The sequence below is a fragment of the Panthera tigris genome, chromosome C2 (assembly GCF_018350195.1).
Source record: "Panthera tigris isolate Pti1 chromosome C2, P.tigris_Pti1_mat1.1, whole genome shotgun sequence".
In the NCBI taxonomy this organism is placed as follows: Eukaryota; Metazoa; Chordata; class Mammalia; order Carnivora; family Felidae; genus Panthera; species Panthera tigris.
In genome coordinates this window covers 41,714,950-42,003,307 of record NC_056668.1, presented here as the reverse complement: position 1 = coordinate 42,003,307, position 288,358 = coordinate 41,714,950, and the positions used below count along the sequence as shown (strand labels likewise).

Sequence of the window (288,358 nt, the reverse complement as noted above, 5' to 3'; positions counted from 1 at the left end):
AAGCTCACTCTTGACTACCAGTTCCCACTCTTTCCTTGTATGTGCTATTTTAGGTGACTGAGACATAAATAAAAATATCACAGCGTTAACAAATTTCCATTATGCTCAGAAACGGATATTTCTGTAGCCTTTGTTTGAAGTAGATGGAATGCTCTGTAAAGGAAGCAAAAAAAGGAATGGAGTGAGGAACAACTCAGCTTTCATCATTTTAGCACCTCAGTCGAGCTCAAAGCAGATGTAGCTCCATGAACTAAAGTGAAGTGTCTTTTGCCTTCGTTATTTTATCTCCTCTTTTAATGTTCTTCGGTCTCTTTCTGCCCTAAATATTAAGCTACAAATTCCTTTTCAGATTTTTTTAAAGTGCCTTTTTGTCTTTTACTAGGGTGCTTGATAATAAGACTTCGTATCCACACCACATGTTCCAACTTCCAGGCCTTGTTACATACACTTTACGTGCATTTGCTCTTCTTTTTCTCACAAAGGCTCCTGAGATAGAGTTGTAAATCATTCTCCTTTTTTTTAAAGTTTATTTATTTATTTGGAGGGAGAGAGAGAGAAAGAGTATGAGTGGGAGAGGGGCAGAGGGAGAGGGGGAGAGAGAACCCCAAGCAGGCTCTGTGCTTGTCAGCATAGAGCCCAGTGTGGAGCTTGATCTCACGAGTGATAAGATCGTGACCTGAGCGGAAACCAAGAGTCTGATGCTTAACCAGCTGAGTCACCCAGACGTCCCAAATCATTCTCCTTTATAGAGGGAGATACTGAGACTTAAGAGAGGTTGCATACAACCACCATCTGGGTAGTTCTTTCCTAAGAACTCATTGAACAAATGCAATATCCAAGTATTTTTCTCCAAACAAAAGTCCTGAAGTTAAAGTGACTGAGGAAGAAGGATCTGGAACTGTTGCTTTTGGGTAAACAATCTGAGAACAGGGACCAGAGGGGCTGGCTATTAGAGGGTAGCAGCAAAGCCTTCTGGGAGCAGCAATGGACAGATGCTAGATTATATTGATCCAATAATCTCACTTCTTTTCCCTTCTGAGGGCAGAAGAACAGATTGCTTCTGTTTTCCTCACTGGATGGTAGAAAGAAATCCCCACATGATAGGTATAAAGAATATACATTTTTAACATGAAAAGACTTCAAAGCTCTCTGATAAACTGAAAATGCCATAAGTAACATTTATTAGTCACAAGTCTCATAATCTAGCCTACTAAATTTTTTAGTCTGTGGACAATTTTTCTGGTATTTTGTAACCCAATTCTTGAGAGGGTTGCTTTTTAACTATACTAAAATTCAGCAACCTTAGTAGATTGTATATTGGGTCATAAATCATCTGGGGATTAATTTTGCCACTGGGCTCCCACTCTTTTTGAGCTTTTGATCCTTTAGCTAATCTTAATGGCTCCTTTGTTTAAAAAAAAAAACAAAACATTATCAGATAGTGTGTATTTAGGGCTTTGACCAATGAATTCAGAATGCCTTGTACTGTCTCCCTAGGAGGGATGTTTTGTTTGCAGGAGCACAGGTTTGCTGAACGAGTTCCCCTGGTACAAATACACTCTCTGAGACAGCACATTACAGTGTGCTTTAAGTGAACAGATACATTCCAAAATTAAATGAGGACTTGGGGAATTGCCCACATTTAACCAAATAACCAGCTGTGCAAATGTTAAAATGCAATTGATCTACGGCAGTATTTGGGAATCACGGAGGGTCGTTTAGTTCAATACTCAGATGGTTACCCAGCAGGGCTGGAGACTTCGCAGGGCCAGCCGTGACTGATATTAGTCATTACTGGAGATGATCAAAAAGGCTGACTGAGCCTCTTTTAATCCAGCTACCATCCCATGTGTGCATCCCACCCACCTCAATTCTCTGGTCCTGTAAATTTCTTTTTAAAAATTTGGCTAGGGAGAAGTGTTTTTGGTACATTTTTTTCCCTTGTTGATTTCTTGCTCCTACATAGAAATGACAAAATTAGACATACAGATATATGTATGTGTATCAAAAAACAAATAAGAATCTTAGTCAGAAATGTTCTGGTTATCTCTTTCTTTCTTGTTTCTTGTGAGTCCACCCCTCATGCTTTCATCAAAATTTGCTTTGATGATTTTGGGCCCCTGAAGTCCATATTCACTTTGTTTTTCCTTTTATATAGATAAAAACCTCTTACACAAACCCTAGTCTTCACACTGTTGTATTTCCTTTGTGTTTCTAGTGTGTTGGATCTTTATTTTTTCTCTCAGCTCTGTTTTAATGAGTTATTTCTGGTCACTGAAATAATAGTCCTGGTGTATATATATTGTTTTTTTGCCAGTACATAAAATAATCCATTGATTTATTTAGGAAAGGTATGCATTCCACTTAAAATTTTAAGAGCATATTTTCAGGTTATTTAGAATTGAGTTGGTGTAAAATATTATTGAATTAGTAGTTGAATCTTTTACTCTTTAGATAAAGCCTCTTATAACAAAAAGAAAAGTATTTCCTTCGGGCTTCACATAGCATTTTGAGTTTCTAAAGTGTTTTGGAACAATAATTTGGAACATGCTTACAAAATGTAATTTTATTTAAATAAAAATAAAGTATTTACTATTTGAAAGAATAGCTTAGGGTTGAAATTTCACATTTTCTGATGAGATGCAAGCCAAAAAAGAGACCGTTAGAATTATTTTTTTACTTAAATAAATAGCAATTACAATAGAAAATGTAGAAAAATCACACCTCGGGAGAGCTTAGAGATTTATGGAAGGCAGGGTTAGAGTGTAAAAGGGTTGAAGAACCCAAAAATAGAAGGAAAATGAAACCACCAAATAGACAAAAGCTTTTTTTCCCTCTGTATTTGCTTCAGTGGAATAAAACACTGGTCCAAGAGGCAGAAAAACTGGTTTTAGTGCTCTCTATCCCCTAACGAGTCACAGGATTCACTTCCCCATGTTAAAAAACAAAACTCAAGTAAATTTTAAGGATCTTGTTGGTTTTATTCAATGGTTCATGAATTGGACAGCATCCCATGTAGCAGATAGAAAGGAGCTGCTCTGAAGCGCTGTACAAAATGAAAGTCATTTACAGGCAGAAGGAGGCAGGAAAAGAAAGTTTCTAGCAAAGAGTCAAATGTTTTAAAGTCATTTTCCTATGGGAGATGGAAGAAGTCTATTGAGGGGATTACCTCACTATGCTGATCAAGTAATTCTAAATTGACTGCTTAAAGGTTACATTCCTGGGAGAGGCTGGAACTACAATTATGTTAGGTATTAAGTACTGTTTTGCCTACATGAGGCTTAGCACAAGTGACTCCATTTTGGTCCTGTTGTCTTTTTTAAAAAAACCCATCACTAAGTCATTTATTTGCAGGTGATTTCTTGTGGTCCCTTTCTGCTCTAAGGCTCTATGAATTCTAGAACTATTGACTTAGAGATTGTTTCACAAACCATGAGTATGAACCAACCAATCAAATGACAGATATCAATATTATCAGACGTAGGAGTGACCCTCCAGATTTTCAATCACCATATTCTGAGCTTCTGAGCCAAAAACTGAATCTCATCTGAAGTTCCTGAAAGGTTGCATATGAATAATGAAATTCTAATGCATCTTGAATTCTGCATTTCAGGGGCAAACTTTTTAAGTTTAGCTTTATCTTCTCTCATGGCCTTAGAATTTCAAAAGATAGTCTCTTTTGTAGATGATTTGTGTGGAGAACAAGGACTAACTGGTACTTCCATTGCACTCTGTATATTTTGAAGTTAGACTTCTCTTTGTATCTCTCACCACTTAGAAGTACAAGGAGTTATCAGGACGTATATTTAGAATAAGTTTCATTATCTAGGTTTAAACACCAATGTTTCTTCATGGGAGGATTGTTTAACTTAAATTTGCAAAGTTACTGGAATGCTTAGTATCCAGGGTCAAATTGCAGGCTTTCTTTGGTCTCCTTTCATGCGGGGAGGAACCTTTTTTTAAATTTTTATACTGAAATTATTATTCTCTTTTACATTATCTAACATGGATCACAATGCTTTTAGAATACCTGTAAATGTTTGATGAGTCTGATGGAATTAACATGTCCTCTGATAACAGTGGTGGGTAGATGAAGAATAATTCTACTCACCATCCAAGCTACATTTGTTCTGTCATTTTGAGAAAAGTTGGGTCAACTTTTCTATGAACTTGCTTTTGAATTTGCTATCTAATACTCTGCCAGATTCTAGGCAAGTGCCTTCAAATAGTTTAATTTATGTTGTTAACATCACGTAAAACTGATAGCTGTTTAAACACAATATTCTTTTCAGAAACAAAGATTTTGACCCTGGGCTTCTTCTCAGGTCTTTTCTGATAAATTCAGTTTCTGTTTGCCACCTAAGACTAAGTAGTTCAATTAGTTATCTGAGTAGACGATCCTCACAAAACCAATTCAACCTCTCCAAACCAAAACTTAACAAACGTATACACAAAAGTTCTGGGTTAGGGTTAAAATAAGATCAAAGGAAACATGTACACAAAAGTTCTGGGTCAGGGTTAAAATAAGATCAAAGGAAAAGGAGAACAAGGGAGGACAGTGATTGGAGATGCAGAAAGAAGTTGCCAGAAAAGGGACGAAGGAAGTCACCAAAGAGGTCTGGTGTGAGGTCACCATGCAAGAAAGGTAGAAAAGAAGTTGTGTCATAAAACATTGCAAGACCAGGTATATAGAAGATGGAATATAATGGTTAGACTAGTAAAGTGTATTCATGCCTTCAAATTATTGGGAGAAAGTGAGGGCTAAAATCAGAAATATAAGACTAAAACATGGAAAAATACTTCATTTCACTGATAACTGGCATATATGAGGACACAATGCCCTTAACAGAAATTGAGTGATAATAGCCTTGTTGCTACTAAAACCAATTATAAGTAGCAAAATACATTTACCTTTTTATGACTGAATATAATTAGATTTGCATTATAAATAGGGTAGTATATATTATGGAAAATATGCAAAATGTGTGCAAATTGCATCAGGGCTTATTGAGAAGGCAAAATTATGGGAGAAATAATGATTAACCGTGCTAAACTAAAAGTTCCTGTATATCTAATTACTACCCACTTTAGCCACTGATATGATCCAAACTATAGTCTAAGAATTTATTTTACATGTTTGGCTGTAATTTGGTGTTTTTAAAACTTTTTGGCTGGGTAGCATTTGTGTTGACCTTATTTCTGATTAGCTACTTTCGTTGGTGGAAAGCCAGTGATGATTGGAATTGGTTTGTGGTGTAAACGGGGGAGAATTTTCATTATACACTTGGTATTTGCCAACCTTTTATTTTAAAACGAAAGCTCTACTTTTAACCTAGGCACAGCCCTAGGAAAATGAGAATTTAGTGCAATGAACTAGGCCACTTATTTATTTGCAATTAGTATTCTTCTCTCAATAATACAATTTTCACAGTCAACTGCTTGGCTAAATTAATTCCTTTTGTTCCTCCAAAGTGTATTCCCTTTAAACATGTTCCCAATGGTTAGGAAAGCTGCAAGTGAGAAATGTGATCTGTGATGTCAATGATAAGGCTTTGTTTTATTGTATTACTCTGTTATACACATAACAATAAATACATTATTCCCAGCAGTGGTATTGTTATATTAGTCAGATTCTTTAATACTGCAGGAAAGAGGCACACGGGAATTACCTTTGGCAAAGGGAGCTTGTTAAGCTTATATAGAAATATTGGGTTGAAAGTTCTTCTAGGAGAGTACTGCCCTCTTCGGAAAACCGAAACCATAACAGTATTACCAAGGATCTAACAGGAATATGAGACATGTTTTCATTTAACATTTCTAGTTCTAAAAATGAAGATTTGATTGGCTTGTTTGATCATCTTTCAGTAGGGGGCAAGATTCTCGGGGAGAGTTTCAGGCTAAAGCTTTTCAGGCATGTTTGGCCTCCCTTTTGACCTGCTCCAATGTGGTTGTCTTTGACTACTGCACTGATTATTGCTGCAATCCGTTGTGACCAAAAGACTGGGGTTGATTTCACTCAAAATATATTTGAAAGTGTCTTATGCAAGAAAGAACCAGTTCTGGCCACTTTTCTTGGGAGGCTTCTGTGGATTTGGCAGTCATCTGATGTCACATGGATCTCCCTCCAGCACGTCCAGTAAAAACACCATTCTGTTAAATAAACATTATCTCTCTTATTTAAATTAGTTAACTTAATTAAATTGGTTGTTTTCTTATTTAAATTAGTTGGAAAATGTGGCAGGAATGGAAGGATTCAGAAAAAAAAAAGTGTTCTATGTTAAAGTGCTAAAATCTAAATGTCTTATCAAGAGACTAGTTTCCAGTTTCGTGCCTTCCTTCCTTGAAATCACACACGTTAAATTTGAGTGTATTACATATATGAAGGAGTTAGTTGGTAGGCATTGTTTCATAAAAGTTAAAATTTCAGGGCTTGTTATAACTATGATCTGTAGATTTAGCTGTGAAATGCCTGAAGTACGGAAACCAGGACTTGTCAGAGACTTGTGAATTTCGAATGCTAGCTCCTGGGTTGTGAGTCTGCAGAAACCTTGCCCAAGTTTAGAGCTCAGTTTTATTGCTATAAATAAAAACATTGCCTATTCTTTTTTTTTTTAATGAGGTATTCATAGAGAACAGAACAAATATAAACTGCTGGCTTTCCTCCCAACAGGTTTTGCTTCTTTAATGGGATACCTTATGAGGCAGTTAGCAGGGAACAACTGATACACTACATTTTTGGGTGAGGTTGGCAGTAAAACAGTAAGTGGAAGGGAAGAGGCTCCTTAGATAATTCAGCAGGCTCATAAAACTGAATTTTAAAAGGAGCTGTTGAATTCGGTTGTCACATCTTAAAAGAGCTTTGGTGTGCTCTGGGAGGAAGTTTCTAGTAGGTTTAAAAGGGGATTTTGACACACAAGCCACAAAAGATGTGGGGCTTAACATTTCCACTGACCCCGTCACACCAATTAAAAACAGAGGACTGGGGAGAGATAGCTTGGCAACTTGAAATCAGGCAGGAACAGAGGTTAATTATTGAACTTCTCTGGCCGTCTGCACACATGTTTAAAGGTTGAGAGAAACATTAGGCTGTATTATTTTGATGACTGCAGGAGAAATACACCCATGTTGTTTACAGGATGTGTGAATAAAGCTAACTCATATGGCATGTTTACTGTGTCATATTATGTGGTAGGGCTTTTCTCTTTAACTTACAACCCTAAACACCTTTGTGTTGGGTCTTATTATCATCATCTCTATATATCAGTGAGAAAATGGGCCCAGAGAGGTTAACTGATTTACTTAAGGCCCCACAGACAGTAAGAAGCCCTTCTGGAACTGGGGCCTAAAGCTGACTGATTTGAAGGCCAGAGTGTCTTTAGGCATTTGAAGGAGTTTATTTACTATTGTTCTAGGACCAATGAGAAGCCTCCTCATGGAGTTAATACGGAGAACTGCTCATTAAAAGAATATTAAAGAACATGTAAATAAAGAATGAATGCCTCATTTATTTATTTGCTCAACAATACCTGCCTTGACACATTGCTGTCATATTCTGTGTGTGGCAGAATAAAGTAGGAATAAATAGGTCACAGTATCTGTCCTAATAGGGAAGAGAGATGGATATAGTAATGAAAATCACAGTATTATATAAGAAGAGCTAGAATATGGGAGCTTCAGATAAAAGGGCGAGTTCACCCTGATGTTATTCATTTAAATGTGTTCTTTGGAATTTTTTATTGAGGCAAATGTTATACACAGTGAAAGGTATAGACTTCATATGTACCATTTATTGAATTTTGATAAAGGCATATACCTGTGTAATCAACACCCCAAACCAGACATAGGACATTTTCATCATCCTAGAAAGTCCTCTCATGCCCCATTTCACTCATTTTCCAACCCATAGTAACATTGTTTTAACTTAAACCTCATACAAATGAAATCAGTTGGTATGTTCTTGTTTTTGTTGTTGTTGTTGTTTTGGGGTTTTTTGGGGGTTTTTTTTGGTCTAACTTCTTTCTCTCAGCATAGCATTTTGAAGATTTATGCATGTTGTTGATTGTATCCATGATTTCTCCTTTTCTATTGCAGAGTACTGTTCCATTATGTCAATATACCACTGATCAATTTTGTTTCTCCTCTTCTGTACCAATTTTCTACTTGTGTATGGCAAATAACATCAAACTCTAGTTCCTTCACTAGAGCAGTGGTCTCAAAATATTTTTGGTTGTACCAGCTATTTATTTATTTATTATTTATTTCTTATATATATAGACCATTATTATTAACCCATATCTCAACATGCAATACAGATTTAGGGTGAGATTTTCCATTACTGGAAGTATATATGTGTTCATATTTCTAGTTTTTTTTCTTGATAACTTTTATATTTTTGTTGATATCTTTTCCGATCTGATTGCGTTCTCATTGGTTTTATTTTGTAATGTGGCCAGCGAGGCTCTCAGACTAAGATTACAGTCATGTAATTGTGGCCTCTTGCCCATTTCATGTAGGCTTAATTTAGTGGAAACTAGATAATACGATTTGCAAATTCACTTGCTGGTCTACAAACTCACTTTCTGGTGCAATATAAATGTGAACTAAAACATGCATCAATAAGATGAAAGCAAATGCATAAGTAAAGGAACTTCCGTCTCATTTTTCATAACTGTGGATGTCGCACTCTTTTCTCAGGACAGCTGAATACTGTAGATGACATGAGCATCTGACATATATATCACCTTAGTGAGGGGACTAGTGTCAGTCTTACATTAAAATCTTGTAAAGCTTAATTACGTATCTACTTTTCTCTTTTATTTATTTAAAAAAAAAGGTTATTTATTTATTTTGAGAGAGTGTGTGTACGTGAGTGAGCAGAGGAGGGGGAGAGAGAAAGGGGGAGAGAGAATCCCAAGCAGGCTCTGCACCGTGAGCACAGAGAGCCCGCCAGGGCGCCAAACTCACGAACCACTAGATCATGCATGACCTGAACTGACATCCAGAGCTGGATGCTCAACTGACAGAGCCGCCCAGGTGCGCAGTCTCTTTTTCTCTTTTAAGTATAAAAAGTGAATATAATGAGAAATGCTAACATTGTCTACACTCAGTACAGTGGTTTGGTTTATTTACCTTCCGGGGTGTGTGCACGCCACTTTGGAGACTCCTGATTTAGAGCATAGGTTCGCAGAAAAATTGTGGACCAGCTTTCAGTCAGAACACTCATTTTTAAATCAGATCACACTCACGGACTGGAGAATACTATACCAGTCACTCTGTATCTTTGGACTTATTCACAAGATAAGGTATTTCAACTGTATAAGCTCTAAAGACCTCCCTGGCTCTAACATTGCCTGAATTCCCTACGTCTTTGTGTCTTTTTTACCCTCTCGGGAGACTCATCTCTTCTTAATATAATCTCCTTCTTATTATTACAGCGATGTTCCCCTCACTGCCTTTAAAACAATATTGTGGGTTAAGTCAGTCTCTAGCACACCTTTCCCCCTCCTCCCCCATAGTTCAGCTGTCATGTTTCAAAAAGACTCCTAGCGGATGTTTTGCCAAGAGTAGTATGGTATGTAGGTGGCTAAGATGGGCAAACCCAGGCCACCCAAGTGGTTAGAAAGTGAGGCAAATGTTCAAAAGTCAAGGATGAAAAAAAGAAGGTAAATTCCTGCAGCATATATTTCTGTCCCAAAAGAGTTGGCAATAACCGTACAGCCCTTGGAAGCCGGTGTAGTGACAGCAGGAAGTTTTATTTCATTGTTTCATTGACCAGGACTTAGTTATTTTTCTGTTGATGAGTAGTTATTTTTCAGAATACTCACCTTAATGAGAAAGTTCAGCATAGTGTGAAAGATCATTATAATAGCTGACAAGTTGGAGTACTTTGAATTTTGATCTTCTTACCATTGAACATTGGAATTATTAACTTTAGGAAAACAAGGGTAGTCATTTAATTCATTTAAGAACTATTTAAAAGGCAGAAATAGAAGGATGAAGTAAGATTTGGGAAAAAAGCTGGGTTGGATTTTGGTCAGAGTTAAGTGTCAGGCTGTAGCATTGGGGTTTAATCCTGTAGGCGATGGGGAACCATTGATATTTTTTGAATGGGTTAGGACGTGGTTGTAAACCATGTGTTAGGGGAGAAAATAGATTGCTGACCATGCATAGGATGAAATGTAGGAGTTAAAAACATAAGCAAGATACCTGGAGGAGATCAGGCTCTAATGACGGGAGTGTGTGGAATGAAAAGATTGAAATAGATCTAAAGGGGAAAAAATACTCACATTCCTGACTGACTAAATATAAGGACGAATGGGAAAGCATCAAAGATGACACTGAGATAGTCTAAAAATTACTTTCTCTGAAATGAAGGCATTTAAATGCAGTCATTATAAATATACATATTTACATCATACATCCATAGGATATAAATGTGTATGTGTATTTTTATCACTTAAATTCGACCAATGCTAAATTTTCTGAAGGAGAATTATTATTCTTCAGGAAAAGAACCATGAGGAGTATACTAATGAAAAACATGAAGGTTTGCTCTCACCGTCTTCTTTCTACCCCCTCTGGCAGTGCTGTAATGAGCAGCTATTAGTATTTTACTTGTCACCAGCTACTCATGCAAAATACATTAATAATGTTGAAAATGGTCATTAGGAAAGTTAATTATTTTTAAAGTGTTAACTGATTATTGTATAAGTATTATGTATTCACTGATTATTATTCCTTTCCATTAATTATATATAATTACTTAATTCCGTAAAGCAGATGATTCTTGTTTTGCCATGCTGTTCACTTCTGTTAATCTGGTTTACCAGATAATCCTTTGTACTAATGCAAAAATATGCACTTGAGTGTTTAGGGTAATTTGATAAACATTCCTTTGTTAATCCTAATGACTTCTTGGTATCAAAATGAAAACCTCTTTTTTGCTAGCTTGTGTCTTATAGTCACCATCAAGTTGGCAGTTGGATACTATCTGAATAAACAAAGATAGTGAAACCATATATAGTGCTGGATAATCCATGGGAATTAGCCCATTTCCCCAAAAGGGAAGGAAAATAAATCATACCTAAGATACGGAATTAAATTATTCTGCTTATCTTATAAATACAGAAACTTGAAAGAACACAGTTTTAATGTGAACAGGAAGTAAATGAATATAGACAAACATAAATATAAATCATGTAGACATAGGAGTCTTCTTTATGTCCGCATTTATGTCTACATGCATAAATTCAAATTTATTTGCAGATCGATCCAATTTTGGGACACAGTTCAGTATGATTTGTGGCACCTTGTAGATAGAAACAAATGTTGCATGAAACAATTCAATATTGTGCTTCTTAGTAAGGTGCTATTGTTTCTATTTTCAGCATATCTGTCTTTGGTAGTTCCCCCGAATGTTAAAATGATGGGTTTGAGTGTCAGCAAATTCTATCTGTTACTCACAATAGTATGTTTATTTTTCTTATACTCTAATCCCCATTAGAGACATTCATTGCAATTTCAATCCTATTTGCGAGTATCTCTTTTCTCTCAAAATATGACCACCAACATTTTATGTAATGGAAGCTTAGAAGAAAATGGTTAAGAAAGCAGACTAGTGAATAATTCACCATGAAATAAAGTGGTTTAGCCTTCTATTTTCTGCCATTGTAGTATGTTAGAACATATTTCAAAAATCATTTCATACCCAACTGATAGAATACTTAAGGGAAAGATATAAGTATACACATACAGGGATTTCATATAGGTGAGTGGTTGAATTTCAGCTTAGACCAAATGGGCATAGGAAATCATTTGTTAGTCAGGAACATTTCAATGGCAGAAAATGTGAATTAAAAACTCACTGTTCTCATTTGTCAGGGTCAATAAATCTGAATATTACTAATTGTCATATAAGAAATCATTTTGCTTAAGATAGAAGAATGGCATTCATGTTAAGAAGATGAGCTGTTCTATTCCAGGTAAAAAGAAAGTGAAATAGTTTGCTATTTCTAAGCAAAATCATAAACTAACAGAATAAACAATGGAAACCAAATTGAGGGATAAAACCAGTTGATGAAGTACATTAGATAAAATGATATTTACTTGGAAGTGATTTTCTAACTGCAATGTAATCTACTATTCTAATTTACTATTGTCATGCGAGGTCTAATTCCATTTTGGCGAACTAAGTAGCCAGGGACATTCAGGCAAGTGATTCATCTTCCCTTGACCTAAATTCTCTTCACTCGAAAGTAATATAATTAGATTAGATAATCTCCAAGGTCTCTTCAAATTTCAAAATGCTATTTTATTAGAGTTCAAATAAACATGCAGGGTTTAGATGTGTTAAAAACTATGTAATTGATTACGTAAATTAAGAACTCTAGATCCAGATGCATTTAAAAATGATCTCTAAGTGTTAACATTTTTTCAGCTCTGTACTTTTGTAAATTTAGGTTCAGGATTTCATGCATGTGGATTTGAGAAAAAAATTGTAAATATGTGTGAATGATTTGTCATCTACATTTTTAAAGGTTAGATTATTTAATTTTAGAGATTATAAGAAATGAGAGAAGTTTCTAAAGGGGTAGTGAAGAGTTACTTCTCAACTTTATAATATTATTTTTTCTTTATTGCTATATAGTAGAATATATTTCAATGTAAAATATAAGCTGATTTAGCAGTCAAGACTAGATTTCATTGAGTTGGTATGTATGATTTCACTAAACTCATCACAGAGAAATCTCTGATAAATATAAAGAATTTTACCTTTTTCTCCTTTACGTAGTTTGAGAAAAATGGGTGTTTATTATTTTCTCTGTGGAGTTAGCTTGTGATTCAATATATTGGAATTCTCCATTGAAGTTCTCTATCTTTAATAAATAACTAATTAAGAGAATTTTTCCGAGGAAACACAGGAGCTCAGATTTGAGTCACATTCATTCAATTAAAAGCAAGTGAACTTTTGTTTTGTTCCATGCAGTATTTTCCTTCTACCTGTTCTTTTCTAGCTAACACTAACTTGAAAGATAGGGTAGAATCTTTAAAATTAACGGTTTTTATTATAATAATTTGTTATCATTTGTATTTTTACCAACCCCTTTTAAAGCCCAGCAAGTGATTCATAGATACCTTCCTTTAAGAGCAATTTGGCTAGTCTCTGGATAGTATCAGCATTTGGCTTTTCTTCAGTTAAATTTACCAAACAAAAGAGAAGAGAGAAAAATGTCTTATCCATAGCATGGATGAATTTTTAGGGGAGGGAGGTGATATAAAGATAAGATTTGCATTCAGAGATTCAGAATTAATGGAAATCTTAGGAAATATCACATATTACGTATTCTCTTGTGACCATACTGTAACTCCTTTTGGAGAAAATAGTACTATTTTCATATTCTAGGTGTTAGAATGGAAACTTAGACTTGCCGGTAAGGTACAAAGTCAATACATATTTCTGGAGAGAAGCTAAGTGCAAAGTTTATGAGAAAATAGTTCTCCTTTCCTTTGACTTCATTGTAGCAAAACTCAAAGTTTCTAAGGCATATGATCATGGTGGAATTACCAGAGGGTGGCAGAATTAGTTCTATAAATGTACTGTGGTACTCTGAATATAAGTGATAAACATGACCCATATCTCTAATCAGAAATGCAAGTTCATTTGGGCATCTGCTAAGACACCTCAGTTTAGATCAGTCAAAACTAATCCACTTAACTGAAAGCTAATAATTGAGCAATGCAAAATCATGTGTGATTTGTAGATAATTTCAGTGGCAAAACCTTTTTTGTCTTCAAAAAAATGTCTCTTTCAGAATTCCAAACTATGCAATGGATAATGAGATTTTATTTGTATAAATTTACAATTAACTCCGTATTTGTTATACTTACTTGCAAAGCCACCATTCAGAACAATATTCAAGTAATCTATACTATGTGTAAATAGTATAAGCACCCTAATTAAAGACAGAGTTGTCAGGATGAAAAAGCAAACCCATTTATACATTGTCTATAAGAAACTCACTATAAATATAAAAACATAGCTATGTTAAAAGTTACATGATGGAAAAAGATGAACAAGGTAAACGTTAATTACAAGGATGTGGGTGTGAATATATTAGTATCAGGATGAGTAAACCTCAGAACCAAGACTATTTGCGGAGATCCAGAAAGCTATTGCATGATGATTAAGGGGCCACTTCATCAAGGAAACATATGAATTCCAAATATGTATGCTGCTAATGACAGAGCTTCAAATTATGAAATCCCAAACTGGCAGAAATAAAAGGATGAATAGACAAACCTATAATTACAGTTGAAGATTTTAACATTCAGCTTCTTCTGTGTCCTCACAGAGACTTTGTGTGTATGTGCTTGTTCCTCTTCCACTTCTTATAAGGACACCTTCCTATAAGGATATTGGATTAGGGTCCCATCCTTATGACCACACTTAATTACTTCCTTTAAAGGCCCTATCTCCAAATACAGTCCCATTGGGAGGGAGAAGGGTTAGGGCTTCAACATATAAATTTGAAAGGAACACAGTTCAGTTATTATCATTCTGTCTTCTCACCTCCCAAATTCATGTCTTTCTCCCATGTGAAATCCATCCCATCCCAACAGCCCTCCCCAAATCTTAACCCATTCCACCATCCATCCCAAAGTCTCATCTAAATTTCATCTCAACTGGGTATGGGTGAGACTTGAGGTATGATTTTCCTGACTCATAATTCCTCTCCAGTTGAGAACCTATGAAACTAGACAAGTTATGTGCTTCTAAAATACAATGGTGGGACAAGCATAGGATAGACATATTCCATATTCTCCCCTATTCCAGAAGGGAGAAATTGGAAATACAAAAGGGATGACAGGTCCCAAGCAGGTAAAAATCCCATTAGGTCTTAAAGCTTGAGAATAATCCTCTTTGGCTCGATGTTCTGCCCTCTGGGCCCATTGGGTGATGGTATCATTCCCTGGTCCTGAGGTGACAGCCCACCCCTTCACCTGTGGATGCTCTTGTCCCTGAAGCACTGGACAGCAGCATCCTGGCCCACAGAAATCCAGGAGGTGGCCCCACCCTCTGCAACCACTGAGCAAACAGCCTTGCCCCCTGGGTCTGGGATGGGAGTGGCATTCCTGATGGTCTCTGAATTGCCTTCATAGCCATTCTTTCCTTTTCTTCAAGGATAATGCAAGTTCAAAGCTGGAGAGTTCTATCATTCCGTCCTATAGAAGCCAACAGCTTTCCTTCATTCTGTCCCATTTTGTCTTTAGTCCAGCTGGCAGCACTTCTGTCACATTTTTAGATATTTTTCATAGGAGCACCCTGCTTCATAATACCAACATCTGTATTAGTCTGCTTCAATTGCCATAACAAAATACCACAAAGTGGTTTAGGCAACCGAAACTTATTTTCTCACAGTTCTGGAGGCTAGAAGTCCAAGACCAAGCAAGGTGCCAGCAGGTCAATTTCTCATGAAGCCTTTCTTCCTGTCTTACAGAAGGCCACCTTCTCATTGTGTCTACACATAGCCTTTCCTTTCTATGTCAGTGGAGAGAGAGAGAGAGTGAATGAGTGAGCTCTGGTGTCTCTCCTTGTCTTATAAGCACCACCTGTATGACCTGATTTAACCTTAATTATTTTCTTAAAGGTCTTACCTACAAATACAGTCATACTAGGAGTTAGAGCTTACAATTATGGATTTTGGTGGGGGAGGGGGTATAATGGGCCAGTCCATAACAATAACAAATCCACAACACTTAGTGGCTTAAAAACAAAACAACATTGATTTTGTTGACAAATTTTCCATTGGGCAAGGCTCAGCAGCTAAGCTCGCCTCTGCTCCATTCCGTGTCAACAGGGGCAGCCAGAAGCCTGGTGGTTGGAGTCATTTACTCCTATGTGTAACTAGCAAACGCATGTGGTTGTCCCGGATTAAATTTAGGAGCTGTCAGTTGAACACCTACAGGTTCCATGTAGTGGTCAGTTTCCGTAGCTGAGTGTCCCAAGTGACTGGAAAAGAGCTAAGCAGAAGCCACACCATCACTAATAACCGGGCCTCAAAGTCACACAGCATCACTTGAAGTATATTTTATTCATAAAGTCCCACTCAGTTTCAAGTGGAAGAAAGATAGACTCTACTTCCTGATGGGGGAATGACAAGGATCTGAAAATATTCTGTGGAACAAAAAATATTGCTGTGGCCATTTTTTTGAAAATACATTCTGCCTCACGATATATGGTTAACAAGCTTTGAGGGGTATCAGTTGGAACCTTCTCTTTGGTTTACCACTAATCACGTCTTCTCTTGTAGTTTAGGAAGTAATCAGTCATAATATATAGGTTTTTTTTTTTTTTTTTTACTTCAGAATCACCAAAAGACAAGGGCAGAAGCTAATGGGAGTTTATTCATGGCTCAGCAATTTGCAGATTTATTGAATGCTATTTATATTTAATCTAATATACCTACTTAGAAAAAAAGGCAAGAATTTTGTCACAGACTTTTAAAACTTGTTTTCAACTGCAAAGTGGTTGGATATAAAAAACAGGAAGAAAACAGAGCACTATGATAAACTTCTTTGGAAAATATTTTGAAAGCAAATTAAAGCCCATAAATTATTCTATAGCTAAGTGCTACAGGTGGAAGTAAACATGTGATCCATTTTCTCAAGCTAATGTGTTAATATCACTTAACTGCTTGAAGTTACTATCTCAAGCATTTGTTAAAATTTAATAATACATCTAATAAAATAATAAATTCAATGAAAATATTTTATTTTTACTCGTTTTTGATTTATTTGGCTTGATAACTTTAACGGTAACTTTTAATAACTATAAACATGTTAACTTTTAATAACTGTAAACCTCCCCACTTTTGCATAGTTTACTAGCTACACATCATGTTACAATGGCCTTTTGTTCTAGAACTTTGTTAGAGAACATTGTAAAGGAAATCAGAAATCCACTCTGAATGTTTCCTATTGTCTTTTTCCTTTTTCACCAGCCACTCCTTTCCTTACTGCTTCTCTTAGTCTCACCTTTTCCTCAGTTTTTAACAGTGGAGGTGACAAAACATAGGAAGGCAATCCTAAAGTTTGGGTGCTCTTGAGGACTTCCAAGTAAGAAGCCAGTTAGTTAGCTTGTGCTGGTTGTGGAGACATGATTGTTGGCATGTTGCGCCCTCACAGGAACTGGCTGGTTTGTCTTCACTTTGGTGCCAGGCAAAAATGAGAAGCAAAGTTGTGTTGAACCACATAATAATTCTGATGGGCATTACATTTTAAGTTTGTCCAGAAAGAAGACGTATTTGTGAATTGCAGAACACTGTATCTTTTGAGTAAGAAGTAAAAACCTAAAATGAGGTGAAATAGTTTTATGTGCAATGTTGGAGTTGCCCAGCATTATTTTTCAAACGTGTTCTTATTTTTGTAGTGACATGCAATTATTTAGACAATTTTAGTTCTGGCTGCTATAACAAATTATCATTGAATGGGTGGATTAAATAACATCTGTTTATTTCTCATAGTTCTGGAGGCTCAGAAATCCAAGATCAAGGTGCTTGAAGACCCAGTAGAGTCTGGTGAGAACCTACTTCCTGGTGTAGACAGCTGTCTTCTTGCTTATCTTCACAGGGCAGAGAGCAGAGAGAAGCAAGCTCTCTGGTGATTCCTCTAAGGACACTTCTCCCATTCATGAAGGCGCAGCCTTTATGATGTCATCTGATCCTAATTACCTTCCAAAGTCCCGATGTCCTAATACCATTAGGGGTGTAGAGTTTCCATATATGGGGGGCTAGGGGAATAGGGTTTCCATATATGAATTTTGAGAGGAAACCAACATTTAGTTCATAACCAGTAAGTTCTTGTATGGAGACATGAAAAGGAAAATTAAAATACAAAGAAACAATTACATCTACATTTAAAGAAAGCGAAGTATCATTTTTAGAATAGGTAAAATGCGTTAACTCCTTGATTGAAATAGAACAATTAGATGTCAGTGTATGAGATACTTATTTAGAATCTATGGAAACCTATCATCTATGTCTCAGTAGATAATGTTTCCTATATTACTTCCCATGATAGAATGTCATGCACACTAAATACTGGAATACTTTAAGGAGGACACTGTTGTATGTCACCTGGATTTAAGAGAATGATTTGTTCAGCGTTGAATTTTTCTGACTAAAAAGATGAATAAACAGATAGATAAATAACAACCAAGCTTATGAGGACAGGTTCTTGTTTTAATTTGGCACAGTTCTACCCTTAGAAAATTAGTCAACCAAGACATACAGATCAAGTCCTATTTATTTTATTGCAGTTAAGTCATGAGTGGACATTTTCCACACCATCCCTTAAGAAATAAACAATAAGGTAAGTTACTTGTTACACTATTTATTTTTCCAACATGAAACTAATTAGTGAGCTCATTCTTTTAACAGCTGTCCCTGTTGTTCAGGATTTTCTTAGGAAGATCAGGGCCACTGGATGGAAAGTAGATCTTAAAAATCTAATAGTAATAATAAAAAAACCCACAGAGCATGTCTGAGGAGTTAAGTAAAAACAATAAATAAGTCATTTTACAAGAGTTCAGTGATCTTGAACTTCCTATTCCACTTATCCACATTAAGGTTGTATTGGTTAGTGTCAGGGGGAAATCTTACCCTAAAATGGAAAAATATTAGCAATGAGTCAACCTCAAAGGGTTCACAATGAGTTTGAATAAGTATTCTGAGTTCAAAGTCTATTGGGATCTTAACTGAATGTCTACAATCTATAGAACAGACCAAAAATTTAGAGAGAACTGGCATTTTTCCAGTATTGTCTCAGCATCTTCTTGTTCCTATCAGAATGGTAATTTCTAAATTCCCATAACCTTTAAATTTAATACATTTTCCATTTATCCTTGGTGGGTGTTCCTGTCACAGACTTAGTAAAGTTGAAGGTAAATTGATATATGCAGAAGATATACAGTGGTAGGAAAAACATGCAAATCTAATACCAAAGAGGTAAAACTCAGAGTTTTAAAACCTGTGATTCAAAGTGAATATGAGAAAAAAAAATGGGAAGAAAAAACATTAAGAATTGCCAAAACCATACAAAAATACATGGCAATAGGTAAAAACAGTGTTCAGTTAGCAGGTACTATATACTAAATGTCATTTGACTAGGTCTTTATAAAAATAATTCAATCATTTGTCAATTATATCTCAATAAAGCTGGAAAAAAATTCCAAGCTAATAATTCCTTGGTTTGCACTATAAGACATAATTCATCCGTTATCTGTTCCTCATTCTATTATAAAATTTTATACAATATATCCCAAGTAATTTTTTAAAAAATGTTTATTTATTTATTTTAAGAGAGAGAAAGGGAGAGAGGGAGAGAGAAAAAGACAGGGAGTGCACATGAGCAGGGGAGGACCAGAGAGAGAGGAAGATAGACAATCCCAAGCAGGCTCCATGCTGTCAGCACAGAGCCCATTGTGGGGCTCGAACTCACAAATGCAAGATCATGAATTGAGCTGAAATTAAGAGTCAGATGCTTAACTGACTGAGCCACCTAGGCGCCCCTATCCCAAGTAATTTTTTAAAGTGATATCTGGGTTGGGACTTTTAAAGATCAATATTTCTATTACTAGTCTTTTAGACTGCCCTCATCTTACACAAATCATACCTTAAGGTAGGCTCTTTTCCATCCAGAGCAATTCTCTTTTACTTAATTTTACTGATTACAACCATAACAACCCAAAATTCTAAGCTAGGGTGTTCAGAATTGAATAAATTAGGAGGAGATGGAAGACAGAACTGGCTTTCCTGTAATCCTACGATGAATTATCTTTGGATAGTCCACTAACATTTGTTTTTTTGCATCCTTTAATAAAATTTGATTCAGGTAAGGATCATTAATGGATGACAAAATCACTAGAGGAAAGATTGCTATAGATCTTCATAGGATGCCAAAATATCATCACAAAGATTATTTACAGTCACAAAAAGAAAAAGATGGAACTTTACAAAGGAGAGATCAGGCTGTCATCCTCTTGAACCAGAGTTTAATGTGAACATCACTAATAATAATGCAGACATTGTGTGCTTCTTCTTGTGATACATTGGGATTTACATAACATTACCTATAAAGTATTATGTTTCATCACATCCCAACACAATGTTTGGTTCTTAATTGGCTTCTTGTTTGAACGAGACATTTTTTGGACCATTGGGAGAATTTCAAAATGGAGTAAGTATTAACTTATATAAAGAATTATTAAGTTTCAAACTTAGGAGGAGGGGCCAAGATGGCAGAGTAGCATGGGAGTTCTTTGCCTCTCTTATCCCTGAGATGCAGCTAGATCAGCGTCAAGAATTTTTAAGTTTCTTAAGTGTGATAATAGTATTCCCTTATGTGGGAAATACTACTTTCAGAGATTATGATGATAATGTGCTGACCTATTTAGGGATGAAATGTCAAGATGTCTGAATTTAAATAATTACAAACAAAAATAGATTAAGTAAATATGGCAACTCCAATTGTTTTTAAAATTTTTTTTAAACATTTATTTATTTTTGAGAGCTAGAGACAGAGCACAAGTGGGGGAGGGGCAGAGAGAGAGGGAGACACAGAATCTGAAGCAGGCTCCAGGCTGCTAGCACAGAGCCTGACGCGGGGCTTGAACTCACGGACCATGAGATCATGACCTGGACCGAAGTCGGATGCTTAAGCGACCGAGCCACCCAGGTGCCCCATGGCAACTCCAATTGTTAATTGTGATAATGGGCATAGTTTTCAAGGTTCTCCAGAGAAATAGAATCGATAGGGTGTGTGTGTGTGTGTGTGTGTGTGTGTGTAGTTATTTTAAAATTTTAAATTATATATATATTCTTTATATATATATGTTTATACACACACACACACACACACACACACACACACATAATTGTTAATATATATAGTTGTTTGAAGGAATTGGCTGACATGATTATGAAAGCTGGCAAGTCCAAAATCTGTAGGATGGGTCAGCAGGCTGAAAACCAGAGAAAAGCCACTGTTGCAGTTGACGAGTGAAGACTGCTGGCAGAATTTTGTCCTGCTCAGAGTGAGACAGTCTTTTGTTTTATTTAGTCCTTCAGCGAATGAGATGAGGCTCATCCACATTATAAAGGGCAATCTACTTTATTCAAAATCCACCAATTTAAATGTCAATCTCATCCAAAACACCTTCACAGAAACATCCAGAATAACACTGGCTAAATATCTGGGTACTGTAGCCCAGCCACGTAGGCACATAAAATTAATCATCTAATGGGTATATGGAAATTATTATATAACTTTTTACTTTTTTGGAAGATTAAAAATCCTTAAAATAAAAGCTTTAAAAATATTTAAAAAATGGTCTTGTGGGTATTTATTTCCTATGGAATGGTAGAAAACTGAAAACATTTGCTTCACAAGGCCTTGTAGAGCATTATACGGAGAAGAGAAAAAGAAAAAAGTGAAGACTTGTATACAAGTCTTCCCACTTACATATAAAGTTGGAAAAACAGATGTGAGAGGCATAGTGGTTTAGTTTTTCTGGTGCATTTTATGCTGCATCTGTGAAGGAAATGAAAAAAATAGTTTCTAATCCCATAGAAACTCTCAAGAGATTTTTTTTTAATTGCAAGTCCAAATTAATTACTTCATTCAATAATATTTTATATGGACACATTGAAACAGGGTTTGAAATAGGATCTCGTGGTCTCATGGCTTTCAGTGTTGAGACAAATTTTATTTTAATTATTTGAATATTCTCTTTCCAGTAATCACAAAAGGAGATTACCCAACCCATCTAGAATTCTTGGGGGAGAGATGAGAGATAGTATGATTGCTCTGGAGATTTCTGGCGGAGATCAGGTTGGAGGGAAAAAAAATAAAAACAAGCAAAAATCTGTCAGTGTTGTTTGTGATAATAACCAAGGCACTAAGGAAATGATTTTAAAAGAAACAATGCCTAAATCAGTGATTTAAAGCAAGACAGTGGGAATGTTGGAAAAACCACAAATAGGAATTAACTGTGCTTACTGAACAAGTGTCACTGGCAGGGAGAAGGTATGTGGGAGGGTCCACTGGGACAAGAACAGGAAGCAGACACAAAGCAGCAAGCCTTTTTTCATCCTCTGGCTTTCCGATTTCCCTCTAGCACCCCCTACTGGCACAGTCCGACAGGGATCCAGCTATGTAAAGCCGAAATGAGTTTACAGACCTCTAGCTCCAGCACCGCAAAGAGCACTGTAGCAGATTGGGTTTAAAATCTATTCAGCACACATACCACTGATACGAGAGCATTTCATATAATTAAGAATTTTAATTTTATCTCAAGTCAAATCACGTCCTTTAGAATAGAGAAACCACTATGTATTTTAAGTGTTGGGTTTGTTTCCCTCTGGGTTCCCTCCTTAGATTGCCTTTGGCCATGCTATACTTAGTACTCCTTCATCCAAAATGGAGGAGAAGAAGAAATGGGAAAGAGTAGGTAATAAGAGTATATAGAAATTACAGTATAAGGAGAGGATTACAGAGCATACCAATCACTAGCCTATATTCTGAAAGTGTAGATTTCTGTGAGCACAATTGCTTTTGTGATCTTTGACATGGTATCTCATTGCTCATCAAACCTTCCTTTCAAAGTATCAAGCCTGGCAGAAAACATGATCATGTAAACGAGGGACTGGGGTATGAGGTAAAACCAACTTATGGAAGCACATTTTTTGTTTTATATTAAAAAATGGAAAGTCTACCTCATTATATATAGCTTATATGTGGTTACTTGTTTTAATATAAAATATTGCCCTTCCCCCATCTTTAAGGTGCTCCAAGTTTAATCTTTAATTTTGAATAACAATAGCACCCCAACACATACCCCATGGATGCATAGTTTATGACGCCTAATAGTGACACACATAGAGCTTAAATATATAAGTGATTTTGGCTTTGTTAGATATAGATAAAAATGTATCTAAAGACTCCTCACATTGGGGTACCTGAATGGCTCAGTTGCTTGAGGGACTGACTGTGGCTCAGGTCATGATCTCACAGCTTGTGAGTTCTAGCCCCGCATGGGGCTCTGTGCTGACAGCTCAGAGCCTGGAGCCTGCTTCAGGTTCTGTGACTTCCTCTTGCTCTGCCCCTCCCTGGCTCACAATCTGTCTGTCTCTCTCAAGAATAAGTAAAACATTAAAAAAAAATTAAAAAAAAAAAGACTCTCGCATCTATTGATAGGATATGAAAAATTATTTGTATTTGAAGCCATACAATACAGTGGGAAAATCACAAGATGATAAATCTGAAAACTACTGCTATCTCTGTCTTCATTTGCTGATGTAACTTGACTTTTTCTAGATTTGTCATCATTTAGATGGTGGCCATGCTCAGTGTGCACAGGGGACTTAGGCTTGGGTGCCGACATTGTACTAAGCACTATGTTTTTAAGGGATTTATGACAACTCTATGTGATAAGTATCATTATTTTCATTTAACAGAAAATAAAACTAAACCTCAAAAGATGTTCAAAATAGAAAAATGAAAGGCCAAAGTCCCATAGCTGGAAAGTGGTGATACTAGAACCATCTATTTATTCTCTCTCCAGTCTAAGATAAAATAGTAATGTGAGTGATTATACTTGTAAACTATGAAGTGTTACATTAGTCTAATGAATTCAAGAACATTTCTCACTCAGTTTTCATCATTTTAAATCAAGAAAGAGATTTTTAAAAATCTGTCAAGCCCGTGGGCAACAAATCTTAACACAAAAATTCAATCCTTTAAGAGAAGGAATTGTGTTTTGTCTTTTTTTTTTTTCCTCCCTTCCAACTTGGTTTGCTGTAATTTGCTTTATTTTTTGACAGAGTTGAAATTATCTTAACAATCACTCAGATTTTCACTTCTTAAAAGTTTTCCCTTAAAAGTGAAGGGAACAACAATATTCGTTAAAGTCATTTCAAAGTGTGCTTCATCCATTAGAGAAATGAGAAATCTTCATTGTTTCAACAATATAATCCATTCTCGTACCATCTGATAGCATTTTCTTTTTGATTGGCAATGTCCTCCTCCAAACCTATTTTTTAAATATACTTTTTTTTTTTCTAAATTCTAGTTCACAGTTTGAAAACTGTATACTTCATTTAATTTCTTCCTTATCTGGACTCCAAGTATTTGGAGTCCATGCCATATTATCTAACGGTTAATTATGTTTTAAAAATGATTCACTATTGGGGCACCTGGGTGGCTCAGTCAGTTAAGCATCCGACTTCAGCTCAGGTCATGATCTCGCTGTCCATGAGTTTGGGGCCCACGTCGGGCTCTGTGCTGACATCTCAGAGCCTGGAGCCTGTCTCGGATTCTGTGTCTCCCTCTCTCTCTGTCCCTCCCCCACTCACGCTCTGTCTCTCTCTCTCTCTCTCTCTGAAAAATGAATAAACCTTAAAATTTTTTTTTTAAAAAATGATTCACTGTAGAAGTTATTTCAGCAAAATTTTATTGTTACAATGATTCTTCAAACTTTTTTTTTACCATTATTCATATAAACCCAGCTCCAGTCTCTATTAATAACCTTCTTCTAAAATATATATCACGTTTAAAAAGTTGAAGAAAAGAATGCACAAGAAATGAAATAATGTCTTCCATCCTTTTATTGAGCTTCTATAGTTATTTCAATGAATATATTCAAATACTATGAACTAGTTACTTAGGGGAAAAAAATAAGTGAAAAACAAATTGTTTCAGACAAAAGGATTCTCATTTGAAACTAGATTGTACATTAGCAACCAGAAGTCATTATTATCTGGATGGTAATAACCAGCTGAACATAGCTGTTTCTCCACTTGTTCCACAAAAGTCCCTCAGAAACAAAGAAATATCCATCCCCCCCTCACCATTATCGGTGCCAAACGAAGAGCGGGGTAAGTTTTGGTTAAAGTACAAAGGTAGACTATGTAAGGTTAAATTTTCCCCAAGACTTCCTTTCAATCTGGAAAAATCCAGGTCAATAAATCTGAACCCCATCTGAGATTGGGCCCATGGAACAGTCATTGTTGGGGTCAGGTTCACACCAGCTCTATCCTTCAATCACTGTGCTGACCTGAATAAATTCAATCAGAAGGCTTTATTCAATTCCACCTGAAAAAAAAATCTCTTAAAAAGTAAAAAAGCATCTCTTTTTATACATCTACCCTCACACTTACATCTACCTTTCTATCAGGAGAAAAGGATTATCAGAATAGATCATGATCCTAATACCACGTTTTTAGAATCAGCTTATCCAGGTAAGAGTTAATGCACTTCACCCGGTAAACTGTAAAAGAAATAGCAGTCATTGCCCTCCTAAACCTTAGAAGAAATGAAGAATTTCAGTCTTCAGTGCTGTCAAACTGACACCATTCATCATCCTTGAATTGGCTTTTGGCTTTAAGATAAATAAAACAAACCAGAGAACCTCTTCAGACCCCCATAATAAAGGCTACTCCCTACTGCAGCTCACCTTGGGTTTGGAGTTGATAGCAAAAAAAAAAAAAAAAAAGATTTCAAGTCCTTAATACTCCCAAGACTTCAACTCACACTGGAGTCAAGCAATCTCAAGGAGTTACTGAACTCAGTATTGATTGCAAACACTAGGGTTGTTTGTTATTTGATTTTTCAATTTTCAAGGAATGAGGTGAAATTCACATCTCTCCGAAAGCAAGCATGCTCTGGTTCCTGGAAGCTAGAGTTTATGTGACTTGAGTTCACGTAAAGAGAATAATTTATATTGGCATGAATAAACAGTTGCAGGGAGTTCTAACTATCTAAACATGATATGTAATGCTCAGAAAAAATTTGGACCACGTTGTAATGTTACCTGTGTTTTATGTTATGGACAACTACACCATCGGTTCAAAATCACCCACCCACTCAGGTTTTTAAAGCTGGATTTGTGGCATCCTGGCATCAGTTAGAGGCACAGGGGCAGGTCATGTAATCAGCTGTCTCCTTGCTAAACTTGCCTGGTAAACTTTACAAGGGGTATCAGCTTGACATTGTGCCCTTTTATCAAGCCTCTCTTCATGAGAAATAATAGATATGTAGAAAGTGAGTTTTTAGAAAACCACAAACCAAATTGCTTGGTTTGAGAGAGAATATTTCTGCATCTTTAAATTAATTTGTAGTCGGAAACCTCCCCAGATGTTACAAATTAAGTCCTGCTCACTGCTTCTTGTAGATGTTTTTGGACTGAGTGCATTTGCAGGTTTTATCTCCTTTTGTTTACATTAAATCTTAACTAAACCAATTCCAGTGAATTAACCTAATAGCAGTTGACTAATGAGCACTGTCCTTCTAAATTCCCTCTTTCACAAATCAGACTTTCTTTTTTTTTTTTTTTAATTTTTTTTAACGTTTATTTTTTTGAGAGACAGAGTATGAGCAGTAGAGGGGCAGAGAGAGAGGGGGGCCACAGATTTGGAAGCAAGCTCCAGGCTCTGAGCTGTCAGCACAGAGCCCTACATGGGGCTCAAACTCAAGAACGGGAGATCATGACCTGAGCCGAGGTCAGATGCTTAACCAACTGAGCCACCTAGGCACCCCTTCAAATCAGACTTTCATTGCTAGGGGGTCAGTAGGAATATTTATGTCATTAAATCTAGAAAAAAGACTTAAATTTTAATTAATGTGCTCTAATTTTAAGGATTGAAGGTACCTGAAAAGGTAAAAACTGGCTTTTTTTATTTCAGTAAATGACCAGAGAGGAGAGTTGCATAGCTCGAAGGGAAGAGCATGGACCAGGAGTGAAGAAATGTTAGTTCTGATCTCTGCCACTTAGGAGCTCTGGGAACTAAGAGCAGGCGTTTGGCTGAGTCTCACTTTTCTTATCTAAAAAGTAAGGATGATAGTCTGAGATCCTGTCTAGCGCTAAAATTCTGTGGTGAGCTAAGGCTTGCGCTGAGCTATTTTAGATTTTACTATCCTAAAGGGATAGCAATAAATTTATTTTTCTTATGTAGAACTCTTAGTGGAGGCATTTGTGAGTAATGGAATTTTACAATAATTTGGCCCCACGTTTACACAGACCATTTCACCAACACGTTTTCACTTCCAGAAATCTACTTTATTTTCACTGCTGAGACCTAAAAAATTGTACTTATAGCAATGATGTGAGAATCACATTAACGAAGATGTCATTGAAATCCAATGTGGTTTCTGAATTTTGAATGCCAGGTTGTTATCTAAAGTATGGGAGCCTAGGGGCCCCTGGTTGGCTCAGTCAGTTAAGCTTCCAACTCTTGAACTCTTGATTTCGGCTCAGGTCATGATCTTGTGGTTCACATGATGGAGCCCCGTGCTGGGCTCTGCACTGAGAGTGTGGAGCCTGCTTGGGATTCTCTCTCTCTCTCTCTCTCTCTCTCTGCCCTTCCCTTGCTTGCTCTCTCTCTCAAAATAAATAAACTAAAAAAGAAAATAAAGTATGGGAATATATACCAAATCTTATTCTGCATGTTATATAACATATATTGTTGTTTATGTGTTGTCGTAGGCTCAAAAATAATGCCCCCCAATAAGCCACTGGAACCTGTGAATATTACTTTATGTTGGGAAAAAAAAAAGTCTTTGTACATGTACATGTGACGAAATTAAAGGTATTGAGATGGGGAGATTATTTTAGATTATCAAGATAGGCCCTAAATGCAATCACATGTATCTTTATGAGAGGGAGTCTGATAGAGATTTTTACACAAATACAAGAGAATAATGCAATGTAACAATGAAGGCAGGGTGATGTAGCCACAAACCAAGGAACTATTATTTTTAGCCAGCAAGGTTGTGGTCATTTATTACAGCAGCCATAGGAAACTCATACATATGCTAATATATTTTTTCCACTCATCATCTAAGAGCACGTGCAATGCAAGTTTTGATGCCAGAGTTTTGGTAAACAGCTGGACTCTAGGCACCTTTGCTTCTATTTCACGTCTTTGGACATCTCTTCCTTATTACTTATAGATCCCACAGTTAAGGAGAATTTATTTTTTTTAGGGAGTAGTCTTAGGAAAACAGTGTTCATGATGGTACGTGTGACACTTACTTTTGATAATGAAGATTATACAATGAGTTTTTCTTGGGTGTTTGGTCTCAAGGAAGCTGAATGTGAAATATAAATGGTTTGCCTCTTAACCATCTGAATATGGTGATGGGCTCCATGGATGTATATGGAGAGAGCAGCTCATCGGCCACATAGCATCCATCTCCTGATTCCATCTGCAGGTAGCTGTTAGACACTGTCTCCGCCCCTAGATTGTCAGGGAGTTAAACCTACCCACTCTCTGTTTAACTATCTCAGGCATGATTTGTCCCCTGTCCTCTGTGTTGCTCAATTCCAGAGAACACATTTCAAAGTCGTCAGAGTGGTCCTCTTGAAACATGTCACCCCTTTGAGATGAGGAGAAAGACATCCTTCCATTAGGGTGAGTGAAAATGGCTTTCCCCAGCAATATTTTCCTCATGACATCTTTACTCTTTCTCCACACTCTGACGTTTTTCATTGGTCCCTGATTTGTTGAGAAGATTCAAGAGCCATAAAATCAGTTCACAGTGGTGTGAATATCTATATATGTGTAACCCACTCACACTTCCCGTGTGTTTGTTCTCTCCAGCACTGACACGTCAATTTCTGAAGTAGAAAGAGTTGCATTCAAAAATTCTAATAACCTGTGATCCTTCACACAAAATCACGTGGAAGGCATCCTAGAACACATAAGCCTAGAACGCCTTCTCAGACTATGAATCACAACCTGTGTGGTTCAGCAACTAAAAAATCCAAATTTTGAAGGCCCAAGAGATAAACCTGAAAGGCTGTTAGGGATTTTTTCATTGGTAGGTACTTTCAAGGAAGCTTAATGATGTGACATTCATGAATATTTGGGCCTCTTTGGTAGAAAAGTCATGAATATTGTGAATGATGTTTTTAAAAACTCTACAGTTTGTACTCTAATATTTTATATTTTTATTTACAAAACTGTGGCAAATTATTAACAATACCTTGATAGAGAAATTATTAATGCATAACATCTTCTCCCTTTAAGCAATTTGGATTTTCCTTTTAATTTCCTTTTACTCCCTAGTCATTTAGCAGATAATCAAATATATATTACATGTATCCATAGTTTCTTGGTGTGTGTCATTGCTAAAGAGGCTAGCATTGGTGGAAAGACCGTGGTTTCACTCACTTTTTAAATTCAGAACCTTTTCTGAGGCTTCTATTTCCCTAAACACAGTCATAATATTGAATATGTTTTGATCTACTTCCAGAGAAATAAAGATCTCCAGGAAACTCTGCCTCCAAATGTATAACATGAAAAAATATATACTATATGATATTCCAACTAAGAATCATAATTAAACACGTGAGGCAGCCAAATAAAATTTATCAGAAAGAAAAGCATTTGCTCTCCTAAGTTCATTGGTGCCATCGTGCTTTTGGATAGAATGCAGAAGCCACTTGGTATTACTATGAAGATTTGGGCAGTGTCAACATTGAGTTACTAAATCAATCTTGAAAGTAAAAGATACTTCACGCAAGTATTTTACTCAAGGCCTTGTTTTGATATGATTTAAACTCTGCTCACCCTTGAGAATCTTAAACCACAATATTAAATCTGGAATCAAGTAAGAATTACATTTACATATTTCCATGGGCAGATAAAAATTCATATTTAAAGTCAGTAACAACAGGCAGTCACCCATGTGGAGTGACTTAAGGGGCTGTGTGGGCACAGTGAAGTTCATTAACATCAGTGCTGATATTTTGACATTAGAGTATTTCTCCTTGGTTTCTCTCTCAAAGTACAAATATTTTACATGCCCAATTAACATGTTATGATGAACGTAATTCCCAAAACTTTATTGGGAATAAATTTGCCAAATTGATTTTCTTTTTAACAAGGAGAGAGATGACAGATAAAAGAACTGAGAATCTGGAGACCCAGAAATGGCAACACAGAGAGGGCAGGAGCCCAAAGGTATTCTTGACTTCCATCAAAGATTTGCCTTGGATGACTCTTTTTATTTTAAATCTTATTTACTCCCATGATTCTAACTACCATTTTGTTAGTTATCTATTGGTATGAAACATATTACCTCAGAACTTAGTGGCTTAAAATAGCATACCACATGTATTATCTCACAGATTTTGTGGGTCAGAAACCTGGCTCCAGTTTAGTTGGGTGGTTGGCTTTAATGTCTTCTATAAGAATGTAACCAAGGTGTCAGCCAGGGTTGGAGGTCTCGCCTGAGGCTTACTGGGGAAGAATCCTCTTTGAAGCTCAGACACATGGTTGCTGGCAGGATTCAGTTCTTTAAGAGTTATTGGACAAAGGGCCTCGGTTCCTCACCAGCTGTTGGCTGGAGGCTGTCCTCAGTTTGTGCCATGTGGGCTTTTCCAACATGGCAGCCTGCTTCATCAAAGTCAACAAGAGAAGGAATCTGCTAGCCAAGTGGAAGTCAAAATTTTTCTAACCTAATTATGGAAGTGTCATCCTATCACCTTTGCAATATGTTAGTGGTGGGGAGCAAATCCTTGGTCCATCTCATTGTCAAGGGGAAGGATTACACAGGATATGAATTCAAGAAGATAAGAATCATTGGGGGCCATCTTAGAAGTCTGCCTTCTAAAGCCATCAACATGCTAAGGATCTTCACATCTAAATCTTCAGCTGAGACAAGCAAACATATGGATTCACTCAAGAACTATAGCCCAAATATATCCAAATCTGCTTCTCTTCTAGTCTTTTTAAACTTCAGTTAAAGCATCACTAGCCATTCAGCTTCTCATGCTAGAAATTTGATGTCATGCTCAATAGCTCTTCATTTTCTCTCACTACCTACATCCAGTTCATGCCTAAGTCAGGTAGGTGCTTTAACCAGAAATTTCTTGAATCTCTCTGAACTACCCAACTGTCACTGTTCTCTACAGATTATCTTTAACTGGGACCATTGTATGAGTCTTCCAAGATTTCCATGAGTCTTCACTCTAATTCACCACAACCATAATTTTGTACCTTGCTTGGGTTATTTCTGCTCCAGGGACTACTCCTTCCTATCATTCCTTGCCCAGAAAGTTATTATTTATTCATTAAAACCAAGTTGAAATGTGTCAAATTAGTGAAAAAAGGATTATACCACATTTAATACAGCAAAGGTTCTATCTCTGAAATGTTAGAGACAGGTGATATATAATAATAATAATAAAGGGGCGCCTGGGTGGCTCAGTTGGTTAAGCATCCAATTTTGGCTCAGGTCATGATCTTGACGTTTGTGGGTTTGAGCCTCGCATCAGACTCTGTGCTGACAACTCGGAGCCTGGAGGCTGCTTTGGATTCTGTGTCTCCCTCTGTCTCTCTCTGTTCCTCCCCTGCTCATGCTCTGTCTCTCTCTCCCTTAAAAATAAATAAACCTTAGGGAGGAGCCAAGATGGCAGAATGGCATGGGAGCTTTTTGTGTGTCTTGCGTCCATGAAATACAGCCAGACCAACACTAAACCATCCTACACACCTAGAAAACTGATTGGAGGATTAACACAACAATCTGCACAACCTGAACCACAGAATTCAGCAGGTACGCGGTGCAGAGAGCTGAACTTGGGGAGCAAGAAGCCATGAAAGGTAGGGAACCACTTTTGTGGGTGGAGAGAGGACGGAGACTGGGGAGGGAGGTAGAATACTGGAAAAGCACCCCACCCCAAAAGCAGCTGGAGAGAAAGCAGAAAATTGGAAACAGCTGCAGGGACTAAACTAAAAAGGGAGAAAGGAGAAAGGAGAGGGTTTAAATTCCATTAAGACTGTAAACAAGGGGAGTGCAAAGGCTGCAACTCTGCCACTCGATACCTGGCGGTGCTCTGGTGGGAAGGCCAAATCCCCAGGAACAGAGTGGGGTCTGGGAGGTTCTTGGGCCACACGGGGAAAAGCAGTTCCACTGCTGGAAGGACCTTTGGTAGAGACTGTTGGAGCCACCTGGTCCCAGGAGAACCCAGAAGGCGGCCACATTTGCTGGTGCTGGGGCAAGGTCATTAAGGGTGAAGCCTGGTGCCAGATTTTCCATAATCCCTGAAACACTGCCGCTACACTGTCTTGCGAACATTTTCTGGGACAGGCTGGCTGCAGTCTCAGGGCACTGGCAGCACCAGGGTCCAGCGGGTGTTCCTGGGTGCAGCCGATACTCGGCCATTGCTCATTCTGCCATTGCTCAGTGAGACATTCCCACAGAGGGGCGGAGTGGGTCAAGTCCGAGTCCTTTGGAAGTAGGGGGCTGGGGAAAAATGGCTGCATCTGAGACAGAACTTGGGAGAGAGGTACTGCCTGTGGCCTGGTCATGGAGAGTGAAAAAGTGGGGAGTGGATGAGAGCTGAAGATGGAGGACATGTGCGTGATTGCTGATCCAGGAGAACAGACTGGGTAGCTCGGTGGTGCCATTTTCACCACTCCCACGCATGCGCATTTGCACCTATGAGCCCGGCAATGATCCACCCCAGTAGGCTAGCAGCGCCATCTAGTGGAGAGCGGAGCTGTGACACTGAGCCCCACCCAACTGGGCCAACTTTGCTCTTTAAGAATATAAGTCTTACTGCCGGCTTAATTTATGGACTATAAAGAGCTACGTAGACTGACTTCTAAGGGAAAATGAAGCAATTTCAGTCCTACTTCAATCTGTTAGCAGGTTCACCTATTCAATTTTCTTTCTTTTCTTTTCTTTTTCCTTTTTCTCTTTTACAATTCTTTTTCTTGAATACAGAAAGAGGAAAAATTCATTTTTATGTTCAATTTTTATTAAAAATATCTTTCTTTAATTTTTATTACTATATTTTTTAATTTGTGTAAATTTTTTCAAATTCTACTTTACTTCCATCATTTTATTTTAGTCTATTTCAGTGTAGTCACCTTTTCAAATTTTCAAACAATTTGTTTTTCTTTCTTTTTCCTTTTTTCTTTTTTTCGTTTCTTTTCTTTTTCTTGAATGCAGAAAGAGAAAAACTTCATTTTTACTTTCAATTTCTATTAAAAATATTTTCATTTAATTTTTATTACTATATTTTTTTATTTTATGTGAATTTTTTCAAATTCTATTTTACTTCCATCGTTTTATTTTAGTCTACTACAGTGTATTCACTTTTTCAAATTTTCAAATGATTTCTTTTTTTATCTTTTTTCTCTTTTTCATTTCTTTTCTTTTTTCTTAAATACAGAAAACAAAAAAAATCATATCTATTTTTAATTTTTATTAAAAATATTTTTAATTTTTTCTACTATACTCTTTACTTTTGTGTATATTTTTTCAAATTATATTTAACCCCCACCATCTCATTTTAGTCTACTTCAGTGTATTCATTTTTTCAAATTCTCAAACGATTCTCCCCCCTTTTTCTTCTCTAATCTGTCAAATCACTTTCAACACCCAGACCAAAACACACCTAGGATCTAGCATCACCTATTCGATTTGTGTGCGTGTGTGTTTTTAATTTTTAATTTTAATAATTTTTAAAGTTTAATTTGTTTTAAATTTCAATTTTTCTACATAATTAATTCCTTTTCTCTCTTCAAAATGACAAAACGAAGGAATTTACCCCAAAAGAAAGAGCACAAAGACAGAGCCAGGGATTTAACCAACACAGATACAAACAAGATGTCTGAACCAGAATTTAGTATCTCAATAATAAGAATACTAGCTGGAGTCAAAAAGAGATTAGAATCCCTTCCTGCAGAGATAAAAGAAGTAAAAAATAGCCAGAATGAAATTAAAAATGCTATAACTGAGCTGCAATCACGGGTGGATGCAGCAGCGGCAAGGATGCATGAGGCAGAACAGAGAATCAGCGATATAAAAGACAAACTTTAGAGAAAAATGAAGCAGAAAAAAAGAGGGAGATTAACGCAAAAGAGCAAGATTTAAGAATTAGAGAAATCAGTGACTCATTAAAAAGGAACAACATCAGAATCATAGTGGTCCAGAAGAAGAAGAGAGAGAAATAGGGGTAGAAGGGTTATGTGAGCAAGTCATATGGGAAAACTTTCCTAACCTGGGAAAAGACAGACACCAAAATCCAGGAAGCACAGACGACCCCCATTAGATTCAACAAAAACCAACCATCAACAAGGCATATCATAGTCAAATTCACAAAACACTCAGGCAAGGAGAGAATCATGAAAGCAGCAAGGGAAAAAAAAGTCCCTAACCTAGAAGGGAAGACAGATTAAGTTTGCAGCAGACCTATCCACAGAAACTTGGCAGGCCAAGAAAGGAGTGCAGGATATATTCAGTGTGCTGAATCTGAAAAATATGCAGCAAAATAGAAGGAGAGATCAAAAGTTTCCCAGACAAACAAAAATTAAAGGAGTTTGTGACCACTAAACCAGCCCTGCAAGACATTTTAAGGGGGACTGAGGGGAGAAAAGATGGAAAAAAAAAAACTATGTGTGTGTGTGTGTGTGTGTGTGTGTGTGTAGAGAGAGAGAGAGGGAGAGAGAGAGAAATAAATAAATAAATAAATACCAAAAGCAACAAAGATTAGAAAGGACCAGAGACCACCACCAAAAACTCCAACTCTACAAGCATCATAATGGCAATATATTCATATCTTTCAGTATTCACTCTAAACGTCAATGGATTCAATGCTCCAATCAAAAGACATAGGGTAACAGAATGGGTAAGAAAACAAGATCCATCTATATGCTGTTTACAAAAGACCCACTTTAGACCTAAAGACACCTTCAGATTGAAAATAAGGGGATGAAGAACCATCTATCATGCTAATGGTCAACAAAAGAAAGCTGGAGTAGCCATACTTATATCAGACAATCTAGACTTCAAAATAAAGACTGTATCAAGAGATGCAGAAGAGCATTATATCATAATCAAGGGGTCTATCCACCCAGAAGACCTAACAATTATAAACATTTATGCGCCAAATGCGCCAAATGTGAAAGCACCCAAGTATATAAATCAATTAATCGCAAACATAAAGAAACTCATCGATAGTAATACCATAATAGTAGGAGACTTCAACACCCCACTCACAGCAATGGAAAGATCATCTAATCAAAAAATCAACAAGGAAACAACGGCTTTGGATGACACACTGGACCAGATGGACTTCATAGATATGTTCAAAACATTTCATCCTAAAGCAGCAGAATATACATTCTTCTCCAGTGCTCATGGAACGTTCTCCAGAATAGACCATATACTGGGACACAAATCAGTCCTAAGTAGAAAAAGATCGATATGATACTGTGCATATTTTTAGACCACAGCGCTATGAAACTCGAAATCAACCACAAGAAAAAATTTGGAAAAGTAACAAATACTTGGAGACTGAACAATACCCTACTAAAGAATGAATGGGCTAACCAAGCAGTTAAAGAGGAAATTAAAAAGTATATGGAAGTCAATGAAAATGATAACACCACAACCCCAAACCTCTGGGACACAGCAAAGGTGGTCATAAGAGGAAAAGTATATAGCAATCCAGGCCTCCCTAAAGAAGGAAGAAAGCTCTCACATACACAACCTAACCTTACACCTTAAGAAGCTGGAAAAAGAACAGCAAATAAAACCCACTATAAAAGTCTACGTGCAATTTAAAGTAAAGAATGCTATCTCCAGTTAATAAGCATTGTCTAGAAGAGTAACATTTTTCATTATGTGGCTTTTCTGCTTCTTTTGCTCCAGATCAGTTTAACACCATGGTTAGCAAAACATACTAGCATTTAAAAGTTATTTAGCAACAGAAAGTTGAAATACCCAGTTTCACAAAATTCACTCAATTTTGTAAACACATTAAGAAAACTATTCTCTGAAGCATTATGGTGTAGCAGGTAAAATGTGGGGACCAAGAGACCCAGCTTTTAGTGCTAATTCAGCCACTAAGTGGCTTTGCTGCCTGGAGAATTATTTTTCCATGATGGTTAAGGGTCTTTATAGAATAAAGGAATGGGTCTAGATCAGTGTTATTTAACGTCTATTCTTCAGAACCCTAGGCTGGAAGTGCTTTAAGGGTTCTGAAATAGGGTCTTGATCATAGAAAGCTCATTAAATACATGTTTACGCGTTTACCATTCCTCTTCTCTCCACCACTAAGTGTAGTTTTACCTCCACTAATGATGGCTGCTGCCTCTTAGTTTTTGCTGCCACCATCATGTGAAAACGAAGAAGGCTGGAGTTTGCCGTCCTTCCTCGCCTCACTGCTCCTCTCTCATTGTCTTTGGCCTCAGGACGCTCCGTCTCCACAAATATTTCCTTATAAACAAATTACTTTTCAGAGAACTTGGGTCTAAGAGCTGTCATGAACTGAAGTATATTCATACGTGTTGACGGCTACAGAACTGCTAGCTCTGAACAAGTTAGAATTCTTTTTTTTAAATTTTTTTTTTTTAACGTTTATTTATTTTTGAGACAGAGAGAGACAGAGCATGAACAGGGGAGGGGCAGAGAGAGAGGGAGACACAGAATCTGAAACAGGCTCCAGGCTCTGAGCTGTCAGCACAGAGCCCGACGCGGGGCTCGAACTCACGGACCGTGAGATCATGACCTGAACCGAAGTCGGACGCTTTAACCGACCAAGCCACCCAGGCGCCCCACAAGTTAGAATTCTTAAAACAATTATTATAAATGCGAGCTACCCCTTTATTTTTATTCAATACATTGATTTATCCTTTTTGTGGCTTTCTGTATCACAGTTCAATTTCCTGAAAATTTAATGTCGAAAAAATGAAATCATCTTACAGTAATTGCTTACTGTAATTGCTTTAATTAAAAGTCCAAGACTCAAACTTGGCCTACGATGCTGATTATTATATGACATATAGAATTAACATACACATGAATTTACATTAGGCTAACCTTAGACTCTGATCACTAGCAGACTCTGATCACTAGCAGATAAGGGAGTGTTCCTTATCTTTCTACTTATTCATTAGAGTCAGGAAAATACTTTGTTGTGAGGGGTGTTATGATTTAGCATTAATATTTTTAGGGGCTTTTGTTTTTCTGTCCTTACCTGCTATATTTTTGGTAGTGATGGAGGGAGATGTAGCGTTGAGGTGCAGAAAAGGAAACATAACGATATTATTATTATTATTATTATTACTATTAGAGAGAGAGAGAGAGCACGCTCAACTGAAGTGGGGCTCGAGCTCACCCCACGTAGGACTCGAACTTATGAATTTTGAGTCAAAGTCATATGCTCAACTGACTGAGCCAGCGAGGTGCCCGTATAAGGACATTATTGAAAAAAATATTGCTGCAGACCCACTTGTTTCTTCTAGCATGTTTTACTTGTTTTGTCTTGCAGTCAATGTAATTTCTTATTTAGTTATTAGGGTGATCTATTAAGAAGTTGACTGAGAGTAGACACTAATTCCTTATTGAGAAGTTTGAGTGAGCAACTAAATGGGACTCAAGACATGGAAGCTGAATAGCTCCTGTGTCAGAAATGATTTCCTTGAGGGGCACCTGAGTGGCTCAGTCAGCTGAGCATCTGACTTCAGCTTAGGTCATGATCTCACGGTTTGTGAGTTCAAGTCCTGCCTCCGGTCTGTGCTGACAGCTCAGAGCCTGGAGCCTGCTTTGGATTCTGTGCCTCCCTCTCTCTCTGCCCCTCCCCCATTCATGCTCTGTCTCTCAAAAACGAATAAACATTAAAAAAAAATTTAAAAATGATTTCCTAGATACATGATACATGGAAGCTAAGAGATTTTATTCTGCATGTAACAGATGAGACAGCGAACTCCCAGGAGAGCTGCTGTAGCTCTGCCGATCAGGAAACACCAATATTTCACATTTGAAGATCACTTGTCGGCCTGATTCATCACAGATTTGGATATTTAATTGCTTTTTGCAATAATTGAAAACCTACTTCTCACATGAACCCTGATCCCTTGATGATAAATATAAATTTTACAAGAAAAATCAATATTAGTTTAATAAGAAGAATCAATAGCCTGGTGAAGTCATTGTAATACTAATTTGGAATTTTCAGGATTACTTTACACTCATTCAATATACATTTATTGAATGAATAGGCACTAGCTTCAAAGGTGGTCGCTACATAATTGTTATTACACGAGGGTATCTCGCCATGCAGGGGGAGAGATGCTGAGAAATGGCCAGATATTTCATTAGAATCTCTCCTACCACTTCAGATCCTGTAGACAGACTATGACCAGTGAACTATTGGGACGACTCTGGCAAGGCCTATTTTTCCAGCTTGGACTAGACATCTTTTTATTATATTATTAAAGTGCTTCCACTCACTGCCACAGTTGGCATCTCAGGGCCTACGAGAGGTCATGAGCAAAAGCAGAAAATGCGACTTCATCTGTGTTAGACATATAAGAAAATCTATCAACGTATTGCAAAGGAAATAACTTTTGAATAAGAAAGACTAAGAAGCATTGGCTGAACACCTGTATTAATGCTGTAGACCAGGTCAGGGAAAAAAAACTTAGTAAAAGTTGACTGTTCAAAAAAATGCTATGAAGTGCCTTGAGGTCTACCTCGAATTTTGCTGTCGTGATCAGCGCTGTCTGTGAGTTATCTGTAGCCCAGGAATTACCAGACACTATCATATTTGCATTTACTCAACTGACTTAAATGCATTGTTAGTCAGGAATGCCAAAGTGAAAATATTAGGACTTTGGAGTCGGATTTAACTAGTGTTCAATCCTGGCTCTGATACAAGGCAAATTATTTACCAACTCTGTCTCCATTTTTTCGCTTGTCAAATGGAATAGTACCTATCCCATAGAGTACTTGTGATGATTAAATAGAATAGCGCAATACTTTTGGTGGCCGAGTGCTGAATGAGTCAAATGAATACATGTAAAGCCCCACGTCCAGTTCAAACATGTGGACAATAAATGTTGGTCTCCGTTCCCTTCACATCTCTCTGCATGTGCTACAATTTCTACTGACTCCGTGCTTTTTCAGAAAATGATCTAAGAATGAGCCGACGCATCTAATTGGGTAGCCCTGATCTCGGCTTAGAGGTTTTGCAAAGCTCAGCTCTGATATTGGGAAACTGAGTGACTATGAGCCTCAGTCTGTAAAATACAATCTCCCTTATGGAACTGATATGAGAATGACATGAATTAATGTATTTAGAGCATCTAGCATATAGTAAGCCCTTTTAAATGGTTTATATTGATAAAATGTTTTTATTGAGATATATTTGATGTACAACATGTTTTAAAGTTTAAGGTATACAACATACTGATTTGACGGATTTATATTGCAGGATGATTGCCATTGTAGCATTAGCTAACTTCTCTATCCCATCGCGTAACTATCATCTCTCCTAATGTTGGAAACAATTAAGACCTAATCTTAGCAAGTTTAAGGTTTATGATTCAGTTTTGTTGTCTGCAATCAATGTGCTATACATTAGGTCCTTAGGGTATAATTACCTACTAGTTGCAAGTAGGTATCCTTCCATATCTCTCCTATTCTCCCACCCCTGGTAAGCACCATTTTACTCTCTGCTTTCATGATTATGTTTTGTCTTGTTTTGGATTACACATATAAGAGATATCACACAGTATTTGTCTTTGATTATCTTGTTGTATAATGTCACCAGGAATATTAGCTCAACATAAACAAAAGACAACTAGGTTATTGCAAAGAGCAACATTTTTTTTTAATGTTTACTCATCCTTGAGAGAGAGAGAGAGACAGAGTGCGAGCAGGGGAGGGGTAGAGAGAGCTGGAGAGACAGAATCCGAAGCTGACTCCAGGTTCCAAGCTGTCAGTATAGAGCCAGATGCGGGGCTTGAACTCACGAACTGTGAGACCATGACCTGAGCTGAAGTTGGATGCCGAACCAACTGAGCTACCCAGGAGCCCCCAAAGAGCAACATTTTGAAGCCAGAAGTCAAAACCTTAGTTTCACCTTTACACCTGTTACATTTCTAAATCAAGGTGATTAATTTACTAAACCTTAGTTTCCTGTTTATAAAATTAGGTTAGTATTACCCACCCGTCCAGCCTATTTTATAGGGACAAACTAAATGAGATTGTGTAAGTCAGATGACAACCATGTTTTGAGCAATGTTATCATCCAAGGAAATGTTGTCTTTACAATCTACCCTTGTTGTAAGAAAATAATTTATTAAATAATTATGCACTGTTTTTAAACTCTGAAGAGCTGAATTATATGTGCACTCAATCGCATAACCACCAGATCAGGAAGACAAACAAGGAGGTCTTCAACTATGATTCAACTTGTGCCTGATACCTTATTTTCCTCTTCCATTTGCAACTTTTCTTTGAATAATTACTAATTTATAAAGATTTCTTTTTAATTCTGAGGAATAAACTCAAGGCAGATTATTATTATTTTTTACTTTTTTTTCTAGCAAAATGTAATTATGTGAACCCAGTAAAGAAGCCATTTCCACAAGTAAACTATTTAAATTATTCTGTAAAAGCTTAAAATTTCAAGGGCTTTAACCTACTTAAAAGGAGTGAGTGGTGTGCTGGGATTAAGCCAAACCAATTAATTTGTGGAAAATATACTGAAGATGTTTTTCTATATGCAAGAATGAAAAGTGATAAGGCTGTGGACAGAACGTGGCTGATCTTCATGGTGAATTAATCTGAACCTTCCCGCCTTTTTCCCCTCAAATGCTCACTGCATGATTTCTTTCCAACCTCATTAACTTTAAAGTGAATGTCGTGTACAAAGAAGATAAACAGAGTTAGAAGAAAAAGGACTGAGGGAAGAGAGGCAGGTTTGCAAGGTGAAAAGACTTGTATTGATGCCTTCTATACAAAGAATTTAACTGGGTCAATTTTGGGAAATTCTTTGAATTTATTTATTATGTTTAGATCCCTTAATTTTCTATACACAAGATCTTTTCAATTGTGCTGTTGCCTGTGATATATTTTTAATATGAGGTCTATTTCTATGATTGCCTATGAAGTTGCTATTTTTTTTTTAAGCAGTGTGTCTGGACACACCCTAATTGTCCTTGTTACTATGGTTCAATTAAGTCTAGTTATGCAATCCTGAAAATTTTTTCTTTAAAAAATTTTTTTTAATGTTTGCTTTTGAGAGAGAGAGGCAGAGTGTGACCAAGGGAGAGGCAGAGAGAGGGAGGCACAGAATCTGAAGCAGGTTCCAGGCTCTGAGCTGTCAGCACAGAGCTGTCAAACCCATGAATATGAGATCATGACCTGAGCTGAAGTCGGACACTTAACCCACTGGGCCACCCAGACGCCCCCTGGCAATTTTTTCAAATATAGCTGGAGTCATTATTCGTGAGGATTTAAATAAAACCTTCCCCTTTTGTCATTAGGCCTCTGTTTTCTGTTTCCTTTCTCTTTTATCTATCTCTCTTGCTGTCTTTTTGTTAACCCTCTCATCATCTTCCAGACTAACTTACTTAAAAAAAATTCTTCCTCTTCTAGGATTAGAGTTCAGAATTGAGTAAACCTCAGTCATACATATGTATTTGAATAGATTATATCTCCAAGTAATAAACTTCTGAGCATAATTTTGGGCATGTTTTAGAGTCTTGCACGTATGTGTGTTTGTCTCTGAAGTGAAAGAACTGGACAGACCATCTCCATGTTTTCATATGCTCTTTTCAAAAGTGATTTTCTGAGAATTCAAACAATTTTAAAAGATACTGAGAGGGATGATTAATTTTATGTGTCAGCTGGGCTACCCTACGATGACCAGTTGTTTGGTTAAACACTAGCCTGGATGCTGCTATAAAGGTATTTTACAGGTCTGATTAACATTTATTGTCAGCTTACTTTAGGAGAGGAGATTGTCATTGGCAATGTGGATGAGCCTCTGTAATCAGGTCTTAAGAGCCCAAACGTAGGTTTCCCAGAGAAGAATGAATTCTGCCTCAAGATTATGACACAGGACTCTTGCCTGACTTTTTAGCCTACTTGCCTGCCTTCGATTTTGGACTTAACAGTCCTCACAATCACATAAGTAAATTCCTTAAAATAAATCTCTCTCTCTCTGTATTTATCTGTCCCCTTTTCCCTATATCTCTGTCTCTCTCTCTCTCTTTCTTTATATATACATATATATATATATTAATATTATATATTAAATACCATATATAATTGAAATGAGGTCTATTTCTATGATTGCCCATGAAGGCAAGAATAAATCTGTAATTGGTTCTATTTCTTAGGAGAGCCCTGAACTGACTGATGCACTGAGGCATACATCATAATATTCTATAGTTTTCATTAAAATCGGCTATTTCATCGGATTGATCTTTTCCAGGGTCTCTGGCTTTTTCAAGAAGGAAGCTCTAGCTAGACATGTAATTCACAAAACTCTCTGCATGGAAGGAAACATTCCTTTACAAGAAATTGGCAAGCAGCCTGGCTGCATCCAGTACCCCCAGCTCCACCATGTAGTTTGGGGCTGGGTCTCAGTGTGTCTGCAGTTGAAAATGAGGTGGGTGCTGTTCAAGACACTCTACCAGGTACCTGAACAGACCACGCCTCTGCTCCTTGCAGCCTTCACACACTTCACTGTCCCCTGAAATTATGGACTTTCTCCCCACTTACGGCTTCAGTCTCTAATAGTAAGTTAGAGATTTCTTTTGTTATCCTTCTAATCTTGAAATATCATGAAGTAAGCAAACAACTACATTGTTGTGGTGAAACTATGGACAGTAAAACACTTCAGTTCGGTTATTCAACATGACGTTTTTCTTCGTTTGTTCAGCCTGTTATAACAAAGCACTATAGACTTGGTGGCTTATGTAAACAACAGAAATTGATTTCTCACAGTTCTAAAGCCTGGAAGAGTGAGGTGAGGATGCCAGGATGGTCAGCTTTGGGTTAGTATTCTCTTCCAGGTTTCAGACTGCTGACTTCTCACTGTATCCTCACGGGATGAAAAGAGCAGCGAGAGAGGAATCACGCTCTCTTGTGCCTTTTTATTAAGGGTGCTAATATTATTCACGAGGACTTCACCCTAATTACCTCTTACAGGCCCCATCTCCTAATAGCATCACATTATTAGGGGTTAGAATCTCAACAAATAAATTTTGGGGGACACAAACATTCAGTCCATAACAACGTTTACACTCAATTCATCGGGAAAATAGTACTATGACTATCATATGACTGTATATTGGTAAATTTGGTAGAAGTAGGAGATTATTGGAATTCAACTTACTTAGGTTAGCATAGCTGGTAAGAAGCAATGCCAGGAGTTAAGGCCTGGATCTGTCGGACTCCAAAACCAATAAACCTTTCTGAAATCAGTAAAAATTGATTTCTGGAAAATGTTAGGTTAGGCCAGTGGCTCTCAAAGTGAGGTCCCAGAATGAGTACCACCTGGTTAACTTATAATTCCAAAATGTTAGCTAACCTAATGTTCTCCACTTACATCCTTTTTTTAAAAAAAATTTTTTTTAGCGTTTTATTTATTTTTGAGACAGGGAGAGACAGAGCATGAACAGGGGAGGGTCAGAGAGAGGGAGACACAGAATCTGAAACAGGCTCCAGTCTCTGAGCTGTCAGCACAGAGCCTGACGCGGGGCTCGAACTCACGGACCACGAGATCATGACCTGAGCTGAAGTCGGCCGCTTAACCGACTGAGCCACCCAGGCACCCCTCCACTTACATCCTTTACTCTCCTGCCTTACACAAGTAGATCCTTGACTTTGTGTTTACTATAATGGATGAAAAATAATTCAGTGCTAAAAATAGAAGAGAAAATGTCTCTCCAAATTTGAATCCATTACAGACTTATACAATAGTAACTTTTGAGGAAAACTTAACATGTAGGATAAGAGGTCAGGCTGACCCTTCTCTCTCCCCTCAGAAAAAAATTATTTTCCTGGAACCAGGGCTGGGTGAAGCAGGATGCCATGAGCAGAGATGTGTGGGAAGTGACAAGAGTAGACCCTGAAGAGGAAAGGATTGAGTAGGGGCTAGTCTCACAGAAGTCATTTGCCACAGCTTTAAAATAGAAAAGGGATTCTTGTCCACTGGGCCTAGTGAAGAGAGGGCAGGGCAACCACAGGAACTGAATAGCAAGTGTAGATAGGAAGGGAGGGGGGACCTCCAGAGGCAGTAACTGTGGAAGCAGATGAGAGAGTTAGGTGGGGTGAAGAATTCCTCAGTCCAGGCAAGCCTGGTAGGATGACTCAAACCTAGGAGGTCAGACTCCTTAATGCCCTGACACCAACTCTGTCTTCCCATCCATCCATCCTCACCAGGTTAGACACATCCCTGGAGAAGGGAAAACCTAGAATTTACTGTGATTCATTTTCTGTCATTTCAGTGAAATGTGACTCAACATAGAAATGAAATTGAGTAATAGTTTATAAAGTCATGTTTTTTTTTAAACTTTATTTTGAAGTTATTTTATAAAGTCATGTTTTTTTTTAAACTTTATTTTGAAGTTATTTCAAACCTATAGAAAACTTGCAAGAATAGTTCAAAGAACTCCCTCATCATATTTTCTCAGATTCAGTCTGTGTTTTATCAGCCTTTCTTGCTCTATGTATACATCCACTGTCATTTGTCGAACCATTTGAGAGCAAATTGCAATTGTGATGCCCCATTACCTCTAAATATTCCAATATCTACTTCTCCAACACAGGGACACTCTCTTACAGAACCTTCACACTGACCCCCATATTAGGAAATCAACAATGAAAAAATACTATCTTCCAATCTACAGACAGCATTTAAATTTCACCAATGTCTCCAACAACGTTGCTTTTTCCTTTGTGATCTAGAAACCTGTGTTTCCCTTAGTTGTCATATCCTTTCAGTTTTGTTGAGTCTGGAAAAATTCCTCAATGTTTCCTGGCCTCTTAGGACTTTGATAATCTGATCCTCAACATGAGTCCAAATGATGCTTTCTCTTAACTGTAGTCAAGCCTTGCATTCTTGGAAGAAATAGCACAGTGCTCTTCTCAATTCTTGAGAATGTAGGCATATCAATGAAGGTGTCCTACCACTGGTGATATTAATCACTTGGTCAAGACAGAATATTCCAGGAATCTCTACTTTCCCCTTTGTAATTTATTAGTTTTCTGCAAGGAGAAATTCTGCTATTACATTACTGACTTGTTACTTACCAAAATGTCGACCAGGCCTTAGCTCCATTGATGACTTTCTCCTGAATTAGCCATCAATCTATAATGGTTGTCAAATGGGTGATATTCTAATTGTCTTCATTTATTAGTTATCATTCTATTGTAGTAGAGAGATTTTCCTTTTTATTAATTATTACTTGTTTATATTATATGGATTTTATTTTTATTTTATTATTTTCCACCTTATTATATATGGAATTACAAATTCCTATTTTGTTCAGTGAGTTAGAAATCCATTACTCTTGTTATTTATTCTGATGTAAATTGTAATAGATGTGGCCCCTTCAAAAGAACTCATTTGTTTTTGTATTTTTTTACTCTTTGGCATAATGAGATGTCTGAGGCTTATCTGGTTTTTGCCTCCCTCTACCCCTGGAATCAGTCACTTTCCAAAAAGTTCTGATTCTTTTTTTTTTAATGTTTACTTATTTATTTTGAGAGAGAGAGAGAGAGAGAGAGAGAGAGAGAGAGAGAGAGAGAGAATGTGTGTGAGTAGGGGAGGGGCAGAGAGAGAGAGAGAGAGGGGGAGAGAGAATCCCAAGCAGGTTCCTTGCTATCAGTGCAGAGCCCCATGCAGGGCTTGAACCCATCAAACACTGAGATCATGACCTGAGCTGAAACCAAGAGTTAGTCCCTTAACCTATTGAGCCGCCCAGGTGCCACAAACTCTGATTCTTTTTAATGAAGGATGGTATTCAGAAACAAAGATCTTAGTACTTTATGTACTAAGTACTTAGTACTTCATAGCTTTTGGGATAGCATTGCTTCAAGTACCTCTCAGAAAACAGAACTAGGAAATACATGTACATATATTCATACACCTGTATGTACATATCTCTGTATTCTCTTTATGTATCTGAATATTGTAAAAAAATGAGTTCATGCTAGTATCTCTTATTTAAACTCTTCTGAAGACTTCTCTTCTTCTCTGTCCATGTTTGTAAATCCCTTCTCTGACAGTGAGAAATCTGCTCCCTGTTTTCTCTGTCTCTGCTTCTCCCTCTCCATACACCCGTGTAGTCGTGCACACACACACACACACACACACACACACACAGAGTTATTTGCTCAATCAATTTACTACTTTGTTTATAACAATAAATCTCCCAACCATACGGGCTGCCTGTGCACCTGCCAGCTCTGTGTACCCTGCAACTCACACGACTTCCTTGGCTTCCAGCTACCTAGCTGATGTGTCTGCATTATTCTCACCCCTTCTCTGGCCTGCAGCAACCGATCCCCTGTGCTGAAAATATATTTCTGACACACCTGATTTTTATGGGCACTTACATGTTCTTCTCAAAATTATTACCTGTCTGAAACCTTAAATCATGTCTCAGTTAAAAAAAATGCCTTCCTCTTGAAGCCCTTTCAGATTATCCAAGTGGGAATGGCTCCTTCCTACTTTTTGTCTTCCCCAGTCTCACCTGTGTCCTCAGGGCATTAGGTCTTTGGGAGACCATCTACCCATGGATACCGGTTGACCGGATGCTGGGTACTTCTTGCCTACATGTTTCTGGCAATTGTTTCCTGTGAAGGGTACTGGATTCAGATGAATTCTTTTTCTTTTCTGCATGTAATCTTTGAACATATTTTGTTGATGTCCTAGATCACAATAAACACTACTATTGTGTCTGTCCATTTTACTATTGCCTACATTTACCATCCATTATGTTCTCTGTGTACTTATATATAGTCTCTGAAAGCCAGGTTCATTCAAGGGATGCAGATTTTGCCTGTTTCCCCTCATCTGGGCTAATTTTATCCCAAGTCCTGTAACCACGCATCTCAAGATCTTCATACTGTATAAAGGGCCAGTCTTTTTTGGGACTAGTAATAATTGCCTCTGTCACAGAGTGTATAGTTCTCCTAACAGTTATGAACACCCTTCACATTAAAATGTAAGGTCCTCAAGGTCAAAACTTTTGGTTTGATTTATTTTTCTTTTTTTAATGTTCTATTTTATTTTTGAGAGAAAGACAGAGCACAAGTGGGGGAGGGGCACAGATAGAGGGAGACAAAGAATCCAAAGCAGACTCCAGGCTCCGAACTGTCAGCACAGAGCCCAGCGGGGCTCAAACCTATGAACCGCGAGATCATGACCTGAGTTGAAGTCTGATGCTTAACCAATTGAACCACCCAGGCTCCCTACTGGCTTTGATTTTTATATAGTTTGTATAGAACATAAATCAAAGACTTGCTCGGGATTGGTATTCAATAGATATTTAAAAAATTTTAGCATGGAATAGACTATGCTTCTCCGACATCTCACACTGAGACAATTCCACATCTGGCTATGCATTGTAGCTATGATTTGGTTTGATGATTATTTCCAATATTATAACTCCGCTCAACCAAATGTGGTCCAGAGTAGTATAGTGTGAGACAGTAAAATTCAAGAAAACTTCTTGGAAAAAATTAAAAATAATGTATTTTTGTTGCATTCAATGTATTTATTTGCCCTACGTTTGGAACTTTCAAAGGCCTTGGATTAATGTTAAAGTAATTTTCCAGAGAAAGCCATATTTAAGGAAGAAAACATTATTGATTTCCTTTGGGATTCATTTAACAAATTAGATCATCATACATAGAATTTTATTGATCATTCACATGTTTTCCAGGCTATGGCTTGTCTTTCCGAGTACAAACTCATATGTCAGAAATATTCATTTTCACTGTAAACACTTTAAAACATAATATGGAAAATGGCAATTATTTGTAGAAAAATCACCATATGGTGAATAACTGACTTACCATTGGACAATATAGCAATACTTCAAATAAGTGTCAAACTAAAATAGTATGCTATGTACTTCATCTCTGGAGCCTACAGGTTAGCTGACGTTCAATTTTGAACATGATTTGATGTTTCTTGTTCAATTTTGTTTCCTGTGGGCTTTTTTGGCTACCTTAGTAGGAGGCATAGAGATAAATTTATACAGTAGTTATAATTTGAGCTCTGTGTTCACACTATTTTCACTCCTGTTTTTAAGGCATTTTTTCTTAAAAAAACGAATATCCGGTTATAGCTTGCACAGAGAGGCTCTTAGTTGCTATTTGGTTAGTCAATGTATTTCAACAAAAAGACTTTCTCATGCCCAAATGACTGATAAAGCAGCCTCTTCATTAATCCAGTGTTCTATCCACTTAAATACTCATATACAATGGGAATTTGGCCACCATCAAGTTCTCATTTCCATGAATTGTTCACTTAATAAGAACTTGACATGAGATGGGTGATTAGGCTTTCTTGGGTTTCACTTTTGTTCCTTTCTTCTTGTTCACTCTCTTTTCCATTTGTGAAATGCATTCTTGTTTCAAGATCCTTGAGCACACAAGAGAAACTGCTCATTAGCTCTTTATGTCTTTTCAATGGAAACAGCAAGATTTTTGCTGATGTTTTCATTGAGTTTGTTTTCAAAATGTAGAACATGGCAAAATCTTTAAGAAGAAAGAAGAACTTCAGTATTTTTTTTTACAAGCACTGTTGCCATGAATGAATGCCAAACATCCGAAAGAACACATGAAACCAAAAATCTGAAATAAAATCTTTTACTTTATGCCAACTGGTATAACATAATCCTGCATGTTGACAGTGAACCAAATTTGCTCTGTAGGATCCTTTAAAAGTGGAAGGGTCTTCATTGTCCCTATTTTGGTGTGAGAAGTCAGATTTAGTTACTATGATTGCTCCCTTCTCTGCCTAGATCAGGCGTCTCCACCATTGGGCTATTTCAGAATTTGTTTATTAGAGCATATGAACAGAAACTGATAACAACCCAGAGTTGGATTTGACTCACTACGGAATAAGCTGTCAATAAATATTTGTTGGATTGAAATTGCCTTGTGAGGCACTGATGAGAAATCATCAGATATTGATGATGTCTGCTGACCTTTTATCATAGCCACTTTCAAGTCAGACATCAAGCCTACTTTCCATTCGCAGTCTGGAGAACCTATTATCCTTAAAGGCTTTGTTTGCAAAAATACATTATCAGAAAAGCAAAATATGCTGTTAGAAAGATACTGTGTTTACACAGAGCTTAGAAAACTATTTTACCCAGTAGTAAGAAATAAAACCAGTTATGTCTCCTCTTCCCTTATAATGTAAGACACTGCAAATTTCTAGGTCTCAAAAACTATAATAAATGTGCCCCAGGGAAACCATAATGTCTCTAAAATTCACATATGTATTCTCAACAGAAAAATTTGCATTTGATTCATTATGTTGGAACATCCATTCCATGTCTTCTTGAAAAATAAAATTTACATACTGTACCTAGAAGGCTCAAGTACTGAATGTGATTTTAAATTCAGTATATGTTTCAAGGCAAAACACTCACAGTTGGAGTTAGAAATCCTGTTTTACTTGAAGGTTTTAATACAGGTTGAACTGAAAACAGAAATTATAGGATATGTCTTATCAGAATTGGGTTCAATATTACAAAAAACTAATTGCCTTAAAGGCTTCCCACTATCCAATACAAAAATTAATACGGCAGGGCCCTTGTTTATAACACAATATAGGTTTTGACAGCTAATAGCCCTTATTAGTTAAAACCCACTCATCTTCCTTTCCTAAATCACAGTTCATTTCCAACTTAGTACAAATTCTGAAGAATGAAATGAGACATTATTTTTAGGACATTGTTCCAGTGTGGTAGTCATTTAAGAAACTCGTTGTGGGGGCACCTGGGTGGCTCTGTCCATTAAGCATACCACTGTTTGATTCTGGCTCAGGTCATGGCCTGATGGTTTGTAGGCTGGTTGAGCCTGGCGGGGGCTCTGTGCTGGCAGCGTGGAGCCTGCTTGGGATTCTCTCTCTCTCTCTCTCTCTCTCTCTCTCTGTTCTTCCCCTGCTCGCAAATAAGTATTAAAAAAATAAATAAATTAAATTAAATTAAAAACAGAGGTTTGTTGCACAGTTGAATTGGTGGCCGGAACAGGAGCGGAGGGCCGAGAGCTCTGGGCAGCCCCACTTCCCCCCGCAGGCCTAGTTAGTTATCCGCACACCCGGGAGGAGCGGGGCCACGGCAGGCGCGGGTCACCATCACGGTACACCCGGTCAGCGAGGCGGAGCCCGGCAGCCCCGCCTCGCGGCCTCAGCGCTGGGACACTAGGCCCCGCACTACCCGCTGCGGCGCTGGGAGCGGTGGCGGGAGCCTCGCTATGCCGGTTCCTGTGGCGGGAACTACGGGCTTACCTCGAGGGAGAGTTGGGGAACCCGAAAATGGCTCAAGGTAACAAACGGATATGGTCTCATCAACAGGAATGCCACCGAGGAAGATGGATTTGTAGAGCAGACGGCCCCAAAGAACAGCCCCAGGGAAGCACCTTCGCAGGGCAGGACTTGAAGTTGTGGGCGCAGCGGGGGCGGGGCAGCCCATGCTGCGGGTGCAGTTCCAGGGCAAGGCAGGAAACGTGCAGCCGACCGGAAGCGTCACAGACGCCGGCCACCTTGCGGGGGATACGGGCGCCATTACCTGCACCAGTTACCGGCAGAAAGATGAGAGGAGCGAGAGTGGGAAAGTGAGGGACTGGAGGCCAGACCCGACAGCACCGCCCTACCCCTTGAGCGCCAGCCCAGCGCTCGGGCCCTCCAGTGCGGGGAGAAGTGATGCGCGGTGCGGACAGCAGGGCGCAGCCGAGCCAGGTGGAATCGGCCCCCCGAGGCCCTAGACCACGGTTCTGCAGGGGCCCTGCTGACCGAAGAGCCTAGGGACAAAGGCAGTGAACGCGACAAGCAATGTCAAGGCGACGAGACCAAGGAGAGGAGATAGCACGGACTTGAACAGCCACCTCCTCATCAGTACCAACACCTCTTCACTTACCGCACCCGAGGCCCAGAACACCCCAAACCGCAAGAAGGCAAAAAGACAAAAGCAGCCTCCACTGGAGAAAATTCCTCGGCTCCAGATGCTAAGCAAGGTGGGGCTGAAGTTTTTACGTTGTTTCGAGTCTGGGCAAGTTGCGATTGTTTTCTTTTTCTTTTTTTCTTTCTCTCTCTCTCTCTTTTTTCTTAAAGAACCACACTTTTAATTTGTAATAAAAATTTACAACTTGATTTTTTTTCCCCAAAATGTCAACCAAGTACAAGCACCTGTTAACAAAGATCTTCAATTAAAAAAGAAAGAGAGAGAAGAACCTCCTACTTTGGAAAGGGGAAACATTTGGACAAAGTCTCAAGTTTCTTACGTGACACAAAGGAGTTACAAGACATAAAATTAGGATAACCTCGAAAGGTTTGTTCCAAATAACAAATTTCATGTCTGTGGAATGTTTTACTTGTCTAAATGTGAGAATCAGGAAGAATGATGTTTTATAATAAAGGGTAATAGATATTAACTGGTAATATTCCCTAGATACTGGAATGAATTTCTCCATTGTACCCAGAAAGTCAGAATTTGTTTATTGATATTTTCCTCTTTCTAAGTGTTTCACTTTTAATTATTTCTTGATCCTTCACTGCCTGATATCACAGTGGAGGAAATAATAAACTCAAAAAGGCGGGCTTTGTTTATGAGTGACCACATGGAATAGGAAAAAGGACATAAAACCAGTAGATCTAAGGTCTAGTCTTAATTCCTTTTCTTATTCTTAATATAGTGTGGAACAAGTCGTGTCAACCATTTGGGTCTCAGTTTTCTTTTTACGGATGGGAGGATTGGGAAAAGTAAGCTCCAGTAACCATTCTTGCTTTAAAATTGGATAAATTGTGTTTATCACCATTATTTTTGCACCCAAGAGTCACCAATACATTCCAAATGAAATTAAAACATAGATTTATCCTATGCTTTAAGAAAGACATCATGCTGAGTATTAGTGAAGAGGAAATAAAGGTTGGAATTAAATTTATTGTTTGTCTTCACGACCCAAAGCTTCAAATACTACTGAGGTTATCTGCGTGACCCATCTGAGCGATGGGAACACAGCCTTCCTGTTAGCCAGTGGAAAAGGACTTCTGTCAACCCATGCTGCTTGCTCAAGTGTGCTGGCTCTTGCCTAGCTCACTTGTCTCCCCTACTTAATACATCACATTCACTTTCTCATTCCGTTCGTGTTACTGGATTCACTCTTGCCTCACTCTTCTTGGTTGCTACTTGATTTCTAAGTGCTGTTGCCTAAGCATCAACAGTATGAACTCTGCCTGTATCCTACCTAAGTCTTGAGTGTCAGAGGGTAGATAGAACATTGAGATCCTTGGAGACGGGGGTTTAAGTAACTCTAAGGTATTATTATTGATAGGTCATTCAGCTTGGAAAAAAAAAAAAAGATGACTACTTTAGATTTTTGTATGTGTTAGTGACATATTTAGAGTGATTGAAATGACATTTACGTTTGACTAATCCCGAGGATCTGGCCTTAGGGAGTGTTTGGAAAAGAGCATAGTTTGTTTAATTGCAATTTCTCTGCCTGTTATGCTTTCCCGTGTCGCAGCAACTAAGTTTACATTCAGTGGTGGTTGTTGAGCTTAGAAGAAACAAAATGTTTGAGGCTTCGCGGTATGCACGTGACTGTGAACATCAGGCTGCCAAAGCAGCTACAGCATCGTATGCAGACCCTGACTTGTGTAGGAAGAACTGCCAGACAAAAAGAGAATTATTTAAAGTCTCAGGGTTTCTCTCTTTAGTTCTTCTTTGCCTCAAGGGAAAGAAGCGGATGTAAAGACATCTGGAAAGCTTTCATAAAGTGAGATTTTACTTATCTACCTCTGGGTAGATAGGTTTAATTTCCAAACTCTTTAACTGTAAGGGGAATACATTTGCTCATCACTCTATGGAGTATTGCAGGAGAGAGAGAGGGCAAGACCTATTACAAATAACAGCCCAGTGCGGCTGAATCTTCCACATGTTGAAATTGAAGATTTTTTCAACTGGAGAATGCAAGGGCACCTAAGAGACTTATTTACGTAGTAGTGGTGATTAAACCTAAGCCCTCTGGTCCATTCTGTAGTGTGAATTGGAGACCAATTTTGGTTTTTCCATCTGGATCTCTTTGTTGTGATAGATCGTTGACACGACTTTAATACAAGGAAAGAATATGGTTTTTTTTAATGTTTATTTTTTATTTTTGAGAGATAGAGACAGATAGAGCATGAGTGGGGGAGGAGCAGAGAAAGAGGGAGGCACAGAATCAGAAGCGGGCTCTAGGCTCTGAGCTGTCAGCACAGAGCCTGACTCTGGGCTCGAAAGCACAAACCGTGAGATCGTGACCTGAGCCAAAGTTGGCAGCTTAACCAACAAAGCCACCCAGACGCCCCAAGAATATGTTTTTAAAAAAACGCAACAACAACAAAAAAGACTGAAATGGGATCAGCAATTGGGACATTGGAATAAGGGTCCCTCTTCTTTTTTAGCTTTTCACCCCTTTGTTGCATCTGAAGATTTTACTTTTGTGCTGACATGGGAATTTGTGCTTGGTTTTGTGTGTCTTTTCTTTGATTGATGGTCTCAAGCTTTAGTGTGTTTGCAACTGAATTACAGCTTTATTTATAGAGATTTGTGTGCTGAGAATATTGGACTACATTAGATTCTCAAAACACTGATGTAAGAGAGAAAGAGCAGAAAGTGTGAGAACAAATTTCTTTGATAAACAGACATGACTGTCACTAAGCAGTTTCAAAGAGAAGGAAGAGGCTTTAGTTGTTGAGTCCCACACCTTGCATGTTGGCTCCTACTGTTCAGAGGAGGAGTGGCTGACAATAACTGGAGAAAGCTTAGAAATGTATGCATGGGAGGGGTTGCCTGGGTGGCTCAGTCGGTTAAGTGTCCGACTTCGGCTCAGGTCGTGATCTCACAGTTTGTGAGTTCGAGGCCCACGTCAGACTCTGTGCTGACAGCTCAGAGCCTGGAGCCTGCTTCACTTTCTGTATCTCCCTCTCTCTCTGCCCCTCCCCCGCCCTCTCTCACTCTCAAAAATAAATAAACATAAAAAAGAGAAATGTGTGCATGGGATTTTAGATAGTTTTTAAAGCATGTTAAAAGATAAGTTATTTAAGAAGAACACAGGTTGCAAAACAATCTGAATATGAATTTTAATGTAGTGCAAATGATCTGGAAATTGTAGTCTGTTATAAACTTTTCTGAAAATATTTATCTGAAACTAATTCCCCAACTTCCATTCTGATATAGGTTTTGGTCATTCTACTCAGAATTACTGTTATTGGTTCTCTAATTACATGTAAATAATAAAAGGAAGGTGCAAAACTGCAAAACCTTACAGCTTGAGTGTCTAAAATGTTCTAGGTTGTTCTAATGGGAAGGATATGGAGTGCCATAAACAAGCATTTATTGGCTTGGTCTCTGTGCTTTTGATCGAATTCCTTATTTTCTTTAGGAAGACTTTGTGTCTTTCTGCTTGTTAGTTTTCTTTTGTTACTGGGGTTTTGGTTGTGGAGAAGGAGGGAAAATTTAAAAAGATTAAATTAAATTTAAATTTAAAAGTTTACTCTGTAGGACATCAAGTTTTGAAGAAGCCATATCATTTAGGAGTTTCTTGATGGGTTGTCCTCAAGAATTCTTGAATTTAGAGATCCACTTCAGGTTAACTCCACTATTCTAAAAGTGGTTTGCATTCATTTGTTTCATTTCTTTTGATTTTAATTTTCTGTGGTATGTATACACTTCGCATAGTTAACAATTCATGGTTCCTTTACTATTTACACGGACTGCAGTACATAGGAGTCTATGTTCTCATGGTGGAACTATTTCCAGATGGCCTATAAATTGTCATTTGCCATAATGGTATTTTTTTTTCTAATATGAGGCTAGCAAGAGCCTAAAAGTAGATGGAAATACACAACACGTAAGTCTTTAGGCACTCGTACTTTGGGTAGCTATCTCATCCTGCTTCCTCAAAGATGATTCACAGACTTATCTAGGAGGGATGGTAGAAAAGCAAAAAATAGAAATAGTAATCTTTGAGAAGAAAAAAGATAAAGGTTGTCTAACATATAGAGGTTCTTGCAATTTCTCCATGGCATGCCAGTAGAAAAAAATGGAAGAGGGGCCATTGGGTGGTTCAGTTGGTTAAGTGTCTGACCTCAGATCAGGTCATGATCTCACGGTTCATGAGTTGTGCTGACAGCTCAGAGCCTGGAACCTGCTTCAGATTCTTTGTCTCCTTCTCTCTCTCTGCCTCTCCCTGATCACATTCTGTCTCTCTCTCAAAAATAAATCAACATTAAAAAATTTTTTAAAAATGGAAAAAAGAACATCTAGAAGAAAAAGAAAATACATACAAGACCTCTTATTTGGCCTCTACAGGTGGCTTTTGTCTCCAAACTCCTTAATTATAACAAGAATTATCTAAGTTAATCTACGTTCAACATTGATGGTGGAGAAAAGGCCATTCACTTCTAGTTTTAGATGTATAAAACCATTTACTTACTTTTTTCTCGTCTTTCCTTAAACCTAAATATAATTTTGACTTTCATATGTAATTTTTTGTTTCATTATAAAAAAGAGCACATAATGTATATGAAATGAGTTGCTCTTCATTTTAACTGGTGCTGTCACATTATTTTACGTTTTTTAGTTAACACATCAATGATATATGTTTTGGTTTTTTATTACATAGAAATTACAAATTACTTTTTAAATGATGTGCTCATAATGTAGCCTAGACTGTTCTGTGGCATGTCAAAATTCATCTAAATAAAGTTTAAAAGTTGAAAAGAATACTTGTTATAAGGCATTTGCAACCAGTTATGAAGACTTTGAGAATGTTGTCTCATAGAGACACATGTGTGGTGACAATACTAGAGGTGACAGAGAATAACATATATCTAGTCATTTAAAGGAGGTAGTCCCATTGATTCTAGATAGGTCTTTTCTCTGTTAAATTGTTTTCCCCTTCATAATAAATTTTGTAGATTATATTGCTATTTTTATTTATTTTCATAGATGACAGTATGGCCACACATCTCACTTAGAATGTCCATGCTTATGAAAGTATATATTACTACATTTTGAAGAGGAGTGAGCTCTGTTTTTCAAGGTAATCTTTTGGACTGTTCTCCCTGCAACAATCAATTTATACCGCCAGGGGTCAGCCTTCATGAACAGATGTCCATATATATCACTCAGGTGTCCAGTTTCAGGACGGTGTTACGATTTGATTTCATGCAATGCTTTTTCACTTGGGGATAGAAGAATCTCTTTGGATACTTACATGGTAATATACAGCTTCTTGCAGTTTGAGTTTTCTAGCTGCACTCTTGACAGGACATTTCTCAAGGGATTTCAGTATATAGCTTAACTGTTCTTTTCCCTTAGCTGTCTCTTTTCTCTTCTGTCTGATGTGGATTCAGAGCCTTCATCTAAAATTTAATATGCAGGGGCAGGAGGATGGCGGACCACAGCAGAATCATAGGTCAGGGTCTTCCCAAAACCTTTATGAATGGGACTGAAGATGACAGTTGCTCACAGAATGCCTGCGTTTGGGGTGTGACATGTGGGAGCCATACATGTGGGAGCCATATATGAGAGTGACATAACTATAATGCCTTATCTAACTGCCAGTTTCTCTTTTTCTTCTTGTTTCCTCTGCTTCTGGGAGATAGCGAGGTCCTTTTTGCCCACTACACTGTAAGGTCTTAGCCAGGGGCTGTATGTGTGTGTGTTTTTTTTTTTTTCCTAGTACTTATCATAATGTTTCACATGTAGTTGACACTGATGGTGCTTTTTGAGCTGTTCTGAACGGAACTCAGTAAATACTGATATACCAGAATGACCTACTGTATGGCTATTTTTATTGGTAAAGAAATATTAAACATCATTGGAAATACCCACATAGTGATACCCCAGAATATAATGATCTATTGTTCTTTTTCTTTATGCAAAAGGAGAAGGCACATGGTTTATAAGTAATTGGGACAAGTTGGAGCTTTTATCAAACTAATAATTGTTCTGAGTGGAGAAAAAATTTTAGACAGAACTCAAAGAAATATTGCATGTTCTTCCCTGAGGAGGGCATTTCCATTAGCTGGGAGACAACATTATTTATTTCTCATAATAAATGTCTTTTCTATTTGTTCTGTATCATGTTAAGTTTAACACCATACCGGACCATATTAGAAAGTTAATTTAAAACAACTGAATCTGGCTTTCAGAATTGGGAAGGAATTTATTGTTCATCTAGCACGCATCATTGTGCTTCACAGAACACTTTTCACTTTTAAGCAGAATGAATACCAAAGTTTGTAAACAAGGGTGATGGCGTTAGTTACTATACTCAACTATGTAATGTGTGTGTGTGTGTGTGTGTATGTGTGTGTGATACTATACTAAATTACATGCTTGTTAGACTATGATCAAAGATTAGGTTCAACTTGTGACCACTGGGAGTCACTGTATAGCTATCACAGCTGAGGAGGACCCCCAGAAGCCACACCAGTTTGCTGGGCAACTGGGGAGATAACACACTCTTCTCTTTGCCCCAACCACTGGCATTTATCCATTTGCCAACTGATAGTCATTAAGTGCCCACAGAGAGGCGGGTGCTGTATTAAATTAGGCAATGCAGTGAGAACAAGTTGCCTGGGTGGCTAGCCATGTCTCTCCCCTGCTACTCCCGCCCCCAAGCAAAGCTCTTTAAATCTCCTTCATGATTTATCCATTTTATTTATTATTATTTATACTTATTTATGAGATGTTGTCGTTCCTACCAGAGATCCTTGAGAGAGAAGTCAACATTTTTATTCTGTAATTGTTTATCACATTAACTGGCAGGCAGTAGATCCTTATTACCTGTTTGTTGGGTAACTGGATGCGATGCCAGTAATTTTTCTTGTCCTTTTGATATTGCTGTTATTTCCTCTCGACTGCACTACTACCTGCGTATTGCCATCTATTCTGCATCACGCCTTGTTCATTATCTTCTAACGCTATTGAAGTAATGAAATGGCTATAGACGAACAATTGTTTTTCACGGTCAATTATTCTTCCTCCTTCATTCTGCTGTAACAGATTATAGATTTTTATTTTTTAAATGTTTATTTATTTTTGAGAGAGCGCAAGTGGGGGAGGGGCCAAGAGAGGGGGACAGAGGATCCGAGAGGATTCCCATCGACAGCCGTAAGCCCCATGTACGGGGAACTCATGAAAGGCAAGATTATGACCTGTGCCTAAGTCCGATGCTCAACCGACTGAGCCACACAGGTGCCCCTGCTCTGACAGTTTAGAAGTCTTGTTTATATCACATCAAAAATAAATGACATCACTTATCAATGGCAGCATTAATTATCTCATTTTGGAATTGGGAATTAGAATTGAACCATGCATAGGAAAAGTTGTGTAGTGTTGGAAAACAACATTAGTTGCTAGAAAGAGCTCTAAATTCACAAGGGGGAAATCTGCATTTTAGTTTCAGAATTTTCACCAAGGAATAATTTCAATATTGAGGACCATACTAATTCTCACCACCTCCCTTTCTTCATTTATAAAATCCATTCAACCTCTATTAAATGCCACATGGGGACCTGGCAATGTACTAGGTGTTGGGGGAGGGGGTACAAAGATGAATTAAGCAGATGCTAGTGCTGTGAAAGGATGACACTACAGTTGTGAGTGGCAACTAGAAGTGACACATAAAACAAATTGAACTTTAAAGGAAGCACTTAAGTGCCAAATAAGTGGAAGAGACCATGGGAGTTTAGATATGTGAGTAATTTCATGTAGATTACATCTGTCGTAATTGGCTTCAGAAAATTGGATTTTGCCTTTCGTTTTGAAATATCAAGACATTCCATCCCCTGAAATGAAAAGCAGAGGATGTGTTGGGAAGAGATGTTCAGCTATGTCTTGGCAACAATGAGGAAGATTTATGTCTGAAAAGGCAAAGATGTGTAGGGGAAAGTGGGAAGAACTATTAAAGATGTAGTGAGTCCATTTTGTGAATACTTTGAATATATATGTAATCATGGGTTTGTGGACCATAGTGGATCACGCTTAAAGTTGGGTCTTGAAAGGCACACCTCATTTTATATCCGACTCGTCTTGTTAGAACAACCGGATGTTCTCTGTAGGTATGACACCGGGAGTTACCATCGCCAGTCGTTTTTTCCTGACACGGGTTCTTATTAATCACACAAGTCGAAATATTACCAGAGAGTCTTGACTCTTGCGGAAACGTTGGCATTTCATCCACAAAAGTGTTCCCTTGGCAGATGGCTACGGCCAGGACATATGAGGCCTGAAGTTGTTCCAGTGTTGGGGCAGCTGATTTGTTACACAGAGAGCACAGAGCTCCAGGTTACATCAAGGATTTTCAGTCTTCCCCATGGCTTCCGTTTGTGAAAAATATTCTGTAGGAAAACTTTCTGCCAGACCAGGAGCCACAAATGCTGAGCTTGTGTGATAAAACACTGAGACCCTTGAGGATAAATTAGAGGGAGGAAAAGTCGCTTCCTGAATTAATTAAATTACATTTGCATCTTTAAATATTTTAATCATCGGGTAACTAGAAATGTGTGCTTAGAGTATTGCTAATAATGCAATTCTTTTCTTATTCAGTTCACTCTTTTCTTACCTTGTCTCCTTCTGCTGTGTTTCAGAACTGCCAGTTTAGGGGAACAATCCTTTATTCCCATAATTGAGAACCAACCTTTATTCCCATAACTGCATAAAGACTTCTGTTCCTGTTAATGCCAATAGATTTTTTTTAGTCCCATTAAGGAAAATGGATCTTTATTTTCATGAATGTTGTAGAATGAGATGACTGGAACCTCACAGGTAATAAAGACCAGACAAGCTGATTAAATGAAGAAAACCATAAAGAAACAATTGATTTATGGTAATGATTTTTTTGTTTGTCCAAAAAAATCTCCCTAATTAATTTTTCTCTCATGGGAGTAATAGTGAAGGCACTTATAGAAAATATATATATGTGTCTTATTTCAAGCTATGAATTTTTTTTATAGGATTCCCTCATATACACTGAACTCTCACCTATAACCCACATTATTAAAGCTACCAAAAAAAAAAAAAAAGACCAACCACATTTTTAAACTCATAACTGAAGGAGGTAAATAGAGTACCTGGTACAAAAACATCTTACTTCACATTCTAAGGACCGGATGTAATTCTATGTCTATCCCAGGCTTGCACCATAACTGGGGAGAAAAGTCTCAACAGAAATGTACCATTTAACTCAGTAGATATTTCTATAGACTTTAGAAATGTAAAATTGATCCCTAAATAATTGCAAGAAAATTGGTTTTCAAAACTTAAAATGATCACGTAAGTGTACCCCAAATAGTTTCTTATCAAAAAAATTGCAGGGATCTTTTTTGGTAGTTAACCTCTTAAATATTGCAAGCAATCTTCTAGATCTCTTAAAATTGGTCAAATATGCAATTTCCTTCTAGTTGAGATTCATAAAGGAAAGAGACACCTAAAGCCTTTCTTCAAAATGATACCAGGGGCATTGTTATTGGTGAGCTTGACCTAAATATTGAGCTAGGATGAGAGAGTGGGTCGGCAAGCCATCAAAACAATTCAATTAAAATTAAATCATTTGTTTTGTCATAAAGATGGATATTTTTAACTACACACATTCGATTTTTATAGGAATTTCTACTTTAACTTTTACTTTATTTTGAATGGTAAGAGGCTGAGTCTCTGTAAATACAACTATAAAACTCAGTACCAAAAGAAAGCCAAATGTACAAATGAAATAAACCCATGAAATTACTGGACTAAATTTTTACAAATGATGTGAGAAATACCTAAGGTATTTTGATTTCTGTTCCTTCAAAGTCACTTTTTGAACATAGATTAGGATTTGTATTTGTGTTATGAATTTGGCTGTTCCCAATCCCCATCTCTCACCCTGATTGAGTGGTAAATCTTATTACCTGAAAAGAAAAAAAAACTGAACGAACAAAACAGTAGTGAATACAAATGGAGCTCCTATACTACCACTTGGTCGTGCAGCAGAAGAAAACCTATTTTACAAATAAATGACCATTTATCCACAAATATTCCTTAGATACACAAACAATGGTAATTTCCAGGTCATATCTCTGTGAGGATAAAGGAATTTTTTAAACGACATTTTTCCATAGAGTAGTGAAAAACCAGAGTGAGAATACTTAGGAGAAGGAAAAAGAAACAGGGAAATTAGAAGGGACCTTAGAAATTATGTAATAACTGGTATATTTCTCTCAACAAATAGGTGGAAAAATCGAGCCACAGAAAGAGATCAACACAGGTTTTTTGACTTTTTTTCTTTTAACTTCTTAATTATAGACAACATTTTTAACATACATGAAAGTAAACTGAATAGCCTAGGACTCTGTTGACCGATCAGGTCATCACATTACAGCACTCTAGGCTAGAGACACACCTTGAAATAATCATACTTGCATATAATGAGTTAAATCAAATATATTTAAATTTTTTTAATGTATATTTTATTTTTGAGAGAGAGAGACAGAGCACGAGTGGGGGAGGGGCAGAGAGAGAGGGAGACACAGGATTCGAAGCAGGCTCCGGGCTCTGAGCTGTCAGCATAGAGCCTGACGCAGGGCTCGAACTCATGAACCGCAAGATCATGACCTGGGCCTAAGTCAGAGCTTAACCGACTGAGCCACGCAGGCGCCCCAATCAAATATATTTTAAAATGAGTTCCACTTGTGTTGCCTGGGTGGCTCAGTCGGTTGAGCGTCTGACTTTGGCTGGGGACATGATCTCACCACAGTTCGTAAGTTCACGTCTGGCATCTGGTTCTCTGCTGTCAGCACAGAGCCTGCTTCAGATCCTTTGTCTCCCTCTCTCTGCACCTCCCCCACTCGTGCTCTCTCTCAAAAATAAATAAACGTTAGAAAAATGAATCCCACTTACTTCTTTTTACTTTTTAAAATGTGGCTGTTAGAAAATTTGAAGTTGTGTATATGGCTCACATTATGCTTTTATTGGACAGTGTTGGCCTAGAACTCCCATTTAACTACACCACCTCAGCAGTCATCAACTCAAGACTCATCCTGTTTCATTTATATCCCAGGCACTTTGGAACTGTCTATGGTCATACAGGTAATTGGTCCCAGATTTGGCATGGAACACCTGCTTGTTGGCTATTGCTCTTTCCACCACTATACTTTTAAACTGAAATCTTCCCTTATGTGCCAGTTTTACTATCTCCTAATTATTTAGGATTACTTTTGTGACATTTAGTGCTTGTGACAGGTTAATAATGCATTCATTTATTTCCTTTACAGAGTATTATTTTAATTTAACTGATAAAGATTCTTGGATCAAATTCCACATTTACTCTACTAAGGAAAGTGAACACATTTGTAAATCAGCGCTCAGTCTTGCAAAATCCTGATCACCTAAAGAGTAGCAAAGGAGTTAGTACCTTCTTGGCTATGCTTCTTATTTATATTTTTCATGCAAAATTCCATTGTTCTATTAAAGTAGATGTTAAAAAAGCATAATTATCCAATAATTAATAAACAATTTCCGTTAAACATTTACCGTGTAAAAACCTCAGTGTGTGTATACACACACAGACATACACATACCTCATCATTTGGGGGAGTTAGTAGTCTTGCGGGGGAGAGAGGAGTTTGTTTCTACAGAAGCTCGACTTGAAGGGTCAAAGAGAAATGTCTAGAGATGAGCAGGAGCTGAGCTACTGGGAAAAATGTTTCTGTCTACACTTTCTCTTGAGTGATGACTTCTTGAATCAAGAAAGAAAATATTTTGTGAAAACCATTCTGACAATATGCTATTTCAGGAAATATTTATAATTTAATCTCAGCATATATTTTTCTGTATCTTTGTCATAGTGATTTCAATGAAGTATGCTATAATTTTAACATAGTTGTGTATTTGAGGGGATATACGTCGTTACAAGAATCTACTTGATTTTTTTTTAACTAAATTACAAATTTGACTTAACTTTCACATTTGCATCTTAGAAAATGAAATGGCTTGATCACAAAGCATCTGGGAGTTTTAACCTGAGGTCAAAACTTCGAGAGGGTGGCTGATGTTTTTCTGGTACTCCTGCCAAGAGCCATTGGCCTTTAGGGGTGACTTCGGCGGGAAGTGATGTCGCGTACTTGTTGGCTATGTTCTGTGTGCCCTACAGATCCACATATACCTTTTTCTGGTCCTGGGAAGCTGACCCGTGGAGACTCAGCCACCTGGATCCCTTTCCTTCTGTTCACTGGTTAAGGTAAAGCCAGCGGGGAAAATGAATAGGAGATAGGGAATAGGGGGGAGGGTGCGCCTGGGAATTTATTCCTCTTGTTCTCTTGTTGGGTTGCTGAGGGTGACTGCAGCCCACCCAGCCCATCTGTGTCTGGGTTTTGGTGACCACTCACTCTCCTACAGCCCTAGGGTTGCTAACTGTCTACCTCTTAAAAGGCCAGGGGTACTGTGTCATCCCTTCTGGGTTTTCCACCCCTTCTCGTACATTTGTAACATCTTTTTATTCAACTGCCCTCAAACTATCCGAATTTGAATGTGCCATCTGTTTCTGTGGGATCCTGAAGGTGTATGAGGATTTCCAACCCCAGCTCTTTATGTTGACATTCTAGTTTGACTCTGGATACCTCAGCATTCTGTCCTCAGGACCTGAGTTTCTACTTGAAAAAGAAATCGGCATATTACCGGAGGCCCTGGGACATTAAGCAAAGGCTATAGAACAAGGATTTTCTCACATTCCTTTCTAGCTAAATAATGAAATGTACGCTTCACTGGAATGAAATACAGAACTGACATTCCAGAATGGACTTGAAAACTAAACAATTCTTCAAGGTATACTTGCAATTAGACTAAGGAATGAGGTGGCAGCTGCAGCCCCGAAGTCAATACCTTTGGACTTGACTTTACATTGACGCCACAGACACATTTGGCCTCCTGTTGCTGGCAACAGTATTAAGTCCTGGTGCACTTAAGAGCTTCAGGTTTCTAATAAGCATTTTCTTCAAAGCAGGGGCTTGATTTGCTCTGTGATTTTTGTCAAGTGCATATCATATCAAAGGATAAGTGTTTGCCAAAGCCTTTCTTCAGCCACAAAAAGGGGAGTTTTGTTTGAAGAAAGTCAAGTTACACTGACTGGCTCCCACTGGGAAGATGAAAGGAATGACTGGATTTCCTGTTACTCTGTTGTTGTTGTTTGTATCCCTCAAATATTTTAATCAACATGAAAGGACTCCTTGCACTGTGAGAGCAGTGCAATCTGAGAAAGCCATTTAGAAACCGCCAAATAGATTTGCAGCTAATAAAGTTGTATTTGTCTGTGGTGTCAAAGACCAGATTTATGGGAGGTGATTAATAAGGGCCAGAAATGCCAGGCTTGGCGAGATGGTCAGGAGATTATTTTTCAAATGGATTTCCCCACTGCAGATTCTTAATATGCACTATGTACATTTAAGGAAACAAGACAGATTGCAAAGCTGATTTTGGTCTAGTTACAATGCAGCATTGAGACAGGATTATGATATAAACTGTGCAAATTCTATATATGTACATGGTCTAACGAATCAAGAATAACAATTTCAAATCAAAAATTAAAAATATTTTAAATGTTTTTTTTAATGTTTCATTTATTTTTGAAAGAGAGAGAGAGAGAGCATGAGCAAGGGAGGGACAGAAAGGGAGGGAAACACAGAATCTGAAGCAGGCTCCAGGCTCTGAGCTGTCAGCATAGAGCCTGACGTGGGGCTCGAACCCACGAACTGTAAGATCATGACCTGAGCCAAAGTCAGACGCTTCACTGACTGAGCCACCTAGGCACCCCCAAAATTAAAAATATTTTATTAATGATCTGTATTTTATAACATGAAAGGGTTCATCTTTATTCATTGCTGAGTATTGTTTTCTTATTACATTTCTGTGCCATATGTATTACAGCATAGGCCCTCAATACAAGTGTGTTTAAGGAATGAATGACTAGATAGTTCAAGCACATCTATTCTCTCAGTTTTAAAGTCTTAAAAGTTCTATTATAGTCGTGTAATGATTCTTGTGCTCTGAAAAAAAAAATAAGAAAAAGTATACCATCATCATTGAGTTTATTATAATTTATAATTGCCAGCAAGGAAATTAGTGACATAGGATAGTTTTATTCAAATGAAGCAAGTCTCAATTTCCTTATTGTCAGTGCTTGAGGCAGGAAGGAAGTGTGGCATTGTACTTGCTTTATCAAAAGCCTGAAATCTGCATCCCTTCATGAGGAACACATGGGAGAACATTACTCCTATCCCAAATTTCTTTGTGTTTGAATCTCATCTTTTCATGTTCTTGTTTCTTATCTCTTTTTTGTCCTATTATTTCTTTTCTTCCTATTTAAAAAAGTTATACAAGAAGTTAAATTAACCATATTCCTGTTTATGGGACATGCTCAACAGGGCTCTGAACAAGGGCCTTCTATTTTATTCCTTGATGCATTTCCTTTATTTTCATTGTTCAACACCCTTCTCCACAAAAGACAATCATAAGGTATATCTTTTTGCCCCTACACTCTTATAAAATATGTATTACTGTTTCACATGCATCTGTTTTTAATTTATGTCAATGGTACTAGAATAGATTTATTTTCTTGTTCTTATCATTTTCACTCAGAAGGATGGTTTAAGACTTCATTGTGGCTATATATATAGCCATATAGTCACTGTATAATGATATAATTATAATATATTGTATAGTCACTGTATAATAATATAATATATAGTATATATAATATATATATTCTTTATGATTATATAGTCACTGTATAATAATATATTATAGTATATATAATATGTATAATATATATCACATATATAGTCACTGTATAATAATATATTATATTATAATATATTATAATATTATAATATATTATATATAATAATATACCATATTATAGTGCATATAATATAGTATAATACGTGTTACATATATTATATAGTCACTGTATAATAATATATTATAGTATATATAATATTTATAATATATGTTATATATATTATATAGTCACTGTATAATACTATATTATATATATAATATAGTATAATATATATTATATATAATATAGTCACTTTATAATATAGTCACATGGGTATCTGCCATGTGTTCCCTCTTGATTTCCTCAGTGGTGTCATCCATGTCCACAGCCTCCGTCCTCCACACAAAGCTACATGTTTCTATGGACCTATGTGAGGAGCTCTTTGACATTTACATACGAACAAAGTTGCTGGGTTACAGGTGATACACATCATTAATGAAAATAAGTATTACCACATTGCTGTCTGCACCAGTTTCCGTTCCTACCTGTAGTTCCTGAGGATTCTCACATTCCCACAAGCCTGCAGACACTTGAAATTATCTAGTTTGCTACGTTTTGTCAGTCTGGAGGTATAATAACATCTCATTGTTTTAATGGGCACTCTAAAAAGTTACTAATGGGTTTGAAGATCTCCTCATATGTTAGCTGGCTTTTTAGACTACCTCCTCTATAAATTCCCAGAGCATATATTTTGGCCAGTTTTCAGTTGGGATTTATGTTTTCCTTTTTGATTCTCTCAGCACAGTCTGTATGTTGGAACCTTGATAGTTTTAGACAATGAAAACTTCCAATCCTCCATTTTTCTCTGATCTTCATTTATGACATTCTTCCTTGAGCAGAATCTTCACATTCAATATAATTATTTATGTCTAATTTCATGTGTAGTTTGAGTTTGTTTAAGAAGTCATTTCTGACCAACATGTCCTCAAGTTATTCTTCCATGTTAATTATCATCAACTATGATTTTCACATTATATATTTGAGTCCTTAATATATTTGTAGTCTACATTTATATGTGATGTGGATGGGGATTTCTATAGACTTAATGTTTGTGTCCCTCATCACCCTCCCCAATTCATATGTTGAAATCCTACCCCTCAGTGTGATGGTATTAGGAGGTGTGGTCTTTGGGAGGTGATTAGGTCAGGAGGAGGGGCCCTCAGGAATGGGATTAGTGACTTTTAAAGGAGACACCAAAGAGCTCTCTTACCCCTTCCACAGTGAGAACATGACCATCTATGAACTGGAACATGGAACCTCACCAGTTCCTTGTTTAGGCTTCCTGGGTTCCAGAACTGTGAGAAATAAATTTCTGTTGTTTATAACTCCCCCTAGTCCATGGCTTGTTAGAGCAGCCTGAAAACACAAAGACAGAGCTCCAATTATATTTTTCTCCATATGCGGTAGTCCTCCTTTATCCGTGGCTTCGGTTTCCCTGGTTTCTGTTTCCCATGGTCAAGTGTGGTCTGGAAGCAGATGATTCTCCTAATATATTGCCAGAATGTCAATAGTAGTCTAATACTACATTATAGTGCCTACATCATTCACCTCACTTCATCTACTGTAGTGCCATTTTTTCCAACCCCATCTATTAATTCATCTGCCATTTGCCCATTGGTTGTGTTGCCACTTTTGTAATACATATCTGTTCACAGGTAAGTGTCTGAACTCTCTATTTTCTTTTTTTGGATCAGTGCTGTTCTTGTGGCAATAACACACCGCCATTATAGTATGTAAGTGTGTGTACTTATATTTATATTTATATATAGATATTTTAATAAGGCTGTATACTATGAACAAATATCAGATATGCCACATTTTCCTTTTTTTCCTCTTCTTCTTTATAGCCTCTTCTTTTTTTTTGTTCTTTTTTTTTTTTTAACGTTTATTTATTTTTTTGAGACAGAGAGAGACAGAGCATGAACGGGGGAGGGTCAGAGAGAGACAGAGCATGAACGGGGGAGGGTCAGAGAGAGAGGGACACACAGAATCCGAAACAGGCTCCAGGCTCTGAGCTGTCAGCACAGAGCCCGACGCGGGGCTCGAACTCACGGACTGTGAGATCATGACCTGAGCCAAAGTCGGACGCTTAACTGACCAAGCCACCCAGGCGCCCCTAGCCTCTTCTTCTTAAATAGACTTTGCTATTTGTGGACCTTTTTTCTCCATATAAATTTTAGAGTAAATATTTCAAATTGCTCAAAAACCCCTACTGGATTAGGGTTGCACTGAATTTATAGTGGAGAACTCGTGCCTTTATACTTTTAAGTTGTCTTCCGTGTTTAACTTTAGGAATTTTATCTTCATTCTTTCTTCCTTTTCTAAAAATTTAGAAATTTTTATTTCCTTTATTTCAGGGGTTCCCACTATCTGGATGTTGGCAACTGGACTCTGTACCCACCCTTTTTAAATTTTATGTCTTACGCCATTTTAGATTGTATTTTTTCTTGTTCTCTTCTGGAAGATTGCTTGAGTCTGATCTCCTGCTCAGTAATCTGTATTTAAACTGTGTTCATCATGCTGTTTATTCAATATCTCTGTTCTTCTTTCTTTCCACTCTTATTGTTCTTAGACCTAATGTGTTTCTTCTTCCTATTTGGCATTGATAGCATCTTCCTTCATATATTTAAGTGTTATAAAATATATTTTATATTTTACTTATACTTTAATATTTCTACTTTTCTGTTCAACTTTAATTCATGCATATTCAATTCACTGTTTTTCTTTTATAGTGGTTGTATTTGTTCTTTTGTCTTGTAAGCACATTATCCTATGGAATTATCAGCTACTCTGCCCGGTAATGTGTATTGGAAAACACTGAGGACTAACTTTTAATTGCTTCTCTCCTAGTAAATTTTGGGATATGGAAAGACATGAAGCTCACAGTAAAGATTTTCAGGCACTATAGAACCACTGTTGTTTAGTCTTGCTTATCATCATCAGATGAGGACCACTGGTGATAGATCACCTGCTTACATCATCAGACCACTCCTATGGTCAAGGACTCATTTTTTAAATTCTTGATACGACAGAAGACTGCTTCCTTAGTTTGTAAATCATTCCTATCTGGGGATAGGAAGACATTAAAGAATGAATGCTGGAGAGCAGACGGTCACCCTAGATCTGTTTGAACCCACTTCTCACCCAAGAGGGCTTTTGCAGCACTCTGAGATGTGGATGTTGGTGGCTTCTGTGCCCAAGTGGCAACTGGTGATTTTCCTAAGTCAACCCAGGAGAAAGGAAAAGGGCAAAATATGAACATCTTCCTGACCACAATGACCAGGTTGGGACAATCTGTAGTTGTCTCCATGGTTTCTTGCAGGTTTCAGTTGTGCTTGCTGGGTTTTGTTTTTTCCTCTGATGCATTCTCTCCTGTAATTTCTGTAGATTTTCAGGAGAAATCCAGTAGGAACTTTCTGACAGTTTTTCTGTCCACTACTTTTTCATTGTCTCTCACTCTCTCTTTACCTCTCCCTTCCCCTACCATCCCCCCTCTATTTACTTATTCATTGACTCTTTCTTTAAAAATCCTTGTGAGCTTTTTCTATACTATAGTTATTCTGTTGTCATTTTCCTTACCATTTCCTGAGTTTAATTACTTCCATATTCTATGTAGCTTATATAATCCTAGAGTTTTCAGTTCCTAGAGTTCTCAGTTGCAATTGGTTAAAGTACAGTTGCTCTAAGAGACACCCAAGAATTGATCAGATATTCTCGGGAGAAGTTTAGTCCTGTCTGTTTTCTTTATAAAATCCAGAATCTCCAAGAACTTGTTGGCTTTTGAAGCAGAGGAGAATTTGCCACCCCTAAATGCACCTCTTGGTCTAAGGATTATTTTAAGGGGGTTATTTTTAAGAAAAAGCAGACATAGGAGAAGATCCTAAAATAGTAGAAGTTAGTTTTTTTGTAAGAGATATTTACATGTATAAGGAAAATCTCTATTTATAAGGATATCTCCCTTGCTGTACCAGGAAAAGGGGGTTGACCAAATTTCTAGAAACTCTTATCAGTGCAGAAGGCAACAACTTAAATCTACACAACAACCTTAAACTTATTTAGTGTGTTTTTCCTGGTAACCTCCCACAGCTGAATCCCCATTCACAGTATCTTTGTCTTTAGCTGAAAATGATATTTAAGGTGATAACTTTAGCCATTTTGGGGAGTTACTCACTTTTCCTGGATATCTTCCATGTATAGAGGTGGTATACATTTTTTAAAATGTTTTGTTTATTTTCGAGAGAGACAGAAACAGAGAGAGAGAGAGGTGGGAGAGGGAGACACAGAATCTGAAGCAGGTTCCAGGCTCTGAGCTGTCAGCACAGAGCCCAATGTGGGGCTCAAACCCACAAACTGCGAGATCAGGACCTGAGCCAAAGTCAGGCGCTTGCCCAGCTGAGCCACCCAGGTGCCCAGGCGGTGTACATAGTTTTAAAAATTTATTTTCTCCAATTAATCTGTCTTTTTATTGCAGGCATGTCTCAGTCACAAACATGGGAGATAGAAAATTATTTTTCCTCCCCCTACACCTTTATCATAATTTTGGTGACAACTTCCATCCTTCTTAGGAAAAAAACAAAAAACCGTTACATTAAATATGGCTGTACTTACTTACAGAGAATGTACCATTCTCTGAATGGGCTTAGAAATTAACTTTTTCCCAGTTATTATAGATTTTCTATATTTAAAATTTTTCCCCAGTGAACTAGCTTGGTAAAAAAATATATAAGAGAAGGTGTTTAAAAGGGGTAAGGATTAAAAAGTAATAAATATTAAAAGAAATGCCTAAAGCTTTAGGACCTGTTAGTAAACTCAGTCATCATTCTGTGTTTTTTCAAATTCAGTAAGATGATCATTTAGATATCTGGAAGGGAATTTTCTTTTTAAGTCACTCCATAAATAAAATCTATATGAAATTTTTTCTAATATTTCACGCTTCACAGGAACTATATTAGGTAAAAGATGAAAAACAGGTAAGTTATAATATCTGATTACTGGAAAAGATTTAATCACAGTTAATGGTGGCAGAAGTTTTCACCTTCTACATTTGGATCAACATACGGCATTGTTTGTTCAACGTCAGCTAGTGTAAGCACGTGGCTCAGACATCAGGTTTTTTTTTTTTTTTTTTTCTTGTAGCAACAATTGAAAAGAAAAATAAAAGAAATAAGAAAATAAGAAATAATAAAAGAAAAATAAGACATCTATAAACCTTACGGAGAGAGGGAGAGATAAGATTTTCCTTTGGAACTTCACAGTGAAAATTGCCATGCAAAGTATAAGAGATCTAATGCATCAAGAATTGTTCTTTTTGGCTTTTAAAAGATTCTGTCTATTGAGCTCCCACACTAAACACAGTTGTACCTCTCCATAAAACTGAAATGGTTCTGTGATGAGGAGAAGAGGCAACTACTTAAAGCACATGTCTACTTTGGTATAGTTACACATAACATTTTCACTTGCATATACATTGCTAATGTTTTACTCTGAAACCTTGTATATCTTCGCACATTTGGTTAACCATATGCCTTTGATGACAATCCAGTCTTAAAGCATGCTTGTTATAGGGTATGAAGAGTACAATTAAGCTAAAATTTTACACTAAGTCTGTAATGCATTTTGATTTCTCATGAGGTTCTAATCCAGTTTACAAAATGTTTCCAGATGTACAGTCTAGTTCCAGATCAATTTATATGTATATACAGAAATCCTAATGCTTAAATTATAAAAAAAATATAATATTTTTAGTCTTTGTTGTGGAAGTTCCATTTGGAACATCATCTTGAAATTATTAAGCTCATGCTAAGTTGTACAGAGTAGTTTTTAAAATTTTGCATTTGTGTTCAAAATTAGTAACCGTAATCTTTCAAAATTTAGGCCCTATACATTAATCTTAGAGATTTAAGATATTTAAATTTATTCCATTTGATTTTCTATTGTATCTTTAGAGATGAATCACACTGTAAGGAACAGAACTAGGGGCAGAAGCTGGCACAAAAAACTTGTCATTTTGGGCCAAATATCTTTTCTTCCAGTTCTTTGATTCTCGATGTTTCCTAAATTCATTTGTTCATGTATATAAGTACATTTCAAATATAATGCTAGGGATTGGAGACATGAAGATGAATGAAAGAATGTTCTGAAGGAACTCACGGTCTGGTGGAGTCATCAGAAATATAAATACATCTTTTGGGATAAATAGGATGAAACAAAATTAACATTGAGGGGAAGAACTCCATAGGCAGAAGTTTCAGCATTAGCAAAGATGTGAGTGCGGTAACAGCACAATAGGTAATTTCAAGCAGTTCTGTGACTCTAGTGAGTCAGGTTTAATGTCAGTACTGACAATAGATCAGGCTGGAAAAGAAGTGAGCAAAAAGTGCAGCAAGGGCCTTTCTTATTTGCCTTTAAGGACTGTGAAGTTTTCCTGCAATGGGAAACATGTCAAATGCCTTTAAGAAGTTGTGGTTATTTGGGCCACACAGAGAATTGTTTAGGTTATAATGGTATTCACCTCATGTATAGGTAAGCATATCCCTGTGATATGAGATGTGAGATCATCCCCAACAAAAACAAGTGCTTATGGTCATCAAAATACATGCAAAATAATGTTTCTTACAGCTTTACTCCTAATAACCTCAAACTAAAACAACTTGATCTCTATCAACAGAAAAATGGATAAATTCATTGTGGATATTCACACAGTAGAGTAAATACATCAAAAGAAAAGAACACATTAGAGTAACTGCAAGGATACAATCACGCAGATGCAAGTATACAGATGCATCTCAGAGACACAGTGCAGAGCAAAATGAACCAGACTCAAAATGGAACATGCTGTATAATCCCATTTGTATAAAATTTATGAATAGTGAGAACGTATCTTTTTTGATACAAGTTAGGTTAGTTTTGGGGAGGATATTGACCGCGAGGGACAGGTGGGAGCCCCCTGGGATGCTGAAGATACTCAATATTGTAGGGATGTAGACCTGTGCAAAATTTCATCGATTCATTGAGCTAGGAGGACAGGTGAACTTCTCCCCATGTATTTTATACCTTAATACAAATTAAAAGCAAATAATAGTCTTTTCTCTTGTGTTTTGTTTGTGCTTGTGTGCACATGTGTCATAACAGAATGCACATTGGACTTTGACTCAAAAGAATTGAATTTGAACCATAGTTCAGTTTATTAGCTGTGAGATCTTGTGTGAATAATTTAGAGTCTTGAAGATTCATTTTTGTCTCTGTAACATGGAGATAATAATAATTATTTTACAGGATTGGTATGAGAACCAAATAAGACACAGTGTTAGTCCATGTCCTCTAGAAAGTAGAGGAAGGAAAGTGAAACTTCTTCAAAAAGGACAATTATACTCATTTTCTTAAAAAAATTGTTCCTTTGTTTCTGGTCTTCCAGAGGTGAACAATTTTTAAAATGTTCTTTTCTTTTTCTTTCCTTTCCTTTTCTTCCTTCTCCTTTCTTTTTCTTTCATTTTATTCAATTTTATCAATCTTAAAGACTCAGAGGATGATAGAATTTGAATTATTCAGTTGTTTTTACCAAACATTTGTATAATTCATGTAGAATTGCAGTACTAATATTAACACCTACGAAAAACTGACTGAAAACAGGGTGCCTGGGTAGCTCAGTCAGTTAAGTTTCCTACTTCAGCTCAGATCATGATTTCACACTCGGTGAGCCCGAGCCCTGCGTCGGGCTCTGTGCTGACAGCTTAGAGCCTGGAGCCTGCTTCCGATTCTGTGTCTCCCTCTCTCTCTGCCCCTCCCCATTCATGCTCTGTCTCTCTGTCTCAAAAATAAATAATAAAAACATTAAAAAAATAAAAAAAAACGGGCTGAAAACAGTTAAAAATATCTTTTGCATGTTTCCCTCATTTTCCTATTGTTTGCAGTCATTGTATATCCACCCTGTTGGAACAGACAGACATTACATATTGTACTTTGTCTCTTAACTGGTCTTAGTTGTCCCTGTAACTGTACCCTTAATGTTCACCTCAGCCCTTAAGGCAGGGTCTCTCTAGTCATTTTGGTTGTTTGAAATTGTTCTGTAGTAGATTCTTCAGGAAGGGATCAAAGGAACATCTTAAAGTTTTGCACATTGATATCAGATAAATTTATACGGGGAATTCAGTTTTGTTGCTTATACAGTCCTTGGTTCACATTTTCTTTCCTTCACTAACCAGCATGTTACTCCATTTCTTGTACTATAAAGCAGTGAATCAAACCATTTGATAATAACCCAGTTGTCCTTCTTTTGTTAGCTGGCTGTTCGTCACTTGACTTTTTTACCTTAATACTCAAAGATTTTTCTTTCTGTAAAAGCTCAGTAACTTTAGTAGAATATATCTTAGCGTTTGATAGTCTCAGGTATGAAGTATACTATTTGAATATGTAGTTACAAATATATTTTTATTTAAGTCTCTGGAGAGTTTTCTTAGGATATAGGTTTTTTTGGTGTGTTTGTCCTGTATCCTTGCTTTGTTTTCTTCAGGATCCTCTGGTATCTGTTAGAGCTTATCTGTCTTCCACAATCATCACATTCTGTTAATCCTATTTATCTCTTCCTTTCCCTTGATCTTCTATTTATACTAAGACACCATCAACTGTTTTCACTGTTGTTGTATTCTTCCTAGTTTAGTCTGCATTTCTGCATGATTGTTTTATTTTTAATTCTTTCCAAAGTACTACTTCATTTCTTATTTTTTTTTCTAATTCAGATTTACGTGATTTATTTTGTGTCTTGTATCATTGTTTTCATATTTTTAGCTGTTTCCAAAACAGTGAGTTAAAGTTTACATTTGTTATTTTTAGTATTGTAGTTTACCTTATTTTCATGGTAGGGTTTTATTCTGCTCCTTACTTTGTCTTTTTTTTTTCTTACAATAACTTTGTATAGAAATTACTATGACCCTTTTGTGCTGTCTCTTATTTTTTCTTACTAGATTATTGGTGTATTATACAAATATAAAAATTATTTTTTCTTACTAGATTACTGGTGTTTTATAAAATAGGGTGCTGAGCCTCCATACCCTCTCTGGTCATGCCACACCCCCAGCCCTTGAACGTGTTCATCAACCCTGAGACTCCTGAACCTCTTTGGTTAGCTTTTCTTTAAAAAATGTTTTTTTATGGGAGCGCCTGGGTGACTTAGTCAGTTAAGCATCCGACTCTTGATCTTGGTTCAGGTCATGATCTCAAGGTTTGTGAGTTCGAGCCCCATGTTGGGCTCTGTGCTGACCGCGCAGAGCCTGCTTGGGATTCTGTTTCTCCCTCTTTCTGCCCCTCTTCTTCTTGCATTTTCTTTCTCTAAATAAATAAATACACTTTAAAAAATTAAAAAAAAATTTGTATCTTTTTTTATTTGAGTATAGTTGACACACACTGTTACATTAGTTTCAGGTGTGTACGATAGGGATTCACAAGTTTATATGTTATGCTGTGTTCAGCACAAGTGTAGCTACCATCTGTCCCTATGTATCACTATGACAGTATCATTGGCTATATTCCTTCGGCTGTGCTTTTATTCCTGTGACATACTCATTTCATAACTGGAAGCCTGAATCTCAATTCCCTGTCACCCATTTTGCCCAACAGCCTCTAACCCCTCTTGTTGCTCTCTCTTTTTTTTTTTTTTTTTAATTAGGCTTCTTAATCTTTCAGAAAGATTTACTTTACTGATTTACTGATTTACTTGGATGAACTTTAAAAATAAATTTCCCTGAACTTAAGCCTATGTTTTAAATCTAAGTGGTTTGAGTGAAGTCTTTTTAATTACTCCCAGTCCCTATATCTAAACTTCAAGGGCCATTCTCAGTCCAATTGTCTTATACAGGATCCCATCTTTGTGCTCGTTTTTTGTTTTGAGCTGGTTCAAGGTTGGTCCTGGGATAAGCATTGGTGCATGCCATGCTTCATGTTAACTTGACCTTGTTACTTACCACTGAATCACAATATTAGCAGAAGCCCATCTTTACTAGAGTACTCAATACAATGAATGTATTTTTTCCATACTGTAGTAACTCATATCAAGATATGTTTTCTTTACCCTTCATTTTTGTTAAATAAGAATAAAACAATCATTTCATCATTTGAAAAAGGAGAAGAAGATGTGGTTTAACATAGTTCTAATTTCCAGAGCTCTGTCTCCTTTTTTTTTAATTTCAAAATGATTTTTATAGTGCTGAAACATGGTGAGTTGCTTTCTGAGATTTACTGACTTCACTCCCCTCCCCAATTTGAATTTCAGTGCTCCTGGTCTTTGTTTCCATTGCCTTCTCAAGCCATTGTTCTGCTTTTGTTAGGAGATTGGAGATACGTCTGCCCCTGCCATTTTCCCAAAATCCTCTTATTGTCGGAATTCTAATTATAGAAACAAAATGAATAAAGAATGCAATGCTAAGCTGTCAAAGTAAAGTTACCCGGAGAGATTGGCATGAGACAGCAAAGTGAAAATAAGAGAGCGTGGTACAACAGTAGCTGTATAACATCAGAGGTATTCTTTGAAGGGATAGAATGCAAGAGTAGGTAGCAGCATTTGATCAAGTAAAAGTGTCTAGAAAAGTAAAATTTGTTAATGAGTTGGCCTGTAGGGGAAAATATGTATCCCTTTTCCTAAAACCCATAAACCATGTGGTTTTACTTGTTTCAGATTATAACATAGGATGAAGTGTTAGCAAGAAGCTGTACTTCTACCAAAGACTATGTATTTCTTTAAAATGCTTTTCCTTAAAATGTGGAGATGCAAGTAGGCATGACTAAATAGAAATCATTATACAGATTGCCGTATCTGTTGGGACTCTTTATTGGCATGGACAGGAAAGAAATTTATTCTTAACATTTAAAAAAAAAAAAGATTTTCGCTTTCAGTCAAGTGTTCAAATCTGCGACATTTGAAGGATTGTTGTGTATGCATACAGGAAATATAATGATATTATATTGACGGTGACATAGCCATTCCATCAAAACTACTCTTAGCTTCCCAAGCAATGAAAATTCTGCGTTCGTCAGTTGCAGTTAATGCTCAAAATGGCATTATCTGGAGAATGATTCATAGCGAAAAAACCAACAAGATTTTAGTAACAGATATAAGTAATTAAAGGAAAAATTAAAATTGCTTTTCTCTAGAGGTGCCTGGGTGGCGCAGTCAGTTGAACGTCTGACTCTTGATTCTGGCTCATGTCATGATCTCATGGTTTGTGAGTTCAACCCTCCCATTGGGCTCCAGTATGGAGCCCTTGGGATTCTCTCTCTCTGCCCCTCCCCTCCTCTCAAAATAAATAAGTAAACAACGACAACAAAAATGCTTTTCTCTATAATTGCCTATTAGAACTAAACTACCTTAAAATCTTATGTAAAGAGTCCCATTTTAGGGTAAGTTTTCAGGATTTATTGTTTTTGAACCTTTGAGTAAATCACTCTTTACGTATACTTTCATTTATTTATTTTGAGAGAGAGACGGGGTGGGGGTAGAGGCAGAGAGGAGAGAGACAGAGAATCCCAAGCAGGCTCTGTGCTGTCAGTGCAGAGCCAGACTAGGGGCTCCATCCCATAAACTGTGAGATCATGACCTGAGCTGAAATCAAGAGTCCATGCTTAACTAACTAAACCTCCAGGTGCCTTTGTATACTTTCATTTTTAAAGGCACTACTAACTTTTTTTTTTTTCAATGTTTATTTCTGAGACAGAGAGAGAGAGAGAGAGAGAGAGAGAGGGAGAGGGGCAGAGACAGAAACAGGGAGACACAGAATCTGAAGCAGGTTCTAGGCTCTGAGCTATCAGCACAGAGCCCTACGCGGGGCTCGAACTCACAAACCGCAAGATCATGACCTGAGCTGAAGTCGGATACTTAACCGAATGAGCCACCCAGCCGCCCCTAACATGTTTGTTTGTTTGTTTGTTTTACTGTGAGAAATTTTAAATAATGAGAGAAATACACAGAGAGAAATACACATTTTCATGCATCAAATAGTTGCAAGCATCACATATGACAAAAATCCCTAATCTCCAGGAAATTCCATTACAGAATTATAACCAAGCTGTTTGCTGTCTGCTGCTGGGCCAGCAATTGTCTGCCCTGTCTAGAACAACGGGCTGCCCCCATTCCTAGTATACACAAATAAGGAAATAAATTAGCAATAAGAAATATCCTATTACCAGCTTATTAAATACCACAGCACTTTAAATGAACCTGGCATACATAGTGTTTACACATGAATAAAAATTACATATGTAGTAAACTATTTTCTAACTATCCAGCTTTTTCTCTTTTAATATATATTGTAAGCAAAATAAAATAAAACTTGAACTTCCATCCTAGCAAATTCTGGGCATTCCAGTACATTCACAGGATTTCCAAGGATTTCCTCTGCAGAAAGAAGAAACTCTCTGTTCTTGCTCCTGTCTTTTGCTTGATTAGGCTGAACTGTCTCTTCATTCTTTCTGTATGTCTCCATTCTTCAGTGCACAAATAACACAAGTTTTTCCTTTTTCTATGTGGGAGATTTTAAGTCAATACTTAGGAACAATGGTGGTTAATTACAAATCTAAAAAGGAACAACTTGAAATTTGGACATTAGCCATTGCTTAAATAACCACTCATTGACCATGCTCTGTGACTGGAAATTTCTTTCTTGAAGGTTCACATCTGAAGCTCTCTCCCATTGCGAGTTGATGTGGCTGTTTTATTTTCCCTCGAGAGAATCTTTACCCATCTGTTGTGTTATCAGGGGGATAAATGGGAAATTCCTGTTATTCTATATTTAGAGGGATTTAGATATCATCCTTCCTCTCCACTCCTATCATGGATAACCAGAGATTTCTATGCCATAATGTGAAGCTTAGTTACTGAGATAACTTTAGTCTTTACCAGTGTTTCCCTTTCTTATCAACTGTCATTTTAAGTGGAAAAGGGAGGATTTTGTAGTGCTGGAAGTACTATTCTGTCCCTTATCAGAGCAAACCCTACAAATGGTGGCACTTGTCCCTCCTGCTTTAGCTAGCAAGTCTGATTCAAGAAGAGCGAACATTCCGTTTCCTAACGTCAGCTTTAAAAAGGTGGACACAACTGTATTAGCTTTATTTTAAGAAGCTTGAAGTATTTTCATATTCATTACTATTAACCAAAAGGTTACATAAAATGCATGTAATCAGTATCGTTTCTGTAATGGAGACATTTTGATAATATAATGTGTTTTAAATAACAGTGTAAAGTAAGTGATGCTATACCAGGAAAAGGAAATTTATGATTTGTTAAAACAATATTTTTAGGCATGCTACATTTCTAAATTCAAATTTTTATTATTTTTGATTAATTTATTATCTTACTGTTTACTTCATTAAGTGTACCTAAAATATAAATGTGTTATTTTTCATTTGAAAAATGGCCGTTTTAGAAAATGAACAAAGAGGTTTTGGGTCCCCACTGATCCAGTCAAACATTGCCTGAGCTAGCAAACTAAAGATTAAAAAAAAAAAAAAAAAAAAAAGCACACACTGCATTATTCTTCCAGCTTTCTCCTCCCCTGGCCCTCAAACTTTATAATGCAGCACACATTTTCTAGGGTCTTATCTATGCAAATTGACCACCTGGTCTCTCATGCAAATTAGTTACATTTTTTTTGAAAGGATAAGAAATAAGGTAATGTAATGTTCTTTAGCTCCACTGACTCTCCTAGAACATTTAAAAATGACTAATTCAATTCCAATGGTTTATGCTTGAATATCGCCTTGATAAATTCCCAACTCGTAAGATAATATTGTCAAACAGCAATAGAAATCCATAGGGTGTCAGACCTGAACTCCAGATAAATATCTTTCTTTACCAAAAAATTTTGTGAAGATTGAATGAGACAGGATATTTGAAAGGGCTTTGTTAATACAAAGAATTATACAAATTATGAGATATATAATATATATATTATATATTATATAATATAAGATATATATAATATATCTTATAAATGTAACTCATTACATTTATGAGTTTTAATTTCCATTTAAAATCTATTACTTGTTCTACTTGGCATTTGCTTGGATGCATATGTGGTGGTTACTTTTGCTTCATAGAATCCCTTTCCTTAAAATGAGACTCATAATGGATTCTTATTAAAACAGTATAAATGTCAATGTAAGATTCAGATGGGCCAAATTAGTTCTAATAACTGCAGCGCAGTTCAGCACTCAATCAATTTACATATCTTGAGTTAATTTCTCTGAAATATACTGTCATTACAAAGTTCCATGTAAGACTGGGTGAAGTATATTAGAATTCTATTAATGTAGTAGAGCTATTTATTTCTTGAGTACATCATAGATCAGTCTCTCACTTTCTTAAGACTGAAATTTTTTCTGGTTTTTCTGACAATATGTGTCAAGAATGATAATCTGGCCAAGTTGCCAAGGGTGATATGCCTATCCCGGCCATCAGACAATGGATTTATTTTATTATTATTATTTTGGTGATCTATTAATGATCAAAACACAAGATTAAAAATAAGTATCCATTATATTGCCATTGCCAAGAATGTATTTGTCAAGAGGATTTAGTTAATCAAATGCAGTGAATCACTGTCTTCTCAAGCTTGCCTCTGGGAGAAAAGTATATGGTCCAGTTCATGCCGGGAGAACAATGTTGAAAGCTGTGTTCAGACCTGAAACCAGCTCTGATTGACTTCACAGAGTGAGACATGTTACAGAATGTTGTATGACATCTTTTCTCATTAATCAAAAATAGTGGTTACTAATCAAGAAGTTATCTGGAGACCTAGAAGGAAAGGTTGTCAAGGGATATTTTGCAGCTGATATCTGACTGGTCAATTTTAGAAAGGTTGGGCAAAGAAGTTTTCTTGAGAGAAGTAAAATCAAACCTTCCCTTTCCTGGGTCCTTTTAAGGCACATGAAATTGAGTCTTGAGGATCTAAAGTAAAACATGGTGGTTGTAGGTGACAATGCTGTATTGTATAATTGGATTTGGGGGAGAAAGGAGAATCCTTTCACAATGTCTATCAGATTTCCACAATGTACACTTTAAATATCTTACAATTTTGTCGATCACATCTCAATAAAGTTCAACTTAAAAAAAAAAAAAAAAAGTTGAGTCTTTCCTATATTCCGGGAAAGTTGATCTCCTTTTGTGAATAGAGAGAAATCCAATGGGTACTTCTCAAGTTTGTGCACATGAATGATCTGTGCTCAGTATTCCGATTCTATAATAATACTGATGATGATGATGGCTAAGGCCTGGCAATGCATTCCATGTTTCAGGCAATGTTTTCAATGCCCTGTGTGGATTAACTCATTTAAATCTCATAACAATCCCATACCGAAGACTGGTTGAGACGTGGTGAACTTTGGTAACTTGCAAAACGTTACAGATAGGAATGAGGCAGGCAGCGTTCAGATCCAGGGCAGTCTGGCTTCGGTGCCCGTTCTCTTAGCTATTACCCTGAAGCTCCAAGTCAACTGTGGTGACTGATGGTGACATTCAGAATTATGCCCAGATGTAAGGGAAGCAAAATAAATTCGGGACTAGGCTCCCAGCGTCAACAATCCCAGCCCCATTCACAAAGGGTCACATGTATAAAGGAGCCATTCTTTTTTCTATTCATTCATGTCCCATACTTTTCTGTGCAAAGCCTATGCTAGGCGGTATAATGATACAAACGTGAATCAGATACCTGAGGAATGTACAGAGAGGAGACATGGTGAAATAGCTATAAAGAAGGCAGGACATGATAAGAGTCACAAAAGGGGTACAGAATTCCTCTGACATAAAGGATGAGAGGAAGAGATGTTTTCTTTCAAGGAGTGGGCAGATTATTTTCTTTTTTGCATGTCTGAGTGTCCCAAACAGGATCACAGACACTACAACTTAGTTTTGAATATTAGCAGGGAATTTGAATCAAGCACTGGGGTTCCACGGACAATAGTTGACTGGAACGTATTCCAACCTCCTCCGCGTTCTTGTTTGGGAAATCCTTTTCCCTTCATTATCTACACACCTGAACTTCCATGCCATTCAGAATTGTGGACGTGGGTAATCTAACATAAACAGTTCTGCTGAAGTAAAGTGTTTTCCGATAGAAGGCAGGTGATTTTCACCGTTAATCCTAGTTATCATTTAGTGAACTGAAAGAGTAAGAATTAAAAAATGTGCCCTATTTGGTGGATGGCTGCTTGTAGCATTTTTGCATTTCTCTAAACTTTCTTTCTTTGTCTTTCCTCTCTCTCCCTCTTTCCTCCCTCCCTTCCTTTCTTTCTTTTCTTTCTTCTTTTCCTTCTCCCTCCCACTCCCCTCCCTCCCAGCCTTCATCCTCTTTTTCTTCTTTTCTTTCAAAACCCAATAGACTTATACTTACCCATCATCTAGTTAAAAATGACGGAGCTGTTGAACTACTAACTTCACAAACATATATCCATTAATCAAGTGAAGCGGAGTTTTTACCTCAGAGAGTCTGCTGCAAAAAATAAGACTAGTGACATAAAATTTATACTTTAAAATCCATAAATCATATTGAAAAAAGTTGATACTTAATAAGAACCCTCAATTATAACATTATGGCAAAATAATCTCTCAGAAATTTATGATTAATATCAGACTTAAAAATTCTGATTTTAAATATTATAATTTTTGTTTATATAAATTTATCAGGTGTATAAGAAGTGAAATAATTTTTTAATTTTTTTTAATGTTTATTTTTGAGAGAGAAAGAGAGAGTGGGGGAGGGGGAGAGAGAAGGAGACAGAATCCAAAGCAGGCTCCAGGCTCTGAGATGTCAGTACAGAGCCCAGTGTGGGGCTTGAACTCATGAACCATGAGATCATGACCTGAGCCAAAGTCGGACACTTAACTGACTAAGCCACCCAGGCACCCCCAAAGTGAAATAATATTATAACACTGAAATATAATGAAAATAACATGAAGCATTTTCCTAAGAATGTATATAAAGATATCTTATTTCTGTGTTCTAAAATATCCTTTAAACATTATTTGTGGAATATTTCTGACTCTAGTATGTAACCATAAGAATCGGTTCTAAAACTCATTTGAGACAAAAAATGGCAACCAACTGAATTATCTTACTTGGATCTTTGCCAACTACGAGACACTGGAAGTTTGAATCCAGTTTAGGTTATTCTGACTATAAACTTTAAATGAACCCAAATATATTAACTATATTGATATTTTTGAATGAGATGCCCCTACTAGTATTACATCCATATGTGCTGGCTGTAATTGGGAAAAATTAGATTTAATATTTACAAGAAGTCAGGCCCCAAAAACCAGCTGTTCCCAAGGCCTGTGTCCCTTTGGGCCTTTATACTCAAATGTCCCAGAGTATATATTCCTGCTATCCATTCCAGAAAGGATGAAGTACATTTTCCACAATTGTAGAAAAGATCCAGATTACAAAAGTTTTATAAATAATTTCACAACTGATCTTAAAGCACAACATCCTTTAATTACTCTTATTATATACTGGCATATTCATACCCTGAAAGAAGGCATATACCTAGGTAGACCAGTTGAAACTATCACACATTTGTACATAATGCAAAAATATACAGCACTCAGGGGGTTCAGTATAACTGCCATGGGACTGGATGCTGCTTGCAGTATTTCCTTTTCCAGTAATTCTGGAATTGCATGAGTCATTCATTATAGATACATCTTTTGTACGGCTCAGCTGGCAAAGCAATAGTCTAAGAGTTATAATCCCACTTTAATAACTCCTGAAAAATATTTTCGTAAACAATTGTTACTCTGTTATTTAGGATCTTTATATTTCAGTGGAAAAATATGAATTTCCCAAATTGTACCTATGAAATGAAGGCAAGCCTGTTTGTGTGTGTGTATATATATATATATATATATATATATATATATATATATATGTTTTTTCAGTTTAAGGCTAGATAGTGAGAACTATGTTCTTGTATATGTCTCTGCTTAACTGAAAGAGAGAAATTTGTCCATTAGGAAAAAAATGCACAAATTAACAACTATGGAAATTATATGCAGGGTTTTTTTTGCTTATTCTGGACACCCTCCTGCCCCCATCTCCCATGCTAGATACATATTTGCTTTGAAAGTTCTGACCACTCTCAAGAATGGTAAAAGGTCTGAGATTTTACTCTACTAGAAAGCTGGTGAGTTGGCCTGCTACCGTGTTTTGAATTCTGGTAGAAAACATGGGGCTCCTGTGTCAGAATCAAAGGGTGTGTTACTCCCAGCACAGCAAGTACTACGAGCCTCATGTGTATGTCAGTTGTCCTTGCCCCTCAAGACCCATAAGAGGGAGATGCAAAAGGGCTCAGGTGAATGCTGTGAATTTAGTAGATTTCCATCATAGCTGAGGAACCCCAAGTTTAAGAAACCCCAATATTTTATAACAAACTGCAAGCAGATGTGTTTGATCTTTGCCCTATAGGAGACATTATAATACTAGAGGGTTTGTTTACTCTCTTGGAGGGAAACACACTGTTTCTATCTTCCAAGGTATTTGCTATACAGACATCTTTAGAAAGAGTCCAGAAAAAAGCATAGTTAGTGGTAGTATCTTTGCTCACAAAATGTGAAGAAATATGAGATATCAGTGGGGAATTTTCTCCAAATAATTTTATCTTTTGTTTCTGCATCATCTTTGCTATGGCAGACATGTCCAAGATGACAACATTCTAGCTAATCTAACTGATAGGAGCTGGGACCAAATCTATTTAGTCTGTCTCAAACAGCATTTAATTGGGACTATTCCAGGCAAGGTTCCAAGCAGAAGGATAGGGCTAACATGCATTATTTACCTCAATCATGCCATGACTCCATGAACCATTAGGGTGTCCTGTAGAAAACCAGATGGTTTCTCCTTAAATTTCCAAATTGATCTTTCCACCTGGCTTGAGGAATTAAGCTGGATGCACAAAAATGTATTCAAGATTGCCCAACATCTACATTGTCTTGCAAGTAAGAAATATAGGGCAATTCTCTCTCAACCCTTGTCAGTGAGTTCTGACCGAGCTGGATGCCTTCCAGGGCAGTGGGGGTATTCCTTAAACATGGAAGGTCTGTTATGACCCTTGCTAAGGTGCAAGCCACTATGTTTTGGGGAGGAAGACATGTTAGTGCCTGGCTTCTACATGAAAAGGCAATTCTGAGGATGCTCTTGGAAAGAAAGTGTTGTTTATAATTGATGGTGACCAAATAGAACCTACATCAGTCATGGAAGCACAAGTTGAGAGTCATTCCAATGTAATCCACCTGGCTGGATTGTTGCCTTGAGGTTCAAAATTCAGTTTAAATAATTAAATCTACTTTTCTTTTTCTTTCTTTCTTTCTTTCTTTCTTTCTTTCTTTCTTTCTTTCTTTCTTTCTTTCTTTCTTTCAGGACTACCAGTTTTCCACACTACCAGCTAGTTGACATTCTTCTGCCATATGAATGATTAAAAATTAGAGTGGAGAAGACATCTAGATGTATTTTGGGAGTAAGGGCCATACAGTTCTCAGGTAGACATAGTGAGAAAATTAAGAGGAATGGTCAGATTCATCTGGAAGGGAATAGATGGCTGACCTAGGATTCAATTGACTTTAAGTAACTAAAGTTAAGTTTTGAAGAGCCTTACTGAGACATTTTCTTTCATGTGAAATTTTCCATAGGAGGCTCTGAAAGGAAATTATCATTAATTTTCCTCCTTTCCTTATTTTTCTTGGTATGTAAGATGTTCCCTCTTCAGGTGCCAGGATCATTCCTCTTCTTCATCTTCATAAAATCAGTGTTTCCATTCCAGTAGCTATAACCTGACCCTTTTTCCAGTCATCCTGCACTCACACCAACCCTTTTATACAAAGGATCATTTGCAAGAGCAGCCAGGGCATTCCTATAAAACTTACACATACATACTATGTCCCATACTTCGTCCTGTATGGGCTACTGTAGGAGGACTCACTAAGTAGTGGAGAGCCAAATGGTCATTATCCTGATGATGTAAGACCATATCAAGTGAGAAGAGATCCAGGTGGCTGGACTTTAATTAAGTTTGAATGTCATATGCCCCTTTTTGGGTTGGCAGTCAAGAAGGTGTGACAACCAACCTAGCCAAGAATTGTCCTTGGGAGAAAGAAAGTAGCAATATGCCCAAGAATGGTTAGAATAAAATCTCACATTTTCAAAAGATGTCTGTATGTCACCCCCACACTTTGCTCATCATTGTCACCCAGGAAGTGGCTGAGAGAGGATTATTTCTTTCTGAGATGACCATACTCAGTGACCAAACTACCTTACTAAGCTGTGGACAAGGAGAGGGTAAGGAAGCAAAAGACAGAAATGTTCTGTGTTGTTTTTGAGAAGATAATTCCAAAACTAAGTAATACCAGATGCTTGGGAGGTCAGGGAGTCTGGAAGATCTGTCCATATGGACCATTGAATATTTTAACACTCAACCAATTTTTCAGTTGTTTTTGAAATAAAAAGCATACCATTGTCTGATTGAAGATGATCTGAAAAGAGAGGTATAGTCTTTGTATTTGGTCCCTGAGAGGTAATCTCCAAGCTCTTGGCATATTGTGCCTGCTAAAAATATATTTGTTTACCTGCAGGTTTTTTGAGACACAGTATGATTTAAGGTGGAGGCTTTGAGTCAAGAAATCTCAGTCAGCTGTCTCTCTTTGTCTCAGAAATAAACATTTTTAAAAAATTGAAAAAAATAAGGGGCGCCTGGGTGGCTCAGTCGGTTGAGCGACCAACTTCAGCTCAGGTCATGATCTCTTGGTTCGTGGGTTCGTGTCCTGTGTTGGGCTCTGTGCTGACAGCTCAGAGCCTGAAGCCTGCTTCGGATTCTGTGTCTCCCTCTCTCTCTGCCCCTCCCCCACTCATGCTCTGTTTCTCTCTGTCTCAGAAATAAATAAACGTTAAAAAAATTTTTTTAAATAAAAAAGAAGAAATCTCAGTCAGTCACTCAAGGCACTGGAGACTGTGGCCAGCCATGTAGGTGGCCAATAAGGTTTATGTGATTAAGTCTCAGTAAAGACTCTGGACACCAAGCATCAAGTAAGCTTCCCTGGTTTATAATATACCATGCATATTATCACAAAGCAATTCTGAGAAGGTAACATTAGGACTCTTTGGGAAGGGCAACTGGAAGCTCCACATTGGACATTTCCTGGGCTCTGCCCTATGTACTTCTTCCTGTGGCTGAGTTTACTTTGTATCCGTTCCCCAGAAGAATCCATAACTGTGAGCATAATAGCTTTCAGTGAGTGTGGTGAGTTCTTCTAGTGAACTGTTGAACCTAAGGAGAGTCTTGAAGGCTGCCGAACCTACAGTTGCTGTCGGAAGTGAGGGTGGCTTATGAACTGTGCTTCTTAACTTTGCAACAGGTGGCAGAACTGAAGGGAGCCTGTGGACATCACAGTGACTCATATTAATTCAAAGACCAGAATGTTGTTGCCAGAGTGGACCGAAAAAGGAAGTCTGTAACCTAAAAATGGGTCAACAGTTGGAAGGCACCAATAACAGTCCTGAGATGAAGTCAAATATAGAATGCTGTTGATTTGCCTTGAGTTTTGCCCACTGAGCAGTGTGAACACTTCTGTTTTTTTTTAATTGAGACATAATTGACAAATATGACATCATGTTAGTTTTAAGTGTGCAACATAATGATTGGATATTTGTATATACTGCAAAATGATCACCATAATAAGTCTAGTTAACATCATCATGCATAGTTACAACATTTTTTTTCTTGTGATGAGAACTTTGAAGATCTACTCTCAAATAAGTAATAGAGTATTGTTAACTATAGTCACCATGCTGCACATTACATCCCCATAACTTATTTATCTTATAGCTAGAAGTCTGTACCTCTTAACCCCCTTCACCCATTTCACCCACCCCTCTCCCCTTAACTTTGGCAACCGCCAATCTGTTCTCTGTATTTATGAGTTCAATCTTTTTCTTTCTTTTTTTTTTCCTTTTAGATTCCACATATAAGTGAGATCACACAATAATTTCCATTTTTGATGCTATATAGCTGGTACTGAGGTTGGATAGCTTTAACAGCCCAGTGGTCATCACTGGATTCAGTCTACTTGAATCAAGACCAGGCTTTTCCAGGAATCTCTGTGAGCTGGGGGCCTAATGAGCCAGTAGCTTTGACTCAGGAAGTAGAGTGGAGAGTTGCCACTTTTTCATATAAAGTTGAGATACCACTAGAGTCAGGCCTAGTATGTTTTTGAAAATGCCAAGAGTGGCTTGCTGGCCCCTTCCCACCTTTATAACTATTGAGTGCAAGTTGACCCACCCCAAAATGGGAAGTTTAGGCTACAGAGTCATAAGACCTGCCTGAGTTAGTCATTTGTTTCTGGCAAGAGCTCACTAGTGAGCTGATAGCGGCTTCTGAAAGGAACACACCCAGTAGCTGTATCACGGAGGCCCAAGTACAGAATCACAAGGGGATCTTCCTGGTGGAGGCTACTTTCCACTGCGCAGTCTCTCTCACACAGATCAGATATTCATAGCTCAAAGGCGTCATTAAAGCTATGGGACGGCAAAGATCTAGGGTGTTCCATAGCTGGCTGGACAGGTTCCAGGGCAACTTTCTGGTCTGAGCTCTGCTCAGAGGATGCTGACTTGTGCATTGTTTGATATAAAGAATCAAGTAAAATTCCCAGGTGAGAGTATTATCTCCAAAGCCTAAAGTGTATTAACATGATGATTCTCCTTTTTTGTCACGGAGATCCAGAGAGATAGTAGTTTTTCTTTGATTTCTGGAAGCACTGAACATTGTTAGTCCACCTAAATAGTCCCAATAAATCACCTGGTGTGAAGGCCCTTACATATTTTTGCCAGGATTAATCATCCACTCTTGCTGAAGAGATGTGATGATGCTACATTAAGCGCCATTGACACTAGAACTTCTGACTCACCGACCAACAGGACATTTCCTATCTAGTGACAGCTTTGGGCATTAGAAGGTAGAGGCATGCATGCTAAATTCTGACCTGCCCCTAGGTAGAAACTTTGTCCTACTAACAGTTCTTTTGCTGTGGTTCTTCCCTAACTGATAGCAGCCCTGTTGGCACTTACAAAATAGTGAAGTATAAACCTGTAACACATCAATCCTACTGTACATTCCGATGTAAAAGCATCAACAGCCCATTGAATTGACCCCAAAGGATCCACCTACAAAGTCACGTTGAATTTTTAAAATGTTTATTTATTTTTGAGAGAGACAGAAACAGAGCACAAGTGGGGGAGGGCAGAGAGAGAGGGGGACACAGAATCGGAAGCAGCATCCAGTCTCTGAGCTGTCAGCACAGAGCCGAGTGGGGGACTCAAGGTCACAGACCTTGAGATCATGACTTGAGCTGAAGTTGGACACTTAACCAACTGAGCCACCCAGGTACCCCATACACAGTCACATTAGATGCCCACCGTGACACCCCTGTGAACACCGTCCAAATAGCAACAGTTGAATTTGGTCATCTTCTTGTGTGTAGGACACGGTAGGATGGTGAGTTGGGGCCTATATTTAACAGAGTCATAAAAGTTAGTTCCTCTTGTCCCTAAAGTTTCCCAGTATACATTAATGGGTGCATATGGTTCTTAGTACCTCTTGATGACAGGGGAACTTCAGCCCACCACTAATTTTCTTTCTCCATAAAGCAATTGAGATTAGGAGAGTGTGGGGAGGGAAGGGTAGAGGATACAGTGGGAGAGAACAGTCCACAGTAGTAAGCACATCACATTCATTTTTGGTTTCAGGTGGTACAGGAGCTGCACATAATTCAACTGAGAAAACAAAACAAAACAAAACAAAACAATGTTTTTGACCTGCTTAGTGACTATACTAGGTGGCAAGTTCATCATTACTGACACCACCTATTTTAGCCTGAGGGACTCCTGGACTCATAGCTGCAGCCACATTTTCTTTCAGCCAGGGTAGTGATGTTTGCTGCTCCATTGCCTTGATGATATCCCCACCTCCTCCTGCCTGGAGGACAGTGACCAATAATTATACCCCTTTGGGGCAACTTAATTCAATCCTTGTTTTCATCAGTCACTCAGCCCATAAACATTCATTAACAGGTAGGAGAGAAGGGGACACTTACTTCCTCCCTGAAACTCCCCTCCCTGCTGCCTCTGCTTACTCTAAACTAAAGCATTCCTTCCTGAATCCTAGGGAGTCCTTTCATCTCCTGAACACAGGCCTATGAGGCACTTGTTATTATTATTGTTATTATTATTATTATTTTTAATTTTTGAGAGACAGAGAGAACACTCATATAATTGGGGAGAGACAGAGGAAGAGAGAGAGTCTTAAGCAGACTTCATGCCCACAGCAAAGACTGACATAGAGCTTGATTTCACCACCATGACATCATGAACTGAGCCAAAATCCAGAGTCAGATGCTTAGCCGACTGAGCCACCCAGGCACCCCTTTATTTTTTTTCTTCCAGAAAGCCATGGCTCCGTTAACATTCGATCTCCAGTGAGAGATGTTGCTACTTGCAAACTACTAAGTTAGCCTGGCATATGTTCATGGAAGCTGGAGGAAGACATGAGACTCCAAGTCAGAAACAAAGGATTCTTATCACTCATAACACATCAGAAAATATGAGCCTTATGGTTGCAATGGTATACCTTTCCCCCTACCCCACCAAGTCCCACGGTGGTGGTGGTGGTGGTGGGGGGGGTGGCTTGGCACAGTTGAGGAACACCGAGCTTAAGGAACCTGAATCTTTTATAATCAGTTATAAGCAATTCTAAACAATTTTTACCCTAGAAGAAGGCATTATTTTTTTAATACTGGACAATTAAAAAAACCCTGCATTCTTCTTTGAAGGGAGACACTATTTTCCAAGGCTGCTTTCCATGTAAACATACTTGAAAGGTTGTTTGGAACCAAAGGGAAGTAAATGCGTTTGTTTGCAAGAAGTGTGGAATTGCTTAAGATATATGGAGAATTATCTTCCAACAACCAGTTCTTAAAAGTAGTGACTTTTTCTTTTTATATTCCTACCAAAATATTACTGTATTTGCTTTTATTCAATAAAAGTATGGGTTAAAATAGAATCTCTCATGTGGAGAAGAATGGCAAACCAAGCTTGCTAGAGGTGCACATATTAGGACAAAAGTGAAGGGTCTCCAGTAATTCAGCTTACATGTGTTTGGGGCATGCTGATCTACTAATAGGGTAGAGTTCAAAAATTAATGCAGCATGTATTTATTGAGCACTTACAATGTCCTAAATACAGTTTATTACTTTTGGACATACAAAAGCTACAGTGGAGACATGTAAAGTAACTATAATGTAATTATATCACGGATATGGTGGTACTTCAGATGAGGGACTACCCCTCCAAAGAGTGTTAGGAATCAGGTAAAGAACAAGTGTCTTTACACGGGTCTTAGGAGGATACTGTGAGTTTTCCAAGGGTAATAATGTAATTCGTTGGGGAAAGGAATTCTATGAAGAAAGCAGTGTGAGATCTGGCAAACATCTGCAGAGTATCTCAAGAAACATTTGGTAGTTTGACTGAAATGAAGATAACAGAATGGCATAGGATCTATAACTGGCTAGGTAAATGGGGCCAGCTAATGGCAAGCTGTAACTGCTATACTAAGAAGTCTGGGCTATATCTCTAGGGTAAGAAAACCTTTAAAGATTTAAAGATGGAGGTAAGGCATGATCGATCTGCATATGCAGAGAACTTTTTGACTTGTGAAATAATTAGAAGAAAGGACAGGAGCTAGAGACAGCTAAAAGGCAAATGTGATCATACTTGTAAAAAGTACTAGGGGGGAGAGTCAGGGTAATAGAAGACAGTCGAAGACAGTCTTTTCAAACTAGAGGGGAAGGTGTATGTGTTAGAAGGGCAGAAAAAAATGACACCCCTGTTTTAAAACCTGTTTATGGGAAAAGTAGCCAACCAGTGTCATTTTGATGATTTATATCACTTTGATAATGGTAGAGGTTCATTCACAAAACTTTTAAGAATCAACTTGTTAAATATTGTAAGGTAAAGAATGTTCTGTGACTTTCAACTCTCCCATTTTATTTTATGCATTTGTAAAGTGGCATAGATTGTACAAAGCCTCCTCATTACCAAAGTTACGTATATCCGAAGTAGTCTCCTGCAAAAACAGAATTAATATTTGGACACTTTTTCCTGTCTTTAACTATGAATTTATTTTTTTTATTTGAATCAATGGAAAGTAGAATACAGCTATTTGTTAGAATTTCTAAGATTTAAAAAATAAAGGCCAAATGCTCAGAGTCACCACTCTAGCTTTATTAAATTTGAAATCAAATTTCTAATCTATCAAATAATCACAAAAAACTATAGCTTTGTTAAATTTTGAAATAAAAAAATCTTTATGTCTATACTCAGAGGCTATTAATATCGCTATTAAAGGGAAAACTTTTTATGTACAGTAATCAGTGGCTTTATGCAGAGATAAAAAATACAAAGAATCCTTGCAAATGATGAAACATCCTTATTCTGGATAGTCTTTGATTAATACAGTGGAAGGCAAAGCACCTCCAGTGTCTTGGAATGTGGCACTGTGATAATACTGCAGCTGATCTTCATTGTTCTAGCTGAAGATTAATTATCTCCCTTCCTCTTATAATATCCGTTTAGTGCCTTATAAATTGGATCCAGCTATTAGCACTATTCATTTATTTCCTGTGAAGATGGTCGAAGCTTTATCTACTCGAGTGTTAGATTTAGTATCACTTTTCATTTCCTTCTTAGCTAAATACATGTTCTTCTAAATAGCTTTATTCTAATGCCTTTCCCTCCCCTCAAAACTCCCCCATCCAGAAACACAAACACAATACACACACTCACACACTAATACAAAAGATCTTCTTCTCTTTTCCCTGGTAGCTTTGCAATCCTTTGTCGAGGTTGAAAAAAGCATCACAAAAAGAGGGAAAGATCATGACTCTCAGTGAGGCTGTGCCTCTGGACTGTGATGTTCACAAGGTTTTTCTTTTTTTCTTCCCCCCTCTTGGTGGGACAGGATGGCCAGAGTGGGCTGGAGTTGGGTATTTCTCTGACTGCAGGTCAGTTAGGCTCTGATAAAACCCTAGCCTGTTAGGCTTTTAGCCTGTTAGCCTGTTCACCTGTTAGGTTAACTAGTTTCCCCTGAGGTTAACTGGTTTCCCCTGAGGGCAGACCTTGTTAGGAAACAAGTGCTCCGGTGCATTTCAAAACAGTTCCGTTTCACCCAACCATTGCCAGAAGCAAGAGGGAATTTTTCTCTGATACTTACTGTGAGAACCTGGTTGCTCTTCTAGAGGTAAAACTCACAGAAGCATGGGGACCCCCTATAACTGGGTCCCCTTGGAATTTTTAACTCTCCGACTTGTTCACACTGAGCCTCCAGCAATTTGTCAATTACAGTTCAAGTTTTCCTACCCCAGTGCTGGTTCCTGAGGCAGTTTCACACAGCTCCAGTAAGCCGCGACTCCCTGTGTGCACTTCTTTGTGTCTCCTGTCTTGGGATCAGGGTTTTCTATGTGTCCTCCTCTCCTTTGTGGATCCTAGGAGAGTTGTCGATTCTTCACTGTGTGCAGCTTCTTACTTGTTGGGACAGAGTGATTTCTTAGCAAAGTAAGCTGGGTTCCGGTAGCTGCCCGTCTTCTCAATTTAGGCAGTTATGGGGCATCCAGGTAGGTATACTGTTTCACAGAGTGCAGGTTTCTTATCCTGCTTCTATGTTGAGAGGTCAGAGAATTAGGCTGCTATGACAGGGCAATAGGCAATCAGCCGAGTGGCTAATACTTTTTAGACATCTTATCTAACTGATGTGCACCCTACAAAGATACCGGGAATGTGAAGGTGGGTACAGCTCTTAACCTCACAAAAAAGGAGCTAGGAGCCCAAGCCTATGGCCAAATGATTGCAGTCGTTTTCAGGGTAATTCTGCACTCGGAGTACACACGGGGAAAATGATCAGAACAAAGGGAAATGTTGGCTTATTTGCAAATGTTATTTATGGCCTTGATTAAAATGAGTATTTGTCCAATCTTTGCAAGGTATAGCTGTTCTCTGAGTTTAAAGTATAGTGGAATAAAAAGTAATATGCAAGATCACTCACCAAAAAATGGACCTGACTATAAAAAGTTAAGCTTCTGTTGCTAATGTCCAAGTTCCTTTGACTTCATCAAGCCTTTTTTTTAAAATTTATTTTGAGAGAGAGAAAGAGAGAGAGAGAGCATACACACACACACACACACACACACACACACACAGGGAAGGGGCATGGAAAGAGGGAGAGAGAGAATCCTAAGCAGGCCTGGAGCTGCCAGCACAGAGTCAGACGCTGGGCTCGAACTCACAAACCATGAGATCATGACCTGAGCAGAAAGCAAGAATCGGCCACTTAACTAACTGAGACACCCAGGCACTCCTCATCAAGCTTTCCAAGACATAAGGAACTGTGTGTAAGTAGGTGGGCCTGGGAGTCAGACTAGGGGTTTAGATATTAGTTCTGATATTACTGGCTATGTGATTTGGGGTAAATCATTTAAATTCTGTGTGTTTTTAAAATCTTTCTTTCTTTCTTTCTTTCTTTCTTTCTTTCTTTCTTTCTTTCTTTAAAATATTTTACTTATTTTTGAGAGAGAGAGAGAGAAAGAGAACACAAGCAGGGGAGGGGCAGGGAGAGAGGGGGACAGAGAATCCAAAGCAGGTTCTGTGCTGAGAGCAGACAACCCACTGCGGGGCTCACACTTCAACCATGAGACTGTGACCTGAACCGAAGATTATGACCTTATCCGACTCACTTAACCAACTGAGTCACCCAGGTGCCCTTCTGTGCCTTTATTTATTATCCCATCTATAAAAATAGGTAAGATAATTTATTTTGTGAGGATTTACATAAGCTAAAAAAAAAAGTACTTAGAACAGTACCCACTTAGTCTGTCATCAACTTTTAATAAATGTTAGCTATTGCTATTATTCTCTAAAGTTAACAGTGATACTGTAAGATGAGATTAAAAAACTTTTTAACGTTTATTTATTTTTGAGAGACAGAGCACAAGCGTAGGAGGGGCAGAGAGAGAGGGAGATGCAGAATCTGAAGCAGGTTCCAGGCTTCAAGCTGCCACCTCAGAGCCTGATGCGGAGCTTGACCTCGTGAACTGCAAGATCATGACCTGAGCTGAACTCGGAGGCTTAACCCTGTGAGTCACCTAGGCGTCTCTGTAAGATGAGATTTTATAATCATGAAGTTCAAGCATACAGACTTACTTTACCATATTGAAGTACCATTAAACCCAATGGAATGGAAAATATAACTTGGTGATTGTTATTTTCTGTTTTGCAGGCTATAAAACTATTTTAAAAAATCGGGGCGCCTGGATGTTCAGTAGGTTAAGTGTCTGACTTCGGCCCAGGTCACGATCTTGCGGTCTGTGAGTTTGAGCCTACATGGGACTCTGTGCTGACAGCTCAGAGCCTGGAGCCTGCTTTGGAATCTCTCTCTCTGCCCCTCCCCTGCTCATGTTCAGTCTCTCTCTCTCTCAAAAATAAATAAAAATTAAAAATAAAAAAATAATTAATTAAAATTAAAATATCAGTGTCTACATCCTTAAATATTTGCTCATCTCCTTATGGTCCTAAATATCCCGAGTACCAGGTCTCCTTCTGTTTGAAAATGGTGGGCTTATTGTTCTGAAAATTGTTGCTTCTCAGATAGTTTGATAGTTCCTCATTGAAACAACTTGTTGAATTGATTTACTTTCTCCCTCTTGTTCTTGCTACTTGTTTGTAGAGAAATACATACTTGAAAGACTGTTTCCCACTCTGGTTATGGATTTCTGTTCTCTCTTTGAGTATCTTCTCTTATTGGGCAGCAAGACATATTGAGGTCGTATAGGGCAGGGGTGTTGTCTGTTTTTATAGTGTTATTCTTTTGTGAAACTGTTACTCAATTTAAAGAATAAATTGCCTTGTGTGTGAAATGCTGCGAGGCAAGTTTGGCCAGATGACCCAGGTAGACTTCTACTTTTTTAAGATACACTTTTGGTTCCTGTCCTTTTGGAATGGGGATATGTTCTGTGTTTCTAGTACAATGGTCCATCTTACCATTTCCAAATCCAAAAGAAGTATGGCGATATAGAAAACACAGTCAGAACCTACAATACTTTTTCAAGTTACTAAAACCTCTTTTAAATTTTAGAGGCTAAACTGAAAGCTGATTTGGTTATGCTGACATGTTAATAATCTATTATATATACAGTTAATGCTACGTTTACTTTTTAGAATAATTTACTAAATGGAAAAAAGAGGGATTCCCTCCCCCTTTTTAAAGAAGTTAAATAATTTAGAAACCTGGTACTCAAATTTAGGAGGATTTTTACATTAAACATAGATCTTTGCATTGCTGAATCCAGAAGAAAATATGATGGAGGGGGCGACCCTCAAGCTTTCAAAGTTGTAACAAAATTCTAGCATTGTTATATTTATAATTCAGGAATGATCCAAATATGTTAGGCATATTTTTCTTTCTTGAGACATCACTGCAAAATAATACATTACTTTTACTTATATTGTGTGAAATATATTTAAACTAAAATATTTCCAGGAAGACCATGAACTTAATGAAAATCTCCAGTTAATGAGTTGCTTATCAAATCTTTTTCTTTACATTGTTTAAGTCTCCAATTGAGAATTGTATGTAGAAGGAAAGTATTTCAGGATACCATTTGCATTTAAATACGGTTTGAAGTATCTGCAATGGAAGTTGAGTTTCTCAAATAAAAAATGCATACTACTGGGGGGGGGGAGATAAATTTGCTAGTTTTTAAAATTTAGAAAGTAATTGTTATAAACTATTTTTTTATTCCCAAAGAGACAACTTAACATTCTTGTACAATAATAAGGATAAAGAATCCTACCATTTCAGTTGTTAACAAAATTATATTGAATACATAGGCAGTGTTTTGTTTGGAAATGAGAACAATCTGATACCAGAGTTTGAAAGAGTCTTCATGTCTTCTTGCTATAACACAACATTTCAAGCTTTAACAAATCAGTTTAATGATAATGTAATTAACTTTCAATGTGAGAGAATTTGCAGATGGTGCTGAAATTCTAATTTTATTTTACAGAATAGAATTGTAGTGGTTGCTGAGTAGAAGAACATTTTTCTTAATTGGTGCAAAGCAAAGAATTGAACTGGTTGTCTAGATTCTATTTTTCTTTAACTATATAAACATCGACCTTTAAATGATTAGTTTTATGGACTTTTTGTTGCCAATTTGTATAGGAAACCTAATAACTAATTTATTGCCAGTGAAGTGGGAATTAAATGGAGGGACATTAGTAGCTATAAATGTATAATATTTTCACCAGGGAAGATTCATTCAGCCTTCATCAGCTAGAAAAGCATCTCAATTAGCTATAATATCGAAGTGGGGGAGGAATCTCAAGACCAAAAGAACAAAATGTCTGTCTGGGAAAGAAAATGATAAACTTTGCTACAAAATTATTAACTTCCTGGTTTTCCATTGCAGCAAGGAGGGAGTATCACATTGCTTTGTGGTTAGAAGTCAGTGATATAAAACACTGACCCAGATTCTCATTCTATAAAACTCTGTGGGAGAATTATACTCCACTGGTAGATTTCAGTGTGTAGAAGCATAACCACAATTATTAGATGCTTTTCTCCTAGGAAAATTAACTCCCTGGTTGTTTAAATAGAAAAAAAAGAAGTTCTTTGAAACTATTCAGCAGCAAATAGACTAAAAAGATACTCACTTACAGTGATAACTTCTACTTCCTTCGCATTACTAGTTGAAACAATCTTTCCCTTTCTCAGTAGTAGCTTTTATTATGTTCATTTCAGTACTGAAGATGAAATTCCCACCGACTGGCAGAAGCCAATAGTTTAGTTCAATGAGATTGTAAATTTAGATTCAGGAAGACATCTCTCTTTTCTATTACCGTTTTACATTCAGACAAGCTAAACCACAGTCATCTGTGCTCTTTTTGAGAAATGAATTTATCAGACTATTGGATTTCAATTTGGTGAAATTAGGAATTGTAAACTTAATTTCAAAGCCCTGTATTTTTAAATACTCAATAATGCTGGAAATTTCTTCCTTTGCACTTTTGATTGTTATAAATTTCGTCTGAGCTGTGATTTTGTTAATATGAGCAAGTGGAAAGAATATGGTATTAGTAATTAGAAGATTTGGTTCTAATCCTAGTTTTGCACCACGTGACTTTTTAACATTCTTCAATACACTTAACATCTTTGGGCTTAATTGTCCTCGTTAATTAAATAAGGAGGTTGGATAAAATGATTTTTTTTTTGGCTTTCGCCTCCTGGGCTTGCACCTGCTATGACTTGCTCCAAAACAGAGGCTACCTGTTTTGAAGTTTCTGAACAGAACATTCATATTTATTATGTATTTATTACTTATTATATATTTATTATTTATCATGTATTCATTTTCCGATTGTTGTGCACTTTGTGATGTCCACAAAGCTCACATTTTTCACATTTAAGTTACAGAAGCAGAAATCTATCTAATTCATTTAACAAGTATTTTAAATTAAATTTAACAATTATCTTAAGTTACATCATTCAACAAAATAGGCAAAGATCAGAGCTTACATTTAACTGAAAAGAGAAATAGACAAGAAACAACACAAACCCATAATTTATAAGAAACAAAAAACCCCCATATGCAACATTATGTAAGAAATTCTTCCAGGTTATAGAAAAGGAAAAAGAACAAGTAAGGGGGTTGTGGTGGATTGTCTTATTAAATAGAGTGGGCAGGTAGGGCTCATGAAGGAAAGGTTAGAACAGAAACTTGAAATAAGTGAGTCAGCCAAGCCAGTATCTAATGAAAAGCAGTTCTGGCAGAAGGAACAGCCAAGTTAAGATCCCAATGCAGGAAGCGGTCTGTTGTGTTCACAGAACAGCAAGAAAGTCAGTATGGTTGGGCCTGTGTGATCGAAAGGAAGGGTAGCAAAAAGTGTAAAAAAGAAAAGCGTGAATGATTTTCACAATGGCCCCAATATTTTCTGCCTTCCTTCCTCCATACTCTTTGATCATGATTCTCAATACTGACTCCTTCTCAATACTGGCTATGGACTTGGTCAGCTGTCTTGTTTTCAGCAATGGGATGGCAGCATACTTGATTTGAGGGAGCTGGTAAAAGCCTCTCCCTTTCCCTTGGAACCCTACCGCTGCCATGGAGGAAGCCCAGGGCAGCCCAGGGAGGATGAAAGACCGCACGGAGTGGAGCAGAGGCATCTGGCATCTGCCTGGGGTCCTCCTGGACCAGTCAGCTCTGGGGAACCCACCAGCTGACAGTGGACACTACATAGTTGACCGTTAGGTTCATAAGAACTAATTGAGTGTTTAAAGTCAATTTTAAGGTGGTTTGTTTCACAGCACTGATCCCAGAAGTGTTGTCAGGGAGATAATAGAGGTTGGGAGTGAATACTGAGGGGCCCTGTTTAGAATTGTATACATTTTGGGGGTGCGTGGGTGGCTCAGTTGGTTAAGCATCCGACTCTTGGTTTTGGCTCAGGTCACGATCTCATGGTTCATGAGTTCGAGCCCTGTGTGGGCTCCATGCTGACAGTGCAGAGCCTGCTTGGGATTCTGTCTCTCCCTCTCTCTGCCCCTCACACCCCTCTATCTCTCAAAATAAATAAATAAACTTCAAAAAAAAAGAAGTTATTTCACTCTGAGTATAAGAAATCATGATAAGGGTTTGAGCAGACATATGGCATGATCTTTTATTTTAGAATGCTCACTCAAGCTGCTATACCTCAAGGGGTGTCTATACATCTTCATTCAAATTCTTGCTTCTCTGGCCCATCCTTATTCATAACTCCAGAGTGCAGAAGAGGGATTTCTACCTTATTTGGCACATTTGCTCAACTTATGAAGAGAAATGTTATTGTCAATTTAACTTGGATGTGGTATTACCTTCTTGTGGATACCAAAGTTTGTTCTGACTTTTCACCTTTCCTCCAAGGAATTATTTCAATTCCCTTTTGCTCAAAGATAAGTACTGTATGTCAAGTTCGACCTTCTTACCCAATTTCCATGTTTAAGAGAGCTAGTGGCATTACCTGGTAGTTAGAGTCTCATGGATATTTTGAGAAAAAGCCAGGGGAGGTAAAACCTATTACATTTTTCTAATATTGTAGAATCTCAGATTCCGGGATATAAAGCAACAAGGTGAAATGGCTTCTAACAGTCTAGAATTCTATGTTCTTCTTTTATTCTAAGATCCAATCTCTTCGTGACAATTTATTTACTACCTCACACAAAGTGATACTTCTTGGACACCATTGGCAACAAATGTCACCCAGAGCATCTCAGATCTGTATTCCAAGTTATAAGAGTCATATTCTTTTGCTAAAACAGAAACTGCTATGGTTTCAAAGATGGTTGTACTTCTTGCTTTGACAGTAATTATTTAAGAAAAATGGGTAGCTTCGGGAGAATCTTTTCTATCTCTGAGAATAAATAAAATTTTGTTTGAGTAAATTATATATTAATTCTTCAATATCTTTGTCTTGCTGTCTCTCTCTCTCTCTCTCTGCTCCTCTCCTCTCCTCTCCTTCTCTCTCTTTTTCATATCCAGCTATCTGGTTATCATTTACCTAAGAAATGTAAGATCCTGATGGACTATAATTCTTAGAAAATTAATGAGTATCAGAGTATCTGACCCCTAGTCCTGGTTCAATTATATAGTGGGGAACATAGAACAAATATCGATTAATCTGTTTTCCTTACAGATATTTAAAATTGTTAGTAACTTTTTATTTTTTTGAAGTTTATTTATTATGAGAAAGAGATAGAGATGAGAGAGAGAGAGTGAGAGAAAGAGAGAGAGAGAGACAATGGGGGAGGGGCAGAGACCAAGGGAGAGAGAGAGTCCCAAGCAAGCTCTGCATTGTCAGCACTGAGCCCGATGCGTGGCTTGAACTCATGAACTGTGAGATCATGATCTGAGCCGAAATCAAGAGGTGGAGCATAACCGACTGAGCCACCTAGGCACCCCCCAAAATTGTTAGTAACTTTTTAAAAGATATTTCTTTTACAAAAGCAAATTTGCATTATTATAACTAATCCTCATAACAGCCATTTGAGGAAAATATTAACATCATCTACATCTAAGCTACAATATATTTCTAGATATTAAAAGAAAACTCTGACTATTAGGGTAATTACACATTTTTTTCATAGAAAAGAGAAAAAAGTTATCTGCCTAGTATTAAAAATTAAACTATTAAGGCTGTAAATGAAATAATTAAGTGTCTAGCATAGGTTGAGTACACATTAGGATATATTATTTCATTAGGAGACTGTGCACTGGTGAAAAAGAAATAAGCAGACTTCTCAGGAATTAGTAAACACTGGCTCTGAACTGACACTGTTTCCAGGAGACCCAAAACACCTCTGCGATCTACCAAAGTGAGAGCATTTGAAGGCCAGTTCTTGTTGTTGTTGTTTGGGTGTTTGTTTGTTTTTATCTCAGATCCATTTCACAGTGGGGCCAGTGGGTCCCTTCACCCATCCTGTGGTTATTTGTCCAGTTCTGGAATGTGTGATCGGAATAGACACACTTAACAACTAGCAAAATCCCCACACTGGTCTCTTGATCCGTGGATTGAGGGCTCTTCAGGTGGGAAAGGCAAAGTGGAAGGCTCTATGTAGGACAACTGCCTCTACGAAAATAGGGAATCAAAAGCAGTATCTTATTTCTGCAGGGATGGCCGAGAGTAGAGCTACCACCCGCGACTTGAAAGATGCAGGGGTGGTAATCCCTCTACATTCCCATTCAGCTTGCCTATTTGGCTGTGCAGGAAACATGAATTTTAGAGAATGGCGGTGGATCATCCTAAGCACAACCAGGTGGTGACTGCGGTTGCAGCTGCTGTGCCAGGTGTAGTTTCATTGCTTGAGTAAATTAACACATTCCCTGGTACCTGGTATGTATTGGTCTGGCAAGTAATTGTTCTTCATCCATGTTAGTGAAGACCAGCAGAGTAGTTCAACCAGCTGGCAGAGCCAACAACACACGTTCACTATCTTATGTTGGGGTTATGTCAACTCTCCCGCTCTATGTTATAACTTAGTTTGCAGGAATCTTGATCACTTTTCCCTTCCACAAGATAACCCACTGGTCGTTATATTGATGACATTCATCCATCGAGCAAAAAGTAGCAGCTACTCTAGACTTACTGGTAAGACATTGCAGATCAGAGGGTGAGAAATAAATCTGACAACAATTCAGGGGCCTCCTACGTCAGTGACATTTCTAGGACTCAAGTCTGTGGGGCACGTCAAGATACCCACTTTAATATGAAGGATAGGTTGTTGCATCTGGTCCCTCCCACAACCAAAAACGGGATGTAAAATTGAGCGGGTCTCTTTAGACGTTGGAGGCAATATATTTTTCTCATTTTGGTGTGTTCTTCCAGCCCACTTACCAAGTGACCAAAAAACTGCTCTTTTTATTGGGATCCAGAACAACAGAAGGCTCTGTGACAGGTCCAGTCTGCCATGTTAGCTGTTCTCCCACTTGGGCCATCTGATTTAGTAGATCCAATGGGGCTTGATGTGTCAGTGGCAAATAAAGATTTTGCTTGGAGCCTTTGCATGCCCCTATAGATGAATATCAGCTTAAAACCTTCAGATTTTGGAAGAAAACCTTGTCATCTTCTGTGGATAATTATTCTCCTTTTCAGAAACAGCCTTTGGTTTGCTATTGGGCCTTAGTAGAGACTGAATTTTAACCATGATCCACCATGATAACTTCAGCTTATCAGGCAACCTGAAGTACCGTGAACTGGGTGTTTTCTGACTCCCAAGCCATGAAGTTGGGTATTCACAGTAGCACACCACCATCAAAAGCAAGTAGTTCGTGTGGAATTGGGTTCCAACAGGCTCTGAAGGCTCAAGTAGGTTCCATTAAGAAATTCCCAAATACCCGTGGTCCCCACTCCTGTTACCTTACTTTATTTCTCACAGCCTGCAGCTATGGCCTCATAAGGAAGTTCTTTATGATAAGTTGATAAGGAAAGAGGAAATTTGGGCCTAGTTTACAGATGAGTCTGTATGATAGGCAGACACCATCTGGAAGTGGTGCACTTAACTATAGTGCACTTAAAAATAAAGCTACGACACTATAGCCCTTCTCTGGGACATCGCTGAAGAACAGTGGTGAAGGGAGATACTCTCAGTGGACAGAACTTCAACAGTGTACCTGGTTGTTCCTTTTTTGTTCAAGGAGAAGTGGCTGGATATGGGATTGTATACCAATTCATGGGTTGTGGCCAATGGTTTGAGTAGATGGTTAGGGACTTGGAAGATGATTGGAAAGTTAGTAAGAAGGAGATCTGGGAAGAGGTATGTGGATAGGGCTCTCAGAATGGATAAAAAATTTAAGTATTTGTGTCCCATGTGAATGTTAACCAAAGAGTGACATCAGTATAGGAGTATTTTAATAATCAAGTGGATGGGATGACCCATTCTGTGGATGGCAGTTAGCCTCTTTTTCTAGCCATCCTTGTCAGTGCCCAATGGGCTCATGAATAAAGTGTCCATGGTGGCAGGTTTTGTATGAGCTCAGTAACAGGGACTTTTACTCATGAGGGCCAACAGCCACTGCTACAGTCACTGCTGAGTGTCCAGTGTGCCAGAAGCAGAGAGTTTCTGATGTAGAGACATTCTCTGGAGTAGTCATCCAGCTACCCGGGGGCAGATTGATTACGTTGGATCACTTCCATCATGGAAGGGTCAGCAATTTTGTTCTTATTGGAATAGACACTTACTCTGGATACAGATTTGCCTTCCCTGCATGTAATGCTTCTGCCAAAACTACTGTTTGTGGACTCACATAATGCCTTATCTCCTCTCATGGTATTCCACACGGCATTGATTCTGATCAAGGAACCCACTTCACAGCAAATGGGCCGATACTCATGGAATTCACTGGTCTTACTAAGATCTGGCTGTGTGAAGCAGCTGGCTTGATAGAGTGGGGGAATGGTCTTTTGAAAATTCAGTTGCAGTTCCAGCGAGGAGGCAAGGGCTGTACCTCACAGGGCTGAGGCAAAGTTCTCAGGAGTTGGTACATACTCAAAATCAGTGTTTAACATAAGGTGCTGTTTCTTCCACACTCACGATTCATGGATCCAGAAATTAAGGGGTAGAAATGAGAGTATCACCACTCATTATTACCTCTAAGGATCTGATGATTACACTTTTGCTCCCTGTCCACATAATCTTCAGACCTTGCTCGTCAAGAACTCTTGACCAAAGACAGAAATGCTTCCACTGAGAGATACAGAAATGTTTCCAGTTATATGAGCCAATTCCTTAAAATAAATCTGTCTATATACATCATATTGGTTCTCTTACTTTGGAGAATCCCAGCTAATACAACTAGCAATGTCTGCCAGAGGAGACTTCAGAAGTGTTTGTTTACATTATAATTCTACATTTTATAGTATATGTTCTTTTCAACTATAGTGCACTTAAAAATAAAGACAATTTACATGGGAAATGTTATTATTTAATGGATGAAGGAATTAAAACTCTTTATTTTTTTAAACAAATTTTATTTATTTTTGAGAGAGAGAGAGAGAGAGAGAGAGAGAGAGAGAGAGAGAGAGCACGAGCAGGGGTGGTTCAGAGAGAGAGGGAGACACAGAATTTGAAACAGGCTCCAGACTGAACTGTCAGCACAGAGCTCGATGTGGGGCTCGAACTCATGAGCTGTGAGATCATGATTGAGCCAGGGTCGGATGCTTAACTGACTGAGTCACCCAGGCACCCCAGGAATTAAGACTTTTGAGTGGCTAAGTGAATTTCTAAAGATGATATAAACAATAAATATCAGGTGCAGGATTGACGCTCATGTTCCAGAGCTACAAATAGCACAGTGGCTTTCCAAGGGGCAGTATTCACTTACACCTATTAGATTGGACTTGGGCAACATGATTGCTTATTAATAAAATGAACATAATTGTATCTAAAATCAGAAGATTTTTTGAAAATTGATTGAGTTGTGTATTTCAGGCATCCTGGATAGTGCCTGATTATACCATATATTTAATATTTTATGTTGTTATTTCTTATTAAAATGAAAATGCTACTTTTTGTATTAAATCCATTACTTTTATGAAGAAACCGTCTATATTTTGCTAAAAGTTAAAGTGATATAAAAAAAAGTTATGGTTTGAAAAACTTTTGGGTTTTAAGTGATTAGCTTTAATTGAGAAATCTTTTAAAATAAAGCTTAGATGAACTATTGTCAAATCTAGTTATGTGATATTTACTGATAAGGCAAGAGATGGTCTGGGCACCCTGGATTTTGGATGCTTCAAGTTGAGAGAATTAGTGAAGCATGACACCAAGTATGAATTCATACTCTAAAAAAAATCTAAGGATGCCTTTAGCTTCTTCTTTTAAAACTCCGGTATTAATGTTTAGAAAGCACTTATGAAGGGTTTTATCTCTAGTTTCCCAAAAAGACCCCTTTGGAAAATGATTGATCGGAATTTGGCAGACATCCTTTATTGTGTTATAGTTTTGTGTTATGGTCTTTTAAGCTTCAATATTAGGGAAAAAAATTTCAAAGTATGCACTTCTGTATTATTCCCAAAGGTAATAATATGAGGATTAAATGCAATCAGTTTTCTGAGTCAGGCACAGCCATAAATATGGTATTGAACATATGTTGAAACAGTCTATAAGGTTTCAGAAAATGAAGAATGAGCTAAAGATTTTTTTTTTGTAACCCAAATTCCTTCTATTCAAGAGCAAAAAGCAATTGGAGGATGCCAAAAATTGTGGATTTGGGTTCAGTAGCCACCACTATCGTGGAAATTTTGGCTGCTGAAATCCAATTCAGATACATCCCATGTGAGGAATGATAGTATCTTTACTAAGATCAAGAGTTTTAACAGACAGCAGAGAGATGCTAACAGAAACTCTGTAACTTTTGATAGACCTTTTTATTGAAGACTTATGCTGTTGGTTATTTGATTACTAGTTTCCAGAACAAAATGTAATTCTGTCTATATATCTGAATTCTAACACTATGATGGCTGTTTTTACTGGAAGTATTGAACCTATCGGTAGCATTTGGTATAGTTGATCTCTCTCTCTTTCCTTCTACATTGCCTTTTAAAATTTTATTTCCAGATCACTGCACTTGATTGGTTTTCTTCTTAGCTTACTGGTTGTTCAGTTACCTCTGTCAATTCCTTATCTTTTAACCGACCCATTACTGTTGGCATGGCCTAGAGCTTGGTTTGTGGACTTCTCTTTTTTAGCTAAAGATTTATGGTGATCTCATCTAGTCTTATAACTTTAGAAACTATATGCTGATGACTTCCCAAATTTTTATGCCTCTTAATCAGACTGTACTCCAAACTACAGACTTATATATCCAACTGCCTACTCAACATCTCTGTGTCTGTGTCTGTCTAATAGACATCACAAATGTACCATGTATAAAACTTCTGACATTCCAAATAATCCTTCCTTTGGACATCTGCTCTACTTCCATTGTTCCTCCGGTATAAGCTGAGACCCTTGGAGCAATGCTTACCTCCATTCTTTCTCTTGCATTCTATATCAAATCTGTTAGGAAATGATGGTAATTCTGTCTTCAAAAAGTTACTTCCACTGTTACCTCCTTGGTCTGAATTACCACAATCTCTTGCCTGGATACTGAGTTATCCTTGTAAAATATAAGTCAAATGATGCCATATCTCCATTTCACTCAGATTAGAAGCCTGAATCCAGAAAGTGGCCAATGTGGTCTCTCATGTTCTGCTACCCACCTCTGCTCTCTGACTCCTCCTACCATTTTCACACATGCTCAGTCAGCTTCAGCATACTGGCTTCCTTGATGTTATGTGAGCATACCAGATATATTCTTATTTTAAGGTTTTTGCTCTATCTGTTCTGGAAAATTCTTCTACCAGATAATGAATTTGGCTAACCTTACCACCTTGTCTAAATTTCACCATTTCAAGGAGGCCTCACCCTGATCACCATACTTAATACTAAATCCTGACCTCCCCCCACACCTTCTGTACTGCCCCTCACATCCCCAAACTGGACTCCCTTTACCATGCTTGATTATTTTAACTTTTTTTCCCCCATAGAATTACTTTTGATACTTTTTCCCAACTAGAATATAAACTCTTTAGGAAACTTTGGTGTTGGCCACTGGTGTGTCTAAGCATCTAGAACAGTGTTAGGTACTTAGTAAACATTTTAAACAAGTTTTGAATGAATAAATAAGTTACATATGAGAAAAGCTATACATTCTGGCCCAAATTTCATCTGCAGGCAAGAAAAACTAAGTAGTGTGAGTTTGAAGAGGACAGTAGTTTGAAAGAAAAAAAACAAAAGTTTTCTCTTTGCAATCTACCAAGTTCAGTTTACTCTATTATCTTTTATACATTTAACATTTTTATGCAAAAAATATTTACCATTTTCATATTATCTATTACAGATAACAGAACTATGTATTTTTATATTAAAGGGAAGAAGACACAATGACTGCCCTAGGGAAATAATAGGACAGCATAGAACCAAGGCAGGCATTGCTGTGATCTGAAGAGTGACCAAAACTCCAATACCAACAAGACATCAAAGATAACTTCAAAGCACCTGAGTTTTAAAGCGGGTATAATGTCTGGCGTGATCTGGCAGGTTTTGAAAGGATAACGTTCTGTCTGAGTTATGATAAAACTTCATAAAGATTTATGTGTTTCTTGAAGCTTATGATTTGTATATTTCCTTCATCTTTCCCCTCATTTGTTATTATAAATCCCAGCTGTTATTGTATGCATTTTTAAAGTACCGTGTGCTATATATTTTCCTGCTAGAGACTGTTTGGATGTTTTCAATCCATGAAATGTATTCAGATTTTGAAAACTTCACAACAGAAAGAGACTCCTTAGAAAATAGAAAAAAAAATCAAGTAAAAGTGTATATTGTTAGTATCATGAAGCATTAGGAAAGCATAGCTCAATGTTAAAAATTCCTAGTAGAACTAGAAATTAAAAAGAGATGAGGGAATTGAATGGAAAAATAGCAGAAATCTCCTGGGACCAGAGTGGGGAAAAACTCAAACAGAGGAACATTGACAGAAGTATTATTTTAAATTTTAAACTGTTTATTATTTCTTTGAGAATTGGATATATTGTGTATGTCAACAGTAAAGTTTTCAAAGACATCTTTTGGGCTAACCTAAAGCGAATTGGTTAATTACATTTCTTTAATAATTAAACATTTTTGGCTCATGTTAAAATATCCATTTTTGACGGAAAAATAGGTTCCATTTATTCCTGTTTCTCAACATACTGAAAGGCAATATAGCAGGCTGTTTTTGAGCAACGATGAAGCAATCTTAAGAATTCAGCATGGCTGTTAACTTTTGAAACTTTGTAGCTGGAGTGAGAACATTACTCCAAGAGTGATGCATGGAGTGAGAGAGGAAGCCAGCATCCCGTGTGCCATTTTTCTGACCTGGATTGTTTTATACTCACAGTGTTACTATGAAATGATAGGGATAAATAAAATTGTTTTGAGATTGTTTCTATGAAAAATAATTGGGGGTCACTGAAAAGTGCCATTGTAAAACATGAAATTATTAGCATTTGCATGAAACTGTCCTTAATTATGAAAACAAAATTAATATGAATTTTTTTGTTTTAACTGTTCTAATTTCTTTGTTATTTTAATTATGCATCAATTAAATCAACTATAAAATGTGGATATGTATGACATCCACTTGAAATTATCATTCATAAGTGTTCATTCTTTAACTAAATATCTAAAATATGCCAAAGCAGAAAAAATCTTTAATTGCTTTACGAACAATATGGGATTATATACAATGTGTTGAATATTTGGGAAGAAAGTGAAATTTTCATCTTACTCTTTAAACTTGGTAATATTTTGTTTCCTAATGCATTATAATATCACAATTATTTTGTATACTCTCGTGTATTGTGTGTCAGCAAGTACAATATTATTATATATTGGGAAGCAAAATAATACCAAGTTTTTTCATATTAACAAAACTAATAAAACGTTTTCCCATATTAAAAATACAAAGTATTACAAAATACTTATAGTGGGCAAAAACTAAGACTGTGGTGTGCTGTCTAAAGTGATTTATGATCTTCCAATGCTTATAGTACTGTCAAGTTTCAGTTTTGGATCACACTATTATAACGTGTCAAACAATTTTAAAAATACTCCAACAGTTGACTACACCTGTTTCCACTTTGCAAATCCTTTCAAGTTCATAGCACTTTGATCGAAAAGGAAATATTTAACTTCTGTCTTTCTTTTTCAATCTAAAAGTTGGAAATTTTTTCTTATTGTAATTTTTGTGTGATGTATTAACATTAGCAGGGTCATAAATTGCTAAGATTAGTAAGTCATCTATTTGATCATTTGTAAAGAGATTTTTCACAGACTTTCATTTGGGTTATTTTCAAAGATGTGAACAGAACAAAATGTGGTAAAATTTTACTAAACTATATTATCATATCCTAATGAATAACTTTTAACACTTAATCCAAGTATTGGGGGTATGCTTCCTTAAATTTGACATATATATCTGCATATATACATGTTCTCCATTTAAATATTTAACAGCGTCTTCTGGTTATGCCAAAAGTAGGACACATTCTTCATGTGGTTATTATTTAGCATTTTGTCCAACTTACTTATTTTGGGCAGCTTTAAGCAGAATGAAGTTCTTGTTATCTTAACTCTTTCATGTGACCTGATTGTCATTGGAAGCCACCATTTCTCTGTTCAGTCACCCCTCATAGGCAGAAATCATGGAGATGACATAAAGCCATTATACTATTATTTCTCTCATTCTTAGCACAAGCATTTGATTATTTCTATATTGCGTTAGTGAGGATTCAGGGAGTCACATTTAAACTGTGAAAATAACAATAACATAAATTTTCACAAGAAGACACTGAGAAGCAATTTGCAGATAAAGAAAAATCCATGGAGTGCTGCAGGTGAATTTGACAATCTTTACTAAGTAGAACATCATTTTTTTTTCATTATGCTTTGGATTTTATGGATATTAATTCTCTCAGTTTTCAGACGTTCTCTAGTTTCATGAGGCACTTGGAGAAATTCTTTTTTTCAGTCCGTTGTGGAATTTTAATAGAAGGCTTAGCAGTGTCTTAATCCAAATAAGTTATCAAATAAATATAAAAGAATCAAGTGCAGCCAAGAAATCCCCCTTGGCAGAAATATTATAAAGGTAATAGTTGGATGAGAAATTTCAAAATATGTTATTAAAATGCTCAAGGAAGATTTCTAGGGATGTAATTTAGTGTGCTATTTGGGTAACTTCTTAAAGATACAAAGTACTTTTTTAAAAAAAATGAAGACATTTATGCCTTCAATAAGCTCAGTTTTAAAAAAATCAAGCTTGAGAGTAAGAATCGTAATTCTTACTGAAAAGAGCCTAATTTTAAGAGAAACTTCAGTATACGCATGCTGGATCACTCAGATACTCAACAAGAATGACTTTTGTGCTAGACCTTGTTGAGCTGTGTTTATTGTTACTTAGAAGTTAGGCTCCGGGGTGCCTTGGTGGCTCAGTCAGTTAAGCGTCTGACTCTTGGTTTTGGCTCAGGTCCTGATCTCACGGTTCCTGGGTTCAAACCCTACTCTGAACCCCGTGTTGGGCTGTGCACTGACAGCTCAGAGCCTGTTTGGGATTCTGTCTCTCCTTCTCTCTCTCTTCCCCTCTCCCACTCGCTCTCTAGTGTGTGTGCATGTACGTGCTGTCTTTCTCTTTCTCAAAATAAATAAGTAAACATCAAAAAAAAAAAAAAGAAGTTAGGCTCTGAATGAAATTTGCAGGCACAAGCTGTAGAGCTTATGCCTTATACAGTCCCATAGTGAACAAAACAGAGGGATATAAAATTATATCTTCTTATTTATAAAAAAAAAATAGACAACGTTTCAAACTCTGAAGTTTTTTTCCAAACAGACCTACAGCTCTCAGGTGGAGCTGGTAAATCAACAATGGTTTGCAGGAAGAAGAAAAGATGTACAATGCTTTCAGTATTAACAGTCGTTTTTCTATCAACTCATTGGTAGCAAAGAGAATACTGAAATCTACATTATGGTGTTGGTCTGAGGGTTGAAGATCATCTTCGGGAGACATCTAATATACTGCCAGGCATATAATAAACTTCTGGACAATAATACCCTAATAAAAAGAGAACATATCAGCAATCTCAAGATGTTCATTCAAATTCATGACCATATTACAGCTAAATTATTTGCATCTCTATTTTCCTGGGGGACACAGCATCATAATCACTTTCTGTTTGAGTTCTTGGCTCCATGATAGTACCTTCCTAAGACATGTTGATGATCTGGAATAATGCTTATTGGAAACATTCAGCACTAGTCCTGTCTCTTGTTTTTCTTTCTAATTGTCTCGGATTGGAGTGAGCTTATTGACTTTCACAAATGACATATTCCACAAAATATTCCATCTTAATCAACCTCTTAGTGATATAGAAAATATCCAGATTTACCCTCTAAATGATTATATTTAAAAAGGGAGTGTGTTAAGAATTAAAAGTAGAAAACAAAAAAAAAAATTCAGTATTAAAACCATAGTCCAACTAGTGAGGATAGACACTTAAATACCTACTAGAAGGTGGTAATTGCCATCATAGATAAATGGGTTCTGAAATAGAGAGATGAGACCAATTTTTTTCTCTCTCAGGATTGTCTGACTACTTTTATATCTTTTGTGCTCAGTAATACTTAAGCAAGGTATTTATTAGAAAAGCTACTTTAGGGGCGCCTGGGTGGCTCAGTCGGTTGAGCGTCCGACTTTGGCTCAGGTCATGATCTCGCAGTCCGTGAGTTTGAGCCCCGCGTCGGGCTCTGTGCTGACAGCTCAGAGCCTGGAGCCTGTTTCAGATTCTGTGTCTCCCTCTCTCTCTGCCCCTCCCCTGTTCATGCTCTGTCTCTCTCTGTCTCAAAAATAAATAAACGTTAAAAAAAAATTAAAAAAAAAGAAAGAAAAGCTACTTTAGCCATATTTCGTTACCTTTCAAACCCTGTTGCATTTTAAATTAACCCCCAAACACTGTATTTACCCCCAGTAACCCCCATCCTCTTTATTTTTATCATGGCTTCCATACTGATTTTCACGTCTATTGTCATGTCTTATGGAATGGTTACTTAAATACTCATATAAGCTTAACTACCGTAACTTTTCAGTTCTTTCTTTAGTTATGATGAACACAAATAGTGCAGGTAATAGAAAAATGAGGAAAATAAATTTAGAATACAGTGTAATAAAGGATGCTATAGACTATGTTCCCTTTTATATTCAAATTCTCTTTTTTTCAATAGCTCTTTTGTCAGCCTAGTTTCGTAAATTGTTAGGGGTAAGTACATAATGCAGTTGTATGTTTTAAAAACATGTTATAATTTGGGGCACCTGGGTGGCTCAGTTGGTTGAGCATCTGACTTTGGCTCAGGTCATGATCTCATGGTTCATGGGTTCAAGTCCCACACCATTCTTTGTACTCACAGTACAGAGCCTGCTTGGGATCCTCTGTCTCCTTCTCTCTCTGCCCCTCCCCTGCTCATGAGCTCTCTCTCTCTCAAAAATAGACATTAAAAATATGTAAAAACATGTTATGACTCAATTCATGAATTGACTCCAAAGAGCTTTTCTACTAAAAACTCCAGTGTTTTTTTTTTAAGTTTACTTATAACAATATTTTAAAAAGTAAAATGTAATATTCTTTGTTATAATTTGGATACTTTGTCCAAGGGTCCATTATTCAGGGTATCAAAAGATCATACCTTATTTCATTTCATATTCTCCATGCCATTTGGCAACACCAGGTTAATATCACCACTATAGACTACATACTACTTGTTTCTTCACATGTTTTTCCCTTGTCTCGTTTTTCCTGGCTTAAGCCATCTCATTCATAATTTTTCTGACTTGGTCTTTTAGAGCCTTTCTTCCTATTTCGTCATTTATTTCTTTTTCTTGACCTCACAGTCTACTGTGTCTTTTGAGCGTTACTTCTTTGACTTTGTTGAACTCCATTAAATTGTGTTTGAAGTTTTTAAATAGTGTAACATGCTATTAGGCCTAAGGCTGGCTTCATTCTGGCCCACATGCTGAAAAAAAAAAAGGATATATTAGTTTGCCAGGGCTTCCAAAACGGGGGTGGGGGGGGGTTGAATAGCAGACATACATTTTCTCACAGTTCTGGAGGCTAGAAACTGGAGATCAAGGTGTCTGCAGGGCTGTCTCGTCTGAAGCCTTTGTCCTGGGCTTGTAGATGGCTGTCTTCCTCTGGTGTCTTCACATGGTCTTCCCTTTTGTTGGTGTCCTAACCTTCTGTTTTCCTAAGGTCATCAGTCATTTAAATTGAGGCCCAGCTATAAGATCTCATTTTATCTTAATTACATCTTTAAAGCCCCTATCTGATTTTTTAAAGTTTATTTATTTATTATTTCTGAGAGAGAGAGAGAGAGAAAGAGAGAGAGAGAGAGAGAACGCATACAAGTGCGGGAAGGGCAGAGTGAGAGGGAGACACAGAATCCGAAGCAGGCTCCAGGCTCAGAGCTGTCAGTGCAGAGCCAGATGTGGGGCTCGAACTCATAACCGTGAGATCATGACCTGAGCCGAAGCCGGATACTTGGCTGACTGAGCCACCCAGGCATCCCTAAAGGTCCTATCTTTAAATCCACTCAACATATGAATTTGAGGGGATGTAATTGAGCTGAAAAATATGATGCAGAGTTTGTTGTGTAGTTGTTCCTTGTAGTTGTTCCTGAATAACCTCTAATAGAAATCCTGCGTCCTCAGGAGCTCATCCTCCTGGCTGTCCAAAGGACGTCCCTCTGCTGCCCCAGTTGTGTGTGTCACTTTACAATGTGCCCTGGGTTTAGGTCGTCACCAAGCTGCACACACTCTTTTCAAAAACTACTTAGTTTGTTATAGTTCCTAATCTCTGGTGGAAAGCTAAAAAAAAAATCTAATTTTACTACATGAGATCATGAGGGCCAAGATGATAAGCTGCTACACATGACGGATAATGTATTTCCTTTGCACGAGGACCTCTTGAAAATGCATACATTTAGTCCTAGAAACAAAAAATAATGGCAGGTATTTCTAGTGCAGGATGCACACTTTGTGGGATTACATGAGTTTTAGGAACCTTGAAGTTATGTGGCAAAGGTGGTCTCTTACTGAATATTTCTTTGTGAGTGTACATAGGATCATGTAAGAGGACCTTCATTATTTTGGGGAAAATGTCCTGTTTGCTGACTGGTTTGCAGTTTTCTCCTGTGGAAAACATGGATCTTGCCGTAGTCCACTTGAGTGCGTCTGTATTCTTGAGGGATATAGAACAACAATGATTAGGTATCATTATCCATCTGACATTTATTATTGAGTTAAATAAAATAAAGTTAGTAATACTAAGCACCAGCTGTGTCCAAAATAATACGTTTATGTCTAAGTGATTGTGCTAATTTGATAAGAAGAGACTTTTCACAATATGCCCCAGAGTCACTGGCTTTCTACCAACCCTCTCAGGCCTGTATTTTCCAAACTAATGGAGACACAGAATAGAACGTGCATGGCTTTCCAGGTGTCAGCGGCAGAATGGAATAGGCATTTTTGAGGCAAAAATGTTGAAATATCTGGAATATTTTAATGCTTGATGAAAGATACTTGAAATCTGGTACATATGGTAAACATCATACCTACCCAAGTATTTTTCCTTTCTACCCTTGCCCTTGGTAATTTTCAAAACGTGTGGGGTTAAGGTAGGAATTATATAAGCATCTGGGCCCTGTTCTCCCTTAAGACAGAGCAAAAGATACGTAATAGGGAACACTTCTGTATGCTGGTGTGTTTACAAATCACTTTGGGTATTCCCCATGATTCAGGCACACAGTGATTGAAGGGTGATGATGTTTACAAATTAGCATTTCCTTTTCTGTGAAGTTTCAGGCTTAAGGCATAAGCATCTTCAGGAAGACAGTCCAACAGCTGCTGCCTTCCTGATGAGCTATAGGAATCGGAGACAGGCAGGTACCCAAGGAAATAAGGACAAGAGCATATGGCGCCAGTGGAAGAATGAATGCTGACTCACCCACTCTCAGGGCACAAACCCCCAGGCCCTGGAATTGGCAAACTCTTTGAACTCTCCTTTGCACCAAAGACATCCATTCAGATTTTTTTTTTCAAGAGAAGTTTCCCTAAATAGGATGCTCTGACTTCATGTTCTTAGGACTGAAGGAGCATTTGCTGGAAGTTCTGATTAGAGTTTCAAAGCTGGAAAGTGATGTATTAAAACAAATAGCTTGATTTTCTTCAAAATGAGATTGCTAGGCAATCTGTTCAAATCCCACGGAGACAAATCAGTTATGTCACACCAAAACAACAAATAAATAAGATTTAGAAAAATTTCATCTCCAGATATCACATACATTTCTATCAGTAGTTGATTTTTTACAAATTCCTAACTTACGTTTTTCTTAATTTTGAAATGTCAAGCAATGTTATGCTATAGTATCTTATTTAGTGCCATCTTTCAAGAGCTATTGATCTCTCGGTTTTCTGTTTAAATACCTGATTTTGCTGGCTTTAATAATTTGATAAAAACAATGATTACCTAAAATAAAATAATGCTGGTATTTTTATATTGTAGGACTACTTTAAAAATTTCATACAAAATTTGCCCACGCCAATGTCTACACTGCACAAAGGATTACAATAACTGACTACAGTAAGTCAAATATCTTATTCATCATGCTCTCTTTAGGATATAATATTAATAGCTAGCACATCACATAGCCAGATTTATATTTTCCATTTAGACAGGCATACTGATTATAAATTCAGTGTTTTAATTTGTCCTGGGTGTGAAATGTACTTATATATTATTTCTAAAACCAAAAATAATGATCTTGTTGAGAAGCACTGGCATTATCTCTTCTCAAAACAGTCGACAAGAACCTGTCTTCTTCTTCTTCTTTTTTTTAATCCCGTCTCCTTTGGGAATGTAAAGCTATTACACAGTTGTCTCAGCTGCTACTTGGCATTCCAACCGGATCCTTGAGCTGCCAGACATTTCTAAATCCCACTCTCTCCGCTCTCCCCAAGTAGTTAACGGTTGGAGTACGGCACCCATAAGCTGCATCTCTCAAGGGGCCATCCGGCTGACGGCAGCAGGAACAGGCCAGCCCGCTGCTCAGGTCTCTCCATGAAGACCTGAGCACACTTGCAAGTTGACATGCATCCAGCCATCAAACTCACTGGACTTCTCAAAGGCCAATTTATATTCCAGAGTTGTTCCTCTAAGGCATTGCTCCAGGACAGAAATATTCCAAATCCTCAATCCAGAAATTTTAAAACCTCCTGAAGCTTGTAGCGGCACTATGTGTGGCAATAAATAATATTTTTTTTCCAACAGAAATGATGAAATGTCCCTCTCAGTACTTTAAATGCTTTGCAAAGGTTTCAAATGGCCAGTGTTAGCTTTTTGGAGGCGATGGCTTCCAATGTATAAAAAGGGATAGGGTGCTCTTTTCTTCATTTAATCAAATGTGTGTGTGTGTGTGTGTGTGTGTGTGTGTGTGTGTGTGTGTAAGCTTGCGCAAACACAAAAGTCTGAGGCAGGAAACCAAATTAAAAAACCTGTTATGTTGTGTTGAATGTTAAAGTGACCAGGAACTTGTCTTTGAGATCTATATTAACAGACATTTTATAAGAAGGAAAAGTTAATATGCCCCTGGAGCTACTATTTAAATGACTTTAGCTTTATGGTCTTTTAATGTGGGACCTTTCAGCCTGGAAATGAGGTGGATTTTCCATCCTCTGACTTAAATCTCACAGCAGGGTAGCTTCCCCACTATCCTTGGAGCAGCTGTTAGTAGCAGGAGGAAAAGTGTCCTGCAATAAAATTGATTGCTTCAACCCACACTGCTCTCCAGCCCTCCACAGCTCTACTTTTTGTTGGGTCTCTTCGCACCTGCTCCCCGAAGCACCAGATCTTATCTCCAATTGGTCTAAATGCAAATTCCAAAAAGAGAATGGATGCCCAGAAAAACCATAAGGTGGTTTCGTGAGAATTGTGAGGAATTGAGTGCCTGTTATTGCTGAGGTCTTTATGAAGATAACAGGAAAGGTCTGCCAAGGCAGGGGTTTTATTGTGATTAAGATCTTAGTTCTAAATCAAGACATGGCAGCCGGTATTCCTAAATCATTCCTGTGTAGACACTAGGGAGAAGGACAGAATGCATTAAGTGAATTTCCAGCAATATTGAGCCTAACAAATTTCCCTGGTCTTCCTGGAAGCCTCACATGCGGATAAGTAACACCTACTTGATATTTCCTTTCAGATTCCTGAGGATCAGTTGTCAACCTTTTGAAATGTCCCTTTCAGTAGAAGACAGGAGCTGGTATTGTCATAATTTGGTAACATAAGAGACGCAGTTCAGCCTTAAGTGTCAGGAGTGATTGGTGTGATGGCAAATTGTTAATCTTAATTTTAAAATGCCACAATTCTTCATTTTAGCAATTAATAACTGTCACTGAGTCTTTATACATGGGACTCTGGTTGTACCTTACTCCAATTTGATGTTAAAAGAATATTCAAATCAACTTGCAGACAACTTTTCCTGATGAAATACCCTGAATTATTAATTCTTATCATAATGCAGTCTATGTGTTGCTGTATCGTTCTTAAAGATATATAATGCGATTTGTACATACATTTATTTCGTTGTTTTTTGTTGTTGTTGTTTGGATCACTCTTAGGATATTATGAAATTGGGAAAGCTAATTAAATGTAGCCATCATATGTAACTTTTAAAATTTTCTACCAAGAATTTGGATATTTGGAACAACTTATCCCTTCCCATGCCATGTTAGTGAAATGTAGTTTTCAATTTTTTTTTTTAAGAAAAATATCTTCCAAGTTTGGAGTTAAAACCATTTATTCTAGAAAAAGCCATCATGAACTACACAGTAGTTGGCCAAGCCAAATACAGTGATGAAATAATTAGTGGGAGAAATATGTATCCAGTTTAGAAGAGAGACATAGAGTTTATTTCCACTTCAAGGAGAACTATCTGTCTAAAACAGTACAATTTTGCCACTTGGTAAGAACCAAAGGACACACGAAGTGTTAGATGGAAAATTATAGATACTGACTTGACCAGGGTTGTTAATATTACTCCTAAGGCACTCTGTTTGGGAGTTCCTTGCACAAAACAGTGGGATTTCAGCAAAGATAATTTGACCATTGACAGAATTATGTCACTCCTAAGACTGTCCAATTTAGGAAGTCATTATTTGCCACAGTTCTTGCTTAACAGACAACTCAGCAGGTTGCTTTGCTCCAGATAATTTCACATTCATTTTCACTGAAGTGTTTGTATTAAAGGATGAATGTGCTGATATATTCAAACATAGAATGTGAAAATACAGATCATTCTGTATTTTAATATGTTATTAAACTAGTTTATGTAAGACAACCACAGATTATGCAATTTCATGTTAAGTTCAGAACAAGAATATTCAGAGGTATCGGAACACAAAAATATCTATTTGTTAATAAAAATGTGATTATCTGATTTCTGAGGAACAGACAATGCTACTATAGAATCTCCTCATTGAAAACCATAAAATAGAATATGAGAAATTGACTGACTTAAGCCTACTTAAACAAAAATTTACTAGATCTATTATTCCAATGCCAATTTCAATGAAAAAGAAAATCAGTAGTGTAGTAGATTGGAGTAAGAATATTGGTAAGGTGAAATGGATAGGAAGAGTTGGGTTTGTTAGAAGGAAATAGCTGTGTGTTTCACCAGAATGTTTTCAAAATTTAGCCCACTTCAGGCCATATTTACTTCTGGACATTAAAGGATATGACCCTTCTGTCAAGGTCTATAAGGGGAAGCTATTTCTAATAATTATCTATTGCTACATTACAAATTTTATCTTGAAATGTTAGGACTGAAAACAGCAAACATTTATTCTCTTATACTTTCTATGGGTCAAAAATTTGAAGATGGTTTAGCTGGATGGTTCTAGGTCAGAGTCAAGTAAAGTTTTTGGCTGTGGCTACTATCATCTGAAAATTTGACAAGGGCTATAGGATTCACTTCCAATAGGTCTTAGTTATATAACTTTTGGCAGAAGGTCTCAATTCCTTGATGTTGTTACTGCTTTTTGTTTGTTTTTTATTTTTATTTAAAAAATTTTTATTTATTAATTTTTTTTGGCAGAAGGTTTCAGTTCCTGGCCACATGGACATTCACATAGGGTTACTTGAGTGGCCTCTTGACATGGCGTCACCAGAACCACTAATTCAAAGGAGAGTAGAAATTGCAAAGTCCTTAATTATCTAACCTTGTAAGTCACACATGGTCACTTTTCCATAGCCTATTTGATAAAAGCAAGTTGCCAATCCAGCCCACACTCAAGGGGAAGACAATTAAACTCTACCTCTTAAAGAGAAGTATATCAAAGAATTTGTGGATATATTTTAAAACTCCCACCTTATACTTTCATTTTACCTAAAATTTTCTAAGTGATACTTTGTCTTATCTCAATGTATTTTCACCATTGCTGTCTTTAGTCATTGTTCCCAAAGCTCAGATAAAATGCTACCTTCAAATGAACTGAAAAAGCACAATTTCACAATGAGGGCTTTCATATGTAAAGAAACAAAATTCCCAATTGAAATATTAAAATGTCAAAGGAAATTTGAAAACATATCAGGTAACATATCTGACTCACTGGAAACATAGATGTATAAGCCATAAAATATTGAATGTGAGCCCTCAGAAAAATAAAAAAAAATCTTTCATAAAAAATCAGTGTGAAACATGTATTTTCTATAGATAACAGACACAAAATAACATGTTAAACTCTTTAAGTATTATTATTTGATAAACCATATTTTAAGGTTATAGTTGTTTGAATACAACTGCCTCAGAAAAGGATACATCCAATTTTGTTTAGGACTCAGTCTTGCATAAAATCACTCAATGTGAGAGTGTTCAAAGGCATTAAAACCCAATAATTCTAAAAGTATTTTCCCCACCAAATTAAAGGTTAGCAATTAATCCTCTTCTTAAATGCTGTGTTTAAAGATAGAATCACCTTGAAAGATATTAGGTTTTCACCTCTTTTTCTATTATTCAATCATGAATATAGTATCTGTGTCCTTCCAAATTTTAAAACCATGCAATGTTATTTAAATGATTTATAATGCATTTAGAGGTATGATTAATAAACATTTTTGTAAGATTGTAATTTGATATATTACGCTTTTTTTTTTTTTTTTTTTGAGAGAGATAGAGAGTGCTCATGAGCAAGAGACAGAGAGAGAATGGGAGTGGGAAAGAAAGAAAGAGAAGCACGGCTCTCTGGAAGCAAGGCTTGTGCTCATCTGAATGGGAACTTGAACTCATGAAATGAAATCATGAACTGAGCCCAAGTCAGATGCTTAACTGACTGAGCCACCCAGGTGCCCCTGATATATTAAGCTTTTAAATATAGTGTTTTCAGGGGCACCTGGGTGGCTCAGTCGGTTAAGCAGCAGACCCTTGGTTTCAGCTCAGGTCATGATCTCACAGTTCCTGGGTCCAGGCCCCACGTTAGGCCCTGTGTCATGTTCTGCACTGACAATGTGAGGCCTGCTTAGGATTCTCTCTCTCTTTCCCTCTCTCTCTCTACCACCCCACCTCCCGTGCCCCTTGTGTGCATGTTCTCTCTAAAAGATAAATTTTAAAACGTTTAAAAACACCTGTGTTTTCAGGGGCACCTGGGTAGCTCAGTTGGTTAAAACATTTGATTCTTGATTTTGTCTCAGGTCATGATCTCACAGTTCATGACATTAAGCTCCGCACTGGGCTCTGTGCTGAGAGTACAGAGCCCGCTTGGGGTTCTCTCTCTCTCTTTCTCTCTCTCTCCCTCTTTCTCTCCCCAACCCTGCATCCACTCTCTTTCTCTCAAAATAAATAAATAAACTTCAAAAAAAAAATAGTGTTTCCACAAACAATTTCTATATGTATAAGAATAATTTCACCAATTTTATATAGGCCAGAATTTTATATTTCTAAGTGGAATTTCTATTATTTTTCATATCTACACAAGAATCGAAGTTATATTAAAAATTAACGAAAAAGATTTCAACTGTCATCAAGATCACAAATTATGTTTGTTAATTCATTTTGTGTGTGTGTGTTGGGGGGGGATTGGGAAGTGAGAAAAAAGCAAAATATTACAGATAATGTGGAAGTTTGTTTTTTAAATGTACCATTGGCTTACAGTCCAAACAAGATGGCATTGGACCTGTTTCTCCCTGCTAAATCCAACTCATAAACTTGGACACAGTTAAAGTGACAACTCAAGGAGAATTCTAAAATGTGGCAAGAAAAAGACAAACAGGTATGAAACTCCAAGACTAGAGGAAACACACAGTGGCAGGATGTCTGCCTCCCCGACAGAGAAGGTCACTCCAGCCTAGTGCTTTCTGACCCCATCTTAGCAACAGAAGCAGCCCAGGTAACCTCATCCTTCTTCCATATCCAAAGGGAGTCCCTCTGACAGTATCAGGTGAGTTGGACACCATCCACAAAGGGGATTGATAGACAGCTCCCCCTACCAGTAAGCGGTCCTGAGACTCCTTTCTTCACCAAAGGATACTGAGGCAGTGGGAAGGATTGGCAATAGGAACACAGATACAGCAAATGATCTAGTCTGAAAAGCCACTTTATTCCTCTGGGCCTGTCTCATGGAGATACTACAGCATGTGGGCAGAATGGGCAGGAAAGACCCAGTCAAAATAAATAGGTGTGTTAGAGATCCTCTTTGTCTCCAAAGGCATGAGACTCCTCACCCACAGACATGGGGCAGGTAGGCAGAACCAGCAAGAAGGAAGTGCTTTCGGCATGTAGCTGGGCATCAGAAGCCTCTTTGACCCCATGGGTGTGAGACTCCTTTCCCTGTCCAGAGATACCAGGGCAGCCAGGGACATAAGTAAGAGGGAACCCCCCAATATCTTTCATCCACTAGTCACCTTGGGTGGCAGGGGTACTCCTTGCACCCCCACAAGGAATACTAGAAAGAGACAAGTGGGAGCCCCAGTGGCATCAGAAAAATCAAGCAGACCAAAATAATACCACAGAAGCTCTGAAAATTAAACTGACATTGGAATCAAAACACGCAAAAGGAGACCAAGAGCTGGGTGAACCCAAACAAGGTGATTGCCTGCTAAAATAAAATGTTTAAATAAGACCTAGAATCTCCTAACAAAACAGATGAAGTGTCCATGATCTAATTGAAAATCACCTGTCTTACTAAGAAACAAGAAAGTCACAACTTGAATGAGGAAAGATGTTAACTGATGCCAAAACTGATATGAATCAGATGCTTGAATTATCTGGCAAGGATTGTAAAGAGCATTTATAAAAACCCTTTATTGGTCAATTACACATTCTTTGGAAACAAATGAAAAACATATAGAAAGATTTCAACAAAAAGTAGAAATAGTAAAAGATCGCCAAATGGAAGATGTAAGATGGAAAAATATAATAATCATAATAACAATTAAAAAAAACCCTTGCTGGATAGGTTCAACAGTAGATTGAAGGGACAAAGGATAATAATCAGTGACCTTGAAGAAAAATGAATGAAATATACCCAATTTGAAAAACAGACATAAAACAGACTGGAAAAAGTTGAATAGAGACTTGTATCTGTGAGACAGTAACAAAAAATCCAATATTTATATCATTGGATTCCCAGAGAGAAGAAAGAAAATGAGGCTGAAAGAATATTTGAAGAAATAATGTTTGAAAAATCCCACATTTTGGTGATAGATACAAACCTACAGATTCAAGAAGCTGAGCAAACCTCAAATAAGACACACCTCCTCCCCTCCCCCCAGACCCACACCGGACACACCGTAATTTATTTTTGAAAACTGAAAACAAAAGAAAAAGTCTTGAGAGCAAAGGGAAACAACACTTACTTAACGGAAAAACCAATTTATACTACGATGAATTTCTCATTTGAAACCGTGGGGGCCAAAAGGAGGTAGGTGGCACATTTTCAAGTGCTGAGAGAAAAGAATGGTCAGTCATGAACTTTATATCCAGTGAAACATATCTTAGGGAATGAGAGGAAAAGATATTGAATGGTGAAGGGAGAACACGGGAATTTGTCACTATCAGACTTACTCTTAACATTTCAAACAGAAAGAAATGAGAAAAGAATCCTGGAGCATCAGTAAAAAAGAAAAAAAAAACAAAGGAAAGTGAAAAATTATGGGTACATACAATGGACATCCTTTATTTCATAAATTTTATAAGTCATATTTGATGAGTAAAATTACTCTAAACAATGATATTTAAAGATGGGGAGAGTGAAGATCTACCTAAATGGAAATGAGGTTTCCACATTTCAAAGTGGTAAAGTGTTGTTACCAGCAGACTGCTTGCTTTGAGTTACATTTGTATCAAATTAGGTCACAGTTAATAATTGCCTAAAATGTAAATTGTCTATACCAATAAAAAACCAGAGACTAATCAGTGGATTAAAAGAAATAATGACACAATTGTACACTGTTTACATAAAATTCACTTCAAATTTAGTCAGTTGAAAATAAAATGATGGAAAAACACTATGCAAACAATAAAATTAAAAATAAGATTAGTTATACTAATATTACAGTAGACTTCAGAGCAAGGAAATTACCATAGACAAAGAGGGGCAATGTACAATGGTAAAAAAAAATAATCCGTCAGGAAAACATAATGATACCAAATGTGCATGCACAAAATATCAGGCCCTCAAAATACATGAAACAAAAACTGATAGAACTGAAATGAGAAATAGACAAATTTACAGTTATCAATGGGGGCTTCATAGTCCCCTTCTCAGCTACTGATAGAAATACTATGGGAATGCCAGCTGGTGCAGCCACTGTGGAAAACAGTATAGAGATTTCTCAAAAAACTAAAAATAGAGCTACCCTACGACCCAGCAATTGCACTACTAGGTATTTATCCAAGGGATACAGGTGTGCTGTTTTGAAGGGACACATGCACCCCAATGTTTATAGCAGCACCATCAACAATAGCCAAAGTATGGAAAGAGCCCAAATTGTCCATCGATGGATGAACAGATAAAGAAGATGTGATATACATATATATATATGCTTTGAGTTACATTTGTGTGTGTATATATATATATATATATATATATATATATATTGGAGTATTACTCAGCAATCAAAAAGAATGAAATCTTGCCATTTGCAACTACGTGGATGGAACTGGAGAGTATTATGCTAAGTGAAATTAGTCAGTCAGAGAAAGACAAATATCATATAACTTCACTCATATGAGGACTTTGAGAGACAAAACAGATGAACATAGGGAAGGGAAACAAAAATAACATAAAAACAGGGTGGGGGACAAAACAGAAGAGACTTATAAATATGGAGAACAAACAGAGGGTTACAGGAGGGGGTGTGGGAGGGGGGATGGACTAAATGGGTAAGGGGCACTAAGGAATCTACTCCTGAAATCATTGTTGCACTATATGCTAACTAATTCGGATGTAAATTAAAATAAATTAATTAATTAAAAAAATTAAAAATTAAAAAAAAAGAAGCAAAGTCTAGATACAAATTCTTGATGATTTATTGCCATAGGTGGCTCCACAAAAGGTAAATTACTTAAAATTCTTGAAGTTTATTTCCAGAATAATAAAGTTAATGAGTTTGGAGGAAAAAAAAAAAGAAATACTAGACAAAAAATCAAGACAAGATAAAGAAGATGTGAGCAGTCAACCAACAACAAATATATATATATATATACATATATATGTATATGTATATATATATATTCTGATCACTTATGGAACATTCACTAAAATAATGTGGGCCATAAAAATCCTCAACAAATTTTAAAGTTGAAATAATGTAGAAGTGTTCTCTGATCAGAATGTAATCAAACGAGAAATCAGTAATAGGAAAAAACAGGAAATGCTCTAAACACATAAAAATTAAATAGCATTTCCAAATAACCTATAAGTATAAGAAATGTAAAAAAATACATAGAACTTAATGAAAACAAAAACATGATTTATCAAAGTACATAAGATGCCACTAAAGCAGTGTTAAAAGAAAAACTTATGCAGTAATAAGTACTTGAATTAGAAATAGGGAAAGCTTTCAAATCAATAACCTAAGTTCTTACCTCAAGAAACTAGAAAAAGAAAAGTAAAATAAATCCAAAGCAAGCAGAAGAAAGGAAATAATAAAGATAAGAGCATAAATCAATGAAATTGAAAATAGTAAAATAATAAAGTTAATGAAGCAAACTGTTCTTTTTAAAAAAAATCACTAACAGTAATAAAAATAAAAAGTGAGAAAGGAAAAATTGTCAATACAAGGAATGAAATATTGGATATCATTACAGATCCTGCAGCCTTTAACAAATGAACAAGGGGATAGTATTACCAACTGCATGCTAAAAAATTAGGTAACTTAGAAGAAATAGAATACTCAGCAATAAAAAGAAAAAGTACTTATATATGGAACAACTTGGGTGACTCTAGAGATTTATGCTGAGTTAAAAAAAACCAATCCTTAAAGGTTACATACTTTGTAATTCTATTTATGTAACATTTTTGAAATGACAAAATTCAAAAATGCAGGACTCATTGGTTGCCAGGGAATAAGAATGGTGGAGAGTAGGTGGGTGTGATTCTAATAGTAAACTAGGAAGAACACTTTTGGTGGTGGAATTGTTCAGTTTCTTGACTGTTGGTGGTAGATACACGAGTCTGTATGTGTGAAATAATATAGAGAAGAAAATACACACATACATAAATGAGTAAAGTAGAACTGGGAAAATCTGAGTAAGACTAGTGGATTATATCAATGTCAATGACATGATTCAAAATGTTACCAAGGAGGGGCACCTGGGTGGCTCAGTCGGTTAAGCGTCCGACTTCGGCTCAGGTCTTGATCTCCTGGTCCCTGAGTTCGAGCCCCGCGTCGGGCTCTGTGCTGACAGCTCAGAGCCTGGAGCCTGCTTCAGATTCTGTGTCTCCCTCTCTCTCTGCCCCTCCCATGTTCATGCTCTGTCTCTCTCTGTCTCAAAAATAAATAAACGTTAAAAAAAAAAATTAAAAAAAAAACAAAAACAAAATGTTACCAAGGAAGAACCTGGGTAAAGGGTACACAGGATCTCCCCATATTATTTTTTACAATAGCAAGTCGATCTATAATTTTCTTAAAATCTCAATTATATATGTACTGTTGTTAAAATTTTTACAATAGCCATTATCTTTAGACATGCCATTTTAACCATTTTTTTTTTCATCCTGATGCCATGATTTTCTACTTCTTATTCTACCTATTTTATCTCTCTCTTCCGTCTTCTAGTTCACTCCTATTTTTGGTTCTATATTATATTTTTTCTTCTATTTTCAAGATTATAAAGACTACATATGAAACATTTTAAATAGAAAAAAGTATTAGATGAAACTCTTGAATATAGCTATTGCAAAAAATGTAACATTAATATCTGGTTAATATTTCAAAATACAGAATTCTTATTACTTTTCAACTTGAGATCCATTTATATTGCCAAGAAAATTTTGTAAAATAGTCCTGGCCAAGTTTTATAAAGTGAGTATCAGTACATACTACCGATATGTTTACTCTCTTTGGGGGAAATTATCATTACTGTCGTTTCACTGCCAAGATACCATTATTTATTGTTTATCTTAATGGAAAAGAAAAAAGAACATTTATGCAAGTTAAAACAGCCAGCATGGAAACTCTGGTTTGGCAAAATTCCAATTGTGACCATTTTCTTGTCATGTGATCCATAATAAAATGCTGTGCTTCTATTTAACATTTTAGTCAGTGAAGGGCCACTGATGGCTTTGGAACAGTGATGTATCATAATTCATATTTGTGGGCTCAACATGAATGAAGAGAGGGAGAGAGTCCACTTAGGAGGCTGTTGTTTAAGTGCATAAAAAGAGGATACTCCATAGGCAGTACAAACTATGATTATTATTTTTTTTTTGGTAAGATCAAATTTATTTCCAGATTCTCATTTAAAACATGTTATTGTTACTTGTTTAGGCTGTACAGTAATTTGAGTAGTTGAAAATTAATACATTCATATTGTTATGTAGGATAAACAATAATGTAAATGCTGAAATGCATATATCTTGGAGATGATTAATGTGGTTTAATCCTGCCTGAACATCAAATACTGATTTATATTAAAAGATTTATGGGTATTCCTTAAAAGATCAAGAATTTTATAGCTTATAACTCTCCTCTTGTTAATGTTTAGGGAGTGCAAAAAATGCTGTGGAAATTTCCACCCTTTGTTTATAATGCTTGTTTGCAAGAGAACCATGGAAACTTCATTCACAAGGTTAAAAAACCTGCAGTCTTCCCTGGAAGATTTAGCGTGAAGGGAGGAAAGAGAGCCTAACTTGTTTCCCATTGTAACCCAGTCCTTCTCTTCTTCTTTGAAATCCAGGCAAATTAGACTTAAACTCTACCTATGTATGTTTACTGGCTCAAAACCATCCCCAAATTCTCAGGCCTACTTCCTTGTAAAGTTCCATCTTCTAATTTAATCATCATGGTCATGGTCATGGCAAAGCCTTCTTTGATGCAAGATTCTCCCTGCTGCTGGTCACCCCTGCAAGTACAGCACAGTCACATAATTTGACTTTTTTTTCTCATGGGTTATAGCCTACTTAGAAAGCCCACCCTTTTGCACCTTTATCATTTAGGGGTAAAAATAGGGCTTCTTGGTTAAGTTCTTGATCACCTGATATGTAGAAGTTATTAAATCTGATAGCCCTGTACACATCATGCACCATTTCCCTAAGCCTGCTTAATGGAGGCAGAAGATTTAATATTAGATATTTAACTGTGTTTTTGTATATTTTGATGGAAACATAGTTATTCACATACTTTATCAAGTTTCCAAATGATGTACTAAATGGTATGGACACCAAGTCATTGACTCTGAATTGATCTAAAACACATATGTTCTCAGACATAGACACATATTTGTGGTCTGGAGTGTTGAAAGTTTGAGAAAGCTTTTGGTGCAGCCAGAAACCCAATGCAGTGGAAGCTGGATTATGTTACTGTGGGGCAGTGAGCAATTATTTGCTTAAACTCAGGGCTGCATGGGCTGAACCGACCAACCGCCCTGATTCCTCAGCCTAAGAGGGGTTAATACTAGCAAAGTTCTGGGTTCCTCTAACATGGAGGATGGTGGAGATCAGCAGATGTCAGACTTGCCCCTGATGATACATCAGATCTACTGGCACTGTTTGCCAATTGTGCCAGTTAATTGGAGGGAAAAGTACAGAGACCAGGTCTTGGAATGTGGACCTGTGTAGGTAGTCTAATCAAGAATATGAGATAAAACGTGGAGGAGCTTGTATGATAGTCTAGAGAGGACCACGGACTTTGCAGCTGACCATCAGTTCGAATCCTAGTTCTGACAATATCTGTGTCACTTTGCACAAAATATTTACCTTCTTTATGTTTCTTCTTCTTCTTCTTCTTTTAACAATGGCATTTCACATGATTATTATGAAGATTAAAGGAGTTCACATATGTAAACCACTGAGGACATTTGCCTGGTATGTTTTAAGCCCTATGTCAGCATTTTAGACTATTATTTAAAAAATGCACAAGATATATCTTCATTCTTACACTTTTCTATGTGTAGGACAGAACTCATCATTTAAACTTACTATTTCACAATAATTCAAACATCTATTTACTTTTTTTGTAACAGATTTTTTTTAAGAGAAGGAACCTGTCACATTAATACGATCCTCTGACCTTTCAAATAATTTTTTTATTAGGAAATCGTAAACTGTTATAAAGTTTGTTAAGCAAGATGGCAGCTCCCATCAGGCACAAATAACTTTTGCAGGTGATGGTAAAGCTGAGAGGTAAGGAAATGCAGATTGTCTCAACATTGTAAATTTTAAATTTAGTCGGCTACCAAATGTCTCTTTTCCCATCCTTTTTCCTAGCCCTTGGAATCTGTGCTGACTGAGCCCATCTGGGAAAGCAAACCAACCAGATGGTCATTGTGAATTGTTGGGGGGACCCCGAGGCAGTGAGAGCTAGTTTCAGAAAAGAAAGCTCTTTGGGACACAATGAATATAGGCCTATTTTATATTTTAAGGCTTTAAAAAGGAGATTAAGGCCAACGGTGGCATGATTTTAAGCCACAGTTGGGAGGTTTTTTTGTCTTCATGCCAGGGAAGCTGAATTATAAGTTTGGGGAGCTTTGCAAGTGTGAAAGAGATGCCATAAAAACAAAAGGAGGCTGAATAATTGTATGGCTGTGCAGATTACAAACAGTATGTAAAAGGATTGAGGTGAAAGAGCCTCATCAAAGCAATGCCCTCTTCAATCGATTTTTGTCACAAGGATTATGACTTTAGGAGAGGTATAACCAGCAGGGGATAAAGGAGTGGCATTCCCCATCCTTTTAATGCCAAACTACTTGAACAATTGATAACAAGGGATTAGAAACTGAATATATTGTGGCCTTATCCTATTCAGACTGGTGTCAAGGTTGAAGGGACATGGTTCATGAACTTGAGAAGCATTAGTGCACTAGTTGTAGGGCATCCGCAGATCTCATGTGTCTTAGCAAATACCATGATGATAAAAATTAGTTCTGGCTTAAGTTAATCGGTAAATCAGATACAGATACTCATCTGGCATTTCAGACATGATCTTAATCCTCCCTTCATTTTTTCTTTATTAGATGGCATGTTTTAGATTTAGTTATTTCATTGAAGAATCTTTTCCTATGCGAGATGTTTCATAAACACTGATGAAGGATTCTTGGACGATAAACTGAAGCTCAATCAACACCAGTCTAAGTGAAAAATACAATTAATGTTTGTTATATTTTTCCATGCTTGATGACTCTAATAACTATTAAACCACATTTTGCAATTCACAGTTGCCTTAGACAGTTTGTGACTGGCTCTATCATGACGATTAATTAATTATCCATTCATTAACTAACAGCACTGTGTTGAGGTGCTAGGTGCAAGGGGATGCAAAGATGAACACTCCTCCTACCTTCAGGCATCTCACTGCCTAGTAGTTTGAAAAGAAATATTAGAAATTATCATACAAAGTGACAAACACAATGATAGAGATACATTCAGGACATTAAGATACCACCAACCCCTTTAACATAAATAGGGCTACAGAGAGGCAGAAAATGCAGAAAATGGAAGTGGGTAGATAGGACAAATGGAAAACATCATAATGTGTGAAAGTTTGAGATTTCTGGACTAGTGATATAAATTTGAGAATCATCCAAGTGGGTGTGTGAAATGCTCTAATGAATGGCTGTGAGTTAGGATGTACAAGGCTTTGAAAGGTCTTTAGTCCTGTTGCCTTAGTTATCTTTTGCTGTATGACAAGTTACTCCCAATCTTAGCAGCGTAAAACATTATTGTCTCACACACTTTGTATGGATCAGGAATCCGAGAGTGGTTTAGTTCAGTAGTTCTGACTCAGGGTATTTCATGAGCTTGCAGACAAGTCCCTTGGGCCTGCAGTCATCTAAGGCCTCAGTCGTAGAAAGTCCACTTCCAAGAAAGCTCATTAGCACAGGTATTGACTGGAGTACGCAGTTCCTGAACATGAGGGCCTCTACACAGACTGCCTGAACATTCTTAGCACATGGAAGCGGATTCCCCCAAAGCAAGTGATCTGATCAAGAGAATGAGACAGAGTATCTTCCCTAGCCTGGAGGCTGCAGTCTTTGGAAACACGCCAACACTTTAGCCATATTTTATTCAGAAGTGTGTCCCTAAATCCAGCCGACACTCTAATGGAGAGGAATAAAATTTCATCTCTTTAAGGAAGAAGAATTTCAGAGTGATTGTAAAAATGTGTTTTAAACTACCAAATTGCTATAATAACATGAAATCCTGGCTAAATGAAAAAAAAAATCCTGCTTTTCTTTAAAGTCATTGGAGAGCTGTGGATGCATTGAAATCTGAAGAAGCTAAGTGTCAGAAGAATAGTGTCTTCTAAAAAGATTAAGGGCCAAAGGATGTTTCTATGCCTGGAGTCAGTTGATAAAGTTGAGTAGGGATGATGCTGACATTTTTTTTTTAAGTACTGTCTCATTTTTTTTCTTGAATTGATGATTAATGATGATTAATCATAGAGAGCTTTCATTATCTCTCTATAACAAATCAACACGATTCAGGAGTATCCACATAATTCTAAGGCCTTATTTTTATAGTTTCCCTAGTTTCTTTCTAGTATTAGATATAACAACCAGTGGGACCCCTCTACCAGTATGCATCCAAATTTACCACCAGTGAAATTTGTAACCATTGTACTATCACAGGATGCCAGGGGCTTTCCACATTCTGTAGATTACCAGTGTAGGATTCTCACTGCTAGAGTGGCCATCATCTGAGATGGGCATGTTAACTAGGGGCTCAGACTCCTCAGGGAGGAGGGTCACCCCACCAAAAATTCTACCCAGACCAGGGGAGGTGTTAGCTGAAGGAAGAAGCCTTTAGCACAGATAGAGAAGGGGGATGATTAAGTATCAGTTATGGGCTCAAGATCAACTACAACAACAGATCTTAAAGTAGTACCCCAAATGGGGCAAAATTCCTCACAGAAGCAAGTGCTGTTAGTGACCCGAGGAATGGACTAGAGTGGATACTCTTCCAAGTCAAAGCAATCATTCCTCTGTTGCTAAAAATATCTACTGCTGATGGTTCATGGATGTATCTTTTATGGGAATTTCACTGGGCTGCTGAGAACAGCTCTCTCTAGTGTCGCACTCCCACCCAGAGAATGATTCTCAGCTAAAAATTGGCTGAAGAAAGCATACAAAGCCCCGGCCATGTAGCTTTGATTGGAGACAACTCTCACTCTAGTCCCATGTGAGATCAGCTGATATCCTGGTTGCAACCACATTGTCAGTCAGCTTCTCCCTCTTCCTAATGTGCTTTCTTCACTTCCTTATAGGCAGATTCCCCAAGAGTGTTTCTATATAAATCTTATGTATACAACTGTACCTCCAAATCTGTTTCTAGAGGTCTCTGTCTAAGATGGGATATTGGAGGAAAAGAGAAGGAAAAAATATTATTAACTTAAAAAAACATATACATTTTCAAAGACACTGGTAATTCAGACCTTTACCATTCATTAGGTTGTCACTTGGAGAAATATGAATGACTCAAGTGACGTTCATTATCTGCATACTGTCTTTAGTCATTACTTCATTTTAAATGGGAGTTTTACACTTGTAAAATTGTAATTTGGGATAACTTTTTATTGAAAGATAATAAATCCATCTTAGGTTATGTTCTATATCCAACTCGCTTTTCCAAACGCTGCCCAGCTGCCCTACAGTGATCGCAGGCCCATCACGAGAACTTTGGCAGTGAATTCACAGAAGGGTAGGCATAAAGAATCAACAACCTTTCATAGACTCATACACCATCTCACTTTGCAGTCACTCTCCAGCAGCTGGACCTGCATAAATTCCAGATTTTTCTTCCAGCTTTGAGTCATTCATTCATGTCTGGGCTTACTAGTGACCGTTCTCTGATTCTTCACCTCCTTTCTTTGGACCTTATTTTCCAGGATCCTTCCACAATGGTTTATTGTCTAATTTTATAATAAATTACTTTCTTCAAAATACTTACAATGGTTTTGCTTCCCTGACTGATTCCCTTGACTAGTTCAAATGTCCTTAAATTGCACCATAATATATGTAGTTTTCTTCTTCCTCCTCTTCTGCTTCTTCTTCTTCTTCTTCTTCTTCTTGTCCTTCTTGTTCTTCTTGTGCTTTTCAAGGTTTCTATATAGTTTGGCTTTTGATAAGGCCTTTCAATATCTTTTTTAACTTCAAGAATTTTGTTAAATGTTTTACTTGGGATATATTTTCCTAATCAATTTATTCACTAATTTATTTTTAAAATTTTTCCTATTCTGTGTGGACTCTATCAAAAAAGATGTTGTCATTTGTACTCTTATCCTTTTTATCTCTTACTTCTCCATTTACATTTTTCCATTTTTTATCTTATATTGATAGCTTCTAAAGGCATTCCTAATAAAGTGCTAGCGTATTGATTTATTCTTCAGGCATACCCATTTTCATATTTAACTTGCTTTTCAAATTATTTATTTCTCCTATATTATATTTTATAGTGAATACTTCCAGTGGGTTCTTCTTTAAGACTTTTTGTTCTTGATTTATATTTTCCAGATTCTCCCTTATTTCCCTGATTATAATTCATATGTTTATTTTAAATACTTGTTCTCTCTGGCCCTTTATTCTGTTTTATCAAGTATATAATAATTAGTTTGTTGCTTTTCCCTTAGGGTGACAAAAGCTGTAGTAGTGTTTCCTTTGTGTTATAAGTCTACATAAATTATACCTAAGAAACAACGCATTATCATTAAGATGGGCGGGGAGAATAAAAGAAAGATACCTATTATCACTGCTACTATCAAAGTAGTACTGGATTGCAAAGTCTGCGGTTAATGCAATAGGACACAAAGCACATGAAAAAGTACAGTACATATCTTGGTAGGTAGATAAGCAAACTGTTATTAGAGATGGTACGATCATTTACTTACAAAACAAAAATTTTCCTAATGTAGTCGTTTTACTGATATAAAATGCAACAAAAATGAATACAATATCAACCCATATAAGCTAAGAAGTCCTCTACGCTGGCAAAACTAACAAAAAATATAATAAAGTTATAATAGCAATAAAAGTATATAAAAGACCTATGACTTTACTTAATGAAAAGAACAAGAACTTTATAAAAAAAAATCCACTCTTTTAAAAGACACAAAGGAATATTTGAAATAAAAAAATAAAATGCAACTTGCCCATGGAGAGAATGACTTAACAGTTTATGCACAGGGGTTGTGGACATACACTACTAAAGCCATGTGGTACAAGTGCAATATAAAGTTTATGGAAGGAATACTTGCAGCAGAGTAGTGCAGAACTTGCACAAACCCCTCAGGATTCTACAGCCGAGGTAGAGTTTATAGATGGTTTGTGAACAGAGTGGCCAATGATCCCATAGAGGCCTGCCTTGGCCGATAGGTTGGGTGTACAACTGGGTGTACTCCAAGAACAAGAACAAACTCTGCCCCTAAACCTCATTACATATCCATAATCTATCCAACAAGGGTAGAGAACACCTAGCTTTTCTAAATAACAAGAACTATAGCAAAGGATTTTCTAGCCAAGGAGCAACCCTGAGGACTATGCGTATGAAAGACGGAGATCTGCAGACAAGAGTTGTGGGAACAGCCTTGCACGCCAAGGATACTGACATCAGCCAAAGGCTGAGCCAGTTCTCTGATAAGCTAGTGACAGAGGGCACCCAGGGAGTCTCCAGGGCCATCCAGAGTTGTCTCTCATCATTAACACTGTAAAGATGTTTATTCTTCTAATTTCAGTCTAAAAAAATCAATATGTAATTCCAACCAAAATTCTAGCAGGTTATTTTGAGGGACCAAACAACTTATTATAATATTTATCTGTTAAAACCTATTTGTTTTCTTAAACAGAGGAAGCCTACATCCTAATTGATATGAAGATATACTATATGAATACACAGTAATAAAAATACTTTGGTACTGAGGCAACCACAAGCATACAGACGATTGGAACAGAATAAAGCAGAGGTCCTCAACTTCAGGCTTATTTATATTTTGAGCCAAATTGTTGCTGGGGTGGGGGTGGGGCTGTTCTGTGTGTTGTAAGATGTTTAGGCCTCTACTCACCAGATTCCAGTAGGACTCCCTGGCTCCCCACCCAGCCTGCCCTGGTTTTGACAAGCAAAATGTTCTTCGGATATTTCCAAATGTCCTCCAGGAAGTGAAATTGCTTCTAGTTGAGAGCCATTAAACTAGATTACTCAAAAATAAAGCTATTTGGTTTATTTTGGTTATTATATTTATTTTGGTTATTATATTATATTGGTTATTATAAAGCTCTCATAATAATGAGAGACGTTGTTTTTGATGAAATTGGCAGTATAAACCAATAAGGGGAAAGATTAATAGAGGGCATTAAGAGAACTGGCTCACATATAGAGTAAAATAAGGCAGGATACATTGGTGTGCTGAATAATGGCCCACTCAGAGTCCTAATCTACAGAACCTGTGAATATTACCTTATAAAAGGGTTCAAAGGAAACTTTGCTTATCTTCAGGAGTTTAAGATGAGGAGATTAATTTGGATTATCCAATGGGCCTGATGTAATCGGCAGGGTCCTTATGAAAGAAAAGACAGTGTGAAGACGGAAGCAGAGAAATTTGAAGATGCTGTGTTACTGGCTTTGACAATGGCGGAAGGGACTATGAACTAAACAATGTAAGAGCTGCAGCTCTAGAAACTGAAAAGGCAAGGCACTGAATTCTCTAAAGCTTCCAAGAGGAGCACAGCTTCACTGGAACCTTGTCTTGGCCCAGTGAAATCCATTTCAGATTTCTGTTCTTCAAACCAGTAGGAGCATAAGTTTGTATTATTTTAAGTCTTTAAGTTAGTGATAGTTGCTTATAACAGCAATAGGAAAGTAACACAGACATCTGTCTCTAATTATGAATGTTAAAAGGATTAAGACATTACATAAAACAATAAATGGAATAAAGCCAGTTAACAGAAATATTTGGAAACTAATTTTGCATTTGGGTGGGGTTGGGAGTTTTTAACCAAGATCTGTAAAGCAGAAATAAATTGTCAGTCAAAAATCAAACACATTTAAGCACATGTAAAATTTAATTCAATGGACCTTGGATAGAGAAACTATTTATAAAATCTGGGCAGAGTTGAGGGACAAAGGTTTAATTAACTTAGAAGCTGCCTGAAGTGGCAATTAACAGTTGGGATCAGCACGAAGCTGACCAAAAAGCTTAAAAAGGAAATGCTGGGTACTGAGAGGGCCAGAAAGGGCTTCGGTAAGCTTTGAGATAACCTTGGGAGTCCATAAGGCTCCACACATGAGTCCAGGAGAGACCCGAGAGGCCTTTGATCTCTCATCTTCAGTGGACCGTGGAGCTCTGTGCAAGCAGAAAGTAAAGGCTGAAGGAGAATGTTGACAGCCAGGTGGATCACTGAAGGTGTGCCACATCGTACAAACAGAGTCCCTTGGTAAAATGCTTTAAGGCATATAAGGAAATCTCTGTTTAATTGCTAGCTGACCATTAAAATAATCCGGCAGAGACAAGTGGCTACTTGTGACACAAAGTGCATAATTTACAAAATTTGGTCAAGTAGGTCAATAAATGAACAAATAACCCCAGCAATAACAACAACAACTACACCACACTGGGGGTGGGTAGGATCTGAATTACCACATTGCATTATTTAGGTTTTTTGAAATGAATGAATGAATTAATTAATTAATTAATTTAGAGAGAGATAGCACAAGCAGGGGAGGGGCAAGGAGAGAGGGAGAGAGAGAGAATCCCAAATAGGCTCTACACTGTCAGCGCAGAGCCCAGTGTGGGATTTGAACTCACAAACTGTGAGATCATGACCTGAGCCAAAACCAAGAGTCAGACATTTAACTGACTGAGCCACCCAGGTGCCCCACAATGTTACATTATTTAAAATGTCTAGATTTCAATAAAAAATATTACAAGACTTGCAGAAACAAGAAAGTAAGGCCCATATGCTGGATGAAAAAGCAGGCAGGAGAATAAAAACTGTCCTTGAAGGAATCCAGACATTGGCGTTACCAGAAGAAACTCTGTATCAGCTATCTTTAATATGTTCGTAGAACTAAAGAAAACCTTGTCTAAAGAGCTAAAGGAACACATGAAAACAATGTCTCACCAAATAGAGAATATCAATAAAGAGAGAGAAATTGTTTAACAAAAGTAGAAATTCTCAAGTTGAAATCTGTAATAACTGAAATGAAAAATCTCACTAGAGGGCTCAATGGCAGATTTGAGCTGGCAGAGGAAAGAAGTAGCAACCTTCAAGGTAGGTCAATGGAGATGATCTAGTCTGAGGAACAGAAAGAAAAAAGAATAAAGAAAAATGAATAGAGCCTCAGAGACGTGAGACAGCAGTTTGAGCTGTGTTCCTCCACTCAAGGTCACTGCTCCTCTCAGGAGGTAGACTTCAACATAATTGTCTTTTCTCAGGTTTTAGCAACCATCCACTACACATCCAAGGTTTTAAGCTTAGGGATTGTAGGACTCTAGGCTTTTAGCCCTGCGCTACTAAACTAACCCCTGTGGTTCCCTTAATCCTATCCATACCTTAAAAAAAATAGTCCATTTGTAAATATTCTTTCTCAAATTGTCTTATATGAGTAATAACTATACACATGTTTATTAAACTAGACAGATGGAGAACACCTACTGGTCTGTCATCAGGGGAATAAATACGTAAAACACAATGATATATGCGCTATTCCACTGCTAAAAGCAATGAATGAGGTACATTTATAGTAACATTTCTATAATGTACAGTGTGGAATAAAAAAAATAAAAAAAAGAACATAAACCTGTATCTTTATGTCTATTTAAATTCTACAGAATTTTATTGTGTTTTCAAATATAAACAGATATTTAATGATGTGTACTATAGTGAGAACCCAGGGAAAAAAGAGGGGATGGGAGTGATATCAGGAATGAAGGGAAGAATAAAATTATATATGTGAAGAGCTTTCATGGACAAATAGACTATGTCATGAGCTGAGGAGTTTGGCTAATTGAACTCATACATGGATGTCCAGAAAAAGGCATGTACATAAAAATAAAAATAAAATTAGGAGTCTGAGTTAAGTGATTGACAAAGTCGTAATTATGAATTTAAGATTTCTTAAGATGAAACAAAGTAACTGCATTTAAAAATGGCATATTAATTGGCGCACCTGGGTGGCTCAGTTGGTTAGGCAACTGACTTTGGCTCAGGTCATGATCTCACAGATCGTGAATTCGAGCCCCGTGTCGGGCTCTGTGTTGACAGCTCAGAGCCTGGAGCCAACTTCAGATTCTGTGTCTCCCCCTCTCTCTACCCACCCCTGCTCATGCTCTGTCTCTCAATAATAAGTAAAAATTAAAAAATTTAAAAAAATGGCGTATTAATGATTATTCTGCCTATGATGTGCACATTCAACAGAAAAGTGGAGAGTTTAGCCCAATGGAAGTAACCATTTTGACCAGATAGAAGAGAATGAGGGATAGGGTCATGAGTAGAATAGGGAGATGGATGGGTTGAGGGTTAGAACTGTTGATAGGTAGAGTAGAACTTTGGGATGTGGTAATTAGGAGACTTGGAGGGGCAGAATGAGTATATAGATAGAGCCAGGGATGAGGTGACACTCAAGAAGAGGGCATAAAACTTCTTTGTTAATTGGCTGTATGTTTTCAGACAGTTACATCCTATTGTTCTTAATGTTGCCTGTCAATGTATTGTTATATTAGGTCACATGGAATTGTCCCTGAATTAAAATAATATTAAAATGACATACATTTTTGTCTTTGAATAATCCAAATTAACAGAAATGATGAAAGCCACTGATCATTGACGGGAAGGATTAAAAAAAAAAGAGTAGGTTTGATTGGTGAAGGAGAGGTCTTTTGAGGAGGTGGTGAGGAAAGAAAAATACCAGCTGTCACTCTATTCAGAAAGAAGAGATGACTATTTATTTTGATTAACATTTCATGTGCCTGTCAGGCAAACCCAAATAATTTAGATGTAGGAGAGTGTGGGCTGTGTAAGATTTATTTGGGGCGATAAGTGTGGGAAGGAGATTTGGCAGGAAGATTCCAAAGATAGAGAACAGATAATTTTTAAAAGAAAACTCTTTTGCTTATGACATTGATTTAACTAATAAGAGTAGAAATTGTTTAATGCCAGTTGTTTCTTCATTTTGGGGATATTGAATTTTCACGTGAATAATGACTCACACACACACTAACTTAAAAGCAGTTGTGTATTCTTAGTGGATTGGTTTCAGTAGGCATGTTCCAAGAAAATGGCAGCCCACAAGTAGCATTACTGAATGTCTTTGGAAAGGGAATCTATGTATATAATTGCTTACGTTATATGATCTGAGATTAAATGAAATAAGCTCTGTTTATTCTGTGGAACAAAAGGGGCCAGCTGGATTCCTGTGGTGCTAGCCCCTAACCAGAGAGAATCTCCACCAGGTCCAGTTAATCTCCCTTCTCATTGATGGAATGAATATTCTCAGAGGCAACTCCACACATTGAATCGCAGTTTAGAGTAGTCTCATTCTGGACAAGGGAAATCTTCATTCACAGTAAAGGTAAAGGGTAGAGAGAAATGCGTTCTCTTATATTGAGAAAATAGTTTGGCGTTAAGTCGTGCCAGTCACATTATTGACAGTCAAAAGCACTGTTAAGGTTTTCAAGACCCAGAAGTCATAGTCGTTGGGATCACATCTGTTTCACATGCATGCTCAAGCCCCCAAATCACAATGGCGGAGATTACTGTTGTTTTATTTTCCCAGCCAGTTGTTATTTGTGTTCAACTGTGCAAGAAACATGCCTCTCGATTGACGTAAGTTTCTAGGCGAAACAGAAAAGCAGGTGGGGGCAATGCTGTAATTCTGCAAGCTTTCAGAATCATGCAGCTTTCCCCTTATCTGTGAGCAGGGAAATGCTTTCTGAAGTGATGTGAACATTCACCAGACTTCTGTGTTACTTTGAAGTGCTTGTCTTTCCTAGCGGTTCTGACTGGTCTTTAGGGGGAAGTGGAATTCTCTAAGCTGGTGCCTTATGGAGCATGGAGAGTAGCTCGTGTACAGCTGGCTTCAAGATAGTGGAAGCTGCAGCCGGAGACAATTCTCTCTCCTTGGAAAGTTTCAGTGCTCTCCAGGCTTGTAATGAAAGCAACACAAGCCCTTGGCTGATTGACCTCTTTGCTTCCCTGATGATTTAGCTCGTGTGAGAAACAGGAGGGACACTAACTTGTGCTGTAGGAATCTCATACTGGCTGCTGCCCTCGTTGTTCTCTTGACTGGGAATATGCTGAATATTCTCTTGAATATTCATGGCCTGTCAACTGGAGGAACAGTTATCACAGATCAGTGATAACTCAGTATCCCTGTTCCTCCCTGTTTCCATGTCACTGACAGCATCAGCTATGGAATAGTCCCCTCAATGCCCGTGTGATCTGCACCCCACGTCACCTGCTGTTCCCCACCTGCAGCTCACCTGTCTGACCTCTTGTATTATACACCACCTTGCTCACTCTCTTCTAGGCACACTGATCTCTTTCTTGTTCCTTTAACAGATCAAATGCACTTCTCCCATAGGGCCTTCACACTTGTTTCCCGAGCCTAGAAAACTTTTCACCCTGAAAAGTCTTCATGGCTTGCTTTCTCATCACCCTCAAGTCTTTTCTCACCTATACCACCTTTCCAGTGATATTTCCCTAGCCATCCTGCCTAAATTTGCTTCCTCGGCTCTGAGATGTCTTGTCTCTCCCCAGATAGTACTTTTCACAAACAGAGTATACATTTAATGTATGTTGTCAATCTTCCCATTGGGATGTGATCTTCACGAAGGAAGCTATTCTAATCTAATCGTTTGTGTTCACTACTATCTCTCAGGCAACCAGAACAATGTACAGAGCACAGTAATCACTCCATAAATATTTGTTCAAAAATAAATAGCTGACATTTATTCATGTTCCTGCTCTGCTATGCATGCTTTTAACTGCTTTTTACATGTATCATTTATTACTCACAAGAATACAATAAAAGCAGTGGTCCTGCTTCCCTTCATTTTACTTAAGGGAAAACTAATGCAGATTTTGAAATACTTCAGGATTATCTCACTTGAATGTAGCGGAGTGGGATGTAAACTCCGATAGCCTGAATCTTACAGATCAAACTCTTAGCACTATTTCACTCTATTAACCACAATAGAAATCTATCTACCTAAAACCTGTATTTTGTTAAGATTTGGGGGGGGAATTTAAATTTGTCTTTCCTAAGGTTAATTTTCAAAAGAGTCTCATAGCCATGTCTCACGCAAATTTATTTTGGGCGTGAAAACTTGCAAATGGCATTTACTATCTGCTCCAACAGCAGAGTATACAAACCCTTTAAAACCGTCAGCTGCAGAGCCCATAAAACCAATGAAATCAATATTTTTAGAGGGATATGAAACAATGTATCTGAATGACAACACTGTTTATATCTCTTAGTTTTGTTTGTAGACATCAATTACAGAGGCTTTATAAATTTATTATTTTTTATTTTTAAAGAAAAGCAATGGCTTTTTAAGATGTTGTTATAAATGTGTTACTCATGCAGTCCTTTCAGAATACAGATGAGACAATTAAAGCTCACAGACAGTGACCCCTAAGCCCAAATAAGTTGTTAGCAACTCCTAGTTACCCTAGGAGGACAGTTACATGATATTTACACATACTGTTGGCTGACTGCAGAAGTATCTGTTGCCTCCTGTAAACTGAAGTTAGTTGTTTATACTCATTTATCTTGCAAATAAGAAATGCATAAAATGTTTTAGAGAAAAAAAGAAATATGTACATATATTGTTTAAAGTATACTTAGCCGTCACTGAGATTATTCTTCCATGCGCATAAGTTATTTTCATTTGTCTTTGCACAGGCAAATGGAATGTTCACCTTTGCAGAATAAAGCCATAAGTATTTCTGATTTGTTGATAGTGGATGTAAATGGAGTAAACTAAATTCTAAATACCTTTTCCCCTAAAGCTTTCAGAAAATATACCATGGGAGCATCAATAGATGCTTTAGACTTTTTTTCTTTAAGTTAATTTATTTATTTTGAGAAAGGGAGAGAGAGAAAGCACTAGCAGGGGAGGGGCAGAGAGAAAGGGAGAGAGAATTCCAATCAGGCTCCGTGCTATCACTGCAGAGCCCAACTCAGGGCTCCAACACATGAATCGTGAGATCATGACCTGAGCCAAAATCAAGAGTCGGATGTCCATCCAACTGAGGCACCTCGGCACCCCAGGTGCTTTAAACTTTTTATATTCAAGATTAAAATTGCTAAATTGGTTAACCCCCCTTTGGCACACCCCTCCCCCCCAATGATACTACATAGGATAATGTACACTTGGTCTCACCGTGTTTCATGTTCAAAATGAAATACTTTAGAGGACACTGCGATGGACACACTTTTCAAATGCGAGCATGCCTCCTCTCTGTATTGCCATCTAAGACAGCATGGCCATTTTCCCAACCTGCTCTGTGTGTCCAGGGTGAGCCGGACAAGGTTTACGGGGAAGGAGATAGAAATTAGAGGAATAGGGAGAAAAGTAAGGGAAGAGAAAAGTAAAGAGAAAAAGAGAGGAAAAAGTGGCTTTCTTATTTTTCACTTTCCCAAGAAAATTCACCAGTTCAAGGGCTTTCACTTCACATCAAAGGCAGGTGACTTTGGAATATGCTGGCCTCATGACAGCAGCCACTAGCTACAGGAAAGCATTTCTTCCCCAGCAGCCAGAGGGATGTGGGTTCAGGGATACACTTCTCAAAACAGAATAAATGAGACTCCCTTTATTATGTGATCACAAGGGCCTTTCTTAGGGAGACATGAAGAATTGCCATCTTAATATTTGAATCAATGCATATTGTTGACATAATTCATTTCACCTATAACTTTCGAGCATCTGTCTAATGGGATGCAGTACATTGAGTTTGTTACTTGGCATATGGACAGTACTAATAATGCTCTGCTATTTTACTCTTTATTTTCTCACTTCGGTTTCTGAAATGGGGGAGGCAAAGTACTGCATCATAGTCTTACTACCCTACTTACACTTCTCAAACACCTGTCCTCTTCCCTGCTTCTGCAAATTGACCTCGCACTAATTTCTCAGCAGACTGGGCTGCAGGCCCATCAGAGGGACAGCTTCTTGCTGTCTGCTCCTTAATAATACTTCCTTGTTACTCTCTCACTCTTCCCAGATCCTATCTTGACTTAGTTCCTGCCTTATGTAAACTCCATGGGTATGCGTTGGTGAGATGTTAATTTGGGAAGCATGGCTTGCAATCTGTGGAGTACCAAGAACAGCTGGTGCTGCTGCTGTTTAGTTTTTCTTGGCAGATGGACACAGAGAGAATTACGAATGGGGGAATTTGCTTCAGTCTTGGCTGCCACTTCCTACAGAAATGTTACATTCGCCAGCTCTCTTTCTCCTATGCCGCTCTAGCACCAGGGCATAGTATTTTAATGCGTTCCCCTCAATGCATGGTCCAGAGCTTCCTGCATAGCCTTTGTTCTAAGCTTCACACTCAGTAGCCCTTTGGCTACTTGACCACAGTGAGAGGCAGATTTGATTATACTTCAGCAGCTTGAAGTATGCACTAACTATATGCCGTTCCATATCCCTAAGAATTTTAGCTCAATACTTAACTGTGTTATCGTCCATTTGTTTATTAAAATAAGCGTCAGTGAGCATCTTGGTCTTCTAGAATTTTAGCTCAATACTTAACTGTGTTATCGTCCATTTGTTTATTAAAATAAACAAATCCTAAGAATATCCCCAAGAATTTTAGCTCAATACTTAACTGTGTTATCGTCCATTTGTTTATTAAAATAAGCGTCAGTGAGCATCTTGGTCTTCTAGTCTGTTATAACAAAATACCACGTACTGGGTGGCTTCAATGACAGAAATTGATTTCTTACAGTTCTGGAGTCTGAGATGTCCTCTATCAAGGGGCTCGTCAATTCAATTCCTGGTGAAGGTCTTCTTTCTGACTTGCAGATGGACATCTTCTTGGTCTGTCCTCACATGACAGAGAGAGAGAGAGAGAGCTCTGGCCCCTCTTCCTCTTCTTATAAAGGTACCGGTCTCAACACAGGGGCTCCACCCTCATGACCTCCTTTAAACCTACCCCAAGACCCCACATCCTCATACCAAAGTCTCCACCTCCTAATACCATCACATTGGAGGTCAGGATTTCAACATGTGAATTTTAGGGAGACAAAACCATTCTGTCCATAGCAGCAAGTTCTAATCTATGTACCATAAGTTAAATGTAGAAATTAATATGGTTTGAACCATCAGCACAATCTTGATATCAAAACATTTTCATCACCCCCAAAACTTGTGTCCCTTTGCTGTTAATTCCTGTTTCCTACTCCCAGCCAGCCTCTGGAAACTACTATGTTTTTTGTCACTATAGTTTGCCTTTTTTAGAATATCATTTAAATAGAATCATGTAGTGTGTAGGTTATCTTTACTATCTTGCTTCTTTCATTTAGTTTCATGATTTAAAATCTATTCATGTTCTTGTGTATATCATTAGTTTCTTCTTTCTTTTTTTCCCCCCCCGGGTTTATTTATTTTCCAACTGATGGATATGTGGGTTGTTTCCAGTTTTTACCTATATGAATAAATCTTCTATAAATGTTGGAGGACAAGTCTTCCTGGAAACATAAATTCTCATTTTGGGGAGTAATGTCTAGGGGCAGAATCAGTGGGTTGTATGAGCATAAGTTTAGTTTGATAAGAAAGTATCACCCTAAACTTCAAATTGCATACCATTTTGAATTTCTTTCAGCAATATATGAGTTCCAGTTGCTCTATATACTTGCCAGAACTTGTCAGTTTTTAAAAAATTTTAGAGGCACCTAGGTGGCTGAGTCAGTTGTGTTCCAATCTTGACCTCAGCTCAGGTCATGATCTCACAGTTCATGAGTTCGAGACCCATGTCAGGCTCTGAGCTGGCTGTGTGGAGCCTGCTTGAGATTCTCTCTCTCTCTCTCTCTCTCTCTCTCTCTCTCTCTCTCTCCCACCCCCTCCCTGCCCCTTACCCACTCATGCTCTCTCTCTCTCAAAATAAAAAATAAACTTAGAAAAACTTTAACCATCTTAGTGTGTTTTCAGTGGTATGATGCTTTATTATGAATTTCCATATTGACTAATGATATTCAAGATCATTTCGTGTGCTTATTTGCTATTTGTATATCCTTATTTGGTGAATTTTCTATTCAAATATTTTATCCATATCTTATTGAGTAATATTTCTCATTATTGTAAGAGTTATTTGTATTTTCTGTATACCAGTCCTTTATTAGACATATGTTATGCAAATATTTTTTCCCAGTCTATGGCTGTCTTTTCACTTTCTTAACAGTATCTTTGAAAGTGGGAAAAAAACCTTTTACTTTTTGATATTTTATCAATATTTTATTTCATGGTTAGTGCTTTTTGTATTCTACCTAATGCATCTCTGCTACCCCAAGGTCACAAATTTTGGTGTGTTTTCTTCTAGAAATTTTAGAGCTTTAGGTCTTCTTTTAGGTGTATAATTCATCTTCTTCTAGTTAATATTTTACATGATATGTGGTAGAGTTTGATGTCCATTATTTGCATTTGGATATTCAAATGTTCTAGCACCATTTGGTGAATACAGTTCCTGTTATCCTTAAAATGCCCAGAAGCATAAATCTTCCAAGTATGGCTTTGATAGATTCTAGATATAGTTTATATGTTATAATTTTAATTTAATATAATTATATTTTTCCAAACAAAAGATGTATTGATATGTTTTACTTTTATGAGTTTTCATTTAGAATAATCACAAATACAGGGCTCCTGGGTGGCTGAATTTGTTAAGCATCCAACTCTTGGTTTTGACTCAGGTACTGATCTCAAGGTTGTGAGATTGAGCCCAGTGTTGGGCTCCATGCCGGGCGTGGAGCCTACTTGAGATTCTCTCTCTCCCTCTCCTCGCTCATGCTCTCTCTCTCTCTCTGAAAAAAAAAATTCAATTAATTACAAAGTCAAAAGATACTCCTATCACTATTTCCTATATCAAGCTAATGGAACACCCAAAACGATTTAGTAATAGCATCGCTTCCATTTGGACAAAGACTGTATGTATTTCTATTCTGAAAGAACTGACAGTTATATCATTTAAGCAAGGAGGACCTTGTGTTCTAGTAAGTATTTGTGGAAAATTATTAGGTGAAGCCCTACAGTGAAAAGGCAGTTACTGTTTACAGGAGCTATATTTGAATTCACAATATGCTTATCTCTAAAATTTGGAGAGAAATCAATACAAAAACAAAAACCTAGTGGTTAACATATTTTCTCTGTGGGTTTTTGTATTGATTTCTCTCCAAATTTTAGAGATAAGCATATTGTGAATTCAAATATAGCTCCTGTAAATAGTAACTGCCTTTTCACTGTAGGGCTTCACCTAATAATTTTCCACAAATACTTACTAGAACACAAGGTCCTCCTTGCTTAAATGATATAACTGTCAGTTCTTTCAGAATAGAAATACATACAGTCTTTGTCCAAATGGAAGCGATGCTATTACTAAATCGTTTTGGGTGTTCCATTAGCTTGATATAGGAAATAGTGATAGGAGGGTCTGTGTTTTCCATAACCATGAAATGGATCCATCGTTTATTTTCATGGTTCATATTTGTAGCTTGTCCTTATAACAAAAGTGTTTTCACTTTGTTTCAGTCATAGATGATTTATATATTAACTTGATACATTAAGCCTTCTGCCTTTCTGTTGCAGAAAGGCAAGTTAGAAATCTCTAACTTGATTTGTCACCATTTTAACGTGTATAAACTCCATGCACATGCCACAATAATCAGATGACCTATTCTCGAACACGGTAAGACGACCTGACAAGAGATATCACAGCTGAACACACAAATTTAGTCTTGTTCTTTAAATAACCAAAGGGTGTGACAGACCTGGGGAATTCATTTAGGGCTTTCTTATGTGATAGAGATGTAATGTACTCTAAATCTATTCTTAATTCTCCCTTATGCAGCCTCACAGCAAGATTTCGCACATGCAAATGAGAGTTTGTTAAAAAGACGCCTGAAAAAAAAATCTGTTAATTTAAGTGGCATTGAGATGCGAGAGCCAATTTTGCATCTTAATGTCAAGTTAACCAACAAATTACTGTAAACTTATGCCAAATTTTCTTTTGCATTAAGATATGTGATCTAAATGGTTAAAACATATCCAATTAAACTTTTGGGACTTCACCAAAATAAAAAGCTTTTGCACAGTAAAAGGAAGCATCAAAACAAAAAGGCAACCTGGGGCAAATGGGTGACTTAGTCTTTTAAGCACGGGCTCTTGATTGTGGCTCAGGTCATGCTCTCTTGGTTTGTGGGGTGAAACCCCACTTTGGGTTCTGTGCTGACAGCACACAGAGACTGCTTGGGATTCTCTCCCTCTCTCTCTCTCTGCCCTTTCTCCACTCACATGTGCTCTCTCTCTCTCTCTTTCAAAATAAATAAATAAATAAATAAACAAATATTTAAGATGATGTTCTCAAAAAAAGGCAACTTACTAAATGGGAGAAGATATTTGCAAATGTTTTACCTGACAAGGGGTTAATATCCAAAATGTATAAAGAATTTATACAATTCAATACCAAAGACACAAATAATTAGATTAAAAAATGGGCAGAGGACATGAATAGACATTTTTCCAAAGAAAACATGCAAATGATCAATAGAAGCATGAAAAAAATGTCAACATCACTGATCATCAGGGAATGCAAATCAAAACCACAATGAGACATCACCTTATATATGTCAGAATAGCTAAAATAGACCTAAAGAAAAAAAAAGAAATAACAAGTGTTGACAAGATGTGAAGAAAAATGAACCTCCTTGCACTGTTGGTGGGAATGCAAATTGGTGCCCTACAGTGGAAAATAGTAGGGCGTTTCCTTGAAAAATTTAAAATAGAATTACCCTATGATTCTGTAATTCCACTACTGGATATTTACCCGCCCAAAATGGAAACACTAATTTAAAAAGATACATACACTCCTATATTTATTGGAGTATTATTTACAATAGCTAAATATGGAAGCAATGCAACTATCCATCCATAGATGAATGGATAAGAGGAAGTGGTATATATATATATATATATATATACCACACATATATATACCACATATATATATACCACTTCCTCTTATCCACTATATATATATATATATATATATACATATATATATACCAACACACACACATACACACATACACACAATGGAATATTACTCAACCATAAAAAGGAGTGGAATCCTGCCATTTGCAATAACATGGATGGATCTAGAGGGTATAATACTAAGTCAAATGAGTCAGTCATAGAAAAGCAAATACTATGTGATTCACTCATATGTGGAATTGAAGAAACAAAGCAAATGAGCAAACAAAGGAGAAAAAAAGACAAACAAAAAACACCCGGACTCTTAACTTTAGAGAACAAACTGATGGTTGCCATAGAAGAGGTAGGAGAGGGGCACTTAGGTGGCTCAGTCAGTTAAGCGTCCAGCTTCAGCTCAGGTCATCATCTCACGGTCCGTGAGTTCAAGCCCTGCATTGGGCTCTGTGCTGACATCTCAGAGCCCGGAGCCTGCTTCGGATTTTGTTGTCTCCCTCTCTCTCTGCCCCTGCCCCACTCATGCTGTCTCTGTCAAAAATAAATAAATGCTAAAAAAAATTTAAAAAAGAAGAGATAGGAGAGGGGATGGGTAAAAGAAATAAAGAGGATTAAGAGTACATTTATCATGAAAAACACTGAGTAATGTGTAGAATTGTTGAATCACTACATTGTACACTTAAAACTAATATAACACTGTAATTGACACTGCAATTAAAAAACACATACAGTACTGAAAACAGTGCCTAGTACATAGTAAATGTTCAATAAATGTTATTATCATTGTCATCATAAGTGGAGAGAGGAAAAAGACCACAAATTTATATTTTAGATTTGCCCAGTGAAGAAAAGCTACATGGCATCTGGAATGGTTTGAAGAGTATCAACATTAACTATTAAATGGGGGTATTAATCAGTTGCAACTAGGAAAATAAAAGATAGCCAAGTGTACAAACCCCAAATTATTTAGATGAAGACACAGAATCTGATCATTGCATATTTTATACTTAATAAAATGTTTATGCTTAATTCATTTTAAAATTAACCATTTGGTTGCAATAACAAATTTATAGATAATGAGGAACTTTTACCAAATCTCATTAAAAATTTTTCCTTTGTGCTTTGTGACAGACTAGTTGATATAGTGTCCAGAACTATTTCATTTCTTTTTTCTCTTCTTATTGTATACAAATACCTCTTTATTTTAGGGAACCCATTCCCTGCTGCTTCAATGAATTGCCTCTTAATACCCTCTCTGAATTAGATACATTAATAAGGAATTAATAAGGAATGGCAAATGGCCGGTCAGGATATCCTATTTTCCCTGGCAAAGTCATTGATTCATCATTGAGCATATCAATTCCACTTTCTCTAAAATGCATGCATGGTGAGATTTCCTCCTCCTTTATAGTAGGTTGCAATGATCACTTGCTATTTCTACTGAGGAGAGGCTGGTTGGGGTATGTCTTTTTGAGATGATTAGTAGACAGTGTCTTAAACAATAGAAAGATACATTATTCTACTCAAACAGTGAAAATGACTGATGACTGTGTTTTTTAAGTGCAGTAGGGTGAGGATTTTAGATACACTGTGAAACATGGATCTAAGAAGCATGTGTTCCTTGATATGTGAGATGTAAGCTGTACTGCTAGGCTTACCCTTCTATTCTAGTCACTGCTTTGTGGAACTTAATGCCCCTCACAATATCCTTTTCCTGGTCCAAGTACATCCCAAATTAGAATTCTAGTCCTTTTTTTTTTTTAACTTTTATTTATTATTGATAGAGAGACACAGAGCATGAACAGGGGACGGGCCGAGAGATGGAGAGACACAGAATCTGAAGCAGGCTCCAGGCTCTGAGCTATCAGCACAGAGCCCAACGCAGGGCTCTAACTCACAAACCACGAGATCATGACCTGAGCTGAAGTCGGACGCTTAACCGACTGAATCACCCAGGCGCCCCTAGAATTCTAGTCTTAAGCTAAGGAACTTTTCATTTTGTTTTGTTTTCCTTTTTAAGTTCCTACTCTCTGATAAAAAAAAAAAAATTTGCTGATTCCAAATTTTATCCCATGGAAATTCTTACATGACATGTTGGAATATTTTAGGGTGTGTGTGGACATGTGTGTAGGTGTAGATATTTGGAAGGTGAATACCTCTGGAAATCTTTGAAAAATGAAGTAACAGGACCTAATCTGTCTGAGGTCAGTAAGTCTGGATGGAGCAAGAAAATGGGATAGAAATTGTACACATTGAAGGGCTAGTGACAAGAAGACTACTTAGGAAAGGACAAAAGTTAATGACATTTTGAAGCATAGAGATGAAATGTTTAAAATGCTTAGTAGGAATGAACCCAGATTTGTGGATGTTGTAATGGTGGGTTTTTATTTTTTACATTGATGAATAAATTATGATTATTATAGCAGAAAAACTGGTGACTTTGGTCTCATAATTCACATAGCTAGTTGTATGTATTTTTCTAGTTTCTCATATTTTGACAATTTAAACATATAAATATATCTTGAAGTTGAAGCACTTGGGTTTTGAGATGAGGAACTAATAAAGTTTGGTTGCTGACTCTAGGTCAAGAGTGAGAGAGAGAGACAAGTATTAAAGCTCTCCTTGAAATTTCTAGTGGAACTCGTCTAGAAGTCAGTGGAATGGTACAGAAATTAATAGACTGCAAGAACAGATTTATAGAGCTTCTAATTTTAATAACCTCTAGTGTATGTTAGCTTTCTAAATCTTAGTTTCTTGTTTAAAATGAATGTGATGAGGGACACTTGGGTGGCTCAGTTGGGCATCTGACTTTGGCTCAGGTCATGATCTCACAGCTTGTGAGTTCAAAGCCTCCATTGGGCTCTGTGCTGATAGCTCAGAGCTTGGAACCTGCTTCGAATTCTGTGTCTCCCTCTCTCTCTGCCCCCTCACCACTCGTGCTCTGTTTCTCTCCCTCTCTCTCTCAAAAATAAATAAACATTAAAAAGCATTTTAAAAATAAATGTGATGAGCCAGAACTCTATAAATCATTTCAAGTCCTACTGTTCTGTGTTTCTGTGTGATTGCTAAATAAACAGCTCAATCTGCTATTTTCCTGGACTGTATATTTTTGCTGCATTGCTTATATTTCTTACAGTTTTTTTTTTCCTTATTGGGGTATAATGGACAGAGAAATTGCATACATTTAAAGTGTACAATGTAATGATTCGATACACATATACTTTGTGAAATAATTGCCACAACCAGGTTAATTAACATACACATCACCTCACATAGTTATCTATTTTGTGTGTGTGCGGTGAGAATGCTTAAGGTCAACTTTTTTAGCAAATTTCAAGTACACAATTCAGTGTTATTAACTACAGTCATCATGCTGTTCATCAGATCCCCAGAACTTATTCATCTTATAACCAAAAGCTTGCACCATTTGAAGAGAGTCTCCTACTTACTCCACCCACCAGCTCCTGGTGATCACCATTCTACTGTGAACCACAATGAGATATTGTCTCAACCCGTTAGGATGGCACTTACCAAAAAGAGAAGTAACAAGTGTTGGTGGTGATGTGGAGAAAAGGGACCCCTTGTGTACTGTTGGTGGAAATGTAATTTGGTGCAACCGCTATGGGAAACAGTATGGAGGCTCCTCAAAAAAATAAAAATAGAACTACCATATGATTCTGCATTCCCACTTTGGGGTATATATCTGTAGGACACAAAATCAGTATCGTAAAAAGATATCGACACCTGTAGGTTCATTGCAGCTTTCTTTACAAATAGCCAAGATACAGATGAAATATAAATGTCTGTCAATGGGTGAATGGAACAAGAATATGGGATGGTATTCCACCACGAGAAAGAAAGAAATCCTGCCGTTTGTGGCAACATGGATGAAACACAGGACATTATGTTAAGTGAAGTAAGCCAAAGAGAGAAAGACAAATACCACATGATACAACTCACAAGTGGAATATTTTAAAAAATTATATTTATAAGTACTTTGGAGAATGACAAATAACACAGGACGCTGGGCTTATTTGCATACTTGGGGGGAGATCCTTGGGATTCTACAAAGCCTTCGTAATTAAAAAAAGGAATATTTTTCTCTTATTTTTCCAGGACTTTCACAACTGGATCTTCCAACTTTCACATCAGACAAGCCAGTCAAACACCAGACCATGAATAATTTCTTTATGATTTTTGTAAGTTTTGCTTCATCATACCCCTTATCCTGGCTGATCTGCAATCAGTACATTTTCCCTTTATATAATTTGTTGCTACACAGGTTGGAGTGATGTATTAGTATTACTATTACATTTTTTAATTTTGAACAATTTACGAGAAACATGGAAAATTACAAATGCTAAAATGGTATTATTGACTTTCTAGAAATAGTCATTGTGAACATTATGTCATAGTTGTCTCATCTTCCTCCTTCCTATTTTTTCAAGGAAATACACATGAGGTCTTTCATATTTCTTATGTGAATGCTATTCTTACTTTCACTTTCTAGCAGTAACCACTCTAATATATTTAGACATGGAGAAACTATATGTTTAAATGTAATCGCACAAGCCACGCAGGTAATGATGAGTGACAATGTGAGTTTCTAGGCACAGGTCTCTAGATTCTTGATATACTGTTCCATCTACAAGACCAGTGATCTAATTATTGGCTGAATTAAAATCATTCATATTTTGAGTCATGAATTCATATCGTTGAAATCACGTCAATGGAGATCACAATTATATGATTTTAAAATTAAAACCTTATGGCAATTTTGGTTTTAGTTCAGCTTTAGCAAGTGGCAAGGGACTTATCTTAACAACCAAAACAATCCAGATAACTTACAGAATCTAGTTTTATAAACCCTCAGAGATCTGAGTACACACAGAAACACATAAAGAACTAAACTCCAAAAATATACTTAACGGGAGAAAATTACACAATTACTTTTACCTCTGGTAGAATGGCAAGAGGAAGAGGCATCTGCTGTAGAAAAAAAAAAATGGAAATATTAGAGTGAAGACATTATCAGAAATGAAAAATTCACTAAAGAGTCTTAGCAGGAGCATGGAAATAGCAGAAAAGGAGAAGTGAACTTAAAGACAAGTTGATAGACTACATCCACACTAAAACAAAAAGAAAAATATTTGAAACAAAAGATACTTGTAACAACTCCCAATTTGTTTATAAATGGAATATCAGAAAAGGGGCAGAGGGAGAATGGGGAAGAAAGAATATTTAAAGAGATAAAGACTAAGAATTTTCCAAAATTGATGAATTATGTCAACTTATACTACCAGAAATCTTAGTGATCTCTGAACAGGATAATAGGATTTTAGAAAAGACACGAGAATCACGGTTCCTTTTCTAATCTCTGCAATCATAATGGACTAAATTAGAAAAAACACAGTAGCCCAAAGTGAATTGGCTAAAAAGAAAATTGAAGTGATATCTTTGAATAAAGACAGCAGGAATTTCAAAGGCAACTAGCAATGAATGTTTTTTGCCTGAAGTGATAAAGTATTATCTAAAGAGAAAGGAAAATAAATACTGTTAAAATTTGTAGTATTTTCAGTGAACTAGTAGTCAGCATTCCAATATGAGTGAAAATGGAGCTCACCAACAAATTTTGAATAAAGACAGAAGCTACCTCAGGAGGTATGAGTTTCCTGTCACTGGAAGTGATAGAGGGTTGACTAATGACCAACTGGAACGGAACTCAAGCTTCAGATGTATTGTTCAATTAAAGGATCATTGTCATCCTATTCTCATCTTAGCATTCTTTGATTACAGAAAAAGAAGACAAAGAACTTAATTAGCCAAGTATGTGACTTAACAAACAGCATCCTTTGCTTTTAACCTTTTAAGCAAATTAATAGAAAATTATTTTCTCTTTAATTGTTTACCAAATAATTTAAGACAATGTAACTAAACTGTAAAAATCATGAGGCACAATACTTCTAGCTACAGAAATATTTGTTAGACTTAAGATATCAGAAGAGATGCAGTTATGACCATTTAACTTGTTATGTAAAATCTATTTTGAAATGATTTAAATTATAAAGGGATTTATTCAGATCACTTCAAATTTTCAGAGAAATAACATACCTAGATACGATTTATCAAGTCTTTGGCCTAAATGTGTTTTATCTGTATCTTTAAATTGGCATCCTTCAGGGTGGCAGACGGATGGCACATTGATAAAACACATCATTAGGAGAAGATGGGCATCCAGCTCCAGAATTTAATTTATTATTACCAACTTTAGTGATGATTGGGCTAATCTTCAACTAATTTCAGTGGCCGAGAAAATGCTATACATTAACCGAATCTGTCTTAGATTGCCAGACATTTGCTGTGTGAGTTGCTGTGACAATGGTTATAGTAAGGAATGTGGGATTAACCCAAAGGATGTGGACCTCTCAGGGTCCACCCAATCCCACCCAACCCACACAGTTGCTTCACGATAAAGAATGTTTAGAGATTGTTGGAGGAGATTATCACAATGACCATTACTGAAGAAGTACTCCAAAAAGTTTGAAATAAAGAGAAAAAAAACCACATGACTTCGTGGCCTCAACTTCAGAGGTTTTAAAAGATACTACTGGATCAGAAATTGAAATTGCCAGTTTTACAAATGGAGTTGCCAACCACCTTATAATTACTACCTTCACAAAACTTTTATTTTCAATGATAGAGGCAACTAGCAGATTTATTGAGTGTTGAAGAACAGAGATTACAAAGTCCATTGTGCCTTCAAAATGAATTGTAAAGTCACCAAAGACTCAATCCAACATTCACATACCTCGGAAAAAATAGATTCAAATATCTACTGCTGTCTATGGCCACAATGGCTGTCAAATGAGCTACTAAAGAAAAAGGAAAAACAACAACAACAACAACACAACTTGTAGCCATGTTTTTTTTTACCAAGAATAATCCTCGGATAAAACTCTATTAATCCCTAAAGATAGATATCTTCTTTGGGATTTCTGTCACTGCAGACTGTGAGTTTAATCTAAAATGAATGATTTTAACTGACACATGCTTTCAGTACCATTGGCTTTTTCTACCTATCTTGAAGAAATAACTACCATCAGTTTTCACTCTATCTTCTTGAGTCTCACACAGATTGCTGCCAAATGACAAAAGAGAAATACAGGAACTCAATCATCTCTGTATTGAATATGTTTTCTGTATAAATTGGTTTTGGAGAATGAGTTATTGTACCCAATTCCAGTAATAGCACAGAAAACTTAACTTTCATTATCAAATGGCAGAAAGCCATAAATTGTGTCCTGTGATGAAAAAGTTATTAGAGGAGATTTCAATCTTTCTTTTCAATATAAATCTGTGTTAGTCTAATGGTTTGAAATCTAGAAACATGCAGTTGTTTCATTTCAGAGTATTGTTTACTCTTTTCCCAATATTTTGAAAGTTACTTAAATGATTATACATATATATTTCAGGTATTATATGAAAAAAGATATGGTATAGGAAAGGCAAGGAAGCTCTAGGCTAGATTTTAGCTCTATCAGTTAGTGTCAGATAAAACTGAATCATCACTTAAATTATGTGTAAAATGTGGCACCTTAGCTTTCTCGTGTATAAAAGGGGGTAATTCCGTGTTATTCAACATGTTAATTCTACTCAATATAACTTACAGGGTTATTATAAGAACATAAGACAGAAAGTATATAAATGAGAGGATTATGAAAATAATTATGTTATTAATAGTCTTACCTTACCATTATTCTATAAATTGGTGGTATTCACTACAGTGGAGAGTATCTGTCTTTACGCTGCAATTACATGAATTGTATGAAATGCTTTTGATTTAACTAGCCTGCACCTGGGGGCAACAAAGTTTCCATATTGAGTTTTCGAACTTAAAAATTTTTTCAAGTTGGTTTTAAGTATCAAAAGCAAAATTTGGAAGCCTCAGATCCCCTATTTATAGCATAAACAAAAGAATGAAGAGTATTGAATGAAGAATGTAGGCACCATACACATCATATACTTACTTCCACATTAGAAAAAAAGGCAAGAGGGGCGCCTGGGTGGCTCAGTCGGTTAGGCGTCCGACTTCAGCTCAGGTCACGATCTAGCGGTCCATGAGTTCGAGCCCCGTGTCGGGCTCTGTGCTGACAGCTCAGAGCCTGGAGCCTGCTTCCGATTCTGTGTCTCCCTCTCTCTCTGACCCACCCCTGTTCATGCTCTGTCTCTCTTTGTTTCAAAAATAAATAAAATTTAAAAAAAATTTTTTTAAAAAGGGAAGAATGATTTCTGGGCTCAGGGGAGAGGTTTAGGGAAGATTGAGAAAGGGAAACAAAATTTAACCACTACTGTGGTGTTCTCTTCCTCGTTAATCTCTATTTCAGCTACCCTCCCAGTGGGGAGGATAGAAACTTCTAGATGTGAGAATCTGTGGATAGATGTGATATTTGTGTTTGGGACTATGAGAAGTTTTTATCGTTGTGGAATTCCTGTGCTAACATGGAATCGTTGCAATAGAAAAAAAAATGTTGGGGGCGCCTGGGTGGCTCCGTCAGTTGAGCGTCCGACTTCGGCTCAGGTCACGATCTCGCGGTCCATGAGTTCGAGCCCCGCGTCGGGCTCTGTGCTGACAGCTCAGAGCTTGGAGCCTGCTTTGGATCCTGTGTCTCCCTCTCTCTGTGACCCTCCCCCGTTCATGCCCTGTCTCTCTCTGTCTCAAAAATAAATAAACGTTAAAAAAAAAAAAATGTTGGCAGTGTGTGTCTGCCTAGAAAATGTTCAGAGAGATATCCCCTGTCCCCATTCACCATTTAAATTTTAAATATAGAAAAAATCTGGAAATATATTCATGGTAGAGCCAAATAAGTGATGGAAAAAAAAGACCTGAAGATGGTTCGCTTGTCAAAGAATTGTCACTGTAAGGGATGAAGGACTTCCTAGCAGAGTCAATGGGACAAAGGCCTAGCTGGCTTCTGAAGGGACAATGTGGGAGCTGAGGAGAGAGATGAAACAATCAGATAAGACTGCTAAGTATTTTCCACCTGTTATTTTGCCTTTCCCCAGCTGGGAAAAGAATGGAGGAATTACTCACTAATGGATACCTGAAGATAATGATGGGATTCAGGACACTACCCAAGACCATGGCTTGGCTTATTAAATAATGTTAGAGGAATTTTAAAAAATGGTAGAAGCAGGTCACTCTGACCTTTCACCCCCTCACCCTTCTAATCTGAAACAAATTCTAAAATTCCCATGTGAAAGGTACTGTCTCTGAATAAGAAGGAGCAAAGATTCTTATCACAAGAGCCTTTGAGGAATTTGGTGCCAACAAATAAAACTTGTCAAACTAACCCTTCTCTTCCTAGTTATTTCTTCACCATTTACTACCCCTTGCCCAAACCCGTTTGTTTATTCAAATTTATTGTTTCTTTGTCTCAAAGGTATAAAAACTGCCTGCAGTAGCCAATTCTTTGGGTCTTCATTCTCTTGCAAAGGCTTTTGTGTCCATGTAAAAATGCAATGAAAGTTGTGCACTTTTCTCCTGTTAATCTTAGTTTAATTTTCAGACCCAGCCAGGGACTCTAAGAGGATCAAGGGAAACTTTTATGTCCCCTACAATAAGAATCTCCAAAGTGAACTCTCCTTCCTCAAAATCATGCTAATAGGACCCTTAAACTTAGATTACTCCCCAGAAAAGGAGAACAGAGAGGGAGAGAACTTTGGATTTGGTTGGCTATCAAAAAAGAGACTTTTATATGAATAGGAAGTGAACATGTTTATTATCTAGAGTGTTTCCTCCTGTTGGAAGAAATAAGCATTTGATAGCCAAATTATGGAAAGAGCCTAAATGTCCATCAACTGATGAATGATTAAAGAAATTGTGGTTTATTATACACAATGGAATACTATGTGGCAATGAGAAAGAATGAAATATGACCTTTTGTATCAACGTGGATGGAACTGGAGAGTGTTATGCTAAGTGAAATAAGTCATACAGAGAAAGACAGATACCATATGTTTTCACTCCTATGTGGATCCTGAGAAACTTGACAGAAGACAATGGGGGAGAGGAGGGGGGAAAAAAAAGGGTTAGAGAGGGAGGGGGCCAAAGCATAAGAGACTCTTAAAAACTGAGAACAAACTGAGGGTTGATGGGGAGTGGGAGGGAGGGGAGGGGAGGTGAGGGGTATTGAGGAGGGCACCTGTTGGGATGAGCACTGGGTATTGTATGGAAACTAATATGACAATAAATTTCATATTAAAAATAAAAAAAAGAAATAAGCATTTGAGAATTATAATGAATTTAGTAAGAAGAAAATAAAGTTCTATTTTTGAATGTCAGAGTTGTTTCAACTAGCATTACAGCAAATTTTAGAACTGTTATGTAAAGTTTTTATATTTATCAAACTGTATTTATTAAATAATTATTTTTCAGTTTTATTAAGTAGAAGTGTATTTAGTTAAAACTTATAGATTCTGGTCACCCTGAAATAACCAGAATTTTTGTCAGCTTGTAATGTGCTAATCTTTAAAATTCAAAAATAGTAAAAATAACTTTGTTTTATTGCATTTATTAACCACTCTCATTTACTCTGGGTTGAATAATATGAAATTGCTGATGTTTGGCCATTTTTGTAGTTCAAAAATGGCCAGTTGATGTGGTGGACCTTCAGGTGGTTCGTGTGGTAGATCTAGATATTCCAGAATATCTAGACCTTTGGGCACTCTAGTTACGAATCATCTAGAATAGATGATAAACAATGGTTGATAAGATTTACAGAAAGATGTATTTAGCAAGAAACTTGTTTATGGTGAACATAAAATGGAACATAATTTTTGAAAATCATTAAATATGCTGAACATTTATTCATGTTTCCCAAAATTTAATCCAATTTTCCAGTGTGGTCTGCTCAACAAACAACAAACACAAAAAGAATTTTTCCTGGTATTGATACTTTGATTAAAGCAGACTATTAAGTTATTTTGAAAAGTCTTACTTATGTAATACTTTTGATTGATTAAACCATTCTGGTTGTTTTTCTGCTAATTCTTATCTATATACATGTTGAAAGCAATGTTCAAGTAAGCCTTAAACTGAGGCTTTATAATAGTTTTTAATAGTTACTAAGTAGTAACTATTAAATACTCATCAAGTGGAGATAAGTGTTCCTTATGCAAATATGGTAGAATTTTAGGAAGCACCCTAATGAAAGTGGCAATTCAGATAAAAGGAGGGTGTTTGGGGCAGGGGGGCACAGCCTTGTGTTCTCATACCATACTGTGCAGTTCTGCTTTTTTGTGTTTAATTCCAGATTCAAATGATTACATTTTATATAGAAAAAAAAAGTTGCTTTTCTGAAATGTATAAGAAAGTAAATTGTTGGGATCATTCATTTCTTATCCTGTGTTCACTCACAAAACTTCAGTAGAGCCAACGGTAAGAAAGGTTATCATCACAAATATAAACCTGCACTTATGGACAGCAGTTTGGAAAAACATTTTCTTTAGTGGGGATTTTTGAAGTGTATGGGAATGTAGCAGCTGAAAAAATTTATTTTCTTTCTCTTTTTCTTGAGCACACTCTGTAAAGGGCTCTCTTACCTCCATGGAGGTCCAGGCCAAAACCCCTTTTGGAGCAGTCACAGCATTGAGCTGTACGGTGATTCTCTGTGTGAGGAAGCTTCAGAAACCCTAAGGACCAGTTGCCTCTGAAATCTGGAAAAGGGAATTGCATTCCATATATTCTTTCCATCTGTGATGTGCTAAGGACAGAAATGCATACGATCAATCTTGAAAACATTCCAGGAAAGTCATTGGTAATGCGGTGTTCATGATCTGTTGACATCTAAGATGAATTCGAGATGCCACAGTGATTCTCAATGCCAAATGTATTAATACTGATAATTTAATATTTAAATTATATCATTCTCATCTGTTTCTATACAAGAAGCCTTTCATTTCTCTCGCTTACAAAACATTCCCAAATACAGCATCATGATCCTGTTAACAATCCAAAGAAACCACCGTTTCATGTTCACTCAAAGCCACAATACCTCAGCATTTAATTATTTAGAAATAATAAACAATGGTATCAATGTTTTTCGTTAATCTACAGGTGCATGTTGGTGAGATTTGAAAGTCTGGTTCATTTGACTCATGACAAAAAAACATCCAGTTGTTTAAAACATTGTATTAGTTCAGCCTTGCTGTGAGTTTTTATGGGAACTATGTTTGCCATGGGAAACAAAATTATTGAAGTATTCTCAGAGCAAAACATCTTCCTTAAATTATTGTGGATTCTATTTACTATGGTTTTTTTTCACAGAGAAGATTGTCACATGTAAAAAAAAAAAGGAATGTTTAAATGCTAATGTCAGGAGTAGTGAACTGGAGAGAAACAAAACAGCCAAAGTAATTTCCTTCCAACGCATGATAAAGGCCAGAATCTAAGAAGAACCTAAGGAAAATAATGTCCAACATTTTTTTAGACTCTTTTCCCTATTTTGAGTATACAGAACTCTCTCACATTTAATCTCTTTCAAAATGTTTATTTATTTATTTTGAGAGAGAGAGAGAGAGAGAGAGAGAATGGATGCATGAATGGGGGAGGGGCAGACAGAGAGGGAGAGAGAGAGAACCCCAAGCAGGCTCTGCACAGTCAGCACAGAGCCTGATGTGGGGCTCCATCTCAGGAACAATGAGATCATGACCTGACCTGAAACGCTTAACCGACTGAGCCACTCGGGTGCCCCTCTCCCATTTAACTATACGTGTACATGCCATGGCCTTGTATTATTGCTTCCCTTGAGAATGAAGGAGAGAGCCTTGTGTGGGCTATAGTGACCAAAAACAGGACAGCAGTTGTGAGCTGTTGTAATTCATAGTAAGAGGTGATGGAGACAAGGGCTGCAATTCCCCAGGGGAATCATGAAAAATTATGAAATGTCTTGGAATTCTGAAATGTCCCCTTAGCATGTGGGATACGGACTTGAATTACTCAATTTAGATATTTATGAAAACGAACCCAGAAGAACAGGGGATTTTTAGGGAGAAACAAATCAAATGTATTTCTCCCTCCTAATTCTACTTCAAACTGGTTTTCTTCCTTTTGGAAGATTAGAAAGAGAGGTTTATAAATAGTGTTACTGGGAGGGTAAAATTGTATATTTATGAGAGGTCTTGAAACTAGTTAGCTATTTTTCTGTCATGTATAATTAAAGTGATAATTAGAGTAGATCGTCTCTGTTTGCTAGAAAAGTTCAGCTAACATGTGTACATAGTTTACGATAACGGTGAACAGCTTTGCCCTCTGAAACAGTACCCCACAGGCTAGATATAAACTGTAAACATATTACATTTGCTCTGTACACTTAAAATGTTAACTTCCAATATTTAAAAACTGGGAGATTTCACAAATCTGAAATTTTGGCCTTTTCCTGAAAAATGGTAAACACCTGCAAAGGGTGTTCAAATTCCGAGGGCAGCAAGTAGCTGGGGCTGATGATCCAGACCACTGACTCCTCGTGGTGGGGTGTATAAGCTCCAGTTCTCTGTGGACCACTCATCTGTGCCCTTGTTTGCCTCCTGTTCGGCCCCTGTAGACATTTGAATTACTTAGAAGAGACTTCCCTGTGTTTAGCTGAACATCCGGAAACAGACTATTTTGATTAGGGAGGTACTGTTTTCTCTCCCCCCATTTCTCTAGCCTGTTAGGCTCCAGGAAATGGCTGGGTAGCCAAGAATGACACACAGAGACAGTAAAAAGCTGCCTTCTATAAGAAATCAGGAGAAATTTTCAAGTTGGAGGAGCAGATGAGGAGCAGGGGAAAGGAAAATGAAATTCTAGAAATCAAGTAGAAGCAGTGAGTATATAAACACACTCTTCAGAGGTGAGAACAGTTGGGAATTTAAATAAAGGATGTCTAATATTAAATTTTAAGGTAGTTCCTGTCCTTCACCAGGGACATAACTCTATTTTGTCCTAAACCTTGTATAAGATCCCTATTCACCTGGCCTTAGGTTGATGGACTTTGGAAAACAAAGGGACCGTGATGTGCCACTTGCATGCCATTGGTAGGCAAAAAACTATGCACCCAGGAGGGCAAATGGAGAATTCAGCAGAGGAACAACTGAAAAAGATGAGAAACTGCTCTCACCGCACCCATCCTGTGTAGTGGGAGAGAAACTGGGATCCCTGCATCTCCTGAAACAGAGAATCTGGCTGATTTTCCTTTAAATATGATGTGATTCCTGAAAACCACAGGGAATGCTGATATCCAAGAAACTGACAAAGGACTTACAACCATTAAAACATTCTGTTACAACCCAAAACACGGGCTTCTTTAACTTAAAACTTTTGTTTAAAGACTCGTTATTTTCCAAAACTTAACATTAAGCACTTTGTCAGAAATAATTTCTGTCGGTAGGGATAGTCAATGTAAGCCACAAGAACTTTATCAGAATCCTTTAAGATAGATGCAGAGTAGTGTGGACTCACATCTAATGAGAAAGTGAGATTCTAAAGTAAGGACATAAGACAAACACCACACACATTTAAAATTATCCTTGAAAAATCGCTTCACTGCCATTAAATCACCAGGGTGGGATTCTTTGCATCAAAATCTGTGGCCTCATAACCCGGGGAAATGGGTAACCAGATAAATCAAAGTGTATTTTCCCACACCCTCCATCCACATCTGCCCCGAAAAGTGCAGACACACGGGATGAAAAAGTGAACGTGTATAAATGCCACCCCACTATGGACCAAGTAAGTGGATTTTGAGAATTCTATTTTGGTACTCTTTGTAAAGTGTTCTCAAGTTTTGATTTGTTTTTCATGATACTGTTTCTAAAATTTAGATGAAACAACAATTACATGAGGCAATTAATAAATATTGTTTATTTTACAGTCTCATTGCTTTGGGTAGCTGTGAACTTCTTTTGAAAGGAAAGCAAATGTTGTGTTTCCTAACATGATGGTCATTCTTTGTACATGGATGGGTTAATGTGTATATAACAGCCTGATGAAACATACTATTTGCCTCAAGTTTCTTCTCCAGCTTGCTTTTAAAGGGGACTAAATCCACCTAAGAGAGCATTAATCAACCCAAATGCTGACTACACATTACTACATGTCTCTTCAGAGTTTGTGAGATACCAGTAATTCTCTCGCCTTTAAAACCACACAGGGCAGCTGTTTTCCCACACTTTTTAACACTGTTGAGCAAAAGATGGGGGGAAAAGCATGTAGCTGGAAAAGTTTTATGACTTGAAAAAAATTAAGAGTGACCTGATTTTAAGACTTGTAACTTCCTTTTACATTCTATTCTCATATATACTCACATTTCTCTTCTTATAATTCATATGTACTTCCTATCTATAGCCTTGTTAACATTAGGTAAATAATAAAAATATCTAGGATTTAACTAAAACATTACTGTTTTCTTTAGGAGCCTGAAACAAAACTTTATAAAGAATTTATAAATGTTTTGAATAGAGCTAAAATCAACACATCTGTTTTTTGTTTAGTGACAACTTTTAAGGTGTGGTTGGGGACAGGATTCATCCATCTTTGAGTTCACTCAGCTTTGCCAAACTGGAGCTTACATACCAATGTGTCTGTGTTTCTATAAAACTGATGGAATGTCAGCATGATTCTGGGAAAAAGTTGTGTTTTCTTTCCTTCTTCCCAGATTGTATTTTACTACTGCTGATCCAACAAACATCAAGCAAAATTGTAAAGTATATGTCTGGGGTGCATTTCTGTTGTAAGGAACGACTGGGATGGAATTAACCCAAAATAAACTTAATTTGTTAAAATATTTTTTCTCAGGGGTACAATCAATCCAAATTTAGAGAAGGCTTATATTGTAGCTGAATACTGTACAGAAAAGTAACCTGAATAAAGAGATGGTTTGGATTTATCAAACTAATATTTGCCAATATATTTTTTATAACCTCTGAAATCTGCACTATTTTTCTTTTAATTTACTTATTTGAACTCAAGTAAGTTAACAGTGTAGTATGGGTTTCAGGAGTAGAATGCAGGGATTCATCACTTACATGTAACACTCGGTGCTCATCCCAACAAGTGCCCTCTTTATACCTACCACCCATTTAGCCCATCCCCCCAACCAACTCCCTTCCAGCAGCCCACAGTTTGTTCACTGTATTTAAGAGTCTCTTATGGGTCTATCTATTTTTATCTTATTTTTCCTTCTTTTCCCCTATGATTATCTCTTTGGTTTCTTAAATTCCACATATGAGTGAAATCATATGATGTTTGTCTTTCTCTGACTGCTTATTTCACTTAGCATAAGTGCTAGTTCAATCCATATTGTTTCAAATGGCAAGATTTCCTTCTTTTTGATCACCAAGTAATATTCCATTGCATCCATTTACCCCTTCTTCTTTGTCCATTTGTTAGTCTAGGGACATTTGGGATCTTTCCATAATTTGGCTGTTGTTTATAGCAATGCTATAAACATTGGGGTGCATGCACCCCCTTCAAATCAGCATTTTTGTATCCTTTGGACAAATACTTAGTAGTGCAATTGCTAGGTCATAGGGTAGCTCTATTTTAAATGTTTTGAGGAACCTCCATACCGTTTCCAGAGTGGCTGCAACAGTTTGCATTCCCATAAGCAGTGCAAAAGGGTTCCTCTTCCTCTATATCCTTGACAACATTTGTTGTTTCCTGCATTGTTGATTTTAACCATTCTGACAGGTGTGAGCTCATATCTCATTGTGGTTTTGATTTGTGTTTCTCTGATGATGAGTCATGTTGAGCATCTTTTCATATGTCTGTCAGCTATCTGGATATCTTCCTTAGAAAAGTGTCTGTACATGTCTTCTGCCCATTTCTTCACTGGATTATTTGTTTTTTGGGTGTTGAGTTTGAAAAGTTCTTTATAGATCTTGGATACTAATGCTGTATATGATATGTCATTTGCAAATATCTTCTCCCATTCCATTGGTTGCCTTTGGTTTTGTTGATTGTTTCCTTTGCCGTGCAGAAGCTTTATATCTTGATGAGGTCTCAATGGTTCATTTTTGCTTTTGTTTCCCTTGCCCCCAGAGATATGTCTACTAAGAAGTTGTTGCAGCTGAGGTCAAAGATGTTGTTGCCTATTTTCTCCCTAGGATTTCGTTGGTTTCCTGTTTTACGTTTAGGTCTTTCGTCCATTTTGAGTTTATTTTTGTGTATGGAGTAAGAAAGTGGTCCAGGTTCATTCCTCTGCAGGTCACTGTCCAGTTCTCTCAGCACCATTTTCTGAAAGGACTGTCTTTTCCATTGGATATTATTTCCTGTTTTGTTGAAGATTAGTTGGCCATATCTTTGTGGGTCCATTTGTGGGTTCTCTGTTCTTTTCCATTGACCCATAGGTCTGTTTTTGTGCCAGTACCCATACTGTCTTGATGGTTACAGCTTTGTAATGCAGCTTGATGTCTGGAATTGTGACGCCTCCAGCTTTGGTTTTCTTTTTCAACATTAAAGTGGGTATTTGGGGGCTTTCCCAGTTCCATACAAATTTTAAGATTGTTTGTTCTAGTTCTGTGAAGAATGCTGGTGTTATTTTGACAGGGATTGCATTGAATGTGTAGATTGCTTTGGGTAGTATAGGCATTTTAACAATATTTGTTCTTCTGATCCATAAGCATGGAATGTGTTTCCATTTCTTTGGGTCTTCTTCATTTTCTTTAATAAGCTTTCTATAGTTTTCAGCATACAGATCTTTTACCTCTGTAAAAGTTAGATTTATTCCCAGGTATCTTATGGTTTTTGGTGCAATTGTAAATGGGATTGATGCCTTCCTTGATTTCTCTTTCTGCTGCTTCATTATTGGTTTATAGAGATTCAACTGATTTCTGTGCATTGATTTTATATCCTGTGACTTTGCTGAATTTATATGTTGGGTCTAACAGTTTTTTGGTGGAGACTGTCAGGTGTTTCATGTATCATGTCATCTGCGAAGAATGAAAGTTTCACTTATTCTTTGCTAATTTGGATAACTTTCCTTTCTTTTTGTTTCCTGATTGCTGAGGATTTCAAGTACTATGTTGAACAACAGTGGTGAGAATGGACATCCTTGTCGTGTTTCTGACCCTAGGGGGAAAGGTCTCAGTTTTTCCCCATTGAGGATGATGTTAGTTGTAGGCCTTTCATATATGGCTTTTATGATGCTGAGGTTTATTCCTTCTATCCCTTCTTTCTTGAGGGATTTTTTTTTATCAAGAAAGGATGCTGTATTTTGCCAAATCTTTTTTCTGCATTTATTGAAAGGATTATATGGTTCTTACCTTTTCTTTTTTTAATATGGTGTATCACATTGATTGATTTGTGAATATTGAACCAGCCCTGCAGCCCAAGAATAAATCCCACTTGATCATGGTGAATAATTCTTTTAATGTATTGCTGAATTAGATTTACTAGTATCTGGTTGCGAATTTTTACCTCCAGTTTCATCAGTGATATTGGTCTGTAATTCTTCTTTTTACTGGGGTCTTTGGTTTTGGAATCAAAATAATGCTAGTTACATAGAATGAGTTTGGAAGCTTTCCTTCCATTTCTATTTTTTGGAACTGTTTGAGAAGACTAGGTATTAACTCTTCTTTAAATGTCTGGTAGAATTCCCCTGGGAAACCATCTGGCCCAGGACTCATTTCTTGGGGAGATTTTTGATAACTGATTCAATGCATTTGCTGATTATGGGTCTATTCAAAATTTCTATTTCTTCCTGTTTGAGTTTTTGTAGTGTGTGAGTTTCTAGCAATTTGTCCATTTCTTCCAGATTGCACAGTCTGTTGGCATATAATTTTTATAGTATTATCTTATAATTGTTTGTATTTCTGTGGTGGTTTTGATCTCTTTCTTTCATTTGTGATTTTATTTATTTATATCCTCTCTCCTTTCTTTTTGAGAAGTCTGGCTAGCAATGTTTTTTTTTTTTATTCTTTCAACAAAACAGCTTTTAGTTTCATCAATCTGTTCTACTGTTTTTGTTTGTTTGTTTCTATTTCATTTATTTCTGATCTAATCTTAATTATTTCCCTTCTTCTACTGACTTTGGGCTTTTTTTTGCTGCTCCTTTTCTAGCCCCTTTCGGTGTAAAGTTAGGTGTATTGGGGACCTTTCTTGTTCTTTGAGACAGGTGTGAATTCCAATGTAATTTCCTCTTAGGACTGCCTTTGCTGTATCCCAAAGGGTTTGGACTGTCATGTTTTCATTTTCATTTGCTTCCATGTAATTTGTAATTTCTCCTTTAACTTCCTGGTTAACCCATTCATTCTTTACTAAGGTGTTCTTTAACCTCCATGCATTGTAGGCTTTCCAAATTTTTTCTTGTGGTTGATTTCAAATTTAATAGTGTTGTGATCTGAAAATACGCATGGTATGATCTTCATCTTTTTATACCTGTTGAGGACTGATTTGTTACCCAGTATATGATCTATTCTGGAGAATGTTCCTTGTGCATTGGAGAAGAATGTGTATTCTGCTGTTTTAAGATGAAATTTTCTGAATATATCTGTTAAGTCCATCTGGTCCAGTGTGTCATTCAAAGCCATTGTTTCCTTGTTAATTTTCTGCTTAGATGATCTATTGTTGTAAGTGGGGTATTAAAGTCTCCTACTATCATGGTATTATTATCAATGAATTTCTATATATTTGCGATTAATTGAAGTATATATTTGTGTGCTTCAAGTCAGGGGGCATAAATATTTACAAGTGTTAGATCTTCTTGATGGAAAGACCCCTTAATTATGATACAATGCTCTTCATCTCTTGTTACAGTCTTTCTTTTAGAATCAAGTTTATCTGATGGCTATTCAGGCATTCTTTTGTTTTTTTAATTTTATCTTTTATTTTTTAAAATTTACAACCAAATTAGTTAGCATATAGTGCAGCAATGATTTCAGGAGTAGACTCCTTAGTGCCCCTTACCCATTTAGCCCATCCCCCCTCCCACAACCCCTCCAGCAACCCTCAGTTTGTTCTCCATATTTATGAGTCTCTTATGCTTTGTCCCCCTCCCTGTTTTTATATTATTTTTGTTTCCCTTCCTTTATGTTCATCTGTTTTCTCTCTTAAAGTCCTCATATGAGTGAAGTCATATGATATTTGTCTTTCTCTGACTAATTTCACTTAGCATAATACCCTCCAGTTCCATCCACATCGTTGCAAATGGCAAGATTTCATTCTTTTTGATTGCCGTGTAATACTCCATTGTATATATATACCACATCTTCTTTATCCATTCATCCATCAATGGACATTTTTCCCCTTTCCATACTTTGCCTATTGTTGAGAGTGCTGCTATAAACATGGGGGTGCATGTGTCCCTTCGAATCATCACACCTGTATCCCGTGGATAAATGCCTAGTAGTGCAATTGTTGCGTCATAGGGTAGTTCTATTTTCAGTTTTTTGAGGCACCTCCATACTGTTTTCCAGAGTGGCTGCACCAGCTTGCATTCCCACCAACAATTCAGGCATTCTTTTGACCTCCATTAGCATGATAGATTGTTCTCCATCCCCTCACTTTCAATCTACTGGTGGCTAAATGAGTCTCTTGTAGGCAGCATATAGATGGATCTTGATTTTTAAAAATCCATTCTGATGCCCTATGTCTTTTGATTAGAGCATGTAGTCCAATTACATTCAGAATGATTAGTGAAAGATATGAATTTAGGGCCACTATGTTATCTGTAGAGTTGGTGTTTCTGGTGATATTCTCTGGTCCTTTATAGTCTTTGTTGCTTTGGTCTTCCTTTTTTATTTTTCTCCACTCAGAGAGTTCCCCTTAGAGTTTCTAACAGGAGTTTAGTGGTCATCAATTCCTTTAGTTTTTGTTTGAGAAAGTCTTTATCTCTCCTTCTATTCTGAATGAAAGCCTTGCTGGATAAAAGGATCTTGGCTGTGTATTTTGCCCATTCAGCTCATTGAATATTTCCTGCCACTCCCTTTTGGCCTGCCAAGTTTCAGTGGACAGGTCTGCTACTAACCTTATGTGTCTACCCTTCTAGGTTAAGGACTTTTTGTCCTTAGCTGCTTTCAGAATTCTCTTTCTTTGTATTTTGCCGGTTTCACTATGATATGTTGTGGTGTTGACCTGTTTTTGTTGATTTTGAAGCTAGTTCTCTGTGCCTCTTGGCCATGGATGTCTATTTCCTTCCCCAAATTAGGTAAGTTCTCAGTTATAATTTCTTCAAATAAACCTTCTGCCACTTTTTCTTGCTCTTCTTCTGGGACTCCTATGATACTAATATTGTTTTATTTATGAAATCACTTAGTTCTCTAAGTCTCCCCACATGATCCAGTTAATTTCATTTCTTTCATTTTTTTTCAGCTTCATTATTTTCCATAATTTTATCTTCCATTTCACCTATTCTCTCCTTTGCTTCTTCAATCCTTGCTGTCACTGTATCTAGTTTATTTTGCATCTCAGTTATATCATTTTTTAATTCATCCTGACTGGTTCTCATGTCTTTGATCTCTGCAGCAAGGGTTTCTTTTGAAATCTGCACTATTGAAAATTGAATGTGTAGTCCTGAAGTACTTCAGTGAACGGAGCAGGTTGTTTCTGTTCATTTGGAAGATTCTTGTAATATATGCAAACTGCCATGATAACTCAGTGAACAGCTTTGCCACCTGCTCACTGAGTTCTTGCATTTCTATGTCCCTGCAAAGCTATCTTTTAAATGATTATATTTGCATTTTAGACCAGAAAGCATCAAATATAGATGTGAACTGCTTATTATTTTGGCCGTCTCAGAATAAGGAATTTAGACAAAGTGCAGCTTCTACACCATGGTACAGATGGAGTTACTTGAACTAGAAAGAAGCTACACTACAATATATTTCATCTATTTATATAATTTACTTCATGATAAACAGAAGCAAGGGCTACAATCTATTCTCTTTACATTTAATCCCAAGTGGGAAATTTACTAGGCTTCATAGAAAGTATAAAATGACAATAATCAATGTTCCCAGACCATTAGCTGTTTATACTGTCATGTATAATTATAGTAGTAGGGTTCCTGCTTTAAACCTTATATGCACAAGTACTTTTTGGACTCTAATCATAATTGTGGGCATTTCAATACGTAACTTTTATTGCATCTCAGAACTACATATTTTATGCAACTATTGTGCCATTGATTTTGGTAATATTTTTCTTAGTCACAAGGAAGAGATGGTAAAATCATAGTCACTAGCCGATCATCAAGTAAGACAAGCCAAAATGCATAGTCTTCTTAGGCAATAGGTTATATAAGCCAGCACATGAACTGACTGGGAAAAGATTTCTTAGCCAAGATGTTTGCTCCCATTCTATTCTGAAAATCTTTGCTGTTGAAATGAATAATAGAGTAATAGAAGAAGGATGGTGTGGGGCTAACATGTCAGCCTTGGAGGGCTCAGAGTTGCCTACTAAGGTATTCATTTGAAATTTATGTATGCATGATTTCACTTGGATATCTGGGAAATCTTTGGACTCTGCCAAACTCTTTGATTTCCTAGGAAGTTTCACTTGTTTTCTTTTCCTTTCCATTCCCTTCTCTCTCTCTCTCTCTCTCTCTCTCTCTCTGTCACATACACACATGGAAACACACAGATACACACACACACACACACACACACACACACCCTACTCCCATATGACTTTGACACACAGAGCTTCCTCCTACAGTATAAAAATATCCTTTCAAATTATTTCACCATTGTTACAGAGTTTATCTTTCCAATTTGAATGGGTGAATTTATGATGGTGAGGTGAATGTTTATGTAAAAGCCATTAAAATGATATGCTGCAAACAGACATTTCTTTGGGCAACAGGAAATTAACTAGATTGTGATTGGGTTTGAAGTTTATATCATTTCCAGGGATAAGGAGACTCTTGGATGAGTAGAAACTGATTTGACTGTAGGTTTTCTTGTCAATTCCTCATATCTGTGAGTTATAAAGCTTTATTCTGATGGCAGAAAATTAATTCACTCTGATGTCTTGATTGCTTTCCTACAGTGCTCCTTCCATGTCTCTATACCAGCAATTGTTGTAGCAGGAGAGCAAGAATGGGTTTGCTTCATGGTGGGTTGGCCCCATTCCCCATGAGGGTAAGGAATCTGAGATGGGGAAGGCTAGCCAAGAAGGAATTTTTTCTCATTACTTCAGTAGTCAATGGCAAAATTTTAGATGGTATGTTTTATCTGTATAGAGATGTGGTGAGTTTGATTTATCCAACATAAGAGGGAAAGCAAGCAGTTTTGCAACGATTTTCTTACTAATTAAAGTGTAAGGTAAAATCATATCCCCTTTATAGAGGCCAGCGGTGACATTTAATGCAGGAGATTTTTGGCCCAAAGCCCAATACAAGATGTAGTGCAAAAATACTTTCCAGCATTGGGGGCATTTGATTGTCAGTAATGCTAGCATGCTATCTTGTTTTCAAATAGAAATGCCTGAGAAAATAGAATTTTCTAACCCTGAATAATGTGACATTATTTATACACTCAGGAAGATTACAAGGGGCTCAAACTCACCAGGAGCTGTCTAAGAAGAAATGTCTATGAAGAAAAAAAAAAGATTCTGGATCATGATTTTCACACTATTTATGATTTCTTGAAAGCTTGACTGCTTTGATAAATTTGGCATCAATTTATAGGGGCCATACACAGTATAAGTAAATAAACAAGGATTTTAGTTTCCTTTGTAAGATTTATAATGTAAAGTTTCACTCCTTGGACTCCTTCCATTCACCTATTGGACAATATGAAAGACTATTGATTAGGGGTCTAGCAAAAAGGGACTGATGACTGATACAAGAAACTTCATTGAGTACAGATCATTACTTCTAATATATATACATTTTTTTATCCAAGCCCCTCTGGTGGGAGGCAGGTGAGTGTATTAAGAAATGGCCCTTTCAAGAAGTCTGGGCACATAATCTGAAGAAATTAGTTCCAAACACATAATCTCTCAGAAATATCATTTATCCTAATATTTTATAGAAACTTTTTATTCTTCTTTTTTAAATCTCTCAGCTGGCTTTAAATTAAAAAATATTAACTTATTGCAAAAAATAAAAACTGATTTCTTTACTTGTTGTATTGAGTTACTTATTTCAATTATTCAATCACTTGGCTCTGTGTGTATATGTATGCTTATCCATATAAACATACAATTATACATATTTCTAATCTCTGGTCTTTAGAAAAAATACTATTTTTCCATGTGAAAAGCTTTGATTTTGTTTATTTTGCACAGGCTTTATTTTAAAAAAATTAATGTTTATTATTTATTTTTGAGAGAGAGAGAGAGAGAACAGGAGAGGGGCAGAAAGAGAGGGAGACACAGAATCGGAAGCAGGCTCCAGACTCTGAGTTGTCAGCACAGAGCCTGATGCAGGGCTGGATCCCATGAACTGTGAGATCATGACCTGAGCTGAAGTTGGTCACTTAACTGATTGAGTCACCCAGGCACCCCCAGGTTTTATTTTACAAGCAATATCAGGATTTAGAGGGTCTTAAGAAGAGTTATGCCATCATACATATACTAAATGGAAAATGACTGTGGATAAGGGTAGAAACAGGGATGTCAGTTAGGAAGTTATTGCTACAATGTAAGTAGGAGAAGGAGAAGCCTGAACTAAAGTGGCATAATCCAGATGAAGAGAAATGAGCAAATTATATTCTCAGAATGAAGACGACTTGCTGGTGAACAAGATGTAGAATATGAGGGAAGAAGAGTCATGGATGATTCCTTGGATTTTGTTCTAAGTAACTGCATAGGTAGGGGTGCCATTTACTGAGATGGGGAGACTAGGAAGAAATGGTTGTGGGTTGAAAAAATAACTCTTGTTTTTGCTGTTAAATTCGTGGTGCCTGTTTTATGTTTTTAATTATAAGCATTAAGTAGCAGTTAGATCTATAACTCTGGACCTCAGGGTAGAGACAGGAAACTAAGATGAATTTATATCTCCATTTGCATTTTATTTAAAGTCAAGGTAGTGGGTGAGACATGTGAAAATAGAGAAGAAAAAGAAAATAGGATAAAGCTCTTGGCCACTATAATATTTATGTTGGGGGAAAAGAGTCAGCAAACAAAACTAAAAAAGAATAGCCAATGTGCCAGGAAATAAGCCAGGAGAGGATGATTTCCCAGAAGCCAAGAGACAAGACCTTTGGAGAAGCAACTTAACAATCAACTGTGAAAACACTATTTGTCTAAGAATGAATCATTTGGGAAATGTGAGCATGTAAAAAGCATTTATCTGATCTTGCAATATGGCACCCATTGTTAACCAGGACAGACTTATGGCATGGTAGGGATTTCAGCCTATCTAAGGTGGGTTCAGGACAGTGTGGGAGAGGAGAAAATATACTAGATATAGGCAACAGGTTTAGAATAAAAGAGGAATAGACAAAAGAGGCAGTATGGAAAAAGAAAATATGGGCAAATGAGGCATTTCTCAGATGGGAGCTAATTCAGCCTATTTTTCTGCTAATGGACATGATCCAACAGAGAACAGGAGAGATGATGCAGGCAGAAGGGATGATTTCAGGAGAGAAGTCACAAGGTCAGTGAGTAATTGGTGTTGAGAGCATGGAGGAATTCCTGTCTATTCATTTCCATTTTCTCAGTTAATTAAAAAGTGAGATTATCACTAAAGGGAGAAAGCAGGGGTGTTGGAGTTTGGAAGACAGAGGTGTGAAATAGTCTGGTCAGGAAAAGGGAAATTGAATTAATAGAAAAATGCATTAGTAGTAAGGTTGTTGGTTATGGTAATAGATCATGGCCTTTGAGAATTCAATGATCAGAGTTTCAAAGATTTTAAGATGTATTAGATGGTATTTTTCATTTTGCAGAGGTATGAATTTAAGTCACATGCCAAAGAATGAAAGTGTCCCACCTAATTAAGCTTCCCTAATAATTCTTTTAGAGAGATTCTCAAAGAAAAACTAACAAGAAAAGAATTTTTTTCCTTTCATATTACCCCTAAAAAGAAAGCATTAGTGTTGAGGTTGAAAGTGAAACAAATGTCAAGGAGTCATCATCAAGGGTGATGATTCTCATCCAGATAGGTCCATTAGTTAGAGTGAAATGTCTATTTTAGTGAAGACTTAGACCAGTGACATGAACAAGCATACCCTATTGTCGTGGAAACAATATAAAGTATGACTGGAATGTTCTAGCAAATGCTCCAACCACTCACAAGAGGATACTCTCCGGAAACATGTGGCTTGACTAAAGTGTGATTTGAGAGAAAACCAAGAGCCTGGACAAACATTTCTCATTAGCAGATTCACAAAGGTCTTGGAATGTATCCTTCACCACATGCAGGATTTACTTCATCCTCTGGTCCACAGTTTTCATGCCTCTCCTGCTTCCAGGTGTATTATGGGCTTGCAGATCCTGGTGAAAATCACTAGGTTTCTCTCTCATCTACATTCTGAATAAGAAGAAAAGTAAATGTTTTATTTCTACATTATTGAATGTATTTAAACATAACATTTTTTTCCTATTTCTCTTTAAAAATGACTTTCAAATTTAAGTGAAATGATGTTCTGTTCAGCCCTATTAAGTAAACCTTCTTCTTATTATTATTATTTTAATTTTTTATGTTTATTTATTTTTGAGAGAGAGCACACGCGTGAGTGAGGGAGGGAGACACAGAATCCAAAGCAGGCTCCAGGCTCTGAGCTGTCAGCACAGAGCCTGACGTGGGGCTCGAACTCATGAACCACGAGACCATGACCTGAGCCGAAGCCAGATACTTAACTGACTGAGCCACCCAGGCACCGCTTATGATTATTATTATTATTAATGAAGTTTGAAAATATCTGGTGATATATTTGTGCTCACACACCTGGAGAAGAAGCAAAGAACACTAGCAGCCTTCTAAAATAATAAATAATATTGACCTTAAATCCTGCATTTTTAAATTATGCTTTTACTAACCAGAAGGTTTCTCAGCTAACTTTTATGTTAACTGCAATATTTTTCCTATTTAAAATCTTATATTGTGGATGTGGCAAAATTAGGATTTGTGATTGGGAAAATCTCCAGAAACAATAAGATAAGCTCTGAGAGATTCACTTACATGTCATCCAGTTTAAAGTCCACCTTTACGTATTAGAAAACCAAGTTCCAAAAAATTAAGAGACTTGCTTAAGGTTGTTCATTTGTTAATAGGATTACAGCTGGGGTTGTATTTCTTGACAACTGTTTCAATGTGTTTTCCATTGTGTTACAGTCTACAGAAACTTAACTACAAAACCACCAAATTTGAGAGCTGAAAAGGACCCTAGAGATTGAGCTTCAACCATCTCATTTTATGAAAGAGGAAATACAGATCCAGGAAAATTAAATTGTTGCAAAGTTATATAGTGAGTGTAATAGGAAGTTAGTAGGGACTATGCTTGCCTCGGGTTTCAACTGAGGTACCATAAGGAAAAGTATCAGATAGCAGGGAGTGTAGGCAGTCATCCCTGTCCCCATATGCTTATTTTTAAGGAAATGGTACAGGAAAAGTGACTCTTGCACCCCTCTGGCAGACAAGGGTATATAAAGATATCAGAGGCAGTGAAAAAGGGAAAACATTGGTAAGGAAAAAGAATTTCTTTGGAGAAAGCTCTCCTTTGCTGCGAGCCCCCAAACTTTGAAGAAAACTTTGGGGGATGCTAATTTCTAAGGCCAAGACTAGAGAAGAGACCTTTGAGAGAACAATTTGGTATGCCACCTCCATATCTAATGGCAGAGTCAGAAGAACGCTGCGTTGGGATTGCTTAACTCTCTGAGTTTGCACAGAATTTACTACCATATATTATGGACCAGTGTGGACCATTGAAAGTGAAAGACCCAACATGGGACTTTAGGGTCCTGTCCAACAGTGACACCTCAAGGGGCAAGGAGACTTCAGCAGAAAGAGAGAGATCACTATGGAATGCCCAGTAGCTGAGCTGCCATCACCCAGAAGAGAGGTTCTTTCTTCAGGGGAAAGTGGTCCTCAGGAAATTGGAGCCCAGAAGGGACACTGCAGAGTTTTTTCTTCCCTCAAGCCCAGAGAGGTGAGTCAACCTGTCATGGCACCAGTCCAAGTAAGAACCATCTATATCTCTTCATTCACTGCAACTAGTGAGTGAGAGAAGATCTTGACCAGGACAAGCGGAGGGCAGAGTGACAACTGTGGGCTTCCAGCCTGAACCAATTTTGGGAGGAGAAGAGGAGAAGATTTGGCGATAGGTCAAATTCAGAATTTTTCAATGGACATTCTATATACTGACATGAGACTGTGTTTGACTTGTAGAGATTGTCAAGTGTTGTGCTATCTAGGGGTGAGTGGGAACAAAAGCCATGTGAACTGTCTGAGTTTTCATCAGGGGTAGAGAAGCTTACAGTCTGAGGGAGTTAGAGTTGATGTTGCGTTTTGTTCACAGTTCGTGGGTCAATGTGTTCGGCGTGCTGGCTGTAGGAATCTCACCTAGGGCTATTTTCACTGAACTCTGCTGTCTCAAATGAAAAGTGTGAGAATTTCAAGAGGAACAAATTTACTTAGTTTTTATATCTATTTGCCATAAAAAATTAAGAAAATATTCATATCTTGAAAGTTTTGAAAAAAATCTCGGTGTGTAGTAGATTTCCAGTACTGTTTCATGAATGAATGAATGAATGAAACAAAGAACTGCCATCACTGAGCGGCACAAGATGGAGAGTCACTAAAGTCCGACAAGCAGGAACAGCTGCAGACACTCATGCCAATCAGAAGGAAAGCTAACGTCTGGAACACCAAGGAAAGAAAAACACAAACATTGCTCTGTGTGCCAAGACTGGCCACCAGGCCCATCCTGATTGTATTTAGGACACCAGCGGTCAAATGTAAATATGGGTCAGCTGAGTTATTTTACTTAGGCCAAGTTATATACACAATACATGTCCATGCTTTCAATCAGGAAAAGAACACATGGAGCTTGCTGGCTTGTTTTTAAGGCTTTGGGACTTGCAATAAATCTTGTTCTTTCCACCTCAGAAGGATCAACAGGGGCAAGAGAAGCCTTGCCTTTTTCCCACCACAACTGACTCTAGCATATGTTCAAAATCATCATCCCTGACTTGCGCTCCCATAACTGAACTGCCGCCACCCGCAGGGCTCCTTCCAGACTCAGTGTCCAATTACAACATTTCCGCCAACCTGAAGGATGGAGGGATTGAAATGAGTGGCTCTTAGCAAAAGTCCAAGTGTTACCAGCCTGTTCATTCAATCTCACACGTTGGAGAAGGAATCTGGTTGTGAACGCAGGCTTTTATTTTCAGACCAAAGTCAGTATCCTGACGACACAGGCGACATTCATGCTACCTCCTCAGATCCGTGCCATGGTGTCTCTTAATGGCAAAATTGGACAGAAACGTGTAGAAAAGACATGGCAAGTAATCATTAAGAAGGCAGTTGACAATATTGTTGGAATTTCAGTGAGGGACATTAGAAGGGAAAACTTTTCTTTAAAAATTTATAGATCAGCCATAGGATGTTTGATGTTACAAGATCATTAAGTCTGAAGAACAAAGGGGAGTCTAAAGAATAGTTTGGTTTCAAATGATTACTTTTGGATTTTGGTGAAGATTCTCCAGTCATATGAATTTTCTTGTGAAAGTAATACTTTTATTTTTTTCCTTGATGAGTTTTGCCACACTATACCTATATGTCAAGCCTGCCGTTAGCTAATCTACCCTTAGGTGGCCAATGCCCCTACCTGTTACACTTTAAACTATTTGAGGTACCACAAAACATACCTGATAAAAAATATGGAAATCCACATTGCTATTTAAAAATTTTCGACTATAGATGCTGGAGAGGATGTGGAGAAACGGGAACCCTCTTGCACTGTTGGTGGGAATGCAAATTGGTGCCGCCGCTCTGGAAAACAGTGTGGAGCTTCCTCAGAAAATTAAAAATAGACCTACCCCATGACCCAGCAATAGCACTGCTAGGAATTTATCCAAGGGATACAGGAGTACTGATGCATAGGGACACTTGTACCCCAATGTTTATAGCAGCACTCTCAACAATAGCCAAATTATGGAAAGAGCCTAAATGTCCATCAACTGATGAATGGATAAAGAAATTGTGGTTTATATACACAATGGAGTACTACGTGGCAATGAGAAAGAATGAAATATGGCCCTTTGTAGCAACGTGGATGGAACTGGAGAGTGTGATGCTAAGTGAAATAAGCCATACAGAGAAAGACAGATACCATATGTTTTCACTCTTATGTGGATCCTGAGAAACTTAACAGAAACCCACTGGGGAGGGGAAGGAAAAAAAAAAAAAAGAGGTTAGAGTGGGAGAGAACCAAAGCATAAGAGACTCTTAAAAACTGAGAACAGGGGCGCCTGGGTGGCTCAGTCAGTTGGGTGTCCGACTTCAGCTCAGGTCACGATCTCGCAGTCCGTGAGTTCGAGCCCCGCGTCGGGCTCTGGGCTGACGGCTCAGAGCCTGGAGCCTGCTTCCGATTCTGTGTCTCCCTCTCTCTCTGCCCCTCCCCCATTCATGCTCTGTGTCTCTCTGTCTCAAAAATAAATAAACGTTGAAAAAAAAATTATAAAAAAAAAAACTGAGAACAAACTGAGGGTTGATTGGGGGTGGGTGGGAGGGAGGGGAGGGTGGGTGATGGGTATTGAGGAGGGCACCTTTTGGGATGAGCACTGGGTGTTGTATGGAAACCAATTTGACAATAAATTTCATATATTGAAAAAAAATTTTTCTCAGTCCTCTGATGTGGCATCTTGCTAAAACGGACAAAATTCTCCACCTTTTCTGAAGGGCCTTGGCATTGGCAACGAGACTTTATCTATCTACCCACTTTTTAAATCTGAGCTGGCCATGTGACTTTAGCCAATAGAATGCAAAGTAGGTAATATTGGCCCTCAGAGATCTCCTCTCCATCTTTGAACACTATGATTAGGGTAGCCCATTGAAGGATGAGAGACATATAATACAGTCATTTCTCTCACCTTGGACAAAAATATACCAACTGGCATACAGCTGAGTAAGGCCACCCTAAATTAGTTAGGGGCCAACCCCCCCCCCGCCACAGCTAACTGAAGAACACAAATGGGTCCAATGGAGATCAGCTAACCAGCCACCTGACTCAGAACTGTAAGCCAAAAAAGGGGGAGAGGCTATTGTTTTAAACGACTAAGTGCTGGTTAGTTTATTATATAGTGATGATTAACTGATGTGTCTGGTTATATCATGTACAATTCTCTTCTTTTTCTCATTCTTACAAGGCCATGTGCCATGGCTAGAAAACCAAAGGCTTGTAATTGCAAGAGAATACAACTAACGGTAGAGAATGTCTCCATATGCCATTGCCCCTGATTCACTATAACTTGGGGAAACCCCTGCCTCATAAACATTGTTCCTTTCATAAACACAACAGAGAAAAGAAAAAGTAGAAAAGATCCCTTGCTCCACTACTCTCCAGCTGTAATATCACCGGCTGTGGGGGTCAAGCGTATGAGTACCCCATCCAAACTGACCTGGGGTCAGGAGCCTTGAGGGTAGTACTTGTATCTTTTCCACATTGTGTTCTACATAGCCCTTAGCTGTATTAACACACAGTAGTGACTCAAATACAATTACATGAAATTAAATTGAATGCATCTGAACCCCTACCTGTTACAGGGAGGATACATGGCCTTCTCCTTCCAGCAATTGCATCCAGGTTTCGTACACACTGCACAGCTTTCTGAATAGGCTTGAAATACTTAGTACTGCCTTAGACATTTGGTCAGGACTGTGGGCTGAGAACTAATTGCTCACCAGGCCTTATTATATATGCTCACTATTCCAGAGAATAGACAGCTTTTACAGACTAGTGCATAAGAACTACTCCAAATGTAAAGCTATAGTATAATAATCAATATCTCTTTTCAGGAAGTTGCCCCCAAGACGCCCTCTGCTGAGACTTCTGCTGTCCTCATCGTTCATCACTGCCCATTCCATATACTTCGGCTATCCTGAGCACCCCCTTCTGTTCCCTGCTTCTGTGCCCCACACATTCTTCCTGCCTGAACTACGCTTCTCCTATACATTCTCCAGGTGATCACCTTTTCAACTCTTAAAGTGCATCCTCTTCTATAAAGTCTTTCCCAGATGCATCCCTCCATGTTCTTCTCTAAGTAGACTTACATATTTCATCACAATTTCCTTTGCAAGTGTGTATGAGTGTGTGCGTGTGCACATAGTATTTTATTGTTGTCTTTATGGGGCAGTTTCGCCAGATTTTATTACCAGATTTTCACCTCTTTAAAGGCAGGAACCATTATTCATCTAATTTTTTTATGTGGACTTGCCAGCTTAGTGACTGACATATACTGATATTCCATGAATGTTTACTAAAAAATGTGTAAGTGAATATTATTATATTGTCTAACATCCTCCTTTTTAAAAGAAATGCATAGGAAATAATTTTAAAGATACGATATTTCCAGTTTGGTAGGTTTAAATGAGTATTATTTCATTATGGTTTGTTACTTAATATCTCCATAGTGGGGGCACAGACTCATGAGCAGCAGTATGTTATAGTATCTAAGGGAAATATATTTTCTTTTTGAGTCCCAGGTTTGTTCTTTAAGCCAATAATAAAACAGAAGATCATTTACATTGCTGATTCATGCTTTATTCACTTAGAATTTTTATTAATGGAGTGAAATTCTATATATAAGTAATTGTGAGCAATATGCAAGAAATGCACATAATTATAATACATATAAAACTAATAAGCAGTCATAAATAATACTTTTTCTATATAACCTATGTAGAAAAATAATTTATTGTAAAAGGTGCACTGAATCAGGAAAAAAATACCATATGGATTATATCAGCAAGTGACTAAATCACCATGACCAGATTTAAATTCCCTTCATTTTAGTTTTTTCCTTAATGTAAAAAATAAGGGCAATAATATACAATTCCATTCTCCCAGAGATTGTAGGTTGGAATGAGAAAAAAACAGAGTAAGGATTTTGATCACTTTAGGGAAGTAGCAAGCAACACATACAGGGGAGATATATGTAATTATCATAATAGAAATGATATATTTTAACTTGAAAATCAGTGTGTGATGAGTTGAGCTGACATGATGTTAACATGTTAGGATATCTCAAAGCCTCTCATGAATATGATCCATGTAATACAAGCTAATTCATCCTCACTTATTGACAAATTTGAAGAATGTGCTTGTATCTTAAATTGAGAGTAATGGAAATTACCCAAATATATTACGATAAAAGGCTGCTCATGAGGAAAAAGAAACATTCTTGTGTCTAAATTCCTTAGGTTGGCTTTCAGCATTGGTCATTGGTCAGGTTTCCTGAGTACTTTTCAACTCCTAAACATTTATATTAATATATAAATCAACATACAGGATTGGCCCAAGAAAAGTACTGGGAGTAGAATAAAAAGTAGGAAGACAGGGAGAAGCCATGTTATTCTTTCCCTCTCTCCCAGCTTCCAGAGACTTTTCTGCAATATCTGTGTCATAGGTTTGCCCCACTATCCAAAAATATGGAGCTTTCCTATGAAAACTTTTATAAACCGAAATGGCATAAAATGAAGAAACAATTACCATTAACACATGAGGAATTTTTTTTAGGATTTCCAGACCCAGACCCCAAAAATAACCTCTCCTAGGCTTTTCTGAAACCCTAGGACATATCTTGCTAATGGATGTACAAAGTAAGTCGAGACAAAGCACACGTGCTCACAGACATAATTCAAAACTAGTGGCTTGATGCTGAGATGCTGAGGGCATCTGGTGAAGAAGCTCGGAGGAGCCCCTCGCTGCTCCCAGTGTGAGCTGCCTCTATAAGGCTAGCTACAAAACAAACACTCAGCCTATCTTAGCTTTTCAACCATTTTTCTTTTTTTTTTCTTTTTTTTTTTAACGTTTATTTATTTTTGAGACAGAGAGAGACAGAGCATGAACAGGGGAGGGGCAGAGAGAGAGGGAGACACAGAATCTGAAACAGGCTCCAGGCTCTGAGCTGTCAGCACAGAGCCCAACGCGGGGCTCGAACTCACGGACCGTGAGATCATGACCTGAGCCGAAGTCGTACGCTTAACCGACTGAGCCACCCAGGCGCCCCACAACCATTTTTCATAAAAGCAAAAATCCTTTTCGGACTTCTTTGGTTTTCAAAGATAGGTACTACTGTAGATCTTTTGTAAAAGCCAAGTCATGAAGTAAACGTTCAAAAAACAAGGGATGTCTGGACCTTTGTAGCTCCCTTTGGACCAACTCAGTAGCGCCCTTTAGACTTCCTCTACCCACTGCATGGATCAGTGGATTTGCAATCACCAAGGAGAGTTGTTTGCTGGTTTGTTTGTCTGTCGCTGGGATCAAATGAAGAACAAACCGGTCTCGCCTCTTGCAAAGCAAGTGCGTTCACAATTCCATGAACTGGCAAAAATTCCACCTGCATTTGACTTCCTGCCACAAAATTTTAAAATATAAAACCAGTTTGTTGCTGAATTCTTACATGATAAGAGATATTCCCTTACATTTTCAATAACTAAGGAATACATCTTCTTATCTCATTCCGAATGAGGTCAAGGAAACAAACACCCTAGTGATACCATCATAGCAGTACGCCCCTGAATTTTGAATGCAGCAGTACAAAAAAGAGTAATTTTTGCCACTCAAAGAGCATAACATATTTTGAGGTTAAAAAATAATGAAGTAATGTTAGACATTATTGCAATTAAAAGAATAGTGTAGAGTTATATTTAAACTGACAACTCCGTTGGCCTTTTTAATTATATTGGCCCTACAAAGGAAGAAGAAAGATACCATCATCAGATTCTCCAAGAGCCTCCATTAACCATGACTGTATGAAACAAGAAGATCCAATAAGTATTTTTTTTAATGTTTTTATTTATTTCTGAGACAGAGAGAGACAGAGCATGAGCAGGGTAGGGACAGAGTGAGAGGGAGACACAGAATCTGAAGCAGGCTCCAGGCTCTGAGCTGTCACTGACTGAGCCACCCAGGTGCCCCAAAGATCGAATAAGTATTGAAGAAGGCTAACTTTCAAGAAAGTTGATTATAACAATGTAAGACACATAGGAGAAATAATTAACAATTTCTGGCTTTTGTCACATATACAATAAACTGCATATACATTGGTACAATTGCATTTAAACAAAGTTTAATTTAATTGTCTGCTATGGCATTTGAAAGAAGAGCGTGTCTTATTTAATTGCCATGATTCCACAAACTCTTGAATGCTATCTTCTCAATATAACCAGAGGATAATCAATCACACTAAGACATTTTTCCCTGTGATAACTTTCCTGTGAAAATAAGTACCGGGTCAAGAATGCAAATTTTCTTAATCCCTTTAGGCATTTCCTCTTTAGTGCTTGTGAGAGATCTGGTGGTGCATTCAGGCACCTTTGTTTCTTTATTAATTATTATAACTATTATTTAATTTTTTTAAAATTTAAGTTAGTTAACATATAGTGTAATAATGGTTTCAGGAGTAGAACCCAGTGATTTATCACTTACACATGACACCCAGTGCTCATCTCAACAAGTACCCTCCTTAACGCCCATCACCCATTTAGCCCATCCTCCCACCTAACACCCCCCCAGCAACCCTCAGTTTGTTCTGAGAATGCTGGTGTTATTTCGATAGGGATTGCATAAGTCTCTTATAGTTTGACTCCCTCTCTGTTTTTATCTTATTTTTCCTTCCCTTCACCTCTGTTCATCTGTTGTGTTTCTTAAATTCCACATATGAGTCACAGCATATTTTTATTTTTCTCTGACTTATTTTGCTTAGCGTAATACATTCTAGTTCCATCCACATGTTGCAGATGGCAAGATTTCAATCTTTTTGATCGCTTTTTGAGTAATATTCCATTGTGTATATATACCACTTCTTTTTATCCATATTTCAGTCGATGGACATTTGGGGTCTTTCCATACTTTGGCTATTGATAGTGCTGCTATAAACATTCAGGTGCATGTGCTCCTTCAAATCAGCATTTTTGTATTCTTTGGACACATACCTACTAGTGCAATTGCTGGGTCGTAGGGTAGTTCTATTTCAATTGTTTTGAGGAAGTTCCATACTGTTTTCCAGAGTGGCTGCACCAGTTTGCATTCCCACCAGCACTGCAAAAGGGTTACCCTTTCTCTGCATCCTTGACAACATCTGTTGTTTCCTGCGTTGTTGATTTAGCCATTCTGACATGTGTGAAGTGCTATCTCATTGTGGTTTTGATTTGTATTTCTCTGATGGTGAGTCATGTTGAGTGTCTTTTCATGTGACCGTTAGCTATCTGGAGGTCTTCTTTGGGAAAGTGTCTGTTCATGTCTTCTGCCCATTTCTTCACTGGATTATTTGTTTTTTGGGTGTTGAGTTTGAAAAGTTCTTTACAGATTTTGGTTACTAATGCTGTATATGATATGTCATTTGCAAATATCTTCTCCCATTCCATTGGTTGCCTTTGGTTTTGTTAATTGTTTCCTTTGCTGTGCAGAAGCTTTATATCTTGATGAGGTCTCAATGGTTCATTTTTGCTTTTGTTTCCCTTGCCTCCAGAGACATGTCTACTAAGAAGTTGTTGCAGCTGAGGTCAAAGATGTTGTTGCCTATTTTCTCCCTAGGATTTTGCTGGTTTCGTGTCTTACATTTAGGTCTTTCATCCATTTTGAATTTGTTTTTGTGTATGGCATAAGAAAGTGGTCCAGGTCATTCCCCTGCAGGTCACTGTCCAGTTCTCTCAGCATCATTTGCTGAAGAGCCTGTCTTTTTTCTATTGGATATTCTTTCCTGTTTTATTGAAGATTAGTTGGCCATATCTTTGTGGGTCCATTTCTGGGTTCTCTATTCTGTTCCATTGACCTATAGTTCTGTTTTTGTGCCAGTACCCATACTGTCTTGATGGTTACAGCTTTGTAATACAGCTTGACGTATGGAATTGTGACGCCTCCAGCTTTGGTTTTCCTTTTCAACATTACAGTGGGTGTTTGGGGGCTTTTCCAGTTCTGTACAAATTTTAAGATTGTTTGTTCTAGTTCTGTGAAGAATGCTGGTGTTATTTTGACAGGGATTGCATTGAATGTGTAGATTGCTTTGGGTAGTATAGGCATTTTAACAATATTTGTTCTTCTGATCCATAAGCATGGAATGTGTTTCCATTTCTTTGGGTCTTCTTCAATTTCTTTAATAAGCTTTATATAGTTTTTAGTATAGTTTTACCTTCATAGAAGTGAGATTTATTCCTAGTATCTTACGGGTTTTTGGTGCAATTGTAAAAGGGATTAATTCCTTGACTTCTCATTCTGCCGCTTCATTATTGGTGTATAGAGATGCAACTGATTTCTTTTTTTTTTTTAATTAATTAATTAATTTATTTATTTATTTATTTTTTTAATATATGAAATTTACTGTCAAATTGGTTTCCATACAACACCCAGTGCTCATCCCAAAAGGTGCCCTCCTCAATACCCATCACCCACCCTACCCTCCCTCCCATCCCCCATCAACCCTCAGTTTGTTCTCAGTTTTTAACAGTCTCTTATGCTTTGGCTCTCTCCCACTCTAACCTCTTTTTTTTTTTTTCCTTCCCCTCCCCCGTGGGTTTCTGTTACGTTTCTCAGGATCCACATAAGAGTAAAACCATATGGTATCTGTCTTTGTCTGTATGGCTTATTTCACTTAGCATCACACTCTCCAGTTCCATCCATGTTGCTACAAAGGGCCATATTTCATTTTTTCTCATTGCCACATAGTATTCCATTGTGTATATAAACCACAATTTCTTTATCCATTCATCAGTTGATGGACATTTAGGCTCTTTCCATAATTTGGCTATTGTTGAGAGTGCTGCTATAAACATTGGGGTACAAGTGCCCCTATGCATCAGTACTGCTGTATCCCTTAGCTAAGTTCCTAGCAGTCCTATTGCTGGGTCAGAGGGTAGGTCTATTTTTAATTTTCTGAGGAACCTCCTCACTGCTTTCCAGAGTGGCTGCACCAATTTGCATTCCCACCAACAGTGCAAGAGGGTTCCCGTTTCTCCACATCCTCTCCAGCATCTATAGTCTCCTGATTTCTTCATTTTGGCCACTCTGACTGGCGTGAGGTGATATCTGAGTGTGGTTTTGATTTGTATTTCCCTGATAAGGAGCGACGTTGAACATCTTTTCATGTGCCTGTTGGCCATCCGGATGTCTTCTTTAGAGAAGTGTATATTCATGTTTTCTGCCCATTTCTTCACATGGGTTATTTGTTTTTCGGGTGTGGAGTTTGGTGAGCTCTTTATAGATTTTGGATACTAGCCCTTTGTCCGATATGTCATTTGCAAATATCTTTTCCCATTCCGTTGGTTGCCTTTTCGTTTTGTTGGTTGTTTCCTTTGCTGTGCAGAAGCTTTTTATCTTCATAAGGTCCCAGTAATTCACTTTTGCTTTTAATTCCCTTGCCTTTGGGGATGTGTCGAGTAAGAGATTGCTACGGCTGAGGTCAGAGAGGTCTTTTCCTGCTTTCTCCTCTAAGGTTTTGATGGTTTCCTGTCTCACATTCAGGTCCTTTATCCATTTTGAGTTTATTTTTGTGAATGGTGTGAGAAAGTGGTCTAGTTTCAACCTTCTGCATGTTGCTGTCCAGTTCTCCCAGCACCATTTGTTAAAGAGACTGCCTTTTTTCCATTGGATGTTCTTTCCTGCTTTGTCAAAGATGAGTTGGCCATACGTTTGTGGGTCTAGTTCTGGGGTTTCTATTCTATTCCACTGGTCTATGTGTCTGTTTTTGTGCCAATACCATGCTGTCTTGATGATGACAGCTTTGTAGTAGAGGCTAAAGTCTGGGATTGTGATGCCTCCTGCTTTGGTTGTCTTCTTCAAAATTACTTTGGCTATTTGGGGCCTTTTGTGGTTCCATATGAATTTTAGGATTGCTTGTTCTAGTTTCGAGAAGAATGCTGGTGCAATTTTGATTGGGATTGCATTGAATGTGTAGATAGCTTTGGGTAGTATTGACATTTTGACAATATTTATTCTTCCAATCCATGAGCAGGGAATGTCTTTCCATTTCTTTATATCTTCTTCAATTACCTTCATAAGCTTTCTATAGTTTTCAGCATACAGATCTTTTACATCTTTGGTTAGATTTATTCCTAGGTATTTTATGTTTCTTGGTGCAATTGTGAATGGGATCAGTTTCTTTATTTGTCTTTCTGTTGCTTCATTGTTCGTGTATAAGAATGCAACTGATTTCTGTACATTGATTTTGTATCCTGCAACTTTGCTGAATTCACGTATCAGTTCTAGCAGACTTTTGGTGGAGTCTATCGGATTTTCTATGTATAATATCATGTCATCTGCAAAAAGCGAAAGCTTGACTTCATCTTTGCCAATTTTGATGCCTTTGATTTCCTTTTGTTGTCTGATTGCTGAAGCTAGAACTTCCAGCACTATGTTAAACAACAGCGGTGAGAGTCGGCATCCCTGTCGTGTTCCTGATCTCAGGGAAAAAGCTCTCAGTTTTTCCCCATTGAGGATGATGTTAGCTGTGGGCTTTTCATAAAAGGCTTTTATGATCTTTAAGTATGTTCCTTCTATCCCGACTTTCTCAAGGGTTTTTATTAAGAAAGGATGCTGAATTTTGTCAAAGGCCTTTTCTGCATCGATTGACAGGATCATATGGTTCTTCTCTTTTTTTTTGTTAATGTGATGTATCACGTTGATTGATGAGATGCAACTGATTTCTGTACCTGGATTTCATATCCTGTGACTTTGCTGAATTTACGTATCAGTTCTAGCAGTTTTTGGGGGAGACTGTTGGGTTTTCCACATAGAGTTTCATGTTGTCTGTGAAGAATGAAAGTTTGACTTCTTCCTTGCTGATTTGGGCACGGTCTTTTCTTAGGATGGTATTTTCAGACGATGGAAAATGTGCTCCAGATCTACTGAAAATTAAATCTGCATTATCACTGTATTTGCAACACAGAAATACTAGTAATTATCAAAGAGGATCATCTCAGAGCCACTAAATACTTGTCAATAGATCAATAGAAAGAAACATCATTCATGATGTGCTGCCTGATGCTTATTTTGCATCTTCTCTCTAGACCTCCATTGTCCTGCATGGTAGCCACTAGCCACATGTGGCCTTTGAGCACTTGAAGTATGGCAAGTCCAGATTGAAATGCACTATAGTTACTAAATACATACGAGATTTTGAAAGACTTGGTACCAATACCAAAATGTGAAACAGCTCAGCAATAAGTTTTATACCTATTAAATGTCAAAAAGAGAATAATTTAGATATAGTAGGCTGAACAAAATATATTAAAATTATTTTTATCTTTTTAAAAAATGTGGCTGCTACAAAATTTAAAATGACCTATGTAGCTCATATCTGTGGCTTACATTATATTTCTTTGGGATACCACTATTCTAGAACAGGTTCTTTAGAGTCTCAGACACTTTCTAAAATAAAATAACACTATGTATACATATTGTTCATGTTCCTGTTAATTCTGTCCAGGAACTACAGGTTAAAATTCCATGTCCCAGATAATTTACACTCTACTTATTGATTAAATAAATACCAAATGCCATACTTGCTTTATTTTTGTCTACTAACTCATCAACTAAAATTTGTTTTTGTGAACTGCATTTGGAGGTAGTAACCATAGGCATTGATTTCAGAATGATATAAGAAAATGGCCCAAGCTCTTTATTATATTTAGCAAGAGTGTTGTTAAGATGTTGGTCATTGTATAATGAGGCTCTAGAGACATACTACATTTCATATTACAGATGCATTCCTGAAAAGTTATGGGCAAATAATCTTGTAAATCTAAGTATGTTTTCACTTGACAAGCTCATATTTAAAAGTAACCTCTAATAAATCTTTTAATAAATTAAATGATAAAATTAATTACTTTGTTGCTCACTATTTGACCAAGACCTTCATTTAACCTCTAGAAAAAAAAAAAAAAAAAAAAGACTAATCCCTCAATACCTAAAATGAAACATGCCATTTGAAACAAGACTAAACCTTGATTAATTTATCATCTAAATTCCTTTCTGATGACTCACGGATTCTACAACTCTGTTGAAACCAGAAGGCTGAAACAAATAAACAAACAGAGTCCTCAGATTTCAGTGGTTTCCATTTCTTTATCCATAGAAGTAGCAGATTATATTCAATGATCTTTGCAGTGCCTTCTATCTGCAATTTTCTGTGACATTTTCTTCTTAATCCAGATGTTTACCATATTGAATACCCTTAAAACAGAATATATGATATTTAATACAGTTTGTGTTCAAGACTAAATTATAACCATGAGTATTGTTTACAATTATTATGTAATCCTCTTCATATTTAAGGAGCGTTTGACTTTAAGTTTTATTTATTTTCAACAATGACACTTGCAAAATATCTGTAGAGATGGCAAGAGGTACTCAAGATTTAAAAGCAGGGAGTCTGGAACAATTGATTAAAAAACTTTCTATTTGTTCACTTCTATGTTTTTGTTATGTTATGTCTTGTTTTCTTTTTCCTTTCTCTTTCCATGTTTATCAATTTATCCTTTGAATTTATCAAAGGAACTATCTAAAATGTTAGCGATGCAGAAGCGTTCTCTATTCTATTTATTGCTTTCAAAAGAAGGCTGAGTAAAATCTTTTTTAAAAAATTTTTTAACGTTTATTTATTTTTGAGACAGAGAGAGACAGAGCATGAATAGGGGAGGGTCAGAGTGAGAGGGAGACACAGAATCCGAAGCAGGCTCCAGGCTCTGAGCTGTCAGGACAGAGCCTGACGTGGGGCTCAAACTCACAAACTGTTGAGATCATGACCTGAGCCGAAGTCGGACGCTTAACCGACTGAGCCACCCAGGCGCCCCAGTAAAATCCTTTTTAATGGCAGAGTGATCACTATAAAAATTGTACTTTAAAGCCTTTTAAACATCCTCCATCTGGCAAAAATACAGCTAGCCTTGAGTTCTCTGCAATAGGATAAAGGGAATACACTGATAATTTTTTTCTTTTTTAATTTTTTATTTGAATTCCAGTTAGTTAACATATAGTATAATATTGGCTTCAGGAGTAGAATTTAGTGACTCATCACTTACATGAGCACCCAGTGTTCATCACAACAAGCGTCCTCCTTAATGCCTATCACTCATTTAACCCATGCCCCTCCCACCTCCCCTCCAGCAACCTCCAGTTTGTTCTCTAGAGTTAAGAGTCTCTTTTATGGTTTGCCTCTCTCTCTCTTCTTTCTCCATGTTCATGTGTTTCATTTCTTTTATTCTATATATGAATGAAATCATATGGTGCACGCTGATAATTAACAATATCTTTTGTCTTAAGTCATGAAGTCTTTGCTTACAGTCTCATTTGCCTTAGTTGATGTATGAAGTGAGTGACTCTGGGAATTGCTGGAAGGATGGTGGTGGTGGTGGTGATAGCAATCCTTCTTGTTTCACAAATACATCAAGGTTTGCCTGGCCATGGTGACGTTGCCCCTGAAGGCTTTGTGGACTATGGACTTCACCATAGCTTTGCGTACATGGTGCAGGGATAATGATTGCCTTTTATTTTGGAAACTTGCCTGTGAAGACTTCCCAGAGCCAGTAAGGAAACATGAGTATACTCCTTTCTGCTATGACTTTTTAAAAGATAAATAGTTCTTTTTTTGTTGTTTGTTTGTTTTCTGCTGGAATACATGCTTTGCGCTTTTAAAAGATAAATAGTTCTTAAAGTCTAGGAGGTGTTAAAATTTTTTCAGTTTGTTTGTTAATTGGGGAACGTGAGTTTGCCACCAGGAGCTTTTCCAGCACACTCTTGAGAGGTTACAATTGTGGTTGAAATAATCTGATTATGAATGCCGAGAGAAGACATTACAAGTCCAGAATCAAAGAAGCATTGGCCAAGTAGGAGCACCAGGTGTGGTGTGCCACAAGGAGCCATACAAAACTCGTAAAATATAGCTGCCTTCCTGCCTCTATCAAGAAGTCTTCTTTTAAATGTCATTCCTGTTAGCGATGGAGTTCAACCTGTCCTCTGACCTGAAAGGATCTTCTGATTCTTGGCAAGAGTCAGGTAAAATGTATGATACTTCTGCACAGTCCACAGATCGGTAAAATGGCATTGCTGTTGTGAGGAAAAAGAAACAGCATCAGTTCCCTGCTTTCAGACGTGAACAGGCAATGCAGAAATACCAGTCTGCGGTTTCACTAGGTAAGCCGGCACAGTGAAAGTGACCTCACTTGCATGTTTGAGAAACCAAGTCACGCTGCTTTTACTGATATTAATTGGCAAACGATATGGTGAATAACCTGGGAATTCAATGTAGTTTCGCATCGATTATTGCATAAATCATACAGCTGTTACATATTGCTTTTCTTTCAGAGACGAAAGTAAAAATTAGCTGGGGAAAGAAAAAAAAGGAAGAAGAAACAATGTTGTGTAGCAATCTTTTTCCCTGATGACTTCTGCAATGTATTTGTTTCAAAGAGCTCTTGAAACCACAGCAAGATGATTTTCTTCTTAGAAATACCAAAGATAGTGATCTAAAAACAGTTTCAGAATGTGGTTGGTTCCCTGATCCATCCTTCTTCCCAACATCATACTATCTTTCTTATATATAGCTTTCTGATTTGAGGAAGAACACTGGGATATGTCAACAATAAAGAACAATTCTTGTCATAACTAATAGGTTGTACTGAGGCAGGATGGAATTATTTCTTCCTGAGTCTGCCCATCTTGAAACTAATCTCTGTGATTGAAATGGATTGAAGTTGTAAGGAGTGCGGTATATGAAAATGGCAAACAGCCTACATATTATGCCTTTAGGGAATGCTCAGGTATGCTTTCTTCCAGTGAATTCTATTCCCAATACTAACTCTTCAAATTTTATGAGGAGATAATTCTTTTTCCCATTCGGGAGAGTTAGCAATATAATGAGGTATATAGATTTTATTGGCATTGATTCATGGCTGTTAATACCCAAAAAATCATGCTTTAAAAAACATATCTGAATTACAATCAAACTTATGGCTGTCAGCAACAACAGTTCAATGTTCAAATATTTACCAGTAATGTGAAGAATCTGTGATGTCACCACGCAGGTGGCTTCATCCTCATTGAGGCCAGAGGATTTGTGTACTGCTTTACTCACAAGAAAGACTTTGCGAGTAAAGGCAGCATCAGTTTGGATTTTAAGTGTCTATTTCACAATATAAGGTTTTCAAAATAAATATGCATTGTAAATATGCATTTACTAGCATGAATAGTCACGAAAATCATAGTAATGTAATTAGAACTTAATTTTGAAAACTAAAAAGAATGAGTGGAATCATATTTATCAGTTAATAATCAAACTCTTAACGTTACACTTTGAAGCAAAATATTATATTAAACTTCTGTAACATAGTAAGTTTCTCAGTACAAACCTTATAAGCTTTAATAAAGCAGTTACTAAAATTAGCAGGAAAGTTTGGCAAAAACCATATTTTATTTTTGTGAGAGAATCATTTTGATCCATATGTATTGAGACATATGTATTGAGACAATGTATTTGATATGAAATAGTGATTCTTTTTCCATATCATCCAACCATTATACCCACCACTATCCACCTCTGCCAGTTTACTTTTGTGATCCCAACTGGTTGCTACGTTCCCATTTTCTTACTATGCTCATTTCATTTTGGAGTCTGTAGTCATTCCAGAGGCTAAACTTACACTGATTGGCTGATTGGAAGAAATGTTTCACACTCTGCCTTATGATAATATTGTATTATACCTTTGTTAAAGTATAGTAGATTTGCCTTATTTTGATCATCTAAAGTTTCTATGTCCAACTTGGTAGCATTTAGCCACATGTAGCTATTTAAATTTAAGTTAATTAAAATAAAATCAGTAATTCATTTCCTCAGTCATACTAGCCATATTTAAAGTGCTCAAGAGGCATATGTAATTAGTAGCTACCATATTGGACAATGTGAAGCATTTCCAGCTTGCAAAACTTTCTACTGGAGAGCACTGATAAATAAATGTGTATGTCTTTTGCAACCTGTTTTGAACACCTCTAATAGAACTTTATATTATTTCCATAAACAGAAAAGAGTAATGACTCTTCCTTTCCAGAGAATCTCTTTAATAACAAACCCAGAAGGCCCAAATATGAAAGGTACAGCAATAAACTAAAATTACATTCTCCTAGGAGACTAATAAATTTCTCTATTGCCTTTATCTTCTTGACTTTTTGGTATCTTCCCTCCCTCCTCTACTCCTGTTTAATAACCCAAGTTTATGTTATTTGGCCACTTATTTTTGTAAATTCTTTTAAGCAAATAGAACAGTTAAAAGAACACCTCTATTAGGGATTCTCTAAATTCCTTTCTTGACCCGCTCTGTGGACAATATTGTCTCCCAACAGAAAACAAAGTTTGCATACTATCAGACGGTGGGAATTTTAATGGCACATATAGAGTCTAAGCTTATTTTTCATTCTTTAATTATTTAATTTATTACCATATCAATTTACTATATATCACTGGGTTTCAGGAACTGTTCTGGGAAACTAGATTAACAACAAAAAACATCCTGTCTTCATAGAAGTTATGTTGTAGTACATATGTATTTGTGTATTGGGGGAGATGAAGCTTACACTGGAGTAGAGTGAATATGGACTCACAGATTCCCTTCTGAACAGCACCCTTAAATGGTTTATAATAAAAAATTCTTAATGATGCAAGTTTGCATTTCTTCTGTATTTTACATAAAAAAGCAATAAAATAAATCTTATTAAAATAGCAAAAAGAAGGATATAGTTCATAATAAGCATATGTACTTATACCAAAATGTACATTTATTTTCTACAAAATGTACATACAAATTATACATTTAAATTCAAAGCAAATAAGGTATTAAAAATAAAGTACATGTAATTGTAACAACTTTGAATGGTGACAGATGGTAACTAGATTTATTGTGGTGACCATTTCCTAATGTAAATAAATATTGAATTCCTAAGTTATACATTGGCAACTAATACAGCATTGTATTTCAAATATTCTTCAGAAACAGAAAAATCATGTATACGTTTATATGTTTATGTGTGTGTATATATGTTATAAATTTTAAAATTTGTAAAATTAAATTATATATACATATAAAACACTTACATATACTATATATATTTTATATGTCAATATATGTACATTTATACATATACACATGTAAACATATATTTTTCCAGGGATAAAAAGCTGTTCAATGTATGCATTAATTATGCTTTAAAATTCTAAAATTACACTATAAAGCTTACCATAAAAAGAAAAATCCTAAATCTCATTAATCCATTCATTCATTTACACACATATTGGGCATCTCCTATATGCCATGTGCTATTGGAGACAAATATTAAAGATTAGTTTCTCATTTTATATTCAACAATAATACAAACAATAATAATAAATTAGGTTTCCATAGACCTAATATTGTTTTAAATTAAGTGTTTTAAACAGGACATTAGAATAAAAAATATCCTTGTTATGATCTGCTTTTTTACATTTTTGCTTTTGAAATAATAAAATGTCAAAGTTACCTTTCTTTTCATAAACTAAGCCATGATTTTAATTTTCTGTTATTATATACATTTACCCTTTAACAATTTTAAGATTTTTTGAACACTTAACAGCCACTGAGACTTCTTTGTAGGAATTGCCTCCTATATAATTATTAAATGTTCTTGTTACATCCCATTTGGACTACAAAGCCCTTCTCCCCTCACCCTTAACACTCCCTCTCAACCTTCATAATCTACCATCATCTTTTTAGGCTCCAATCAATTGTTGCATTATGGCGGAAGTATCTTCCTCGTATAACCTTTGAATGCATCAGTTCCTAACTTAAAAACTATTTCTTTCCACTGGGTGTTTAATGCTGAGATTATCTCATAATATTTCTCCTTTAATTTTTAATGTGGTTGATTGATTTTTTAAGATTTGAGCCAATTTTGTTCTCTTGTAATGAACCTCACTTGATTTGGGTCTATTATCTTTTTTATGAATTGTTGGATTTGCTTTGCTGGTGTTTTCCTACAGATTTTTGCCTCTGTGTTTCTAATTGATATCGTCATGAGTTGATTCTCTTGTAATGTGTTGTCAGGTTTTGTTTGCCTCATAAAACAAGTTGGGAAGTATTACTGCCTGTTAGATTTTCAAAAAGAATTGAGATAAGAAATTTGTGTAAGATTAGCATTATTTCCTTCTTAGGTGTTTGGTAGAATACACACGTAAAACCATTTGGTACTAAAGGTTTCTTTCGGTGAAGATTTCCAATTAGTTATGACCAGTTTCTTTCTTAAGGAATTTGGCCATTTTATCTACATTTTTGAATTTATTGGCATAAAATCTTTCATAATATTTCCTTTTTAATGTCTTTTAGATGTGTAATGATGTCACTTCTATTACACTGTTATCACTATCTTTTTTTTTTTTTTTTTTTTAATTTTTTTTTCAACGTTTTTTATTTATTTTTGGGACAGAGAGAGACAGAGCATGAACGGGGGAGGGGCAGAGAGAGAGGGAGACACAGAATCGGAAACAGGCTCCAGGCTCCGAGCCATCAGCCCAGAGCCTGACGCGGGGCTCGAACTCACGGACCGCGAGATCGTGACCTGGCTGAAGTCGGACGCTTAACCGACTGCGCCACCCAGGCGCCCCTGTTATCACTATCTTGATAGTGATAATTGGTGCATTGTCTTTTGTTTTGAGACTAATTTTTCTAGCAGTTTATCAATTAAATTGATATTTTCAAAGAACCAATTTTTGATTTGTTGATTTTTCTCTCTACCTTGTTTTCAATTTTGATTTTTGTTTTACCTTTCTTCTACTTACTTTGAGTTTAAATTGCTCTTTTTTTTCTAGCCTCTTAAGATAGAAGCTTAGACCATTTACTTAAAAACTTTCTTTCCTAATATAAAATCTCAAGTTATAATTTTCCTTCTAAGTCCTGCTTTAGTGGCCTCCCAACACTTTTATTATGTTGTGTTTATATTATCATTCAGTTCAAAGTATTTTCTAATATCCCTTGTGATTTCCTCTTTGACCCATGGGTTATTTAGAAGTATGTTACTTGTTTCCAAATATTTGAAGATGTTATTATTATTGGTGTTGAATTCCAATTTAATTTTGTTATGTTTCTTTGTGTGTTCAGTAAATTTTTAATATATCTTAGACATTGTAAATGATAGACTGAAGAGTTTTGTCTCTATTTTACCCTTGATATGAAATCCCTCCAGGCAATTACTGGCTAATCTTGGTGGAAACAGCCAGCCAGGTGCATATCCTCCCATTAATTACACACTCACCACTTTCTAATTCTTTCTCTCAGGTTTACATGACACATTTATGCCCCCAATTTTGTCCCCCTAGGCTTATTTTAAATGCTGGCACATCCCAGTGAGCACTTCACATGTAGACATTTGAAAGTCCTTCTTTCATAATTTTAGAGTTGATATATTGAGTTCTTGACTTTGACATAAAATTCCAGATAAGCCAGGAGTGAAGAGTCTCCCTCTTCCTTTCTCTCTCTTATATATATACACCAGTCTCACAGCTTATTTTGTATTCCCTTTATTCAGAGTCCATTATTTATTCTCCATAGATAGATCAGACACAAATGCCTCCTAAGTTGGCAATAAGGTTTTTCCGCTTGATGTTATTGTTCTAGACAGAATTTATGTCTATTCTAGACAGAATTTTCATTGCCCTAAAGCCAAATATTCTTTCCTATCGACCTATAACCATAGACTTTTCAAGAATGCTGTCAAAACCTTGCTTAAAAGGCAGCTTGGTTGTTGTGAATGGTTACATAGTAACCAGTCCTACCAAACTTCCTTTACTTTCCTACCAAATCCAAGATCACTGCAAGAACTGCATGAACAAAGGATTGGAAGAGTTAAAACAACTGATGAAACAGTCCAGAGATTCTAAAAAAATAATTTTCTTGAGAGTATTAGAAACATAAAAAGAGGAAGTATTACATTTCTTTATTAAGTATCACAGAAATGTGTCCAACTAAGTCATTTAAATTTAATGAGGAATGTAGTGTTATATGCTCATTGCTCTTACCCCACCTTTCTTTTTTAGCATTTGTTTCATCCACTCTAAAATTATTATTATTATTATTATTATTATTATTATTACTGTCCTATTATAGGTATCTTTAATCATTCTTGGGCCTGGAAGTCTTTTCTGGAAGCTATATAAATAAATACATTTCCCTAACCTCTCTCAGCATCAGACACCTTCCCTTTATAATAGGGAGAGTGATTCCTATTTCATAAGACTTTTATGAAGATTAAAGGAGAAAACATATGTAAAACATCTAGCAAAGTGTTCAGGCTAGAGTAGCTATTTAATACATATCAACTTTCACCCCGCCCCATTTAATTTATTCTTTTCGTCATATGGGCTCCATATTGATAGCCTCAATGATGCCAGGGAAACATCTAATTACCCAAAGCCTATGACTTTAAACTAGTTTCACTTATTTAATTATTTTCTTCATAAGCCCTTAAAAATACAATGACATTTTTCTTTCTAACAAGTTCTTTCACTTTACTCAGAGATCCCGGAGGAGAAACCCTCAGGGAAGCTGATTTTTTATAAATTTACAAATTCAATGTTTCATTCTTTTGCTGCCATTTTCCAACCTGTCAAACACATCTGTTCTGCTTTTGCCTCAGTGGGTTCTCTGCAGGAGCCTACTTCTTGACATGATTATCCCAGCAATCTCATTTTTAGCTCCTACACTGGCAGCTACCTCCTGAAATGCTTTAAGATATTTTACAGATTGTTCTGTTAGTGACTCTTGAGAGACTACTTTTATGGGGGATAAGATTCCTGAATTAAATCATCTGCTCAAGCGTCTTTCTAATTTCTGTGTTCAGCCTTGTTCTTGAATGAATAATTTATGTTCTGTGGTTCCTGTGTAAAGGGTGGTGCAAACTTGCATCTCTCTTCGGGGGAGAACTCTGAGCAGTCCCAACTCTTGGAAATTTAGCTGATGGTACCCTGAGCTCCAATGCATTAGGAAATGTGGTGTGGTCATAGGGTGCCTGTGAGACAGTGACGAGATGCCAGATTCCCTCTGAGTCTCAGAATTCCACACAAGACCGCATTATGTCTCTATTGAGACCATTTTTCTCCAGAAACCAAGAATTTCTGACTCACCAGTGTTTTACCACCTGCAAACTTCACCTTCATCAATCTATTATCCTAGATGACACGTGACACCTCCCGCTTCAAAACAGCTTTATCACATTTTCTTCTCTAACACTGTATTGCCATGCATTGGCGACCATTCACTTTGACAATTCCATTAAGTTATAAATTCCCCATAGGTTGTGACTTCTACTTTGAACCCATCTTTTTTACACATAGAATCAGCAATCCTATCTTCCGTGTCCTTTATGTGTATTGCACACACTTCTATTTTTGTTGTTGTTGTTGTTGCTTGGATCTACCAGTCATGTTTAGATTCTGTCACAGTTAAGATTCTCATTGTGACATAATTGGATGTGTATACCTACTTCCTAACTCTTTCCGCCTGCTTCTTCTCTTTTCCTTTCCCCAATTCATCTTCTACATTATCACCAGCATGCCTTTTAAACATATAGAGCTGATTATATTATTCCCTTTTAAACATCATTGAGTAGGTTCCCTGCTACCCGTAGGTAACAGATCTGCTTCTTGATGTGCTTGCTGTAAAGTGTTCTTTGCAATCTGGCTCTTACCTGCCTTCTGAACTTTATCTTTTACCACTTCCAAAAATGCATCTATAGTCCAGCCTTCCTTCAAAAATCATCATGCTTTTTCATATTCTGTGATTTTCATATTGTGCATCCTCTCTCTGGAATGCCATGGTGTTTTTAATCTCCTCGTTCTACCTTGAAAATCAGTTCAAATATTAACCTTCCTAACACCCCATTCACATCCATCCGCTTGCCATGTTCTTACTATTACTATGTTCCTGAAGTTCTTTTTGAATTGTTTATTAAGAAATTGCACTACTTGTATTCATGTTTCTCTTTAAATTAAAAGAAAGTTGTCTTGGAAAAAAAATCTTTAAAAAGATGGCATATTTTTGGGGCGCCTGGGTGGCTCAGTCGGTAAAGCGTCTGACTTCGGCTCAGGTCATGGTCTCACGGTTCGTGGGTTTGAGCCCCGAGTCTGGCTCTGGGCTGACAGCTCAGAGCTTGAAGCCTGCTTCGGATTCTGTGTCTCCCTCGCTCTCTGCCCCTCCCCCGCTCACACTCTGTGTCTCTCTCTGTCAAAAATTAAGAAACATTAAAAAAAATTTAAAGAAGGCATATTTTTCTTGCCCCCGTGCATAGCCCATATTCTGCTACATAGCAAATATTTGCTGAATTGATGATTGGAGGAAAGAGTGTAACAGGAAGCAAATAAGTAATATACTATATTAGAATGTGAAGTTATAATATATTTTGGAAACAGATTAAAAGCAGAGCAGGGCGCCTGGGTGGCTCAGTCAGTTAATCCTTTGACTCTTGATTTTGGCTCAGGTTATGAGCTCACAGTTGTGAAATTGAGACCCCACCCCCCACCCCCTAACAAGGGGCTGATTGAGATTCTATCTCTCCCTCTGCCCCTCCTCTGCTTGTGCACGCACATGCTCTCTCTCTCTCTCTCTCACTCTCAAAAAATAAAGAAATTTTAAAAAGAACAAAACTGGTCTCTGGGGAAAAACAGTATCAAAAGTATAAGGAAGGTGGAAAAATATGATCTGGGGGGGGCTGAGTGGGAAACTAGGAAGAATAAAAAGAACAAACAATACGGGATGAGGTTTGTAGTTCTGTATAGGTGTGACTAGCATCTGTGGCCTTTAGAATTTCAGGCTTTCTTCGTCGCATGAGTGCCTGTCTCCTTAGGGAAAATGTAGTTTGTGTACCCAGGCAGCTACTGGGCCAAGCCTCTTCTGGAATTCTTAGGTAATTAACATTAAAGATGTTAGGGACACAAGAAAGGCATAGGGTTACTCTAATAGTATCATGTTTGAGTTGGCCAAGGGTCAGTCTGTAACAGATTCAAACAATCTGTTACTTAGATAGCTTGGCCCAGCACAACAAGGGAAAGCCTGCAAAGACTGAGGGTAAAAACAGCTAAGCGAAGTCCTGCTTACTAACAAAGGGTTGGAGAAAAGAAATAAGGAAAGAAGAGAGCAACACAATAACACACATCGGGTAGAAAAAGAGTACTGAATATAGTATCAGGAGCCCTGATTTGCAAATTGACTTTGCCAGTCTCTATGGTTCTTCGAAAACACCATTTAATCTCTTCAATTCTCTGTAAAACATTGATACCCACTTACCAGGTCCTTATGTAAGGATTAAACCACATTATACGTGTAAAAGAAATCTGCATATTTTAACATACTATTGCAATGTAAGTATTTTTGCACAATTTTGCCCACAGAAGTCTATTCTTTATTTTTAAAAGTTGGAAAAAATACATAAAATAGTAAAAAAAAAAAAAAAACAACCTGATTTTTCTTGCTTCAGATAACTTTATATTTATCAACAAAGTGACACAATTTTACTCATAATACTAAAATAAAATGAGTGAAGCCTTAGTCTTTCCCTCTAGCTAAGGAATTACTTTAATTTCTCTTTGGTTTCATGCTTTCCCACAGGCAGTTTAGAATGTCACATACACTTAGAGTGGACACGTTGTACAGTGAAATTGTGCAAAACGGTCATGACAATCCTCATCTGAGACATAAACACTTCTTGTTTCCTGCTCGTGCTTTCAATAAAGCCGCATTATTTCAAGCAAAATTACTCAGAATATGACTAAACACATGCTCTGCAAAACAACATATAATAGAGTTATTTCCTTTCATTGCATGAAAGAGAAAAACATGTATCTTAAGAGTTTCTTTATTTAACTGACAGTCTTTGGACTAGAGCTAATTAAGCTGCCATTGAACTCATATCTACCAGTTCTTATGATCTGTCTCAAGCTTTCTTTGCTAACAGATCTTCCTGCCTTTTTTTTTTTCCATTTAAGATGTCCAAGGTGCCTACTCTTTTTCCAGTAAAGATTTTTTCTGTCTTCTCTCAACTTCTCATTTTTCTTGCCTTCCCCATTGAGGGAAAGAAGGCACAAAGCAGGAAGTTGCTTTGGCAAGTCTACTCAGGCCAGGAAAAACAATTGTCTTCAAATTAATTGAGCAATATCCTAAGCTTGACTGTTTTTTCCTCTCTTGGTCCCCAGTGGACAAAGAGGTCTGAAAAGATTCATCACCTCTTTGGACAGGTTTATACCTATTCACAGAGGAATCAATTTCCTAATGTATCAACAAGAAAGATATATTCCCTCATATCTATGTTAATATATATGACTCAGAGGTTTAATTTTTTAAGATTTTTTTATTTTTAATCAATCTCTACACCCAACGTGGGGCTCGAACTTACAACCCCAAGATCAAGATTTGCGTGATCTGCCTACTGAGACAGCCAGGTTCCCTCAGAAATGTAGTTTTTAAGATGTTTATTTATTATTGTGAAATTCATGAGTAATATAAGCATTCTTTATAAATTTTTTTTTACATTTATTTATTTATTTTTGAGAGACAGAGTGAGACTAAGTGACAGTAGGGGAGGAGCAGAGAGAGAGGGAGACATAGAATTGGAAGCAGACTCCAGGCTCTGAGCTGTCAGCACAGAGCCCAACGCGGGGCTGGAACTCACAGACCACGAGATCATGACCTGAGCTGAAGTCGGACGCCCAACCGATGGAGCCATCCAGGCGCCCCTACGCATTCTTTAAAGGTCAGTAGTTCCAGGTGCCTAGATTGGTAAATCACAGTTATTAACTAATAACATTTTAAATTCTTTTTGGACTGGGAACATTTGGGATACCCCATAGCATTCATAATAGAAGTTTGACAAATATACATTGAATTGATCTTATCCCCAACTCAAGAGAAAGATGTAAATCAGAGAAATAGTACCTACTTTGGTAACAGAATGCAATGATCAAGGTGAAGAAAGATCAAGAATGTTAGCCTATTACTGTCCTGTTTAAAGCATAATTGATAGGAGGTTCTCTAGATCATAGGTTAATAAGATAATATTAGTGTAACAAACAGGTCAGTGTGCATTTCCACTCCTCTTCGCCCTCTTCTTTTCATCTTGGGGTTTTGATAGAATCAAAGGTAGAAACATCACAAAAGCTGTAGTTTTGACTTATGGAATCTTGTCAGATATTGCTATATAACACAGATGTACCAAGACAGCAAAATCTCTGTCATCTCTAGCACGTTTGAACTATAACTGAAAGTAATATTTAGTTGTATAATAACGCCCTAATTTTTTTATTTTTGTTTTTGCCCTAGTCTTTATTAAGATTTTATTTTTATTGACCAAATTATCATGTACTGTTATCCAGGAAGTGGCAATCTTTTGGGAAGACAGTGATGCGGATTCTTGTTTGGTGTCATTTGGTATTATGCCATTGCTTTACGTTTCAGCCAGTAATGCATTATTCGGTTAATATCATGTCATATTAATACACAGCCCATACAAATGAACCGGAGTTATGGAATCTTACTTGAAAGTTGTAAACAGATGGCAAGGTATCGTGACAAAACACTTTGTAATTGAATACAAAAAAATCCTCTTTGGGAAAATGATGCATGTTGTGCAGCTAGGTTTTGGTGTGATTTTGCCACAGTCCAGCCTGAAGAAGGACGTGCAAATACGTGAATTATACTCACTGAACATTCCGGTCCTTTGTGCATATTTGCAAATCCCCACCCCCTTCACACCACAGCTGGTGCTTGTTTCCAACACTGAGTTTTAAATAATTCAGTGAAATTCTTGAGAAATAGGGAATGTTTTGCATAATTTTGAAGGTTGATTACTATTTGCACCAAATGTTGCTGATCAGCAAGATTGCTTCAATGGGAATAGTGAAGATTCCCTTTGAATTGAAATTCAAAACAAATTCATTACCCTAAAAGCTTGCAAAGAGAAGAATTACCCCAGTATCGTTTTGCATTTAATGTAGGAAAATTATGAAGGTTGATCACAATGCCATATGACTATGAGGCCTGTTTGGTAGGCTTTGCTTCTGAAACATTAAAAACAAACAACACTCCCTTGAGGCAGTTATACTAAAATTTACCATTTATTTTTCTTATGGTCTTGGTCATTCATTTGTGGGACTTTCTGTCTTTCACTCTCCATTCCGCCCATTATTATTAATGGTAAAGATTCAATTATTATTCAAGAAATATGAAGCACCCCATTTGAATGCTCTCCACACAAAATTCATTAAACAACACGAAAGGCCAGTAAAGCACATAAGAGACATAGAAGAGTACTTGATTTACAAATAGATGATTTCTAATATGGAAAATGATTATACTTTGAGGTATACAGGCTGAAATGGCAGTTCAGGTCCAGAAATAAAAGGGAAATAGAGGGAAGAAGTAAAACAGTCAAGGGAAGAAATATCTCTAAACATCTTCCTGACAACATTACAACTGGAGGATTGACTAACTCAATGGCTTATTATGCAAAGGGTCCAAGAAGACTGGGGCTGGGTTTGAGGATGGTGGCAAAGAAATTCCTAGGCTTAATTAGTTCTACGTATAGACATTATTAAGGGTCAGAAAGGAAGTGGCATTCATGAGTGAGAGCAGATTTCTTGATTCTACTCGTCTGTTTCTTAAGTGAATGTGCCAGTGGTCATCAAGCCACGCAGGGTGAGTAAACTTCCAGTCTGAGGGACTCTGAACAAATGGCTGCCCTCACCCTGCCCGGAAAGGTCAGGTCATCACATATGAAGAAATATCTATACTACCTATATATCTTTAATATATACTGCTACTCAGGAAGCCTGGGCAAGAAGGTTCAGATATCCGGGGATTTTCAAATCCTGAAATTCTTGACACACCATATTCATGCACACTTTCTTTTGAGGCATCTGAAGTACACTTTATGCCAACTTCCGTTATCTATACCTACTCTCCAATACTTAGAATTTCCCTATTTATGTCTAATAGGGCTTTCGAGCAAAGACAAAGTGATGGTCTGCACTCCACCTTTTTGTTGGCGTATAATTTATTAGATTTATCACATATGGATTTGCTAGGCCACGTAAATATCACATGAAAGGAGGAGAGATCTTTGCTTGGTTCAGTTAATCTCAAGCAATACCTGAACAGAGCAGTCACTCAATAAATATTTGTTGAATAAGAAAATAAAGGACTGGAGATGTTGTATAATCTCTAAGATATTCAAGTTGATGTAATAAACTATGTTATAACATGATAAGTTGACTTCGGCTTTTACACCTTCTATGAAGGTAGCAATCCAGCTGTGTACTCCATCTTCTGAAGCATTTATACGAAGAATTAAAGAAGTGGTAACTGGCAAAATTTTAACATGAATTATATAAAGATGATATACTAAGCAGAAGGAATCAGAAAATGGTTCAGATTTTCTCTGAATGAGAGAACCTATGTTTTTTTTTCCCTCCTATTTAGATTGTCAAACAAGGAGAATGCTACTGTCCACATTTGCATCTTTAAAATGTGGAGTTTGAAGAATGAGAATAAACTTTTTCCTCTCCCTTCCTATCCCTGAAAATCACATATTTATTGGCAGACACTATAGAAAATACCTTGTCTGAGTAAACTCTGAATTTGGGGCTAAATTATACTAATATTTTATTTGGGGCTACTTTTCATCCCACTTGGGATACCTGACTGACTACAAAGAATTTGAATACTGAAGCTTGATTCAGAGACTGCTACTTCTGTGTTTTAGGAACATTTATTTAAAAAAAATTTTTTTTTTCAACGTTTCTTATTTATTTTTGGGACAGAGAGAGACAGAGCATGAACGGGGGAGGGGCAGAGAGAGAGGGAGACACAGAATCGGAAACAGGCTCCAGGCTCCGAGACATCAGCCCAGAGCCTGACGTGGGGCTCGAACTCACAGACCGCGAGATCGTGACCTGGCTGAAGTTGGACGCTTAACCGACTGGGCCTCCCAGGCGCCCCTAGGAACATTTATTAACTTACCTGGTTGCTGCCGGAAAGAACTCAGTGTGGTCAGTAGATAAGTGGTCCCCCATCCTGAGCCCCATGAAATAATTTCTGTGATTTAATGAATGTATGTTTAATAAGAAGGATTATGACCTAGTAAACAGGAGAGATTAGAAGGCAGTTAGAGCAATGAAGGAATCCCCTGGATCCTTCAGCTTTCTAGGAAGGACATATAAAATAAGTAACAAACTAATTTACTGTTTGCTCTATGCTGTGGGAACATGTGCTGGACCCTAGGGTATGAGAATTTATGCCAAATCCTCATTTCACCTTCTCTGCCAGATATTGCAGCTATGGTTGTACTAAAAACAAAAACAACAACAAAAAAGAAAAATAAATGAAAAGATTATCACTTGGAGAAGGACTTTCATTTAGGACTCCATAATGGCGGCTCTTCTTAGAAGAATTGATATGAAAACCTTATTTCTGTCTACTCGTTTCAAATAACATCTGAAAATAAATGCTGGGTATGAGAAGCCCAGTCAAATGAATATACATTAAAATGGGTTGGAAAAAACAAACTAGGAATAGTAGTAACAATATTTATTTCTAAATGTATCCTATAAATGTATTACACGTGTTATGTGTATACAGGCTAGCACATTAAAAATTTTCTAATCAATTTGTAGTCTGATGAAAAGAACTTGGACTGAACCACAAAGCAATCTAGGAAGGAAAAGATAGGTTTTAATTCCAGGTCTGCCATGAACCAAGCCTTTAACTTAGAGCAAATATTAAATTACCTGGAATTCAATGCTTTTATTTATAAGATTTGGGAAATAACACCTGTCTCAAATTGGAATACAAATGAAATGAGACAGGTGGATGCTTTTGAAAATACATATATAATCATGAATGCTATAGATTATAAAAATGATGGAAAAAAGGGAAAGTAGAAGGAGAAATTCTAGGGCAGGTATTGTCCTCAATACCATGGTTTCTAATTTCCTCAGAATACATTTCCTTTTTTCCCTAGTCATCAAGACCTTGAAATCTTAGGAATTGCCTTTTTAGAGAAGGCCTAAAACTTTAAATTCAGTGTCTTCTATAGTTTAAGTTTAAATGTTTTGACGTTATGAAAAAAGCTGAGGTCAGTCAGATTATCCTAGGTAGAAAATAGAGTTTTCAGTAATTAGAAAGAATATAGTTTCTTAAAATAATCAAGAACCAAACCCCCAAGTCATTAAAATGAGTTTTCATAATCCAAATGCACTTTATTATCAAGGAAAGTCAATATTGTACAATCATAATATTTCAATCAGTAGAAGAAGCAAAATTACCCTAAATGATAACCTCATTAGTTCCTATGAGGAAGTCAATAAAAGAAAAGCTCTTCTTGAACATATATCCAGCTTCCTGATCCTGATTGTCCAATTAAGAAACTTGCATCGTTAATTCAAGCCAAGTGATCGATACACTTTTCAAATGTAAAGCAGATAATCAACTGTAACAGATTCTTGCATTTATTAAAACTACAACGTCAAAATATGCCAATATTTGCAGGAGTGATTAGAAGAGCTTGTTAGAACAGATTTCTTGGTAAACATTGCCCTTAATGTATTTCATTGCTGTTTGTCTCCTCGATTTATATAGGAACAAACGGAGCTGGTTGAAGGGCATTTGTTGGAAGAGAAAAATGCCATACTGAAGGAGTTTTGATGGGCTTTCACTGAATAGATTGCTTTGAGTGCTCAGCTACCTTGTATAGGTGAAAGCAGGTACCTATATCAGCAAAGCATGAAAAATTCATTTCTGTAGGCTATTTCCTGATGCAGAGGACCAAAAGATAGCCAGGCTCTGACTACACATAATTTAAAGTCCGGAGGCAGGCAGGCTCCTAGTGTCACAGTTTGGTGGCCATCCTAGCACTGCAAAACATGGGCTTCATTCTGATGCTCGTACCATTCATGGTTCATAATTGTCTGTCAACAGTGGCAATTGTGAATACATGTGTTTTTTGTCGATGGCTGGAAGGAAAGAAGAAAAATTCCACCACAGACATGGACTACCATTCTTTGCTTTCAGTCTGATGGCTAATTGAAATCATGAGTCTACTCCTGCACCATGAACAGTCACAGAGGAATTCTATGCACAGATTAATTTAAAATCTATCCTGGGAGTAGGGTTTGGAGTATCCTTGTGAGACGTGCAACTTAGATTCTCTTGCCGCAGGGAAGGCCTGGTTGCCACCTTTCTGTGTTCACTACTTTGTTTATCCCAAGGTCATGCTCCTCTAGGCCACACCAAGACAATGACCTTGGTGCAGGCTCATTTCTGCTGCATTCAGATGCCAGAACTCCTTTATTGGGCAGCATCTGAGACTCCTTTTATTTTATAAGATACAAAGTTTCTTTTGATGGCAGGACACAACAATGACACCAGGCAGAGCTCTTTGTTTCTTACAGTTCTTAAATAGAAGTGACTGGCAAGCAGAGCCATACAGAGGGTTGCCCCCGCCCCCCCGCCCCCAGGGATAGAACAACTAGTTGGAGCTGTAAGGGGAAACTTAAACATGGCAAGTGGGAATGGATAGCTAAATTTCCAGGATCCCCGTGGACTGGCTAATTTGAATATTTCTCTGGGCTCTGGAGCTCTACCCAGTTGCATGGTGACTGGCCCTGGGTGTATCAGGGAAGATGCATAGTGTGTATAACCCAGTATGTGAAAGTCCAATGACAGAGTGGTTGGGGTATATAGACTTAGCTGCTCAAGAAGGGGCACTGGCCACCTTCGGGCCAGGACCTCAAAACTGGATCAAGACAGCCTTTAAAAAAATCTGTTTCATACTCCTCCTGCCCAGTCTTCTTCTCCTCTCCTCTGTCTTTTCACATGCCCTCATGGAGGTCTGGAGGATCTCTCTGCTTTTTACTGATGCTTCTGCTTTATCTAGCTTAAATTTTTCTGTCCCAGTGGTAAAAATGCAGTATATGTTCTCTGTATGCAAAAAACATACAAACAAACAAACAACCGTATTGACCACTTGGTTAACTGAAAATTTTCCTAAGAAAACTCTATGAGGTTTCTTGGGTTCCAACGAATGATAAACATTTATGTTTTAGTTTAGTAATCTTTAGAGTTTTGCCAAAAGTAAACATTACTTAAACTTTCTTTTGCTGTGCAATATACTGAATGTCTGAAAATTTTATTTACTAAGAAAAAGAATAAACCTGTTTACATGTTGTTAATTAAGGACATCTTTGTTCATTTGCACTCATAAGGCATGCCATGTTTTCAAAATGCTTTAGTTATCCTGCATTAATCTATTCAGGAAACTCATTAGATAGTTTCAGTATTTTCCTTCTTTCAGTCACATGGGATAATTCCAAGTGGAACTTTAGGTATACTGGCAAAATAAAATATTTGATTTTAAAAGACTAGAACTTCAAGTTCTGTTATCTTAAAAAGAAATTTCTGTCTTTTGTTGTTGTTTCATTTTTACTAACGTACTTGGGTGTGGACTATGACAGAGGTACCCAATGTGTACTTTTTCTGGAAGTAGATGAAGGAAAGGCTATGTGTGTGCATGCACGTGTGTGTGTGTGTCTGTGTGTGTGTCTGTGTGTTTATGTGTATGTTATATGTACTAGCAGCATTCATCGATGTTTAGTTATTGTTTTTACTTCCAATTTCTCTGGTCATCAGAAGCTATGTAAAGAATTTGAAATAGATTAGAATAAATTAAAAAAAAACACAATGGAATCTGCTAAATGAACTCTAATAAAGACCCATTTACAGAAGAAATTAATCAATTAAAATTTCTTTTAGATGATCTATGTTAAAGAAGATAGTATTGAGACATTGAAAAACTTCTCCTCATAGATGGATACGTCCTCTCAGACAATGGAAAACAGACGAGCCGTCCTTCTCAGAGCATTTCAAGGTCATAGTTGGGGAGAAATCATTGGGTCTGGTCCAGGCTGGATTCACCCAGGCATCTCACCAGGTGTGGAGTAACAGGAGTAGTATGGTAATGCAATGCACTCTTCCAGTGTCATAATTCTCCTAGATTCTCACCCTGAAATTCTACACTACTTTTAAGGTTATTAGAATTTTATAAACCAACTAGGAAGAGGTTATGTAACTTTTCTTGCTTTCATTTTCCAGTTCTTTCAACTCAGATTTTGTATGACTTTGGATACATTAGTTCCACCCCTCTACAAAACTCTCAGATTTATCACCAAAATTTCTAGCTAACTGTCTACAAAATTATGAAGTTCAGGTACATGTCTGAACACAGATACAACATACACAACCCTCAATACTTACAAACAATAAACATGCATATGTAATGCTCTGAAACACAGCTACTAAATTTCTACATCATCTTCTATATAAAGCTATTTATAATGTTTGTTTTGTTTGTTTGTGTGGATAATGTCAACATTTGTCTTAGATATTAAATGCCTAGTGGAAAATATATTTGACATGAGTGGGGATTAATTTAAACAATATGATTTGAGGACAGTTTAAAGGAAGCATAATACATTCTACTAATATAGCTAATTTCCCTTATTACGCATATAGTATGAATCATATTATTTCTTTAAAACACACATTAACTTTATCTTTGAGAAATATATAGAAATTGAAGACTTACCCAAAGGTAATTACTTGAAAGTAACATGTGTTACTCCTTTATGGGGCACCTGATAGCATTAGGGTCTTTAAAATTAAATATTTCTGACCAAAATTTACCAGAGAAAAATGGCCATTGAAATGCAATTTAGAGAGAAAAAACTTATAATTTGGTTTGATTAATTAGTTAAAACTGTAGTTTGAATAAAATAAGAATTGACTAAATAAAATTTCTACTGGAAATTACTCCAGGCAAGCAGAGAGAGCATCACACATTAAACATTCGTGTAATAAACCATTATTAGAGTGGCATTACATAGTCATTGCAAATGGTGGCCCTTCAAAGGTGATGAGGCATCTTGGTGGATATATACAGATTCTTAATCTTACATAGGAGGATGGGCCTATGTAGGATGCACAGAGGAGGCAACTGAAATAGATATTGCCAAATAGAAATAGAGAAGATTATGTCTCAAATTAATTCAGTCATGCCCCTACACTCAAATGAACAAGCAAACGAAATGAAACTAAAAGTAGCCAAAAACAAACAAACAAACAAACAAAAACAAAAAACCAAACCTAGTTGCACTGGTTATTCCATTGTTATTTTCCAAACCCAAAATTCACACACTTTTCCTTACAAAACAATGGAAATCATTTCCACTAGTGTTACTAAAAATAGTGTTACTAATGTTGCTAAAAATTTTTGACGTTATTGAAAAATTACCAAATTACAGAAAATGCTAAACTGTATCTTTGTATCTTTTATAGACTTTGTTCCCATTTATATAGGAAAAGTTTAATGGGGAGATTTCCATGGCTGACTTTGGATATCCCTTAAGTCCTTTATCAAAAGTGAAACATTTAAAAAAAATGTTTAGTTTTGAGAGAGAGAGAGAGAGAGGCAGAGGATCCGAAGTGGGCTCGGGATCTGATACGGGACTTGAACTCACCAACCATGAGATCATGACGTGAGCGGTAGTCCAATGCTTAACCGACTGAGCCACCCAGGAGCCCCAAAAGTGAAACATTTTAAATATATTTGCCAACAATTGCCTGATCTTTGCCCTTAAAGTCTTATATACTCTCCAATTTACTTAAATTTGTTTTTTCCCAAATGAAGTCGTTTACACCAAGAGGTTAAAAAATGCTCACAAATCAAGTTAGATCCCTGTTTAATATGCTGCTGTAAAATGTTGGACTATGCAAGGACTAGCAGACCATAAGTGCTCCCCTTACAAACATTAGTTCAAGGCACTGCTAATGAGTTCACCTCTATTATCTTTCAGACAGCAGCTCGATTAGCAGTGTTGTAATACCAAAGATAATTAGTGCAGGCTTGTCAGCTTGATTTTTGCTAACATTATGGCCTTTATTTTGCACTATATTTTTTAAGGCTCCCTCTGGGAGACTGCGGATCACTTTGTTGGCCAGGCAGAAGCTATTCATCCTGACCTAACAAAAGCACGGTTTAATTAAGAAGCATTCTGCCACTTATTGTGTCTGCCGGACTACAATTTTGATGTTGGTCTATAAATGTTCAGATTTGTCAGATTCGATTTCTCTGCTCTAATTTCCTATCACAGAAAATGTGATACCAGGCATGGATCCAATTTTCCTTTTCTATTAGCATTTATATTGACAGAACTAATGATTTTATTATCATCTTTGGCTTGTTGCTAAATAGCAGACACCGTATCCCTCCTCGTGGACGGTTTTGCATTGTCCCGGGAGGGATTATTCCTCACTGTACTCGGATTCTTTTAAGATGACCACGTGAAGTGGTAGGGAGAGAAGTCAGAGGAGTATTGGGAAAAAGACAGTAGTCCCCAATAAGAAGGAAAATTCATATTTTTTCGATAGGAATAATGTGACCAAATGGATAGCTTCATGAAGACTCAGGAGTCTCCCTGTAGGTTGAATTGTAATGTTTGTGATCTCTGATACTGCACTGGAAATGAAATATTTGAGAAAGTGTAGATCCTATACATTTTTACTCCCCAAGAAATATTCTAATGGGACTGTGAACTCCTGTTGGATCTGAAGCAGAACTAATAATATTAAGAGCTGGTACAGTTTGCATACATTTCTCACCTTTTGAAGCTAAAACGGCTCCATAACTAATCTAATCATGTCCCTGATTTAGCTATAGTTTACATATTAATTTATTTCCCAAATATTCAGGTTGGAGTGAACTTTAAGTCCCTATTCATGAATAACTTACTCACTACTTAAGTGCAGATGAATTTGTTTTACAGCTGTATGAGAAAAAAAAAGCCATGCTGTGGCTCTCTTGTTTAATGTATTCCTTTTCTTTGCAGGTTACTCCCATGAACCTTTTCCCCGTACTCTCCTTAACATTTAGTAGGCACATGAGTGTTCTCAAAGTGTGCAGTAGTCATATATTAGAAACGTCTCCATCCAGGTAAAGTCAGGAAATTTTATCATAAAATTTTATTCCACTTTTTATCTAACTCATTGATAAGCATATTTAGATACATTTCTCTACCATTTGCCGTACTGCAAAATAAAAAAAAAGGAATTAGCTGCTTTCTTTGTGTTCAATCAGTGCAAGAATAATCATATTCTTGCCACAAGTAAAGTGAAATGGGGATATATTCATGGAATGTAATTAAGTATATTTAGTATCCAAATACTGTCTATATGCAAATTTCGTGTCAACATTTTCTAAATTATATTCACCCTCGGAGACATGTATGACTAACATTATGATTTCAGTGTGGTGAACCAAATCAGTACTCTAGAGATTTTAAAATTAATTTCTAGAGGCATTGAAAAACAGAACCCCTCTGTCTATTATTGTTCACATCCATAGATTACAATTTAAAATCAAAATAAAAGAATACAGTAGGCAGAAATAAAAGGAAAAAAGATTAGCTGGAAGAGAGAGAGAGAGAGAGAGGGAGAAAGAGACAGAATATTATACATCTGGCCCACTTAGGCCAAAAAAAATAATTTAAATATTATGTATTGGATGAACTATGCCTGATCCAAGGAACCCAAATGTTCCAAATTGTCCTTTGCATGCAGAGATGTGTGTTAAGGACTCACAACTAGGTTTCAGGAGATACAGGTTCTAGTTCAGGTTCTTCTTTTAATGTATTGAGCATTCTGAAAAGGAAAGGATAATGTAATGTAAGAGGAAAGGTTGAGTTTCAGCACGGCACATCTGTGCACCCTTGACCTCTTTGGAACCCATTTTTCTTGGCTACAAAGCAGTAAAAATAGCATATGCACAATATTATGGGAGAATCAAACATGAAATTATAGTATAAAGTGCAATGTGCTTCACAAATGTTTCGGTGCTAATATTGTCATTGAACTAGATAAATCTGTATAGACACCCATTCTCATGTTTAAGGCATTATAACTTTAAAACTCACTTGCCATTCATTGATACCCACACGAGGACATTCCATTCAGCAGAGATGAAGGGTATGGTGGGTCAGAACATGGTACATTGATTTGGGCTTTGATTCTACCCGAGAGCATTGTGTTTTGGAAAGATGTCAGCCAGCTTAGAATTTTTTGCTGGATCGTCACTGAATTTAGATGGTGATCTTTTCAGTAATTGTATAAGTAAAAGATGATAGGATTATTGTGTCTGTATGAAGAAAATTACAGAATGAAAAAATAATAAAAATTCTAAGAAAACTTTTAATTGTGTCATAATTGCTGAGTGGAGCTAACAGAAATTCTGGCTTTATCACCTGGTCCCTGGGGATGAGAAAGAACCATTTAGATAGTCTGTCATGTGTTCAGGCAGTAGCACTAAAGTCACTTAGGAGGGAAATTAATCCTGTCTATAGAAGTCAAGAGCAGGTATTGCGGACTAAAAGTAAGAACGCCTCTATCCAGACTTCTAAGCCTCCATCCATAGGAGTCAAGGAAAGCCTCCAGACATGATTGCCCCTGTTAACCTTACAAATAAAACTGTCAGTTACTTTACTAGAAAACAGAGTTTTTTCAGGAATAGCAGAGGATTGCAATTTGGGACAAATAAGCCACAACAAAACCACGGGCAAGTCCAGGGAACAGAAAAAGAACATGCTTTTTTACAGATCAACATGGGGAGTGTGGAGAGCTGTTGGAACAAATGGGGAACAAATGGGGAGTTTGACATATAGTGGCTTTTCATTGGCTGAGCTGTGACAGTTTCTCCTCTGCTGGAGTATTGCTGGGGGAGGAGAAAACCTTTCTTCCTCTTGCTAGCATAGTAAGATAGTAGCTAAAACAGGTAGTATCAATTTGCAAGATACTCCTCTTTCTCTTTGGTCTGCCATTGATGGACCAGGAGTGGTAGGGCATGAGAGTGCCTCCTACTGGCCTCCTGACTCCATTTTAAATAATGTTTCCTTTACTAATGTTCACATCTTTTCTTTAGTTACTAAATTTCCTACTACAAGAAGAGAGAGAGGAGGCTGCCTGGCCTATACTAATCCCATTTTTTTTTTTTCTTCAAGTATCATGGCTTCACCTCTACTTGTTGTCTTTAGGCTAGTAGAAATAATACCAACATGTCTCTATCCTGATTATACAAGTGGCCATGACAAGCCTAGACTCCAGGCCATCCTTGTCTTCTATCACTTCTATCTCTTGGTGACTCAAAGTCACCGAAGAGACTCTGCACATTTCCATTTCTCTATCTCTCAGCCACCCCCCAACTTCTGAAAGCCTTCCACTGAGTCTTCTGGAACATACAGAACATTACTAGAAAATAAAATTCTGTATCTCTTCAACCTTCTTCTGAACTGTTCCTTGAATTACTGCTCTAACAGATAATTCAAATCTCCTTTGAGAATACTGCGACCTCCATAGTCCTATTTCATACCACTGAACTTGAAAGTGGGGTGAGTGTCCCCATTGATATAAATTGCTGTGTTTAGACCTTCTCCCTTCCTCTTCTCTAAGACCCATTAGCTTTGAATTTCTTGTACCAAACAATAGTATCCATTACCTTCATTGTTGTAACAATGTAGCTACTGTTTGGTCATAACCCTCCACTTCCACTGCAAGCATTTCTGTATTTTGAAAACTTTTGCTTCTGATTTACTGTCACTCTAAAACCACACCTTGGAGATTTCAATCCATGGGCCAACATTTCCAAAACAATGGCCTCTCAGTTCCTTGAACTCCTGGCAATCGTTATATCTAGTCCATCCACTTTCCCACTCCCTACTTCCTCTTCTTGTCTCAAAATCTAACACCCCTCTTCTTTCTCTTCACATTCCTTGCTCTTACCTGACAACCATCTTTCCTATTTTGGTGAGAAAATTCAAAATCAGAAGAGACATTCCAAAATTCCCAACCACTTTTTCTACCTATCTACTAGCTACATGTACCCATATACTCTATCTAACCTCCCTTTTTAGTTGAATCCTTTGTCTTTTCTTATGGCCAGTAGCTTTACTTGCTCTGAAAGTGGCTGAGAAATACCACCCTCTTTCTTCTGCATCAGTCATGTTTTCCACCAGGGATGCTTGGGGGGGCTCAGTGGGTTGAGTGCCCGACTCTTGATTTCAGCTCAGGTCAAGGTTCCAGAGTCATGAGATTGAGACTAGCATTGAGGGCCCCTAGCCCCATGTGGGGCTCCGCACAGAGCATGGAGCCTGCTTAAGATTCTCTCTTCCCACCACCCCCCCACACACCCCCGGGCGCCTGGGTGGCTCATTTGGTTAAGTGTCTGACTTGGCTCAGGTCATGATCTCAAGGTTCGTGAATTTGAGCCCCGCATCCAGCTCTGTGCTGACAGCTCAGAGGCTGGATGGAGACTGCTTTGGATTCTGTGTCTCCCTCTCTCTCTGCTCCTCCCCCACTCATGTCTGTCTCTCAAAAATAAATAAACATTTACAAAAATCTTAAAAAAAAAAGATTCTCTCTCCCCCTTCTTCTCCCTCTGCCCCTCTCCCATGCTTACACATTTTCTGTCTCTCAAAAAAGAAACACACGACAACAGGTTCCCCCCCCCCCCCCAGTGCAGATTCTTTCATGGTGTCATGCATCTATGTAAGATTTTACACCTACTTTAAAAATAAACTCTGTTAGCCTTCACTTTCCTGTATACCAACTTCTCCACTTATCCAATTATTTTTATAGCAAAATTCTTGAAACGTTCTCTGTATTAATTGGCTTCACTTCTTCCCTTCCAAAGTTTTGCTTTCTCTGTTTATTTTTAGATTCATCCATGTTGTTGAGTATACCAATAATTCTTTCCCTTTTATTGCTGAGTAGTATGCCAATGATGAGATATACTACAATTTATTTATTGATTTTCCTGATGATTTAACATTTGAGTTGTTTCTAGATTCAGCTATTATGAACAGTTGCTATAAACATTTCTGTATAAGTTTTTATGGAGATATGTTTTCATGAATCTTGGATAAATGAGTGAAATTGATGACTCATTTGTTTGTAAATGTTTAGCCTTTAAGGAAAACACCAAATAGTTTTTTAAAGTGGTTGTACCATTTTATATTCCCATCAGCAGTTTTTGAAACTTCCAATTGCTCCTCATTCTGACAAAGACTTGAGTTGTTCAGTGTTTATAATTTTAGATATTCGAAGCACGTGTAGAGTGACATCTCATCATGATTTTTATATACATTTCCTTAATGATTAATGAAGTTGAATATTTTTATGTGTTTATTTGCCACCCATATATCTTCTTTGGTGAAATATGTTCTTATATTTTGTTCATCTTTAAATTGGGTTGTTTATTTTCCTATTTTTAATTTTGAGAGTTCTTTACATATTCTGGATACAAGTCCAATTATGTTGTTTGCAAATATATTCTCCCAGTCTGTAGCCTTTATTTTTATTTTCTTGATAGTGTCTTTTGAAAAGCAGAAGTTCTTGATTTTAATAAACATCAATTTATCCCTTTTTTTCTTTAATGGATTAGCCTTTTGATGTTATGTTTAAGAAAGCCTTGCTTAACCTAGTCATAAAGATTTTCTCCTAGAAGTTTTGTAGTTTTACATTTTATATTTAAGTTCATGATATGTTTTGAGTTAAGTCTGGTGAAGTGAGGTATAGATCTAAGGATTTGTTTTTGTTATTTGGTGCACAAAACTTTTATTTTTTCCTTAATTGTTTGGTAGAATTCAACATTGAAGCCATCTGTTCGTGAATATATTTTTGTGGGGAGGTTTTTCAACTATAAACTCAATTGCATTATATCCATATAGGGCTATTAAGCTCATATATTTCTTCTTAAATGAGCTTTTGTGGTGTGTGTTCTTCAAGGAGTTTGTTCATTTCATTAAAGTTGTAGAATTTATTGGTATCAAGTTATTCATGATAACTCCCTATGCTTCAAAATATCTGTAGAATAAGTTGTTATGTCTCCTCTCATTCCTGATATTGAAAATTGATGTCTTATTTCTTTCTTTCTGGTTAGTTTGGCTATGGATTCATTAGTTTCATAGATCATTACAAAGAATCACCTTTGATTCATTCATTTTGTCTATTTTTCTTCTGATTTCTATTTCATTGATTTCTACTTTAATATTACATATTTCCCTTCTTTCATATCTTACCCTTCCCTTCATATTTGAAGCTTATTTTGAACTTCATTTACTTTTTTATTCTAAGTTTAAAATTTTTTTAATGTCTATTTATTTTTGAGAGAGAGAGAGAGAGAGAGAAAGAGAGTGTGAACAGTTGTGTGTGTGGGGGGGGGAGGGGGTGGGGAGGGCCAGAGAGAGGAGAGACCCGGAATCTGAAGCAGTCTCCAGGAGCTGTCAGCACAGAACTGGAGGGGGCTAGAACTCCCAAACCTGAAACTGCAACCTGGTGACCTGAGCCGGAAGTCGGATACTCAACCAACTGAGACACCTAGCCCCATTCTTATTCTAATTTTTAAGGTGGAAGCTGAGTTCATTGATTTGAGACCTTTCTTTCTTTTCTTTTTTTTTTAAATTAATTAATTAATTAATTAATTAATTTAGAGACAGAGAGAGACAGAGCACAAGTAGGGAATGGGCAGAGAGAGAAGGAGACACAGAATCCAATGCAGGCTGCAGGCTCCAGGCTCCAAGCTGTCAGCACAGAGCCCAATGTGGGGCTCAAACTCACAAACTGCAAGATCATGACCTGAGCTGAAGTCGGACGCTCAGCTGAGCCACCCAGGCGCCTCTGAGACCTTTCTTTCTTTTCTAATATAGCCATTTAAGGTTATTAATTTACTTGTTTCTGTTGTACACACAAATTTTGATGTGCTGTGTTTTCATTTTCATTCAGCTCAAAGTGGTTTCTAATTTTATTTTGATTTCTTTTCATCCCATGATTTATTAAGAGTGTGTTAATTTCTAAATATTTAAAACTTTTCCAGAAAGCTTCCTGTTACTGATTTCTAATTTAATTCTACAGTAAAAATACTTTATATGAAGAAATACTTTATATGATTGAACGCTTTAAATCTACTGACCCTTGTTTTCTGACACATAATATAACCTCTCCTGGTATATGTTCCATGCACACTTAAAGTAACGTATGCTCTGCTGTTGTATGGAGTGAGTTGCAAATGTCACTTAGATCAAGGTGGTTGATAATGGTGTTCAAGGCTTCTGTATCCTTAAAGAATTTGTCTCTGGTGGTTCTATAAGTTATTGGAAGAGGGTGTTGAAATCCCCTATGTTATTTGCAATTTTGTCCATTTCTCCTTGTTGTTCTATTAGCATTTTGATGCCTTGTTTTACATGTATAAACATTTAGGATTGTTATGCCTTCCACACCGTTACAAATTAAATCTCTTCATCCTTGGTGATAGTGTTTGTTTTGAACACTGATTTAGAGTTAATACTGTCAATCCCACTGTCTTCTGATTAGTGTTCATATGATACATATTTGGCTTTTCGTTCATTTGTAGCTTTATATTTAAGATGAGTTTCTTAAAAGAAGAATTTAGGTAAGTCTTGCTTTTTAAATCCAATCTGACAATCTCTGACTGTTGGTAGAGGTGGTTCAACCATCTCCATCTTATGTGATTATATGGATGGATTTAATCTACCATTTTGCTATTTGTGTCCTATTTGTCCCATTTGTTCTCTGTTCTCTATTTCCTCTTTTTCTGTTTTCCTTTCTACAAATTAATAAGTTTTGTGATACCGCTTTATCTCTTTTGTTTTATCACTTTTATCACTTATTTTCATTAACTTTTTGCTGTGTTACTTTAGTGGTTGCTTAGGGTTTATGGGCCATGTCTTCCGTTTATCACAGTCTACCTTTAAGTAATATACCATTACTTTACTTATAGTGTAAGCTTGGTTTTTGACTGGTGAGAAAGCTGCCATCATCTTTACCTTTATTCTTCTTAATGAAATGTACTTTTTTCCTCTCATGGCTTTCAACATTTTTTTTCTTTTTTTTTTTTTGTCACTAGTTCAAGCAATCTGACTATTTTGTGTCGTAGTGAAGTTCTCTTTATATTTGGTATACTTGAGTTCATTAAACTTCTTGGATTGTCGCAGACTTTGAGTCCGGAGTTCTCTCTTGTCCAGCCAGAGAGTGGATGCAGAATTAATTGAAAGAGAGGCTAATGTACAGGAGGAGACAAGAGCTGGGAGTAAGGGTCCGTGCTCCTTTTTTATTAGGATCAGAAGGCTTACAAATGTGATGGATGTGCAGAAAGAGACACTGAAACAGTGAACACTAACTCATGTATTTGAGAGAAAGGGGGTTTCAGAGACACACGGTGTTAGGAGTTTGGGTCAATACAAAACAAAAGCAGAGCAGATGGTTGTTGTTTACAGCAGGCTTGAGGGGCAGCATCTCTTAACTTGCCTAGGGGATAAGACAGAGCATGCTACCTCAGGATCAACAAGGCATCTTTCTTTTGCTAATTAGCTCTGCTCTGGGCAATTTCACCCTGCTGTGGTAATCTATAGCCCTGTTTACCTGTTTACTTCTTCTGGACCTTCCATTCTGTGAAAGCATCTTTCTGCTTTTATACTATATTGGGGGCTTTTTCACACTGTTTACCTAATCTTGGATGCTTTCATCCTAAACCTTGTTAACCCATTGGCGCAAGCTCAGGGAATTCCTAAACTTATTCCCCACATTGGATGTGTGATTTCTAGTGTATATCAAATTTGGAAATTTTTCTTCAAATAAGTTTTCTTGTCCTCTTCTCTCTTCCTGGGACTCCAATTACATGTGTACTAGGCCAGAGTTCACTTTATTTCTTCTTTTTGTTTGTTTCTCCCATCCTGTGCTTCATTTTGTAAGTTTCTATTGTTATTTCTCCAGTTTACTAATCTTTTGTCTTCTTTGTCTTATCTGCCATTAATCCCATCCAGTGTATTTTTCATCTCAGACATTATCATTTTTGCCTTTAGAAGTTCTACTGGGTATTTTTTAAAATTTATTTTCCATGTCTCTTATTGACATATTCAATCCTTTTTTTCTAGCTTCTGGAACATGTGGAATATTATTATAATAAATTTTTAAATATCCTTACCTATGAACTCTAATCTTTATTTCATTTCTGGATACTTTTGCCTTATTGCTTACCCTTTCATTATGATTTGGGTTTTCCTGGTTTTTTTTTGTTTTTCGTTTCTGGTTTTGTTTTGTTTTGTTTTGTTTTGTTTTGTTTTGTTTTGTTTTTGCCTGTCTTGTGGCTTTTGATTGGATGTGAGACAGTATAAAATTTTCCTTGCTGGGTGCTGGGTATTTTTGTAGTTATAAAAATGTTTTTGAACTTTATCCTGAGGCTTGAAAGAGTGTGATCTTGGGTGATTCTTTCAAGTGCTGTTTTTAGCATCTAAAATCACCAAGAAATATAATGTAATTATAAGAAAAGTGAAGTTAAATTAATTGAATTATTAAATATAAAAAATAAAAATATAAAAGCAACTAGAGATAAAATGCATCAATGAAAGCATTTAGTTCATCACAGTAATAATGGCAAAATAGAATTCTAGTATTCCTTTCCAGCATAGAAAGGAATAAAGAACAAAATAAAAATTAGTACAATCAAAAATGAAAATCTAATCCTCAAAACACTAAAAAACCTGCTAAAATATTCAAGTAATGTTAAATAGCAATGAACAACTTTTAAATAAGCATAAAAATGCAATTCTAGAATGGTGGGCTTGAGATGGAAGTTTTAAGTGGGTATGGCAGTATAGTAAAATGATTAAAAGCCTGGATTTGATGACAGAAAGATCTGAGGTTGTATCTGGTATTTCTGCTTTAGAACAATATACCCTTAATTAAATTATTTATATGCTTTTTTGAATCAGTTATGCCTGTTTCCTTCTACATAAAGTGCAAATAGTATTACCTATTTCAAAGTTACCTTACACAAATGAAATGTATTTAAAGATCTTAGCATGGTATCTGATATGATCATGCAGAATCATTTAATGGTAGTATCATTGCTATTTCCTGTTGTGATTCTAACAGTGGTTAATATAATTTCTTAGTATCAGATGTTACTAAAACAGCTGAAAATACTAAAATTGTTGTGTGTGAAAATTTCTAGAAATTGAACTAAACAAGTTTCATGAAAGGCAAAACTGTAGGCTGAAGCATATAGACTACACAGGTCTTTGGCTTATTCGATTCACTAGCATTTACTCCCAGGAGTAAATGAGGGCAGGCAAATCATTACAAGTATACCATGCCTTACAGCCATAGGTCAACCCCCAGTCAATCATATTCAGGAAATACTCATTCCCCTCAGTTGAATGGTAAGTAGAAGACAATGGACATGTTGGGTGGTAATAAGAGATGAACTTGGTAAAATTCAGGAGCCAGTTGATAGAAGGCCTTGGGCTTGATAAATGTGCATAGAAAGATTCTATTTCCTAACCAGATGTATGTTGCATATGGAAATAGTTATGTCTCTCCAAGAGAGGTTCATGTTCAACACTCTATTGTGTAACATTAGGAAAGAAATATTTTTTTCAATATGAATGTAGAGATGCAAATAGATTACAGTGTTTCTGCAGTTAATACAAGACATGTCACCATTTTAGACATTCTTAGTGAAGACCCTAAAGTCTTTGACCTACCTTTGGTTCTACATTTATTTGGATAATCACACCGGAAAAATGAAAGGACTGGATAGCACTATCAGCAAACCTTTCAGCATTTGTTTACCTGGAAATTCCAAACAGTATCATCTTTCATTACCATCATGCCACATTACTACTCTATTGGAATTCTTAATTCTATACCAAAAAAATGGACTTGCACATGGAAAACTAAGAATGTAACAACAAATTAAAAATTTAAGATCTAATGAGTGATATTTAAATAGCAGGAATATTCAAAAATTAAATCTTTCCAAGATCATGTCTGTAATTGCAAAAATCAAACTTTCTCACCTTACATCTACAGAACTCTATTTTGGTAATAATACATAGTTATATTTGAACAGTTGTCAGATACTCATTAATTTCTCAATATTTAGAAGACTTGGATAAGTAATCTTCGTATGATTACAATTTTAATTTCCAGGAAGATGCTTGGTGAGCAATTATTTTCAAGGGATGATGATTTCAGCACTCAGAAAGTAGGTTTGTGGGATAGAAAGGTTGGCAAACAGCACATCTGGTGATTCATATTTCCTGGAGACTTTACACTTGTCCTTAGTGTTCATCTGTCATATTCAGATTTATTGCAAGAAGGATTTTAGCAGAAAGCAGGTGCTGCTTTTTGTTTTTTTATGTAATATTTTATGTCTTTAGGGAGTACAATAATATAATATGGCATCTTGTTGAAATGCACGTGGAACAAGGTTCTGAGAGCCTTAGAGTTCCATGTACCCTGTGCCTGTTTATATAACAACCTTAGAGAGGGTCATTGAACACCCTCAATACTTACTTTTTTTTAAAAGTTTTTATTCAAATTCCAATTAGTTAACACACAGTGGCATCTTGAGTTTCAGGTATACAATATAGTGATTCAGCACTTCCATACATCACCCAGCGGTCATCAGAACAAGTGCCCTCCTTAATCCCCATCACCTATTTTTCCCATCCCCTGACCCAGCTCCCCTCTGGTAACCATCAGTTTGTTCTCTGTAGTTAAGAATCTGTTTCTTGATTTGCCGTTTTTTTTCTGCTTTACTCATTTGTTTTTTTTCTTAAATTCCACATATGAGTGAAATCATATGGTATTTGTCTTTCTCTGATTGACATATTTCGCTTAGCACAATACTATCTAGCTCCATCCACGTTGTTGCAAATGGCAAGATTTCATTCTTTTTCATGGCTGAGTAATATTCCATTGTACATATATACCACCCCCTCTTTGTCATAAGTTGATGGATATTTGGGCTGTTTCTGTAATTTGGCTCTTGTAGATAACGCTGCTATAAACACCAGGGTGCATGTATCCCTTTGATTGGCATTTTTGTATTCTTTGGGCAAATACTTAGTAGTATACTTGCTGGATCATAGGGTAGTTCTATTTTTAACTTTTTGAGGAATCTTCATACTGTTTTCCAGAGTGGCTGCACCAGTCTGCATTCCCACCAACAGTGCCCTTTTTCCACATCCTCGCCAACACCTGTTGTTTCTTGTGTTGTTAATTTTAGCCATTCTAACAGGTATGAGGTGATGTCTCATTGTAGTTTTGATTTGTATTTCCCTGTTGATGATGTTAATGTTAATGTTGGTGGTGATGATGATGATGATGATGAAAAGATGCTGGGCATCTTTTCATGTGTCCATTGGCCATCTGGATATCTTCTTTGGAAAAATGTCTATTCATGTCTTCTGGAATTTTTTACTTTATTTATTTTTTGGTTTAACCCAAAAGAACAAGATAAGACCACAGCCAGAGATCTAAGTGAAATGGATCAATGTGACATGCCTGAAGGAGAACTTAAAGCAGCAATCATACCTATACTCACTGGGCTTGAAAAAAGAATAGAAAACATCGGTGAGACACTTACCACAGTAATGCTTGCTCTTATTTTATTTTTTCCCCAGCTTTATTGATTTATAATTGACAAAAAATTGTATATATTTAAAGTGTAAAATGTGATGATTTGGTATACTTGCTTTCATTAAAAAAAAATGCCTTGGTAGCCAATTTGATTTTGTCCAATTTTTAAGTTACTCAAAATTATTTTCTTACTGTTGTAACTCTGAGATTTTGAAGACTACATTTTAGGTAGATCTGTACCTTAAATGATTAACTGATCAATACACTTATTATATTGCACTGTTATTATTTTGTAAACTCAATGAGGACATAGATCTAAATCTAGCCCTTAGTATCATTTATGACAAATACTATGCATTTAAAAATTAAGTAACTTTCTTGACCTGATCAATGAGATTTGCAAAATTGTATTATTACATTATAGTCAGAACATGTTAAAATACATAATATATAACATAGATATATGCTTGGAGATATAATATTGACATATTTTCTTGCACTTTAATTGTGTTCCATTGAAAGCCATATTATAGAATTTAAAACTCTGTAAATTCATCAGCAAATTTCTTTTTATATTTATGATTTGCAATTATGACTTAGATAAAGGCTTGCAGTTCAGTTACAGTATTTCTCTTTTATTTTATAGAAAAAGGGAAAATAACTTCCTTATATTTTCTTTTATTGGAAATGTGGCAAATCAACCTATGATATATGATTATGTCCTATTGTTAACTGTTCCTTCCTTCATCTTCCAATGAGTGGAACTCTTTCCAGAATTTTGTCCTCTTTTCATCCACAATGATAAGTGATGACATATTTTGATATTTTGTTTAGATTCTGAACTAGTACAACTGAAATTTTTTTTCACAGCCATTAGTAAATACGGAAGTATTCTCAAAAGAAATTAGGTAGGTGTATTCTTTTCAATGTTACTTTATATTAATTTTACTTTATTCCCTTTTCATTTAGTCTTACTGTAACCATCACACATTCTATGCTGTCTATATTTGTAGCAAATATTAAAGGAAATCTTAAATTCAGTATAGCTGGCTAATCAGTTAAGTTCATTAGTTTTCTGTAGGCTCATATTAAAAGAGTCCTGGCAAACAACCCGGAAAGTTGGATGTTTTCTATGCTGTTTACATAATAATAAGTGTTTTAGAGTGAGATTAAATTTAATTATGTCTTAGGTCTCTCTCTCTGTCAGGTCTAAAATTTCCATGGTTCTCTGATTTTTGTTATCATTCTTCAATATACTAAATATATAAAATTTGGAAAAAATAATCTTTTAATATATTTGGTTATGGGAAAAAATTAGCCATTAAAAGATGGTTATGCTATGTGTTCATGTAAAAGACAGGAGACAAACAACATTGCATTGTCTACTCATAAATCACTGTAGCAAAAACCAAGAACTGCAGATTATCACAATGAAATACTAAATCACTATTTCCCTGCTATATATACCTAACAAATAGTATTCAAAAGACTATTATAATAAACAAAAGGAAAAGAGTAATAGCTTCATATTTTGTTGTGCTTTTCTCTCTGAACCTTTTAATCCTAGTAACTTGAGGTAACTATTTGTAAGAGCAGGAACAAAGACTTGTTGAAATAGAGAAAAACGATTTTTATATTCAGATTTGGATTATAGACTGCATAGAGACCTTCAAGCTAGGATGCCAACTAAAAAAATTTCTCCCCCAACTTTTGTATCTGTCTCTGAGCTTAAAGAGACCCCTGTCCACTATTACGGTATCTGATTGAAAGAGGATTTGTTGCAAGGGTAATGAGCTGAACTGCAGGATAGTCAGAGGGAAAAGGGGATGGGGCGAAAAATACTGGAGAGCAAAATGATCAGAGATAGAAGTCGCAATTTTGCCCCAAACAAGACAGAATTGTTAGACAAGTGATGGTGAGAAAAAGTTGGAGTTGAAGGCTTGTGTCCCCACTCGATTCTAAGAGCTCTGAAAGGATTTGGTCACAAAGCAACACCTGCGTCAACTTGGGATGTGGGGTTACCAACTTCATGATGTATTTATTATTGATGGCAGAGGGAAAACCTGAGGTTTAGCAATTCCCTGTCTCCTTTCATTTCTTGGGTTTTAGACAAGAAGTAACAGGCATTTTGGCTCAGGATTCTAATAGAGGGTGTGAGGATGAGGTGAGGTGAATATGCCTGCATCCGCAGAGCTGACCATGAGAGCTGGGGCAGAGGAGAGTCACAGCTGGATTCCAGGGGTCTTTATTTAGCATTAGCTATAGATGGACTTTGAGGAAGGCCATCTGGCTTTGATTGGCAAAGATCATAACCAGATCTGAGTTACAGCAGCTACAGATTCAGTTGCACAGAGCAACTCAGGTGGACAAGGGACAGCAGGAGGAGACTCTCTTCTCTTCTGTTGTAATGAAGATGGATAAACCTTCTCTATTCCTACTTCTACTCCTCAGTTAGGGGAGATAAACACAAGCGAGGTTGGCTATGTAAGAGACTGAGCGACTGAACATGTGTTTTCGTAATACACTGAACAATGCTTATCTGAGATTTTTAGATGGCAAGATTGCGACAAATTTTAAAAACCTAAGATTAAAAAATTTTCCTCACCTCCAGTAAATTATTGGCAGGTACTTTTGAAAATGATCCAATTAGCCACTTACAATAAAATATATTTCCTTTCCTTTCTTTTCCTTTCCTTTCCTTTCCTTTCCTTTCCTTTCCTTTCCTTTCCTTTCCTTTCCCTCTTTCCTCCCTCCTTCTTTTCTTCCTTCTTTCCTCCCTCCATCTCTTTCTCTTTCTTTCTTTCTTTCTTTCTTTCTTTCTTTCTTTCTTAATTTCTTTCTTATTTTCTTTCCATCTCTGAATTGTTTGAGGTTTGTACCAATTCCTTACTTTATGAGATTAAAATGCAAATTTTTATTCAAAGACATGATTTTGTACTTTACACACATTTGTCACAAATATTATATGCATGCAGTCTCAGATACTGCTTTACTATTTTCAGGGAAAAAATATTTTCTTGATACAACTGCATACTATGATTAATAGTTCTCATCCTTAGCAAAGCCTAACTATATGTTCGAACCTACAAGGTTTTCATAGAAGGCTTACTACTTGCCTACTTACGTGCATGGTTGCTGTCTTGTAAAGATGCACCTACCTACTTACACTTACTGTGATCTCAGAGGTTGGGAGCAGATCTTTCTCTAGATGGATATTGCAACCAATCTCCCAACTATATTCCTTTTCTGACCACTATTCAGGGACACATCTTACCCTGGTGCACACACGTGTGTACACACACACACAGCCTATTTCTAAGCTTGTATAAATTATTTTATTTATTATTTATTTATTTTTAATATTTTTAATGTTTTATTCATTTTTGAGACCGAGAGAGACAGAGTGTGAGCAGGGGAGGGACAGAGAGAGAGCGAGACACAGAATCTGAAGCAGGCTCCAGGCTCTGAGCTGTCAGCACAGAGCCCCACGCGGGGCTCGAACTCACGGACTGTGAGATCATGACCTGAGCCGAAGTCGGACGCTCAGCCGACTGAGCCACCCAGGTACCCCGGTATAAATTATTTTAAATCGTAATTATATTTTAGAGATAAACTAGTCAAATATTAGAGTAGAAATATATGTATTTAAAAAAAATAACGACGGAGATTAGTCCAGTGAACATATTGGATTTATACTAAAAAGTTATGAAAGTAATTTTATTAGTTGAAAATCCACTTTTCTATATAAAAGATATTTTTTCAAAAATTTATAAGAGAAAAAATTCAAGATTTGGCTCTTGAATCCGTTTGAAATAGTTTTGATAGCTTCCTTGCTTTCTGCTATGACAATATGTTGCAAGATCATCTTGGATCTTCCCTGACTTAGATCACACAATTTTCCAAGAGTCCCAATTCTTATTAGTGGGAAATAGCAGGAGGATGGGTTTTCAGCAGTCTGAGCTACAAAATATGCATATTTTAAGACAAAATACATCATGAGCTCTTACTACTACTTCCAATTCAAATTAGGACCAGAGATATGTTATTAAACTCATCCATCTTACATTTATAACTCCTTTTTGTGTGTTGTCATGACACCAACGCAATTACTCATTTGTTCATCCCACAGCGTATACACACCTACACGCCAGACTCGGAATAAAACTCTCGTTGCTACCATAAAAAACATGCTGTGTTTTTGAAGTTCTTTTTCTTTTTAGGATATACCCACAGTCAAATCTCTGTGTTTTAAAGTCATTGTATGATTATCCCATTAACTTGATATGCAATCTGGTTCATTTTGTTTCATTTTGCTTTTAACTTTTATGGATAGCTTATAAAACAGGTAATTTTGTTTTATATATGCGTAGGGTTCGACATACATAGTATATGGAGAGAAATTCCAGCTTCTGTTCAATCCTTTTTCCATATACATGTACACTGTACCCCACCCCAAAGATGAAGATAACTCTTAATACTTTTTTCATCTGTTTCTTAAATAAATACAGTTTGGAACAATTTTAGTTTACAAAATGCTTGCAGGAATAGCACAAAGAACTGCACACTACTGACCCGGAGAGCCCCGTTCATGTTTTGTCTATTGTCTTCTGCTGTAATGGAATTAATCCTGGAGGGTTCAATGCACCCACTTCTTAGGTGTCTCTAGTCTTCTAGTTGCTCATCTTTTCTTGACTTTCATGACCTTGACATTTTTGAAGATATGAGTCAGTCATTTTGTAGAATATCCTGCAATTTATATTTGTCTCCTGTTTTCTCATGTGTAGCCTCAGGTTATTCATTTGGGGCAGGGATAGCATAGAATTTGATGTTGTGTTCTCACTGTGTCCTATCGGGTGGTGTAGAATGTAGATTTGATTAAAAAACGATTTCCAAGTTTTTGCACAATAAAGTAACTTTGTTTATGTATTATTTTTCTTCCTTCTTATTAATGAATAATTTCTTGGTACATAGCTTGAGATAAGGTAAATATTGCATTTACTTTTTGAATTTTATTGAATAAATTTTATTGAATTTTTTACTTATTATTTTATTGAAGATTCTCAAATAATTATTAGTATAACTGTTAGTAATAATTGGTGCCAAATAGTGATTACCTAATTCCACCACTTCTTTTTTGTTACTCTACTATACAGGTGAGGTTTTTCTTCTCTTTCTTATTTGCTAGTTGTTTTATCTGTGTGAACACACGGAACTCTTGCATTTATTAACTTATAATGTCTATCTATCACCTACCTCTCTAGTAAATATCCATCTATGTACCTATCTATCTATCCATCTGTCTATTATCTATCTATCCATTTTATGGATAAATGTAAATTCGTTGTGTATTTCAGTGGCCAGCTCATAGACTTGCCTGGGGAGCTCCTTCAAACTTGCTTCTGGATTGTTTTGATAGGTTTCATTACTATTTGAGCACTTCTTTAGCTTTGAGATTGATTATAAGAAGTTAACTCACTGATTATGGAGACTGAGAAGTCCCACAATCTACCATCTGCTGGTGACTCAAGAAACCCAGTGTTATAGTTTGAAAGCCGGAGATCCAGAATTGATGGTGTAGATTCCAGTCTGAGTTGGAAGATTTGAGAACCAGGAGCAGCAAGGATGGGAAACTGATGTCCCAGATCAACAGTCAGAGAACGAATTCAACCTTTCTCCTCCTTTTTTTTCGATTCAGGCCTTCAATGGACTAAATGATGCCTATTCATATCAGGGAAGACTATCTTTTTCACTCAGTCCACCCATTCAAATACTAATCTCTTCTGGAAACACCCTCTCAAGCACACTTAGAAATAATGCTTAACCAGATATCTGGGCAGAAGGCCCAGTCAAGTTGGCACACATAATTAACCCTTATGGGGCATCTGTTCAAAATTGCCTTACAGGATGCCATAAAGTTACATTATTTATTTTTAAAAGTAAGCATAATTTAAAGAGGTCAACCACTGTTTCCTGATGAGTCTCCTGACATGTTATTGGAAGGTCAGTTGTAGTCTAAACCTATGTCATAATGTCTACATTTCATCATGTAGGCATTTTATCATCTCACATCATCAAAAGGAGAAGAATGGAGACTACATTACAATAAGATATTTTGAGAAAGAGAGAGAGACCACATTCAGTAGCTTTTTTTTTAGAGACAGAGAATGCATGAGTGTGGGAGAGGGGCAAAGAGAGATAGAGACAGAAAATTCCAAGCAGGATCCAAGCTCAGCACAGAGCCTGACTTGGGGTTTGATCCCATGACCCTTGGATCATGACCTGAACTTAAATCAAGAGTCGGACGCCCAGCCAATTGAGCCACCCAGGTGCCCCCCACATAAATTTTATTACAGTATATTTTTATAATTGTTCTGTATTATTAGTTATTGTTGTTAACCTCTTACTGTGTCTCATTTATAAATTAAACTTTATCATAAGTGTGAATGTATAGAAAGGCACATAGCGTATATAGGGTTCAGTACTACCCATGGTTTCAGACATCCTCTGGGGGTCTTAGAATGCGTCCCCTATGGATAAGGGCGTCTAATGTTTTATAACATTGTCATCTTAGGTAATCATAACTATTATATTTGTATGTTTACTCTTATATAGCATTTCCACTAATATTTTATTTTAGACAGGTGGAAAAATGAAGTTATTGATAGAAATTCCTTAATTATCGGAGGAGCCAAGATGGCGGAATAGCATGGAAGTTTTTCGTGTGTTTCATCCATGAAATACAGCCAGACCAACACTAAACCATCCTGCACACCTAGAAAACTGATTTGAGGATTAATACAACAATCTGCACAACCTGAACCACAGAATTCAGCAGGTAGGTGGTATGGGGAGAGAAGCCGCGGAGGGCAAGGAGCCACTTTTGTGAGTGGAGAGAGGATGGAGATGGTAGGGAGAATACAGGAAAAGCACCCTTCCCCAAAAGCAGCTGGAGAGAAAGTGGAAAATTGGAAACAGCCACAGGGATGAACTAAAAAGAGAGAAAGGAGAAAGGAGAGGGTTTAAATTCCATTAAGACTGTAAATAGGGGGAGTACAGAGTCTGAAACTCCGCAGCTCGATACCTGGCAGTGCTCTGGGGGGGAAGGGCAAATCCCCAGGAGCAGAGTGGGGTCTGGGAGGTTATCAGGCCACATGGGGAGAAGCGGTTCCACTGCTGGAAGGACATATGGTAGAGGCTGTGAGGCCACCTGGGCCCAGCAGACACCAGAGAATGGCCACATTCATTGGTGCTGGAACCAGGTCACTGGGGGTAAAGCCTAGTGGCAGATGTGTGTTGTGATTTTCCATAATCCCTGAGGCACTGCTGCTACACTGTCTTGTGAACTTTTTCTGGGGAGGACTGGCACCTGGCCGCAGTTTCTGGGCATCGGCAGCAGCACGGTCACACAAGCGTTCCTGGGTGTGGCCGGCATTCAGTGATTGTTCAGTGAGACCCTCCACAGAGAGGCAGAGTGGGTCAAAGCCACAGTCCCTCAGAAGGGGGGGGCCAGGGAACGCAGCTGCATCTGAGACAAAACTCGTGAGGGAGGTGCTGCCTGGGGCTTGGTCATGACAGTGTGGAAACGGGGAGTGGGCGGAAGCCGAAGATAAAGGATGGGAGTGCGATTGCTCGTCGGGGAGAACCGAGTTCCAATACTAGAGACTGGGTAGCTAGGTGATGCCATTTTCACTGCTCCCGCACATGAACATTCGTACCTACAAGCAACACAACAATCCACCCCGGTAGGCTAGCAGCGCCATCTGGTGGAGAACTGAGCCATTACATTAAGCCCTGCCCAACTGGGCCAACCTCTCTCTTCAAGAACACAAGTCTCACCGCCTGCTTACTTTATGGACTATAAAGTGTTTCATAGTTTGGCTTCTAGGGGAAAACGAAGTAACTTCAGTTGTAATTCAGTCTGTTAGCCGGTCCAACTATTCAATTTTCTTTCTTTCTTTTCTTTTTTTTCTCTTTTTCATTTCTTTTCTTTTTCTTGAATACATAAAGAGAAAACAATTCATTTTTATTTTCAATTTTTATTAAAAATATTTTTCTTTAATTTTTTTCTACTATATTCTTTACTTTTGTGTAAAAATTTTCAAATTCTATTTTACTTCCATCATTTCATTTTAGTCTACTCAATGTATTCATTTTTTCAAATTCTCAAACGATTTCCTTTTTTTTCTTTTTTTCCCCTTTTTTCTCTAATCTATCAAACAACTTTCAACACCCAGACCAAAACACACCTAGGATCTAGCATCATTTATTCAATTTTTGTGTGTGTTTGTTGATTTTTTAATTTTAATTTTTTTAATTTTAATTTTTTTAATTTTAATTTTTTTAATTTTAATTTTTTTAATTTTAATTTTTTTACCTCATTAATTCCTTTTCTCCCTTCAAAATGACAAAACAAAGGAATTTGCCCCAAAAGAAAGAGCACAAAGAAACGACAGCCAGGGACTTAGCCAGCACAGATACAAGCAAGATGTTTGAACCAGAATTTACAATCACGATAATAAGAATACTAGCTGGAGTTGAAAGTAGATTAGAATCCCTTTCTGCGGAGATAAAAGAAGTAAAAACTAGTCAGTATGAAATTTAAAAAATGCTATAATTGAGCTGCAATCACAGATGGATGCCGTGGTGGCAAGGATGGATGAGGCAGAACAGAGAATCAGCAGTATAGAGGACAAACTTATGGAGAATAATGAAGCAGAACAAAGGAGGGAGATTAAGGCAAAAGAGCATGATTTAAGAATCAGAGAAATCAATTTTACTCATTAAAAAGGAACAACATCAGAATCATAGGGGTCCCAGAAGAGAAAGAGACAGAAATAGAGATAGAAGGGTTATGTGAGCAAATCATAGCAGAAAACTTTCCTAACCTGGGGAAAGACACAGACGGCAAAATCCAGGAAGCACAGAGGACTCCCATTAGATTCAACAAAAACTGACCATCAACAAGGCATATCACAGTCAAATTCACAAAATACTCAGGCAAGGAGAGAATCATGAAAGCAGCAAGGGAAAAAAAAAGTCCTTAACCTACAAGGGAAGACAGATCAGGTTTGCAGCAGACCTATCCACAGAAACTTGGCAGGCCAGAAAGGAGTGGCAAGATATATTCAATGTACTGAATCAGAAAAATATGCAGCCAAGAATTCTTTATCCAGCAAGGCTGTCATTCAAAACAGAAGGAGAGATCAAAATTTTCACAGACAAACAAAAATTAAAGGAGTTTATTACCCCTAAACCAGCCCTGCATGAAGGGGGGGGGAACTTTCTGAGGGGAGAAAAGATGAAAATATAAAAATAAATAAATAAATAAATAAATAGGGACCAAAGCAACAAAGATTAGAAAGGACCAGAGACTACTACCAGAAACTCCAACTCTACAAGCAATATAATGGCAATAAATTCATGTCTTTCAGTACTCACTCTAAACGTCAATGGACTTGATGCTCCAATCAAAAGACATAGGGTAACAGAATGGATAAGAAAACAAGATCTATCTATATGCTGTTTACAAGAGCCCCACTTCAGACCTAAAGACACCTTCAGATTGAAAGTAAGGGGATGGAGAACCATCTATCATGATAATGGTCAACAAAAGAAAGCTGGAGTAGTCATACTTATATCAATCTAGACTTTAAAATAAAGACTGTATCAAGAGATGAAGAAGGGAATTATATCATAATCAAGGGGTCTATCCACCACGAAGGCCTGACAATTGTAAACATTTGTTTACAATTGCTGCCAAATGTGGAGGCACACAAAAATATAAATCAATTAATCACAAACATAAAGAAACTCATTGACAGTAATACTATAATAGTCGGAGACTTCAACAATAGATGTTGGTGAGGATGTGGAGAAAGAGGATCTCTTTTGCACTGCTGGTAGGAATGCAAGCTGATGCAGCCACTCTGGAAAACAGCATGGAGGTTCCTCAAAAATTTAAAAAGAACTACCCTATGACCCAGCAATTGCACTACTAGGCATTTATCCACGGGATACAGGTGTGTTGTTTTGAAGGGACACATGCACCCCCATGTTTATAGCAGCACCATCAACAATAGCCAAAGTATGGAAAGAGCCCAAATGTCCATCGATGGAGGAATGGATAAAGAAAATGTGGTGTATATATACAATGGAGTATTACTCGGCAATCAAAAAGAATGAAATCTTGCCATTTGCAACTATGTGGATGGAACTGGAGGGTATAGCGCTAAGTGAAATTAGTTAGTCAGAGAAAGACAAATATCATATGACTTCACTCATATGAGGACTTTAAGAGACAAAACAGATGAACATAAGGGAAGAAAAACAATAATAATATAAAAACAGGGAGGGGGACAAAACATAAGAGACTCTTAAATATGGAGAACAAACAGAGGGTTACTGGAGGGGTTATGGGAGGGGGTATGGGCTAATTGGGTAAGGGGCACTAAGGAATCTACTCCTGAAATCATTGTTGCACTATATGCTAACTAATTTAGATGTAAATTAAAAAAAAAAGAAATTTCTTAATTATCCTTATTATTTCATGTTTTGAATGAAAGGAAATATCACCTTAAAACAGGCAAATATAATAGAGTTTATAACTTTTCTCCTTTTCACTTTACAAGTTACAGGCCTCAAATTTTCTCTAACAAAGTAAGATAGAAGTAAAAATATATACAGCACTGAGAAATGGATATTTCGGATTGCAATTAAATATCAATGAGCAAGATCTCATTTCTGATAAGAAAATTCCATAGTATGTAGTAAAAGACTTGATTTTGCAAATTTAAAGTATTTTTATGTTTCTATGAAGATAGTAATGATTATGTAATGTTTACTATGGGCAAAGTATTGTTCTAGCTTTTTAAATGTATTTAATCTCTTATTTTTGAAATGGTTGTATGAGGTTATTATTATTATTATTTTATTTAAGCATAAGGAAACTGAAGCTGAACAAAGGGAAATAACTTGCCCAAGGTCACGCTTCTATTAAGTGGGAGAGCCAGGATATAAGCTGGCAGTCTGGCCTAAGGAACTGTCCTCTTACACTTTCTACTGCATTCTGCACTGTCAGTGCAAAGCCCAATGTGAGGCTCGAACTCATGAACTGTGAGATCATGACCTGAGCTGAAGTTGGATGCTCAACTGACTGAGCCACTCAGGCACCCCAAGATTTTTATCTTCTGTGTGATAAATTTAATATGCTGGCAGGAAGTTTTGATTCACTCTTATATTATGTGTGTAAATGGTTCATTATTTTTGATATCTTAATGAGAATATATGTCTGCTCCAACTCAAAAAGGAGAAGGGGAGTATGTATTAGCAAAAAAAAGATAGAGTGATGACTCTAGCCATCTCAGATTTGTTTCTTATATTACTATACTAGGCATTCATATTGTCTATTAAAGATTTGGATGGTTAAACACTGAACTAATTGTATTCTTTATAAAAAGTGTTCATTGAATGGCCAAATCTGCTGGTATTAACAAAGCCTTTGAATAGCTGCTTAGCTATGTGGTTGGTCTAATGAGAAACAACTGAGAATGAGGTTATGATCCTCCAAAATTAGTTTTAAAGTTACCACCTATGCTAGAGGCTGTGGCATATTTAAAGATGAATTTTAGGGGGTGGGAGGAAGGAAAAAATAGGTGAAGGGGATTGAACTACAAACCTCCAGTTATAAAATCAATAAGTCACAGGGATGAAAAGTACAGCGTAGGGAATGTGGTCAATAATATTGCAATAACTTCGTACATGGTGACACACGTTAACTAGACTTATTGTGGCGATAATTTCATAATGTATACAAATGTCAAATCACTACGTTGTACACCTGAAACTAATATAAGATTGCATATCAACTATACTTCAATAAAAAAATAAAATTTGAAAAACAGAGATGAATGCTTCGAAACAAAAAATAAAATGTGTGGCTCAGTGTGTTACACATTTCCATTTGGAATGAATGTACATTTCGGGGCCATCAAGTTATTTTTACGAGTAATAGCAAAACATCTTGTAGCTATTTAACTTTCTATTGGGTCTTGACATGTTCAAAGCTGAGGAAGAAAGGATGGAGGACATTTATAAATATATGCCCTAAAGGTAGAGTAGATGTTAATTAAGCATTTCAGTTAAAATAACATTGTAACTCTTAAAGTTCTAAAGCTCACTCCCACTGCAATTTTTTATATTAAAAAAGAAGCCTTAGCCATGTTTTAAAACCATCTAAATATTTCTGTGGACAAACAAAAAAAGCAAACCTGTGGCAAGAATTGAAAAGTGCCTGGCTCTGGGCGCAAATGGACTGTGGTTGTCAGGATTCTCTTCCCCTGTGGTAGCAGGGACGGAAGCTCTTCTAACACGGTAAGTCAGAAGCCATACACAGTACCTGAAGCCAGGGTATGGGCGCTCCCCTACCCAGGCTGGGAGGCTAAGACAAATGACAACCACTCCTCAGAGTCAGAGGCTCACCATTCTACTTGTAGAAATGGCAAGAGAGGACAGAGAGATACGTGACTGCACATAGGCTCTAGGCTGGACCATACCCCAGCTCCTGAGTGGACCTGCTTTGTTTTTGTCAATGAGCACCCTCGAGGTACTAATATTACACCCTATATGAACTGGGAACTGTGTTAGGCCAGTTGAATTACTGTCAAACTACCAAACCGGAAAGAAGAAGCACAGGGAGAGAAAACACACGTATACACACCCACGTGTGTGCATGCCTGTACACATTTAAATAAAAACCCACGACTGGAGGAGATAACATTTCCAACTAAAGTTCCAGAAGAGATGGGAGAATTTTGACATCATAAAGGATAGGTAATAAATTCAATAAATGGAAGAACATGCTTCCAAAAATAATTCCAATGTTAAATAATATTCTGATGCAAACGTCCACCAACTGATGAATGGATAAAGAAGTGGAATTTATATGTACAGTGGAATATTACTCAGTCATCAAAAAGAACGAAATCTTGTTCTTTGCAATGACGTGGATGCAATGACATAGCTAGAGTATTATGCTAAGCAAAATAAGTCAATCAGAGAAAGACAAATACTGTATGATTTCACTCATGTGAAATATAAGAAACAAAACAAATGAATATAGGAAGGAAATAGAGAGGCAAACCAAGAAACAGACCCTTTTTAAAAAAATATTTATTCATTTTTGTGAGAGAGAGAGAGAGAGAGAGAACGAATGGGGGAGGGGTAGAGAGAGAGGGAGACACAGAATCTGAAGCAGGCTCCAGGCTCTGAGTTGTCAGCACAGAGCCCAATGCGGGGCTCGAACCCATGAACTATGAGATCATGACTTGAGCTGAAGTCAGACACTTAACAGACTGAGCTATCCAGGCGCCCCAAGGAACAGACTGTTAACTGTAGAGAACAAACAGGGTTACCAGAAGGGAAGTGGGTGCCGTGGATGGGTTAAACAGGTCATGGGTGTTAAGGAGGGCACTTGTGATGAGCACGGGATGTTGTATGTAAGTGATGAATCACTAAATTCTGTACCTGAAACTAATATCACACTGTATGTTAACTAGCTGGGATTTAAATAAAAATTTGGGAAAACAAGGAATATACAGGGATGCTTGGGGCCCATGTTGGATTAATTCTCTCAACAAATATATCAGAGATTTCAACAAACTCATTAAGAACCTTAACTGTCCCTTTAGGAGAAGATAAAAACATACCCCAAGATACTGCATCTTACAATAAATTATGTATACATGGAGATAATTGAAAAATTTCAATAAATCTAAAAGACTAAAAAATGTGGGAGGAAAGAATTCTAAAACAAGACCAGACACTTGGATGCCAGAAAAAACACAGATAAAATTACTAAACGATAGGAACTTTGTTATAAATGTCAACAGATAAAGAAGCTATATAGATACATTTTTGCACCACAGAGGATTACTATCTTTAATGTCGATAAAGGAACAAAATCCAGGAACAAAGGAAATGGAGAAGTGATATTAGTGGGTAAATCACAGAAGAGCAAATCTAAATTTTAAATACCAGCAGTCAGAATAATAACAAAATCAAAGTAAACACGAGGTAAAAATTTTTCTGTGATCATGTCAAAGATTGTAAAAAGCTGTAACGTTTATATGGCAGGTTCGGATCAAAAGGGTGTGCTTGTAAATGGTGACATAAATGTGATAGTCCCACTCCTGCGAAACTATCCTGTAAAATTTAAAGAATGAAAATGTGTACCCATATTTCCTATTATGTCACGTTAAATACAATGTTTCCTATAGTTATTATTGTTGCAAAAGTCTGGAAACAATGTGAATAATCTATTCATGGGTAGACAGGGACCCAGTACTGAGGCATTTTCTAAGTCAGGATGCCCTCTAAATGCCAGAAGGTAAGGTAAAGAAAGCATATAATCATGCAAAGTTAAAAGATATAGAAAAGTCCAGGGGCGCCTGGGTGGCGCAGTCGGTTAAGCGTCCGAATTCAGCCAGGTCACGATCTCGCGGTCCGTGAGTTCGAGCCCCGCGTCAGGCTCTGGGCTGATGGCTCGGAGCCTGGAGCCTGTTTCCGATTCTGTGTCTCCCTCTCTCTCTGCCCCTCCCCCGTTCATGCTCTGTCTCTCTCTGTCCCAAAAATAAATAAAAAACGTTGAAAAAAAAAATTAAAAAAAAAAAAAAAAAAAAAAAGAAAAGTCCAGTGATAAGTAGAACTCCCACTCCCTGGCCTATACCAGTGACCAGTAGGTGTTTTGACCTCGATGGACAACAGGATGAAGCACAAAAATCCATTCAGGAGGAAAGGGTAAAGGGGCCAGTAGGCCGCAGAAAATGCAGCTACGGCCTAAATTGAGAGCATGTCTTAGGTTAAGTTCTTTATTTACCTGAGATAAGCCAATGATGTATTATTAAGAAAAATGGAAAAGTAAAGTCTACAATATTAATGCATCTTCTTTAAAAGACATATGCATAATAAAATTGTATACGTATATAGATGTTTGTGTATGTTTTTGGAGTATGACAGGGACAATTTGACATACTGATGATCTATAGGAGACAGGGACGTAATTGGAAAAGTTTTGGGGATAGTATATATTAACTTTTTCATACACCACTGTACTATTTTACCAGTTCTTGTGTGCAAGTATTGCATTGATAATTTTGGGAAAGTAATTTAATAAAGAAAATTAATAAAAGAGTGGCGTATTTTGTGCCTTTTCACACATAGAAAGCAACTCATTTTGACCAATAGTTGAAACTATGCTTTCAAGCTCCCTTTCCTTTACAAATTTGATGTAGTGGAAAGAGCATGTAATGAAAATAATAAAAACAAAACAGAAGCAAACCTATGCATTAGTACAACTCACTTTGTATATAATTAAACAATCTGAATCTTGTATCATTTATCTATCACAGGTAAAACTTAACTTCAATGATCCCATTGTGAGGAACCAAAGAGATACTATGTTTTTCTGCAAGTATTTTATAAACAGGATATTACTATTCCATTGTTTTCAAGATGGCAAGATGACTTCATTATTCTGTTTCCAATGTGTGTATGAAAAAGGGTGGGAGGGAGGAGATAGAAGGGACTGATTTGAAGACTGGAACCGAATTACTTTCATAATTTTAAGTAAATGGTTAAGTCCCTTCTTAATAATCATATATTATTTAGTGCACCTAGTTACCTAACAATGTAGACCTGTTAATATAAACTTAAATCAAAACATTGTTCTTTCTGTAAATAAAAGCTTGTAAAGAAAAAAAACTGATGTCTAAAAATAAGATATGTTAAAAATATGAAAGAATTTCTTAAGAATGTTGTGTAGGTTGGTATCATATTTGTTTCCATGGTACATGTGCATCTCTGGAGGAAGTTCTGCCTTAAAAGACCATAGGAAATTGGAGGAAGCTAATAAAACAAAACAAAAGAGAAAGCTCTTAAAAGGCACAATGTGGTGGTTCATTTTACTGTGTCAGGCCTTGCTTCACAATCTGTCGAGAATGCAACTTGAACTAAACAACAAGCAGGCGCATTTTACTCGCTTTCCAAGAATGACAGGTGCAAAGAAGCTTGAGGAGAAAGCATTCATTATGGCAAAGGTTAAAATTAGGTACTTAAAAATCGTCATCTAATTTAGGTCATTTATCATTCTCCTCAAAGCCCCTTTTGTACAATTGAATACTAAAGTGCTTAGCTTACTATTAGTTCATCACAGCTGCTACAGTATCACTCAAAGCAGATGTTTCACAGACAGAGAGAGCCCAGCTCATTTGAACAGAAACATGGTAACTGCAAGTCACTTTTTGGCAGGTCCAGCCGCGAATGTGAATATACCATGCAGGTGCAACTGTACGTGGTGAATTGTAGGATAAATGCTTTGAGAAAGAGAAAAGTGATACCGGTGAGAGATCCCTGAAAGGGTTTCATTCCTGGTGGAGTAGAAATCCAGAGCCCGCGTGCTGTGGTTTGCTGTGATGCGATTCAAACGACTCCTTCCCTGTTGAAAGAGGGGAACAAACAATAAAATGGTTGGGCTAATTATAGTATACTCTTGTAATCATTTTCCACATTACTTTGCACTTGGAAGTAAAATACTGAGAACATGTCTTACACTTAACTTATGAACTCATATAGTAATATCTTCCCTACGATTGCCCCTAGTGATAGCAGTGTAAGTGTTTATATATCTATATGTTTCGGTATGTTTACATGTATGTGTAAAAATCAGAATAAACCTATGAGACTCAGAAATAGTGGACACATGCCATAAATTCCTTGTCGAATTCCTTATTACTGTAATTCAAAGCACATTTTTGTGGAAAAGAAAATGCCCCTTCCATTTACAAAAATAAGGTAGAGATATTTGTGACAAGTGGCTAATTTGATTCTCATGCTCAAGATAATTAAAGGTACCGGAATTAAATGGAAATCTCTAGCTTGACTAATTATTAGAAATTTAAAAAGTATGAGTTGCAACCATTGGATTTTAATTTCTTATTGAATCACTGTCCCTGACATATATGTACTTATAATGCATATGTGAATTTACATATATGTATCTATGTATATATATAATGCATGTTATATTTATAAAACTGTATTCTTTGAGAATGTATGGGGTGGTATTTTTAAAAGTTAACATAACAATAAAAGCTATGGCACTGTATTTGTTTCCTAGGGCTACTGTGAAAAAATTACCACAAACTGGGTGGCTTAAAATGGCAGAAATGCATTGTCTCACAGTACAGTTCTAGAGGCCGCATGCCCTCCAAGGTCACTAGAAGAGAATCCTTTCTTGATTCTTCTGGCTTCTTGTGGCTCCAGGTATCCTTTGGCTTGGGTCTGCATCGATCCAGTCTACACCCCCATCTTCACACGGTCTTCTCCAATTTCTCCCAGTGTCTTCTACTCCTGTGTATCTTGTAAGGACGCTTTGCATTGAATTAGGACCCACCTAGATAAACCAATGTGACCTCATCTCAGGACAAATTGCTTCTGCAAAAGTCCTCTTCCCAAATAAGGTCGTATTTTTATAGGTCTGGGGGTTAGGATATGGACATAACTTTCGGGAGCCCACCATTCAGCTCACAACAGCCATCATAGATATAAATAGATATTTTAAGCAGTGCTACACAATATCTAGTCCTCACATGGCTACCACATTTGTTAAGTATTTGCTGTTGGTCTGCAACAAGATAAGGAGCTTGCCCCAGGATATCAGTCAACTTCATTACAAAGCACATTGTTGAATTCAGCTAACATTTTCTGGCAAAGATTTTCTTGGTGATAGAAATGGCACATTGATTTATTTTCTAGAGCAAGCTCCTTATCTCACCACAGGCCTGCACTTTTAGAGTTGTGTAGTTTTAAAATACGATGGCCAAATTGATTCTACGTTGCTGGGTCAAACGTAGTCTTAGTGGACTGTGAGTCCAATAGGGTCACTGTAGAAAGCTTCTGTTGCTTGGGAACGAGGTAGTTACATAAGCTACCTGGTGAACAGAGCAAACACTGGTTTATTAGTGCTAAGTAGGCACAGACCAGGTACATGGTGGCATGAAACAATATGATGTAATCAAAATGAAAAAAAAATGAACATCAGAGGGGTTGGAAGCATATCATTGCCTGGGTATACATGGATTTGGTTTGCCTTTGCTTACTATATTGTATTATTTCTTGCAGAAGAGTAAGTACAATGTCCAATACAGTCTATAAATTTATTGTTATTGTCATTAAATGGAACATATGCTGTCAAAATCCCAGCCACTGGATTTTTACCTCGCCTGTAAAGCTAACGTCATCATCTCCAAGGTGTCATTTGTGAACACCAGCTGCAGGCCTTTTCAAACCATGGGTGTCTCTGTTGGCTAAGAAAATCTGATTTGTCCTCAATGGTGTGCAAGGCGGTACAACAGCTCTGGGTTATCTTGAAGTGTGACACGTTCCTCAAAGCTTTTGAACTAAGATAACTATCAGAAACTGCAGTAATATTTCTCTATGCAATGCCATAGCCACCTTTCTCTATGGATCATCAGTTTTTCTCTCTAGAGATCTATTGCTTTTGCTAACTAGAGTGACTCAGGGTCATGTCTCTAGTCAATTGGTTCTCAAGCCCCATTCATTTTTGTTGTGCATTTCTATGTTCATCTTATTACATATTGTTTTCATTTTCAAAGTTAGGAGCATAAAATCATATTTCCAAGGACAAAAAGGGCCTAAATCAATTTTTGTAAAGTACATTCTGAAAGCAGCATTAAGTGTGGCATCCACCTTCATTATGCCATTGAACTTGTATTTGTTGAACTGGGAAGTTAAGATGTTAATGTCAGACTAAATCACAAAATTAAAGTCTTGGGTCATCATGGTCCATTCAGAATTGTCACTTGAGTATACAGTATATAGCATGACCCTGTAAAAATCCCAACATATTTTTAAAATAATTTCTTTTTTTCTCTGTCCCGAGGGAACAGTTTTAAGCAAAGCATTTCCATATGGAAAGAGTGAAGAGATTTAACGGGCTGTATAGCATCACTCATGAATAGTATTTAACTCTCAAGAGCATAACTGGGCTTGAAGATTAGGGTATATAAAAGCATTTCATTCCCTAGTATGTTCATATACTGTCAGGGCAGGAAACTCCACAAACACAATTATAAACAACCCCAAAAGCCATGTAATCAAGCCTACCATTACATGATCTAGTTGGACCATGGATACTCCCATTGTAATTGTAAAAAGGAAATCAATACAGTAGATTCCAGGTCCCTTATTCTTGTGAAAGTAAGGTTGAAACATGCGTTTCAACATTAACATTTGCACAAATTGGAAAGAATGGCCTGGCAAATACGATAATTTTTAGAGAGTTAATGATTTAATAACCATTTCTAGATTATTGAAATCATAAAGGGTGTATTCCCCTTTCCATGGTTTTCTGTGAACCTGAAGGCAGGCAGTGGTTCTCAGTCCTGAGTGCATACGTGGCATGAAGTAGCTGGCAACCTTTAACGATGTCAGATGCTCAGGTCCCATGCCTGCCTTAGGTTCTGATTCATTTGGTTTAATTTTAAAAGCTCCCAGGTGAATTAAATGTGCCAGCAGGCTGGAGAACCAACGATTATTCAAGAGTAATGATTATCAAATTCTAGTATATAAGAATCACATGGGAGTTTAATAAAATGTGTATTCTGGTGCTAAACTTCCAGAAATTTTGATAGAGTATGTCTCGGTAAAGGGGCCATAATCACATTTTTGCAAGCACCTGAGGGGATCCTATACCCATGGTCCATGTACTATATTAGTTGAGAAAAAATTAAGCAGAATCCTTAGGGAGATGTCCTACCAGTTCAAGTACGACTGCATACAACATTGATCTTTCAGGAAGTTTCACTATCTTAGCTTATATAATCACATCCGTGCTCAGCTTCTATTTATGGGTAAGAAACATGTTATATGGAAATTCCAACTTGATAAATAAAAAAAAAACAAAAAACAGGCCACAGAATGTTAAAATGACTTCACTAGTTTTATAAAAGAGACGTATCATGGGGTGCCTGTGTGGCTCAGTTGGTTGAGCATCTGACTCTTGGTTTCAGCTCAGGTAGTGACCCCAGGGTCATGGGATTGAGTCCAAGTTCGGCTCCATGCTGAGCCTGGAGGCTACTCGGGATTCTCTCTTTCTCTCTGCCCCCCTCCCCTGCTCATGTACCCCCCCTTTAAAATAAAAAAAAATAAATAAAAGACGTATCACACCCCGATTAACTCTGGTTTATCATTTTGTCAGCCTTCCTAAATAATCTCAGATTATCTAAATGCTATTCAAATAAAGTTACAATCAATGGTCTGGCTCTGGGATCAAATAAATTGTAAGACAAAAACCTAATACTGGAAGATACGTCAGCATAGAAACTTCATACCTGAGAAGAAGAATGATCTAGTAGATGAGATCATGAGCTTGGGAGCTAGAGTGCAGGGTATGTGTGAATGTTGACTCTGCCAATAACCAGTTGTTGATTCTAGGCCACTTACTTAATTTCTTCATTTGTCACATAAGAATAATTCCTATCTCAGGGTTTTTGCAAGGGTAGATGGATTATTATGTATAAACTCCTCAAACAATGACTGGCATAATGTAAGTGCTATGTGGTTGTATATGCTGTATAATTGGTTCTTACTATTTGACAAATAGTAATACATATTTGTAGGGACTCTATTTAGATGAGGTGCTATAATTCATCATATGGAGAAGACTGCATTTTTGTTTTCAGTAAATTTTGTCAAATCTTCCATTGTATTTAATCACAGGCTACATTTAAAATACCTTTCCAGGGGCGCCTGGGTGGCTCAGTCGGTTAAGCGTCTGACTTCGACTCAGGTCACGATCTCGTGGTCTGTGAGTTCGAGCCCCACATCGGGCTCTGGGCTGATGGCTCGGAGCCTGGAGCCTGCTTCTGATTCTGTGTCTCCCTCTCTCTCTGCCCCTCCCCCGTTCATGCTCTGTCTCTCTCTGTCTCAAAAATAAATAAACGTTAAAAAAAATACAAAAAAAAGAAAAACCTTTCCATTTCATCAAATGAGTTGAAAATCGCATACTGGGGATTTATATTTCAAAATTTCTTTTCATTCTACTAGTTTAAGCATCTGTTCTATTCCTCCTTCACCAAACCAAACCAAATAAAAAACAAACTTGCTTTATAGTTGTGCAGTAATATTCCAGAATGCATCCTAACTGAGATATAAAAACAAAGATCTCACCCCCACCAAAAGAAAAAGGAATGCTTCCAGGCCAGTTGTAAAAGCAGGGGTGCTGAGGTGGCTTTTCAGAGAGAAGCCTGTGATAGGAGATATGCTCTTTACAGAGTTTCAAAGGGAAACACGAGTCAGTCATTTGAGGGCACTTTCTCATACGTGGCCCTAAAAGCTATACTGACTTTCTTCATCGGCAGGGGTACCCAAGAACAACATTTAATAATTTCGACAAACTGCAGTAAAAGACTCTAATGACATCGGATGGTAGCCATGGAAAGTGGAGACATTGTCAATGTAATGAGCAGTTTTGAAATGACAATAATTATGGTCCAATAAGTCTGAGAAGAAAGGTTTTAGAGGCTATTTTTAGGTTCATGTAATGACCACCTCTTGTTTTTAGCAACTTTACTGGACCACCTGGAAGGGTTTCTTGGCCTGGTTTTATGATTTCCCCTCTCTTACTTTCTCTTCACTCAACTACTCACTAAATCCTTTTGGGGTGTGTGTGTGTGTGTGTGTGTGTGTGTGTGTGTCTGGAACAAAATAGAGTATAAAAATCTATAAATGAATAGAAATAATGTTGCAGTATGTGAAGGAATAAAATTTTGGCAACAGTATCTGGACATGATACATCTTGTTGCCACATTTTATGTTACTTATGGTTTGATGGTTTTCCTTATACTAATGAAACTACTTTAGAAAACAGGAACATACAGTTACAAACTCTAGAGGGGATATTTATTTCTCTCTCTCTCTCTTTTTAAAAATTTTAATTCCAGTATAATTAACATGCAGTGTTATATTAGTTTCAGGTGTGCGATATGGTGATTCAACATTACTCAGTTAGAGGGAATACTATTTTTTATCCATAAATAATTCTGTCTTTATTAAGATAAGGAATGAAGACTGTTACCCGCTGCTCTCATAGGGTAAGTGATTTATGTTCTTTCTCTGCCACAGAAAGTTGTGTTTTGGTTCAGAAATGGATCAAGTATTTTATTTAGTTTTGTTTTTGCTGTCGTAGCTGTTTTATGAAGCCAATAAGGATTCGGAGCATCAGCTTAATACAAATACCTCCTGAACATTGAGTTGGCCTAAGAAGCCAGCACTCTGTGTATATTTAGAAGCAAGTAGCACACACCTCATTATTTGTGATCATTCCTTTCAACTCATTTCAAATTCTGCCTATGTCTCGCCAAGTGTTTCAAACATTGAAGTGTTTATTGCTTGGGTTGATAAAAACACTAGCTGATCTAACATTACTTGTGACACTAATAAATCTTTTATAACAAAGTGTGCTCATCCCTTAAATAGAAATGAAATAAAATGCAATGGCAAATAGAAGAGGCACGCTATGCCATTTTCAGTGGATCGTCAGTTCCTTCCCTTCTTTCCTGCTTTCCTTTTGTGGTACTTCTACTCACGTTCCTTGATGCCTGGCTTCTTTTTCTTCCCCTGTCTTCTGTCCCAAGCACGCCGTATGGAAAGAAATATATAAAGATGAATATTTGTAATGGAAAGCAGCTGTTTTAAATCTTCCCTACTTGGAAAAGAGATGAGTCTTCTTTAAGAACTGAGGACATCAAATATAAGTACTGTACATGTTTGAACCTAAGCACACTGCGTTTTATTGATTATATTTAAGTTTAGCTCACCTAGTTTTATTTGTAAAGTAAAACCCAGGCCAGCTCCTCCCACAGGGGTTCTTCGACCACTTGGTGGCGATGTTGTAGAGAGAATTCAACAGTGAATGGGGGTAGAAAAACCCAAGGCCCTTTCCAACCCAAGAGCTGGCACTGTGATTTACTGAATCTCAGCCCTATGTCTTAATTACTCAGAGGGCCTTATAGCATGGAGATTGGCTTAGATTTCCCACGGCAAACATGTTACACACAATCATTTTTACATAAGAGCCACCATACAAAACTCCCAAAGCTAGCAAAATTAAAGCAAAGTATTTTACCTTTCGTTTTCTTCAAAACAACTGTAAAATATATACATATAAATAGAGGAAATATAAAATATATACATATAAATTTAAAAAACCCAAAACAAAGGAACTTGAGTTCATTTTGTTCTATATAAAAAAATATGATGACATACCAAGTCTTAGTAAGTCTGAATCTAATTTTCCACTATAGGTTCATGTTGTTCAATTTTCTCCATGAATGAAATACTGAGGCCACAGTAAACATATTTTTCCTTACAGATTCTATGCCTTTTAACATGTCTACATCTATGTTTATGCTATTTCCTTGGCACAGAGCACCCTCCCACTCACAGCCTCCCAAAGCTCTGTAAATCTCTCCTTCTTCAGATAGCCGTCTCTAGTCCTCACCCCTTACTTACTTCTCGACAAAATGTTGCAACTATGTTTTAATTAAATGCACGCAGGTCTGTCTTCCTGATGATGTGAGTTTTTCAAGGAAAGAGACTGTTTTCATTCACTGTTTTTGCAATCCTCGTGTTTTCCTGCCTTCCTTCTTCTGTCTCTTTCCCTCGGGCTCCCCTTCCAACCCAGTAACTATAATACGGCCATAATAGATCTTGTGTCATGTGGATATCGCAGATACGATAAACCCACTATGGTACCAAATCTCATGCTATTTACCATCTCATAAGAAACAGAGTCAAGTAAGTAAACAATTATATAGATGTGTGGCTTCATAAGGAGACAAGCACTTGGTACCTAGAAATAACAGTGAAAGTTAAAATATACTGAGTAGCTACTGTGTTACAGACACTTACAGGAATTTTACTTATATTAACTTTTTAAGCTTTTTTTTTTTAAAAAAAGTCTTTATTGATATATAGTTTACATACCACAGAATTCATTCACTTAAAATGTACACGCGGTTAAATGGTTTTTACTGTATTTACAAAATTGTGAAACCACCGCCAAAACCTAATTTTAGAACTTTTCATCCTCCCAAGAGGAACCCTGTACCGGTTAATAGTCATGCTTCACCCCTATCTCACATCTTCCCTCAGTCCCCGGCAACCACGAATCTACTTTCTATTCCTACAGATTTTCCTATTCTGGTTGTTTGATACAAATGGAATCGTATAGTATGTGGCCATTTTTGTCTCTCTTTATTTAGCACAACATTTTCAAGGTTCATTCCTATCGTGTGTGTCAGTACTTCATTCAGTTTTGTTGCCAAATGGTATTCCATTGTATAGCTAGACCATTTCTTGTTTGTTCTTTCATCAGTTGATAAATATTGGGGTGTTTCCACTATTCGTGTGCAAGTTGTGTGTGGGGGGGCGTGTGTATAAATTTTCATAAGGTTAAAAAAATTTTTTTGTAATGTTTATTTATTTTTGAGAGAGACAGACCGTGAGTGGGGGAGGGGAAGAAGGCAAGGAAGCCACAGAATCGGAAGGAGTCTCCAGGCTCTGAGCTGTCGGCACAGAGCCTGCGGGTCTCAAACCCACGAACTGGGAGATCACGACCTGGGTTGAAGTCAGATGCTCCATCAACTGAGCTACCCAGATGCCCCAAATTTTCATAAGTTCTATAGGTACATAGCTACGAGTGAAAACGCTGAGTCATATATGCAAGTTTATGCATAATATCTTGAAGTACGGTTGACTGTTTTTCAGAGTGGTGGTATTGTTTTACATTCCCACTAGTAAAGTGTGAAAGTTCCCATTTCTCCATATCCTCACCAACACTTGTTATTGTATGTTTGTTTGGTTTTTTTTTTTGGATAACTTTCATCTTAATGGTGTGGACTGGTATCGCATTATGGGTTTGATTTGCATTTCCCTAATAACTAATAATGTCTTGTTAAAGTTTATTTCTTTATTTTGAGACAGAGAGAGAGAGCTGAGAAGGGGCAGAGAGAGAGGGAGAGAGATAAGGAATCCCAAGCAAGCTGTGTGATGTCAGCACAGAACCTGACTCAGTGCTTGAACCCATGAACCGTGAGATCATGACCTGAGTCCAAATCAAGAGAGGGATACTTAACCGACTAAGCCATACAGGTGTCCCTTGACTCACAATGTTGAGCATCTTCTCAGGTGCTTATTGGCCATTTATATATTTCTTTGCAGAAAGAAGATATATTAAAACACAACATTAAAATTTTTTTTTAATGTCTATTTATTTTTGAGGGACAGAGAAGAGACAGAGCACGAAGGGAGAAGGAGCAGAAAGAGAGAGAGGCACACACAGAATCCAAAGCAGGATCCAGGCTCTGAGCTGTCAACACAGAGTCCGATGTGGGGTTAGAACTCACAAACCGTGAGATCATGACTTGAGCCAAAGTCCATGCTTAACTGACTGAGCCACCCAGGCACCCCATAAAAACCCTTACCATTTTAATCTTTATATCAATCCATGAATTTGATGCAGTTAGTATGCTCATTTTATGGATGAGGACTTAGAGGTTTAGGGACAAACAGCTAGATTACAACTAAAGAGCTCTGATTCCAGGGCACACACTGTTAATGACTATTGCCTCTCATTACATGTAGGGTAGAAACACATAAATGTTGAATGCGTAAATAAGTTCTTTTTCACATATGATAGCCAATTCTTAACTAATAAACCATAATCTGATATATCATTTTGAAACTTTTCTCTTTACATGCCTACTATAATTTTAATCTATATTACAATTATTTAATTTATTTCTGACTTATAAAGATTCCCCGTTAAAGTTTAAATTCTTAGAAAACACAGACTTCATTTAGGACTCCTTTTTCCTTCTACTTCTGGCATGGTGCTGGCCACATACAAAGTTTACTTACAGTAAAGACGTGACTATTCATTGGTTTCTTTCCAATGCTATTTAAGCTTATAAACATTTTTCAAATTTACCCTTTATGGAATTGTTTTTAATAAAGAATGTAAATCAGAATTACCTGTGGAATTTTTTTTCATAATACACCTAATTGGACTTCGTGCCAAGATCTGCTTTGGTAGGTACCAACTTGGATCTAAGCTCTCAATTACTAAAAATTTGCTCTTCCTGCAGGAATTAGGACTTGAGGAATCAACTCAAGAAAATACTGACACCCTTGATATTGCTATTTCTGAGGATCGTGGTTCTTTTAATGGGGAGGAATAAGGGGGTTTTATAGCATTTGTTTATACTACTTTACAGAACAATTACTATTATGCCTTCTCCCTTTCTGTATTGTAAACTCCTTAAGAATAGTAATGCAGTTTTATTCATTTTGATGCCTTCTATCCCCCGTAGCCTGGCATCATTATTTGAATTTAATGGTTAGTAAAACCTTTTATGAATGAATAAATTTTAAGTGTGTAATTAACATAATTATTGCACATTCGCCAAGTGTGTAATATGATTTCAATATAGGCACTTTACTACTTTTTATAAGCCAAAAATACATTACATAAACATGGTTTGTACTTACAGGGGGAAATTGGTACATAAGTAGATGGTTGTCCGAGGGTTTTATTTGCCAAGTTAGGACAGTTAGAATAAAACATCAATAGGTCTTTAATATTAGGCTAAGTGTATATATTCAGTTTCTCAGTTGGAAAGTTACATGAATAATAAAATGAGTATTAGGAATATAAACACACCACAAATAATCAAACTAAATTATGCCCGATTAAAGTCATTGCTTTAGGCTAAGGTTTTAAATCAAAGACACACAAATATTTGTGTTTTATGGATCACCAGAGTTATATGACATCAGTGATAGTTCTACTTAGTAGGAAACCACTTGTTCAAGACTTCATTGAAAAGGGGCACCTGTCTGACTCTGTGCAACGTGAGACTCTTGATCTCAGGGCTGTGAGTTTGAGCCCTACGTTGGGTGTAGAGATTACTTAAAATAATAAACTATTAAAGAAAAGACTTCAGTGGCAAGTTATGAAATATATAAAGGAGTATGTAGTAAGTTTGTAGGAAAGTGTTTTCTTGGTGAGTTCCATACATCTTATTATATACCTTCACCTTTACATGATATCTCAGTTTTGCTGAACGTCACTTAAGGTCTTAGATCTAGAACCCAAAGCATCCGAATTCATGGGTCCACTCCAAGTATACCATACTATGGATTTAGGCAATTCTGTAGACCAGTGGCTAATGAAACTCAAATCAAAACATATAACTTTATTAAACCACATAAAAGCTTATTTTTGTTGTTGCATGGCAGTGTTTCTTCTTATATAATATGTAATCATGTAATTTTGTACAGTATGAAAGTTCTTTTTTGAACACATGTAAATTGTAGCAAAGGAAGGTGCTTTAGAAATGCATTGGGTAGTAAGGCATCTTAGACTTAGGGAGGCAAATATTTGGAAAAGGGATTTAATTTTTAGTCTGGAAATCTGAATTGAAATCTTGGCTCTGGAGGCAATGTGGAATCAATGAAAAATATCATAGTATATATTTAAATTACAAAATGGCTTTAGGTTCTGTTGATAATGTTTTGGAGGGAGAACTGATTGTTGGTAGGGTAATAGTTTGAAGACTGTTAGGTGTGAAAAACACACTATTGCGTAAATTGTAGACAGAAAATATTTTTTTTAAATCTAAGAGAGGAAACAAAAAAAAAAGACAAAATGATTTTTTGGTTTCAGGTTTTCACAAAGGGATAGGTAGAGTTAACTGCAATACTATATATATTTTCACAAGTTTCCAAATAGCAACATTTAAATATAAAAAGAAACAACCAGTCATTATCTTCGGGAAGGGAGAGCATGCAAGAGAAGAGAGAATAATACTTCTCTGTTACTTGTTATTCAATATTGACTTTGAAATAAAACATTTCAAATATTCAAAAAATAAAATGGCACTGAAAAGGAAAATTCAATGGAAGGAACTCCCTAAAAGTAGGAGGCCAACCGGAAAAATGCATGCTTTTCAAGTTGCTAACACACTGCATGGAGGAAATAACTACTTCACAAATACTTCTTAGAACATAAATTTGGACTTGCACACTTAATGGACTGTATTCTCATTTCTTTTTATTAAAAAAAATTTGTTTTAAGTAGGCTTCATGTCCAGTGTGGAGCCCAGTGTGGGACTTGAACTCACAACCCTGAGATCAAGACCTGAGCTGCGATGAAGAGTCAGATGTTTAACCAACTGAGCCACCCAGGCACCACAATGGAGTGCATTCTAAAAATAAAATCAACATAAGACTTACTGTTAGTTGCAACATTGATGGTTTTATTTAAAAGTTTTGTGTGTGTGTTGCGAAAAAAGCATACACACAGTTCTGCTAATATTGTTAGGAACTAAGATTGTCAGCGTAAAAAATAGGAGATAAAATTTTAAAATCAAAATGATTATATGCTATTTGATATGAAATGGAAGTGTCCTCATGATCTCATAATTTTTTTTTAAATCAAATAGTTTCTAATTGTGTCTAATGTCAAAGCCTAGATTATGTTTTGTAAAAGCTATTTTCCAAAGTACTGCATCGGAAATATAGTCAATAATATTGCAATAACACTGCATAGTGACAGATGGTTACTACACTTATCCTGGCAAGCACTGAGTAATGCATAGAATTGTTGAATCAATATGATGTACACCTGAAACTAATATAACATTGTGTATCTATTATAAACACACACACACACACACACACACACACACACACACAACTCTTCCCAACTAAAGAGAACAAGGGTTTCCAAGAGTAACTGAAGATTCTGGGTCTGGGGATAGAAATGTGCAAAATAGTACATCAGGACAGTTTGGGAGAGGAGGGAAGGAAAGAGTCTTAGACCTGGTGTTTCTGAGTTCCTCTAAGATATGAAATTATGAGGAGGTGTTGGAAGTTATGATTTGGGGCACTGGCTCTGCAGCTTAATATATATCCATTTAATTTCTGTAAAAAAATTAAAGAATAAAAGATAGTGATCTTTATGATGCTGTCAGTTCTCAAAAATATATGATTCCATGGCTTTAAGTAAAGTGATTCTATTTAAGAAAATGCAGAGATAGAACACTGGTGCCTGATGAGAAGCACTGTCTTAACCACTCAGAATAAAAAAGACGGTGTCAATTCCAGAATCTCTTTGTTGAGTTAGGTAGTAGGTCAAAGGGTTTATTTAGTAAAACTGGTACAACCTTTCTTTCCTTTGCTTTTTAATAATTTATAATTAGTTTGATTTGAATGACTGTTGAATTCAGATTTGTTTGATTGAAATTAAAAATAAACATGTCAAACTCTAAAAATAATTATGTATTCTCTTCTTTTATATTCCTCATTTAAAATGCGTATTAAAGTTTCTTCAACACCTACAGCCAATGATTTCACTATACCTTTGGTTTTTAGTTTAGACTTCTTTCCCAAGTACTTGTGATCCATTTTATGAAAAAGTACTTCCTGACATCTGCCTTGAATTTCCTTTTTCCCCTAGTCCCATTCCTGAACCCTCATCTTGTTATCTTCTTTAAGTGGAAAATAGTCTGCTTGACATTATTTCTATCATGTTCAGTTCTGTGTATTTCAGTGAAATCTTTCTTAATTATGCTCTTCCCAAGAGAGCACTTAATCTTTTTTAGCCTGTCTTTATAGATTTTTACCTGTTGGCCCCAGGATAAACCCTATTGCTTTTTAAAGCAACTTCAATAGTTCGAAAGTCTTGGATACTTTGTTAAAAAAGTCCCCATTAAAACAATATCACGAAACATCAAAACTCAATTTTCATGCTTTGAAAGAATTTGCTTTCTCTGACAATAAGCAGACTTTCCAAAGAACAAAGTGACATCAAATATACCTCAGTCACTTGTACGCTTTGATTCCATTTCTTTTCCCTTTGTTTTATTACCATTAGTACCTCTAGGCTTCAAACAGAATGATGAAACAGTATTTTTGAGTGTTCATTTTCCTTTAATGTTTACTTCCTATCCAACAGGGCAGAAAGATCTAATGCCTAGAAGACATTACTATTAAATTAATCTTTCCGTTTAGATTGTTTCTTGTATTTATTCACCGAAGGTCAAAATGAACCCCCCTGAAAAGAAAAAGCATCACAATAAAGTGAGAAAATAATTGTTACTTCCACTTAAATGGATGATTGATATAATAGCTCAAGATTCACAATGAAGTGAAACACAAGAAGAACTATACATTTTGTCAACGTGTATGATTGTAAAAACCAGTATTGTGAACTAATGACGCTATAAATAAATAGTAAAGAAGAAAACCTCCTTTTCACTTTGCATAGTGCTATGCATTGTCTTGTTACGACATTTCCAGTTAAATGGATATTTTAAGTGAACATATTGAAGTAATTTACAGAATACACTCTAGTTGGCAAGATGTCAAAGATGATCAGAGACTGTGGAGGTACCGTGTGAAGGACAGAACAGTTAGACTCAAAATATTAATACTCTTCAAAGTTTGGGCCTTTTAAATATTTTAATGAATGCTCGGTCTGAACTATACAATAGGTATGTAAATTGGCAAACTTTTCAAGAGTATCTTTCTACCAACAATACCACCAGACATTTGATAGAATTTGTGATACTGAACCCATAACAGAACAAAACATTTCTAGAAATAACTCTGGAGTTTGTTTGTTTGTTTGTTTGATCTTTTCCCCAGAGAATTTAATTCAGCACGGAACTCTGACCAACTTCAAAAGAGATTTTTGAAGTTATTTCAGATCTGTAAGTTTTGCAGGGAAGAAGTAAAACTGGCTTTCAGGCAACAACAAAAACAAATTATTCAGTAAATGCTTTTCTGTGCAACGCAGTTGTATTGTATCTCCTGAAGCAGTTTCTGAAAATGTTATGCATACATGAACTTCCTTGTTGTCTCTTGTATAGGAGAAAAAATTAAATGGATAAACACATCATTTCACGAAGGCAAATGTTAAACAGTTTTTACCTGTTTCCTAAATAGTGGTCCGAAAGTCTTATTAAATGTTTTAGAGACTACGATACAAAGTAAATTTGGTAGGTTATGAAAGAAAACAACAAACAAACAAACAATAACCCACTGTCTCAACTTTGAATGTGTCTTAGCTTAATTGGTTTAAAAATATTATCAATCAACTACTTGTTTGCATTAAGTAATATATTTGATTAATTCATTATAGGTAATTGTTTAGAAGGCAAAACAAATATTTCTGAACTATTTGCACCTTTTCAATATAGCATATTATACTTTACTAATTTCTCGTGTATAGGTTGTGGTAGCAGAACCACAAATCACTCAAATAGACACTTGTTCAAGAGTTTACCTGGGCAGTGAGGCTTAGGGGATGTCAAACTATTCCATTTCTATTATAAATCTTAAGTAGTAAAATAGAAGTTGCTATGTAAAATAGACCTTTGGGAAATGTCATTTCTAGATCAAGAAAATAAACCAGAAAAATTATTATACTCTCAAATATTAAGAATGAAAAATAAATGGAAGTGAGCCATGGTCTTTTTTTACCCCCAATAATCAACTACACTTATGTGTATTTGTTTGTTTATTTATTTATTTATTTTTAAATTTTTATTTAAATTCCAGTTAGTTACCTTTCAGTGTAACATTAGTTTCAGATGTACAATTTAGTGATTCAATACTTACATACAACACCCAGTGCTCATCACAAGTGCATTCTTTAATCCCCATCACCTATTTAACTCATTGCTCTGATAACAGTTTGTTCTCTAGAGTCTGTTTCTTGGTTTGCCTCTCTCTCTCTCTCTCTTTTTTTTTTTTTCCCCCTACGCTCGTTTGCTTGTTTCTTAAGCTGAACTGTGGTCTTTCTGAATGGTTGATTACAGTAGTCATAACATTTACCTGAACAACACCTTATACTTTACAAAGGGTCCTCTCTATTTTTTGTAGCATTCTTACCAATAATTTGAACATTACTTCTTCCATAATTCAGGTTGCTACAGAATTTATTGTCAATGAATTAATCCAAAGTCTGATACCTTTCAGATGTATATGTCTTTTAAAATATAAATTTCTTTTAATATCAAGCTAGGTACCTAATATTGCTTATAAGTTTTCTATACATTAAGTATTTTTAGTTTCAACTGAACTAAATCTAGGGAAGATCGCTATGTATTTTAATTTTTTTTTGTAACCAGCAATATAAATTATTTGTTTGTCCTACTTGCATTACTTTAAAAAAATCTGAAAGGTAACCTCTCAACCCTAAAACTCATTTTGAAAGACAATTTTAAAAAGGAAAAACGGTTTTACTCTTAAGATTCATAGTTGCCAGGCCCTGTCCTCGGAATAAATTATTTCTCTTCCAGGGAAATAACTTGTCATTTGGAAATTACTTGGCTCTATTCCAGCTAAATCCATTAAAAACATGAAATGACCAGTCAAAAATGGAAAAGTCCAGTTATTAGTTTTCGAATTGTTCATCCAGAGTTGAATGCCGAAAGTCAGAAGGTCCCTTCTGGACATACCAGATACAGGTCAGCCCTCACGCAAGGGGGTCAGCATAGCATATTCTTAATTTCACACAGTCAAAAATAAAATCTGACAAAATAAAAAAGGTTTTGGTTTCCTCTTGCTATTCTTTATGTTTCTTTTCCAGATTATTCCACTAAACAATTTCTTTATCTCACTAAATCATTTTAAACCCAGTTTCTCTTTGCATATCTTTCAAACTGAACCAATTTGTTCTCTCAGGCACACATTCTTCAAGATTCTCTCATTGTTTACAAACCCTTTTGTGTAATGTGGGATTTTTTTTTTACCTTTTCTTTGTAATCTCTCTTTTCGTTGTCTATAACATTTAACCTCTTATTGTCAAATACCATATTAGTATTTTAAATAAATGGTTTTAGAAACACTCTAGGGTGAGACATATAAACATTAAGTTCTCATGATATGAAAAGGCATAGCATCAGAAAAGCTTTTCATTGGCTAATAAGATTTTGAACAAATAACTTAATTTCATTAACCCTCTTTATCCTCAAGTGTAATATAGAGGAGATAATAATGCCTCCTTTAGAGAATATACTAATACACTTTTCTAACTATTATTACTGTGCAATTATTAACTATTCTTATTCTTATCTTTTTAAAATGCTTATTCTGTAGATAAACCAAAAGTTGGAATTGGCTATAGGAAATGTAACTAAAAATAAACAGAAAATGAACACTTTGTTTTTTTCTTTTTCCAATAAAACTAAGTTAAGAATCCTTTTTTTGTTGTTTAGTGACATTATTTTGTTAGCTTTCTTCAACTATAAAATTATCAAAAGGCAGCTTGACCAAGTGAACTTTATACTTAAAGTCATTTGACAGAAACACACTATTGCAGGAAGAGGGGCATAAGGTTATCAGAGTGCAACGACACAATTTATTCTAGTTCTTTATTCATCGTGCACTTTCTGACATTAACCAATTTAACAGATGACTTTACTGATGTAAAAAGAACATAAATTGAGAATTACATATTTCCTTGTATAGGTACTCTTGATTCCTAGTTCTTAGTACCAATTATAAAACAGATCTTTGGTAGATGAAATGCTAAGTAGATTCTTTTTTGAATATGACAGTGAAAAATTTGTTTCTGATTCAATTTTATCATTAAGCGACTAGTAATAAATAATTCAAGACAAGAGCAAGTCTGTAAAACTTTTATTATATTTTTGATCATGATATTTTGGATTTGCTATTAAGATTGGATAAAAATTTAATTATCTCATTTTGAACCTATAAAGAATAAAGTCAATTGAACACATAGTGCAGCTCTATTTTCCCTATAAGTGTGTTATCATACAAATGAAGAAGTTCTGATTCACTCTCTTGGCTGGGATTCACACATAAATATATTTAATCAGGTAAAATTATTAAATGGTTTCTGAATGCACTAAATAGACTAGACTATATTCCTGGGGCTGATGAATGTAAATGAAGAATAATTTTAATAACCACTTAAAGTAGCTCATTTTAATAGACACCCCAAGGATTTCATGGCCCAGAGCACCTTAAAGTCTGTGGAGGACCACTAACCCTGTCTTTGTCAACCTACTTTTGAAAACCCCCTCTATTTCTTGTTCATCTGGAAATTCAACAGTTCACTGAGGACACACTTCCCCTATAGTTTTGTCAACTGGAGAAGTTTCTCTCTCTCTCTTTTCACTTGTGACTTCAGGTCCTGTGGGTGGATGGTATCCTTTGTGCTTCCATTTTCTGTTTCTCTCCCACATTATCTCAATTTCTTTGAAGTGCCTGCTATCAGACTAAACCTCCAGACAAACTCTTCGTGATGATGTCATCTGTTTATTTCTGTGTCAATTCCTACCCTCGCACCACATTTATGCAAGGCTTTAATGCCTAGATCACTGTCTTCCTTTCCATCATGACTCTTGCCTTACCCATCAATACTCTGATCTCCTCAGTTGCTTTTTTCCCATTTCACTTTTTCATCACTCCCAGGGATAAACTCAAGATATTCCCATTAATAATAATTATCCCAGCTCATATCTCAATTTTAGTCCTACTTTCTGGCTACCAACTTCCAGCCCATATACCTTTTCAAAAAATTTTTATTTATTTATTTTGAAAGAGAGAGAGAGAGAGAGAGAGAGAGCATGCCAGACAGGGGAGAGAGAGAATGTTAAGCAAGTTCCATGCTGTCAGCACAGAGCCTGATGCAGGGCTCCATCTCAGGAACTGTGAGATCATGACCTGAGTCGAAATCAAGAGTCAGAGGCTTAACTGACTGAGCCACCCAGGTGCCCCCAGCTCATCTATATCTATATATCTATATCTATATCTATATCTATATCTATATCTATATCTATCTATATCATCTATTTTCTTTTTAATTTTTAAAAATGTTTTTATTTATTTTTTAGGGAGACAGGGAGAGAGAGTGCAAGCTGGGGAGGGACACAGAGAGAGGGAGACACAGAATCTGAAGCAGGTTCCAGGCTCTGAACTGTCAGCACAGAGCTGGATGCAGAACTCGAACTCACAAACTGTGAGATCATAACCTGAGCTGAAGTCAGATGCTTAACTGAGCCACCCAGGTGCCCCTCATCTACATTGTTAAAGTAGCCAATAATTCTTCAACTTTCAAGATTATAGATACATGGATTTCATCACCTTTTCACTGCACAAGCTCCTCCTTGATGTTTCCTTTCTTACCCAGCTTATATTCTGTGATATACTACTAAAATCTCTTTATTGAAAATATCCTTTACAAATGTGCTCTTCCCTTCTTCCACCTTATCCTAAGTATATCTCTACTAAAAACATCCCCAATTGTACTTTAAAGCATGTCTATATAGTTATAAACATTGCCTAATAAATACGGAAAACCACGATGCAGGAGAGAAAGTCAACATTTCAAGAACAAATCCTTAGATTAGGTGAGAGGTGACGGATAACAGGATCATGCACAAGTGGAACAGTGGGCTTGAGAGGGCTTATAAACAGTCCATCCTTGAAAGAGACATCTTTAGCTTTAGCCTCCTTGGGGGTGAGGCTTTGGTCAAGTCAATATACATTATGAGAAAAATGAGCAAAGGAGTTAAGGGTACATGCACAGAAACAGTTATAATAATGGGCATGGAATTTGGCTAAGAAGGAGTAATCGAACATGAGGTGAGAGATGGAGAGTGAATATGTGCATTGGAGATCCATAAGAATTAAAGAATTTTTAGACTGACAGAGGTGTAGTTGGTGTGCTTCGAGGATGAGTGAAATAACTGAGTGCTTGAAATCAGGATTTTGGAGATGGTCCAGTTATTATTAATAAAGTCTATTGTATAATCATACGCCAGAGGAGGAGAAGATTGGTAAATAAACATATTCTTATTGATTAAATAAATTTGACTTATAAGACCGTTTTCCTAAATAAGAAACAATGTAATAAATTACACGCTGTTTTAAAACAAGAATGAAAATTATTCACTAAAATTTCAAAATGCCCTTAAATTTAGTCACCTACTAATCTGGATTCTAGAATAGCCAGTGTATGCTTCTAATCTCCTCAACTCCTTTCCCTTAGGCCATGAGAAGCTGATCAAACCTGTATAAACTTGCCCTAGAAAAAATATGCTCATCATACAAGATAAGCACAGACACAAAATTTCAGGAGATTCAAATGCCTCCTATGTTTATCATTGGATACTTTTAGGATGGAAGTATTGGGGTGTTAGGGTAGAGGTGTCCAAGTTGTCATTTTTCTAGTAGCTTCCAGTTGCTGCTGGAACTGTCATTTTGAGTTGTAAGCATCAGGTGTAAGATGACAAAGGCACTTATTGGAGGAAACTTCCAAATTAGATAAATTGCTCTACTTAGGCTGTCTCTTACCTGATGAGAATTCTCTTTAGAGACAGGTGCATACTGAAACAAATTTTCCTTCTCAGCTTCATCTCGGGGGATTCCAAATTAAACTGAACTCTTCAAATGAAGATAGAAAGTACCAAGACCATTACCAAATCCAAGAGGGTTTATTTTGCCTAACTAAAGAGATTTGGAGGCTTTGTATTTTAAGCCCAAAGTATATATTTCTCTAACTTTGCAGTTAAGATTTCTGTGGGTTCTTTTTTTTTTTTTTTTCCTCCTGTGGTTTCTAAAATTGAAAATGTACCTAAAGATGCTCTGGGCTATGACCTAAAAGAACTACTTTTTAGTAGTAATCTTTTTTTTTTTTTTAAAGTTTATTTATTTATGTTGAGAGAGACAGAGACAGCATGAATAGGAAAGGGGCAGAGAGAGAGGGAGAGAGAGAGAATCCCAAGCAGGTTCCGTGCTGCTAAAGTAGAGCCTAATGTGGAGCTTGAACTCACAAAACCAGAAGATCATGACCTGAGCCAAAACCAAGATGCTTAACCGATGGAGCCACCCAGGCACCCCATTTTAGTAGTAGTCTTTCATTGATGTGTGTGTTTGTGTATGATGTAGGCAACTCATCATATGTTTTTGTTTCCTATTCATAGCTCATTACCTATCCTACCTAGTGAGTTAGATAATTAATGTGAATGTCATTCAACACCTATAAAATGCTATACAAAGGAGAAAAATAATTTTATATAATTTATCCTAACATAATAACATTGCCAAATTAGCCTTCTTGAGAACATAGCACCCTAGGTCTGTATGTCATAGGTAAAGTGTGAGAATATTATTAATGACTGTCATATTGGTAATCCAAGTATTTCCAAAGAAATCACTTACTACCAAAAGTCTTTATACTAAAATGATTAAATATTGTTCAAATAGTTAGTGAATAGCTAGTTCAAATTCATTATATTAAAGATGCAGATTAGTTGGCAGGTTATTTGCAAACGATGTGGAAAAATCTGCTTCTGAAATTGTGGGTGACTACATTAAAAATTAAATTTAATAGATCAATAGATACATTTATTAGATACTTATAATCTATTAAATGCTATATTCTGTAACCACTATTAGAGATATAAAGAATAGAAAAAAAATCCATATTCACAACAAGTGTATGATCTATTGGGTAATAAAAAATTAAATATAAAATTTACTTATTTAAAATTTATTAATAACGACATTATAGAAGATTGAATTTTAAGGTAATTACACAGATTGTAAAGGACACAATATTTTATGAGGAAAAGTTCCTTTAGATTATAGTAGTTGTATTGGATTCATTAGTTAATTTATTACTTAAAAAATTTTATGCTGATCTCCTGCTATATGTTAGGCATCATGCTAGGCCTTATATTAGATTTTGGAAATACAAAGATGAGTTAGAAAGAGCTTGCCAAGAACTCTGAAGGTTCTGAGATTTTACCATATGTGTAAACTAGAAAGTCAGCCTGCCAGTTTCACGAATAATGGCAGAGGGCATGAGACTCCTGTTCTTAGTCAAAGTCTTTATACTTACAACACAGCAAGAAGGATCTTCATGTAAGGGTTAGTTCCCTTCGTACTCCAGTTCCCATGGGTGTGACATGAAGAGACCAGGTAAATGAAGCCAGGTAGTGGCTTTGCATTACAGCTGAGGATCCTAGGTTTAGGGACCCTGGATCTTTTGGTCATTAAGCAAATCTGCCTGCCTTTTTCTTTAGGAGGAGACATTCATTATGCTGGTTAGTAAGCAACCCTGCCTTCAAATTTGTGAGGCGATTCTAATATTCTAGGGCAAGTTGCCAAGTAATCATTCTGGAAAAGATAGACCAGAACAAAATCTATCAGGATCTATACTAGTTTTCTATTGCTCTGCAATAAATTACCACATGCTTAGTGGAATAAAACATATTTATAATCTCATAGTTCCTATGGGTCAAGAGTCTAGGCATGGTAAGAAAATCTTCTGCTCAAAGTCTCATAAACTGACTTCAAGGCATCAGTAAGTTTGATTTCTTTTCTGGATCTCAGGGTCTTCTTCCAGGCCCACTTGTTCATTGGAAAAATTCAGGTTCTTGTTTCTTGTCTAGAAACAAGTCTAAGTTTTCCCTTGCATTCATGTAGAGGGGACAATACAGAAATGTGACACACAAGGGTGTCAATTTAGGGCACCTCTGATCAAAAGACATTCATAATAATGAGAAGCCAATGGGGAATTAACTTCTAACAAATACATACCATGGTAAAGTAAAGCTTACATTATACTGGTCTTTTTGGTCTTCCAATACTTAGATTATATATATAAATTCATATATATGAATATACATTCATAAATAAGCACAAATAAATTTAGTAATTAAGGATTGTTATAAATGATAGTAAAGAAGTCAACTGAGTTTGATAGAATAGGAGAGGCACTGATTTGGAGATTTCAGAGGTTGTTTGAGAATGAGCAAGCTTTAGAAGATAGGTCATGAACTGGGAGAAAAGTATGAATCATTGGAATGGTATACAAAAAAGATAAAGAAAATCATAAAGAATCTTGGGGGCATTCAGTGGGTGCCCACGTTAAATTGAAGCATAACTATTGAAAAGATAAGTAAGAATAAGAATGGAATAAGGATAAAAGTTGCAATAAGGATGGAGGTTTACTTGCAAATGATAAGCTAAAGAAGTTAGATTTTATTGTACAGGCAGTGAGAGAGTGAAGGAAGTTTGGATGGAGAAAGGAGGTATGAATAAGACAATGATATTTAAACATTTAAACATAAGCTCTGTTTTCTTGGGTAATAAGATATCCAAGCAGAAATATCCAGCAAGCAAGTGATTAGAAATGAGTGACGGGAACTCTGAATGAAAGTAGAATGTACATTTGAACACTTGGTGTAGATTGAGGGATCTACAAAAAGAAATGTTTAAAGAGAGAAAAATAGAAGGAAAAAGGCTAAACCGTTGAGCACAGGAAGAAGTTAAGTAAGCAAATTTGATGGTAAAGGGACAAGGAGCCCCAGGCTATGATAGCATTATATAAAACAAGGAAAGAAAGAAAGAAAGAAAGAAAGAAAGAAAGAAAGAAAGAAAGAAGAAAGAAAGAAATGATGTGAAATGATTTGAAGAATTTGGAAAATGGCTCTGATTATTCTTCAAAGCTTTTTGTGAGTTAAGTAGAGTAGACTTTTGACTGGATACAACTTAAAAAAAAAAAAAGTAGCCTGAGGAAATTGAAACAACAGAAACGGGCCACTTTTTCCAGACATCAGTCAGGGAAGTGAAGAAATTGGTAAGTAAGTAGGACTACTGAGGTCACTGTATCTTCGTAGAGTTTGGGAAGTGCTTGGTAGAGACACACGTCCGGGCATACCTTGTTTTATTGCACTTTGCAGGAACTTCATTCCTTATGAATTGAAGTTTTGTGGCAATGCTGAATTGAACAAGTCTATTGGCACCAGTTTTCCAACAGTGTTTGCTCACTTTGTGTCTCTGTCACATTTTGGTAATTCTTTTTTTTTTTTTTTTTTTTTTTTACGTTTATTTTTGAGACAGGGAGACAGAGCATGAACGGGGGAGGGTCAGAGAGAGAGAGGGAGACACAGAATCGGAAACAGGCTCCAGGCTCTGAGCTGTCAGCACAGAGCCTGATGCGGGGCTTGAACTCACGAACCGCGAGATCATGACCTGAGCTGAAGTCGGACACTTAACCGACTGAGCCACCCAGGCGCCCCACATTTTGGTAATTCTAGCAATATTTCAGACTTTTGCTTGATTACTATATTTGTTATGGTGATTTGATGTAACTATTCTAATTGGTTTGGGGCACCACAAATCATGCCCATGTGAAACGGCAAACTTCATCAATAAATGTGGGTGTTTAAATTACTTCACCACCTGGCTGTTACCTCATTTCTTTCTTTCTCCTCAGGCCTCCTTATTCCCTAAGACTCGATATTAAAATTAAGCCAATTAATAACTCTACTATGATCTCCAAGTGTTCAAGTGAAAGAAAGATTTCCTTAGTGAGGAAAGTACGTTGAAAGCTGAGACTGGCCAAAAGCTCAGCCTCTTGGACCAGTTAGCCAAGCTATGAATGCAAAGCAAAAGTTCTTGAAGGAAATTAAAAGTGAACACATGAATGATAAGAAAGCCAACAACCCTATGGCTGATATGGAGAAAGTTTTAGTTATTGGCGTGGATCCAAACAGCCATAACATTTTCTCAAACCAAAGCCTCATCCAGAGCAAGGCCCTAACTCTTCAAGCTGCGAGTGCAGAGACAGATGAGGAAGCCGCAGAAGTCTGAAGCCAGCAGAGGTTGGTTCCTGGGGCTTGAGGAAAGAAGCCGTTTCCATAACATAAAAGGGCAAAGGAAAGCAGCAAGGGCTGATGCAGAAGCTGTGGCAAGTTACTGAGAAAATCTAGCTAAGATAATTCATGAAGAGGGCAGCACTAAGCAACAGATTTTCAATGTAGACAAAACTGCCTTCTATGAGAAGATGCCATCTAGGACTTTCATAGCTCGAGAAGGGAAGTCAATGGCTGACTTCAAAGCTTCAAAGGACAGACTGATTCTCTTGTGAGAGGTTAAAGCAGCTGGTGACTTACAGTTGAAGCCAATGCTCATTTACCATTCCAAAAATCCTAGGACCCTTAAGAATTATGTTAAATCTACTCTGCTTGTGTTCTGTAAATGGAAATAAAGTCTGGATCACAGCACATCTGTTTACAACAAGGTTTACGGAGTATTTTAAATTCACTGTTGAGACCTACTGCTCAGAAGAAAAGATTTTTTTTTCAAAATATGACTGCTTATTGACAATGCACCTGGTCACCGAAGAGCTCTGATAGAGACGGACAATAAGATGAATGTTGTTTTCATGCCTGCCAACACAACACATCTATTCTGCAACCCAGGGATACAGGGGTAATTTTGACTTTCAAGTCTCATTATTTAAGAAATGCATTTGGTAAAGCTATAGTTGCCATATAGATTCCTCTTATGGATCTGGGACAAGTAAATTGAAAACCTCCTGGAAAGGATTCACCATTCTAAATTCCATTAAAAACATTTATGATTCATGAAAGGGGTCAAAATAGCAACATTCACAGGAGTTTGGAAGAAGTTGATTCCAACCCTCATGGATATCTTTCAGGGGTTCAAGACATCAGTGGAAAAAGTAGCTTCAGATGTGTTAGAAATAGCAAGAGAACTAAAATTATGAGTGGAGCCTGAATATGTGACTGAAACGCTGCAATCTCAAGATGAAACTTCAACAGATGAGAATTGACTTCTTATGGATGAGCAAAGAAAGTAGTTTCTTGAGATAGAATCTATTCCTGGTGAAGGTGTCGTAAAGATTATAGAAATGACAGCAAAGGATTTAGAATATTACATACGCTTAGTTGATGAAGGAGTGGTAAGATTGAAGAGGATTGACTCCAACTTTGAAAGCTTTACCCTGGGTGAAATGCTCTCAAACAGCAGGGCATGCTACAGAGAAGTTGTTTGTGAAAGGGAGAGTCAATTCAAGTGTCAAACTTCATTGTTGTCTTATACTAAGAAATTGCCACAGCCGCCCCAACTTTCGGCAACCACCTCCCTGATCAGTCAGCAGACATCAATAGCAAGGACTCTCCACCACCAAAAAGATTATAAGTCACGGAAAGCTCAGATGATGTTAGCATTTTTTAGCAATGAAGTATTTCTTAATTAAGATATATACATTAAGCCTATTGGAGTTAAGATGGTGCAGCAACATGGAGACCCTGACCTTGTCTCATCCCTGAAATGCACCAGATCAGCAGCAAACCATTTTGAGCACCTAGAAAATTGACCTGAGGATTAACACAACAATCTGCATAACTTGAGCCACAGAAATTGGCAGGTATGCAGTGCGGAGAGGTGAACTGGGGGAGAGAAAAGCCTCAGAGAGTAGGGAGCTGTTTTTTCAGAGACAGAGCAATGGAAGGGGAGGGGGGGGGAGTGCAGCACACCAGGAACATGCAAGAAAAGCACTCCTCTGAAAGTAGCTGGAGAGAGAGAGACAGAGAGTGAAAACACTCACAGGGGACTGAACAAGAAATCCGTTCCCCAAAATCATTGATGGGGAGAAGGGAGAAGGTTTCAAAACCACCAGGATTCTGTAACAGAGGAGTGCAGAGTCTGAAGTTCTGGGACCCAGTACCTGGCAGTGCTCTGGTGAGGAAATAGAGAAAATCCCCAGGAACAGGCTGCAGGGTCTGAGGGGTCTTTGTGCCGTATGGGGAGAAGTGGTTCTCCTGCTTGGAGAACATTTGGTAGAAGCCATTTGGCCTCCCACAGGCAAAGGTCCCAACAGACCCCAGAAAGCAGCGTGTTTGCTGGTATTGGGACAAAGACTCCAGAGTGCGGTGAACCTGGTGCTGGCTGTGTATTGTGGTTTGTCACAATCTCTGAACCTCTGCCACTGCATGATTGCACAAATGTTCTCTGGGGCGAACTGGCATCTGGTGATTGCTCAGTGAAACCTTCCCCCCCGAGAGTCAGCACGGGTCCATGCCACCGGGGTCTCTGAAACACAACCCCATCTGAGATAAAACTCCGGAGGGAGGTGCTGTCTGCCAGGCAGACAGCTTGGACGTGGACAGGGTAGAGGTGGGAGTGGATGGAGACCTGAGACAAAGTAGGGGCTCTTGACTGGGGGTCAGTGAGAGTGTGAAGTTCCTGTGCCAGAGCCTAGGGAGCTGGGTGAAGCCATTTCCATCTCTCGTGTGCACGTGCATACGTGCATGCTCATGTGCACCACACTGATCTACCCCAGTAAGCCAAGCAGCACCACCCAGTGGAGAATGGAGCCATTACACCAAGCCCAACCCAACTGCACCCTCCAAGCACATCCCCTATAAGACCATCACAAGTCACTCCACCTGCTTAGTGTACAGACTATACAGGGATTCATAGTTTCAGTTCTAGGGTAAACTTGATGTAACTTCACTTGGGTTTAATGCGGTTTGTTAGTTCATTTATTTGTTCATTTTCTTTGCTTCTGTTTTTGCTTAAATCATTTTCTTTTTTCTTTTCTTCCTTTTTCTTGGATGCAGAGAGAGAAAAATTGTGTTTTTTTCACTTTTTAAAAAATTATTCTATTTCCTTTTCTTTATTTTATTTTATTATCCTTTTTTAATTTTTTCTAACTTTTTCTTACCTTTTGTTCTTTTTCTTTTTTTCTCTAGTCTATCAAACTTCTTTCAACAAGCAACCTAAAACACACCTAAGATACAGCTTCCTTTATTTGATGTTTTTGGTTTGCTTTTAAGTTTTTAATTTTTATCTTTTGCTTCATTAATTATTTTCTTCATCTAAAGTGACAAAATGAAGGAGTTCACCCCAAAAGAAAGAAGAGGAAGAAATGACAGTCAGGGGATTAATCAACACAGATATAAGCAAGGTGACTATACTAGAATTTAGAACCATGATAATAAGAATACTAGCTGGGGCTGAAAAAAAAATAGAATCACTTTCTGTGAAGATAAAAGAAATAAAATCTAGTCAGGATGAAATTAAAAATGCTATAACCAAGATAGCATGTAGATGTGATTTAGAAGATAAAATTATGGCAAATAATGAAACAGAAAAAAAGAGGGAAGCAAAGGTAAAAGATCACGAGGCCAGACTTAGAGAACTCAGTGACTTTTTAAAAGGAATAACATCCAAATCATAGGAGTCCCAGAATATTAAGAGAGAGAAAAAGGGATAAATGTTTATGTGAGCAAATTATAGCTGAAAACTTTCCTAATCTGGGGAAAGACACAGACATCAAAATCCAAGAAGCACAAAAAACTCTCATCAACAAAAACTGACCATCACTAAGGCATATCATAGTCAAATTCACAAAGTACACAGACAAGGACAGAATTATGAAAGCAGCAAAGGAAAAAAAGTACTTAACCTGTAAGGGAAGACAGATCACGTTTGCAGCAGACCTGTCCACAGAAATTTGGCAGGCCAGAAAGGAGTAGCAGGATATATTCAACATGTTGAATTGGAAAAGATGTAGCCAAGAATTCTTTATCTAACAAGGCTGTCATTCAAAATAGAAGGAGAGATAAAGAGTTTCCCAGACAAACAAAAACTAAAGAAGTTCATGACCAATAAACCAGCCCTGCAAAAAATTTAAGGGGGGCCCTTTGAATGGAGTAAAGATGAAACAAAACAAAAAGACCCAAAGCAACCAAGACAAGAAAGGACCAGAGAACATCACCAGAAACACCAACTCAATAGGCAACATAATGGCGCTAAATTCATATCTTTCGGTACTCACTCTAAATGTCAATGGACTAAACTCTCCACCAAAAGACATAGAGTATTAGAAAGGATAAGGAAATGAGACCCATCTATATGCTGCTTACAAGAGACTCATTTTAGACCTAATGACACCTGCAGATTGACAGTAATGGGATGGAGAACCATCTATCATGCCAATGATCATCAAAAGAAAGCTGGTGTAGCTATACTTATATCAGACAAACTAGATTTTAAAATAAACACCGTAACAAGAGATGAAGAAGGGCATTATATCGTAATTAAGGGGTCTATCCACAAAGAAGATCTAACAATTGTAAATATTTATGCCCCAATATAGAACACCCAAATATATAAATCAATTAACCACAAACATAAAGAAACTCATTGACAATAATACCATAGTATTAGTAGACTTCAATACCCCACTTACAACAATGGACAGACCATATAAGCAGAAAATCAACAAGGAAACAATGGCTCTAAATGACACACTGGACCAGATGGACTTAACAGATGCATTCAGAACATTTCATCCTAAAGCACCAGAACACACATTCTTCTTGAGTGCACATGGAACATTCTCCAGAAATAGATCATATACTAGGTCAGAAATCAGCCCCCAAGTACAAAAAAATCCAGATCATACTTTGCATATTTTCAGACCACAATGCTATCAGACTTGAAATCAACTATAAGAAAACATTTAGAAAGACCATGAATACTTGGAGATTAAAGGACATCCAACTAAAGAATGAATTGCTGGTGGGAATGCAAATTGGTGCATCCACTCTGGAAAACAGTATAGAGGTTCCTCAAAAAATTAAAAATGGAACTACTCTACAACAATTGCTCTACTAGGTATTTATCCAAAGGATACAGGAGTGCTAATTTGAAGGCACATGCACTCCAATGTTTATAACAGCACTATTGACAATAGCCAAAATACGGAAAGAGCCCAAATGTCCACCAAGTAACGAATAAGATGTGGTATATATATATATACGCATATATATATATGCGTATATATATATATATATATACGCATATATATATATGTGTATGTGTGTGTATGTACACACACACACACACACACAATGGAGTATTACTCAGCAGTCAAAAAGAATGAAATCTTGCCTTTTGCAACAACGTGGGTAGAAATAAAGTGTATTATGATAAGCAAAATAAGTCAGAGAAAGACAAATACATGATTTCACTCATATGTGGAATTTAAGATGCAAAGCAGATGAACTTAAGGGAAGGGAAACAAAAATAATATAAAAACAGGGAGGGGGACAAAACAGAAAAGACTCTTAAATATGGAGAACAAACAGAGGGTTGCTGGAGGTGTGTTGAGTGGGGGAAAGGACTAAAAGGATGAGGGGATTTAAGGAGGATCACTGGGTGTTATATGTAAGTGATGAATCACTAAATTATTTTCTTGAAATTATTATTACACTATATGTTAACTAACTTGGCTTTAAGATAAAAAAAGATATGTACATTAATTTTTAGACATAATGTTATTTCACACTTATTAAACTATAGTACCATATAAATATAACTTTTTTATGTAGTGGGAAACAAAAATTTTTGACTTGCTTCATTGCAATATTCACTTCATTATGGTGATCTGAAACCAAATCTGCAATATCTACAAAGTTTGTTTATATTTATAATATTTAAGAATTTTAACATTGTACATAATATGTACATAACATTGTATATCATTGGGTGGGTGAAATAGAAAGCTTTTTATGCTATCAGATCTTATATATTTAATTTTCTGGGAACTGCCTTTTCTGAAGCATATCATGGACACTTAAGAAAATATTACTGCCCCTGCCCCTGGTTTCTACCCAGGTCCAACCAGGAAGACCAGTTATGGTCTCCCTCTGGTTTTCAACAAAACCATGTTCCATGTTAAAGGATGTAGTTGGTGAATATCCTTCTCCCTCAAAAGTATTTAAAGATATATTTTCTGTCATGATATCACAGTACCACAGAATACAAATTTGGGGTGCAGAAGTAGCTTATTTTAAGTAGTTATGCAAATTTTTAGATATTTGCTTTAAAATTTGCCCCAAATCCAATTTGCTCAATTATCTGTTTTATGTGGATATAACTTGCAGAAACAAGCCAATAATTTTAAAGTTATTCAGGAATATCTAAATATAAAAACGGAATTACAATATATATGTTATACCAAGTAAAATGTTGTCTTTTATCAGTTAATTCTTAGAAATTCACATAGTAAAGTTAAAAAAAAGACCCATCAGAAATTGTCCACTCAAGGGGCACCTGGGTGGCTCAGGGAGTCTAGCCTCCTCCAACTCCTGATTTCGGCTCAAGTCATGATCTCACCATTTGCAAGTTCGCCCCGCATCCGGCTCTGTACGGCAGAATCTGCTTGGGATTCTCTCTCTCTCCCTCTCTCTACCCCTCCCCTGCTTGTTCTCTCCTCTCTCTCTGAAGAGAATAATAAACTGAAAAGAAAAAAAAGTTAATAAAAAAGTTGTCCACTCAAAATTTTTGTATGAAGTTTTAGACGTTTTTATTATTATTGACATTGCTTTGTTTTTAAATTAATTTTGTAACACTGAGGTACTGAATACAAAGATTTATCCAAAGACCCTAATAAAATTACAATATCATATTAACAAGCCACACATGCATATGTGCACCCATTCATGCATATGTATAATAGAATAGAAAACAATGAATAAGGTATGGATTTATTTTTGTGAAATTTGAATGCATATACATATATATTTGTGCTTCTATTGAACATGTCTATGAGGTTTATGAAACTGGTTACATCTTTGGGAGAATTAGATGAAGAGGTTTTCATCTTTTTGTTTTAGACATTATATTTAACAATAAGCATAATGAGCCCAAATAAATATATTGGTAAACATAACTTTTAAAATAAGATTTTGTAAGTAAAAAATGCTGAGGGCCTGAGTTAGAGGAGTGAGTTATATAGATTGGTAGGTAGATGGGAGGAAGGAACAAATGTTTTTCATGTTGCTATTTTGGGAAGTGGACTTGGCAGGACATAGTCACAATCCAGGCAAGGTGGACAAAGAGGTTTTACAGTTATGACAAGTCTCAGCTTCCTGGTCAGTGTATCTTTCACCTTGAACCATCACGCTTTCAATAAAGATTAATTATTAGTTAAACACTGCATAATGCCCTCTTGTTTAACCCAAGAAAACATATAATGATCTAAATATTTCTATACTACTAGTATAGAAGTAGACAAGTTTTTCTTTGGCAAGAAAAACTGATATTAGCTCAAATTATACAGAAATAATTTTTGGTAAGTGTATTATTTTTAATCTAGAAGCCCCACTGGGATGCTCAGGTGAAAAAAAAAAATTCTAATTGCCTAACAGTGGATTTTGTTTTTTTCTTTTTTTAATCTGTCCTATATTCCAGGATCAGGGTCAGAAGTTCCTTAGAGATAAGACCAACAGCATGTAGTCAATATTAAATCCAGTAAAGGTAAGGTGATAGATACTGTCTTGTACAGGTATGCGTTTAACCTTTGACAGTCTCTTTAATCTGCTCAAGAATAAGCAGGATTTAGTTATTCTAGGCAGTAATAAAGTGGTTTCATTAAGCAGCATCCACATTTCTACCAAATACGCTGACCTGTTAAATTCACAAATGCGAGAAGTTCATTTAAATTTCTAACTGAATCTAATCTTTGGTATTTTTTTTCTTTTTTTTTGCTAATGCTTATGGACAAATTCCTGCTAATCTAAGAAATAAAGATATTTATCTATCCTTAAAAGTTAATTAATTTATTTTGAAAGAGACAGAGCACAAGTGGGGGAGGGGCATAGAGAGAGGGAGAGAGAGAGAAGTTCAAGCAGGCTCCACTCCCGAAGCAGGGCTTGAACTCTAAAACTGTGACATCATGACCTAAGCCAAAATTAAAAGTCTGAGGCTTAACCACCCAGGGGAAGCACCCAGGTGCCCCTAGAGATCTTTATTTTTAAAGTGTATTCACTATGTATTCAATTGTACTTTCCTAGAGATTCCTTAGGAAATAAAGCGTATGATTTGCTCATAGAAGCCCAGTTGGAATTTAGTACTAGGTACAATATAATATGTCTTGCCTTTTTTTTTTTTTTTGAGAATTTGCTAATATATGGTTTTGAGAATTGTTAATATATTTGAAATGAGTCTTACGTTTCCATAGTGGAATAAATAAAGAAATGTTGATAGTTTAACTTTGCCTATAAAAGAAAAAAAATCATGAACAATTGATACCATATTTTATTGTGTGTATGTGTATGTGTGTGTAATACATTTGTGTTTTAATATTAGTTTGTATGTGACCCTGAAAGTTTTAAAGTAAAATTTATTTTGGATTAAATGTGGGATAGCATTGTTCCAAATTAGAGCAAAGAAGGTGTATTAATATTACTTTACATTTGTTTCTGAAGCATATCTTTTATTCATTTTCTATAACACATAATTATAGTACATGCCCCATAGGTACTTTCAGAATTGTAGGAGTGTGTTGAAAAGTTTATCCTGAGAAAATTCATTGTTCCAGTTTCAAGTATCCACTGTTACTATACAACTTTATCTTCAGTTGTGTTGTCTTGTAATAAGAGCCACTGTTTATGCAAGGCAAATTCTTGTATTCACGATTTCCAGGTGATGTATGGTTAAAAAAGCTAATTTGAAATCAGTAACTGGAGAATTTGCATAAAGCTCAGTACAAAGTTAAAACAATTGTTTTACTCTTTTAAAACACGTAAAGAGGTCACTAAAATTTATAAAAATTGAATCTACATAAACATAGATAATAGTCACACACTTGCTGCTTAAGATATGCCTTCTTTAATGAATATACAGTGAGTAAATGAAGTGTTTCTCCTTTCTTGGAAGAAGAAAGTCAATTTTATCATTACATTATTTGCGAATTCTCTTACACATTTTGTCTCATGGTGTTTCCAGATAGCTTTGAAGTAAATTATTTAATCCTTTAATTTTAGCAGAATCAACTACGTTTTTATTCTATGAATATTTAGAGCCTATTTATTCTTAGCATCTGCAGTAACTATTGTACGATGGTACTGTTCAGACTCGATTCAGGGAACCACATTTAATCCTACTCTGTAGCTATATGAACTTGGTTAAATCACTTAACTTCTCTGTGTCTCACAGTGGTCTCATGTTTACAATACAGTTAATAACAGTAAGATCTAGACTGAAGTTTTGTTGCAAAGATTAAATGACCAATAAAGAGAATAAACATTTCCTGGAATACTTCAAGTTTTTATTTCATACCTGATATTATTTTTGAAATGGTTGAAATACATAAAATGATCAAATAGCTATAAAAATTATAGCAGGTTATGGGGCGCCTGGGTGGCTCAGTCGGTTAAGCGTCCGACTTCGGCTCAGGTCACGATCTCGCAGTCCGTGAGTTCGAGCCCTGCATCGGGCTCTGCGCTGTCAGCCCAGAGCCTGGAGCCTGCTTCGGATTCTGTGTCTCCCTCTCTCTCTGGCCCTCCCCTGCTCACACTCTGTCTCACTCTCTCTCTTAAAAATAAATAAACATTAAAAAATTAAAAAAAAATTATAGCAAGTTATTATCAGTTGTCACATATTTATATTTCCAATAACATAATTCAAGTCCATTTACTCAGGTCCAGGTCCTTCACCAGTTGCCCAATGAACATATCTTTTTGGATGGATTCCATCACAATAAGTTTAACAGACATCAAAACAAACATATACTTCCCATGATATATTAGTGCTTCTTATCAGATCTCCTCTCCCTATTAAGTTTCTAGTCACTTAAGGATTAAATCGTGGAGTCATCTCTGACTTACTCATTTCTTTTCATTTAATTTTGGAGCATAAAAATCAGGCGCTAAGTCTATTTACTTTTTATTTTGAAATGTTTCCATTTCTGGAGCTCACTTCCCCACCCCTTTTTTTTTTTTCTGCTACCACCCTTGTCAAATTCATTACCACTAATTCCTGGTTTGTAAGAGTAGTTCCCTAGTTTACTTTTTTAATTCAGTTAGATCTACCCATTACTTCTGGAAAATCCATGATTAGATGCCAGTTTTACACATTGTTTCCCTACACAAAAGCCCCCATTAACTTCTCTTCTCTCAAAGGACACTAATGATAAACTTTCTCTCCTAGTCACAGGATTTCTTCCAAGCTAGCCCATACCTATCCAATACTTTCACACGGGGAAAACCTATAGCATTGCCTATATGACAAGAACCAAGCTTCTTCCCACTTCTGTTCTTTGTCATGTACTGTTTATGTCATCAAATATGTCCTCTTCTTTATTGTTTTGTACCGGGCTATTATCTATGCAAATTTTAAAGTTCAAGACATGTTTTAGGTTTTTTATGAAGTCATTTTTGACTATATTAGCCTGCTATGATTTCTTCCTCTTGTGAATCCTGACTTTATTTATTGGCTAATCATACTATTTCATGCTTAAATTTTGGTCAATGTCTTCCGGTTGGATCACTTGCTGCACCAGTGATATTTACCTCTTGCCTTAATAACATAATGTTTTTCTTTTTTTTTTTGTAATTTATTTTTTAATGTGTATTTATTTTTGAGAGAGAGACAGAGCATGAGCAGGGAAGGGGCAGAGAGAGAGAGAGGGAGACCCAGAATCTGAAGCAGACTCTAGGCTCTGAGCTGTTAGCACAAAGCCTGATGTGGGGCTTGAACCCACAAACCTCAAGATCATAACCTGGGCCAAAGTTGGCATAACGTTTTTCCTTAACCTATACTTTTAATATTTTTTAATGTTTATTCATTTTTGGAAGACAGAGACAGAGCACAAGCAGGCGAGTGGCAGAGAGAGGGAGACACTGAAGCAGGCTCCAGGCTCTTAGCTGTCAGCACAGAGCCCGATGTGGGTCTGGAACTCACCAACTGTGAAATCATGACCTGAGCTGAAGTCAGAGGCTGAACCGACTGAGCCACCCAGGTGCCCCTTTAACCTATATTTTTATATATTATTTTCTTTGGCCTGCCTCTCAAATGTTGTCGGGGTTTTTTGTTTGTTTGTTTTGTTTTTTGTTTTTTTTTTGTTTTTTAATGACTCTGTCTTTGACACACTCTTTTATTATCTCCCATCAACGGTTTGTCTACTCAGACAAGCAAATTTAACCCTGAGGCTTCGGATCCCATTAAAATTTGTATTTCTCGCTCCAATTTCTATTCCGCATTTTGGTGCCCTGTATCTAATTACCTACTAGACATGTTGACTTAAAGAATACCCTGATATCTTAAGTTCAAGTGGATTCAAAAATAAATTCCTAACTTTTCTACCCCCCTCCCCCCAGTACGTATTCTCCCTTTGGTATGTTATAGGTTTTCTTTTTCACCCAGCTTCTATATTAGAAACCTTTGGGTCATCGTTGACAACTTTCTCTTCTCTCATACTTGTCACATATTTTTCAGATCTTCTTGGTTCTACTTCGTGCATGTCCCTAGTCTTCACACTCACTGCTCTTACAAAGGCTGGTCCCATCAACCAAGACTCCTCCAATTGTATCATATTTGCTCTTCTCATGTCCCTCTCTGATTCCTGATTAACCCTTTGGCCAGACATATTAAAAATTCACGTCATGTGATGTCACTTTCTTTCTGAAGCTCTAATTTTGATGACGATTCTCCTATATCAGTACAGTTAACTACCGAATTGGTGATGAGCGTCATTATATAGTTACTATATCTTTTTCTAAATAATTTTGTAATGTTTATTCATTTTTGTGATACAGAGAGAGACAGCGCATGAGTGGGGAAGGGGCAGAGAGAGAGGGAGATGCAGAATCCGAAGCAGGCTCCGGGCTCTGAGCTGTCAGCACAGAGCCCAACGTGGGGCTCGAACTCAGGAACTGTAAGATCATGACCTGGGCTGAAGTCGGGCGCTCAACCAACTGAGCCACCCAGGCGCCCCTAGTTACTTTTATCTTTTATCTAATTGAGTAGTTAATTCATTGCTAATTAACGTTTCATACTTTACACATTGATATTTCCATACAAATATATGGAAGATAATTGTGGACAAGAATAAGTATAATTAAATAGTAGTCTGATGAGGAGGAGCAATATGCTGAGTATCACAAACGTAATAGATATGAGTTCTACGGCCAAAGGGAATGAATTAACAGATAAGAGGCTAAAGTTATGGTTATCATCAACTGAACATATATAAACTATTGATAGATATTTCTTAACAATTCTGAAATGTTTACATTTTGATACAATGCTGAAATCTCTTGGGGTGCCTGGGTGACTCGGTTAAGTGGCTGACTTCGGCTCAGGTCATGATCTCGCGGTTTGTGAGTTCGAGCCCTGCGTCTGGCTCTGTGCTGACAGCTCAGAGCCTGGAGCCTGCTTCAGATTCTGTACCTCCCTCTCTCTCTGCCCCTTCCCTGCTTGTGCTCTGTCTCTCTCTGTCTCTCAAAAATAAATAACATTAAAACTGAAAAATTTTTTTGAAAAATGCATATAAAATTACTAATTTTGAAAAATGCATATAAAATTACTAATTTTTAAGTTTTAAGGTTTTTCAATATATTATACCTTAAGCAATTTTATTAGAGAAAAACTTGCTATGTCCCTTTAAGACAAATTTGGATTTTACAAGGTATATTCACAATTGTATGGAGACATAGATCTGCATAGTCAAATTCATCACTGTAAAAATTAGCATTTGAGTGGAAAAATCACATTTCTTCCTCATTAATTAATACTTACAGACTTAGTTACAGGCTTGGCTTTTACCCAAAACAACCTAGAACATAGTCATCTTTTGAGGATGATTTAAGAGCTTACGGGTTTTCTTAATTCTTTTTTTTTAATTTAATTTTATTTTATTTTGAGAGAGAGGGAGTGCACAAGTAGGGGAGAGGGGCAGAGGGAGAGTGAGAATCTCAAGCAGCCTCCATGTTCAGCACAGAGACTGATGCAGGGCTGGATCCCTCACTCCGTGAGGGCCGGGAGTGCCTGCTGACCGCTGGGGGGCACGCACACTAGTCAGACCACAGGCTGCACAGGCTCACGGTGCAGATGGGAGGGCACAGGCTGCACGGGACAGAAGGGCCCCACTCCAGCAGCCCTCACAGGACCTGACACACTGGGCTAGGGGCTCCCTCTCAGAGAAGGTCCTTCCCTCCCACCCTCTGAGGCTTGGCCCTGGGGAAAGAGGTCAGAGACCCAACTCAGGGAGATGGGGATGAGGGTAGGGCCTGGAGCACGAGGAGTCAGCAGAAGAGGACAGAAAGGGGGAAGGGGCCAGGGGGAAGGGCCACCCTCTGCCTGTAGCAGGGACACTACATGGCGGTAAGAGGAGAGCAAGGCAGGACGATGCTTAAGATCATGACCTGAGCTGAAATCAAGATCTGGATGCTTAACTGAGCCACCCAGGTGCCCAGGTTTTCTGAACTGAACTATTGATATCATTGCATCTTTCATTCTACTAATGAAATTTGGTTTTCAATGTTCACAGTAGCTGTAATTGTCTGAGGGTATGAAATATTTTTACTGTTTCTGTTTACCCATCCTTTTACAATAGGTAGACATTTTTGTTATTAGTGTATGTTATTTTTATTTTATTTCAGTTCTAGAGTTAGCAATTCTATGTTAGCAATTCTATGATTTTTCAAATATAGCTTAGAGTAGCTAAATTTTTATAGTTGATTACATCTTAGTGTAGAATTTTTTCATCAGTGGTCCAGTATTTTAAAAACTTTTTTTTTTTAGTTTATTACTTACATATCTAGTTATACCAAGGTTCTCTCACTACAAACAGTGACTAAATTCTATTTCTCCCTTGCAAATATTTCATATTGACTTCAATTTTTGCTCGTCTGGTAGAAGTAAAATTGTATCTCGGTCATTTTGCTTTCCCCTTGTTTCTATTGAATTTGAGATTTTTTGGCATGTTTATTGTATATTATTTTCTTCTTTTTTTTATGAAGGGCCTATTAAATTCATTTGCTCATTCCTTTGACTTTTTCTGCCTCTTTCTATAGATATTTAGAAGTTTTAACATATACAAATATACGATTCTGATTCCATTGTTTTATGTATTACAAATATTTTCTCATTTTTCAGATTTTTTTCATGTTTTATGGCATTCTTTGATTAACAGAAATTCATAGTTTTAATATATTCAAATTCGTAAGTCTTTCCCCTATAGTTTGTATTTTTTGTGTAGAAAATCTTCCTATACCCCAGAGTTTACAGCTGTATTGGTTAAAAAGATTAATGCTTCTGCATTTTTGTTTGTTTCATTTATTTACTTGGAGAGAGATAGAGAGACAGAGAGAGAGAGAGAGAGAGAGGGGCAGAGAGAGAATGACAAGTAGGCTCCAGGCTATCAGTGTGGAGCCCAATGCAAAGTTTGATCTCACTAACCATCAGATTGTGACCTGAGCCAAAATCAGGAGTCAGATGTTTAACCAACTGAGCCACCCAGCCACCCCAATGCTTTTGCTTTTTTATACTTGGAACCTTAATCTTTGAAGAACTTTACGGTGTGAGGTAGGAATACATTTTATTTTCTCTTCACTTTCTAATAAGTAATTACAGTGACCTTACTTCTAACAAAGACAATTTGGTATGGTATTTGTTTGGGGTAACACGTTTATATCATCCTTTTTTGGTTATGACTTATTATGTATATTGTCTCACATCTTAAGTCTTTTTGTATCTATACATTGCAAACATGTTTCAGGTAATGAACATATTTCTGATTTACCATCTACAGTCTTAAATCCTGTATTTTAATTGAAGTTGTAACTTATTTATATTTTCCATAATTACTGAACTATTCATGCCTACTATTTTATGCTATGCTTTTATTTTGCACTACATTTTGTATACCGTTTCCTTCTTTGCCTTCTTTTGGATTAATTGTGTTATTTTTTTATTTCAAGATCTTTCCTCTGATACTTTGGATATTGTATACCATATTTGTAATAATTTAGAAAGTACAGATTTTAATATGCATGATGCCTTTAGCAAAGTTTAAATGAATCTTATAATTTATCAGTTTCCTTTCTTTTCTTTAGAACAATACAGCCAAGATGACTTTCCTCCCAATGTGGAGACCCTTCTGTAATTGAGATATTGTCAAATATACCTAATATTTGCCTGCATTTGCCCAGAGCTTTACCAGTTTCTTTATCATTTTTTCTAACAACTTAGACCTTCTTTCTGGTCATTTTCCTTCTGTTTTAAGGACATTCTTTAGAATTTTGCTTATTGAGGGGTTATTGCTGCTAACTTTCTTGTTTTTTTTGTTTGTTTGTTTGTTTTTTGTCTGAAAATATGTCTATTTTATCCTCAATTTTGAAAGGAAGTTTCCATGAGAATGTATTTTAGGTGGATAGTAATTTGTTCTCAGAACACTCAAGATATAGTTTTCCCATCTTCTGTCTTCATTGCTTTTGGCAAATCAGACTCATGTTGCTTCTTTTCAAATCATGTGTTCCCCCCCCCCACCCGCCCCCCTGCCCCCAGCTACTTTCAAGATCTTCCTTTTGTGTTTGGTAATAAGTTATTTCATTCTCATGAATAGAGATGGAGATTTCTTTTTATTTATTCTAATCGAGATTCTTTGAACTCCCTGAATCTGAAGATTCGTGATTCATTTTGCATCAGTTCTGAAATTTTCCAGCCATTATATTTTCATTGACCTGTTGGTACCCTATTAACGTATTGTATGTAATTTAAAAATCAACCAGAAAGAAGAAAATTTTATAAAATGTGGATGGCAGAAACCATGTAGAATACAAAAGACTGGATAAAGCACAATAATTTTTAAAACAGCCAGAGTTATATTTATAAAATAGCTAAATCAAGTAGAAAGACACTAGTCTCTAATTTCAATAGATGTTCATGCAAGATGTGATGGCAGATGTTTTTTCTGTATCTGAGCTTCGTGGCACTAATTAGTTCAATATTTTATTGGATGAAACTGTATCCAAGATTTAGACTCCTTAAAAGATTGTTTCCTGAAAGCACCACTCAAACCGCACATATTCTTGTCTGTGTTTTATAGTTTTGAACATTTCTTTGCATATTTCATAAATTATAATATAAACTTTCCCAATATCACTGCACAGCCATTCCATGATATCTCAGTCTGGTCCAAAATTGGATTTAAAATGGTATGCAGACATTTGGAAAAAAAAAAAAAGAGTGGAGCATATTTTCATTTTGTATGCATTATTATTGCATAGAAAACACTCACCGCCCCTCCCCCACAAACCTGGTGGTTTTTTTTTTCCCTAAATAGGTTCTTAGTACAGTTACATCTGCAAAATCTGTGAATGTACATGCATTTTGTTATTCTCTTTGAGGACTCAAGATTTATATATATTTTAACTTTTTTAAAAAAATCATTTACTTAATTCGTTCAGGTATTTTCTTTTTTTCTTTTCTTTCAAGTTTTTATTGAAATTCCACTTAGTTAACATGTAGTGTAATATTAGTTTCAGGAGTAGACTTTAGTGATTCATCACTTATATGTAACACCCAGTGCTCATCACAACAAGTGCCCTCCTTCATGCCCATTACCCATTTAGCCCATCCCCTGCCCAGCTCTTCTCCAGCAACCTTCTGTTTGTTCTCTATCATTAACAGTCTGTTTTATGATTTACCTCTCTCTGTTTTTCCCCCATGTACTCTCAACCATAGAGATTCTTAGCCAGAGACAACAAGCTGATGTTTACCAGGGAGGAGGTGGGTGGGAAAATGGGTGAAATAGATTAAGGGGATTAAGAGGTGCATTTGTTGGTGAATCACACAGGTGATGTATGGAAGTGTTGAATCACAATATTGTGTACCTGAAATTAATATTGCACTGTATGTTAACTGGAATTTAAGTAAAAACTTAAAAAAAAGCAGCCTAGTTATTCTGGAGAAGACCCCAAATATTTAAGAATTGGTAATATTTCCAACAATGGGTGTGGATGTAAAGATAAAAACAGAAAGAACAATTGAATATCATTTGAAAGACTATTCAGACTTCCCTATGCCCTTCTTGCCTCAGCTTGGTAAATGGTTGCCATGTCTATTCTCACCCTGGCAGAAATATGGGCTTTCATTCTCTGGATAGGTCTCTAGACCAAATAACTCTTATTGCTAATTAAGAAGCGTTACCAGCGTTTCATTTGTTTAACAACTATGCATTGTGCCAAAGACAAGTTGCACCAGGAGGAGTTTATTCAAGACTTCTGCAATAGGGGTCAATATTATTAAACAATAGGGAATATAGATTGAACTCAACTCCCTGGAAATGGCAGGAAGGATAGATTTAATCACTGGAGAGTTTTAAGCACTGAGGCGAGCTAGTGGAAATATGATGGAGGACAGTCCGTGTGATTAGGCTATCGGTGTTTACTAATTGGTGGTTTGAAGAAGCTAGGCTCCTACCATCCCACAGAGGTTTGGACACAGGGACCCTGTATTTCCTGACGCTTTCCTTTTCACTTCATTTGATCATTATATTTAAAAGGGATATTTCACAGGTCCTTGTGAAAGATATTCTGGATGGTAAAACTGGCAGGAATCTGGAGGAAAAGAGGCAGAGAAGAAATTTACAATTGCAAGTTTTTTAAAGTGAACGCTCTAACGAAAGGGAGGTCAGAAGCCTATAGTCAGAGGAAATCTGTGTAAACTTGTTCAAGCTGAGGGGAATGAAGGGGTCATATTGTCAGTTGCACTGAATTAAGCCATGAACACAGTAACAGTAATGATGGAGCTGAAAATGAAGACCTGAATTCAAGTTGGCCAAGATCAGAGTTCAATAATCAATGAAGTAACTTTAATATTGAGAACTAAGTTGCCACAGGAATATGACACTTGGTTAATATATACATATTAATTGAAAAACAAAGCAAAAAGGTTTTAGAGAACCTTTCAAAGGTTCAAATTTCCTTAGAAAAGGTGAAACTAACCCCCAATTCTCATCAAATCCCTCTATTTCTAGTTCTGCTGAGATGCACCCTTGGGGTCTGTGCTCTTTCCAGTGTTTTTCACTCTCCGTGTGCAACAAAGGACATTTCCCATCACCTTCTATTCAGCAACTTTATTTCCTAGAACCCAGTTTTTATGTGCATGCAGTTAATTTTAATTAATCCCTGGAGGAATTCTGTATTTTATTGTGCATGGGCTACCAGGTAGCCACATTATTTGGTTAAAGTAACACCGAGATGTATGACTTGTATCAGTGTGATTGATCAATGTTTGCATTTTTCTGTTTTGGCATTGTCAGCATTCTCCCTGTCGGTGTGTATTAGCTGTATTTTGTTTGACTTAAATCGCTAATTTCAATCACTGGAAATAAATATTTCTGCCTTTGTTGGAAAAACATAAAATATTTAAAATAAGCCTTTCCTAAGTCATTTGCAAGGGAAAAATTGATCAAATACAAAACCATCAAGATCTTATTAAATTGCATTTACTTCAGTTATCTCTGTGTGTGTGTTTCTGGCAAAATAGAAAATTACTTGAGGAAAGTAAGTACAGACATCTAAAATGAGCTGTGCTCTGATATCCAGATGGAATAGATTTTACATTTTCTTAAGATGTACTACAAAATCTCTTGATGTTTGCTCCTCTCCAGTTATAGTTCTGACAGTATTCTATAATACTTGAAATTCTTACAAGGTTTTATTTAATATAGCAGTTGGAATTGCAGAAATTTTTTTTCTTCTACCATGTTTATGATACATTTAATTTCTTTTTTTTAAATGTTTATTTATTTTTGACAGAGACAGAGACAGAATGCGAGTGAGTTAGGGGCAGAGAGAGAGGGAGACACAGAATCCAAAGCAGGCTCCAGGCTATGAGCTGTCAGCACAGAGCCCGACGCGGGGCTCGAACTCATGAGATGTGAGATCATGACCTGAGCCACAGTCGGACGCTCAACAGACTGAGCCACCCAAGCACCCCACATTTAATTTCTAAAAATCCCTTTTTCTTGTTTTGAAAATGGGAATTCATTTAGAATCATTCCTACTATTTTCGAAACCAGTTCAAATAAGTATGGCATTACTTTTATTATGCTGGGAAAAAAGAAAATCTATACTTCCTTTTAAATTTTATTGCCTTTGTAGAAATGGACTGGGTAGGTGTGTTGTATTTTTATTCAATTTTTTAAGCCCTTGATATACACTAGTGCTGTAGGCAAAGGTATATGAAACTTCAAATGGCCAAAGAAATGGATAAAGCAATTATTTTTATTGATAAAGCAATTATTTTTATTTTTTTGAAATAATATTTCTTCCAAGTAAATAGCATGTTTTGTTTAAAATAACATAATTGGAATGAAAGATTCTTAATAGATTTAGTCTCCCTTGCTGTCGTTAAACTTGTCTTCCAAGGAAATATATTTTATTATTTTAGTCTTATATTAAATACTTGAGATTTTTTTAATAACCTCACTAAGCTCTCAAGGCAATTGATATAAATGCAGAGCTAATGTTTTAAAGGACAAAATGTGAAAAGACTACAAGGACTTGGTGTTCTTCAGGAGCCTCGGAAATTCATCACTCCTTGTGTGTCATGCATTTTATTGCCTCCAGGAAAGCAGGGACCTTGATTTGAAGGACATTCTCTGGCTCTTTAATAGGTGTTGACCATTCAAGGCATTAGATGAATTGAACAAATTTTCAATACTACTTTTCTCTTTACTTGACTCAATTATGATGAAACATTTCCTATCTTAGGGAGTCAAACTTCCTTAATGACATAATTTCAAAGATTTTTCTGGGTTATTATAATGTGATTGTTTTTCTCTAATACTATTGGTCTGCTGAAGTATGGGTGCTTGAGTTCCTGATACAAAAAATAAAATTGTAGAGCAGGTGCTCAAGGAGTAAACCAGCCTTGTTAGCATTCGGAAAGTTCATCTGCATAATGTAATAACAGAGATGATGCAGAGTCACATCTTAATTGCAGATGTTATTCTGAGGTTGAAAACTAGGTCAGTGTCATCTACCTTTACATCTTGTAGAAGTGAAGGGACTTTGCCTGAAATTTTAAGAAAGAAACTTTGTTGAGTGATTAAGAAATCAAGAAAATTGGCTCATAAAGTCTTCTTCAATCCAAATGGGATTTCTCACCATACTAATGTTGAATTACTATGACATGTTTTTTTTCTACCAATGTTGATGTGGCTTATTGCTTCAGTCACATGCAGGGTACGCAGTTTCTAAAACATGTTGATTTCATATTTTACCTAAGCTTCTGCTTATGGACTAAGATTCAGATTAGTTTTTGAACAAATATATAAGTAGTAAAACTGACATAACTGAATGAACCACGTTAACATTTTTTGAAGCTATGAAATTGTTAATTTTGATTATAATTATTAAATAGCATTCAAATAACTAAAAATAAAACCACCCACGTTTTAATTTATGTCAGTTTCAATACATGTTCCTGTCGATGTTATATTTTACGCAATTCTTTAAAAGGTCTTAATTTTAAAAAGTGTTTTAATTTTTTTATAATTTAAAGTATATGATACATTCCAGACTTCATTTGCATACCACTTCTTCACATTATTGAACATATTTGAATTTGCAGCCTTCAAAATTAGCATCTGTTTCTCATTAATCAACTTTCATTTCCTCAGGTGTTAGTGAGGTAATTACAGTCAGGTGTACAAGACTTCTTTCATGTATTCTTATATGAATACCTCATATTATTATCACTTTTACTATTTGGCTCTAGTTGTATTTTCTCACATTTTCTATGTAAAATTTCTATAGGAATTCTTATTGCATTAGCATTGTTACCTACACTGCAATTTGCAACTATAAGTTGGTGTTTCATTTTTTTTTAATTTAAGTTAGCGTTGTATTATTTTGTTTTTATTTTTTAAAGATTTTTTTAAATGTTTATTTATTCTTGAGAGAGAGGGAGAGACAGACCACGAATGGGGGAGGGGCAGAGAGAGGCAGACACAGAATCTGTAGTAGGCTCCAGGCTTCAAGCTGTCAGCACAGAGCCCGATGCAGGCTCCAACCCACAAACCTGAGATCATGACCTGAGCCAAAGTTGGACACCTAACTGACTGAGCCACCCAGGAGCCCCTAAATTGGTGTTTTAAAAGAAAAAGTTATAACACACTCTTTAAGAAAAAAAATGTAATTTCCTTTATATTTTTGAGTTTGCAACACTCACCTCTGCTATATTTAACTCAGAGAAAAAATGTTTATAGTCTTTTACTTGATTTGATTTTTTTTTGTGGCTTTTAAGAGAACTGTTACACATCATTTTCTCAAAAGAAATTCATGTTGATTGATGTATTTTCTTTTTATCCATAGTATCTGTAGTTTCTTACATCCATCCATCCATCCATCCATCCATGTGCATGATCTTTCACAAGTGAAACTTGTTCAGAATGCCTCATTTGTGTACACTCTAATTCCTCAGCTTGTGTATTTAACAAGTTATAAATGATTCTTAGAAAGCAGATTTCCTTGGGGCGCCTGGGTGGCTCAGTCGGTTAAATGTCCGACTTCAGCTCAGGTCATGGTCTCATGGTTCGTGGGTTCTAGCCCCACGTCGGGCTCTGTGCTGACAGCTTATAGCCTGGAGCCTGCTTTGGATTCTGTGTCTCCCTCTCTCTCTGCCCCTAACTCACTCGCATTCTGTCTCTGGCTCTCTCAAAAATAAACAAATGTAAAAAAAAAAAAGAAAACAGATTTCCTTATTAACTGATTATCACTATATGTTTGTCCTGAAAAGTATTTTCAGGTGTATCCACACTCAATACACTAATCTCTTATGAGTCTAATTTTCTATAAGGATATTGCAATAGTACCAGTGTGGATTATTCCTTTTTTAGTCATCAGTATCTACTTCATCTTTTTTTTTTTTTGGAATATGACTTGGAGAATAAAAATTGGTTTACTATTTTGTGCTTTTGAAACATTTGCAGGTTTTTTTCCCCCAGAATCCGACATCATAGTTTTATGTTTTATGTGAGTGTAAAAAAGAGGCCAATGAATTTTTATAATTAGAAGAATATCTTTTTTCTTTTATTTGTTCAATTTTGTTTTTTCTTTTCTTTAATTTTTTTAAAGCAGGTGAGTTAAATAATTATTACAATATTATATGCTGTATTCATAAATATACATTATCAGATCATACTGATGATTTTCATGGTTGCTTATCTTAGTTATATGAGTATAATACATAGTTAAATTTAACAAGTTTTAGAAAAGCACAATTAAAAAAAAATCTCCAACAATTCCAGTAGAAAATAATTATTGAGTAGTTGGTGTTGCCTTTCATTTTCAAATATATAGGGTTAACAGATCCTTATAACCATACTGACAGTACAATTTTCTATTTAGCTTTCTTCTTGATACTCTGATTTTCTACCTGATTATTGTATACTTATTATAATGTTTATATTATTATATACTGTGTTAGTAAAATTTTATCAAGAGGATGTATCATAAACCTTTTTTCAGCTTTACTAGAGATATTTTCTAAAGGCAAATACCAGTATTTTAAAATTGACTCACTGAGGGACACCTGGGTGGCTCAGTCAGTTAAGTGTCTGACTTTGGCTCAGGTCTTGATCTCGCGGTTTGTGGGTTCGAGCCCCACTTGAGGCTGTGTGTGGACAGCTCAGAGCCTGTAGCCTGCTTCAAGTTTTGTGCCTCCCTCTCTCTCTGCCCCTACCCTGCTCATGCTATTTCTCTCTCTCTCTCAAAAATAAATAAACATTAAACAAATGAAAAAAATAAAATTGACTCAGAGTCAAAAGTTAGACAATCTTAAGGCTTTAGTGTATTTCAAAATCTTACTTTAAAAGTAGTCAAATCAATTTATGCTGCTGCTTGCAGTCATTAGGTAATAAGTGTCTTAAAAGTCTTTTATAATCTGGGACCCTCGGGTGGTTCAGTCCGTTAAGCATCTGAATCTTGCTTTTGGCTCAGGTCATGATCTTGTGGTTTGTGGGACTGAGCCCCACATCAGGCTCTGTGCAGAGAGCGTGGTTCCTGCTTGGGATTCTCTTTCTCTGTCCCTCGCTCTCTGGCTCTCCCACCCCACCCCCTGCTCCTCTCTCTCTCTCTCTCTCAGGAAAAAAAAAGAGTCTTTTGTAAACTGAAATCAGACAAGAATTTTAAAATATTTTTATACATTTATTTTTGCTCACATTTTAAATTACTTCTATTTTTTCAGATTTGTATTTTTTATGTCTAAGTCCATATAAACTTAAGAATACTTTTCCCTAATTGCATTGTTCTTAGAACACAATATCTTTTGTATAATGCCATTTTGATAGTTATGGTTATATAAAGAAATTTTTGTATAATTAATTTAATTCAATGCTTTTTCAATAGAGTCTTTCATATTTTTGTGTTAGAGAATAACTCAAACCTATGGGGTTCCTCTAGATTGCATGTCCAGTGACAGTGAGGGGTTTAGATGTTTTTTTTTTTTTGTTTTGTTTTTTTTTGTTTTGTTTTGTTTTAGACAGCAGGCAATCGGGGGAGAGGGGCAGAGGGAGAGGCAGAGAATTTTAAGCAGGCTCCATGCTCAACGTGGAACCCTACCCAGGGCTTGATCCCACAACCCCAGGATCATGATTTAAGCCAAAATCAAGAGTCAGACGCTCAACTGACTGCGCCACCCATATGCCCCTTGATGTACTTATAAATACAATGGGAAGTGTTAAACGGGTGACATAACTGACTTAAAAATCACTAAAGCTTCAAGTTTAAAATAAAGTATATCAGCGAGGAGGTGAGTGGGGGGTGAGTGAAATAGGTGAAGGGGATTAAGAGTACATTTACCATGATGAGCACTGATTAATGATGTATAGAGTTGTTG

General features: G+C 36.8%; 1 long non-coding RNA gene across 5 annotated transcripts; it reads left to right on the top strand.

The window, feature by feature from the left end:
- Positions 1-50,721: 50,721 nt before the first annotated feature.
- On the top strand, positions 50,722-180,201 carry LOC122242042. 5 transcript variants are annotated; one of them, XR_006222189.1, is made up of 6 exons: positions 50,722-51,069; positions 51,233-51,383; positions 115,707-115,784; positions 117,400-117,459; positions 152,157-152,239; positions 179,978-180,201. It is a non-coding gene; the product is annotated as an uncharacterized LOC122242042 (long non-coding RNA). The 5 variants fall into 5 exon arrangements; XR_006222188.1 differs by having other exon boundaries at positions 117,400-117,475; XR_006222190.1 differs by lacking the exons at positions 152,157-152,239; positions 179,978-180,201 and adding exons at positions 128,948-129,037; positions 129,868-130,035.
- Positions 180,202-288,358: the final 108,157 nt, after the last annotated feature.